The following is a 260,704-nucleotide window of genomic DNA, read 5'->3' on the forward strand; positions in this document are numbered from 1 at the left end:
TGACACTTGGGCTGTACCCCCATCGCCACAGATGCTGGTCCCTGATGCGCATCGTGCACCCCGATCTGTCTGCTTCTGGAAAGCCTGACCTGTGACGAGGGGCCAACCTTAAACCAGTCACTCTGAGGGAGGGGCAGACACGCAGACGCCCAGGCTTTAGGGCTGGTCAGACCCCCAGAGGACATCCAGTCCTGCTTGGGGTCAGGTGGAATAGTGGGCTCCGGGCACTGGGTGCGTAGCATCCTGCAGGACCCCCAGCTGGGGCCCTGAGCTCCCGGAGCCCCCTTTGGGCCTCCTCTCCGGGCTCCAGACCCTGCTCTCCTCGGGGCCCCCCAGCAGCTGAGGGTGGGTTTCTCTGCCCTTGGCGCTGAGCCGGAGACGCTGTCACTGTCCTGCTTCCAAAACCGGGTTGCTTCTGTCTCCTTTCCTGTCCTTTTGGTCTTTATGAGCTTATAACTTAAAGCAAAGAAACTCGGTGCTGCCATTTACTGGGGCTTCCAGGACGGTCTAAAGTAAATAGACGTGGTCGGCGTGTTGTCCCCAGAACCCAGAAGTACAGCATGTCACACAGCCCTGGCCCCCCCACCCCACTGCCCCGCCAGCCCCCTGCTCTACATTAGAATCAGGCTCCCAGGCCCTGCGGGTCTTCAGGGGGTTCTTCCCCTAATTTCTGGAAGAGCCTGGCTCTGAGGTTTGACCGGTCCTGCAGGGAGAGGCCGGGCCCTGGGGTCCGGTATCTGGTGGGGGAGGCCCCGGCCCATCTCTCCTTCCTTCGGGCAACCCCCTGCTTGGCTGTCCTGGGCCAGGCACAGCTGCTTTGGTCTGTGCCCCCACCCCGGGAGATTCGCCCTTGCGGAGGGGAGCACCTAGCCCATGGTTAGGGGAGGCAGGTTGCAGATGCTCTTTGGATCAGGGGCTCCCTAGGGCCTCAATGGATGCCTGCTTTGCTTCACTCAGGCTGCTGCCCCTGTACACCACCCGCATTACCCCTAAGTTAACTGAGGCCATGACACAGGCCCTGCACCAAGGGGAAACTGACAGCCACGCACAGGACCCCAGGGCCCAGCGTGTCTGGAATCCTCTCTCTCCACAGGACTGACCAGATGATTCGGGAGGTGGGGAAAGGACCCTCTGCCCTGTCTCAGGGCAACTGTGAAGGATCACCCTGTGAAAACAGCCCCTACCCTGTGGCGCTCAGCCCAGGGCGGAGGCCCTGGAGGCCTGGGAGAGGGGCTGCTGGCTGAGCCTAATGCAGGGGGTGGGAGGAGCGGTGAGGCCCAAGGATGAGGGGTTTCCATGGCAACCATCAGCTGCCTGGGCTGGAACCCAGCAGAGGCTAAGGGAAGAGACCCTGGGGGGTAAGGGTGGAGTGGGGGGTGGTCCCTCTTTCCTGCTTTCCTCTGGCTTCATCTCCACTGCTGGATGGGTAGATGGACACCCATGGGGACCCCCCTGGGGAAGCAGCTCCTTCCAGCTGCCGCACACCTGCCTTACGCCCTCCCCACACTGTCTGCAGCAAGGCCAGGTGCTGAGCTGCTGGCACAGAGAAGGGGTGCTCAGCGCCTCCCGAGAGCACCTGTGGGGATCCCCAGCCCCTGCTGTGCCCTGGACAGCCTGCTGCCTCCGTCCTCTGCCCTGAACCTAGTGTCCTCCAAATGTCTCCTAACCTGTCATCAAATGCCAGGCAAACTTGGCACAGACCCTGCCTGCCCCCTTCCCTGAACCCCCATCCTGGCGGCGAAAAGGCCACATGTCCCCAGAGTAACCTTCCCTTACCACCAGGACTCGGGGCTGACAGCCTGCTGGGCTGCCCAAGGCATGTCTGGGGGTGACTGGAGGTGTCTGAAGGCAAGAGGGGAAGGTGCTGGGACCCGGCCTCTGGGACACCTGGTGGGGTGGGGTCTTCAGGGAGTCAGGCTTCAGTGGTGGGGGGGATGAGGGAGGGGTGGTAGGAAACTGGCAGGGGTGAGTGGGTCTTGGTGGGTCCCTGGAGCCTGAACAGCCTCCCTTGCAAGTGCTGTGCCCGCCTCTCCCTCTCTTCTCTCTGTTTCTGTTCCTACCTCTGTCTGTCTCTCCCCGCCTCTCTCTCTCTGTCCCTTCCCAGCATTCACAATGTCACCATCTTCCAGGTCTGGGGGCACAGACAGATGGCACAGGGTTTCAGTCACGCAGCCCAAGGATGAGCCTGCAGGCCACCCTGGCAGGATGAGTGTGTGCCTTGCTCCACATGTGCCCTGCCACCCTCCCATGGCCTGGGGGAGATAAACTGGTGACAAAGCCTGCGGCCGCCAGAGAACATCCCAGGAATGCCCTGCAGCCAGGTGTCGCCCGGGGACGCGGGAGGTGCACAGCCCCAAATGGACCTCCAGCTATTTCCGGGGCACATGTCTGCCCTAGGGAGGCGCGCAGGCCCTGGGGGGCAGCAGAGCATTGGTTTCCTCCCTGGCACCCTGCAGCACATGCCTGTGGACTCACCTGTCCACCCTGCAGCCCTGCTCTTCGGACTTCAAGGTCCCCAAGGAGAGGGAATGGCTCTGGGTGACCATGTGGGGACCTTGGGAAAACTGTGCCCAAAACCTGTTTCTCAGGGTAACAGGACTGTCGGAAACCAGGTGAGGCAGGGTGTCCTCTTTACCTAAGCAGGTATGCTTGCACATGCCCGGGTCTCTCTCCTCACCATACACCTCCTCCCCCTCGGGTTCAGCGTCCACAGCAGAGGACTCTCGGGTCCCGGGTTGGGCTTGGCACCTCTGCCAGTGCCACCTGGCCGTGGTCCAGTCCCTGGCCCCCCGGTCCTGCCGGAGCAGCTTTGCTGGGGAAGGGCCCAGGGAGGTGGGAGGGGGAGGGAGGCAGGGCCTCTGCCGGGAGGTGCCCTGCTGGCCATTGACCCCTGACCTTGGCAGTCGCCCAGAGGACTGCAGAAGCTGCGTGTCCCACTGAAGCCTGTGTGTTGGTTCTTTGTCCCTGGGATGGCTCTGGGCAGCCCACCGCATTCCCCTGGCCTGGCCCTCATCGGAGGCCCGTGCTAGCCATGGGAGTCTCTCTAGAGCTGCAGGCCTCCTCACAAGCAGCTCAGCAGGAGCCCTGCAGCTATCCTGGCATCTCCCGCCAGGCCTGTCCAGGGGGCGAGGTTAAGTCAGGAAACCAGGGCTCAACCTCAGCTGCCCACAGCCCCTTCCAGGACCTGGGGCATCACTGCTCTGCCCTCTCCTCTGCACGACAGGAGTGGCACGCCGGTGAGGTGGATGCCAAGGAGGGCTGCCCTGCAGGCAGGTTTGTGGCAGGTGCCTGGGTGGAGGTGGCACTGCCTACTGCCGAGAGGGCACCCAGGGAATCTGGGCTTGCTGGCGCTGACCGGCTCACCAGGCGCCATGGGGCATTTCCCAGGACCAGGCCTGGCATCGGGGTCTCCACTGCCATCACGTCTCCTCGCTGCTCCCAAGCTGTGCTGCACCTGGACAGGGAACCGCTCTTCCCTCTAGTGCTCTGGGAGTGAGGCCCTCGAAGGGTGGGCAGACAGGACCTGCTTGCAGCCTCTGTGGAGCGCCGAGTGTCACCGAGGGAATTTACAAGACAGGACGTGACTAGGCGCCCAGGCCTGCGGGGAAGCGAGTTCCCCCGCCCCAGGCCGGGAGGAGCCAGAAGGGAGGGGCTGCAGGGGCGGGGGAGCAGAGGGAAGGGGGGTAGCATGGGGTCCAGCACCAGTGGGGGCAGGTGTGATGGGGCGTGACACCCAGAAGCTCACCCTCCCCCTTACCTGTCTTCCAGGAGCCCCTGCTCCCCGTGGACCAGAGGCACACCCGTTCTCACAGTTGGGTGGCCCCGTGGGCACCGCCTGGGGCCTGCCTCTGGCACATTCCACCTTCCTTCACAGGTTCTCTTGATGGGAGACAGTCAGGTCTGTACATGGAGAAGACACACCTCCACGCAGTGCAGCAGGAGGCGATCCCCCTCCAGCCAGGGCTGCCTGCAGGGGCACGAGAGGCATGGTCGCCACAGCAGGTGTTCCCTAAGCTCTTACTGGATGCCCGGCACAGTGACCACACCGCCAGACCCCACATCCTTTACAATAAATGCAGGATGGGGCTGCTGACCATATTTACAGGCAGCAGAGTTGAGGATCAAAGAGGGAAAGCATCTTGTCCCAGATCAGGTCACAGAGCGGCAGGGGCCTACACTGCAGAGCACTCCCAGCGGCGGGAAGCTCTGATATGCGGCTGAGGCTTCTGCAGAGGGGGGGACCCCGACTCCCCAGGCTCCTGGCTTCAAGGAAGAAAGAAGATGCCCTCCTGTGGCACGCGCTAGGGGGCCTCAGATCTCTCTCACTCTGCCATTTATGTCACATTACAGGAGAGGGCTTTCCCGGCACCAGGCACCAGGCCAGGGGCCCAAGGGACCCACAGGGGGCTCTCAGTGGTGGCCTCCTGGGGCTGCTGCGCTCAGGCCTGGCCTAGGCGGGGCACATGGCAGCCCCTGTCCTTACAAAGATTCCAGCTCAGGGGGCGCCCCAAGGAGGCAGGCCTGGGGCTGCGGCAAACAAGGGTGATGCCCCCACTGGCTGCATCACCCACCCCTCAGGGGCCCAGCAGCAGCCCTGGCCAAGGCCCAGCTCCTGCGGTCAACAGGGAAGGCTGCATGGGACACGCCGCCGGTCCCGCGCTCTGGGCACAGATGGTCCTCATTCCCTGCTGCCTCTTCCGTAGGAAAACAAACCAGCCAAGGGCCAACAGGCCCTGTTTTATCTTGTGTTTATTTTCGTTGGCATATGCCCTGGCCTGGAGCCAGTGTCCTGCGGGCTGCATGCTGCAAGGGGCTCGCTGCACAGGCCTCGCATTTTCCGGAGCCCAGGGCTGCTGTCCGGGGAGGGTGTGCAGTGCTCCTGAGGGAAGCAGCCCCGTTCCTACTCCCAGACTCGTCCCTGTCCCGTTTGGTCACAGCAGCTCCTCCAGGGCTTGGCATCTCCTGGCTGTACTGGAAAGGGGAGCAGGACCGAGCCAGAAGGTGAGGCCCAAATGGGCACTGAGGTCCGCGTGCGTGGCTGTGCCCAGGAGCTGGCCCTGCCGCGCACGAGCGTGCTGTTTCCTGGCCAGAGGCCACTCCGGAGCGGCGCAGTGCTCAGGGCGGGTGGGTGGGAGGCCACGTCCAGTGGGCCCCCAGGAATTCACGGAGGAGGAGATGGTGCTGGGATGCAGACTCGGGGTGGGCTCAGCCCGGCTGTCCTACCTGCTTCCCTCCATGGCCACTCGGCCCTATTTCACTGATGAGAAGACCCAGGTTGGGAGGGGACCCGAGGTTTCAGAGTGGGAAGCAGCAGGGGAGGTGGGCTGTGAGTCCACGGCGCTGGGCCAGGCCGCACAGACGGCCTGGTACATGTGATCCCCTCTCCTCCAGGCCCGAATTCATCACGTGGGGGGACAGAACAGCGTTTGTCCCCGGCTCCCGGGTCTCTAAAGTAGGCAGAAGGGCATCCTTCCAGGCCCACACCCCAGCGCCAGTTTGGAGAAGGGGGTGAAGCGTGTTGGGACTGGACAGGAGGAGAGGACAGGGGACCACCCACGGGCGGGGCGCCGAACAAAGGCAAGGAGGCAGTGGGCTGCGGAGGCCAGCTGGGCGACGGCCACCCAGGAACCTCGCAGGACCCGCCGCCCGGGAGCCAGCCCCGCCGCCAAACCAGGGCCCCGCCCCACGCGTCACCCTGGAGGCCCCGCCCCCGCCGCGCCCGGAGGCCCCGCCCCCGCCCCGTGGGCTTCCTCCCCCGGCTCCCTTCGCTCCCCTCCCCCACCGCCGCCGCGCCGTCCGCGCCCCCTCCCCGCGCGGGCGGCGGTGACATCACGGCCACGGCGGGAGGGGCGGCACCCGGCGCACATCACTTCCTCGGCGCCTCCCGCGGGCGCGTACAGACTGACGGACGGTGGGCCGCGAGCTCAGGGAGGCGTGAGTGTAGGGTGCTCGGACCGAGGCCTCCGCGACCCCCGCCCCATGGCGGGCCCGGCCCCGCCCGCCGCCGACGAGCTGCCCGGCCCGGCCCGGCGCCTCTACTCCAGGTCGGCTGGGCGATCGGGGACTGGCGATGGACACGGGAATGGGGACGGGAATGGGGACGGGTGGCGGGGCGCCGGCGGAGGCGGGGGCCCGGAACAAAGGCAGCGGCAGGCGCGTAACGTGGCGGGATGTGCCCTCCCTGGGGGCCGCTGGGGGTGAGGGCCGCGGGGCAGGGGAGCCGGAGGGGCACCAGGCGCTGGGAGAGGGATCCTGCCAGGTACGGAGGCAGGAGGGGGCTGCAGGGATGGGGGGCGCTGGGGCTTGGCGCCCCCTGGGGGTGCCAGGGAGGGGCCCTGGGGTTTCCCAGCACCCCCACCTGCGAGAGCCCAGGGACTAGTGGGTGGGTGGGCGGGATGGAAGGCTGCGATGGGCTACTGCCTGCCAGACCCCCATGCTGATGGCTGTGGGGTGGGAGACCGGAAGCTAGGCTCCTGGCACAGCAGGTGTGTGGAGGGGCTGCCAGGAGCTTCCCTTCCAAGCCTGGCACCAGCCCCACATTGCCATGCAGGGGTACTAGGGGCAGCAGGGCTGGGAGAACAGGCTGTGTCACGGGGGTAGGGGGTCTCTGCCCTGACAGGCCCACCACATGCCTGGGACCCAGCAGACCGCAGGCCCAGGTTGGGGCTACAGAGCCAGCCGGGCGGGTGTGCGCCCTGAGAGGGCATCTGCCCGCGGGCAGAGTCGTGGATGATGCCAGCAGTCCCGTCTCCGCACCTCACATGCACTGAGGGTGACAGGTGGGCCCTGCCCAGGGCTGCGTGCCTGTGTGGTGACGTGGGGCCTGATGAGAGTGCTCCACAGGGTGATGCCCTGGGCCTGGCCAGGTGGACACAGGCCCCCTGAGGGGTCTGGACTCTGCCAAGTGTGCAGGCGTCCAGGAGAGCTGGATAGTGTGCCAGCTGGGCACAGAAAACTTAGTGGTGGCAATGCCCAGAGGCGGGCCTGGCTCCCCAAAGTGGGCCTCACAGGCCCCCGACTTGGAGGGACGCCATCATCCCAGCCCCACGAGGCTCCCTACCACCGGAGAGCCTCCCCTGCTGCTGAGCCTTCTAGGGGCCTAGCCTGGCCGGAGAGGATTCTTCAGCCCCAACCAGACAGTCCATCAGCGGCAAGCTTCTGCTGGTGCCCAGGCCCCTGGCCTCCTGGCCCCCCGGCCCCTGTGCCCCATGCAGAATGAGGCCCTGGAGGCGGGGAAGGCCTTGCTGCTCCACCCACCTTGGTCTGATCTGCGCTGTTGGCGGACACACAGCCCCATTGTGTGGTCTTCACAGATGAGCCCTGAGCCCCACGCAGGGGGAGGGGCGTGCGGGTGGGTTTGCTGGCCGCTGACGCCCACCCTGAAGGACCCCGTCCATGGCACCCCATGAGAATGGAGAGCTCTGTAGGGTCGCCTTTGCCCCGTGGTTGTGTGTTCGATGGAGAGAGGGCACTTTATCCAAAAGAATTGCCGGAGTTGATCTGGCAGCCACCAGCTCTGTGTGAGTGTACATGAGCCTGTGTGTGTGTGTGTGAGTGTGCGTGAGCCTGTGTGTGTGTGTGAGTGTGCGTGAGCCTGTGTGTGCGTGTGTGTGAGTGTGCACGAGCCTCTGTGTGTGTGTGAGCGCGAGCCTGTGTGTGTGTGTGTGTGTGTGGTGTGTGTGTGTGTGGTGTGTGTGTGAGTGTGCGTGAGCCTGTGTGTGTGTGTCAGCGCGAGCCTGTGTGTGTGTGTGTGAGTGCGTGAGCCTGTGTGTGTGTGTGTGAGCGCGAGCCTGTGTGTGTGTGTGAGCGTGAGCCTGTGTGTGTGTGTGCATGAGCCTCTGTGTGTGTGTGTGTGTGTGTGTGAGCACGAGCCTGTGTGTGTGTGGTGTGTGCGTGAGTGTGCGTGAGCCTGTGTGTGTGTGTGGTGTGTGTGTGAGTGTGCATGAGCCTGTGTGGTGTGTGTGTAGGGGGCTGTGGGAACCTTCCCTGAGGAGCCCCGAGAGGCTGCTGCGAGTCGCCCTGTGCCCAGCCTGGTGTCTGCAGGAGCTGAGATCCCAGTCTAGCCCCAAGGGATCAGTCCCGCCCTGGTCAGGGCTGTGTGTGCGGGCCTTCCCTCAGGGCTCCTGCGGCAGCCTGTGCAGAGGTTGGATCTGACTGTGTGGTCATGCCAGGTTGGGCAGGGCAGCTCCTGGTCAGGGCACGCTTTGGAGGCTGGCAGGAAGGGGAGGGAGTCGGAGAGATGTGAACGGGAGCCTTGTGGACAGGTGGGGGCCACAGGGCCGAGAGGAGGACGGCCAGAGCTTCTCTGCCCTCCGGAAGCCTCTGTGTCCAGGGACACTGACCTGCAGGCGCATGGACACCCTGTGGGCAGGACCCATTTGGCTGAGTGTGCCGCGGACGGCTGTCTGTGGGCCCCTCGGTGTGTGGTGTTCCCTGGGCTGGGCTGGTCCCCTCCGCCTCGCCCCCTCCCAGTGGCTCCCTCTCCACAGCAACACTCCTGTGGGGGCTGCCGGGCAGGGTTCAGTCCTCCTCCAGCGCCGGTCTGGGCGGAGTGGCTCAGAATCCTCTCTGAGAAGGGCCTGAGCCTGGGGGTGCCCGCGAGCTCACAAAGTCCCCAGGTGGGGCTGTGGCAAGGGGCCAGGTCAGGGAGGCGGCAGGCCCGCAGTTGTGCTCGGGACCTTGCTCGGCCTCGCCTGGGTCCACTTGCCAAGAGCACAGGTTTGAGAGGGAGAGGCCATGGGCCTGGGGGGATGGGCAGGTGGCCCAACAGCCCCCCAAAATGGGGGAGCTCTCCTGCCCCGAGTGACACCTGCCCCGTCCTTTCCAGTGGAGGGATTCCCGCCCCTACCATGCTGTGCCTCAGTCCTGCACCCACCCCCTGTTGAAGGCATCCCGAGTGTGGGTGACAACCCGTGGGGGGAAAGACAGAGACTATTGCATTGAGCAAAGAATGGGGCTGGGGCACACGGCTGCTGGGAGCTAGGGTCCTGGTTTGGAGAGCAGCTTCAGGGCTCAGCACCAGAGGATGCTGTGGAGTCTGGTGGGACAGACCTGTGAGGGCTGGAACCCTGAGTGGGGCCAGCAGGGTTAGGGGGTCGAGAGCAGGGCCACGTGGTCCAGGGCCAGGTTGGGTACCAAAGCCAGGCCCGAGGGGTGTGGGCGTGTGGTGGCTGGAGCAGTAAGGCGGGCCACTGGCGAGTCGATAGCCTGTTCATTAACTGAAGCCAGCGGCCAGGCGGTGGGAGCTGGCAGACAGCATCCTATCTCCTGGCCACTGCGGTCTGGCCTCTCGGAAAGCCAGCCGTGGTCAGGCCCTTTCAAGGAGAGATGTGAGGTCAGTGAGGTCAGTCGTTGTGTTAAGAGAATGGATCGCAGGTGGGCGTGGTCCGGCTGGGGCGGCCAGGACATCAGCCAGAGGTCAGGACAGGCTAGTCCCTGAGGCAGTGGGCTAGGTGTTCCCCCTTCTTAGCCCAGGTGGCAGGTTCCAGGTGAAGGCTACCCCTTCCCGGGGTTTGGGTGGCAAGGCGGACGGGGGGCTAAGACCAGAGCCCTGGGGGCCTGACAACCTCAGCCATCCCCACCCAGAGCCCCAGGGAGCCCCAGTCTCGTGCCCTAGGGCAGATGGGCCTTGCAGAGGCCATAGGCAGCCCTGCAGGGTGGGCATGTGGGCAGTGAGGAAGGAGCGGGCAGCCCCAGTGCACGGTGACCAGTCAGATGCCCACAGGCCTGCAGAGGTGGAGTGGGGGGACAGAGGCTTCACTGAGCAAGGAAGTGACCCAGCCAGGCTAGCAGGGTCTCACAGAAGACAGCAGAAGGTGGCCTGCAGTTTATACATGGGGTGGCAGCCCGGAGGCAGGCAGGAGGTAGGAGTGGATTTGGGGGCCCGGCTTGTCGACAGGAGCTGGGGGCCTGCTCCTGCCACCCACTGGGGCAGGCGGGCCCGTGAGGAAAGGGCTGGGGCTGGCGAGGTGCCCATCTCTCATTCACAGACACTGCCCCGGCTCTTTGTGGTGCGCGGCCAGGCTCTGGCCTGGAACTGGCCCCAGGGTCAGAGGGCAGTAGAAGTTTGCTGAGGAATCGGGATGAGGGAGAAGGGGGCTGTGCCCCTGCACCCCAGCTGTGTGCCAGTCCTCAAGGGAGCTTGTGGACTAGGATTGCGTCTGGCCCCCCGCCCGCCGCCGCCCTGGCCCTGCCCCCTGCTGACTGTGCTGATTCCGGCTCTGAGCAGCCCTGATCCCTTGATCCTCCTCAGGCCCTGGGAGGCCCTGGACCCCCTTCCTGAGGGAGCCAAGGCCGCCATAGCCTTCAGCCCCTCTGGGTGGGGGAGGCAGGGGAACTCCCAGGCTGGTGTACCCCCAGACCAACAGCCAAGGCGGGGCAAGGGCTGGCCAGCTGGGAGAGGGGCCAGGAGCCCCGCCATGCTGGCTGCCGCCGCGGAGGGCCAGCCAGTGGCCCTGAGCATGGCACAGAAGGCCGTGTGCAAAGTGGTGTATGGCGCCCCCTGCCCCCACCCACTGCTGTTGCCCGTGGGCCTGGAGCTGTGGCTGTACGTGCAGAGGATGCGCCACCTGCAGGGGAAGAGGTGTGCTGGGCTCCTGGTTGGGGGGGCACCTGGGCAGAGGACCAGACACCAGGCCCCAGGGGTGAGTGCTGGGGGTCAAGATGCATTTGGTGGTTCTCGGGGTAAGAGAAGTGGGTAGGAGCGTCTAGTTCTGGACACCCTGCTTGGTGGCCTCTCCGGGCTTCCCCGCTCTGCTGGGCCTGTGTTAGAACCTCCACAGTCCGGGATGACTGCGTCGGGTACCCCGTCAGTGTCCCCCTGGCCCTTCCCAAGTCTGCCCTGCCCTCCTTTGCTCTTTGCCTGTGATGCCACATTTCCCGGGGGGCAGACCCACTAGCAGGGTGTGGCTCCAAAGCACCCATTTCTCAGACTACGAGCCCCTTTCCTCCACAGTCACCTGGGAGGAGAACCGGCCTGGTGAGCAGCCAGGTGGGGGAGAGCAGGCCTTGGTTGAGGAGTCCTGTGCATGGCATTGGAGTGGGCATGGGCTGCCCCGGCTCCTGTGCACAGTGTCTGGGTGGCCCTCCCCAGAGCGCTGGAGTATGTTGAGGTGGGAGGCCCAGGGTGTGGGGGCAGCAGGGAGGCCCACGGGTCTGGTGTCCCTGGCTCCTGGCTCTCTGAGAGGCCACAGGCTCTGCTTGAATCTGGGGGGGACAGGGAGGTGTTGGGGGCCTGGAGGCCGGGCCCTGCTTCCTCCATGGAGGGGAGGAGCCCACTTTCCCCCCAGTGTTGGGAAGTCGTAGGTGGGTCGGGCGCCGCGGAGGTGGGGCTTCCCCAGCAGAAGGCTCTGAGCCCAAGGGCTGCCGCGGGGGGCTCAGCTGCTCCCTGGTCCACCGGCCCTGGCCTGACCTGTTGGCCCACATGCTGTCATGGTCGCTGGGAGCGTTTAAAGTGCCCGTTTCTCACTGACCCGGCACCGTGCCTGGGCCTCGTGGTCTGTATGGGAATGACGCGTAATAGCATGTATCACGTGTGGTGAAACGGTAGACGCTGCCCCGCAGATGGCCTCCTTTCCTTGGGTCTCCCCCACTGACTCCCAATCATGGCACGAGTCTAACGGCAGAGAGCGGGTCAGGGCATTGGGTGCAATGGGGGGTTCTGGGTGGATGTTTCCAATTACTCTGGGCTTTCCACGAACTGATCATATCAAAACCATGGAAATGGGGCTGGACGGCTGGACTGGCGTGTGACCCCACAGAGCAGGTCTTGCTTGTCCCAGTCACTGCGAGGTCACCGAGCTGGGGCTCCCCACCCCTGTGGGAGGGGCCTCTCCCTGGACTCCCGTCGCCTCCTGGGCACCGCCTCCCCAGCTCCCGCTTTGGGCCCTGGTCTCCATGTCCATCACCCGTTTGCGGTGTCCCTCTGCTCTCTGCTCCCCCACCCCAGACAGGGCGATGGGCGGAGCCCGGGCCTGGTTTCCACCTGAGCAGCCAGAGCAGCAGAGGAGGAGGCTGAGACAGCACAGGGGGCTGGAGCGCGAGGCCCCAGTGGGTGGCCCCGAGCACACGGCTTCCTGACAGAGGCCCGGGGCTGTAGGGGCCCTCCGTGGGCACCAGGGACCCCGCCTCAGAGGGCTCTGCAGGGCCTGAGGGTGAGGGGCTGATGCGGCCCCCAGCAAGGGCAGGAGCTTGGGTTTTGCAGGGGTTGGGTTCATCCGGGGACACTGCTGTCGGCTTCCTGCGGCAGTGCCCTGTGGGGTGGCGTGGTAAGAGCGGCTGGTCCTCAGGCCAGTCCTGGCTGGCATCTGGCAGAATGCTTCTCAGCGCCTGGGGGTGGGTGGCCCAGCAAGGAGGGGCCAGGGGCTGCCATGTCCCCAAGAGGATTGAAGGGAGGACAGATAATGGCTGAGCCCCCAGCCCTCACCAAGAGCTTGGAAGGTGGGCATCCTACTCCCGGTACAGGATGAGAAGCTGGGGTCAGATCCAGCCTATGTGACCCTGAGCAGCTTGCCGGCCCTCTCTGAGCCTTGGTCAGCCTTGGGATGGATCAGAGCCTGCCCTTGGCTGCCGTGACCGCTCTGAAGGATGCCATGTGGTGCCTAGCCCTGAGGTGGCCCCTCGCCCCAGCAGGTGGGACTTGGGGGGAGGCAGCATTTAGAGCTCAGCTGCCATGGGCTGAGGGTCTTGTTGTAGACTAATTAGTCTACAGACTAATGCCTTCATCAGGGGCTCTTGAGTTCTGGGTGGAGACGAAGGGTGTGCAGTGAGGTCTGGGTGGAGGTGAGCCACACGGGTGTGCCATCCTAGGGGTGGGCGCACCGTCAGGCCCTGCTCTGGGCATTTAGCCAAAGAGAGGTTTACATCTGCGAGTACCTACATGGCACTCCCCACAGACATCCGAGGGGCCCGTGGTCCCCCAGGTGTGGCTGTGTGAGAGGTGGGCTGTGACTCTCCCCCTCTGTCCAGGATGGAGGCCTCGTGCCTGGAGCTGGCCCTGGAGGGCGAGCGTCTCTGCAAGGCGGGGGACTTCAAGGCGGGCGTGGCGTTCTTTGAGGCTGCGGTGCAGGTGGGCACCGAGGACCTGAAGACACTGAGTGCCATCTACAGCCAGCTGGGCAACGCCTACTTCTACCTGAAGGAGTTTGTGCGGGCGCTGGAGTACCACAGGCATGACCTGCTGCTGGCCCGGTGAGCAGGGGTGTGGGGGACCATCTGCACCCCCACTGCTTGGCCCGCACGGGCAGTGTCTGGGCATCCTGCCCTCAGGGAGTGGCAGTCACATTTCGAGCCGGGTGGCAGGACTCTTGGGGCCCAGGGGAGTCCAGAGAGAACACCCCAACCTGGGAGGGGGTGGGGGATCCGGGAAGTGCCCCAGGGGTCTGTTTAAGCTGAGAAACGTGTGAACGTGTCTGTGTGTCTCTGTGTGAGTGTGGGTGTGGCTGAGCGTTCCGTGTGCATCTCTCCTGTGCATGTGCTTGTCTGGGCTGTGTCTGGGGGTGACCGCCTGTCCCTCCCCTGTGCCCAGGTGTCCGTCCCTGACCCCAGGGCTTTGCCTGTGCCGCTCCCTGTGCCACTCCCCTTGCAGAGTGCCCTTCACTTGTGCCCTGCCTCCCTCCTGCTGTCCCTCTCGGCTGTGGTCACTGCCCGTCAGCAGCCTGGACCTCCCAGGTGGAGCAGAGCTCCAGGCTTCCACCGGCCCTGCCTGCGGGCCCTTCCCTGCAGCCTCTGGGCTCTGCTCACATCCTCAGCAGCCAGCCAGGCCCCCTGCTGCGCTCAGGGTCCCAGCCAGTCCTCAGCCTGGCCCCTCTCTCCTTCCTGCCCTATAGGACCATTGGAGACCGCATGGGGGAGGCCAAAGCCAGCGGGAACCTGGGCAACACACTCAAAGTCCTAGGACGCTTCGATGAGGCCACCGTCTGCTGCCAGCGGCACCTGGACATCGCCAGAGAGCAGGGGGACAAGGTGGGTCATCAGCCCCAGACCACCTGCCCTCCCACCTCTGACGTGTAGCCCCTGTCCAGGCCTAGGGTTGGGGCTGGCAGGCAGCACACTGCTCGCAGCCCCATGCACCCCTATGGGACGGGGCGGGAGAGCAGCCTCCCTCAGAAGTGAGGGCCCTTCCAGCTCCCACTGACACGTGGGAGACACCCGGATCCTGGAGCTGGGGCCCCCCACCCCCGTCTTCCATGTTAGCACTCTGCTCACTGACCTCGCCTGAGTCCTTCAGTACCCCCCGCCGCTCTTGGGGCCCAGAGGCAGACAGGGCTGTGTGGCTGGGGAGGGCGCCTCGCCACAGAGGCAGACGTGAGGAAGTAGCAGATGGAGTGGCTGGGGACCTGACAGTCCTGCCTTGTGACTGGGAGGCCAGTATCCCTGCTCCCCTGTACAGACAAGGAAACTGAGGCTAGGAAAGTGGCATAATTCCCTGTGCTGCAGCTGGAGATGGCCAAGCCTGGCCTTGAGCTGGAGCCCCTATCCCCAGTGTCAGGGCAGGGCCTGGCCACCCCAAAGAGTGGTGGAGAGAAGGATGGCCTGGGAGGGGCAGAGCCAGGCTGCGCCCCCCGCCCTTACGCCGCACCACCACCTTAGCATCTGGACTTGGTGATGGCAGCCCCAGGTCACTGGGGACACGGCCAGGCGGTGGGCGCCAGCTCTGTGTGCACGCCTTGGCACGGTGGGCCAGTGGCCGGGGCCATGTCTTTGGAGGTGCCCCCTGCATCCTGGGTGCTTCCTGCAGGTCGGGGAGGCAAGAGCGCTCTACAACATTGGCAACGTGTACCATGCCAAGGGCAAGCAGCTGTCCTGGAACAGCGCTCAGGACCCTGGGCACCTGCCACCTGATGTCCGTGAGACGCTCCGCAGGGCCTCCGAGTTCTACGAGTGAGTGGGGCAGTGGGCTTGGCCGAGCATTTCCACATCATGCCCTGATCCTGAGCCACGGCCCCAAGCACAGGGTGCCCACGCCCGTTCCCACCCCTCCTGCTGCCCCCCAGGCGGAGACAGCCAGGCTGGCCCTCCCCTGCCCCTCCCCTGCCCCTTGCTCAGGGTCTGGTGGGGCTCCATGTCCCGGTGCTTCCAGAGCAATGGGGAGAAGCAGGGAAACTGCGACCCTGAGCCATGTGGCATTCAGGAAACACAACTGGAGAAAGGGGGTGCTGCTGGGCCCGGCCCCTGGCTGTGAGATACCTTCCCTGGGAGAACAGAGGCAGCACCCGGAAACAGGAATCGGGGGTGCGGGGAGCTCTGCCCTGAGCCTCGGGCTCAGACAGCATCCTGGGAGGGGCTGAGGGAAGCCACCAACGCAGCGTCTTCTGGCCCCGGCCGGTGGGTCACTGGGGCCCTGCTTCCCGCTCTCTGGGAGGGACATGGCTCAGAGGGACTTGGCCTGCAGGAGGAATCTGGCCCTGGTGAAGGAGCTGGGCGACCGGGCGGCTCAGGGCAGGGCCTATGGCAACCTGGGCAACACGCACTACCTGCTTGGGAGCTTCGTGGAGGCCACGACCTTCCACAAGGAGGTGAGTACGGCGGGCGGAGCTCAGTGCAGTCGCTCCTGTGCCGCTCCCCCGGACACAGACGTTGGGCCAGAGGCAGCACTGCCACCTGCATCTGGTCCTGGGGCTGCTCTGTGACCACCCGGGCCTCGGGTGTGCATCCTCAGCGCCTGGCCATCGCTAAGGAATTTGGAGACAAGGCGGCAGAGAGGAGAGCCTACAGCAACTTGGGGAATGCCCACATCTTCCTGGGGCGCTTTGACGTGGCTGCCGAGTACTACAAGTAGGCCCCTGCCCCGCCCTGCCCCTCCAGGGACCTCTGGACACCAGGCCCTAGGGAGGGTCCTCTGGCAGCCTCCCCAGGAGCCAGGTGGGGTGTCTGGGCCACCCGGACACTGACAGGACTCACGTCCCACGGCTGGGCGGGGGTGGGTACTGCTCCTACCCGGACCGACCTTCCCACTCCTGCAGGAAGACGCTGCAGCTGTCTCGGCAGCTCAAGGACCAGGCGGGGGAGGCGCAGGCCTGCTACAGCCTGGGCAACACGTACACGCTGCTGCAGGACTACGAGCGGGCAGCCGAGTACCACCTGCGGCACCTGCTCATTGCCCAGGAGCTGGCCGACAGGTGAGTGGCATCCACGCCGGGTGGGCAGAGCTGGCCCAGGGCTCCCGCAGTCCCCCTGCATGCTGAACCACAAGCTTATTATTGCATGGCCTTGGTGCCAGCCTCTGTCACGGGCCCTGCCCTGCCACCAGCTGCCAAGTGACCTCAGCCTTCCTCCACAGTGGCCACACCACCCACTGAGCAGGACTAGGTGAGACCAGGTGGGCACCGGGTGGCTGCTCACAGCGCCCCTCGGCACCAGCTGGCCGGGCCAAGCCCCGCTGAGCCCCTCCCTGCGCCGCATCTACATGACTGTCAGTCTCTGGAGAGAGGCAGGCAGACCGGGACTCATGCGCACGCAGTGCACGCACAGGATGGGTGGGCAGTGGCCGGAGCCAGGGGCTCAGAACCCAGGCCTCTGGCAGGTGGTGGGGAAGAGGGGTCTAAAAGGCTGCCCCACCTGGAGGCTTCCATGCCCAGGCTGTGTGGGCGGCCACGCTGTGGAACCAGGCAGTGGTGGTCATGGGCCGTGACTGTGCAGTGCCGCTGAACTGGTGATCAGGTGGTCGCCTTTACTATAGGATTTTCACCTCAATTAAAAAATGGCCCAAGGGCCTGGGGTCGCTGCCCAAGGTGGAGGAAGCCACAGGGCGAGAGGCTTGCCGACCACCAGGGGGAGAGCAGAGCCGCGCCTGGAACACCCCGGCCCGAGCACCCACCCCGCCTCCTCTGTCCTTTCCCCCACTGTCACGAGGGGCCTGGCCTCCTGCAGGCTGGTGGCCTCAGGAGGGCTGGGCTAGAGGCAGGCTGGCAGTCCTGGGGGCTGCAGGTGTGGACTCAGTTTCCCGTCCCTGCAGAGTGGGTGAGGGCCGGGCGTGCTGGAGTCTGGGGAATGCCTACGTGTCCATGGGCAGCCCGGCACAGGCCCTGACCTTCGCCAGGAAGCACCTGGAGATCTCCCAGGAGGTGAGCCGGGCCTGCCCTCCCCTCAGCACCCGCCCGCTGCCCTAGCCCGTGGGGAGGCCCCAGGCGCTGCCCGGCCCACGCTGGGCCATGTCCTTTGCTCTGGGCTCCTCCCTGGGCTGCTCCTCCACCCTTCCCAGCCACCCTTCAAGGGCCCGGTGGCTGCTTGTAGCCGGGAGTGGGGACAGTGGGAACAGGGGCCCTGCTTTCCGTCCCTGGAGTGTCCTTCTGTCTCCCACGGAGCTGGGCCAGCTGGGGCCACGGGAAGCCTCTGCAGCTCGGATACTGCTCCCGCGGAGCCTGTGAGCACCTGAGCGTGGACACGAAGCTCCAGAGGCCTAACAGGCCGGCTGCTCCTGTGAGGGTGCCCAGGAAGGAGGCCCCAAGTGGCATGGGGCCAGGCTGCCCAAGGCCCGGGCATTCCTGAGGTGCGAGGGGGCATCTGGGGCGTGTGAGGCCATCTGTCCCCACCCAGGGACAGATCCCCAGACTCTGCCTCTGGAAGCCCGAGGGGTCAGTGACTGTCCTGAGGGAGCCTGGAGCAGGGCCTCCCAACCCACCTGCCCACTGACCCAGCCTTGCTTGGCTGCAGATCGGGGACCGAAACGGGGAGCTCACCGCCCGCATGAACGTAGCGCAGCTGCAGCTGGCACTGGGCCGGCTGACCAGCCCGGCAGCCGCAGAGAAGCCAGACCTGGCCGGCTATGAGGCCCAAGGTGAGTTCCCAGGCTGGGATGGGCAGCCCTGTCCCCCAGACTGCATTTCTAGCACAACTGCCTGGTCAGGGAAGGGGGCCCTCAGGAGGTGTGAACCTGTCTCTAGGGTGTCAGCATCGCAGCTCTGGGCGCTGCTCTGGAGCTCACATTGAGGGTGGGGGGGACTGCCAGTGTGTCCAGGGTGCTGGGGACACAGACGGAACCCCCTGTTTCTTAGGACAAATCAGGGAGCGGGGAGACTGGAAGGGGTGGGATGGAAATGAGGTTTCAGGGGATGGGGGTGGCATGGGCAGAGGTAGCCTGAGTCCTGGGCATTTGGGCCAGGTCTTCATGGTCTCTGGGGGTGGCAAGGGCTGTGGTCACCCCAAGTCCCCCAGGTTTATCACCCGGTCATGGGCAGGAAGAGGAGGAGAGGGCTGCTCACTGCCCCCACCAACTGCTCACCCCCTTGGCCGAGGACCCCACTCCAGGCTGGGCGCTGGGCAGAGGACCAGAGTGGGAGGCCCTGGGGAGGAGGCTGGGGGGAAGGGGCCTGAGTCGGCCAGAGGGGCAGGAGCCATGCCCCGGGCACTGACCAGGGGAGGCCCTCGGATCAGCTGAGGCTGCCACAGTGACCTCATTCACGGGCAGCTGGTCCCCCGTACAGGTCAGCAGTGCTGCACACGGGGACAGAATGTTCCCTGTGAGACAATGGATTTATAAACGGGTGGCGAGGCCACCCTGAGCTGCTTCCAAGTGGCCGCGGGAGGGAGTCAGGCAGGCCCTGCGCTGGGGGGCTCGCCACCCCTCCCTGCGCACAAAGCCAGCCTCCAGTGCCCCCCAGGCCTGCTGAGAATGAGCCGGGAAGCGTCCGTCCAGCTGCGGGGCGAGTCTCCAGGGTCTCCGTCCTGAGGGATGACGGCATTTCACCCCCAGCTCAGAGGCCGAGGACGGATGGGAGGGAACAAAGACTCTGGGACCCTCCTGCCCTTGTTTGGGGGTGCTGTGCTGGTGGGATGGGGTGCAGCCTCCATGCCCCAGGGTGTTCACGCCCATGGCCACCCAGGGGTTTTCCCGGGGTGGGCAGCTCTGCCTGGAGAACCTGGCTCCCTGCCCCCCGAGGCCGCCGTCTGGGAACCCCAGCAGCAGGTGGGGGCCGAGCTGGCCCGGGCATCTGGAAGGGCTCCTACTGAGGCACGGCTGCTGCGGGACCTCCTGCCATCTGGGCCCTTCTCTGAGCTGTGGGCGTGTAATGGGTGAGCTGCTGGGCTGTGCCGGGAACCAGCAGCCCTCTGTCCTTGCGCCCTCTCCACCACTCCACCTGTGCGCGGACCCTCCCCAGCCGGGGTCCCCAGCAGCCTCCTCGCCAGGCTGCCTGTCCTGAGCCGCCCATGGGTGCTGGGGGAGGCCCTCCTCCTGGGAGGTCAGTGGTCGGTGCAGCCTGTCCACCAGCCCCGCGAGGCAGGTCTGGGAGTCCAGGGCAGCCCTGGGGGAGGCAGTGCGCAGGTGAGCCTGGCCGGAGGTTGGGGCCTCCCCTCCTGCAGGGGCAGCATGACTCACCTGCTGCTCATTGTTCCAAAGACTGAGTGCAGGTGGGGGGCGGGCCCAATTTCCAGAGGGCTCCTGGCCTGCTTGCTGGAAATTGCCTCTTGGGGTGGGGGAAGGGCATGCATCCAGAGTACACATGGCTTGTATTTCCAGAGCCTGGCAGTTGTGGGGTGGTGGTGAAGGGGTCCCCGTGTGCCCAAGAGGGGTGCTAACCCAGCTCACGGAGCACCTTCGGGGGGGGAGGGTGGCCCTGGGCTGGGTCCCGGAGGATGCGGAGGAGCCGGCAGGCTGCCTGTGAAGCCTGCCTGTGATCGTGGTGGGCGTGGTGGGGGATGGCCAGCTGGAGGCCAGGCCTGGGAGGTTTTCTTTCCCGTCTTGATAAAAACAAGGGCCCTTTGTGCGGCCGGAGTGGGCAGAGTCAAGTGGTGGTCTTGCACGGCCCTCGCTACCCAGGTCCCAGCAAAGAGGCCCCAGAGGGAGTGGGAGGCGGGCACTTCCCTGCCGCTGCCTCCTGGGCTCCTGGGGTGGGCCCCGCAGGCTCACAGGGTGGAGGGGGGCCTGCTGCATGCCCTGCCCTGGCAAAGCTCCTCAGAGCAGGGAGCTGGCCCTGACCCTGCGTGGCCCCGCCAGGCCCCTCTGCCTGCCCCAATGAGCCAGGACTGTCCTTGTCCCCCAGGGCTGCTCTGTGCCTCCCTTCGTCTCGGGCCACGCTCAGGGATTCCTGGGCAGACAGCAGGAACCCCCGGATGCTGCGTTTGGTCACCTTGTGGGTGGGGATGTATCTGATGGTGGTTTAGGTGCAAGCTCTGGCCCTGGCCAGCTGACCAAGTGACTCCAGTGATCTGTGCCTTAGTGTCCCCATCCGGGAAGCAGGCTCAGTGGTCATCCTGGAAACGGCACCTGGCTGCAGGGCACAGCTCATGCCCCCAGGGAGGGCCAAGGGGGCTCATGTTCCTTCTTTCGGCTCGACTTTCTGGGAGTCCCCAGGACAGCCTGACCACCTGTAACCCCTGGTCCTGGAAGACACGCCTGCAGCCGTGATTTCCCCTGTCCTGACCCTGGTGCTGCCCCTCCAGCTCTGTGACCCTGGCAGCCAGCCACCCTCCCTGAGCTGTGGTGTCTAGAGTTCTGGGAGGACAGCCCGAAGGGGACAATGTGAGAGAAAACACACAGGTGGGCGTTCAGTAAACACTAGCTACTCATTCCACAGTCCTTAGTGAGCACCTACTGTGTGCTGTGCCCTGCAAACAAAGGGCAGAGACAGCCTTGACAGCAAATGTGCTGTAAGCAGATTAATCACATCATGGGGCTTTGGAAGAAAGAACCCAGAGAGGACTGGCTGGAATGTTGGGTGGAACAGGACGTAGCAGTACACGCAGCAGGTAGAGTGGCCCATGGAAGCTACCGTCTCAGTCAGCTCGGACTGTGTAACAAACACCACAGGCCAGGCAGCTTAAACAGTCCCTTGTTTCCCACTGCTCTGGAGGCTGCATGTCTGAGGTCAGGGTGCTGGCCTGGTGGCTTCTGGTGAGACCCCCTCCAGGTTCACAGGTGGGGTGGGTAGGGCTTGAGGGAGGGCAAACTGTTCTCATAAGGGCACTGACCCCATCAAGGGCCCACCTTACCTTCATGACCTCAGCAAGCCCTAATCACCCCAAAGCCCTGACTCCCAGCACCACCATATTGGAGGTAGGGCTTCAACCTATGAATCTGGGGGGACACACATTTCATAACAGTGACCTGTGAGCAGACTTGGGGAGGTGGGAGGGAGCTGTGAGCTTAAGTGGGGGACAGCAGTCTGGGAGGAGGAATGGCCTGTGCAAAGGCCCTGCGGCAGAGTATGCATGGCAGGGAGGGGCACTGGGAGGCTGTTTCTGGAGCAGGGTGGGGTTGAGGGTGGCAGGGTCCCATCAGGGAGGGCCTCATGGGCCCTGTTTGGCCCCCACCCCATGCTAGAGGAGCCCCTGCATGGAGAAGGGGCTCCAGGGGCAAGGCTGGGGGTGGGACTCGTGACTCAGGTCCCAGCCAGGCGAGACCAGGAAGATTCCAGGTCTGTTTTGACGAGGAGCTGCCGGGATTTCAGAACTGGAGCAGGAGGACAAGGAAGGAGCTGGGGGCTGGCCAGGCAGCCAGCAATAGGGGTTGCCTGTCGGGTGGGCTGCCCGGGAGGGGTGCGGCATGATGCTGGTAGGGACAAAAATGATGACGCGGGTGTCGGTCAGACTTGGGCACGGGTGGGTGGTGCTCAGGGAAGTTTCCAGACCTTACCCTCTCGGCCAGGGGGGCGGGGCCCGGGACTGAATGCCCCCAGTCAGGGGAGCGCCCGGGTGCACTCCCCAGACAGAGGGCACATTTAGCCAAGCCCAGAGGGCCTTCTGCCCGCCATCCCGCCATCTCCAGCCGTGAGGGGACCCGCCCTGGGCGGGGCAGACAAAAGCTGTCTCAGAGGAGCGTTTCAGTCTCTGCCACAGCCAGGGACCCACCGCGCCACGTCACTGGGGAGGGCCAGGCCGGGCAGAGGCAGCCGTGTGGGCCCAGTGGACCAAGTGGGGAAACCAAGCTGGGCCCCCACGGTGACGGGACAGCCGAGAGAGAGGCCCTCAGCCAGCCCATGGCTGGAAATGGAGCAGGGTTTTCGCGGGCCGAGGTGAGTAGAGGGCCCTGTCCTGGAGGGGCACACAGCCGTCAGGACAAGGTGCCCCCCCTGTCACCCTCGGCTTAGGAAGGATCCCGTCATTTCTTCTGCAGAGCCGCCTGCGTAGCCTGGGTGGGGGTGGGCCCCAGGGACTCTGGGCCCATCTGCCCACCTCATTCAGGGGCTGGGTGCCCCAAGGTGCCCTCAGGCCGAAGCCTGCCAGCCAGAGGCTGTTTTCAGGGGGCAAAGGCAGGCTCTGTCCAACTATGACAGCCAAAGGTGTGGGGACGGGGAGCCCCGCTGGGTGTTCAAGTCAGACAGGAAGGAGGGCAGCGGACGGCCCTAAGCCCTCGACCCCTGGGGTCCCTAGCCGCCTCAGTCACGTGCCATGGCTGTCCCCCAGGATGGCAGCCAGTCTCCTCCCAAAGGCCCACTACTCACCCACTGGGGCCCCCTCATCCCAGCCTCCAGAAAGCAGGGCCAGGGTGGCCTTCCTCAGCACCTGGAGGCCAGGACAGGGGCACAGCTGCCCGTGCCATCTCCAGCTGGCTCTAGGCCACCTGCCCAGTTATTAGGAGGCCCCGGACATTCGGTTTGGGTGACTGCCTGGCTGGCAGACCCTCTGGGGGCCATGTCCTGGGTGGTGGGTGTGGGTCCAGAACCTGGGGCCCAGGGTTGGAGTGGGGTGCCAGGCTGTCAGCCGCTGCCTGCACCTCACCACTGCTGGCTGGGGCGTGTGCATGGGCCAAGCCGCTTTACTGCCTTGCCAGGGAGGAGCTGGGCCGGGCAGGTCTTTGGGCCCAGCTGCCTGCCACAGGCATCCACTGAACAGCTTAGCTTCACCAGTGAGCCTGCCTGGGATCCTGGGGTGGCCAAAGAGGCCAGACTGTCACATCTGAGGCTGCCGCTTGCAGGGTGCCAGGCATGGTGAAATGCTTTCCACGGCTTGCCCTGCACTGCGGGCAGCATGCTCCCTGGGCCAGTCTGATGGAGGGACCCTGGAGGGCCCATCGGTACCAGAAACCTCGCCTGCTCTACCCATTGTGGTTCCTTGCCCCACACAGCCCCTCCCTTAGAGGAGAGCTGCCAGGGCACCCGCTTGGTGCCCTGCATGTCTGGGGACAGAGGACAGCTCTGCTCCCCAGGGGAGCCAGGACTGCACACAGTGTGGGTGGTGAGGGGGCAGGTGGTGCTCCTTTAAGGCGGTGTTGGGGGGCAGCCGAGCCAAGACCAGGGCCACACGGGGTCGGAGGGCTGCACCGGAGAGGCCCTGGGTGGGGGCAGGAAGAATCGGGCCCAGAACTCAGGAGTAGACCTTGAGAGGGGAGCACCAAAGCCAGATGCCACCCAGCCCCTGCCACATCCGCCCCTCTGATGCCCGATGGCTTGTCCAGTCGGGGACACAGAGGTCATGTGAGCTGTTTGCTTCCATGTGAGGCTGTGAGGTTGGAAGGAAGCCTTTGCACCAGGCCCCAGGGTGCGGGCCGACTGTCCTCGGCTCCCCAAGGCTCCAGCCCAGGCTAGCCGCTTTGTGGCCAGAGGTCAGTGCCAGGCTGACCCGGCTCACTGTCTTCCAGGGGCCAGGCCCAAGAGGACCCAGAGGCTGAGTGCGGAAGCCTGGGACCTGCTGAGGCTCCCCTTGGAACGGGTGAGTGGGGCTTAGGGTGGGCTGCTGGGGGGGATGTCAGGGAGAAGCAGGGCATGGGCGGTGGGCTAATGGGGCTGGCACAGGGCTTCCAGGCTGCCACTGCCCACCTGGGGCTCCTCACGCCCCCTGCCATGGAGACACGTGTGCTCTCTTCAGCCTGAGACCCTGGGCGGCCATCTGCCCCCAGACAGGCCCCGGGAACAAAGTCCTTACACATCTCAGGCCCCTGTGTCCTTGCCCAGCCGCTGTCCTCAGTGTCCTGACCAGTGCCCACTCTGTCTGCTCACTGCCAACTTAGACTGTCCCCAAGGGGAAGCTAAACTTTTACAGGTGGAGCAGCTGGGGTTCAGCAAACCCCAGGCAGGTTAGGAAGCTGGGCCAGGTGAGCCTCCCTGCCTGCCGGGAGGGGTTGCTCGGGGGGCTCTGGGCCCCGACTTCTTTGAGCCAGTCCTTCAGACTCCGTTTGGCCCTGGACACACATGTGGACCCCCGGAGGACAAGGCTCAGGGCCACTCATGGCTTAGGGAGCGGGGGTCAGCATTTGGGACCACCCAGCCCCCCCCCCCGACTGCCCCCCAGGCTGCCAGGGTCCCACTGGGCCTCCTCCTTCTCCCCCAGGCACCTGAGCGCCTGCCTGAACATCTCCATGAGATGGGGCCACCGCACCCACCCAGCCGCGCCTTAGGGCCCTGGGCTGGAGGCATGGGTCCAGAATTGCCAGAGGCCCACGCCCGGCCTTCCTCCCCTCCCCAGGAGCAGAATGGAGACAGCCATCACGCAGGGGACTGGCGAGGGCCAGCCAGGGACCTGCTCCCCCTCCCCGTGAGGGGCAGGAAGTACCAGGAAGGGCCGGACGCCGCTGAGAGGGGGCCCCGGGAGGGTGGCCTCTGCCCACTGGACAGCGCAGACGTCCGTGTGCAGGTGCCTCGCACTGTAAGCATTTTCTCTGGGCGCCGGCAGGGTGCTGGGAGGGGCAGCAGACCTGGGTGGCCAGCCAGGCCACCCAAGGGCAGAGCATGTGGGGCCATGAGCACCTGGGTCCTGGGGGCACAGCCGCTGACAGTCAGGGTCTCAGAGCAAGGATGGGGCTCAGTGGTCAGCTGCACCCGGCCTCAGTAAGGCCCAGGCCTCCCAAGGAGCTGGACTGGAGGCCTTGCAGAGTGGGGGGCAACAGACAGCCCAGAAAGGGGGCACAGGGCCTCAGGCCCAGCCAGCAGCCCCTCCCTGGGCACAGCACACAGAGGCAGATGGGCAGGCAAGGGTTGGGTGGGCTAGTGGTCGGGTAGATGGTCAGATGAGGGATGGGGGCCAGGCCTCCTGCTGCCTGGCACACATCCCACTGTGCCCAGGAGCCTGGGCTAAACTCTGCAGGTTCGGCAGGAGCTGGCCAGGGCTTGAGGGATGCAGAGGGCCATACCCACATGCCTGCCTGAGCCCAGGTTCAGAGGTCAGCATGGCATCCCATGCAGAGCACCTGGGTTCAAACCTCTGGGACTTAGTTAAAAATAGTTCCTCCAAGGGCTTAATGAGCACTTTCCCAGCCTGAGGGGCGTGGGTGTTGTGCTGGGTGTTCTCAGCCTCAGACGGCTGCTTTGTGCCCATCTTTCCCATGAGCCTAAGGAAGCTTCCATGGACCCCATTTTGACCCCAGCACTGCCCAACCGGGTAACTGCTGGCCAGCGTCTGGGTTCATGGAGTGACAGATGTTGGGGGAGCCGCACAGGGCGCTGGGGCCAGGCAGCCCCTGGGGAAGGGGAGGGAATCCCTACCCAGGAGCCCGTGGCCGAGTCGGGCCCCCGGTGAATGTGGCCAGCCCATCCCCAGCTCGGAGCCCAGACGGTGCGAGGGCCTCACTGGAGCACTGCTGGGGCTTTGGGGTGTGGTCTGAGGGGCCCAGAACTTGTCCTCTGGCAGGGTAGGGGGGCAGGGCTGAGGCGGAGAGTCTGGGAGTGGGCCTGGGCAGGGAGGATCGCCAGCACCAGGCACCAGGGAGCCATGGAGGGCACCAGAGCAGGCAGGCCCCATGCCCGAGCTTGCCCCATCCAGGGACTGAGCTTTCCCTGTGATGGCACCATCTGCACCCCCACTGTTCGTGCTGTGGAACAGCCCAGCGAGGAAGGGCAGAGCCTGCACCCCAGCTGCCTAGGCCCCCCGCAACAGGGAGAGCAAAGAGAGGCTTGTGTTTCTGATTCCTCGCACCCCCAAACTATACCAGCCTCCCCACGGGTTTGTAAAGTCTCCCTGAGAAGGCAGCCAGGCAAAGTGGTGCACCCCTCCCCCCCCAGGGTTCTCAGCTCAGGCCCCCGAGGCGAGGCGGGATCCGGGGAGGCGGAGCCTCGGCTGCAGAGGGGCCCTGGCTTCCCCAGGCTGGCCTAGTCGTGGCCAGGTTCGTGTGTGCGGTGTGTTTCCGGCAGTTCCTGGACAGAACGCTGAGGCGAAGGGCCGTGAATGAAGAAGCCCGGTGGGGTGCAGCTTGGTGTGGCACTGCTGGGGTTCCAAGCCCAGGGTCAGCTCCTGGCACCCCCGGCCTGGCCCCCGTGGAGAACATGGCAGGGCGTCAGGTCCTGGCACTGCCTATGGAGAAAATCCTATGGCAGGGTGCTGAGACTGGCCCCAGCTGGAGGCCCAGACTTGATGGCAGGCTGAGCCCCCTGCCCGCCAGCTTCACCTGCCGGCAGCCTCGGAGAACTTGGCCCAGAGCCCACTGTGGAAGCAGCAGGACTGAGGGCCCGAGGAGGGTGCTCCGGTGTCCCCTGCCCGGTGCTCACATCTCCTGCCAGCCCCCCAAGAGCCCTCTGTGGCTGGGCCCTGCCAGGCCCCAGGGCTGGCCCGATAAGGGCCGTGCTGTGAGCCAGGAGGGCTTGTCGCTGGGGCCGGCCAGAGGCCAACTCCAGGCCTCCCAGGCAGGAAGGGGCCCCCGGGCGGGCGGCACGAGGCTGCCAAGGGTCCTTGGCCCGGGCTGGGCAGGGGCTCGGGGGCTGCTGCACGGGGTGCTGGCTGTGCCCGGCGGCAGAGCGGGCAGGCCACATGGCTGTGCCGAGAGCAAGCAAGGCCTGGGATGGGAAAGGATGCCAGTTTGCCCGGCTCCTCCCCGGGGATCAGGGCTGAAGAAAGAGGGGCTTCTGCAGGCTGGCGCAGCCTTGGAAGGGAGCTGTCGTGACAGACCCCCTCGGCCTCTGGTGTGGCTGCCCCAAGCCTCAAGTACACTTAGTGCTGTGCTGGGGAAGCGTGTCTCCGGGTGTTTATGGGGTGCGCGTGTGTGTATGTGTGTGTGCGCGTGAGCCAGCACAGCCGGGTGGGCGGGACAGGGAGGGCCCTTACCCTGGGTCCTATTTAAGCACTGACAGACGGCCCCGCGGGTCCCAGCAGACGTGGCCGAGCACCCAGATCCCGCCTGGGTGCTGCTGCGGGAGGAGCTGCGGATCCAGAGTGAGTGTGGGGCCCCCGACAGGTGCAGGCGGGGGAGCACGTTGCCTGTGTGAAGCTGGCCTCTCCTCCCGGGAGGCTGGGTGCAAGCCGTCAGCTCCCTGGCAGCCTTGCCCAGACCAGTGCCTTGTGCAGGGCCCCGCGGCCCCCGCCGGGCAGCTTGGAAACCATGGCAGCCGCAGGCCTGGGGCGGCCTCGCAGCAGGAGGGCCAGCCAGGGCCCGGGGGAGGGGAGGGTCTGCAAAACCAGGGCTGGCTTCTTCCTCCTGGGAAAACACTGGGCTAGAACTCCAGCCGGAGGAACGGGCTGAGGTGGGCACCCTGAGCCCTCTGGGGTGGAAGAGCCCCAGTTTGGAGATGGGGGCAGCCCCCAGTCCCCCTGAATGCGTCATGCTAGGACCCAGGAAGTGTCCTGAGTGGGGCCGGGTGCCTCCTTGCTGTCTGGAGCCCCACCTGGGTGCTTGTGGTCTCAGCCTTAGAACGAGAGGTGCCAGCCCGTCACGGGTGGCCCTGGGCTCAGGGTGGGCAAGGGCTGCCAGACCCCCTGCCAGTCCCAGATCCTAGGCCTGGAGCTTCAGAATCCTTTCTGGACAGCCAGGGAAGGACCCCTCAGCCCAGGCCTGGCCACAGTGGTGTGAGGCCTCCGGGCAGACCCCACTCCCCTTCAGGTTCCCCCAAAGCCCCCCGTTTCAGCCTAGGGGAGGCCGAAGGAGTGTTGGGGGACATGTGTGTCCAGAAAAGTGGAATTCCAGGGTTACAACTTCCCTGGAAGGGGAGTGGCTCAGTCCTCCCAGCCTCTGGTCCATCCACGGGCGTCTGGCTGGGGCTGGGGGCAGGGAGCTGCAGTCGTTCCCTGCGGCAGGGTGGCACTGTGCTTACCCCACACCTGGCTGAGCCCAGGGGTTCCCCACCACCAGCTCAGCCCCAAACAGCTTGGGAGCAGAGTCCACAGCCTCCTGGGGAGGTGCCTGTGGGGCCTCTGCCGGTATGCAGGCTGAGGCTGGCCCCCTGCCACTCGGCCCCTGGGAGACCAAATGGAGCTGTCAGTGCAGCTCCCTTCCCCTGGGGTCCGGGGGGCAGGCTGCAGGACAGCAGAGCTGGGGTGGGGTTTCTGGGCCTGCGCAGCTGGGGCACGTGGGGAGGGGGTACCTGGGAGCCCAGAGCCTGGGCAGGGTCCCTCCTTCCTCACCACGTGCCGGCAGGACCACCTGCTGGCCCACACCTCCCCCGCGCCCTGCCCGTGTTGCCCCCCGAGGTCCTCCTGGGCTGCCCCATAAGTGGAGCGCAGCTCTAATAAGCCCTGTGCTGTGTCCAGGAGCCCAGACCGGGCCTGTCCCTTGCCTCTGTGACCTGGCGGTGGGCGAACTGTCCTGCCCGCCTCTTCCTCTGTGAAATGGGCTCCCTGGTGATGGGTCGCTGGGACTTGGAGTCACACGTTCTGGGCACCCAGCGGGAGAGGTGATCAATACTGTTTCTCCGTGAGCCCAGCTCTGAGGAGGCCACCAGCAGGCTGAGGTGTGGGCAGAGGGGCCGTGGGCAGGGGGCACTGGCTTCCAGGGGCAGGTGGTTGGCAGCAAAGTGTCCCCTGGAAGCTGCCCCATCCACCCGGCAGCCCTCAGGGCTCTGGTCCAGGCCTGGCGAGGCTCAGGGTGGGCGCAGGCATGCTCCAGCCCTGCCCTTTGAGGGTGCCCGTAGAGACCACCCTCCCGGACTCCCCTTCTAGGGATGTGTCAGCTGAGGCACAGTGTGGGCGTGGGCTTGCCCAAGGTCACTCTGCCAGCCGGGACTCAGGCCCTGAGTCTAGTCTCAGGATTCTCTCCCTCCCTCTGACCCTGACTCTTGGTGGGCCACCCCAGGGTCAGCCCACCCGTCACCCAGGCCAAGCAGTGATGGCATCTCCAGAGCGCACGGGTCCGGCCAGGAGCACCCAGGCTGTGCCCCCCACTCAGCAGAGCAGGCCCCTGGCCACCACGCTTGCTCCTCAGCCAGTACTGGCAGGGAGGGGCTGGGGGATCCTTCTCCCTTCTCTCTGGCCTGAGCACGCCACACCCAAGGTCCTGGCCCCACACGTCTGCTGTACTCTGGGCCTGCCCACTGGTGCAGGACCTTGAAAACATGCTGCCCAAATCCTAAGTGGGGACTAGGGTGGAACACAGGGCCTCACCGCCCCCAACTCGGGCCCATTGCCTTTAGTGATATGACCTGACATTGCTGGCACCTCTGAGTCCAGCCTCCTGGCTGCCCAGGCAGACAGTGGGAGTATGTGTAACGGCCAGCAAGTCTCCCTGCCTGCCAAGGGCCTGGGCATTTGTTCACTCACTTGTTCGCTCAGCAGACACCACTAAGCACTGTGCTGGGTGTCCGGGCTCCAGAAGCACACGTGCCCAGGTGGACCTCATGGCAGGGGCTGTCGCAGTGTAGAGGCCGCAAGGACATGGGGCACAGGGAGGCTCCGGGGGGGTGGTCTCCTATGAACTGGGTCAGTGCGGGAGGCATTCCAGGCCGGGGGAGTGGGGCTCGGGGTGGTGGGATGCAGGTGGCCCGGAGAGGGTCAGTGTCATGTCTGGGGATGATTACAGAGGCCTGCATGGGGGTGGCAGCCAAGGGGGAGGGAAATGGGTGGATGGTAGTGGTGCCGGGAGGGGGCAGGCACGTGGGAAGGGGGCAGCCTGCTGCGGGGAGGGGGTGTGGGTTTCAGTCAGGGTGGCCAACAGGGGCAGATGAGGGTCCTGACTGTGGCCCAGGCCAAACAGCCCCGTGTCCAGGGGTCTGTGAAGGCCTGGTGGCCAGAGCAGGCCTCCTGTGGCTGGGCCAGGGCCAGTGCTGACCCCCGGGCCTCGCCCCAGGGCACCCCGCGGGCCCCGTCCCCAGACGAGGAGTGCTTCTTTAACCTGCTCAGCAAGTTCCAGAGCAGCCGCATGGATGACCAGCGCTGTCCCCTGGAGGAGGGCCAGCTGGGGGCTGCCGAGGCCACAGCCGCTCCCACCCTGGAGGAGAGGATGGGTGAGTGCCGCCCGCCAGGCTCTCCTTGGCCTTGAGGGATGCGGGGGCCAGGGCCAGTGCCCACCCCTGCTTTGGCACCCCAGCGAGGCCTTGTTTCCGAGGGGTGGGGCAGATCAGCTGCGGAGCGCCCTGTCACTGGGGCTCCCTGTCCCCCGCCTCACCCAGCGCAGCACCCTGGGAGGCATATAGTCACCCCGCCCTCCGGAACACTCCGTGTCAGGGCTCATCACGGTCTAGAGCAGGCGGAGGAGGCGAGGCCCTCCTGTCACCCCCCGGAGGCGGGTGTGGGGCCCACAGCGGGGGCAGCTGGGAGCCCGTGCCCCCAGGAGCATAGTGGGCTGGGCTCAGCTGTCAGAGACTCTGCCAGCCCCAGCTCAACCTCAGGTCCTGACCAGTGGGTGGGGGGTGCCCCGCCTTGGGCCTCACCCTCTGTGCCCCGCAGCCCAGCCCTCGCTGACGGCCTCCCCACAGACTGAGGAGTTCTTCGACCTCATTGCCAGCTCGCAGAGTCGCCGGCTGGACGACCAGCGGGCCAGCGTGGGCTGCCTGCCTGGTCTGCGTATCACTCATAACAACCTGGGGCACCTGCGTGGCGATGGGGACCCCCAGGAGCCGGGGGACGAGTTCTTTAACATGCTCATGAAGTGCCAGGTAGGCTTGCAGCCACGGAGAAGCCAGGGTGCTCATCAGTGCCCCCAGCCCCTGAGAGCTCGGGGCCCTTTGACGGAGGCTCTGTGCCGGCCCCTGGGGGCTCTGGCCCCTGCGTCTCAGCCTGGGTCTAGGGGCAACACCCTGGGGGGGCTGGCTCGATCCCATGTGTGCTGAGGCCTGGGGCTTCCTCTCAGACCCCCGCCCCAAGAAGGCTACCCCTTATGGTGCAGGAGCTCTTAACTAGGAGGTCGCCAGGTCCCCAAGGTTGTGGCCTCTGGGATCCCTGCAGCCTCCCACATCTGGACAAAGAAAACTGAGGGCCCAACAGCCCCTCCAGAGTGGGCTGGCGGGAGGGGTCTCATCATCACTGTGGGGTCCAGCCACCAGCCCAGGCAGGCCGATCTTCAGGGTCACGGGACCCCCAGGGGAGGGGCTGGGGAGGGCGGCATTGTAGCCACCACGCATGGAGCTGGACAGTTTCCGGGTCTGACGTTCATCCCACAGAGGAGAGGAAAACGCAGCCCAGGACCAGTGCCAAGAACCTCAAAACAAGCCCTTCCTGAGAAGCCCCGAGCCCCCCGTCTGCACACACGCACGCTCCGGCAGCTGCGCCGGCTCCCGGGCCTTCTGCTCCAGACCCTGCAGAGACGCACACATGCTTCTGCGGCCCCCTCGGCCCCACTCCGGCGTCAGCCCCAACCTGACAGGGAGCCCTGCAGCCCCCAGCCCTGGCTTGGGGGCTCTTGAACAGACCGTGGTCATGGGGGTCATGGAGCAGGCTGCCGTGCAGCTCTGTCCCCCAGCCTGGTTCACCCGCTGGAGGCGCTACTCTTGAGATCAGGGCTCCCAGCACTGCCCCCAGAGCTGATCTTCAGGAGGACCCCAGGAGGCCTCTGGCAGCCTGACCAGCCTGCCCGAGCTGGACATCAGCGCCTGCTTCAGAGTCGTCCAGGGGCCACAACCCCTGGGCCTGGATGCTGGGGTGGGCCCTCTAAGGCTAAGGCCACCGACCCTCGTGTCTGTGTCTGCCCAGGCCTCCAGGATTGACGACCAGCGCTGCCCGCCCCCTGACGTGCTGCCCCGAGGCCCCACCATGCCGGACGAGGACTTCTTCAGCCTCATCCAGAGGGTGCAGGCCAAGCGGATGGACGAGCAAAGGGTGGACCTCGCCGGGAGCCCAGAGCAGGAGGTGGGCGGGCCACCTGAGCCCCCGCAGCAGTGCCAGCCTGGCACCAGCTAAGGCCTTGCACCCCACGCAGGCGCACCCACTCCCACTCCTGGATGTGGGGTGGTGGAGGAGGGGAGCTCACAGTCTGTGATGCCCACAGTCCCCGAGAAGCCCAGTTCCCCCGAGGCCATGGCTGAAGGCAGGCTCTAAGCACCCTTCCCCCTGAGGCAGACACTGGGCACACAGCCCATGGCATCCCCCTCCCCAGGGTGGCAGGCCCCGGCCAGGGCCGTCCATGTTGGGGCGGGCGTCCTTCTGTCCTGGGCCAGGCCCCACGTGGTACTCGGCTTCCGGCAGGCCTGCCCGACCCTCACCCTCGCCCCAGGCTGGGCCTTCAGCATGTTGGCCCCAAACCCCTGTGCTGCCCAGACCCTTCATGCCCTCCCACTGCCCCCTGCCCAGCCGAATGTGAAAACCCTGCTGCCTCTTCTAGAGCCACGACGGTGTCTGTGGAGCCTCTTTCTTGAGGCCTCCAGCCGCGTGGCCATTCCTGCTCCCCCAGAGCTGGTCCAGGGATGGCAGCACAGACGCCTGCCCCAGCCGGCCTCTCGCCCCAGGGAGGCCCCCAGCCCCTCTCCCTGCCCTCTTACCCAGGCTTGTGAGGAGGAGAAGGGAGGCCGTCACAGGGAAGCCTGGAGCCTGAGGCAGCCAGGCAGGCCCACAGGCCCGCACGCCACACGCAGAGGCCCCAGCCAGGCACTGTCCTGAGCGTGCAGAGGCCCCAGTAAGGGTCTGCAGCCTCTAAGGCAGGGGTCAGGGACGGGGCAGGAGCTGCAGCATTCCTCAACTCCAAGGCCCAAATCAGAGCAGGCCTGGTTCCTGGAATACCCGGCTGGTGGCGAGGTTGGCACCCTGCCCACACTGGGTGCGCGACGGGCCGAGAGCTCCAGTTCTGTGACCGTGGGGGAGTTGGTGGGTCAGCAGAAGCTGAAAGGGGCTTAGCTCAACTCGACCGCAGGCCCACAGAAGCGCACCAAGCCCTTGCCCACCGCCCCCCCAGCTAGGGGAGATGACATTGCTGCCTTCTCCCATGGGGTGGGTCCAACCCCTGCACCCCCCGCGTCTGCTCTCAGGCTGGGCAGGAGATGGCACTCTGGGGCCATCTGCCCGCTCTTGCCCAGACCCCTGCCTTGGCCCACTTCTTGCAGGGCCTGCTGCCAGCCCTCTGGGTTCTGCGGCTGAGCCACAGCCCCATGGCCTCCAGCGTGCAAGGCGGCATCTCCTCAGTGGCGCCTCCGGCTGGTTCCCACAGCCCAGGTTTAGTGTGATGACGCTTGAAGGGTTGGGGCTGGCCAGGTGTGCGGTCAGATGCCAGGGCACAGGAATTCTGTGCAGCCGTCGCGCATACTTGAATGTACACGCGTATTTATTGCTCACACGTGTTTGCCATGTTGTCAATGGGTCCTTTCCAACCCGAGAGGTACATTTGTTTTTGTTTTTCCTGAAAAAATAAAGGCTGCCAAGTGAACTGAATGTGTTCATGTTGGGATTAGTGCTGGGCAGGGGTGGGGTTGGTCCTCTGGGACCCTGGGGCCCAGGGAGGCCCCTCTCCTTACCATAAGCCAGCCTGCACTGTGCAAGGGGTTGGGGCCCAGAAGCAGTGCCCACCCACCCAGGCTGCTCCTGTTCTGAGCCCACCCCCATGTCAGCTCAGTCCCTGGAGGCATCCAGGGAATGGAGGTCCCTGCTGTGTTTATCTGTGAGTGGCTGAGGCTCAGAGAGGTTAAGTGGCCCCCTGGGGATGCACAGCCAGGAAGGGTGCTGGTCTTGGAGCCTGTGTCCCCCAAGGCCAGTGCCGTCACCCACAGAGCCCTGTGCTCCCTTGCTGGCAGCAGAGCAGTAAGTGCCCTGGTGCTGTGGCCCACTGGCTGCTGGACCCGATGCACTACGGGCCGCCCTCCTGAGCAGACCTCAGGTGACCCTGTGGCCTCCCCACCCAGGCAGCCCCACAGCTGCTACCGCCCCCACCCGGAAGACCCCATCCCCAGAGGCCAATCCGGGGGATGGAGGTCTGGCTGGCACACACAGAAGGAGCTGGAAGCCTGGGGCTCGTCTCCCGGCGGGGCTCACTTCTAGGGGACGAGTGGTTCGGGCAGCTGGGCACACGCCATTAAGGCCGCACACACCCCTGGCCTTTCCCATTCCCACCCCATGCACAGGGGGCTGTGACCAGGGCAGAAGGACACTGGCGCCCGCCTGTGTCTCCAGGTCCTCACGCCTGGGCTACAGACCCTGGGAGCCCCTCGGCCCCCGAAACTCAAGCCAGGCTGACTGAGCCCCCAGGCTTAAGTCTGATCAGGGACTCACCTAAGAGAGACACCACCCAGGCTCCCCTGGCATTCAGAGGGCAACAGGTGACCCCAGAATGGGGGCGGGGGCCCCTAGACAAGCTGAAGGGAGGCTGACAGCAGGCGAGGGCTGAACGGGAGACTTGCACCCCTGACGTGTTGGGGGAGTGCGGACCAACCCCGGGAACAGCGAGAAGTAGTGCTGAGTGCCCCTGATGGCGCTGGGAGTGGCGAGGCAGAACCCTGGGGGGCCAACCCCATATTCCAGGCTGCTTTTGTCCTAAGGACCCTTACCCACCATAAAGTCGAGGGCACTCTGGTCTCGCATGGGCTGGGCTGGCCCAGACCACTGGGCACGGGCGGCGGCCTAGAAGCATTGTGCAGGATGGAGTGTCGCGTTCAAGGGCCGGGAGCAGGGCCCGAGTCTTGTACTGAACAGCATCTGTGCCTCCGGCCACAGCCACGGACCGAGGACCACCATGCTGAGGAGCAGGGATCACCACAACCCGCTGTTCTCAGGGAGGCCCTGCAGGACAGCAGGTGGGACCCTCCCATGGGCAAGGCCACGGCAGCAGCCCAGGCACCTGCTCTGGCCAGAGATGGCTAAGTCAGGGTGCACAGGCAGGGGCTAGCGGCTTGGCTGGTGGCCGGGGCCTGGCAAGAGAATGGGGTCTTAGAGTGGGCACAGGCGTGAAGATCCTCATGGCACCAGTGATGACCAGCAGAAACCTCCCAGAAAGGACCCCAGACAACCTGTCGGTGAGGCGACATCAGCCCAGCACAGCTGCTCCGGCACCAGCACGGCAGGTGGATGAGCAAGGTGGGCCTGGGCAGGGCTCCATTCACCATGGAACCTCGCCAGTGGCTGCCAGCACCCGCCCAGCAGCATGAGGACAGCACTGGGGAGGCACTGTCTTCATCCTGGCTGGACTCATGCACACGCCAGGCAAGCATCGCCTCTCCATCCCGACTCCCTGCCAGCTTGCAGAGCTGTGGCCCACCTGCCCAGGACCCAATGGGGACCAAGGGGCACGTTAGAATGAGGGGCTAAGAGCTCTGAGAAGTCCTGCAGGAAGAAAGTTGTTTGATGTCATATGATCCAGCTTTTGCTACTGTCTTCAGGCCCTCTTCCGGCAGATGCTCCTCGTGTCTGCAGAAGACCACGCTCTGAGGCTCTGAGCGGCCATCCTGGGTCGGCCCTGACATTTGGCTCTGTAATTGGACCCTTCAGAAAAGTCCTGGACTGGGGCTGGGGGAGGGAAGGTAGTCGGGAGGCAGGGGAGAGCCAGAAGCCAGAGAAGGTGCCAGGAGGCGCCTTGAAAGGGACTGGAGAGGACAGAGGCCTGGGAGATAGCCGCACTGCTTTAAAATGTTGGTTTTACGGTTATTCAAGTGTGGTAAGGCCAACAGGACAGGAAATGCCACCACTGAAAAGTGCAGAGACACCCTCAGATCCTAAGAGAAGATGGCGCACCGTGCCACAGGGCCACACAGGGAAGCACCTGGTGGCAGGGAGGCAGCGGGGCGATGGCCTTCACTGTGGGGAGTGCTCCCTTGGGAAGCGATGGCGAGGCAGGGCCTGCAGGCCTAGGGTGGGCCAGAGTGAGTGACCTCACGGGCGCCGGGGGCAGGGGTAGCCTGCTTGTCGGTACCTGGCCACAGTGTGCACTCACGGGCAAGCCTCTTACTCTCTAGGAACTAACCTGGGAGGGGCAGTGCCCTGGGCTCAGCCGGGCCCAGAGACCCAAGCATCAGTACAAATGGAAGACAGGGGCAGTACACAGCCAAACCCCAGGCTTCAGTCTTGCCATCGGGGAGCAAGGGATTGGCCATGAGGTCCCACTATGCACTCAGGCCCAGAAGACTCCCTGGGCCTCCCCAGACTTTGGTCCCAACTCTCTGGGGGCAGAGAGGCAGCCAGGCCAAGGCCCCGCCCCGCCTTCCTCTGCACCTCGGGGAGGAGCAGGCCCAGGGGCTGTCTGAGCTCAGATTGTTTCTGCAAATAGCACATGAGGCTTTGGGTGGGCGTAATAGAGGGTTGTTTGCCAAGGGAAGGATAAGGAGTAATCGAGTCAGAGCACAGACTGCGAAGCCGGGAGAACAATGCTGAGGTGCCAGGGGCTGATGCGGGGCGGTGATCACAGGCTTGGATCCTGCCAGGATCCTTCAGGGCTGTAGCTGGTGATTAATGCTGAAGGTCACACAGCCCAGAGCACTTCTCGAATAAACACACTTTCGTACACACAGGATCATCCTGAGAAGGCAGTCAAACAAGACTGGGAGACAGACTGCACACCCCAGGGGGCGGAGGTAGGGGACCACACAGCAGAAAGCCCACCGGCCTCCCAGCTCCCAGCCCCTCAGCACCACAGCCACCCTGCCCAGCTGCAGCCACGACGAGCAGCCTGCCCTGACATTTGGCCAGCACGAGGGGTGGGGCTGAGGTTGGCTCTGGTGAGCCAGGGCTGTCCAAGGGGCATCCAGGGGACTGACGGCAGGTGACACAGTTCGCCCTGTAGGGCCTCCATGGGTCTGGCCAAAGGTGGGGCCCACAGAGGGGCGCTGACCCCACCCTCAGAAAGAACAGTGGCTAACTGACCATCCCTTCCAGGCTGCTCCCGCAAACCCAGCAAGATTGGAGCCCCAACATTCAGGGACTGGGCCCTCCTGCCCCCATCCCAAGTCCTCTCTTCCTGGCCATATGGCAAACACAGTGGCACCATGAATATCTTCATCTGCAGATGGGAAGGCAGATGCTCAGAGGGGCAAAGTGACCTGCCTGAGGCCACCCAGCCAAGCCACAAGGAGCTCAGACTGCATGCCTAGCCCCACCGCACTTGCACAGGCCTGCAGTGGGTGAGGGCAGAGGCCCCCTGGGCTCATCCGGATTCCAGAACCAGGGGACAACAGGACAGCTTCAGGCCTCTCCATCTACAAGGGACGTCTGTTTATTGATATGAAACAGGCAAGCCCAGAGAGCCCTGCTAAAGCACCCTTCTCCAAGGCAGCAGGAGGCCTCAGCTGGGCTCCATCTTGCTGGGGTGGCTGGCATCCGGGTCCTCACCCTCCTCTGGAGCAGCGCTGGATTTGGGGGCCCCTGCAGCCTCCAAAACCAGCTCCAGGGACCCCTCACCAACAACTCGGCACACCTGCTCCCCTTTGGCCGCCAGGATTTCTTCAATATTCCTGAGAGAGAGTTGCTGTGACACTCTGGGCCACAAGCCTGTCCTGCACCTCAGGCCCTGCAGGCATCCCAGGCCAGGCCCAAGCCAGGAGCACTGGACCCCACTCTGGTGTGGCATCAGAACCTTCTCCACAGCCCAGAGGCAGCTGCCATTGCTGTCCCATTCTCAGGGAACACTTGCTCACATGTGAAATTCAACTGCCCAGGGCCACCTGGCCTGGGGCTCCTGACCAGCGCCCCCACTCCACTGCTCTCCCCAAGAAGGGTGAGGCTGACCCTGCAGGCCCAGAGCCCCTTCCACACACCTCACATGCAACCCCAGGGCTGGGGTGGTCAACCAGCCAGTGTCAGCAGAGGACCACAAAGTGACCAGCTAGGATCCCTGTCTCAGAGCAGGACCTCGAGAAATCTTTGTAGGGTGAGAGGGAACCACAAAAAGAAAGGACGCCATCGCTTTAAGAGTCAGCCCCATCTGACCCCTCACCTGAGGGGAGGCCCAGGCCTCTGAACACACCGGGGGCTCCCTGCCCAGCCAGCAGGGAGGGCAGTGATCAGGCAATCAAGTGGGACCCAAGGCGGCTGGTCCAGGGTGGAAGCATAGCAAATAAAACATGCCCCATATGTGGGTAAACTAAAGAGTTGTTTGTGGCTTTTCTGAAATTTAATTTAAAAATTAACTGCTCCTTGTTTTGATAAGGCTTAGGAGGTGGGCTCTGCAAACCTCACTGGGGGAGGGTGCCCCAGGTTACTGGTGGGGTACCTGCCCAGGACCTACCAGGCCAGCCCTGGGATACAAGCCTGTGTCCCCCAACCCTGTTCAGGCAGCCTCACCTCTTCCCATCCAGGTCTGAGAACCAGCGCAGGTTGTCGGCGATGATGTGGTGGTTCTGGCAGCCAGGGCAGGTCACAATGACCACGCCCTGGTGATAGGCTAGCTTGGAGATGCTCTTGGCCGACCGGGTCCCACAGACCTGTTAAGGAAAACCCAGGAGAGGGCCGCTCCGGCCTGTCCCTCCTTGGAAGATCCCAGGAGACCCCCACCCCTTGGGATAGGGTGACTCCACCCACGGCGAGCGCGGCCCCGCCCCCGGGATGACACCACCCACGGCGAGCGCGGCCCCGCCCCCTGAGGTGACTCCACCCACGGCGAGCGCGGCCCCGCCCCAGAACGGCTCTACCTACTGAGGGTGCGGGCCCGCCCCCTGGGGTGACTCCACCCACGGCGAGCAAAGCCCCGCCCCTTTCCCGGAAGGCTGCGCCGCGGGCAGCCTCTCCACGCACGTCGCCCTGCACCTGGGCCGCCTCTGCCCGCGGCGCTGTCCAGGCCAGGTGCAGCCCGGCCCCGGCCCCAGGGCGTGCCCACCTTGCAGGTGTAGACGAGCTGGTAGTGCGCCGGCGCGGAGCTCCAGCGCCGCCAGCTCCAGGCCTGCCCTCTCCCCTCGGCCTCCGGACGAGCTCCGCGTCCCCACAGCCGCCTCAGGCCCGGCCCCCAGGGTCGCGCGCGGATCAGCAGAGACGGCACGCGGCCCAGGGCCACCTGCAGCATCCCGCCTACCGCCTTGGCCGTCCCGCCCCCCGAGGCTGAGGCCGCCCTGCAGCCTCCTGTAGGCGCGCACGCGGCTTAAGCGGCCCTCTTCGGCTTCCGTCCGCGCGCTGTAGGCCCGGGCTCTGCTGCCCCCTGACGGCGGGCGGTGCGCGCTGGCCGGAAGTGCGCGCGGGTAGCGGGACGAGGTACGGGGTCGACAGGTAAGCACGCGGTTGGAAAGTGTACTTGGAGTTAGAAGGTGAGCGCGGTATTGCGAATTGTATGCGGGTTGGAAGGTGGGCCGGTGGGGCTGGGGGGTGCATGTAGGAGCGAGGTCATCAGGTGCGGCAGGCCTGGACCGCAGCCGTTTATTTACCAAGCCGCACCCCTAATACTGCTGCAGACAGAGATACAAAGAACACTTCAGTAGAAGTCGCGGATTGTTGCACCTGCGTGGAAAGGATGCGCCAAGAAGGCGGCGGCCTAGCGCAGCCAGCGCCCGGGACGCGGCCCCACTGGGCCTGCAGGTCCTCCACGGCGGCGGCGGCGGCGGCACACGCAGTGGACTAAGGGGCTGCTAGGAGCCCTCGGTGTCGGTGTTGTCGCTGCCGGTGGTGTTCTCCCAGTCCACCTCTCCCTGCATGGAGCTGTGCAGCACCTTCCTGAGCGCCCGCTTCCTGGGGAAAACCCGGAAGCACTGGCAGGTGAGTGCCGCTATCCCAAGGCACTGCGGCCCCTCACGTCCCCTGCGCAGGCAGGGGAGCCTGCCTGGGGTCCCCAGCAGGGCCCACCTGCGGTAGTTCTCAAAGCTCTCCTTGAGGCGCCGCCGCTCCCTCTGCTCTCTGTCCAGGGCCTCCCTGTTGCTCCCACCTGCGTCCTGGAGAGGGGCAATGCTCAGCCTCTGGCCAGCGCCCTGGTAGGCCCTGGCCCTGCCCCTGGGACTGCAAGCTGAGTCCTGTGTGGGCCCAGGGAGGGGAGCAGGGTGTGTGTCCAGCCTTTCAGATGACAAGACAGGCCCAGGACATGTGGCCAGCCTGGGCAGGGCTCCAGACCAGTGTCCCTTCTACTACTTTGCTGTCAGCCCTACTGTGCAGGGGAGAGCGAGGCCCAGTTCCCACTGAGGTTAACGTGGGGACAGAAACAGGCTTCCCATGGCTGCGAGGCCTCCAGCAGAGCTGTCGTGCCCTCCCCTCCTCTGGCTGCTTTGTGCAAGAAGGGAGGTGCTCAGCCTCTTGGGCCAAACCCTGCACGCCAGCATCCCATGGGCAGACACCCTTGTGAACACCCCCCAGGCATCCATGTTGAAGGATCACGCTCCCTGGGATCAGTCACGCTGAGGCCCATATCAGGGACCCCCCCAGGGCTGCAGGGACCCTGGGCAGGCTTACCCTGGAGGTTAGTGAAAGCTGCTCCGTTTGAAGAGCTGCAAAGGGTTGCTCCAGGCTGTCCCCATTGGCCAGGCCTCCTGGGAAGGAGAGTTGTATCTGCCCATCCTGTCACCTGCTGGGGCCACGCTGGGCATGGCTGGACTCTACCTCCTCACCCCTGACCAAGGCTCAGAGCTGTCACTGCCCATTCCTCACCCGCTGGAGGAAGGCAGAGAGGCTGCAGTGCCCCCCACCCCCGACTCCCGCCAAGCTGCTCCCCCGAAGTAGATAGCCCGTCTCCTCCTAGGTGCACACTGCAGCAGCTGGGACCAGAACATTCCAGGCTGCTGGCCCCTCCGAATCTGCCGTGGCTGGTTGGGCCCAGGGCTCGGGACCAACCCTGGGACAGAAGGTGCTGTGCCTGGCCGGCTTCCCTAAGCCTGGGCGCCCAGTCTCCCTGGGGCTGGCGCCTTCCCCTCCTCTGCTCTGACCCTAAAGCTTGCTCCAGCTCCTGAGAGGGACAGTCCCCCACGGGCAGGAGCTCCCGGACCTGACTAAGGTGGCAGCCTCCCCATCCTACTTGCAGCCTGCTGGGTCCTACCTGACCCCACCCAGGAACTCAGCACCTCAAGTTTGTGTCTGGGAGCAGCAGATGGCCTGACCCTCACTTCTGCATTTGCCGCCCCAATTCCTCTTTTGCCCCAACCCCCACCCCTTGGAAGCTGGGGTCAGGCCTCTCGCCGAGGAAGTCTGGCTTCTCACGCCACCTCTGTGGTGGCCCTGCCTCCCCCACCCACTCCATGCCCAGAACAGGGCTCCTTCCCAGGTCTCCTGACACCCACCTTCAGAATGGGCCCCCCCAACCTCTGGCTGCCTGCTGTGGGCCATCTCCCAGCTGCCAGTCCCGTCTCCAGCACCCAGCACCCCCTCCCTGTTGAGGCGCATCTGAGCATCCCGACCTGCCTCCCAGCTCCCTGCCCAGGAGGAGGTGCTGCACTCCTGGATCCCAGGGTGCCTCTGATGGGGGTGTGTTCTCTGTGGGAGCTGGGCTGTGAACCCTGAAAACTTTGGCGAAGGTTCCCAGGGGCTCCGTTTGCTCACTGGGGAACTTGGGAGTCACTTATCCCCAACCTCAGTGTCCGCATTTGTAGAGTGGGGCTGTGTGTGTCAGGGGTCAGGGCTGGCACCAACTTAGGGTGAGGGAAGCTTCAGCCTGAGTCCTTCGGGGCAGGATGCCTCCTCCTCACCTTTGTCCGAGAGCTGGGAATCCTCCTCTAGGTCCTGCGGGGGTGAGAGCTTCCAGAGAGAGTGGGCAGCCACTTAGACCAGTGCCCGCTTGGGCTGGACCCCTCTCCCCACTGCACAGCACCTCAGGAACCTGTACTGCGCAGCCAGGCCTGGCAGGAGGGACCCGCCACAAGGGCCACAAGCTGGCTGCCACCCAGGCCTTTCTTGCCCAGAGCACACAGAGGCCTCGGCGAGTGCCAGCTGAGCATCTGAGGACTAGGGAGCAGCCCGGTGCCTGGTACCTCCGAGGGATGTGTGGGTCTGCTGTCTGGCAGAGGCTGCAGCCCAGGAGCTCCCCAGGGGCCACACTCACCTCCTGAGAATTCCTGGGTGAGCTGTCCTCCAGGTCAGAGCTCTGTGGTCACAGAGGAGGGGTCAGTGAGCAGACGAGGGGGAGCAAAGCCACCCCAAGGCGTGGGGTGGGGCACGGGGAGGGACCCCAGGCCAGCCCCTGCCCCCCAGGGAGGCCTTCTCCAGGCTGAGGCCGGTCCTGGTGCCCGCCCAAGGCCCCCCTTCCTTTCACTACGCCCACAGTGGCCCACCAGGCCGCCAATGGGTCAGTGGCTGAGCTGGGCCCATGCCGGGGTGCCCCCCACGCCTCAAGGGTAGGCCCGCAGCTCCAGCCAATGGACGGAGGCCCCCAGCCCCCAGGAGGCCCACCGGGACGCGTATCTCCAGCCGCCGCCGGAGCCTGCCCTTCACGGCCAGCAGCTGGCCCTCGCGCTGGAAGAGCTGCAGCTGCAGCTCGTCGGCCTTCTCGTCCAGCTCCCGCACGCGCCTGCGCAGCCGGTCCTTCTCCTGAAGGCTGCGCGCCTGTTGCGCGTGCAGCTCCTCCCGCGCCGCCGTGGCCTGCGGGGAATCACAGGGCGGGCGCCCGGAGACTTGTGGGGGGACCCCGCAGGAGCTCACCCGGCCTCTGGCGACGCTCCCAGCACTCTTCCAGCAGCCAGCAGGGCTGGGCCACCCTTCCTCTCTTCTCCGTGGACGCATTTGGGGGGTTGTAACAAAGGCCCGTGATGAAAAGTGTGGACGTGTTGGGCAGAAAGACAGAAGTGAGCAGGTGGAGGGAGAATATGGCCAGTGGAGCCCGCTGAAAAGGGCTCAAAAGAATTAACCAGATAAAACTAGAGAGCCAGAAAGGGCTCGCAGAGTTAATTAGTTGAAGTTCCAAAGGCCAGGAGTGACTTGGAAAGTCTGGGATATTCCCCAGATAGAGAAAAGTATCCAAGCACGGCCCATGTCTGCCTTGCACCAGGTAGATCGCGCCACTGTGGAGTATACTTAGCCTGTGAAAAAGGCCCAGCTTATTCTTTAACTTAATCTGTATGCTCTTCTTCCGGCCCCTTAATTAGTGACTATGTAACCCCCGGGCAGGAGACAGAGCTGCAAGTGTAAATGAACCTATGTGGATAGAGAATGCCAAGATCCCGGTCAACACAGTCCCCTAAACAACCCTATTCTATTTTTTTTTTTTTTTAATTCTGTATAGGGGAGTCAATGCTCAATGCACAATCATCAATCCATCTCAAGCCTAATTCTCGTCAGTCTCCAATCTTCTGAAGCATAACGAACAAGTTCTTACATGGTGAACAAATTCTTACATAGCGAATAAGTTCCGACATGGTGGACCGTGCAAGGGCAGTCATCACAGAAACTTTTGGTTCTGATCACACATTATGAACTATAAACAATCAGGTCAAATATGAATATTTGTTTGATTTTTATACTTGATTTATATGTGGATCCCACATTTGTCCCTTTATTATTATTATTATTTTTATTTTTAATAAACTGCTGAAGTGGTAGGTAGATGCAAGATAAAGGTAGAAAACATAGTTTAGTGAACAACCCTATTCTTAAAACAAAACTTCAAAGGAATTATGAGTCACCTGTATACATCATGCCTTATGCTGACTCTTACCCAAAAGGCCCTATAAAACCCCAGACCCTAGCCCCTTAAGCACACCTCCTCTCTGAGGGTGCCCACAGTCCCCTTTCTTCACATGGCACTCCCTCTCCCACTCCAGGTAAGTAGAAGGGCTGCTCAGAGCTCGGAGCTGGGGCTGGCAGGTTCCCTTCGCCTGGGCTCCTTAGCAGCCTGCCTGAAAGTCTCTTCTTTGCCTTTGGGAAGTTCTCAAAACATAATCTCACTCCACCCAGTGCTCTGCGGCTCCCCCAAATCCTGGGGTGGTGGGGGCTCAGTTCCCAGGCCGTGCAGGTCCGAGAGGACACCGGACGCCGGGTGATCTGCCCAACGCTGAGCTGGAGTTCAGTGAGCTTCCCATTCTTGCCTTTGTCTACCTTGACTCTGGCCTGCTGCTCCCTGGGGGTGTATTCAAGTAAAACTTGCATTCTGCTTGGCTCCTGTGTCTCTGCCTTTCGATTCTTTGTTGCAGCGGGGATAAGAACCAAGGAGAATAAACTCAGCCTCCTACCAGTGTCAGAGACTCTGAGAGGACACAACTCCTCATACTCAACCCTCAGAGCAACCCCTGTTGGCCCGTGTTACCCCAAGTCCTGCATCCTGTGTGGACAATCACATATTTCCACCTCCACATGCAGATCTTCCAAGCTTGTGTGGCTTGATCTCAAGAACATGGTTAGCAGCCTGTAATGCTCCTAAGAGGTGTGCACCACAGCTGTCATGCCCGACCCTCCCAGGGGCCACAGAATACACAAACCAACAATGGCCAGGCCACATGCAATGACAGAAGTCTGGCCCATGACCTGCAGCCACTGGCCAGGGCAGCCCCTTATCTTCAGAATGGCCCAGCGGCGAGAGGTCAGACTTAAAGGATGCCAGCAGCAGTCCAGGGAGGTAAAGCACATCCCTGTACTCATCGGCCCCTGGACAGCCGGGACTTCCTTAACGACAGAGAACTGCCCTCCTGTCCTGCTTCCAACTGAGAACAACCAGGGAAAACCCCACCCAGCCACCTCGGCTGCCCAGGGCCTGCTTTCCGCCCCTGAACACCCCACTCCCCAGCTGCCTTCAGTGAGGGCCCCACTCCAGCAGGGCCAGCCAGCAGCCTCCCTTTCCCCACCTGGAGCTGTACTTACCCCTGCACATCCCTGCTGGTGCCCGTGGCCCTGAGACCCACACCCACGTACAGCTTTCTCTGTTGCCATGCAATATCTCTCGGGAATCGCTGCGTTAAAAGGTATCTACTTCCCCAGACTCCTGAGACTGTCAAGTTAACCTCCAGAACATCACAGGAGCCCCAGTTCACCGGTCAGAGGCTGGGAACAGGTGGGTGCAGCCCCAGGTCCGTGTTTGGCCTCTCTCCAGGAATGCAGCCAGGACAGGCCCACAGTTTGTAAGTTAAAACCATTTGTAAAACAATACAGAAAGCTTCCATTTTGTATAATAAAACCGGTGGGGTGTTGGGGGGGACACTAACTTCATCACCATCCTATCTTAGGTGCTCTCAGCTGTCTTTGTCGTTTAAAAACCACTTTGACGCTGGCCCCCGAAGGGCAGTTGCCAGCGAGGCAGGAGCCTACCTGGTCCCGCTCGATGGCGACCTCCTCCATCTGCTGCAGGATGGCCTCAATGCGGTCCTTGTACATCTTGGAGTCCTTCCGCAGGGCCAGGCACTGCAGCTCCAACATCTCCTTCTCCTCCATGCACTATGGGAGACCGCAGTCGGCCACATGCCCGCCACCCCCATTCTGTCCCCCTGGCCGGCCAGGCCCACCCAGCCTGGTTCGGGCCCAGTACCCGGATGCGCTGGGCCTCGCCTCGCCGCAGCTCCTTGCGCAGGGAGAAGATGGTACTGGCCCGTTCCTGGTTGTCCCGCAGCGCCTGCTGCCAGTCCTCCTCCAGCACCTGGATGTAGTGGCTGCCCTCATCCTGCTTGCCGTCCTGTGGGTGGCAAAGGCCGGAGGGTGGCCGGGCAGCAGCTGGCCTGGCAGCTCCTGCCCCTTCAGCCCACTGTCCTACCTGCATGGAGGCCTCCAGCTCCCGCACGCGGGCCTGTAGCAGGGCCTTCTCCTGCTGCAGCTCCCACAGCAGCTCCTGGCTGGGCCGCTGCTCCATGGCGTGCCTCAGCTTCAGCGTGTGCCTGCGCTCCACCGTGCAGTCCTCCTCCGCCTTCATGAGGCTATGCCTCAGCCGGTCCACCTGCGGGATGCCTGTCAGCCACGGTCCTCCCCGCGGGGCCACCCTGGGGCTCCAGGCGGCAGGCCAGGCACCTCCAGCTGCAGGTCGCGGTTCCGCATGAGCGCGGCACCCTTCTCCTCGCTCTGGCGGGCCAGGCGCAGTGCCAGGTCGTAGTTCTCGTCTTTGCAGCGCTTGAGCTCGTGGCTGCCGGCCTCCCACTGCTCCTTGAGCCGCTGCACGCGCTCCTGGTGCTTGCGCAGCAGGCTGTCCTTGACACGCAGCTCCTTGACGAGGTCGTCCATGGAGCTCAGCAGCACCGTCTGGTCCTGCACCTTCTTCTGCAGCTTGGTCACCTCGCTCATCAGCAGCTGCATGAGGCCTGACTCCCCAGACGCGTCTGCACACCCGGTGGGTCAGCCGCCCTCCTGGGGCCCATGGCCACCCCACTCCATCACCCCTCCTGGCCTTGACTCGCAGGGTGGATGTCCACCCCAAGTCCTGATGCTCCCGCTGAGGAAATGCACTGAGATTCTGGCTCATCTCCCAGGCTGCCGGCCAGGGCCCACGCCCAAGATGGGTGGAGGGACAGCCAGAGAGCCAGGCACCCATCCCCGTGGGTCTAATTTTGTTAGGATTGTGGTTGAGAGATGAGAGGACGAAATGCTAGAGCCGGGCGCTTCAGCGGGGCCGGGAGTCTTTCTGAGCAGGAGGGGCTGCAACCCACCAGTCGGCCTCGGTACCCCACCTGCTACCCCTCTGGAGGACAGGTCCCCTTTTCTCTAACTCTCCCCATGAGTGCTAGGAGAGAGCAAGATGGGAGCAAAGACCAGGCCCGCCCCCAGGCTGACAATTTATGCCCCCAAATTTATCCATCTGGAGACAGATAGGGAGGGGTCTGCCTACCACACCGATCATGCCCCTGATGCCCAGGGCCGCAGCCTCACCGATGATCATGGAGAAGACACGGGCGGGCTCCTTGCCCGTGACCTTCTTGTAGAGGTGTGGGTAGTACAGCTCCAGGCTCTCGAGGAAGGCCACGTAGCCCTTGTGGCCCGTCCGCTGCAGGATGTCCAGGAGCACACCTGCGGCCCAGCGAGACCTGGCTGGGCAGGGCTGTCGGTCCCCGGCAGTGCTCCGGGCCGAGTGGCTGGGCCGCGGCAGCTGCTGCAAGCGCTGTCCTGGCCAGGGTCCAGGTGCGCCCACCTTCACCTGGCTCCTCCAGGGCCCCAGCTGTATGTGGAAGTGCCACCACCCAGACAGACAGGATGGCGGGATGGGGTGCTGGGGCTGGTGCACTCTAGGGCTGGGGCGGAGGCACCGGCCCTGCTGGGGACGCCGCGTCTGGCTGGGGCCGGGGCCAGGGGACACTGACCTGCTTTCCGCCTGCGGGTGACCAGGGTGGGGTCGCTGAGCACTTGCTCCTCATCGTCGGGGCCCAGGACCTTGCACTGCCTCAGGTAGGGTGTGATGCGGGCGGGGTCCAGGACGGAGGTGAGCTTCACCCGGAAGCCCTCCAGGGCGCTCCAGCACTCGTCCTCATTCTCATAGTCAGACATGGCGCTGTGCGGGGGCCGGGGGGCCTCTCGTGGGCAGCCAGCTGAAGCCAGGACCCAGGCCTGCCGCTGCAGTGTCTGGCCAGGGATCAGCCCAGGGGTGTTCTGGAGGTGTGCAGTCCCCTGTGACCGAGTGACCATTCCCATCCCAGTGACCGAGTAGCACAGTGACCCTGTGCTCCCGCCAGCTCAACCGTCAGCCTTCCCTGGCCCGTGCCCTTCTGGCCTCCCTGGGCTTCTCTCCTCGAGGCACCTAGAGAAGCTTGGGGGAAGCTGTGAAGATGGTCCGGGGACAGGTGGTGTCTAAGAGAACATTCGCCCCTGCACGAGGACCCTCTGACCTCTGCCCCCGCCGACATTCCTAAACTGTCATGGAGCTGGCAGGGACGGCCCCCTCCTACCCTTGTAGGTGACAGGGTGGGAGGAGCTGTTTGTGCCCAGTGCTCTCCACTAGCACAGCGGCCCTTGCAGAGGTGGGGAGGGAGGCTCCAGCCCCCACCAGCCTGTGACCAGGCTGGGGCTGCAGCCCTCCAGCCACGCAACTCCAGGCCATGCCAGGGGGGACTTCCTCATGCCCTGACTCAGCTGACTCGCCCAGTCCCGCTCCGGCTCTCGTTCCGGAGGCTGGCTGGTGATGCAATAGTCCTCGGCAGCTGCCCAGGCTGGCCCGCTCCAAGTCGGGCTCTGCATCACCGTGCTGCCCAGGAAGGGCGGCTGGGCTGCACACGGGAGAGTGAGGGCCCGGCACAATGGGACAGGCTGGCTGTCAGCCACGCTGGCCTGGGATGCTGCTTCACACCTTTTCCAGGTTCTCAGGTCCTGGGCTCATGTCTGGCCTCCTCTCCCATCTCCCAGATGAAGCCTGTTCTTGGGGACTGTCACACTGGCACCAACAGGGACGCATCTATGCTTGGAACTGCCCTCTGCTGCTCCCTTCTACCAGCGGGTGGGAAACCGCTCCAGAGCCAGGCCAAGCGAGGGCAGTCATGGGGTTGCGCCTCCTTCTTGTCGCAAGGATGGAGAACTGACCCAGCCACTCAGAGAGAGACTTCAGTCACCTGAGAACTGCGTTCCCAGCCCCAGGAGTTAGGTCAGCTATCCTAGAGACACGGGTGGCGGAGGCCTGGTCTTTTGGAGTCTCTCCAACTTCCTCCCGCCCTCAGTTGTCCCATCCAGTCCAGTGACAGACAAAACGTTGAATAAAAACAACTCAGGATGGCCCTTGGTAACATTCACGCATTTCTGCCTTGCTAGCCTAAAATTCACAGGCCCCAGACCTGATGTCCTGCTGCTAATTCAGTTGCAATATGCCAGGTGGCTGTGAAGGGGGACAGGGCAGAGGAATTGAGGCCCCTCGGTGACCTTCTGGGTATTGGCCCTAGGATCTTGCCGCCCCGGGAAGCCTCGAGCGGAGAGCCACCCACCTCCCCTGCCACCTCTCGAAAGGGCCCCACACCAGCCTACCTCAGGTCCTCGAGGGGTCCCTGCACAGCTGGACGCCCATCAGCCTGGGCCACCCCAGCCCTGAGCAACAGGAGGTGCTGCGCTGGCCGCCCAGGGAGGGTGGGGCCCGAGGAGAGCCTGTGTGCTTCCTGATGGCTCCGGTGAGCCCCAGAGGCAGCGGGTCCTCCGTCAGGGACCAGTCCCTGGCAGCTGCCCTCTGGTCCCCCGCCCAGCCTGCAGCCCTGGAGGCGGGGCTGAGGGAAGTGGAAGTCCCCGCTCTGAGGAAAGCTGCTAGGAGCCGGCCTGCCCGTGGGCTGTGGTCCTGGGGTCCCCCTGGAGGCCTGGCCCTGGCGCTTGGCACAGTCACAGTGTGAGCAAAGGCCCTCCCAGGGGCTGCACGAGGCTGATCCACCAGCCAGTCTTCTCGGGAGGTTTCCATAGCAGAGGGCGCTTGCTCTGTGCCGTTTCAGCTCCTGCACTTTGGCAGCCTGGTTGGGGACCAGCAGCGCAGCCTCGGGGTCAGGCCTGTAGGGTGTGATGGGATCGGGGGCATCTACCCTGACACAGCTCCCAGCTGGGTGCCAGCATATACAGCCGGGCCAGCTCACGCTTTGCTCACATAGACTGCAGTGTGGCGTCCAAAGAGCACGTGGGGCTGGGGAGACCACGGGCCTCAACCGTGCCTGCCTCACGCCCCCACCAGCACGCCCTCATCCCTTCCTGGGGCACCCCCATTCTGTAATCCCTCTCCACCAGGACACATGGGACAGTGACAGAAGGCTCCCAGGGCTCTAAGGATACTCCCGGCGGCCTCACAAGCCAGTTCCAGAAGGGCTATGAAGTGCACAGTGAAGCTCCGGCCCTGTGAAGGGGGCGCGGCCTCCTGGGCCTCCACACCCGGGGCCTCAGGGAACTCCCAGGCCACTGCCTCATTGGTGCAGCTGTACTGGGTGTTGCCACCTGCTGGGCTGAGGCTACAATTAAGGGGAGACCGGTACTCTGGGCTCTGCCAGGCCGACTGGCTCTGAGCCCCGGCCTGACCGCCTCCCGTCGGGTCTTGATCCCTAGCCCGGGGCCTTTCTCTGCCCCCTGGCCCTAGTGCTTGGCTACTCAGCTGGAACTTCAGTCTTCCTTGCGGTGGCAGCCCGGCCCTCCTGCGGGCCCCTGAGACCCGACATCGTGTCCCTGGGTGCTGGCAGTCCCCTGGCCCCTGGGGCAGCTGTGCTGCCGGGGGGGGGGTGCGGGCCCAGGTGGGGCAGGCCGGTGGGCCCAGCCGCAGGAGCAGGCACCAGTACCAGGCCATTACCAGCCAGACGCCTCCCTCACTTTGTAAAATGCAGCGGATAGAGGTGTCTGCCCCCTGGTGCACATCTTAAGAATTAATCCTTTTCTCTGACCACGCCCAAAATGAAGCTAGATCAGGAACAAAGGTATCTGGAAGATTCCTAAATGCTTGGAATTTAAGTGACAACCTCTCAGTAACCCATAGGTCAGAAGAGGCCATGAGGAAAACCAGAAATCTGTTAAAGGAGTGCTGGGCACACCAGAAGAGAGGCGGCAGCCTGAGGCCGTGCGAGCTGTGGCGTCTGTGGGGCGAAGTGGGCAGGCGGCACCGTGGCTGCAGCTCGGGTGGGGCCAGGACGCACACCCAGCACGCCTGCCATGCTTCCATACACAGTCAGCATCGTGTAGCAAGGAAAACAAGAGCAAAGGGAAGCATACAGGAGATGCCCGTGCCAGGAAGGCTGTAAACCACGCCCGAGGCCCAGTGTCCTTACGACGCGCCTGGCACTTGGGAGGCAGGCGGTACTGGGCCGGGGCTGCTGTGGCTGGTTGCAGGGACCGCCAGCTCGGCCTGCAGAGTCCGGAGGCAGAGGAAGTGGGCTGGCTCTCACCCCTGGGTGGGGGAGGGCGCCCTGCCTTCTCCTCAGCCCCAAGGCCAAAGCCACAGGAGCTTCTCATGCAAAGGGCAGGCCTCCGCTTCCGCCTGTCCTTCCCGCCCCTCCCCTCCGCAGGGAGGCCCAGTGCACAGGAGCCCTGAGGTCCCAGGGCCCGGCTGGCCGGCTCCCCAACGACCCAGGGGAGGCCCAAAGCAGCCCAGCTTCAGGGCAAGACTACAAGAGCCTGGGGCTTGCTTTTTCATTAAAAACACATTTACTTTATTTATTCCTTCAATGTCCCGAAAAACACCTGGGGACAAGACAAGGCCCTATGACGGTGCGGCCACTGCTGACAAGTCTTCCCCCAGCCACCTGCTGCTTCTCTGGGGGGCTCTCGGTGGTGGGCTCCTGGGTAGGTGGGCTGAGTCCTGCCTCCCGCCAGCACACATCTGGGTGGTCCTGGAACACAAGCACACCTCTTGGGGGCACCCCGCCCCAGCCAGTCCCCCAGCGTGGTGCCAGGCCTTCTCAGGGAGGGGCCACATGGAGTGTAGGCCCTGGCCTCTGGGGGTGGGTTGCAAATGGGACCACTCAACACAGCCCCCATGGTACCCACTCCAGGACCCAGACCTCTCACGGCACCGCCTGCACAATCCAGAGAAGGCTCGTGCCTCTGGGACTTGCTAACCGGGACACCCTTCCACCTCGGGAGTCCTATGGACTCAACCAACTGGTGCCTGCAGCCTGGGCACTGGGCCCCGCAGCAAAGCCACATGCCTGCCCTCCCACGCTCATGTCACAGGGAGGCCAGCAGACGAGTCATGCGCCAGATGTCAGGGCAGGTGCCGTCAGGATGTACGGACACCGGGACAGTGCCGCTGCCTCAGGAGGCTGTTGTGGGAGGGAGGCTGAGCAGCTGCCCACGGAGCAGAGGCATGAATGGAGGCACCCAAGTGCAGGCAGATGAGTGTGCTGGGCAGAGGGGCAGTGGGAAGTACCAGAGGGGCCAGGAGACCTGGGGAGGGCAGACTAGTCAGCTCTTCCCCCAAGGGGGCCTCTGCGACCTTGGGCCTGCCCCCAGGGGCACGTGTGCACCTGCCCCTTCTCCACCACACCCAACATGAACCCCCTGGGCAGGGCCAGCAGTGGCCAGCCTCTGGGGCGCCAGACTGCATTTGGAAAGCAGCTGCTCCCAGGCAAAGGTGGCCTGGCCTCCAAGTGCCCAATGCGGAGGCGAGGGGAAGGAAGGCCTGTCCATTCCAGGACCCAGGGGCACCTGCCTGGCCCACTCACCCTGCTGCTCACAGCAGCCGCCTCCGCTTCCGCGTATGCCGTGAATGCCGGGTTCTGAGCACATCGACGTCATCAGGAGTGTCCAGGCAGGGGTCAGAGCCCTCGCCAGGGTCCAGGGCTCCCTGAAACAAAAATGCAGGCCGAGGAGGACAGGGTGAGCCTCCAGCCAGGCAGGCTGGGAACGGCAGAGGCCTGACACTGGGGACAGGCAGCCCCCTCAGACTCCTCCTTGCTGAGGTGGAGCAGCTCTCCAGGGAGCCGCGGCCCCAGCAGGGGGAGGCGCCCCAGGCTGGCGGGGTGACACTGCCATGTAACAGGCAGGAACAGGGCACCAGCCTTCCTAGGGCCTTGTGTGGGCCCTGCCTCTGCCGACCCCTTCCTCACGCAGGGGCCCCAGCCCTCTGAGCAGCCCTCTGAGGGCCCGCCCCACCATGGGGGATAGGGAGCTCTTCCCCTTGGTATCTGGGGCCCGGAAGACAGCCTGGGGGCCCCCAAGCAATGGCCCTGGGAAGGGAGCCGAATGTTCCCAACAGCCCAGGAGTGAGCCTATGGGGTGGGGGAGGGCACAGCCCCCCCCCACCCCGCCATGACCCTTGGCTCTTGCTGCCCCAGGGGGTACAGGGAGGGACCACTTAGGGGGGTTCCCTGGGAGGGCCACCACACACTCTGGATTCCCCCTGCGAGGGGCCTTGACTTTCTTAACTTGGCACAAAAAGCCCAAGGTGGCTCAGCTCTCCCTCACCCCAGGTAACAGGGGGAGGCCCCACTGGGCCCACACAGCCACAGGACACATGGGCACCTTCTTGCACGTGCTCACATCAGGAGATAAAGAAAATGGTTCCACTTAGAGCCCTCAAGACGTGAGCGGGGGCGAGCCGCCCCTGGGAAGGGTGAACACAGGGCCCCGTGCTGAGCGGAGGGCCCACCGCAGGCACACATGTGCAGGCGGCAGAGGTGAGCGGCATCCCTGTCAGATGAGGCTGTGTGGCCAGGGGGATGCCCCCCAAAGGGGCCGGGGAGCTCCGGGTCAGTGAGGTCGCTTTCTCTGCACATGGGAAGGACCTCCACATGGTGAGGCGGGCTTACAGCCGGCTTCTTCCTGCTCAGAAACCAGCTGCCCTGGCCATGGCTTCCCCTGCCCCCACCCTTGAACGCCACCCTGCCACACTGGGCGGGCTGGGCACCCACAGTGGGTGAGGGCCACGGGGCTCAGAAGGCCCCCCTACCTGAACAGGGGCGGTGGCCCAGCGGCCCGGCTGCCTGTCGCCGTCAGCCCGCTCCGGCTCCTCCTGGTCACTGTCGTCGCTCCCAGGGCCAGCCTGCCTGGCTGCTGACAGGGTGGTGGGGACGCCGTGCGGGGGCAGGGTGGCCAGGAGCGCGGGCAGTGTGAAGGCCGCCAGGAACCGTGCCTTCAGCAGCAGGTAGGCTGGGTTGTCCTGGAGCGCTCTCCACACCGGCGCCAGCGAGGCCTGCAGGGCTCCGGGCGCCCCGTCAGGAATCAGGGAGGCAGCTCTGTGTTCCAAGGCTTTCTTGTGGAGCAGGAGGCCAGACAGCGCCCGCAGGCTGCACAGGGTAGGAGGCTGGTAGGGCAGCCTGCTCCCCAGCCGGGGCACGCACACTCCTTGCTGCCCCCTCAGCCATTCCCGCACAGCTGCCTCGCTCTCCAGGGAGAGGAGGGTCAGGTCCAGGGCACCCTTTCCAGGCCCAGGCTGGGGTGGGGGTGGCCTCTCCGGGCCCAGAGACTCCCTGGACTCCCCTACCTGTGTGGGGCGCCCTGACGTCCCCCCTGGGACGCTCCCCAGAACAGAGCCACCTTGCAGAGGCAGCTGGCTGGACCAAGGGGGCTCAGCTCCAGAGTGGTCAGCCAGGAGCGTGGCAGGGGAAGATGGCCTGGGAACCCGGGCCTCTTCAGGAGAGGGGAGTCCCCTGGGGACACGGGCCACGTCACCACCCACTTCAGCAGCACTCTGATGTGGGGAAGGTGTTGGAAAGGTCAGGTCTGGCGTGGAGGGAGGGCCTGATTCTGTGTCCGAGTTGGCTGGGGGCTGCCCAGGGCTCTGGGCTGCCTGCATCTCAGTCAGGAAGGTTGGCAGGGTCACAAACACCCCTTTGGGACCAGGGCTCCCCGCTGGCTTAGAAAGGCCCATCACGGCCGGCAGAGGCACAGGAAGCAGCCCCGGGGCTGTAAGCACCCAGGTGACTGGCAGAGGGGCACTGGCTACCACGGAAGGCCCACCGCGGTGCGTGCCCGGCGTGGGCGCCAGGCTGCGGGGCCGGGTGGGCAGCTGGGTGGGGCTGAGAGCGGCAAGGGGCAGGCGTGGTGCCTCGGGGAGGCCCTGCTTCCATGACGTGGCAGGGGCCTGAGGCTGCCCGGGACTGCTCAGAGGGCAGCCCACAGGGACCCGGCTGGGGCTCGGGGCTCGGGCCCTGGAAGCAGTGGCGGCAGCCTCTGGGCGGGCCAGAGCAAGGTCCGAGGCTGAGGCCCAGGAGGCTGAGGCAGCTGCAGGGGCCACAGACCCAAGGAGGGCCCTCGAGGCAGCCGGCCCTGTGGCTGGGGGGTCCTGGGAGGCCAGTGTTGGGGCGGGCTGGAGGACCACAGGCTGGGGGACCAGCAGCTGGGGCGGGAGAACCACAGGGCCTTGGGTGGCCTTCCGGGCCCGTGCCTCCCGCAGCCGTTTTTCCCGGAGCAGCTCGGACACAGTCTTGGGCTTGGGCCGGGGGCCGCAAGAGGCTGGCAGGGTTGCCTGGAGGGCAGAAGCAGCACGGCAGTCGGGCACGGCCCTGCGCCCCTGGGGGCGGGTGCTCCCCTCTGCAGCTCCTCGGCTCGGCCCGTCTTGGGAGAGGCAGGCTGCAGGCAGGACAGAGTACAAGCCCTGATGAGCTCTGGGCGACTGGCCAACACAGGCCTTGCTCTGTGACTGTCGGTGGGGGGCTGGAGGTGGCCTGCTGGGGCTGTGGAAGCCGGAGCTCGGCCCTGGGCCAAGCAGGGTTCACCAGCCTGGCTGCAGGTGCCTAGCCCTCCCCAGCCTCCTGCCAAGGCCAGGGCAGTGGGCACAACGGGGCACCTGGCACCACGGCCAAGGCAAGCACAGAGAGAATGCTCAGCCATGCCTGGTCACACTTCAGCCTGGACTCGAATGTGTTCAGAATGACTGCTGGATGCCACGGCCCTGCCCCGCACACAGTCCCTCAGACCCGATCCTGGCCTGATGCTGCTGGTGTGGGCAGCTCGGTGGCGGCTGGTAGGAGAGCCTTAGGGCCTGGGGGCAGACCTGCCACTCCGGGTGGGTAGGAGCCCAGCCCGAGGAGCCCAGCCCGAGGAGCTGCCCCTCCAGCTCATAGCAGCCAACCTGTCACCCGCTGGGGGGTCCATGGCCGTGCTGCTGGGAATATGAAAATGCCTGTGCCGGCTTTGGCCATTTCCCACTAGGCAGAAATAGCTACGATAAAGGGAGAGACAGACGCACAGTCAGTACCTGGGGAGCTGCGGGCACTCAAGGGTGCCTGAAAAAGAGAGAAGAGGAGAATGAGCACCCTTGGGAAGTCCCGGCCAGGCTGACATCCACGTCCCTACCCCGCCAAGACCACCACCTGACTGTGACCTGAGGGGAGGTCAGGGCCCCAGGTGCCGGGGCCGCCTCCCTCCTGAAACAGCGCCACCCAGAGGCACCCTCGGGCAAGCTCGCCGCAGCGGGTCAGGGCTGTGCGGGGTTTACGGGGAGGCAGAGGTCCGGCTGTTCAGCAGGAGGCCATAGGGGCTCTGGGGCCGGAGTGGTCCTTAGACCAGCCACGGTTCTTTGCCATTTTATCCAGTGGTGAATGGACTCGGTGTGGGAGGCCCTCTTACCCCAACAGACATGGAGGGCAGGGCTGCCCACCCTGGCATCCCACCCTGGCCAATGCCCCGAGCAGCAGGTGCCCAGTGGCTCCCTGGCCCATGCAGGGGTGGTGTGGCCTTGTAGGAAGGGCACTGAGCTGCTAGGCGGGCCTGGCCCCCGCCTCCACAGGTCACGGGACTCCTGCCTCTGGACCGAGCTGGTGTCGCCTCACTCCCTGGCCAGACAACTGCCATACAGCCCAGCCTGGCACCCACTCCCTCACCTGCAGGGGCCGCGGAGGCGGGTCCCCAGTACCAGCCTGGAGCCTGGTGGGGGACTGTGCCTTCCTCTCTCTGACAACCTCCATGCAGCCTGCAGTGTCGATCTGGAACAGCTGAGGGACACACACGACACATGCCTGACAGGAGGCCAGCCCTGGCCACCGCTGCTCTCGTGGAGCAGACGCACAGCCCCAGGGGCGCTGGCTGGAGCAGGGGCAGCCCCGCGAGGCTGGGACCACCTCATGGATGCTGCAGCCTGGACTTGGGTCCTTGGGCTGCCTCCCCTGCCAAGACTCGAGAGGCCTGGTGACATCTGCTCCCCATGAGCCAGTCTTCTTGTCCCCCTCAGCTGCCACGTGCACCCCAGGCCCCTGCCTTCCCAGGACAGGGTTTGGCTGCTGGTGGTAGGAAGGCAGGGGCACTGAACAGCCCTGAGGACTCACGACTCTGGAAAGCTGGACTTTTAAGAAAGTGAATTCACTGCAAACTTCAAAACTTCCAGAAAAACAAAGCTCAAGAGGAGACCCTGTGCTCACCTGAATGAAGAGGGCAAACACTGGGGTGCTGGCTAGGTGGGCGTCCTGCAGCTTCTGCCGGAGGCCATCGGCTGAGGGGACAAGGGCACATATGCAATGTGGCCCCAGCTCCTCAGAACCCTCTTGTCACAGCCCTGAGAGCCCCCAAAGCACCCCAAATCCAGGCGCTGCTGGAAGGGCCAGGGCCCGGGGGGAAGAGGGCCTGACTGGTCCCAACACCTCTGGGCACAGGAGCTCCCAGGCCCAGGGAGTCCCCACCCTCAGGGAACACAAACAGCGATCCAGGCCTGGGCAGCAGCTCCTACTGAAACCCAAGTGTTGGGTCACCTCCCTAAGAAGCCTCAGTGCTAAACAGGAGGGGGAGGCCAAGTCCCAAGACCTCTCCAAGGGATGCCCTCCTAGGAAGACAAGCTGGCAGATGGGGCTGACGGTGCCTTCTGGCTCCTCGCCTAAACCCAGCCCTGGCAGGGCAGCCATAACCTCCATGTGTCTGCAGACCACCCCCAGGCCCCCCATCATGTGCCTATAGGACCTCCTCCTGCCCCTGGGCCCCAAAGGAGGCTCCTGGGGCCCCAGGGAGGTACCTCGGGTGTGCACCACAGCTGGCCTCAGGGAAGTGCAGGGCAACACATCATCACCCACCCACGGGCTCATGGCCATCAGAAGCCGACGCTGGAGGAGCCTCCTCTGCAGGGTGTGTCCCTGGCGCTGCTGCCCACGCCTGATGGTCCTGTGCCATGGCTGCTGCACATGGGGCCTGGCCACACCGTGGCCACTGGGGCCGGCACTCAGGGGCAGGCTGAGCAGGTGCCGTTGCCTCGGCTTCTCTTTCTGTTGGGAGAAAGGTACCTGGGCCTGCTGCCAGACAAGGCTCTGGAGCTGCCCACGCCCCACCACTCGCAGTCCTTCCCATGTTGTGTACTGGGGGAGTGGGTCCTGGGGTTGGTCTGGTCACGGCAGTGTATACACGTATGTGCAAAGCCCAGGGGCTGCATCTGATCACAGGCAGGCTCTTACCAGCATCCAGCTGCAGGCAGCTGGGCTGGTCCTGAGCACCTGCGGCACGGTCTCCAGGGGCACCTTCAGCAGACACTTCCCACTCTGACAAAAAGACGGCGTGGGGCTGGGTGGGTGGGGACCCCTGGCACAGGGCCTGTTGCCCAGGCCACACGCAGAGGTCCAGGTCCAGAACCCAGGGCATACCGCATCTGCACCCCGGACTGGTGGCAAATGCTCTGAAGCCAGAGGAGGGTGGCGGGTCCTGAAGGCCTGGCTCTGGGATGCCTGCCTGGCTCGGCCACATTCCAGACTAACAGAGGGTCCCCGCTCCTGCCAGCAAGCTCCCTGAGCTGATGGCACCAGATAGAAAGACAAATTTGATGGGCAGCGACCTCTGATGGGCTCTAGGGCCCCGCGGCCCGGGGCGGTGGGTGCGCTCTGCACAGCTGTCTGGGCCCTCTACGTCTCCCAGGACAGACCAGCCTGGTCAGTTAGGGATGCCACTCAGACACAGCCAGGACCAAGCCTGTGCCCGCCTCCAGCCCTGCCCAGGACAGGCACGCATGGCATGAGCCAAGCCAGACCCAAGCAGGCAAACAGTGGGGTCTCCCCTTCTTCCTCCCCTGGCTCAGGGTAAACCATGTCAGAAATGGCTCCCAGCCCAAGGGCCCCTCAGCAGCTCTCCCATGGATGTGGCTTTAACAGCCAACAAGCTGAGAGAAACGGAGGATGCCGGCCTCACTGCAGAAGGTAGCAGTCCGAGCATGACTCTTTTGAAAGCCAGAAGGAAGCTTTCTAGCAAGTGAGGACAGGGTGTCTGCTCCCCCACCATGAAACCCAGCTGCATGAGATCAGGCTGGCCCACCACCCCTGAGGGCCAGCCTCGGTGGCCAGCAGGCGGGAGCACGCTCTGCCTGCCCCCAGCCTGGGGCACAGGGGGCCTGCTGCCTACCTCGTGTGCTGGCCCCTCTGAGCTGGGGAGGCGAGTGTCTGCCACGCGCAGGTGGCCGCTGCCCATCTGGCCAGTGCTCTGGGCTCTGGAGGGGCCCTGCGCCCAGCCTGCCTCCTCGACAGCAGCTGAGGTCACGGGGCAAGCTTCCCCATTGCCACTGTGGGCCACACTGGTGTCCTCGGGAGAACCAGAGGAGGCAGCGGGGTGCTCCGGCCAGCCCCCTGCCCCTTGTCTTCCTGGCTCACTGGTGCCCTGCCTGGCAGGAACCCACAGGTCCATGTCCGGCACAGGGCACCCTGCTGACGGGAGCACAGGGCTGCCCTCCACGGCCTGCGGGGCTTCCTCAGGCTCCGGCTCCGAGTCCGCACTGCTCTCGGGGCTGCTGCTGTCCTCGCTGCTGGAGCTCCATCGCAGGCTGCGCGGGCGCCGCCGCCCCCGCCACCGGCGCCGCCGCTTCTGTGGGGAGAAGGCTCATTGGAGGCCACTCTACCTCAGGGCCTGTGAGGAGGGCCGCAGGCAGGCAAGGCTCCAGGGGGCGGGGGGCGCTCGGAGGCCATGCCAGGAACATGCCCTCCTTGGAGCTTGCCCTCCTGAACGCACCCCAGGCCAGGTCTCTCCACCCTCACCCCTCAGAAGAGGTGCCGGGGCCAGATACCAGACGACACCCTTCTCTCCCCAGCGCCTGCACCTCCCTCCCTCATCCCGCTTGCCGATGACCCTAACTGACCCCACAGGTGCTGGGCCTTCTGACTTTCGGTAAAGCCTCACCCTGGCCATGATCTTCCACTTGCTTAGACACTGGGAGCCTGTCCGATGGGGTAGTTCGGAAGCTATTTTTGCCCAGTGACCTACAAAGACAAAATGACACGAAGCTGCTTCATGCGGGTGGTCTGATGACACGCGTGTGTCTTGGCGCGGAGCAGGCCTCTCCCAGAAGACTCGACTGCATCCTCTCAGAGTCGGGTCTCCGGGGCTGCGCTCACCCTCAGGCTGCGCGCACATCTGAGCAGCTCAAGGGGAAGCTGGGCGTCTGATTCTCAACGGATCACCAGCCTCTCGGAGAAGCTCAGTGTGAAGCTTCAGTGAAGTTCAGCAATGCTTGACCGAGAGGGAAAAATCATCCACCTTCACAGAGAGTAAAAACGGCCCTTGCGTACATTTCAAATTATTTAATATTTTCTTTCCGATAGCGCTGATGGGAAGGACACCAGGGAGCCGCCTTCACAGGGCAGACAGGCCGCGTGAGGAGCCGCAGGGCCGTGTCCCCTTGAGCTTGGAAGCACCGTATCAGGGACTTTTTTCTTACGAATACAAGCAAAGGTTTCACTATGCAGCCCCTAGTTCATTCTAGCCATGTAGCAAAAAATGAAAAACAATCTAAATGTCCCTCGACAGAAGGTGTCAATGACCCATATACCATTATTGAGGGACATAGAATGTGGCTAATGAAAAAAAACGGTGGAACACCGAACGTGCAGACACAGAAATACATTCCTAACAGACCAGAACACTACGCCATAAAGTAAAAAAAGGCTGGTGCAACTCCATTAACTTGATTCAATTTTAAAAGCTGCCTTCTCCAGGAAAGCAGCCCGCACAGTGCTGGCACGTGCACGCCGCTGACTGGCCCCTGGATGAGATCTCTACTCAAATATCTTTCTTTGCATATTGTTGCTTCTAAATCCTCTCTAACGAGTGTGAACTGGTTTGTACAAGTTGCCATCGCTACAAGGCTATGAGAAAGGGGAGTGGAGGGAGAGTTGCTGAGGAGGGAAGCAGCTTGGGGTTGGAGCCGACAGAGAGCCTCCCAGGGCCTAACTATGAGCTCCAGCTAGAAACTGTGCAGAGCAATCATATCAAGAACTCACCAACACCATATTTCTCTATTAATTCAATTAACTTTTCCTCTTCTTTTGAGTTCCATCGTCCCTTTTTTAAGCTGAAATGTAACCTTCTGAGGTATCTGAAAGTGACAAGAAAACAAAGGCACACTTCAGACACCAAGATGGCCCCTACTGCTGTCTCAGCTCTGTGGCAGCTTCTGAGATCAGACACGAGAAGCACTGGTGACAAAAGAAAAACAGGAGCCCTGGGCTTCATCAGGGCAGACTTCCGTGCTCCAAGGGTCCCCGCCAAGGACGTGGAGAGACAGCTCCCTGCCTGGGAGAGCATCCTCGCAAATCATGTGTCTGGTAAGGGGCTTGTATCTGCAGTATATAAAGAGCTCTGACAGTCAACAATACAAAGACAAGTGACTCAATTTTTAAAGTGGGCCAAAGACAAGAAGTGACAAATCTCCAGAGTAGATATGCAAATGCCAATCAACACATGAAAAGATGCTCAACATCGTCAGCCATCAGGGAAACACAGACCAAAACCACGAGAGCCCATGTCACACCCACTAGGATAATGATAATCAAAGAGTTGATAAGTACTGGTAAGGATGTGGGCAACGGGGATCCCCCACACTGCTGGCGGGGATGTAAAGTGGTGCAGCCACCTTGGACAACAGCCTCGCAGTTCCTCCGAAGGTTAAACGCAGAGTTGCCATGTGACTAACAATTCCGCTCCTAGGTACGTGTCTGAGAGACATGAACATACATCCACATGAAAACCTGTACACACGTGTTCATGTTTGCAAGGTTCACCCATGTTGTAGTATTGGAATTTCACTCATTTTTAAGGCTGAATACTATTCCACTGTCCACCCAATTTTGAACTGCTTCCTGTTTATCCATTCACCCACGAACACACACCCAGACTCTTTCCACCTTTTGGCTTTTGTGAACAGTGCTGCTTTGAACAGAGGTGTGCAAGTATCTTTTTCAATCTTTGCTTTGGATTCTTTTGGGCGTGAGTGGAATTGCGAGGTGATGCAGCAATTCTGTCTGACCTTTTGAGGAACTGCCAGACCATCTCCCACAGTGGCTGCACCATTTCATATTCCCACCAGCAGGGAACCAGGGCTCCTATTTCTCCACATCCTTGCCAATGCTCATCATTTCCCCCTTTTTAAAAACAACACCCGATCTAATGCATGTGGAGTGGTATGGCGTGGTTTTGACTCCATTTCTGTCATGACTAATAGTGCTGAGTGTGGCCGCCATTTGTATGTCTGTCTTCTTTGGAGAAATGTCTATTCAAGTTCTTTGCCCATTTTTTAATTAAGCTGTCTTTTATTTGTTCAAAGGGGAACAGGGTTTCTTTATGGTGTGATTGAAATATTCTAAAATTGCCTGTGGTGAAGGCTGCATACACTAATACACTAATGGATACACTAGAACACTAAAACCATAGAACTGTATACTTGAACAAATTGTACATACATGAATTACATCTTATTAATAAAGCTGTTAAAAAAGAACACACCAAGAAAAGGAGAGAGCTGAAGCTGCCTGCCAGGGCCCTTGCCCATCAGCAGTCTGGGAGAGGAACTGAGACAGGGTTCAAGAAGGCGGCCAGACCAGGCGCTGCTTCAGGCTGAGCCTGTGTAAACTCTGGTTTGGAAAGAAAGTAGCCTCCCCAGCACACCCTGACCCCACGGCCTCAGCCCCTCCTCCGCCCGCAGACCGCCCTGGGCCCCACCCAGTAAGGCCCCCCAACCCAGCACTGTCTGACTCACCGGTCTCGGCACTGGGCATCGCTCCTACCTGGCACCTCTTCCCGTATTTTAAACCAATCCTGCTCTCCATATTTGGCGACTGCTTGGAGCAACTTCTGCAGGAGGGGGGCAAGCACACGACAAGACCTCTGTGGGCGGTCATGACCTCTCGACCCTCAAGTCAGCCCATCTAAGGGGACGTCATGGGCCCAGTGGTCACTCGAGGTGTGTAGATTAACATCCCAGAAGACAGCTCTTCTGGGACCCCCAAAACCTACCGCATCTTCTTCTGGGGCCCAAAACCCCTTTTTCAGGCTGGGATCCAAGCTCTTGGTCCACCGATAGATAAGCTGCATGGAATCTCTTCCTTCCATGTAGTAGACAACTGGGGACAGAGGGCCATGTGGGTGCTGCACCTCCTGCTCACCCGGAAAGCAGCCCCCTTACCACTGAGAGCTGAGCCAGTACGACCCCCGTTTCTCCTCCAGCCTCTCACCAGTGAACCATGTCCACAGGTCCCTGTCTGCACATGCGGGCCTCAGGCCTAGGGTCCCAGGGTGCTCCGAGCAGCCCAGCGGCCTGTGACCGGGGTGACTGCCTTGTGGCGGGCAGACTCACTTCTCCGGTAGGGGATGTGGCTGCCCACGCGCATCTCCTGGACAAGCTGGGCGAGCATGCGGTCCTCCTCCTCTGTCCACACCGTGCGCTTCAGGGCCTTGTTGTGCTGCTGGAACTTCTGCAGGCACTGGAAGGCGCTGCGGCCAGTCTTCCCAGGATGGAGCAAAGCAAAGGGGGAATCACCAGGCGCTCCCCCGCACACAGCTGGGCCATGAGCGCTAGGTGCGTAAGGCACTTCTGTGAACCAAGGGTCTACTTACTCCCCCTGGGCCCCGGCGGCACAGTGGGAGTATCCCTGTGATTGGAAGCTGGGGGGCCACAAATGAGGAGCACGAGCCGCCAGCTCAGTCGCCTACAGAAAGGAAGCCTCCCGAGAGGTGCTTCAGCCGCACAACCCCAGAACCGCACTGCGGACTCAGGCCCCGGGCCCCTCCTCACGGGCGCCTGCCTCCCTGCTTGTGGCTCGGCTGCTCAGCTCTAATTTGGTGTTCCAGAAGCTTCTACCAGGGGGCGGCTACGAGGTGCACGTATGGGGGTACAGGGTGCACTAGGTGTAACACCCACATCTCGGGAGACGCTCTCCTGGGGGGAGCCCCAAAGTACTGTCTCTAGCTGCATCTACACAGTTGTTTCTGCCCCGATCTGTCTCTCACTCATCTTCCAGGAAAGAGGTTTCCAAGAGCTGAGCCTGCTTCTTCCCTAGAGCAGCTCTCAGGCGGGAGAGAACGTGGGTGGGCTGCTGAGCTGAGAAGTTTGGGTAAGGTGACAGAACATGACACCAAAAGCATGACTCCTAAAAGGATCCATAAACTGCACTTCATTGAAATTAAAAACTGCTCGGTGAAGACAACATCACGAGAGTTAGAAGACAAGCCGCAAACTGGGAGGAAATATTTGTGAAATACACACCAGATAAAGGACTGCTGGCCAAAACAGACAGAGAACTCTTCAAACGCAATAATAAGTGAGCAAACAATCTGATTAAGAAACAGACCAAAGAAGAACTGACAGCAGCTGAGATATGAGAAGCTCCACACATCAGACGTCATCAGGGAGATGCAAATTAAAATGCAGGACCACCACACACTTCTCAGAAAGGCCAACACCCAGACCCCCGACCCCGCCGGTGCCGGCAAGGACGGGCAGCAGCGGAACTCTCAGCCCCGCTGGTGGGAACGTGGACGCTGCAGTGCAGGGGGGCGCAGCTTGTGGACTCTTACAAAACTAAACATACTCTCTCACCACGTGAGCCGACAACTGCACTCCCTGGTACTCACCCAAGGAGCTGAAAACTGTCTACATAAAACCTGCACACAGACGTTCAGGGCAGCTTTACTCATCACTGCCGGAACCGAGCACCAGACCAGATGTCCTCCAGTAGGTGACGGGAGGTAAACGGTATACCCAGACAACGGAGTATTACTCAGGGGCAAGACATGAGGCACCGAGCCAAGGAAGAGCATGGCGGGGCCTTAAAGGCATATCGCTGACTGAAAGCAGCCCGCGGGAGAAGGTCCAGACAGCACGCGTCCTAGAATGACAGCGTGGGGAAGGTGAACCTTCCACAGAGCCACAATACAAGGGCCAGCGGCTGCCAGGGCTGGGGTGGGGTGGGCCAGGTGGGCACAGAACCATGGGGTACCACCGTGGACCCGTTGTACTTCTGTTTGAACGCACAGAATGTACACCACGAAGAGTGACCGTGAGATAAGTTATGGGCTCTGGGTGATCACAACGTGTCAGGGCAGATCCACCCTTGGTAAAAAACCCATGCCACTCCTGTGAGTGATGCTGACAAGGGGGAAAGCTACACAAGTGTGTGGAAAAGGGTCTGTGGCGAATTTCTGTACCTTTCTCTCAATTTTGCTGTGAACCAAAAACTGCTCTAAGAACACCTTTAAAAAAAATCAAGGGAATACGAAGTAAAAAAGTCTTTTTAAAAAGCACAGTTTGCCAAGGATACAGAAGCATAAAGCTAATATCTACCAAATTACGTGGCAGCTACGTATGTAAAGCAAAACTATTAGCTGTGTAAGGAGATGACTGTACTTTCATCGGCTACCAACCCACTCTTTCAGGAGTGAACAGCGTTAGAAAGCAAACTTCAGCCCCACCACAAACTGTTTAATAGGTGTGTGTGAAACCCCAGCCCGAGCGGGGAGACACCAGTTCCTGCGGCTTTGTTAAGTCTGGTTTACTGCTGCCACACGTGGCCATAAACGTGGAAAATTAAAAATGGCCATTTTACAGATCGTGTTCTCAAGTCATGAGCCATGAAAATTCACCCTGAAGAATGAAAAAAAAGGAATCCAAGAAACCTATTAGAAAATTATAACACCTAAAATCCAAAGAGACGGTAAGAACTGAGATGACAGGCATTCTAGAAATCTACATAAAGGAGGTCACACCACCGCCTGCTCCCAGAAAGGCAGGCCTGACCTTCCACTTATCACCGGCAGATAAAAGACCTCGGCTGCCGGCTTGCGGGGCGAGAACAAAGCCCAGGAGAAGGGTTCCTCTCAAACGCCACGAAGAGGCTCCTTTTGAGCTCAGTGGGGAGGGGACAGCTGGGGACAAGATGGGAAGGGGCTCAGGTAAAACCCAGAGGCAGGTCTCGGGCAAAGGCTTGGGGGACGCATGTGCACGGCAGGCGGCAGGCTCACAGCGAGGGGTTCTGAGGAGCTCTCAGCCCAGGCACGTGCGGAGGGGCCTCACCCTTGGAAAGAGGCAAGAGGGAGAGAGCCAATGGCTCCAAAGGCCAGGCCCTGGCAATGGTGTGACACGCAGCCCACAGAGACCCGGCAGCTGGCCCAGATCCCAGCTGCGGGACTGACACTGCCCTGGGGTCCCAGAGGCCCCCAGGCCCTTACCCCCAGCTCCTCAGCGATCTCCTGCCACCCCAGGTGGCCGTGCCCAGCTGCGATGGCCTTGAGCCGGTCCACCTCCTGGGCGCCCCACTCCCGCTTGTTGATGCTCGGGTGCTCACAGTTCTGCCAGAACTTCCGGATCTCCTCTGCACCACGCCCCCCTTCAAACTGCAGGCAGAGAACCAGCCTGTGGGGGCTGCCGCTCTCTGACAGGCAGCAGCTGGGCACTCGGGGAGGCGTAAGTGGGGTCTCTGTCCAGGCTGCCAGGACTTGCACAGCCAAAGACGTGGGCCTGGCGCCAGACACAAAGCCCAAAGCGTTCACAACCTTCTATTCCAGAAAAGGCACCTTGCAGGGGCAGAGGGTGCGAGGGTGGAGGGCTCCAGGAGGCCACTCTGCACTGCTGGACAGGTGCCTGACAGGAGGGGGTCACAGCGGGTCTGGTGGCCAGGATGTGGCCTCAGAGCCTGAAGCTGACCTGGCCCATCCCCACCCACACCCCGGCCAGCAGGACAGTGGGGAGGGCCATTCAGGCTCAGCCCTGCCCCGACGTACATTCACGTTGGAAATCTTCTCCCAGTCGTGGCTGTCCAGCCTGTTCCCCAGGAGGGCCTCCTCTGAGAGCTGGCTGGAGAGGACGAGGGACCCAGTCACTCCGGCTCCCCTCGGCTCTCCCGGGACCGCCTGCTCCCCACAGCCTCGCTCACTTGATATCCTGGACCTCCTTCTCCGCCTCCTGCGTCTGCTTCTCCAGGGCCTGCCTCTCCGCCTCGCTCGTGACCCTGCTCTGTTTCTGCCCCAAGTACTCAAGCCTACGAGGCAGAGCAGAGGCACAAGGTGGCCACGTGACCTGTGCCCAGCGGGATCTCTGGTTGGCTCCAACTGCCCACAGATCCAGGTGCGCACCCTGCAGGGCCGGCGCTCCGCACACTGTGGCAGCAGGGAGCATGTGCTCAGTTGGGTCTGAACTGCGACCGGCCTCTCCCCAGCGAGGACCATCCCTCCCTCTGCCTTGGCTTCCTGGCCCAAAGGAGCAGCATGCCCTTCCCGGTGTCCCTGGTCACATCACGGGCTAGTGCACCCATGTGCAGGCTGACATGGGTGGCAACAACTACCAGCTGCCCCGGCGTCTTAAAGCTCGGTGTCTCAGCTCCCAACCCTGTGCCCGGGACGCAGGGAGGTGCTCTGTGGACATCCGGACCCTTGTAAACCGCAACAGGGCTGCAGGTGGTTTCAGCCTGCGGTGGCCACTACAGTAAGTAACTGCTTCCGGAGCAGGCCAGGTGGGAGCACACACAGCCTGAGGAACCTGACCATCCCCCCAGCAAACCCTGACAGTCGCGTGAGGCAGTGGGCAGTCCTCGGGACCTCCTGCCTCAGCCACAAGTGCTGCGAAGAGCCACCACCCCACTGTAAAGCAGGCCCCACCGTCACAGGGGGAAACCGAGGTCCAGACTCAAGACACTGACAGAGACACACCACTAGGGGGGGCCCGCAGCCCGGCCCAGCTCTCACACGGCGGACCTGGATGCTTGGCTGCCTCCCTAGGAGGAAGTTCAGGGAACACTAGCTCTCCTGCTGCAAACAGGGGGCCCTGGCAGAGAAGGGGCCGTGGTGACATGGAGCCTCTGCCCATCACAACCCAGCAGCCCGGACCTTCTCCCTCACAGAGAGGCGACCTCGCCCCTTGGCTTTGGACTCACTTCAGTAACTTGGGCTGAAGCAAACGCTGCAGGCGGTCGCTCACCACTGCCTTTCTGAGCAGGGCCTTCTCCCAGCTTTTCCCTGATGAGGAATTAACAGCATCAGTGGCAGCTCACAAGGGCGCCCTCCTGGGTCATACATGGGGCCAACGGCCCCTGCCCCCGTTAGCTCTGACATCCACACTAGGGAGTGAACAGGAAACAATCTGTCTAGCCTGCGGTGAGGGAGCTGCTGTGCCAGTGCCCTGGACGCTGGATGCAGCAGCGCGGGGCCCCCAGTCTGGCGAGCCCGAGTCCGTCTGTGGCCTCCTTGAGCTGTGTGTTCAGGGACGTGCGGGGCACTGCAGAGTGAATTCGGGGGTGTGGCCCCAGGCTGCCCCTCGTGACAGCAGCCTTGTAAGAACCCACCCGTCACGGGGAGAGCAGGGACTTGGGGCGGCCAGTCCCAGCAGCCAAGGCCCAAAGGCGCCCACAGAACCGCAGGAAGAACTGCCTGAGAAGCGAGGCCCCCGCCTGGGGCGGCACAGGCACCACTGGCACCACCTGCTGGGCTCAGGCACCGAGGCCGGTCTGGGCTCTTACACTTGGTCACCAGGAGCTCCTCGAAGGCCTTGATGCCCTGGGCGGCCTTCTCCCGAGTGTCTTCATTGGCAGGAGGCCCCTGATAGAAAAAGCAGCGTCGTGACGTGGACAGGGCTCAGATGTGCTTGCCCGAAGGGGCTCAGAGTGTCCCTCTAGAGTCCCTGCTAGGGCTTGGGACCCCTTCTCCTCAGCCTCCCCAAGCAGCCAGCCACATGAGGCTGGCTCTGGATGCTTGGTGAGTGGCTCTGGGGAGCGATCCAACTGGCAGAGGGTAAGCTCAGCAATCTCACAAAGGCTGACACAGCAGGCAGGGCCACCATCAGCCCCATCAGGACCCATGCTGCCAGGAACTGACAGTCCTGCCCTGCCACCTGCCGTGGCACCTCCTAAGGAAAGGCCCGCCCTGGGGACCTGTCCCCGGAGCAGAGGTCAGCTCGCCCCACCCCATGGGAGAGGCCTTGACGTCCACCCCCGGACTCAGCGGGAAGTTTCAATAAGGCTGGAGAACACTATTCTGAAGAACCCTAAGGCATTTAGGCCACCCGGCAGTAAGGATAGGAGCCCGCTACCATGAGCCTGGCCCTCCCCGTGCTGAGGGCAGGGCCCTGGCCACTCACCACTCCAGTGACCCTGTCCTTGAAGTAGGGCTTCATGAAGTGCCCTATGTACAGATTCGGGAGCAGGCTCTTGCCGTCCTTCACCTTGGGGCCTTTGGACCCTGCCAGGCCCCACATCATTTCCTCCTGTGGTGGACACAAGGAGTCCAGCTGTGGGCCAGGCAGCAGTTCTTGTGGGGCAGGGAACCCAGGCAGCCAAGCACCAAACCTGACCCAAAGCCCCGGCTCTCGGAGGCCTGGCCCAGGGGTTCCCGGGGTCGGGCCCCATCCTACCTGCTGCTCCCGGTTCTGGGCCAGGAGCAGGGCGACCTCAGCCAGCTTCTCTTGGACGACCTCCTGGTAGACCATGTTCAGCTGCAGGCAGGTCTCTGGGTCCTCGGGGAGGGCCTTCTCCTTGGGATCGTCGCCATTGCTGGCCTCACTCCACCTGTCCTCTTCCTGGTCATTAAGTGGGAGGCTGTGGGTGGGCACTGGGGCCACGTATGCTCCCCCTTCCTCAGGGCCTCGTGTCCCAGCTACTGGACCAGCGCGAGACCACCGAGGCACAACTGTGCAGAGCGTGTGCGTGGCCCCCGACCCAGGAATGCATTTTGGGTGGGAAGTGTGAGAAGATGAGTGGTTTCCACTTTCTCCAGTAAACAGCTCTGCCAATTCAGAATTTTATAATGGGCTCGCCACTGGCAGGCGGCAGAGAAGAGCTCGCCCGAGGGAGGCTACTGCAGTGCCAACAAAACTGAAAACTGGGGATGGGCCAAACATCCCCCGAAGGCAGAGTCAACCACACCATGGCCGATGGTAAACCCATAGCAGGGGCCGCCCAGACGCTAAGCCAGGGAGCAACCGTGCAGCCTCTGACTTGGGTGGGAAAACAGAAGGCAAACTGTAAACATTTCCCAAAACAACATGGAATCCCAAAATAAACTAAGAGTAGTTCACGGTGACTGGTGCAACTGAGTGGCTGCTGGCCAGGTACTGTCCTAGTGCCGCCCGCCCGCCAGCTGACTGGTGCTGCAACGGCCCGCGGCAGACCGGGGGAGGCCAAGGCCCAGGGTTGCGAGTGACAAGGGGCAGGGCCGGCAGCCTTCATGGAGCCTTCTGCATGTGGCGCTGTGTCAAGACAGGTGCATGTGGGGAGGAGCTCAGACAAGTAAGGAGGCACAGATACCAAACTGTTAACAGCAGTCACCTCTAGGGACAGTTTAAATTTTCACTATCGATGCTTTCTGACACTTCATCTAAACAACAAATGTGCATTATTTTTATAACACAGAGAAGCCAAAATGAGTTCAAGGCACACCCACTCCCAGGCCCACTGGAAGGATGGTGGGCTGGCCTCAGTGGGCACAGCCGGCCCAAGCCAGTAGTTACCGAGACTGGGGGACCAGCATCGTCTGAATCGTCATCACACAGCAAATCTGTGGGAACACAAGCATACCGTGTTGATAGCTGGCAGTGGAAACCGGGGCTAGTGGTGTGATGCCACAGATGCCCAGGAGAATGACCAGGCAGCACATGGCCTATTTCCCGGGCAGCCAGGGAGGAGGGAGGGGATGAGGCCAGTGGGCTTGGAGCAGATGACTAACCACAGGATGACACTGAGGTGTCATGGACTTTCCCTCCCAGACAGTGCCCTGCAGCTGAGCGCCACAGGGTAGGTACTGGACCAAGGGGAGGGCCAGCCAGGGGCAGATGCAGGCCTGCTGTGAAGTGCCCTGGCACGCAGGGGCAATGAAGGGAGGCCCCACAGGAGCTGAATCTGTCCTGGGGCAGCTGGAACTAGTGGGGCAGAGGGGACAGACATAGATGTCCTGATGACAAGTGAGAGAGGCCCTGGTGTGGCAGGAAACTGAGAAGCTGGGCCTCAGTACTGCACATGGGCCTTGGGAGAGGTGGGTGGGTCTGGGGGGGCCCTGGACAGCTTGGCCCCTGCAGGCAGGCCTCCAGTCAGGGGCCACAGGAGGGAAGCGTGTGGGGTGGGCAGACCGTTGTGCCTTGGCAGCAGGGGCCCCAGAGAGGGGCTGGAGGGATGAGCCCAGGGAAGAGCCCTGGGGCTCTCAGCTGTGGTGACTATTCAGGCATGGTGGCAGATGACACGCTGAACTCTACAACTTTCCGATTCTGAAGACAGCTCCCCTCCCATCCCCAAACAGGCTGATGCAGACGCCACTCTAGGGCAGGGCACTCATGCACAGCCAGCAGGTCAAGGGGCTGATGGAGGAGAGATGGTAACAAACTGTCCGGTGGGGTCAAGCAGAGGCCGGGTTTGCAGACAGGCTTGGTCTCAGCTGTGCCCCAGCATAACGTGGCCGACAGGAGCCCGAGGCAGACACAGCCGTCACAACCACATGTGGGCACTTACCTGTGCCAGAATCTGAATCGAGGCTGGATTCTGAGACCTCCACGTGGATACTTGAGGAGCTGGGATCCAAAATTCTTTCTAACTCCTTGATCTCCTTTGTTATTTTTTCTCTCTCAGCATCTATATCCATGATTTCAGCCTGCCCACAAAACACAACACAAGACGTCAGAAACCAAGGGTGCGCGGGAGTCCCTTTCTCTGCCGGACACCCCCCCCCCTCCCCGAGAGACGGCAGAAGCCTGACCACAGCAGGCCCTGGGCGGAGGCCCGGCGGGGGAGCCCGGGACCGCGGCCCCGCCGGCACAGAGCCAGGCGCACGGCAGCACTGCGCGGCGGGCGGGCGCCCCCGGCGTGGAAGGCAGGCCCCTTGCGGTCCCGCTGCACCCCCAGCGCCTGGCACGTGACAGCGTCTCACGCTGAACCGAACCAACACTCGCTGCGGCCAGAACCGTCTTTCGGGAGCACCGGTCGGGGAAGCCGAACGGGAGTGGACAACTGGCAAGGGACGAGGTCTGAGGACAAGGCGACGGCGCGGTCAATGCCGAAGGGGCACAGCGACGCCGGCGCTCCGGGCCGGGCCCCGGCGCCAGCGGGTGCCCCGCACAGCGGCGCTGCTCCGGCGCCGCTGGGTCACCCGCCGACTCGGCCGGAAGCCCGCCCGACCCGCCGTCTCCTCCGGGGGGCAGCGGGCGGCGCGGACGCCTCCCTGAGGTTTGCTCTGGCAGAGGCCGGGCGCCGCCCGCCGCCCGCCCCCGCCCGAGGGCCTCCCGGACTCCCGCCGCCCTCACCGGCGCAGGGCCGCCGCGCTCCTCGCTCCCGGCGGACGGCGCCTCGGGGGCCGGGGGCCGGAAGTCCCGCCTCCGCGGCAGCGGCGCAGGGCACGCCGGGACGGGGCCCTCGGGCGGCAGCGCCGTTGCTGCCCCCGCGCGGCCGCCCCCAGCACTGCGGCCAGCGGGCAGTCGGAGCGCGGGGCCGCCCTGTCGTCGGCACGAGCCCGGCCCGGGCAGCGCGGCTCCAGCGGGCTCCCCTCGAGACGTAGCCTCCAGCGGCCACCGCTGCCGCACGAGCGGGTGCGGAGGCGGCAAGTGACGCCCGGAACGAAGGAGCCGTGCGGCGCGGCTCCTCCCATGCCAACGAGCTCCTCCCACACCCGGCCCGCCCCCACGGGGCGCCAAGCGCAGAGGCCGAGGTGGAGGCCAACCAATGTCTCCGCGGGGCCTGCTTTCACATCCTTAGGTGTGGGGCACTGAATCCCCCGTGCCCTCCGCAGCCCGGTCCTCCGTGGCTGCAGCAGCCACAGCAGGGGAAGATCGGGTCAGGGCTGGAGGCCACCTTCTGGCCCAGTCAGGCCCACGAGCAGGTGGCCAGAGGGGACACCAGGCTATCTGCCCCGCGCATCCCCCATCCACACTCAGGGCTGCGGTCCCGAGGCGGTGGTCTGAGTCCACCTTTGGTCTCACGGGCCAGGAGACCAATGCTTAATTTAACAGCACGAGTCACCCATCAGGATAAGGACAACAGCGGCGTGATTCTCAAGCATAAAGAACTAAATTCAGAAAATGTAGGACAGTGCATGACTTCTAGACTTTATTAAATAAACTGTCAATCTGAACAGGAGGGGAAGAGGAAATTTAAAAAAATGTCTACAGGCAAACAGCCAGAGGCATACAGTGTGTGTTACGCCTTCCCTACATCAGAGAGCAGTTGTAAAGGCACCCGGAGACCTCAAACTAACTCTAAAAGGCTCTGCACATACTCTATATTCCTGACTTCTACACGTCACTGTACAAAATGCCACTTGAAATGTATGAAAACCCTCCAGCCAAAAGCAGTTTTTTAAGTCTAAAAACCCACAAAAGGTGCATTTACATGGCTTTGCACTATGGAATGCCAGTGCTGACCTTGGTCCGTTGGAGGACAGCAGTCCCCACCAAACGGGCGTCCACACTCGGGCCACCAGCCACAGGAGCCACCCCTGTGAAGGCCACAGGCACGGACAGTGAGCCAGAGGGGGCAGAGTGGTGGCAAAAAGGCACAAGTCCCTGTCCAAGGTGATCGTTTGGTTTATGGCTCATTTAGTGTTTGTCTTTGCTCACAAAATCAAGGGCAATCGATTAGCTGTGGCTGCTGCAGCCACGGAGGACCGGGCTGCGGAGGGCACGGGGGATTCAGTGCCCCACACCTAAGGATGTGAAAGCAGGCCCCGCGGAGACATTGGTTGGCCTCCACCTCGGCCTCCTACAGTTAATGTTCTGGAATGACGATGGAAACACTACGGAACTACTGTTTTCATGTTTAGTAACCGTAACATATCACTGGCTTTTATAAAAATGTCTCCCAATCGATTAGAAACCATAAAAGAGTGGGGAGTTCACCCAGAAGGGCTGCATAGAATCTACAGGTGCAGCTCACAGGTACAGGAGCTGCTCCTCATTGCCGTTGACAACTAATACTGTTTTAGGTCATGAAATTAGTACCTCGTGATAAAATATTTTTACTACAGGTGAAGACTGCATTTTAAAGACACAATGGTGTTTTCAAATCCAGTAAGTATTGATTTCAGGATGTAAACAGCTGTGAGCTGGAAGCATCTCAGTGGTTCTCAAGACTCTGCCGTTGTCTCCTCCTTCTCCTCGTCTTTAATTTCAGAAATTCTGTCTATGGATTTAAGGATTTCAGCAACAAGATTCAATGTTTCAGCTCCAGAAACCAGCTGCCTAAAAGGAAACACGGATGTTAAATGCTGCTACAACTGTTCAACAGCGAGAACAAGCATCAAAGCCAAGAGGCTTGAGAGAAAAGTGCAGGTTTTTTAAAATCTTAGATTTACTCTGAAGAGACTGGCACTAAACCTAAGTGGAATGGGCTTAGTTATGCCCACCATGCTCCTGCTGGGCTGGGCACTGCTGTCCCTGCAGAGCTCAGCTGCAGCAGGCAGGCGATGGTGCTTATCCATGAGGGCAGCAGCTGATGCTCCAGCGTCCTCACCATGCCAAGCGCTGCACTGTGGTCGTCTATGAATTTGTTTTCTACAACTAGAGGAAATACTCCTTTTCATTTAGAACTTTGGTGTTTTGTAAGCAAAGGAGCAGAGCTTCCTGCCTGTCTGACATTAATGCTCAGGTAAGTATGGCTGTTACCATTCAAGAGCCTGCTGTCTGAGTACACATCCTGCGACCTTGGCATTAACAGATTGTCCAGCGCACTGCCCCTCCTGAAGCCCGAAAGCCCCAGCAATCTGAATACCAGTGCTAAGCGCAGTCCTTCCAGGCTACGGGCCACCTGCCAGCGCTGACCCCAGCCCCCGGGCACTCACTTTATCGAGGAATGTGCGTTGTTCATGACGACACGGAGGTTCTGCAAGGCCACATCGGTGTTCTCCTTCACCGTAGTCAGGCTGGCGCCCTGGCCGGACCGCAGGGCTTCGTTCTCCCGCCTGAAGTTAGACACCTGTGCCTGGCGGAGAGTGGTGAGCGAGTGCAAGAACCTTCCCTGCTGAACAGGGGTGCAACCCCAAACACGGCAGCTGAGGGGTGGGGGCCTGGCCCCACAGCAACAGGAGCTCCTTCCAAGTATGTGTGTGGAGGGGTGCTCCCAAGAGATATAGGTGGGCCTGACAGCGTCCTGGACTTCAGCCTATCCTCAGCACCCATCTACAGAAGTGAGAAGCCTGCCCACGTGCACAAGCCGCCCAGTAATACAGTGAGTGCCCGTGGCTCTCATCAGGTGGAAGAAACCGCACGGAACTGTTTCCCTCCTTAAGGCCCCAGAGGGCAGCGGGCGTGGTTCTGGTTTTAGGTATTCCATCTATTGGGCAGGGAAAGCCCCAGCTGATGTTTCCAGTCTTTTCTGGAAACTCCCTGAATTTGCACACACATAAAAATGTCTGAGACCTGTAATTACCTGGAGCAAGCCTTTTTCCTGTTTCAGCTTCATGACGTGATTTTCAGCCTTTACAGCCCGTTTCTGTTATCCCTCCCCAGAAAACAAAGAGCGTTACTGACATGCAATACGGGTGCAGGACCCGTCCACCCCTTCGCAGCCCCTCCGCCCTCACCCCCTTCCAGCTAGCCCAACCAGGTGGCGTGGGGCGAGGGACCCTTTCTCACAGAACCTGCACCTCTGCTAAAAGCCTCTGGGACCCACCCAGACATACACGTCCCCCCTGCCACAGCAGGGCTTGGGTCCACCCTCAGGAGTGACATGGACCCAACAAGTCACAGCGCCCACCTGGGGGAGCAGGCCTGCAGGCCGCAGCCCCCTCCCTGGGGAGAGCGGCTCTCCCCACGTACCGTCATCAGCTCCAGATTCTGCTCCACCTGCTGAACCACAGACTCCAGGTCACGGTAGTCGCTCTCCTCCTTGATCACCTTTGCTTCTAGTTTCCTCTCCAGCGTCCTCACCCTCATGAGAAACACAGAGCCCTTCATGACTCAGGGGGGCAACGCTAAGGCAGCTTCTCAAAGGCGTTTTAATTGGGTTGATTTGCTGAGAACCCTAGGAGCCCATTGTTCTGGGATGACCTCAGCGAGGGCACCCTCAGCGGTCAGCTCGTCAGCCGCAGTTGGTTTTGGTCTAATGTTTAAAATAAGCTTTTACACAGAACACAGGAACCATGTTCAATGCTGAGGATTTACATACAATAAAACCCAGCTCAACTCAACTCTAATCACTTCATTATCTTTTAAAAATTGGCCGTGTTGAAGATGTTTTGAATTGTGATCCTAACTAAAAGCTTACATACATTTCTGTTTGAGTTTCAGAGAAGCTCTGAACCTCAGTCAGCTTTCTTCTTAGCTTAGAATTTTCATCTTTCAGCTGTAGAGAAAGAAAATCCTTATTAGAAACTCAGTATGTCTCACTCAAAAGGGGTCTGTCATCTGCAATTTGGCTCTGGAACTTCTTCATAAACAGGAATATTCTAGAGTCAACCTATAATCTGCTTACAGAGAAAAACCAAGAATAAAAATGTCTACTTTTTAAGGGCCTATGATCACAGACTCTTGTTTCACTTTTCACAGGTGCAAAGTCTCCTGAAGGCCTCAAAAATCTCCTCTACTCAGAGCACTTGGCAACATGTCCTGAGCTGATGGCCAGACCGTATGCTTTTCGGAGAGGACAGCCCTTTGAGGGCCTCAACTGTTTCAGTTCACGCCCCAGAAGGGCCACACTCCACAGCCCTTCAGAGGCAGCTATGCTGACAGAGGTGACTGGGCAGCACAAGGAGAGACAAGCAGATTGCTGCACCCAACCTGCAGCCAAAGCTCCAGGCCACCAGTCTCCTCTGAGCCTCTCAGATGCTGCCACACAGCCCCTCACTTACTGCTTCGTAACTTATCTGCAGTGTCCGAAGGTGCCTGTCCCCCAGCGTCTCTCCGTGGGCTGTGAAGTCTGCACTGGGGCTCCCCACCGGAGAGACACGAGAGTCGGAGCCACTCAGTGTCCACGGGTGCAGAGCATCGGGCCCCACCAGCTCTGATGGGTCGGAAAAAAAGGAGACGTATGTGCCACAGGGTGACGTGCTGGCAGTGGCCCTTGAGGAGTGGGTCTGCTCCACAGTGGATGGAAGATAGGCCCCATTCCACCCATTGTCCTCATCCTCATCGTCCGCATCCAGGAGGTCACCAGCTCCTGTTAGATCTTCAAAAAACGGCTGCTGATAATCCAGATCATATGCCGTGGTTTGGGAGGTTGGGGAGCTGTGGTCCAGCCCCAGCAAGTGCCTCGTGGCTTCCTAAAGGAATGGTGGGAGGCAGGGCTCAGGCCCAGAAGCCACTGCAGACCTTTCTTTCTGGATACTCACCACCGGGACAAAAAGGGAGGCCCAATCTCATTCACCAGGAAATCTCCCCAACCCACACGACCTCCCCACTCGTCTTGGCACTGCCTTGCCCGCCCCGTGACTCCTGCACTGTCTCCTCCAAAGGTGCGAGCAACCCGAGAGAGGTGCTCTGGAGGCCTTTTCTGTCTGAGGTCACTGTATACAACTCCTCAGGTTTACCTTTGGGTAGATTCTACGCTTGGTTGTGTCCTCTTTCGACAGGCTGAGGTTCTTAGTTTTTAGAAACTCTTTAAAGGAGAAGGGATTTGCCTCTTCAAGGTCTTTAAGCTTATCATCTGAAATAATAATGGATGTCAACAGGTGCAGTCTCCTCAAGGTCACTAAGAGATCATTTCTCTTGCCAGAACATGACCACATCTAAAATCTTGAATGCCACCCGTTGTTCCACCAGAGCTCAGTGACACTAGGAAATGAGAAAGCTGGCCAACGGCAGCTCTCCTTCTGCGTGCTGAGTTCTCCCTCCCAATCCCAACCCCGGTTCCCATTCCTTGTTGCCCATGGAGACAACCTGGGAATCTTTAGACCACGATGTGCTTCCCCTCCCACGTGGACTGCTGGTTAGTCTGCGGCACAGCCTCCACCGGGGGCTGTCAGAGGCCCAAAGGGGCAGCCATACTGGGGATCACTGCTCAGCCTCTCCTTTTCCCTACCCAAACACCCACCTCTCCCTTCTCTCTCCCCACTTCCTTCCTGCTCTCAGTACCAAACTGGCCAATTCGGTCACCAGTTACCTAAGTCCATGTGCCAACTGTTCGTGGTTCACTCACGTAATCCTGGCACTCACGGTCTCCTCAGACCTCCCAGCTGCAGCCCCCACCTCCCCGTGTCCCTGGGCCCATGCTCCTCATACATCAGGGGCTCCTGTGCCCAGTTTGCTCCAGGTGTGCTAGTTACAGGCTGTCAAACCAACAACTTGCAATTGGACACGTGCCTGGCACTGCATGTCAGAGAGAAAAAGAAAAGATTGCAGAACTGCTCCACCTCCAAAATGCATCTCCTGGGCTCCTGATGGGCCTTGCTTAGCACCTAACCCCTTTCCGAAGCCAAAATCTACAGAGACACCATCACACCATCATGACCACTTTTTTTTTTGACAAGAGGTCCCTATTACAGTGGTTCTCATATTCTGGGGAACTTTTTAAAAACCGAAGCTCCAGGCTCCTGCCCCTGGAGATGGTTTGACTTCCAAAGGGCCCTGCCATCTGTGATTCTGAAAAAGCACCCAGTGGGTTTTGATGTTCAAGGGCTGTGCATATCCCCCCATGCCTTGTGATACCTCCTGAGTGCCTCTGTGAGTTGCCAATAGCCCCTCAGACCCTTGATGCTTAAATGCTTGCTGCGCACCCTGGACAGCTGGCAGTGTAGCTGCTCAGGGAGGAGTAACTGACGCCGGTCACTGCCAGCTGCTAGATGGCTTCCATCACGACCTACTGGACGAAGACTTCCTTTCCATCCCCACCACCACCTGGAAGGGAGGTGGCTTCCTATGTTCCCACTGGGTATACCTCCATTGTGGCACCTTGCCACCCCATACTGAATTGTCTGGGGCAGGGGTGTCCCCAAAACTAGACTGTGAGGTCCTAGCGGGCGGAACCACTCTGCACCTTGTATTCCTGGTGCCTGGCAGGCAGTGGCTCTCAGTGCTCACTGCTGGGTAAAGGGGCGAGTCACTGCTACAGCCAGGGACCTACGGTAGTGCGGGTGCATGGGTCCCTGCGGCTTGTCTCTCACCTGTGCCTCCAACGGAAGCTAGCACTGGACTGGGTACATAGCACATAAACGTCGGCCGAATGCCGAAGAAGTGGGAGTCCAGATCCCTGCCACGGGGGCGCTCACAGCCTAGCTGGGGGAGACAGGACCGGCGCTCATAGAACGCTGGAGCTGTAATAACAAGAGCGACTTCACCGCGCGCTCTGCGTGCCCGCCTGGGCGGGACCTCACGGGGGCGAGGGGCCCCGGGGTGGGGCGCGGCCGCTCGGCTGGACGGCCCCGGCCCCCAGCCCCACGACCCAGCTGCCCGGCCCGGCCCCCGCCACTCACCATCAGGAATGGTGAGGCTCTGGGCTCGCGACAGCGGAGGGAAGCCCGGACGACGCGCATAGCCCGCCATCGCCGCGGACCCGGCAGCGCCGGCCCTCCCTAGCCCGACAGCAGCGGCTCCATGGCCCCGGCTCTGCCCACGCCGCGGGCCGAAGTGCCCGCACCCGCCGCCCACCCGCCGTTTCGAGCCTCGGGCCGCGGCTTCCGCTCTGCGCACCGGAAGCTCGAGTCGCAGCGCCGCGGGCCCGTGCCAAGTGGGCGGGATGTCGTGGAAGGAAGCGGAAGTGACGACAGAGGCGGCGGGCGGAGACACGAGATGGCGGCTATGTTGCTGGCGGCGACGCGGCTGTTGCGAGGCTCGGGCCCCTGGCGCCGCTCGCGTCCGAGGTGAGCCGAGAGCGGGCCGAGGGGCGGCCGGCGGCCGTGTCCCGGGGCGGTTCGCGTCCCAACGGACGTTCTGCCCGTGGCTTCCCCGCTCCCAGGCGCGGCGTCGCGCGGTCGGGCTCGGACCGCGGGGCCCCGGCCTCGTCCCCGGAGCGACTGGGGCGCCTCCCCTCGGGCGTCCCGGGCCTCAGGCCCCGGCCGCCGCTCATTCCCCGGCCGCCGAGCCTCTCCCCCGCTCTCCCGGCCAGCGGGCCCCGTCCCGGGCCGCGTGACGCGTTAGCCTGGGCGCCTTCAGGCCCGCAGAGCCGCGGTTCCGCCCGCCCTGGGGCCGGGCCCCGGACGGCTGGGCCGCGTCTCTGCGGTACCCGGCGTCTCCAGCGCCCGCCGCCCTCCCGCGCAGGCGGCCGGGCCCCTCGTGCAGGCGCAGCTGGCCTCGGCCGCGCCCGTTGCTGTCCCCGCGCAGTGGCCACAGACAGTAGCACAGTCAGCAGCCCCTTAAATGCCCTTAAGTAAGCAAGCAGCGTTCAGTGGCAGAAAGTAACGGAAAGTACAGGTAAAACGACGAGGGGTAGCTGCCGTCCGAGGACGTGGTACTCGAGCCAAGAGATGGTGGGAAGCGTCCCGCCAGGGGCACGGTGCCGGTGGGCGCGCGGCAGGCCGGACAGGGGACAGACGCCCGGCCAAGGGCTGTGGCGACCCGCCGCCTCCGTCGGAGCGAGGCGCTGTCGTCGCTGTCGCACAGAGATGGCAGGGAGTCCCTGGGTAGAGCCCGAGTTTGCACCCAGCGATGGGGCTCTCGATCATGCTCCGCGTTGTCTCTCGAGTGTAGAAAAGGTCCTCCAGAAAGGGAGGTGTTGCCTGCAAGGCAGACGGAATGCGCCCGACGGCGCCTGAGCGGCCACCACGGGCCCGGTGCCTGGGTCTTGCGTGACCGCCAGCCGCCCCCCTTTCAGCCCCGGAGCCCCCGCGCACAGACCGTTCAGCAGCGGCGGTGCCTGTCCCGACATCCCGCTCTCGTCGCCCTTACCTGGAGTACCAAAGCCCGTCTTCGCTGCAGTTGATGGACAGGAAAAGTTTGAAACCAGAGTCACCACACTGGACAATGGGCTTCGCGTGGCATCCCAAAATAAGTTTGGGCAGTTCTGTACGGTGGGAAGTAAGTACTGTTGGTGCGGCTTCGGGTGGCCCGTTTGTTTTACCACCGCGCGCTTCCGTGGGCTGTCGCAATGAGGACATCCTCTAAGAATTGTATTCGTGAGGGGGAGCATGGTATGAGGTCTGAAAACTACGAACCATGGCCAATTTGGGGGTGGTGTTTTCCCTTTTTCTACCTTTCATTCTAAAAGTTTACCACCACGGATAAATAGGCACATCCGTAACTGTTGGCGAATGCTTATAGCTGTGTGACTGTTCTCGTGATCAAGATAACGATCCATTACATGTCCGTCACCCTCCTGTAATTCAATTTTGCTGCTTAGTCATTTGTGATTTTGAAAGGTTTCTCGATTAAACTTCACTTTTGAACATTTGACTTAACTTGTCCATTTTTTTTTTATTGCCAGTTCTTATTAATTCAGGATCAAGATATGAAGCAAAATATCTTAGTGGAATTGCTCACTTTCTGGAAAAATTGGCATTTTCGGTCAGTGTCCAATCTGTGATTTTTGAGACTATATTTGGGAAGAATCAAGTTTCGCATTTTTAGAATGGTTATTTTGATGAATGGTTAAGTTGCCAAGTTAATGTTAACGAGCGATCTTGAAGTTAAAAAATAATTTGAATTTCATGTGTTCTTTGAAAGAAAAAGTAAGTTTTCTTCTTAACTGTATTTTAGGAATTGCTTATCTTGATTAGTTTTTTTCTTTGCTTTTTACTAGTCTACTGATCGATTTGACAGCAAGGATGAGATTCTGCTTACCTTGGAAAAGCATGGGGGTATCTGTGACTGCCAGACGTCAAGGTACTCCAGTTTTCACTTTAAGAGCTTGTTTTGCAATCACATGGAACTTTCTCATCCTTGGTCAGAGTCCCACTGAGCCCCTCCCACCAGAGAGGCTCTGGAGGTTATGGTGAGCCAGCGCTGGCCTAGGTGGAGTTGGGTGGAGAATTGGATGGGCAAAGCCCACAGGTGGTGACACTTACACAGAGGAGCACGCTTCAAGGGCCACGAAGTCCCCAGGAGGCTGCTGGCTGGGCACTGGGGATGCAAAGCAGGCCCTGCCCCAAGATGCTCACAGATCAGGCCGAGTGCTGCACCACAGGTGATGGACCCAAGAACCAGGAGCTAGGGGTGGTGGGAGCGTGGGGGGAAAGCAGCTGGCCAGGTCTGGGGTCAGGAAAGGAGTGATAGCAGGTGATGTTGGGGCTGGTCCTAGAAGGAGTTTGCCAGACAGAGCAAGGGGTGGAGTGGGCGGCATGGCACAGGCCAGGGAGCAGTCCTGACTGGGGAGAGTGTGAGGTCCCGGATGCAGCTGGGGTGCAGACTGGGTAGGGGCGCTGTAGACAAGGGTAGGTGGTGGATGCCCCACATGGAGCCCCTCAGAATGCTCTTCTCAGATCAGTGTGAGATGGGTGTACAGAGATCACACTTCTTTCAGAGGTTGATTATTTACATCTGGATGCTGGAAAAGTACACTAAGAGATTGGAGGCAGCTTTTTCACATTTTCAAAAAAGGTTCATTGGAAATTGGAGGCTTCCAGCTGCCTGTGTGCAGAGTCTGCACTCAGGGCCTAGTGTGTGAGACTTTCTGTGTTCTTGCCTCAGATCTTGTCTTCCCAGGCAGCTCCTCCTTGGGGCAGGCAGGCAGTATCCTGACCCCCACAGCCCACTCTTCCCTTCAGGCTGCTGTCCTACCCTCCCCATGCAGTGCTGTGGCCTCGCTGAGAGCCACCCTTCTGCAGACACACTGGTGGCCATGTCCCCTTTCAGGCTTGGTGGAGTCCATGTGGCCTTGTGTTGGTTCCTCAGTCTCCTGCCCCACCTCAGGCTCTGGTTGGTCTGCTTGTGCCAGCCTGGCTGACTCACTGGGCACATCTGCTTGCAGTGCCTCTGCTGGGGCTAGTGCTCTGGCCTGTCAGTCCCCCCAGCCAATGAAGCCAAACATGCTTCCATACCCTGCAGTCAGTCCATGTAGCAGACACGCAGAAAGCACAGGTATGAAGTGGCCCACGGTGGAGGGAGCTGTGCTGGTAGGGACCGAGGCCTGGCTCTGCCCATCTCGGCTGAATAGCACCTTTCACTCCAGCACTCAGCCAGGGTCAGGGTTGGCCCACTGGGAGTCACTCTAAGATGGGAAAGGCAAAAGCACCAAGCCTGTGCCGATCCTTAATGCAAATCGATGAAAACATCCCTGCTGGCTTGTGTCTGCTGCGACCTTAGTGCCTGGCATTGTGTCTTTCCAGAGACACCACCATGTATGCTGTGTCTGCTGACTCTAAAGGCCTGGACACAGTGGTCGGCTTGCTGGCTGACGTGGTCCTGCACCCCAGGCTGACAGGTATGTCTGGGCTGTCCGAGGGGTCTGGGCTGGACTGGAGGTGTGTGGAGGCCGCCCCTGGAAAGAGCACTGTATTCTCTGTCCTTTGGCATTTCTAGAGAAATTGGTTCTTTGGTTTCAGAAAGGCATCGCAGACTGTCTTTGAATGCCCTGACTGGCACACCACTAAAAATGTCCTTGTGCCAGCCTATGCTCCCCGTCCTTGGCCTTGCAGACGCGGGACTCTGAGCTCCGTGCCAGCAGGGGGCCAGGAGAGAGGGCCGTGCTGAGTGCTCCAGGCAGCCTAACGGTCCTCTCGCAGCAGCCTGGCCTTCGCTTTCTAAGACTGCACTCGTCCCAGTGAGCTGGTGAAACAGCACCTGGTGCTGGGCGTGGCTTTGTGTTCTGAGCACCTCAACATCCAGTGTCCTCTTACCCTCACAGCAGCACTCCGGACAGACAGGTCAGGGCCCTGCGTGCCTCTCTGGGGAGTAAGCCAAGGCTCAGAGCAGGTCCAGGTGGTTGCTTCGTGACAGCCAGATGAGCGGCCTGATGCCTACAGGTCCCTGCCCACAAGGCGCACGCTCCCCCTTGCTCCCACAACTGCCCCTGGGTCTGCCCTTGGTGAAGGCAGAGGAGACTGCGCACATCCAGCGACCACCAACAGCCCAGCTTGGCAGCTCGTGCCCGGCGCGGCCTCCACCCTGGCCTGCGCGGTCTGAGTCCCGTGTTGGGTTCCTCGCAGATGAGGAGCTTGAGATGGCGCGAATGGCTGTTCGGTTTGAGCTGGAGGACCTCAGTATGCGGCCGGACCCAGAGCCGCTTCTCACGGAGATGGTTCACGAGGTAAAACAGGCCCCCCAGCACCCCACCTCCCCCTGGTGGCCCTCCTGAGCCCCGCAGTCGAGCGGGTGCTTGCTGCCTGATGTCATCCCTGCATGTTATGGGTGTTGATGGAACATTCTTAATTTCTGGAGCTGCTGTTGATACAAGTCCTTGATTTTCCAATTCTTACAGTAACAGGATCCTTCCCACTCCATCTCTAGAATGAGTTTTATTTCAGTTTAATGAGTTTTCACTTTGGGGAGGTAGGTTTTACTATTGCTATGAACACAAGAAACTGCTGCTGCCAAACCGTAGCTAAAAAAAGCAGCTGGTGGGCTGCCCCTCAAGTGAGGTCCCTGGTTGTGTCCACCTTGTCACCTGTGCTTCCCTTGTGCCCTTTCTCAGGCCGCTTATAGGGAAAACACGGTTGGCCTTCACCGCTTCTGCCCCGCAGAAAATATCGCAAAGATTGACCGGGAGGTGCTCCACTCGTATCTGAGGAACTACTACACCCCCGATCGCATGGTTCTGGCCGGGGTGGGCGTGGAGCACGCGCACCTGGTGGAATGTGCCAGAAGGCACCTCCTGGGAGCCCGGCCGGCCTGGGGAAGCGAGGGGGTTGCAGACGTTGATAGATCCGTGGCACAGTACACTGGGGGCGCTGTCAAGGTAAAGATCCCACACCCTGAGTTACAAGTGCCTTTCCAACTTCTGTTCTTGGTGTTTTTGTACTTTTCTGAAGGCGTTAGAACTGACAGGCCTTGCCTGAATACAGGTTCTGGTCTCAGAGTGATGCCTGTCACCTTTCTGGAATCAAGAGCTTCTCAGAGCTGAGTTTGGCTCAAGCAGAAGGCCAAGGATAGTTTTTGTCCCAGAGGGAGGGACCAGCGTTTGCACTGATTCCTGCAGCATCATTTTTAAGATTATCTGACCCGAGCAGTGTGCAAGCCAAGTTGTTTTTTGCACAGGCACACTCATTTGTTTTTCTTGGTTACAGCTAGAAAAAGACATGTCCAACGTCAGCCTGGGCCCAGCACCGTTCCCCGAGCTCACACACATCATGATAGGACTGGAGAGCTGTTCTTTCTTGGTAAGCCCCGGCTGGGCCCCACAGCCGGTCCTGAAGCCAGGAGTCACCTCTGCTGAGCTCTGCCCTCCCGTCTCCTGCAGGAGGAAGACTTCATCCCCTTTGCCGTGCTGAACATGATGATGGGAGGTGGGGGCTCCTTCTCGGCCGGTGGTCCTGGCAAGGGCATGTTTACCAGGCTGTACCTCAACGTGCTCAACAGGTAGGCCTTCCGCCTGCTGTCCCCGGGGTCGCCAGGCCCAGCTGTGGGCACTTCTGGGTTTGATACCACCTAGCGAGTGTCCCTTTCTCCATGTTCCCCAGGCACCACTGGATGTACAATGCGACCTCCTACCACCATAGCTACGAGGACACGGGCCTCCTGTGTATCCACGCCAGTGCTGACCCAAGACAGGTGAGGGCCGGGGTCGAGCCAGCCTCCACTCCCTTCACAGTTCGTGTCGGTGTGAAGCTGCTCGTGCAGATTGGGTAAAAAAGGCTGTTGGGTTCAGTTCATACTGTTCATCTCCATGCTGTCTCTCATAGGTTCGAGAAATGGTAGAAATCATCACAAAGGAATTCATTTTAATGGCTGGAACCGTGGATGGGGTAAGTGGGGGGCACAGCATGGTGCCATTTCCACGTCTCCCCCAGCATTGGACGGTGAAGAACATGGCGTTGGGGGTTGGCAGGGGGCCTGCTCCCTGTGTCTCCAGCCCCAGTATCTCAGCAGCCCAGGGGTGACCCCGGCCTCCAGCTAAGCTGCTCCTGTGGGGAGCCCCACTCCCTCTCCCAGCACTCTGCTCGGCTCACGTCCACTGACCAGTCCTGTGAGCCCCCCCGTGTCCTTTTTCAGCTTTACTGGAAGAAATGCCACAGAGAGTCTGTCTGCCCTCCTCCCCCACCCTGCAGGACAGTCCGGACCAGGGCGGCAGCGTGGAGAGCGCGGGCCTCGGGCTGCCACTGTGACCCGGCATCTTTCTAGCTTTCTCCCGACTCTGTTTCATGTCTTGACCTCAGCTTCTGTTTCCTCTTCTTTTGCTGATTTTTGGTACCTCATGTGTTTAGAAACCTTGTTACTTTCTGGACCAGAACTGGCAAAAGTAAGATTCTGTGCGCATGGGAAGTAACAGTGAGGTTGTGCGCGGACGGGCCGTCTCTCGGCCGGCCGTGTGCTGCATCTTGCTGTTCTGCACGTCCCGTGTTTCCTGCTGGAATCACACACTCCCTTTTTAATTAAAAAGAGACATTATTTAAAACATAAAGACATGTTTTAAGACCTGGGTGTTAGTGTTTCAGTGCTGACGCGAAGCCAGTTTGAGACGAGCTGTAAGGATCTGCCTGATCCTTACTTTTTACAAAAGTAAAAATGACATGTCTTAAATTAGGAATTATTGTGCTTAAGAAATGATGCAGAATCTCAACAGCTGGTGTATTTCCAGTGCCTGTTCCTCGAAGTCTGGTAGCTCCCAGGTTCACTGGCATGGCTGTCCTTGCCCGGTTCCCTTTCTGTGCCCGCAAATACAGGCCGAACTCGAGGAACGTAATTTGCTGGAGCCACAAAGTTTTGAATTTCATACTTGGTGAGAGAGGCTCAAGATAAAGTTGGTTGGTTGAGCTGGCTCCCTGAGTTCCCAGGCAGCGTGGTGGACACAGCTGCCCAGGCCCTGCCCCGGGGGGTCTGCCAGAGCCCTGGAGTCTCTACTGAATTTCCTCTCCTTGTGACTGCCACTTCCCCTGTGAGGCCAGCTTTGGGGTCCTGGATTTTGGGTGTTTGGCGGTTTATACCTCTCATGCTGTATGACAAACCTTAAACATAAGAAAAAACTCGGGGGAAGCACGTCTCGTCCTTACTTCCGGTGTGGCAGAGGGCCCGCCCAGGAACGGCAGAGGAGGGGGAAGCGCGGCAGGGTCAGCCCGTGGCCGGAGCTGTTGGCTTGTTCCGCCGCGGATGAGCGGAAGGCCTCTCGCTAGGACACACTTCGGGCAGCCCCCGTGCTGGCTGTGCTGCGTGTGACCTGGTGCCGCCGGGTGCCCCCGCAGGTGGAGCTGGAGCGAGCCAAGACGCAGCTGATGTCCATGCTCATGATGAACCTGGAGTCCAGGCCCGTGATTTTCGAGGACGTGGGGAGGCAGGTGCTGGCCGCCCGCTCCAGAAAGCTGCCCCACGAGCTGTGCGCGCTCATCCGTGAGTACCGTGCTCACAGGCAGGCTGACGATGGCCTCGGGCAGGCTCAGGTGGGACTTGCTGTCCCTCCTAGGAGGGGTGTTGGGCCCTGGGTGGGCGTGGCTCCCACACCCACAAGCCTGCCTTCCTCACAGGTCCTGCACCCCAGCTGCCCCCGCTTTCTGCCCCCTCACAACTAGGCCATGTGCCACCACTCCAGGTTTCACAGCGGGGTCTGGGAGTGCGCGAACGCACCCGGCGCAGCCCAGGTTCAGCTTAGCTTCTTCAGATCCAGAGGGTCCGAGACCGCAGAAGGGTCAGGCCAGCGCGCTGTTGCACTGTGGGTCACCGTCGGTTGCTTCCTCAGCCTCAGTCCTGCTGGGCACGGCACTTTCACCCACACGTGGAGCCCTGTCCCCCTTGGGGGCCCCCCTTCGTCCCTCGAGTCCTCTTCCTCGGTAGCAGAGTGGACCTGCTGGTCGGCGTGGCTCCTGGGTTCCCTGTGCAGCCCGTCAGCCCCTTTTCTGGCCTGGATGCCTGAGGACTTTTGTCTTTACTTTTTTTTTTTCCTTCCCTGCAGACACATCCTGTAGGTAACTCATGGGATGAGGAGCTTTTTCTTTTTTAAATACACCAGTGCCTCTTAGGGTGGGCATGTTTTTATGCATTTTAAAATAATCTTAAGCTATTGACTTTAACCTGTAAGAAAAACACTGTCATTTCATCCTGATTCACACTGCAGTCCCTATGTGGCTGCTTCCGAACCCTCGGGGGTTCTCAGCACCCCTCCCCCGAAGGTGGTGGGGACAATGGCAGATTGGTGACCACCCCTAAACCCCCTCCCCAATCCATCTTGTGACCACAGCTGGGCCGTGCAGAGGAATGGAACCAGAGCGGGCGGCAGGTGTTCCCCCGATGTCCTTTTGATCTCTAGGTAATGTGAGGCCGGAAGACATCAAAAGAGTTGCTTCCAAAATGCTGCGCGGGAAGCCTGCGGTGGCCGCCCTGGGCGATCTGACTGACCTGCCGACTTACGAGCACATCCAGGCCGCGCTGTTGAGCAAAGACGGGCGCCTCCCTCGGATGTACCGGCTCTTCCGGTAGAGGCCCCCCAAGATCCCACACAGAACAAGGGCTACAGAGAGCAGAACGTTCTATACACGTCTTTGGATGCGAATTTAGTGCAAACTGTGGGAGCCTTCCCTTAACCGTGGGCAGGGTCAGGCCGCCCGAGCACAGCTCTTTTCCGATCCTCCAGAATTGAACGTGCCAATGAAAGTCCACCTTCGCCTCTGCAGCTGGACACAGGTTTGAGGCACCGAGGGCAGCAAGCTGTGCTGCCATAACCAGGCTTGCATCTGGCCTCCCAGGAGTCTCGGCAGCGGGTGTCCCGCCAGGGTCCTGAGACTTGCTGTCCTCAAGAAGGGAAGCATCAAACCGTCCCGTCAGAGGCCGGGGGGCCTGTGACCTCTCGAAGTGCACAGCCTGCATAGAGGGGCACGGCCACACCTGGCTGGGGTGCCACCACTCCACTAGGAGGGGGGACATGTTTCTTTCCTTGGTGCTGTCCTTCACCTTGAAGGGTTAGTTCAGGCTGGTCTGTGCAGCAGCCTTAGGGGGGCTTGGAAGTGGGGGTTTCATCTAATTGAAGGTTGGTGGCTGCAGCAGAGCCTGTGAACAGCTAAGAGGCAGGCAGATGGAGGTGCTCTAGGGTCCACGGGTGTGTGGACAGCTCGAGAGAGCCAAGGGGCAGTGACTGGGGGTAGAAGATAGTTGGCTTCATGGTTCTCAGACTTAAACACCCATGGGGCCCGGAATGCAGGGTGGGACAGCCTCAGGGAGTGGCTGCCACATCGCAGTGCAGTTGGGAGCGCTGTGCTGGGCGGCCCAGCCTCCACAGCGCAGATGGGAGAGGGCAGGATGTTTTAAGGAAGCCTAAATAAACATTTAGAGGTACTTCTGTTACTTAATCCACTTGCTTTGCCAGGGCTTGCTGTATTTCGATGCCTTTACAACGTGCTCCGGGGGCACGGCACTGCCCTGCACAGCCCCCTGGTCCAGTGGACCAGGGCTGGAGCCCCAGGGAGACGGGCCTGAGTTGGCTGGCGGGGGTCCAGCCGTGTGGGTTTCCAGTCGGTACATCATTCACGCTGGGAAGGAAGAAGCTGGCAGCAGATAGGTCGGGCTTAGCCTCGCGGCAAATGCACATCGAGACGGGAACCCAGCTCATGAGGAAATAAGCCAGGGAGGCCCTCGAAGCAGCTGCAGAGCTGGGGCTGAGCCTGGAATGACCTGGCCACTTCACAAACATTCCAGAAGCTGCCGCCTCCCTCACAGGTGTCTGTTTTGGAAGCCGGCACTACTGACACGTCTTCTCTTTCCCCGCTGGCTGCCTCCCTGCCCCCTACAGGTCCCTGGGCACTTCTGCCCCCCAGGTCCCCTTAGGAAACTGCAGTGGCTCCAGGGCTACCCCAGCCTGTCCCCCAGCCTCACTACCCGCCCCTTAGAACTGTGCCCTTCTAGCCAGAACAGGCCGCAGAGGGACCACAAGCCAAGTAGGTTTGGGTGCTTAACCACCACACATGGGTGCATTCCACAGTTGTCTCAGAGACTAGCCAGTTTCATCTGCATTATGAGTTTTAACCCAACTTTCCAAGTAAAATTCATTGTCTGGGCCCAACGGCTGGAATGAAACGAACGGCTTAACTTTGGACCCACGGTCTTAATCGAACTCCCCACCCGAAATGTGAAGGAAGCTTCATTGCCCACCAGACACACACCTGTGTCACATTAGGCCCTCCCTGTAGTTTGGGCCAGAGAAAATGCCTAGAAAGAATTCACAAAATCCTGCTCATTTGCAAGCTCTATTGCCACAAAAATCTTTCAACAGACTTTCACTTAACTGAAACAGCACATTCATTTGAGCAAAATTGTATGCCTGCGGATCATCTGAAAAGTTTCTTGGAATTAGATGGACTGGCCGTATCCTCCTCAGTGGGATCTCTCCCATTTGAGTTAGGATTGGGGTGCGCTTTGAAATTTATGTTCATATTCTGGAAGCTGATGCTAATAGTTTATATGCTATTTGTTGGGATTAACTGTTCCTTTCGTCTTGAGTCAGTGAGTCTAAAGTATTCCCTCCTCCCTAAAAACCCCTTTCCAGCTCACGCGGGGGCAGAGCAGCCCGTGCAGCAGAGGTGAGCGGGACCGGCTGTTCGGACCTTTGGGTCTGACTGCGCAGGGTGTTTAGGAACTGGGCGTGCGCACATACTGCTGCTCTCTAGGGCGCAATCTCTGGCCTAGAAGAGTTCAAGATTCAACATGCACATTTATTTAAAAATACAAATAGGGAAAAATAATTTAAAAGACTACATTGAATGCCCCTCGGTTTTCCCGCATTCAAGGCGTATTTTGTTTTTGTGAGACTGGATAAGACAGTGATAATTGACTCTAAACCCTTTAAGAAGAAACAAATCAGAATGTGCTGGTGCCAGCCTAGGCTGGCAGGGTGGAGAGATGCCAAGCTCCCAACAGCTTCACCCTGGAGTGCACTGCTTATGTCACCTTGGCTGGGGTGACTACAATGGTCTCCAGTCACCAAAACCAGCAAAAGAGAGGGAGGGGATTCCATGCTGGAGCCCAGCCCCACGGGAGGTCTCGGTCGAGACCGTGGCCGGCTCCCCGGGAACAGCCCCGATCTCAGAGGCCTCAGCCGCTGACCCGCCCAGCGCAGCTGGGGCCTGGGGCCCCCAACCCCGAGCAGCTTCCCAGGTAACTGCCCCTGTGCTCAGATGAGGAAGGGCGACTCCTGGTCCAGGTGGGGGGCGCTGTGCTGCCGAGAGGTGCAGCTGGGGGTGGGGGGGCCGCAGAGGCCGGGCCGGCTCACGTGGAATGGCGGGCCCAGACGGAACATGCAAAGGGGCCGAGGACCGTGGCCCTGCTCCATCCGCTGGAGAGAAGGGCTCCGAGGTGTGTCTTCGGATCGGCTGTAAATAAGACACAGGACTCCGGCCACTCTGGCCAGTGTCACAGCCCCTTGGGCTCTGGTGGTGGAGGCTCACTGGAGTCCCGGAGCGGGTGAGGTCCCACCATGCCTCTTCCGCCTTCTCCAGGGGGCTCCGGTCAGATAGCCTCCCATGTTGCAGGTGACGAATCCTCTGGCAAACTTCAAGAAATGGCACAAATAGCGCTGGAGTGCTGGCCCTTCAGTGCTTGCTGTCTCTGAATCTCTTTGGAAATTCGCCTTTTAATGCCTATTAAGTACAGTTCTCGGTCAAACTTGCCGGCAGCCAGTGGAATACTGTGGAAAGGAGAGAGGGTTCAGGAAGTGAGGCTCAGCCGTCGGCTCCAGGGCAACCCAGGAGGCCTTCCTGGTGCCTGGGGTGGGCGGCCAGCCAGCTAGCTTCATGGGCGCAGGGCACAGGCGAGGTCCCCACCCTCCAGTGACACCCTCATGTGAGAGCCACTTCAGCCCAGCCGATGCCAGTGGTCCCCATGTGGGGCTGCCGGAACCCTGCTCCTCTCTGGGGGTGTCAGGACGCAGTGAGGCAGTGGCGTGCACGGATCCGAAGGAGTGGGTAAGAGTCCTGCCCCACCCGGAGCCGCCCCGCCTGGAGCCCCGAGAGCAAACAGCTGCGAGCGGGACTGACTTGTCTCTCCCGGGCCTCACTTTCACCCGGAACAGGCCGTACACGGGGCGGTGGTCGGATGTCTTGATCACGGGACAGGAGGAGTACTTGACCGGGCAGATGTCATCCCTGTGGCGGCTTCTGTACATGATGCGGTCCTTTAGGAAAAGACGGTGGAGGCTGGAGGGCCACGGTCCCCGCAGGCAGTGCCCAGAGCCCCTTCCCCGCGCCTGCTTTGTCGGCGGCATCCAGGCCCCAGTGGGGCTGCTGAGCTGCAGGTCTCTCCCTCACCCTCCCAGCCCTGCAGACCGAGTCCTGCGCTGCCGTGGGTGGCCTGCCCAGAGCCACAGACGCCTGTGAGCCCGGGGTCTGGTGTGGCCCACGGCCCTTTGTGTAGCGCTTCTGGCAACAGCACATGCTCAGTGGCTAATGGTGCAGTGTGTGCAGAGGCCCGGCCCCGAGAGCCCAGGGCCAGCGCCCCTCACGCTGGAGGGGCCCTTGGAGGAAGTCCCGCGCCCACCCCAAGACAGCCTGCGGTCACCGGCCCAGGGCTGAGGTCACAGCGCAGCTTCCACTGGGCATGCTGGGCCATAGGCTGGCTCAGCCATTCACACACCTGACTCAGTCCTCAGCCTGTGGCTCTGAAACGAGTGTGTCCACTTTTCCCCACAGAGCCCGGTCACACTGGGAAGGTGGGCGGACGGGGTGCCGGGGACAGCTCACCGTGTAGGAGGGGGTCCTCTGCTTGGAGGTGGAGTCGTAGGAGTCCTTCCCGATGTCAAACTTATACGATGGAGGAAAGTGGATGTCCGGCTCCTGGAAGCCCTTGAAGACGGACCCTGGGACAGGTGCAGACCAGCTTCACGCCTGCTGTTGTGAGACGCACCTCCTCCCAGGGTGCGGCGTCTGCATGTCCTCCTGGAGGGCCTGCCCCTCCTCCGGGCCTTACCTTTCTTCATCTCCCGGGTAAGCTGGTCGTGCTGCAGCAGAGCAGGGGCTGTGTCTCCCGGGGCCTGCCTCAGGATGGCCTCCACGGCCCCGCGCCCACCACTCAGGCGGAAGTTGAAGTCCCCAAACCAGAACACTCCATCGAACCGCGTGGTGACATCCCCTGGGGCACAAAATGGCAAGTGCATAAGCCCAGCCCTCCCGGAGCAGGCCACGCCTCAGGGACAGGGATGGGTCGTGTCCCCACCGCAAGCAGTCCTCGGCAGCTCTCCCGGGGGCTCAGGTGGGGGAGCCTGGGGGGTTGACATTCGAGTTCATGGTTTTCTTTTTGATTTCAAACGGAGACAGCCGATCCAGAGACCACACGAATGGTCTCGGCTGCAACAGTCACCCTTGCACTCCCAGCAGCTGACACGCTCCCCACGCCTCGGCCTCTGTCATTGGCAGCTTGCCACAGCCGGGAGGCAGGACCCACCCGGGCTGCCCGTCGCTCCACAGGGAGCCTTTAGGCCTCGTGGATATCCGTCTGCCCAGCCACCAAATGGGTCAACACAGTCACCACGTGCACAGCCAGGTGCCTGGCCTTTCAGAGTGCTTTATTTCAACTGGCTGGTGACTTCCCAGACATCTCTAACCCTGATTCTCAAAAGCTCTGAACAGTTTATCTCCACTAACTCCAGAGAATAAAGCTGAAGTGGCCATGTCTTTGGGCAGGGGAGAGCGCCTGCCACCACCTTGGACCAGAGGCTCACCTGAGTTGGAGCGGTAGGGGCTGGTGTCCGGCACGCTCTTGGGCAGGGCGAGGCCCTGGATGGTTTTGGTGTAGTCCACCAGCCTCTCACTGACCTTCCCGTCCCCAGCTGCAGGAACAGCAGAGACAGGCCTCTGCACACAGGGCTGGGTGCTGGGTGGTCAGTCCCAGGTAGGCCCGGCCCCAGCCAGCTCTGATCACAGCCATCTGCTCAGTGACTGTGTCCTCAGGGCCTTGGGGTCCCAGAGGCCAAGCCAAGGGACCCACCACATCTACCTCCTAAGCCAGCGCCTCCCCAGGAGAGGACGGGTGTCCTTAACAAGGCCTGGGACTTGGTGCAGGTGACTCACAGGTGAAGTGAGACGTGATGAAGAGGAAGGAGGTGCCGAAGAAGGTAAAGCTGACGCCCAGGGCCCCCTTAGTTTTGATTTGGGACACGATGCGCGTGGTCACCGTGGAGCTCTCCACCTCTGTGGGAGGGGGAGTGGACAGCTGACCGGCCACGCCCCGGCCCACTCCCGCGTGCAGGCGTCCCCACCCCGGGCTCGTGGCTACCTGAGCAGAACCAGATGAGGTCCCTGCGGATGAGCACAGACATGTGCAGCGCCCCGTGGGCCGCCGAGTGCAGCATGACGTAGTGCGGGCCCAGGGCCTCCTGCAGGCGCACCTCCCACTCCCGCCTGCGGGGAGGACGCAAGGCCACCTGGGAAGGGGACCCATGGCCTGGAAGCCCCCTCAAGGAGCCACTGGGAGGAGGGGGCCCTGCCGTGTGCCCTTTGGTCTCGCAGGACGGCTGGGCCTGCTGGGGCCTCCCGTGGGAGCCAGCTTCCTTGTACATCCCCAGGGACAGCCACCTGCTACCTCCGAAGGGCTCCAGGAATGTGGGGCCGGCTCCCTGACCCCTGTTGAGACTTGAGTGAGAGCTGCTGTCCACCTGGGCAGCTGTAGGCCACCTCACCTGGAGGTCAGGACCCCTGGGGAGCAGAGCAGGTCTCCGGGGCACCTCTGCTCTGGCCAGGCCCACTGCTGCTGTGTGAGGACTGGGAACACCTGTACACTGCCTGGGGCCCACTCCCCTCACCAGGTAAAGGTGAAAAAACACTGCAGGGCACACTGTCAGGTGAGCAGGGGCCCCAGGGCGCGTCAGCAATGCCGTTCAGGGGTCGGGCTCAGAGCCTGGAGGGGACCCAGTGGCCGAGTTGCTCTTTGCTGCCTCATGTGCTTGTAGATCAGCTATTGACTTACAAGGTGAATCTCATTTGTTTTAAACTTTGTACGTCACTGCTTGAGCACAAAGTGACTCTAGTGTTCAGCCCAGACTCACCCCACACAGGAGTTTCTGGCCACAACACTTTGGCCCGGAAGGCCAGCCTCAGCACAGCTGTTCACGTGGACCCCGGAGGGGCCCATGGGCTTGGGGAGACCCACGTGGGGCCAGGGTGCGCCCTACCTGTCGGAGCAGCCCTCCTGGACCCCGACGACGTATAGGTCCTGGGCATAGTCAGCCTCAGCGGGCAGCAGGAGCTCGTCCAGGTTTGCGGGGGGCTCCTGCAGAGAGGCAGCACCTGGCGAGGGCCCCCTGCAGGGCGGCTGGCAGGGGCACCGCACGCGCTCGGAGGCCTAGGGATGCCCTGGCAGGACCCGCAGCTCATCCCCAGGATGCGGGACGCCCACTTACCTTCTGGCCCTGCATGTTCCAAGTGGCCACGAAGAGGGCCATGTTCCGGTCGGGGAAGTAGCGCGCCAGCTCCTCTGCCCCCATCAGGGCTCCGCTGGCCAGGAGGCTCCCCTCCAGATAGCTCCTGCCGAGAGAGGGTACATGGACGGGGCTGGGCCGGTGTGGGCACAGGAGTCTGGGAGCCTCCCTCCCAGGGCTGGGGTCCGCTCCCAAGTCTGAAAACCGGCCGGGTCCACAGTTCTCTCAACACCAGCACACTATCGACTTTCTCAGTTGGCTCCTGAGAAGAAGGGCTGACGGGGACATGCTGGGCCCCAGGCCAAGGCGCGCTCCCGGTCAGACTGTGGGCAGAGGCGGGCAGGACCGTGTCCTCTGGGGAGGGGTTCTAGGCCGCACCTTGCAGCCTAGCACTGGGAGATCACAAATGCAGGACTGTCCACCTTCGCAGCCCCCAGCAGTTTCAGTCCAGCCCTGGTCCTGGCCCTTGCCCGGCCCCGGGGGTCGCTACAAACCCTTTCGTAAGAAGGCAGACAGTGCTCCAGGCTTTGCTGGCCATCAGTCTGCCCCCACTACCTACCTCTGCTGAAGGCAGCCATAGCTGGAGGGAAATGCAGGGCATAGCTGTGCCAATAAAACTTTATTTAGGCGCCCTGGAATCTGAGGTTCTTGATTTCCACATGTGACATCTTGTTAACACTGGGTGCCCCCCTTCTGATTTCCAGTGGTCTCCTCAGGCAGCACGGCCGCCTGTGCAGCCCCCCTTTCTTCCCGCTTGCACTCAGTGCACCCCCCCCTTCCGGGAGCCCTCGTTCCAGAATCCTCTTCCAACCAGTCCCAGTCAATCTCCTGCTTGAACGGGGGCCCCGACCATGGCTGGGCCTGTGTGGCTCTCTTTGGCTGAAGAAGGCCTCGGCCTCCACAGGCTGCCGTCTGCTGGGACCCCGCCCACCTGTCCTCTGGGTCTCCCTGTGCGGACTCTGTTGTCTTGGTGTTCGTCACAGCCAGAGACTGACTAGATCTCGCTCCCGTCTCTGGGCAGGTGTGCCCAGCAAGCTCCAGGCGTCCTGCCCCCCCTCCAGGGACACCACGATGGGCTGCCCGTCTCAGAGGGCGCTGGCCTGCAGTCCCTGACAAGGCTCCTCATCTCACTGCCGGCCAAGGGCTGTGCGCAAACCCACTTGTCACACACAACTGCAAACCCTGCTCTTTCAGGACCTCCTTTCTAGCTCCGTTTCTCCCAAGGTCCTTTTCCCGACATGCGGGCCCGTCCTGGTCCTCCGGGCTGCTGAGGATGAGCCACGGACGCTGAGGCTGTTCTGTGATGCTTGGGGGCCCGGCACCCAGGGCCAAGGGCTCGTCGTGGCGCTAACCATCTGGGCAGCTGACCGACGCTGCTGCTGGCCTGGGGCACTTGCAGCTGTGACTGGCCAGCACCCAGCCAGCACACCCAGGAGGCCCGTTGCTGGCTCCCTGTCACTGTGGGCTTGTACTGGCTTTACTGGAGGGCTGTCATTGGATAGCGCGCTTGCGGATGGGACCGTGGTCAGATGATGTGACGCAGTAAACAGAAACCTTCAGTATTTTTCAAGCTTCTGACTTACTCTTTCAATTCCAACTTGCCAAGAAAAGCTTACACCTCAGACTTGCAAACAGAAACCACTTTGCAAAAAAAGGAGGTCAGATTAGGCACAAGGCTCTCAAGCCAATGGTTGCTGGACTGAAACCTAAACCGAGTTCTCGCGACCTCGCATCAGAAATTATCAAATGCTTGTCAGGCTTTGAAGGATGCGGACCGTATTACGTCTCCCTGTGTTGAGAACCCCATAGGCTGACCCTGGTTCTGCTGCCTGGACGCTCTTGGGGACCCCGGGAACTTGGGGAGCCCTCAGTCACAGGGCGCGGCCACCGCCCCCCTGCCCGAGGGGATGGGCTCTCCCACCCAGGCCTGTCCGCAGTGTAAACAGGGAGCGGCCACATCGCCAACGCATCCTCTCTCTCCTTCTTGAGGTCCGGGGCCTGAGGCCGTGCCTGCGGGCTCCCAGCAAGGAGGCGGCACCGTCAGGTGCACGCCCAGTGCCCTCCCGCTGCCCGGCTCTTCCTGCCACAGGCTCCGGCCCTGGCTGGGCGCAGCCTGTCTGCTGTTAGCCCAAGAGCTAAGAATCCTTTTTACACTTTTAAATGCCTGGAGGAAAAACCACATAAAATGCAAATTTGGAGGCCCCTTCATCAAGTATGACTGACGTGCTGCTATGTCTGTCGGGGTGCATAGTCCATGGCTGCCTTTCTGTACAGTGGTGAAGTTGAAGAGGTGTGACAGAGACTATGAGGCCCAGAAAATGGAAATATTTAGTACCCAGCCCTTTACAGGGTGCCGACTCCTGTTCTAGAGCACACCAAGGTGTGGAAACAGGGCATCCTGAGTCAGCAGAATGGGTGATGAATGCCCACCAACCCGCTTTGTGCCACAGGTCTGGAAACAACAAATGGAGACCCCCAGGCTGAGCTCTGAGACCCTCACCTTACACAGTAGGCGTGTCTGCACCAATTAGTACAGCTAAACCGCGAAAGATCAAGGAGATCTCCATCTTGCTGCTTACAAGAAACCTGAGGTGAATTACGTTTAAAAAGCCGGATTTGTCCTATAAACCATCCCCATGTTGATGGAGGGGGCGAGGGGGCAGGGGGGCAGAGGCCTCACTCTAGGGCCCAGGGCTGGAGCAGGACCACCTGCCTGGCCTTCACGGTCACTGCCAGGCTCAGCACAGGCAAGGCAGGTAAGCACTGCCTTCGCCCACCTGCGGAGCCCACAGACCGGCCAACGGGACCTTATTTGGCTACAGGGTCTTTGCGGATGGGATTAGTTACGGACCTCAAAATGAGATCATCCCGGATATAAGGGTGGGCCCTATATCCAGTGACTAGTGTCCTTCTAAGGAGAGGAGAGGACACATATGGAGACCATGTGAGGACGGTGCAGAGGCTGCAGGGAAGCAGCCACAAGCCACGGATGCCTGGAGCTGGGGAGGCAGCAGGGCCCTTCCCTAGAGCCCCCAGGGGAGCGCAGCCCTGCCCACTCCTGGGTTTAGGACTTGGGCCTCAGGACTGGGAGAGAATAAAGTTCTAGTTGTAAGGCCCCCAGTCCATGGTCACTTATTATGGCAGCCAGGAAACCACCACGGTGACCAGTCACACAGCCGCTGCCTCTGGCTGAATCGGCAGGACGGCAGGCAGGTATGGTGGTGAGAAGAGCCAGACAAGGGGAGTGGGAACCCCAGGGGCTTCCCCACAGGACTGCGGGTGCCTCATGGGCAGTGCGTGGCATGGGGCCCGCAAGTCAGGGCCATGGCCCGACGTGTGCTTCCAGCAACCCGTCCAGCCCTGGTAGGGGGCCAAATTCCTGGCTGACACAGCAGGAGTCGGGGGCGGGGGGAAGTGGGGGCCCTGAGACCATCTGTGGCCAGGGCAGCACGGACAGACAGCAGCGGGTGGGCCAAGGGGCACCAGCCCAAGACCGAGGCCCCAGGTTTGGGCAGCCAGGCTCGGAAGTCTCTGGGACCCCAGTCTGGTGAACTCAGAGCTCCGGCCTCAGGAGAGAGGAGCCAGAGGTGTGGGTTTAGGGGTTGCAAGCAGCAGGAGAAACATTAGGGAAGGTATCCAGGTTCTTTTCAAGCTATAAAAAAGTCAATATGGGTTAATTATTAAAGCCCCACGAAGCCTGGAAACCAGGTGTCCTCAGTGCCTGTGGGAGGCTGCTCAGTGGTAGGGTGCTTAGCAGCCTGAGTCCCAGGAAGTCAGGGGGGTCACGGGCCACTCCTGGATGCAAAGTGCAGCAAATCGGGCCCTGCTTGCTCTGCCCCCGTGTCTCAGTGCAGAAACGCGCGCCTAGCTCTCTGTGCTGGAAAAGACCCGGCACACGCAGCTCGTGTCCATGGCTGGCCAGCGGGGCCTGCCTAAATGCACATCTTCAGCAAAGTGCTTGCGTAGCAGTGTTGCTCAATAACGCATTTCGGGACCCAGTAGGACAGACAGCGGGGGCAGACTTGGACACATGGACAGAGAAGCCTGTCCAGGAAAACGAGAAAGAACAAGAGAGTTGCAGTAGGCAGAAGGTGGTCTAAGTGCCCAGCTGTCTCACAGGTGCGCACACCTGAATGGTGCTGTGGCAGAGCTCTGGAAGGGTGGCCCTTGGGCAGGAGCTGGGGAAGGGGGTTCCACGTTGCTGCACCTTATGCATTTATTCCAGGATACCTTCACACGGTTTTTGGGGAGACTGCTTTTTTCCCATGGTAAAGGCCACAGGTAATGCTCACCGCTCTGGGGAGGCCCTACCTGCTCCGGACGTCCTTGGCGCGGATTGGTGCCAGGAGGCTGAAGGAGGATTTGGCCGAACGAAGGGAACAGTCATCACAGGCTAGGACGCTCGGGGGCCGGCCAGGGCCCAGGCTGCTGTGGGCCCGGAACAGTCTGGTCTGCAGGTGGAGCCTGTAGTCGGCGTGATCTGAGTCCACCTTATTTGCTGTCCGCAGAGAGTCGGAGGCAATGTTCTGGTCCATGGCGGGCAGCAGGTGTGAGGAAGGAACACTGGCCAGCCTGGGGAGGCCCCCAGCCGAGACTCCGTCCTGGTGCAGGAGGTCCAGGGAGGTGCTGATCCTCCCGGAGATACTGGCACCCCACAAGGAGGGGCTCCCACCCCCACTGCCTGGAGCCCTGCGGGACATGGGGATTTCTTGCAAGGAGGTGCTCAGGCAGGGTGGGGAGCAACTGTGGGCAGGGGTGCCCAGGACCTCATCCTGCAGGGAGCCCCTGGAGGAGCTGACCCCATTCTGGGCAGGGAGGTCCTCGTGGCCGGCCCTGAAACGCCGCCTCCTCCAGCCCTTGTCATCCAGGGACAGCGCTCGCTCCAGCCTGGGCCTTGTCGGTGGCTTTGGCGTGAAGGGTTTTGCTTTAGCCTGTGAGTCCTCATTGCTGATTTTTGCTGGAATGGTCAGAGGGAGCACTGGGCCCTTCCCAGGGCCCTGACAGCTGTCAGTGGGTGGGGACCCGGGGCGGGAGGTGAGCTCTTTGTCTGTATTTGGAAGCTGCCCCTTGAGCATTCTGTCTTCAGGCTGTCTGTGCCCACTGGAGGCAGGCTGCTGGGGAGCTGCTTCTGAGTGTCCCCGGCATGCCAGCTTGGACGGCATAGTCCAGGGACCAGCCCTCAAGGGCAATGGCAGCCTAGCCAACCCAGGAGAGGACTCCTTCCGGGGCTGCAGGTGATACCCGGTATCAGGGATGAGGGATCAGATGTCGCTGCGCGAGGCACAGAGGAGAAAACAGGCCACAGCTTGCCCTTCAGGCCCAGGGCGGTGGAGGAGGGGAAGGGCCAGCTGCAGCATGGCTGGAGGCCCTGTAGTCATGGAGTCCCCCACAGGCACCTAAAGGGAAACCCTGGTATCAGCCTTCTATGATCATGGCCCTGTTGCCGACGTAATATTCCTGAAGGACAGCTATGCTGCAGGGTGAGAGTGGACAGGTCAGCAGAGTCCAGCAAGGACAAGCATTTAGCTGTCTGGCCTGCTGCTTCCTTCTAGGAGGCGGGTGGAAGTGACCATTGCCATGGGGGCGGGGGGGGTCCTGGCAGCATGACCAAGTGAAAACTCCCGGGCCTACAGGGAAGGCCGGCGAGGGGTCCCGCTTGCACGTCTTCCAGGGCAGGTGGCCGCCCTAGGCTCACCTGCCCGCCGGCCACCGTCGCTCGAGCAGCGGACCCGCCGGGGCGACCCTGAGCAGGTCTGCGGCCGCTGCCCAAGGCCCCCGACTCAGGACCGGCGGCTCCGCCCGCGGCTGACTCCCAGGCAACGACCGCCGCGGACAGCTGGCGGGGTGGGGGGCGAGACCCGCGCTCGAGGCCCCCCCCGCGCCGGACCCCAGCCCGCGGCCTCCCCGCGCAGACCCCAGCCCGCGCCCCACCTTTCCGGCCAGCCGGGGCCCGGCGAGCGGCCTCAGCAGCTCCCGGCTCTGAGGTCGAGACGGCGCGGAGCCGGCGCCCGCAGCGACCCCTGGCGGCCGGAGGTCCCGCCGTCCCCGCGGGGCCCGACGTGCAGGCCGGCGCCCTTCCCCCGGCGCGGCCGCCCGCCCGCCCGCCAGCCCGGCCCGCCGGGCGCTTTCTTCGCCCGCGCTCCCTCGCGCCCTGGTTGGAGCTGGAGCCCTACATCCGCTCGCCAGGTAACAGGTACCCCTGTATTTACCCCTGTGGGCATGGGTTTCCACTGCAAACCCACCCACCACCCTCCCCGAGGGCGCAGAAAGAGCCAGGAACCCAAGCCCAGCGGGCCGAGGCCTCCGCAGCTGAACAGAACCCAGGGCTCGTCCAGGCCCCCAACCCCATGACCTTGCTGTGGGAGGTTCACGGCTTCCAATGAACAACAGGGGAAGGTGCTTGCAAGCAAAATACTTTATTTAACAATTTGCATTTAGGAAAAATAGCAGCTCCCGCCTCAAAGGAAGCTTCTTGAATCGAAAAGTCCTGGCAGTCAGCAGACAGTGGCAGGGCGGGACCGGAGGAAGCCGCGGGCGCCAGGAGGGTCTCAGGCCCAAAATCACACCCAGTGCTGACAGACGGACACGAGACGGCCCCGCCAAGGCCTGGCCTTTGTCAGGGTGGCAAACACAAATGGGTCCAGCCACGCGAGTCTGTGAGATATTTTGGAAAACATCCTGTGGATCCTTCCTGGATGATCAGGTGGACCAGAAGACTGGGAGGGCCCTGTGCTGATCCCACATTTACACAATTTCTACACTTAGATTTAAAATGCCAAGCAAACTATGTTCCCCCAGCAGAACCTACAGAAATTATTTCCTAATCTCTATAGATATTTAAACCATTTTTTTTTTCAGGCTCTTTAGATTTAACAAGAACTGAAGAATTTTAACAGTCGATGATGCCATAAAGCTTTGAGTCCAGCGAGAGGAGGTCTTCCTTCGCAGTATCGTATGGCTGATAGTGACTTACTAGCTACTGAAGATCCTGGTGGGGAAAAAGTTCAAGGGCAGAAACAGCAGATTCCAGAGCAACTGTCAAGAGGTTATTTTAGGCCACTTTTTTCAACGTGTTACCAACCCCTTACGTGGCATCAACCAGGTGAGAGATGGCGAGTCAAGCGGATCACGCGACAAAAACCACTGGCTGGGAAGTATGGTGCCAACCACTTCACAGAGCACGCCAACCCCAAGTGACAGTGAGTCCACCAGGCTACTCACACACTAAAAAGCCCAAATCAAGCTCATGAGTCCCAGTTCTAACAGTGGCTGATTAATCTGGATCAGTCACATTTTGAACACAAGTCCTGTGGTGGCTCTTCCATAACACAGCTGCCCCCAAGGATGGGCAAACCCAGTCCCCTTTGGTTGCATGAAACCCCTCGTGATCCCAGTCAGGCCACAAGAGAATTAGGTGAAGCTGGAAGTCTTTGCCTCAGGAGAGAAACGCACTGCGGCACCCTGGGCCTCTCTCAACACCTAACCGATTATTGCTGATTGGATACCGCGGTTCCGTGGACTCGGATGAGGGGTGGGGCGTCCCCTTCGCTCCTTAGGGGCGCAGGTGGTGAGGCAGGGCTCAGGCCGGCACGGGGCTCCTGTCCCGAGTCAGAGGCTCACTCTCTTCCAGTTACAAGAACCGTGGCATTTACGTGGTAGTAATTCACAGTTAGGTTTTGCAAGACACCCCAGTTACTAAAGAGCAAAAGATGCTCGTGCAGCCAAGACGGTTTCAGCCTCACCTAGTGTAATTATCTTAAATGACTAAGAACGTTTTATCTTTAATCATTCTTCTAGGTAAAAGATTCTAAGTCAGAGATTCACTCCTCATTCAGCATGTTAAAGGCGCTGTGGAATCAATCCTGGCAGTCCATCCTGAAGACAGGTGGTAAGGAGAGAAGGGCCACAGGTAACCACTCTGAAGGACTGCTGTGTCCAGCCGGGGACAGAGGAGAGGCCACAGGTGATCAGTCTGCGTTCCCACTAGTCCGAAGCAGGGCCTGTTCTAGCTCAGGGCCAGGGGCCCCCTCTGGTCAGTCCTCCCCATCCGTGAATTGGCTGCAGCTGCAGAGGCCTGAAAGGACGTGTGCGGCTCTGACCTCGCGTGCCCTCGGGTGGGCGCGCCTGGCCAGTACCCACCTTGGCGTTCCTTTTAAAGGTGCGGGCAGTTTTGTTAGGTTGTGGGAAGGGAGGCCAGACAGCCACTTAGGATGGTGGCCTGGCCTGCTACTGAAGAGACAATGGGAGTGCAGACAGCCCAGAGCAGGGCAGGTGGGGGGTGAGGGAAGGGTACTGGCCCCCGACCGGCGGGGAGCCTGGGGGAAGGCACAGCCCCCAAGTGAGGAGGAGGCAGTGTCTGCATCAGCACAAGCCAGGGGTGAGGTGGGGTTTTACATTCTGAATGCCAAGACATCCCTCCATAAACCTCTTCTCGCACTTAGTTGCCCCTAAATGGGCACAGCCAGCCTGTGCTCTACAGGCAAGAGCACAGAGAGGAGAGGAGAGAAGGCGGAGGAAGAGAACGGAAGGAAGTGCTGGAGAACAGTCCCCGACCGGGACACGGGCCGCAGGTGAGGGCAGCCCAGGCAGGCCTGCGGAGGGAGCTCGGACCCAGGCCAGGGCAGGCGGGCAGGAAACCGCAGGGCTGGCACAGCCAAGGGCGGCAGCAGACCCGGGGGGTGCACAGGCATGGGGAAGGCCTTCTCCCGCTCCCCGCCTCCCACGGGGCCAGCCAGGACACTCACCTGTGCAAACTGAGCAGGGCTGTAGAAGGGCACTGGCCCAGGGGGGCCGCCTGCAGTGGGGGGGCCGCTGGGAGCCTGGGAACCAGAGAGCACATCTCAACACCAAGGTAACGGCAGCAAACGAACTATTTCTGAGGACGGATTCGTAATACTTCTATATACACCACAGAAACGAGCAAAGGTACTTTTCCAACACTGGATTTAATTACTAAGTGGTTCATAGATAAATGATAAAAATAAAAGCAGCATGCAGAGGAAAATGCTTCAGAAAGCAGGACATGCAGAAAGAGCACACGGTGCCAACATGCCGCATCAATGGGAGTTCACACGTTAGGAGGTATTTTTGATCACTTCAGACCTCAAGTATCCAACTACAAAATCCAGTGTTTAATACACAAAAAAGTCCTCTGAAGCCTTTCTGTGAGCCAATAGGCAAAGCTTAGTTCCTGGGTACGAATCCAGGGGAAGCATTCCCGCACTTCCCACCCAGACCGGCCACAGGACAGCGCCGCGGTGCTCTGCCCGGCCTGCCCGGCCCCCCCACTCCGTCAGAGGACAGGAATTCTTCCTTTCAAATGAAGCAGCCTGGCCGGGGTGGGCTCCTGAAACACTCACACACAGCTGTGCCCAGGGCTAGCCACTGGGAACAACGATTCAGAAGGAGCATGTTCCACATGTCATTCGTTCACTGCCAACTTTTGGGGTCAACTGTCCCTGTACCCTGCTATCTACTACCACCCTTTGCAGGCACTTAAAGAAAGGAAGCCTGCATCCTCAGTCGTGTGGCGGCTGGGTGAGACGGCAGGCGTGTTAGTGACAGCGCGTGGGGCCAACCAGACGGCACGCTCACAGACAAACAGGTGGCCCGACCCAAGCCTACGTTCAGTGAGAACGGCCAGCCTCAGGTACCTGATTAAAGTGCTGGCTTACTTCCCGTGACAATGAGCTCATTGAGCTACAGCGCGAAAGCTACAAAACAGCAAAACACACACAAAATACAGACAAATAAAGATCGACATGCACGTCACCGCTCCAAGCTGTCGGCTTAACTCCAAAGAGCTTTATGATGCCATCACAGTACAATTCCAATGGGAAAAAGCCAGGATTATCTTAAAATTCCTATTTTAATGTACAGTTTTTATTAAGAAACCACCACTAGTTGGGAAGTGGGGGATGGTTCTGCCCAGCCCTTGGCCGGAGGCGGCGGGGCTCACGACACTAGGCAGTCAGGAGCGTGGCTGCCATGCTGAGGGGACGTGACATACCCCGCACGCCATGCAGACCAGGGCAGACCAGCACTTCTCAAGTCCTAAAGAATCTTTGACCTGCCCTTTCCTGCTCATTAGCACTCCTTTCTAAAGGGGGAAGCCATGTGGACAATAATGTACACTTCCTGGGCATAGATTCTGGGCAGATGCTCCGTCTGCCCACCCCTTACCTCTCCTGCCTGGGGACCGTCCACACGGGAGGGTGGGAGCTCAGAGCCAGGGAATGGCACTGCAGAACTTAGCACCTGCCAAGAAAAACAACAAATGTAGCACCTACCAGACCCCGGGGAACCAGCACCTTCCCCCTGCAGGGCCGGCCCTGCCCCCCATGAAGCCCACCCTCCGGGAAGCTGCAGGAGCAAACCTGCCTGTGCCTGGGAGCCACAGCCGCACACACCCCAGTTCTGACACCAACAGCTCACGGGCACTGAACACCTACTGTGGGTCCCTCGATGGCCTTGGGGTCTGATGCTATTGTTCACCATTTCACAGAGCAGGAAACAGGCTTAGAGTAGCTAAGTGACACCCGCAGACTAAACAGCTAATTAACAGGGGACCAGGGCTGAAGTCCAGGCCTATCCAGCTTTAGAAACCATATTCTGAAAGGTTGCATTTCACATGTTAAGTTTGCAGACATTAACAAGTCTTTACTGCTTTATATAGCGTGCATGCGGCTCTAGTGTGCAGCCCTCTGGAGGATGGTTCAGGAGGGAAGAGCTCTCCCACAGAGGCAGGAAGCTCTGTGCACAGGATGGACACTGACTCAAGGTCAGGGCTGGCTTGCTCAGGCCGGGGCAGGAGGCAGATTCTCACTGTGCCCACTGGATGTGCTGCTGCCCCCACCCACCTTGGGTTCTGAGGCAGGCTCTGGACTGGTCGAACCCCTGGTGGGTGCCTGCCCTTCCTGGCTGGTCCCCTCTGCAGACGATGCCTCTTCTCCATCTGTGCAGGAGACAGAGCAAGGGGCTGCCATTCTGTCCAAAACACCTCTGGGTGCTGGGAATGTGGGCTCTGCACTGCACAAGGCAGAGTAAAGCCAGAGGATCTCAGCAAAGGGGTCAAGGGTCAGGAGGTGTGGGGCTAACACAGAAGTGCCAGTGTGCCCCGTACTGCCTACCTGAGTTCGGTCCGAACAGGTGAGCGGGAACCGGGAGTGGGGCAAGAGGAGCAAAGAAATCCGCAGGGGCGACGGCCGGTTCGCTCCGCTGGAGGCTCCCGGGATTCAAGATGTCCACGTAGCGCGCCCTGGTTCCAGCTCCGTGGGCAGAGGAAACACGTTCAGGGGGGCGCAGCTAACAGCCCAGCTTCCTTAGGACACCCCCCCTCATGTCGGAAAAGGGAGCAGGGGCCCTCCGATCCCTCCAGGGTCTGGCGCCCCCACACAGTGCCGGCCTGGCCTCTGCTCTCTGCCCTGGGTCAGGGCTCATACACGGTGCCCCCCCGGGCTCATAAAACCAGCACCCCTTCCGCGGTGGGGCAAACTACCCTCTGACAGAATGCTACCGTCACCCAAGTCTAACATCTGTGGAACAAATGAATCACCCAAGTCTCCTTTCTGGTTTGACTTCGTTACCTGCTTTTCTAGAGAACATGTTCACAGAGGCTCTGGGGGGCCCTCCAGGACCCGGGAGCTCAGCCTGTGGAGCCTTGGGGAGCGATGGTGGGGGGGGCGGCGGCGCCTTCTTCTGCAGAGAGAAAACTGGCATCAGGACCCCACCCCTGGGGGGGCCACAGGCTGGCGCCTCCACAGGGGCTGGCTTTCCCCCCGGAGTTCCAGTTTACCTCCTCCTCTGGCTCACTGACGTCCACCCATCGGTTCTTCTTTTCATCCCAGACGATCTGCCACGATTGTGAAAAGGAAAGGAAAAGGTCAGCAGGCAGGCAGGACGAGACTGGGACCAGGGCCCACGGCGCTCGGGCAGCAGGGCGCACTGTGCGAGCGACTGCGTGGCTGATGGGCAGCTCACGGGAACACCTCTCGGTCCCCAGGCACAACGCTTACAATACTCACCGATTTGTTCTTGTCATCTGGCAAATAAGCTTCTGTCCTTTTTTTCCCAGGAAGCCAACGAGAGAACCAGGATTCACTACTCTAAATATAAAAACCATCAGAACCTGGAGGACATGATGCTGAGTGAAATACACCCACCGCAGGGGACACACCCTGCAGGACGCCCCAGGTGAGAGGGGGCAGGGGGGAGATGAGGTGGGGGAGGGGGGCCCAGGCTGGGCGATGGGTAAGTGCCTGAGAGGGGCAGTCTCAGCTGCGGGAGATGGACACGATGGCCGCATACATGCGAAGGTATCTGGTGCCACAGAACCACGCACTTAAAAATGGTTCAAAGGTAGATTTTATATTATATATATCTTACCACAATTTTAAAAAAATCAGAATATTCACATCTAAATGCTGCCAAGTGACAGCCTGTGCTGCTCTCCCACCTGAGGAGTGGCGGGCAGGCTGGGGCCGCCTGGGGTCCCGTGTCGAGAGGACCCAGGCCTTCAGGAAACTGGCGCTGCTTTCACGGACGGCCCTTCACGTCACTGAGACAGAGCGGCTGGGCAGCAGCCCCCGGCCGAGCCTCCGGTCCTGCGGCAGAGCCGGCCCTGTCATGGAAGGGCTCCGCAGCCTGTACGCTCACTACTCGACTCGAGCGCCATGTCTTCTCTCACAATTTCTACACCCTTTGGATTAAATTTGTGCTTACTTAAAGCCCTAGCTACTAAAGAAAGTATCTGGTGATCTGCACCCTATTAAAATTAAGAACAATGTCCTTCGTAAGACACCGCTGAAAGTAAAAGGGCAACCCCAGACTGGGAGAAGATACTCGCAACCCACGTGCCTCACAACGTAAGAAGCATTCCTGCACACGACTGACAAGCCGATCAAAACTGGGGGAAGACCTGAACCAGCACGTCCCAGGACAGAGAGGCCGAGTGGGCATGGGATGAGGCCTCGGCCAGTCACACATCAGGGAAATGCTGACGTGCCACAGGAAGCATGGCCGGTCCCAGCAGAACGGCTGCAAAGGACCGACGTGCAGAGTGCATGGGGTCACAGCCTGTGCTGCAGGCGGGGCTGCGGACGCCTGGCCTCTAACTCTGCTGCCAGGTCGCCCGGTGTAGCTGCCTAGAAAAAGTGGCAGGACATTCAAGCTAGACAGACAGCTGCCTCGTGGCCCAGGCACACGCCTAGGAGAAACAGGTATGTCTGCCACCGAAGGACACAGACAAGAAAGCTCAGATGTGTTGTTTATAACCCGAAAGCCCGTTAATGGGAGGATAAATAAAACCACAGCACCTGCACATAACAGACGTCACTACGCAGTGACAGAAAGCCTCCTGTATAGGGAGTTCAAGGGCAGCAAAATGAACCAATAGCAACACAAGTCAGGTCATCCTTGGAGGGTGGATGGACATGAGGAGAGGGACAGTCAGGACCCTCTGGGGGCTGGAACGTCATCACATGACCTGGGTGGTTACACGTGAACAGACACACACATTCATCAGGCTGTGGTGGCTTCACATGCTTTACTGTATGCGTATCATGCTTCTAAAAACATGTGACTTGATGAAAGAGCCACCATATGCCTTTTCCTTCCCTCCAGCGTATGAGGAAAAGTTGCTCATGGGAGCTCAGAGCCCGGCCCCGGGCCCCCGGCGGCTGGCGGTAAGCTATGCCTCACCTTCTTAGGCTCCTTGGTCTCCTTTTTGGCTGTTTGTACGGGTCTCTTCACTTCAGGAGTGGACGTCAGGGACTGAGGCGGCTGCAGGGCATGCAAGCTGGCACACTCCCAGCCTGGAGGGGCCTCAGAATCCTGTGACATCCTCGAGGAGCCCTGTCCCAAGGCAACATAGGGGCAGGCTCACCTGGGATACCGCCCCAGGAGCCCTTAGACCATCGCCCCCAGAGAGGCCAGCGATCAGCAAGGAGGGGGCTACCAGAGCAGCCCTGGTCCCTGCCTGACGGGAGGCGAGCCAGCCTGTCCCAACTGAGCGGCTTTACCAAGGAGCAAGTTCAGAGGGCATTGTAGGCTGGGAGAGGTGGAATGCGCCTATACGCTGAGGATTAGACTGGTCAGAGCTGGGGGTGGGAATTTTAAGGACAGGATGACTTGTTAAAAACATTTACCCCTGGGGATATAAACTCTTCACTTTTCTGGGGACAGAATATTTTAATGGTAGGACACACAATGAAAATTTAAACATCAGCAATCGCCTACTGATGGACTGACGGGATGCCCTTAAAGAATTGGTATCTGTCCAGAAGGTTCCAGAACTTGTTCTGTGTAAGAGCGTTTGTCCCTCCTGGTTGGAATTTATACCAACACGTCTGATAAAATGATCCTTGATTTCAAGAAAACCAGTGAATATTTTAGGGATTCTGTTGTAGAGAAAGAGTTACAGAATTGGGGAAGTTCTGTATTTTAGAGAGATTAAATTCAAAAGTTGAGTTCATTAGAAATGGGTATTTCTTCTCATTAATGTGATCATTTTTATACTTCCTTTTCCCTGTTAGCGCTTTTCAACAACTCTTCACATTTTAAGGATCCAAACTATTTTAGAAGTTCTCTCTAAGGAACAATTTAAAAGATAATTTCACAATTTTCACGATCATCTCCTACTTAAAACTGAAGAACAAGGAGTTTGAATACTTACTCAAAGTATCTTATGGAAAACAAATAGCTTAAAAAAATAAAAAGTGGCTGAGTACCAGATTAGCAGATTTTCCACCAAAACCCTCTTCCTTCCGTTCCGAAAGCAGCTTTCTCCCAGGTGCCTCCTGGGACATCAGCCCTGTAACAGAAAGAGCAGCCATGGCCTGGGGGCTGCTGTGCCAGTGGGGGCGGCCGCTGTGTGGTGCCGGCTCCTCCCCTCCCCTCTGCTGTTTGCAGAGACCAAGGCTGCAGATGCCCCTGAATATGTGGAAACAGTCTCTTTTTTAAAGGCAGGTCTATATTTTGCTTTCCAAGGAGACAGACAGGCAGAGATCAGAAACAAGAGCCACCTAGTCTGATTTGTGGGCGAGGCTGGGGGCCGCCCCTGTGCAATTCCCCAGGGTGGAGGCTGGGCACACCTCAAGACCAGCCTGCTGTGCCATGGACACCCACTGCAATTCACATCCTAATCAGAAGCCGGGTCAGCAAACGAACTTGCACTGACACTTAGCCCGCCCAGCCTAGAACTCCTAGAATCTTTGGAACACGATTAGTAAGGCGACTTGCTTCAAATGACGGAAGTCTCTCCAGGACACCTCTAATACCAAACCCGATTCAGCTCTGCTCCAGGACACACCTCGGCAGACCCACCTGGTTCCTGGCTCCTGGCTTCCTGATGCAGGTGTTCACATTCCTGGACAGACGGTGCCCCAGGTGGCAGGCCAGGCCCTGAGTAAACAGCTGCTGGACCGGGCCCAGAGGGTGCTGGAAAGCCAGGTACAGACCCTGTGGGTGCACAGCCAGGCCCCAACTCGACAGGGCCCGAGGGTGGCAGTGGCCCTGGGAACGTCGGCACCCTAGTGGGGCTGGCCAGTTGGCCGTCAGGGAGTGACGGTGGAGCTGTGTGGAGACAACGGAGAAGAGAAACGTCTAAGCCTCTGAGGCTGACTCCACTCACCTGAGGCAGCAGACGGGTGGCTCACAACAACTGATCACTTGCTACACGCGCGGCCACACTTCCTCCATCCGGGGATTGGAGAACCAATCACAAGAGCAGAAAATGCTCAAGATTCCAGGGCATCACTGGCTCGGGGAGAAGCCGAACACACACTTGCAGGGTCAAGGGTGAGGCTGCCCCTAGATGCGATGTGGGTGTGGGCTCCAACCTGCATATACGCGAGCCAACATGCGCTGGCAGACAGCCGCCGCTCAGAGCTCTCTGAGCCGAGCCCTCTTCCCCACCTCGGGCCCCGCGCCACACACCCACTCGCACGGACGTCTCACGCCGTGAGAGCTGACAGGCTCGCCAGAGGAGGGGGCACAGAGGACAGAGGAGGCTGAGGGGGGCACAAGACGTGCCCGAGTCTGCTGGTTTCCCCGGTGGGAAGCAGCTGTCCTGGGAGGCTGGTGCGCGGGCTGCTGCTGCTCCCGTGTGCGGGGCTCACCTGAGGGCAGCAGCCGCACGCCCTGGCTGACGTGCTCAGCGCTGGGAACAGGCAGCTCCAGCAGCAGATTGTCAGGGCCCAGGCCAGCTGGCGGAAGAAGCCCCCGGCCTTCACACTGGCCTGCCTCGGAGCTCGGAGTGCTGGGGCAGCGCCGGGGCAGGGCTCCATCCTGACTCCACTCCAGGGTGCCCTCCTGTGGGGGAGACGCAGCAGGTATTTCTGCCAGCCAGACTGGGCGAGTGTGCTGAGCACTGTCCCCACTGGCCCACTCACTCATCTCCGCTGGACAGCCTTTCCTTCCCCGAGAATCAGGACGTCCTGACACGCATCTCTAAAACTACACTGTTTACACCAAATGCCTACAGTGTGAAGGCGGCAGGGGCAGGAGCCACCTTGTCAGAACGTCTCTGTCCAGCCCGGCGACTTGGGAGCAAAGCCGCACCTTAACCTGCTCCTCCACGTGCCGCAGCCGGGCCAGCCAGCAGGGCTCCACGAAGGACTCCTCTTCCGGCTTCTCTTTCAGCTGAGGGTCAAAGAGTCGCAACTGGGAAGCGATCTAGAAACACACAGGAAAATAAGGCCCCCCTATTCCTACTGGGGAGGGCAAGCAAACAACAGTGTCTTTGAACCTACTGGAACCCGGGACAAGTGTGTCTTCAACGTTAAGTCAGATGCATGTTTCCAAGGAGCTACTTAGGTTTTTCTCAAGGCTTACGTGCCATGCCCTTCCCCATTCACGCATGACGTGAGTGATGAGAGATGACAGGGCCCGCCTACCATGTGGGAATTCACCACAGCAAGCCTCCAGTCTGTCTGTAAGGTCGGTAGTACCCAGCCCCACCTGGAACTGAGCGTGACCACTGCCACCATCTGACTACACACATCTGACTCATCCACACGCTAAAGAGACCTGGAAATGCACGCTCTGGAGGGCGGCAAGGGCGTGAGGAAGGGGGCACAGAGGGTAGGTGCACGTGTGACCAGTCTGGCCTTGTGCTGAGTGTTGAAGCTGAGGAACAAGCACGAGAATTCACCATTCTTATTGTATACAGTGAGAGACTTTGCTACGTATGATATGAGCCGTTTCAAAAATGAAGCTCCCAAGGGGAGGAAAATATACTGAGCGGCCACTTTGGTGCTGGGTGTCAGCATGCTGGGCGCTGCCAGGCCTGCCTTAGATATGCCTCACAAAGCTGTTGGAGGGTAGTCATACCTCCCACCTTACAGAGCAAGAGACAAGAGGCTTGCAGTAGTGCAGCCAGGACCCAAACCCAGGCTGCAGGCCGCCAGAAGCTTTGCTGTTAATGCAGGACTACATGAGCTTCCCAGAGATGGGCCTTCCTACTCTGAAGCCAGCACTGCATCTTGGCCTTGGCACAAGCGACATGCCAGATGGCAGTGCTAAGTGGCACGGCACCCAGTGTCTGCCCAGGGCATCCAGTACTGTGACTCGTTCAAGCCCCTCCTAGTCCTGAACGCGCTTCTTGTTATTTAATGACCTCACAAAGTCTGAATGGTCAGCTCAGTTTCCAGTCCAGCAGTCCTGCTAGGCCATGCTTTCTCCGCGCAAGTCAAGTGCCACGTGAAAGCCCTTCAGGCGGGTGTTACCTGGACCAGCTGGCTGATCAGCACAGGGGAGTGTGTGTGTGGCTGTGCCAGGATGCTTTTGGCAATGACTTCACAGTAATGGAAGGCCTGGGTGGCAAGCCCCATCTCAGCCAGGCGGCAGGAGTAGATGAATCTGAACACCTAAAACATACAAGCAAAGCTGTGCCACCCTGTGGCCTCCGTCACCCTGCAGCTGCCCTACCCAATGGGAGTTCTGGACTCTGCGTGTTTCACCTGTGTCCACTGCACCCTCCCTCAATGGTACTAGCCCCATTCCCCGAGATAGTTAAGATTAAAGTAAATAGCTAAGCTGCTGACAAACTCACTTTTTCTCTTCAATGCCCTTAATAGAGCCACCAGAACCCAGACCGTGGAGGGTCACAGCTCAGCAAGCACTCTGGGACAGCCGCTTCTCACACAGCTGTAAATGGTACTGGGACCCTCTGTTCCTAGTGCTTTGTCACACTCATGTTTTATACACCAACACACACAAAATCCTGGCTCAGGCAACGCCCCATGATACTAAAGATAGCTAGCAGAAAGGAACTTGAAAGCAAATACTCAACGTTATTAATATCTAAAATGTAAAGAATCAAATACAAAACCCTCAATTCAGCAAGGTTTAGCTCTCAAGCATTACAGATCAAATGTCTCCCCAAGAACCCCAAAAACACTTCATTGCTTTTTGCATAAGAAGAACCCCAAACGACTGGAGCCGTGCCAGCACTGGCCACCTCAAGTCAGAAGAACCAGGGGCCAGCGTGGCTCCCTCTTACCTGGAAACTGGGTAAGGAACACGTCTGTGCCCCAAGGGACTGGGCGTATTCATAGGCTTCTGTCCTCTGAATAGCTTCATTGGTTGCAAACTTTAAAAATGGCAAACTGTTGAGGAAATGAGTGATTTTAATCCTTGAGTAAGTTATCCAGAAGCGTGTCACACTGCCTGATAAAGACGAGGCCCCAGCCTTGGGCTCCGCTAGAGGAGGGCGTGTGTCCTCTCTAACAGACAGCAGCTGCCGTTGTTTATTCAATTTCTCACCTGTGGTTTGATCCGATTAAGACAAGTTTTGTGGTTTTCTTTGTATAAACCCCAAATCCAACCTGGGCCATAAGGTAGCAGAAGTGCGCGGCATCTAGGAGGCCCCTCGAAGCTGAAGCGACATGAAGCAGGCCGGCCGCGGTTACTGAGAGTTCTCCTGACATAACCACGGCCGACAGGGGACACCGAGACGAGCCGGACAAGTAACACCCCGACCTACCTAGGGTGTCGCCCATCGTGATCATCGCCCTGGACTCCACATCCATGTTGTTGTTCAGGTTGGATAGAACCATAGCGAGGTGCGGCCTCCAATCTCCCCACTTCTCGTCCCCACAACACTAAAACCAGGCAGCAGAAAACAGAGCAAACCCTTATCCTGGGAAGAGTCCTTCTCATTCGCAACAGCAAAGCCCCATGAACACAGAGGGGAAGTGAGGGCGGGACGGGCCAGGCCTGAGAGCCTGAAGTGGATCTCGCCCTGCAGCAAGCTCCCTGGTGAGTGGGCCCATCTCCACACTGACCGTGCACGCTGCAGGCATCCGCCCTGACATCAGCTGGTAGACGGTCTGCAAAGGGTCGTTGATTGGAAGACTGTTGGCAAACCTAGGTAGACAGAGAGAGATATGACTTGGCCTGGTTTAGAAAACAGAACGCAAAATGTTAGTTAGCCCAATCTCCTCTCAGCCTCTTGAGTAACTGGACTGATGCTTAAACCTAGGCCAGGTGCCCCCATCTCAGTATTACAAAAAAGCTCTATGAGATAAAGACTAGGAAATTCACCGAGATTTCACAAAACTAAAAATCATGCAGTAAATTTTCTTTATCCCTCAGCAATACAACCCAAAGAAGAGGCCAAAGCAATTCTGCGTCTGACAGCACAGCAGCTCTTAGGATAAGAACGGACCTCAGTTGAGCTGCCCAGTGACGCAGTACTGTGGCGGCACTAGCCAGCCACGTCCCATGTACACAGCAAGATTCTTTACCTGGTCATGACCCTGGCATGTGTACGGCTGTCCGTCTTGCTTGCGAGTAACAGGGCGTGACCCCATAAGCCGCTTCTCATCGCTGACTCCAGTGCATCCTGCAAAGCATCCCAGTGGTCACCAACCATCAGAGTGATGAGGTCCGCAAGGAAGCACTCGGAGGAGGGCTCGGCCCCAGCTGACCAGCATGGGCAGCGAAGGCCTCCCCAGTGCTCCCCATTCAGAGCAGGCGGCCAGCTTCTCATTCTTCCCCAGCTGCAGAGTACAGGGGCTGCAGGACTGTGTGTCCTCGTGCAGTGTAAAGAGAACCCACGAATCACATACAGCACTGGTGTCTGCAGACTGTCCTCGCCACTGCGAGGAATGCCACAGAAACACCGACAGCCCCATTCCAGAATGGCACCAGGCCCCTGCAAGTACCTTCCCAAGGGATGGACAGAATCCTTCTGAATGAAGCCACCTCATCTGCAGTAACGTGGGACACCCTGCAGCAAACCCCAGACTGGGAGGCCAACATTCATCAAACCAAATAGTCCAGCCCATTTCCATCAGCAGTGAAACATCCCTGTTGAAATTATTATTCATCAAATGTGAGCTCAGCTTATTGTGACAGAGCAGTACCAAGAACAAGGCCTCTTGGACCCCTGCCACCTGAGCCAGCAGCCCGTGGCTCGGCCCCAGTGCACTCTCTCAGCCTGGAGCTCCTCTGTCTGCACCACCAGAGTGTGGCTCCTGGGCAAGGTTCCGGTGCTCTCTCTTCCTCCAATCCTGCCAACACTGCCTCCCTGCCCCAGGCATCTGACCAGTTCACAGGGGGCACATGCTCCCACCTCATTTAAGAGACTGCGGCCTTGTATCTAGCCATGCGAGAGTGGGTGACTCCATCTCATGCATGGTCTACCCCAGGACTTAACACAACACAGCAGGGGCAAAGCTCAGTAAATGCCCTTGACTGCTGAACGACTGAAAATCAAACCTGCAAGTCTTTCACGCAGCAGTATTTACAAGAAAACCACTGTTAGCATCTTCACAGAAATGAAATGACATATGAGGTGCAGGACACTTCACAGAACAACAAAACCCATAGTGCCACATTATAGTCAAGACGCTGAGGCTCCCGAGGGCAGGGTTCTGTCCTCCTCCCATGGCTACACCCCGGCCCGAGCCGCCCACAGCAGATACCGGGACCCACCTGGCGTCCCACAGGCTCTGGGGTTGCTCACCTTCTTACGGCCATAAAGCAGCAGCTCTCTGAACCTCTCGGTCTCTTTCTCGAGCGTGCTGGTGCTGGCTGCCGGGCTGTCAGTGAGAGAAGAGAGCTGGGCCTCGCCGGACTCCTCCTCCTCCACTTGCTCCACGGCCTCGTTAGTGAAATCAATCAGGTCGGCCTCATTGGGTGACTTCCCAGGAAGCCACACTGTTCTGTGGTCTCGTAACAAGAGTTCTGCAATATCGGTTCCCACCACGGTCTGCAAGGGCCAGCAGGGGCAGGGAGCAGAATAGAAGGCTTTACTATGGAGAAAACGTCCCAGTCCCAGTCAGGCAAGGACCCTGAACAGGTCTCCTCAGATGGCACATTAGCGAGCCACAGGCACAAACTGCAGCTCTGACAACGGAGCTGACGCAGGCAGGCTAGACTCCCTGACGACCCAGGAGTGGGCCCAAACCTCCCGTCTCCCCAAGCCACAAGCTCTGCCTTTCTCCCACTTCCCAAAGGATTCCCAGGACTAACGGCCAATGAGAAACGTACCCCATTCTGTCTGCACAACAAAACAATAAAATTCCAAAGAAGACTTGCAGACTCTTTGTCAATTAAGTTTTCATTCTGCAAACATTTTGTAGCTTTCTTCTGTGCAAAACTGATAACATCCACTTTATGGGTGTCATCCCTGAAACAACACACACGCAGTCAACAGCAGCCCCTGCACTTGCAATGCCAGGCACAGTGACTGCAGACTCACACGGCGAGGGCCCTTCCGCCAGGTACATACTTGCCAAGAGGGCCTGGGAACGAGCGCAGCTCCTCCAGCTCCGGTACGTGCTGCAGCAGGGTCTGAGGGGCAGGGGTGGGCACAGAGAGAGCCGCTCGTGGGGGCAGGCACGCACCAACCCCGTCTGCTGTTGCGTGGGCAGACACATCACAGGTGCTGTCCCTGGGGACAGCCACCCTTTGTGAAGGGGGAGAGGCCCTCCCTCATGAAGCATGGACATGTCGGGGCCAAGCAGTTATCCTCAGACCTCATTTTAAGCAGTGAGATCCATTTATCACCCCAAACTTTGAAGCAGGGTCCCAATACATGTGACCCCAAAACATGTGACAGAAGAGCCCCACTGGGGGGCCATGTTACAGGTGCCATGCCAGCCGCGAGCAGCAGCCCCAACTTGCCCCAAGATCAGAAGGACCTCAGTCACTACTGAAAATCACCAGCAAAATTAATATGAATAGGGTCCTCCCCCCAGAATCAGAAAAGGGGCTAAAGACAGAAAATGAATATGCAATAGAGCCAAGTCTAACTGACTTCTGGGAGAAAAAGGCTCCCGAGAACCTTCAGCCAGATGGAAGCTCCAACAGAGGCTGGAGATGGGAGACTGTAAGGTCCTCGGAGGGCACAGGAGCGGCCGCACCGCGATGCAGAAAGCCCACCCATGCTGCGGGATTACCTCCATGCTGTGGATTTCAACCAATGCAGGCTGTCCTTCCGAAGGCAGATTTGGAATCACTTTAATGAGCTGACCGCCAGGACCAAACCTGGCACAGATATGAGGCACGGAGAATTTCTCAGGAGAAGTCGGTCTTGATGGAACTACGATTAACAGCAAAGAAGAAACCATCAGCTTGTCACTTTTACTGCTTCTGAACTACATCGACAGCTGAGATTTTTGAGATGCCTGTATAACTGAAACAATAAATTAGATCAATCACAGTAAGTAGACCTTCAACTGGAAGTTAGTAACTGTTAAACATCCTACTAAAAAGGAGAATCTAAGAGTATGTCAGAAAAATATTTAAAAAATTAAGAACAAGGACCACTCTCTTCTGAAAAGAAAAACTCCTTGGAAACACCCCAGGGTGCATTTTTCACTGGAGGACAGCATCTACACCTCTCCTGGCAGCTCTGCACCCCAGCTTTTCTATACAGGCCCAGTGCGGACTGGGCATCACAGATCACCCCCGAGAATGAGGGGGAAGACAGCACAGGCCAAGAAGCAAGATTTTGACTTAAATAACACATTAAGAAAGAAGGTCCATTGTTATATTTTAGAACCTTACAAATAATTTCAAAGTTTTCTAAGAAATAGCACTTGAGCAGACACATCAGAAGGGAATCGAGAATGCACCACCTGTCTATGAACGAGTCTTTCAAGGGGAATTGGAAAGTTTTCTCCAAAAACTGCTTATCTATGTGGTCAGCCCTTAGGAACACGACAACACTCTGCCCAAGAACGTGGCCACAGCCTATACTCAGAGTCACCCTGAAATGGACACGATGGCCAGGCAGGGCAGCCCTCAGGCTCCTGAGCCGAACTACAGCCTGAGGGATGCTGGCAGCCCACTGGGACAAGCTGCCACTTAGGACGGGCATGCTATGAACAGGGGTCCTTACTCTGCAGGAACAGTTGGGCTGGGCCATCACCAATCCCCACCAGTCACACCTCACTGCCCCATCACAGGCTAGTGAAGCCAAGCCGCCCCATGGCGTGGCCTGGCACCCCATGGCACCTGGGAGTGTGCAGGGCCTTGATCACACACACCTTGCTCCATGGTGGGCCAGCTGGCCTCCACAGGGTAGTCGTACTCTGGGAAGGCCTGGGCCCTGCTGAAATCACTGTAGGCACCGTAGGCATACTCGCCATGGAAGGAGCCTGGTGGAGGAGGGGCCTCATACGAACCAGCAGTCACGTGGTGATTTCTGTAAACCTGGCTCTTAGGAAACACACAGCAAACAGGGGTTGGGGGTGGGCATTAGTCCACCAGAAATGCAGGTCGGACTTCAGGCCCACTGCCAGAACAAGGAGGCAGAGGACGCCAGGGTCTCTGCATGGCAGTGCACCCACCTGCTGAGAGTGGGCGCTGAAGCTGCTGCGGCGGCTCTGCACGCTGGCCCCGCTGCGCACACTGCCCCTGTCTGCCTCCTCCCCAGAAGGGTCCCTGTGGGGCTCGGGGTCGTCATCAAAGCTCCCAGTGAAGCGAGGGTCGTACCTCCAGTGGTCCTCGTATTTCTCGAGCCTGGTGGGGGCAGTCAGCACTGCTCACCAGTCAAGCCCCTCTGAGGCCACCCTGCCTGCCACCCTCTGGCAGCCTGAGTATTGACCTGAAGGACACTGGTCAGAGTCCCCCTCACACAGAGCCAACGCATGCCGAACCCAAGCTCAAACCCTGTGCCTTAAGACCTAGAGAAGCAGGCTGCAGGTTCCTCCCGGCGTGGCACACCTCGCAGACAGGGCAGCAGAATACGCTGACCCAGGGTGCCCATCCTGAGGCTGGCTCTCTCCCAGCAGCCCAAAACAGAAAGCACAGCAGGGTGCGCACACCCTCCACTTTCCGACAGTGCCCTCAATGTCAGCTGCTCACCAGGAACCCAAACACAAGCGTCACTCTTGGGTACATTACAGACACAAGGGCAGAAACCCAAGAGGGCAGCTCCAACTTAGGACCAACCCTCCTCACCAGGGCGTATTTACCAACCTGTCACCATAAGCACAGTTCTCCTTCCTGTATGGATCGTATTCAGCATCATACCAGTACCTCCGGTCATGGGTGTGGGGATCCCTGAATCGAGAACCATAGTGGTACCGATCCCAGTGGCCTGAATCTGGAAGTGAGGGGTTAATAAAACAATCAGAACGAGATCTACTCTGGCTTTCGCTGGACAAACCACGCCACCCCAGGACTGAAGAGCGCTTCGAGGCTCTTAGAGGACCCAAACCTTCCTCTCAGGAATCGGCCGAACCCTGGGGCACGTCAACTGTGAGGTACTGGAAGACCCACTGTGTCTTGCCTGTATGTGTGACACCTAACAGCCACGGGCTGTTTTTCCTCTCGATGTACATGATCAGAAAGAAAAAAAGGACTGAGAAACATCTCTGCTGAATTCTTTGTTCACAGCTACTACTTTTGATGAGTTAACTCTATATGAGTACAAACTTTACAGATCCCTTCTCTCCAATGTGGTTCAGAAAGCTTTAAGAAATACTCTCAAAACTAAAAGATTACTTTAAAAAAGCACATTCATGTTACAAACAAACAGGATGTACCATTTTTGGCAACCATGTGCAGTGCAGATATAAAAGGAGGACAGGCGGCCAAGCAGGCTACCAAGGGCTGCAGGCCAGGACCCTCCACTGCCCTGAACACACAGGACACAGCCGGACAGAAGCGACCTGCGGGGCCAGGCTGCCCAGATGTCATGCTGCCCGACAGGACAGCCTTGAAACCGGCGGGGCCGCACCGGCAGTGGTGGTGAGAGCACCCTACACCAGCCGCAAGCGGCCCGGGAGCACGTCAGGCGTGGCCAGTGTGACGAGGAGCTGGATTCTCAGTTTTTCTACCTTAATCAATGACACAGTCGCATGTGGACAGGCTGCCCTAGAATCACCGATAATTATGCTTTGCTAGAAAATCAAAGAATGCTGCTAACACGATAAAGACACAATAATGCTACAGTGAAGATGTAATTTCTTAATGAAAAATAGCAATATAATTACTTCCAGATGCAGATTATTTTCAACTACCTTGGCTCTTGGATAAAACATACAGGGACTAATGGAAGGGAAGCTTTCCTGAGAAATTCCCAGAGCGGTGCTCCAGCCTACGCCGGGACCCAGACCCACACCTGCTAGTCGCCAGCTGTCTCAGCACCCAGACGTACCTCCGTAATCATACTGGCTGGAGTACCAGCTAGCATAGTGGTCACTCTGACTGCTCCATCCACCCCTGGTGTTATAGTGACCTTCAGGGTAACTGTGCCTGAAAAACACACAGTGCTGTAGAACACAATTGCCTATTTTTTGAAATGTGACAAGCTATCAGCCAGTACAAACTGTAACCATAGCAACAGGCAGTCATCAAAACACTTTGGTTGTGAAAAATTCTAATCAGGAGATCCAAAAGAATAGCAATGATGAGATTATGGGATTCTCTACCATACAGCTTATTAAAATCCATCCCTTAAAGAACTAAAGTGGCGTTCAGCATAAAAGAATGGAGCCCTACAGGGTATTATGCTCAGTGAAATAAGCCAGGCGGAGAAAGACAAGTACCAAATGATTTCACTCATCTGTGGAGTAAAAGAACAAAGAAAAAAACGGAAGGAACAAAACAGCAGCAGACTCACAGAACCCAGGAATGGAGTAACAGTTACCAAGGGGAAAGGGACTGGGGAGGGTGGGGGGGAAGGGAGGGATAAGGGTGGGGGAAAAAGAAAGGGGGCATTACGATTAGCATGTGTAATGTGGAGGTGGGGCAGGGGGAGGGCTGTGTAACAGAGAAGATGAGTAGGGATTCTGCAGCATCTCACTACGCTGATGGACAGTGACTGTAATGGGGTGTGGGGGGTGGACCTGGTGAAGAGGGGAGCCTAGTAAATATAATGTTCTTCATGTAAGTGTAGATTAATGATAACAAACAAAAAAAAAAGGAATGGAGCCTTTTCTGGGTTCTCAGTGCTGTAGTCCATAAACACCAATGCCAAGCAGGTTCTCAAGTTTTTGATATTGTGCTTAATGGTAGCAAAAAGCACTGAGCCAGCCTACTGCAACGCCCTGTACACAGATTGCGCCCTGGCCTCTGGGAGGATGAAGTACACCAGGCACCGGGCTACTGCTGGCTTGGCCCCATGTGTCCCTTGGAGCTGCCTGGCATAGGATGCGAAATAAGCCTGGTCAAGGCCAGTGTCACAGACCAACCTTCGGCTCTGAATCTCACTGGAACTTGGCAGGAAGACCAGGCACCAGACATTTGGGGCAGTGAGACTCTTGGAAGGGCTTAAGAGCCTTTTTCCTTTCTATGAGCAAGTTTTAGAGGATGTTTGCTCTTTAAACTGGTTTCTCTCATGCCCCTACAGGGACACCTCTCTCAGCCAGCCTGAGGGCTGGGTCAGTGCAGTCTCTTGAGGCCAGCCTGTAACAAGGGCACCTCCAGCAGCTCAGCCACAGGAACACCCACCTGGCACCGGGCGCCCTGGGAGAGCACTCCAGGCCACGTCTACCCACAGAGGGGAATGCCCGCAAACGCCATTGGGGACTCCAGGAAAATGACGAGAGGGGCTGCAGAGCTGGGAGACACTGCCCCCTTGCTGCCCAACCCCAACCCCACTTGTCTACCAGCGGAAGTAGGATCACAAACGACAGGCATGTTTGCACCTGGAGCAACTCCTACAGGGACCAGGTCACACTGGGCACAAGGAAGACAGATGAATGCTAAACACCCACGTGGGGGCGCACGCGCCATGCACTCCCCCAGAGCAGGCGTGCACATGCCACGCACCCCCAGAGAGGCAGGAGAAAGCAGAGGCTGCACTATCACAAACAGGTGCAAGGACGCTGAGAAGACCCAAATGCTGTGAGCAGGGTGACAGGACCACTCCCGTGTAACCCAATGTGGCCACTGGTCAGGTGTCTTCTCAAGCATGAAGCCATCTCCAGCCTCTTGAAATTAATTGCTATGTATACCTGCGGGTGGGCAAGTGGAGGGAAAACCAGAATGGCAAGATGCCTGGCTCCGCCCTCTTCTATTTCCATCCAGGCTCTAAGAAGCAGCTGCCCATCACTCTCACTGAATCAGAATGCTTCTTCTGATTTCACGCCCCACTTCCTCAGGGGACAGGGCGATACACAGGAGCCAAGGCCCCAGAAGCTTGCTCACAGAAGGCGCCTAGCACGCTGGGCTACAGGCAGGTCAGTGTGTCCTCTGGAGCAACAGAGAGGCCAGCTGAGCAGGCATGGGCTCCCAGAGGCAGAGCCGCGTCCCCAGACAAGTTATCAAAGACGTGAAGAGTCAGTGCAGGGAGCTGCCCAGACCTTCTCCCTCCTGGGTTTAAGCTGCCACATCCCGTGTAGCAAACCCTGGGCCTGCGAGACCGGCCGCCCCTCCAGCCTGAGGAGAGGCCGCAGGCAAAAGGCTCGGAAGGGCAGGCGGGGCCAGACAAGCTCAGGGCCCCACACCGTCACTCCTTTCCGGCCCTGGTGACGTCCAAGTGCAGGACTCGGACGTCCTTAAATTCTTACTCAGCTCGAGGTGTGTGCCAGGGCTCTTTCAAAATCCCTCACCTGGCATTGCAAAAGGGAGACACTCAGGACAGAGACATCGGGGTCTGCCAGCATGGCAGGCGGTGCTGGGGATAGTGCAGGCTTTCAGGCGGCCCAAGAGCACAGTCCTGTGACCCACAGTGGGGAGGAGCTGCTAAGGCCTAAGGGCCCTGAATATTCGGTCAGCCAACCACCAGAGCCACGTGTGCCTCCGCAGTGGGACAATGGCCTGGTCTGGGGAGGAACCAAGCATGAGGGCAGTGGTGGCTTCCTGGTGGTCTCACGTGGGGTCTGGCCCAACCAAATGCTAGCAGACAACATAGCTGTCATTGTGTTGTAGTGTACTTAATTCGTTCATCTTAAAAAATGCATCCTGCAATCTGCCCCTGCTGATAAAATGTAAACACGTATTAAGCAGATTTATGTAACTCTTCACAAAAACAGTCTTTTTCAAACCAGTAAGTTACTACCATAGCCAGCAACACAAATATCAATCACCTGGCAGTTGGCCGGTCTGAGCAGTGGCTTGCCCGGGAGCTGGGCCGCTCGGGCTCAGGGTAGCGGTGGTTGTCGGCATAGGTGGACGCAGCACTGTCATAGGGCCTATATCTGGGTTCATACAGGCTGTACATATCCTGTTGGAAGAAGGGTTTGCGCAACATTAGATACCAATGAAGAGCCATTCTACCAAGCAGCTGGTGCCAGCTCTGAACAGTGTAGGTGACAGCCCTCCAGGAGGAGTGCTGGGTGAGGCTTTTCCTTGAAGTAGAACAGCAGAACACTGAGAAAACAAAACCCTTCCTAAAGTGGCCCGCCCAGCCCTGCTCAGGAGCTGGTCAGCACGTCAGCAGGCAAGCCCCAAGGGCTCCGTCAAGCTTCGGCCCCAAGGTCTCCCACACAGGTGCCGCAACACAAGCTTGCATCCTGCTCCAGATACCAAGTCAGGGAAGTGAAAGAGCCAGGGCTCCATTGGAATGGGCCTTAAAGCTACAACACCCCAAAAAGAGGGTCCTGCTTTATCTCCACAAGGTTTCCAGCCTGTTACAAACTGACACATCATCACAGCTCTGTCCCTAAGCAGTGGCCACGTGAGGACCTGACACAGGTGAGGTACCCCAGGCATGGCTAGAACCTGTCCTTCGTGTCTAAGAGCCTGACTCTCTGTCATCCCCTGGCAGAGAATAAGAAATCACGTAAAATGGGTTTGCTCTGCCGACTCCTGGAGACCACAGTGACCCAGAAAGGCAGAAGGGAGTGGGCTTCCAAAGAAGTGACACTGGGCTCCTGGCTGGAATTGCTGGGATGCGGAAGTGGCTGCTTGTTCAAAGGACCCACAGCAGGGACACGGCCCCCTCATGCCCTGCCAGCCACCCCTGGGCTCTCAGCAGATCTTAATTCCCTCCCATGGAAACACAAGTCTGTGGAGCCCCTTTGAGGAGAGACTTTGCCGGCCTCAGTACTTAGATGTGTTCACACATACACCAAGATGGTCAAAACCCACAAGTGGGGCACCGCCGCCCTGCCTCCCTCTGCCCACAGGCGTCCCATGCACTGCCACCTGCTGTAGTCAGTAGGTTTCAAACGTCGTGAGTCCACAACCTTCTACCTCAGCCGACCCTGGGGGACGCTGAGGCAGGACTAAAGGGGAAGGGCAGTTGGTAACCCACACGTGCACCTGGACCACGCCTTTTCAAACTAATGCAGGAGCAAACAGAACTTAACGTGAACAATGTCCATGAGCCTGCATCGCATGAAGGAGGCAAGAGCGAGCTTCCCGTGCAGAGGGCGGGCCCCCCGCTGAAGGCGGGGCTTACAGGACCAGCTTTCCTGCTGCCTCTGGGGTGGTGTTTGATGTCAGACCGCACAGAGGGCTGCAGAGGCTGTCCCAGCATCCCCAGGGTCATTGACTCAAAACTCTGGCTCTGCAGAGCCGGCGGGTATGACAGGACACAAAGGGCTTTGTCACAGCACCTGGTGGATGCTGGACTCCACAAACATTAGGCAGGAAATCTATGCGATTCAACGAGTGACCACACAGCGTGAAGGTCCAAGAGGCGGGCCGTGCTTCGCAGAACAGGCCCTGAGACTGGGAGCACTGCCCCCATGAGGCGGTGTGTGAACTGGTGTTCATGGGTCCCTTCTGAACTGCCCAGCAAAACCCTGCCAAGGAGCACAACCCCAGAGAAAGAAACCACCGGCCAGAGGGTTCCACAGGCCAACAGCTCAATCCTACCTGGTAATAGAGGGGAGCTGTGCCAGGATCCAGTGGGTACAGTGTAGGGTACTGGGACAGGTAGCCGTCATACGGGGGTCTGTAGTAGTAGTAGGACGCCAAGTCTGGAGGCGGTGGTGGCAGCCACTGCTGGTCTGACCGCACAGCTGCCTGGCTCGAGCTGGTGGACACAACCGATGCGCTGGACGACCGAGGCGGCCGAGGCAGTGGCTGCTGACCTGTGTCCACTGGAGCTGGACTTGCAGGTGGCTGGACTGGGTGTGGGGGCTGTCCCCGTGCTGGACTTCCTGGGTCTGAAGATTCTGAAAACGCCGCTTTGGGCTCCTGTGAGGCTCTATCCAGGCCACACTGGTCCTGCGCATCTTTTGTCACCTGCTGGTAGAAATGGTCTGGGTTATGCGCCCCAGGGCCTGGTTGTTTGGGATGATTGGTGATGGTTTGCTGACAAGAAGGTGGGCCGTCAGAGTGGGCCAGGCTATGTATCACCACAGGATTTTCCAGAGTCCTACTTAACGTCAAGTCTGAGGCTCCTGGACTTTCTTCCCACTCACGGGAGAGATGGGCCTTATTACTTTCGGGTACCGAGGTATTGTTTGCAGGCAGCACTAGCATCACACCGGTGCAACCAGCAGCGCTACTAACCACCTCAGGAAGCATGTTCTCAGCATTACGAATCTTCTGACTTTCTGGAACTAAGTTCTTTGGAGCTGGGTGAGGTGGCGGCTGAACCAGCAAATTAGTAGGTTGATTAGACACTGGTTCAGAAGTACCAGAAACTTGGGGAAAATTACTTTGGGCAACATTGTTTGGCAGAGGCGAGCAGATCAGCAAGCCGGCTGGAATCCCAGACAAAGGAGCATTTTCTCCAGAATCACCCTCATCAGCCCGGCTGCTTAGCATGGATTTATCCCCCACCAAAGCATCTCTCCAGGACTGGTTCTTCTCATTAGGGCTCGATAAGGACACAGGAAAATTAATGGGCTGAGCCAAGTTACAGCTGTGATCAGGCTGGGCAATCAAGATTGGTTGATCTTGCAAAGATTCTGTGGGTGGCGAGGATAACAGACTGGCGTAACCAGAACTTGCCTGTGATGGGAGGGCCTCCTCTTCTCCTGTTTTGGGGGGGTTCTCAAGGTTCTCAGAAGTGCTTATGCCATCCACGTTCCGCAGAGGTGGGCCAGAGCCTGCCGGCTGTGGCCGTGCCACAGACCCGCTCTCGTCTGGAGGCTGAATCACTTCGTTCGGCTGCGGTTGTGCGGGCACGTGCAGTGCGGGAGCGGCTGGGGCCAAGAGGACATTGCCTCCAAAATCTGGCAGCTCGTTCTGTGCCCACAGAGTCGTTGCTGGACTCTCACACTTCATGGCTCCCTGAGCCCTGGTCAAGGGCCTTTTCTCAGGGGTGGGCAGCACAGTCTCCAACAGAGGCCCACTGGCATGTGGAAGCCCCAGAGCAGCCTCTGCAGGTGTGGTAAGAGGCAGAGGAAAGAGCTGGGGAGCAAAGAGGGTCTCCATGTCATCCGGCGGCTGCTCCAGGTTGCCAGGGGAGGAATCGGGCAGTGCGGCGACCGGTCTGTGCCTCTGCTGGGCAGGGGCTCCCCTCACCTCCCCCACCACGTTGGCACAGTCTGCCTCGACTGGTTTCACTCCAACCAAGTGGGATTTCACAGGTTCAAAAGAACTATTTGCGCTTGTCTGAAATATTCCCGCAGGTTTTGGGGGGCTTGGGGTTGAGGGCTGGGACAAGCTGCTGTGGTGACTCTGGCTTGCGGTGGTCTCACCTTCACCTCCCACGGGAGAGGAATCAATCTGCTTGAAAAAGCTGCCCGTGGCCTCATCCTCAGGCTTTCCGACTTCCTGCTGAATGAAGGTGCCTACCAGGTCTTGTGGTCTGGCTGTGCCTGGGAGACTCCTGTGGCTCTTGCTGCTGTGACTTGATGACATGCTATCAGGTCGCACAGGGTGCAGCGTCGCATCCAGGGCCTCGAGATTTGGGCCCTCACTTCCAGCATGGCTGGCAACACTGAGCCTAGGGACAGCCAGCCCAGGGAGGGGCCCACATCTCAGCGGATCACTTGGGGAGGAAGGACCCAAACTTAGGGGCTCACTTGGCAGAATTTCTTGATTCTGTATGAATTCTAGGTTCTCAACATTCTCACAGTGGGGACCGTGAGCGTCTTGAGCCCCCACACTTGCTGTGCCCCACCCCACACCCACAGCGGCATTTTTACTGGTTGGTTTATCAGGCTGGACACCTGCAGATGGAGAAAAATAAGGTTGCGGGTCTCCCTGTTTCACGGTCTCAGCGTTGGAACCTTTGAGGAATGCCTGATAAACGACACCTGCTCCCATGTGTGCAGGAGGACAACCAAGTCCAGGGCTTGGGGAGAAACCGTCAAAGTCAGACTGACCCGCAAAGCCTGGTTTTTCAGAGGAGAGATTCTCCTCATTTTCTGTCTCTCCCCCTTGGAAAAACATGGAAAGAGCTCCCGAGTCCACATCTGGTAGGGCCCGGCTTGCCGCTGTCCCCCGGGAGTAGTGCAAATGGCTTTCTGGGCTATTTCCCTGAGAGAGGGGGTTAGCAAGAGCAGGGTCTGGCAACTGGTCTTTACTCACTCCTGGATGCGCCCTGAATTCCTGGCTTGCCCGAGTATTCCCAGCTCTGGAATTCCACCTGAATACATTCTCAGGATCAAAGTCATTTGCTGAATGGCTTCCACTTTGCAGGTAGGCCGCCTCATCTCTCCCTTCACTGGCCCGGGGTCCTGATAAAGACACCAGCGCGGTGTGCTGCTCGTGGCCAGGACCCTGGTGTGGGCTGGACAGAGCAGGGAAGCGGGAAGCGCTGGAGGTGTGGGGAGCCATGGTTGGAACAGGTCCTTCGGAGTGGGGCCGATACTGCTGGCCTGGGGGCTGTGAGCCTCCCTGCCCAGGTCCCCACTGCCCTGGCACTTGATGACGAGGCTGAGAGAAAACAGAGGATGCTGAGGGGGCCACAGCGGTGTTGTGCGGGTTCTGCCTGCTCAGGGCTCTGTCAGGCCCAGGCAGGTTCCCAGGACCCGCTCCTGGAATGTACTGAGAAGGGTACAGTGGAGTCTGAACTTCGGGCTCTGAGCTGGGAGTGACCTCAGCACTCCTGTTTGACTCAGGCCCTGGTGAAGCTGAAGGGTTCGACATGCCAGTAAGCAGACTAGCCTCTGTTCTGGGCTGCAACAGAGGCCCCAGCAGAGGCTGCTGGGGTCCTTGCAAGCTGTCCCTGGCATCTGCGGGAGGCACAGGCAGACCAGAGTGCTGAAGAGGCGCTTGTGCGGCTGGGCCTTGCAAAAGGGGCAGGCTGATTTTGGACGAACTGCCCAGTGAAGTATTTTGGAGCGCCTGTCTGCTAAAAGCAAACGGATCCGTTACCGGCTGCAACGGGCAAGTTATCGGAGCCACGGGAGCGTTATTGTTCGCCTGTCTCCTATATGGACTGCGAGACCAGAACGTGCCCTGAGGATTCCTGGCTGGAGGTGGCGCAACCATGCCTGACGGGACTGCCTGGGGCGGCGGCTGCATGGTTGCTCCCTTGCACGATTAGATGTTGCTCACAGAAAGAAGCAGGATACAGGTTCTCCTTAATTGTGACTGAAAGAGAAAAAGAATGAATTACCAATAAACCCCATACAATCAAGTTCCTGGCTGCAATCAGAAAAACTAAGAAAAAAGAAAAAGACAACATAGTTTTGGTCATTTAAGTCCCAAGGGACACATCACCCCCACCCTCCAGGAGTGTCAGCGGGAGCACAGAAGCGAGCTGTGCCCTGAGTTCGTGCAGTGACTTCAGCAGAGTCACTGCCCTTCTCTGGGACTCAGTCCCACAGCTCTGCTCGGCGCCCACGCGGAAGGTCAGCTGCCTCTGTGATGGCCCCGCCAAGCCGGGGGACGGGGGAAGAGGCGGAGCTAACTGCCAGGCTGAGGTGCTACCAGGTGTGCACCTCAACGTATTCCCGCCAGCGGCCACCAGATCCAGAAAGAGCCAACGCCTCTACTAAGACTGCATATCATTCTTGTCATACAGGTTAATTTTAAATCTTGGAAGGAAAACAAATTTAAATCTTGAAATTTGCTCCTCCGTTTTCTTTAATGAGAGAGTATTACAAAGCACAGAGTAATACGAGTTGAAGAATAAATACCTGAAGTATCTTCCTCTAGAATGCCCTTTATCCGCCATGGAAGGGGTCTGTTTTTTATGTGGCAGCCTGGATGCCACTAGCAGAACAAGTTGCCTCGGACTGCCGGAGCCGTAGCAACTATGCCTCGGAGGAAGATCCCAAGTACACTTAAAGCAGCTTCAAAACTGACCAACTGACTTGACGCAAAAATTTTCAGTAATAGGCACAGTGCCAATGAACCTTTTATAGAAAACAAAGGCACAAAAATCCTCCTCAGTGTTTTTTGTTTTTAAATAAAACACATTGAGTATAACCTCGAACAGTTAATCTGTACTGTTAAGATGAAAATTCAAGTATATCCCTTTACAAAATCCCTTCTTGTGTGTCCGCCCTTTTCCCTAGCACTGCGCTCCCAAACAAACAGGAAGTTTAGCCAATCACAGAGAAAAATAAACACAAAGGGAGAAATGGTGGTAGGACTCTGAAGTTCAATCCACACATTGTTGCAGATGTACAATGTTTCTGTCCTTGAAAACCTGATGACCAGATCAAAGAAAGCACTTGAGATGTACTTTGAGTACAAAGCTTTGGGCAAACCTAAGTCTCTATCCCTACCTGAAAACCGGTCTTATGATTTCTTAATTTGCTACTTCTGCCCACACCTACTCTTCAGCCAAGAGGTAACCCTCTCCGACTGACAAGCACTTTGAAGCTCACTCAAATTTAATGGACTATATCAGGAACAGCATCGCCGACTTTGTTTCTAAGCTGTCATCTTAAAGAATGTTTATGGTTCAGCTTCACAGGGACTAGGGGTGGGACAGCAGGGCTCTTCCTCTTAGCTGTGAAACAGGTGCACCGACACCTTCCAGGACACAACTTCCTCCTTGTAAGGCTTCTGCAGGAGACCCTCAACTATTCTAAGCTGCTTAAACACAAACAAAAAAACCACAGAGCACAGGCCTAGAGGACTTACTCATCAGGTGTCACGTGAGAGCAAGACTGGATGCCCAGCTGAGTGGCTCCAGGGCACCACTCATCCTTCTGCGACCCAGTTTTCTCATCAATTAAGCAGGGAATCAACACAGCAGTTTCGAAGGCCCCCCACCAGATTTAATCTTGGGAAATTTACGCACAGTGAATCTGGGACCTCCCTAATTCCTACCACTGTTAAATAGGGAAATGTTATCTGAATCTAAATTTCACAGATCTGTATGTAAATGTTTTACTTGCAAAAACTATTATTTTCTCAACTCCTGGACTAAACACCATTTTATAAGCAAACACTGTCACTTCCCTACAGAGTAGCATCCCCTGCCACAATCAATACTTTCTAATTTAGCAAAAGCCCAGTTTCATTTGGGACAATCTTGTGACATGAACATTATTCTTTTGATATTTTTTCTCTATTCACAAGCAGAAAAAAACCATGCAAAAACCATGCAACTGCCTATCATTTACCTACTGAGCACAGGGACATTTATTCTGTCTACAAAGACATTCTGTGTCCTCAGGTTATTGAACTTTTAAAAAGGCAGACTGTCTCGGAGACCAGCTGCCCTTCCTGGAAGCACATTACTTACAAACCTAGTCCTTCAACCAAAGTGCCTTGTATCTGTATGACATACTTGAGCACAACCTGTCTTCAGTAGAAGTTCCCGGCTACTGAAGCTATAGGCTTAAAGCACACTTCTCTGCTCCCAGAGCCGCTGCCTCGAGCTGTGTGCGAACCGACAGAAGCACCTGCCAGCGAGTTCCCTCTGCCTATCATCTCCCTCTCAGCAATGGCTACAGTGACATCCCTGTCAGATTAGGGGGCACCTGACACAAAGATGCCAACTCCAACTTTTCTAAGTACAGAGCCAAATTCATTTAGATGTTAAAGAAAAAGAAGGGGGGAATCTATAAACAACGCTGCTAAAAATGATACAAGGTCCAGAAGGACACACGGACACGCAGGAAAGATGTTTACAGCAGAAGGAATCCTATTAAAATTCACACTACCCTAAAGGAAACTTCCAGTTCAATTCTGAGACTTCGTGCAGCAACTGCTGCTAAGGGTGAATGAGTCACAAGGAACGAGAAAACAGCACGAGTTTGCCTCTGGCCTTATCTGTGTAAGACAAGAGCGCTCAGGACCCTCAGAAAGGTGGGGGGGAAACTGCAAGGTGGCTGGTCAGGCTGAGAACTGCAAAAGTATCACTCTGAGAACAGCTGTCAGTCACTTAGTTTGGCTCTTGCCGTAAGTGAGGAGGATATACCTTCCTGGTTAACAACTGCATCATATGTGTTTAAATCGAAATCTTAATAAGCAACTCTGGCCAGTCTCCAAGCCATTCAAAGTGCTTTTAGATGAAGCAGCAGAAACTGATTTTGAATGGCTGTGGTGTGTCCAGACGCTCTACTGTAACACTTCCATCCCAAAAAGCGCAGGCTGGTTCACCGGCTGACCTAAACGCAAGGCCCGACCTCCGTGCAACGTCTTTACCACCTTGCCAAGAAATTACCGACAACGATGCTGCTCCTCGGTCCAAACGTGAGTCTGTCTCAGCACCAGCAGGGCTCGGTAGAAATCTCACACCCAACGAGGGCAAAACTTCAGAACCTTGGAAGCGAAGGACACGCTCCACGGCTATTTTCTGTGTCTGTACTCTTTAAAAAGTTGCAGGTTCGGCCTATCTTCCAGCCATTCCAACAACCCTACATGAAGGCCACCAAGGCCAGGGCGAGCGTCAGCAGCACCTGCCAAGGGCCCGGCCGCGTCCCCGGCCCGCCGGCCCCGCAGTCCTGCCCGCCCGGCGGCGCCCCGGAGACCCGCCGTCCGCTCCGGGCTCGGCCGGGCCTGGTCCGGCCGCCGCCCCCTGCCCGACCCCGGCTCTCACCGGCGCGCGGCCCCACCGCGACCGTGGGCGCCGGCCACTCAGGAGCCGCGGGCGGAAGCCGGCTCGCCGGCGGCGACGAACTCCGGAACGGCAGCCGCAGCAGCCATCTTGCCACATCCGGCTCCGGTACGGCCGCCGCCGCCGACGTGTCCGGTCGCGACGTCAGCGCGCGCCGCGCCCCCCAGCCCCGCCCCGGCCGCTGCCCGGCGCGGCCCCGCCCCCGCCCCGCCGGCGCCCAGTCCCTCGCCGCTCGGCCCTGGTCCCGCCTCTCGCCCCGCCCCCTCGCCCACCTGCCGGCCCCGCGAGCGGTGGCCGCCCCAGGACGTCGTCCTGGCCCTTTCTGTCTTTCCTCGTCTTAGGACGTGACAAGAGTCGAGATTCTTCAGTCAGAACCAAGTGAGGAACCGGTTTTGAACGGCCGGCACCGGCAGGCGCACCCCCCGAGAACGGCTATTCGGCTGGGCCGAGAGCCCGAGCGGTGCCCCGGCGCAGGCGCGTTCCTCCCATTCTGCCGTGGGATGCGCTCGAAGGCTGGGAGACCGGCGGAAGGCAACCGCGCAAGCGCGGGCCGCCGCGGCGAACTGCGCTTGCGCACCTGGCGGCGGCCCGCCGGTCGCCTGGTTACGGATGATCGCAGCTCTGTATCCCGGATGTGCCGCGGAAGTTCGTTGCAGTCCCCGCCGATTCTCGGGGGTGTAGTACCCGTGTGCTCTGCCCAGAACCCTGGGAGGGTCTGACAGCACCGGTCACTGTCCACTGCCCGCTTCGGGGTCGTCCTATCGGACCCTCGGCCGCCCTTCCCCGGCTCAGCAGTCACCTCCGCCGCGCCCCGGCACCTCTCCGCGCACACCCTCGGTCCGGTCCTTTCCGTCCCCCGGGCGCTAGGCGCGCAGCCCCCGGTCTCTTGTGGTCCCCAACCTCCGTCAGGCCCCCGACTTCTCCCCGTGAGCAGCGGCTCCCTCTGAGCCCAGTCACGTCCCCTGAACCGCGGAGCCGCGTGAACTGGGGCCCAGGCTTCTATTCCATGTTCCCGACCATTGTTAGTGGATCTTTGTGTTCAATGAGCGCGACCCGAGGTTCTGCGGTCCCGAGTGACTAACTAGCCTGCCCAACCCCAGCCTCCTGCCGCTCTCCCTGGCTGCCTTATTACTGCGCCCCCCGGCAGGGACAATCGAAGCCCTCCCACGAGGGTATTTGGGAAGAGACGGTGCTGCCACTTGTATCATTTCCCAATGAGAAAAGGGAGGTTCAGGAGGTAAGGAAGCAGCCAGCCAGGCCCGGCCCACTCACCTGCACACCTGCCTGGCAAGAACGGGGAAGAGCAGCAGCCTGCCGCACTTGCCTCAGCTCCTTGCAGCCAGCACAAAGGGTGGCAAGTGCCCATCTGATTGCATCACCTGCTGCCGCTGCTGTAGCAGCTAAAGGCCTACCTGCGTTGGGAGGACACCCTGGTCCCGGTGGGGCCCAGTGGCCCTGGAAGAAGGAAAGAGTGTGATTTGGATATTTGTTTGCTGTGACGCTGGCGAGGGAGCAGCCACGCTGTCAGAGCCCCAGGTGGGTGTGGGGAGTTTCAGCCCATCTGACGTGGCTACTCTGCTAAGCTAACATTTGCCTTGCAGAAATCCAGTTCCCAGCCTGTTTCAACACAGAACACGTGGTAGAATTCAACCCTGGCCCCACCACCCTTGATCCATTTGTACCGGGTGGTCATCGTGCTCTGCAGCCACTTTGTCCCAGCAAACCACTCACGGAGAGCAGTGGCATCATCAGCTCCCCAGAACGAAGGGAGCACGGAGGCAAAATGTCCCAGGCTCAGGGCTTGCGCCTCTTCCCTCTCGCGTTAAGTTCTGAGGGCCCAAGAGCTAGCCCAGACCTGTCTGCCTGGTGTTCTGAGGAGCCTGTGGTCAGCCTTAGCTGCGATCAGCACGGTGAACCTGAAAGGGCCTTGGGACTTTCATTTACCCTCCTCGCTCCTGCTAAGCCTTCAAGCACAGACCCTCTCAGGCTCCCAGCTGTAAGTGGCCTGGTGTGGAGGAGAGGATTCCTGGCCCACAGCCGAGCCATCAAGCCTCAGGCCCTGGAGGCCAGGGCTTTGAGTCACAGACCCTCCTCTTTACGGCCCAGCCTGTTACCTAGGTGTTATGTGCCCTTTGTCAGCTTCCTTAACCTCCCTGAGCAGCAGGCCTAACCTGGGGTTCAAGCAGGGTGAGCACCTGGACAATTTGGGGACTGAAAGAGAGTGCTGTTGATGCATGTGCTTGGACAACAGCCATGAACAGGGACTATGGCTGGGATGTAGGGTGACTCTGGCTGCAGAACATGCAGGGCCTGTGCCCAGGAAGGGTGCTGCTGGGGCACCATAGTTATTCTTGAGGAAGCTTCCTTCCCTTTGCAATGTCCAGTCCTTTCTCCCTTCTCCTGATCCCCCGCCTGGCTCATACTTGGAGGCTGGATACATGTCACCACCTCCCTGAAGTCCCCCTAGGTGGACTAGAATCAGCCACTCTTACCTGGGGGCAAAGTTGTTAGGTTCTCATGTAAAGCTCCACGACCAGAGCTGTAGTCACATTACCCAGAATACTTAGGACGCAGGGCTGTGCCCTTGCCAGGACAATGGGCAGAGGCTACGCCAGAGAACTCGGCTGTCCTTGTCATCATTACAACACTTTGTTACATATTGTCATAGTGTGTTTTTGATATCGCCAATGTCGACCTCACCATTAGCCTGCGTTATGCAAGGAGGCTGCCACTGAGCACCTTACAGGGGACTCTGCAAACCCAGGTGGACGCAAAGTCTTGAGTACATGCCAGAGTGCCAAGAATGTAAACTATTTCATTGATAGGTTGAAAGGGTAATACTTTGGATATATTTAGTTGAATAAAATACATTATTAAAATCTATTTCATATGTTGCCCTTTGTTAATGTAACAACTAGGAAGTTTAAAGTTGCACGTATGGCTGGCATGTTTTCATCAGACAGTGCTGGACTAGACAGTGAGCACTTCGTGCAGGGGGTCAGGGGCCCTGCTAGGCAGCCCCAGCTGGGGGACCTGTAGCCTCTTGGGCTGGGGAGCTAACCACAGGCAGCAGGCAGTCCTAGAAGGAGCCCTGGGGGAGGGGGCCGCAGTCTCGGTGAAGGCAAAGGCCGGGTGGCTTATGTGTGGTGTGGCTTGTGGACATTCAAGGGCCAGTCTGCCCCACACCAGGTGCTCTGCTCAGCCCCTGATGCAGACCCTCAGTCCGCGGCACTAGGCTTGGGAGAAGAAGGGCAGCCTCTGTGAGACGGGGCCGGCTGGTCCACGTGAGAGGAGGGCTAGGGCCTCGGAGGTGGAAGAGCCGGCAGGGAGGGCTTCCAGAGGAGGCAATAAGGACTGAGGGGGGTCGAACAGAATGAGAGGCGGGAGTCAGTTCCTTTGGCAAAAAAGCGGGTCCAGAGGCCAAGACAGCTGTGTGTTAGCTTGCTTTGTGGCATCTGTGCCTTGGGCCTGTGTGGCATGGGGGCCTCCCGTTTGGCTGGCAGCATGTGGCCAGGCCAAGAGTGGCTCCTCCATGAGGCTGCAGACTGGGTATGAAGCCAGCACTGTCAGAGCTATTCAGGATCTGGGGGGTGCCTGGCAAGAAGAAATCTACATGCAGGCCAACCCCTGACCTGGTCAGGCTTGATGAATGTCACCACCATCAGTGTCACCACGAGCATGAGTAGGACACTGTCTCTCGTCTCCAGTGTCTAGAAACATGCCAGGCACCTGGCAGGTCTCAGAGAATTTTTCTCTGAAGTCATTGAGCCAAATACTAAGCATACAAGGTGATATGTAAATGATAGGGACAAAGCCGAAAGCACTAGGCAGGTGACGACTCCGTGCCAGCACAGGTCAGGGTCACGGGAAACGGCACAGAGGCCCCTTTGTTGCCGAGAGGCCCTGGAAACACCTGGGAGACCTCCTTCTAAAGACCATACGCAGACGTTCGCTGAGCCGCTGCTGTGTGCCGGGCGCTGCTGAGAGCTGGCCCTGTGACCATGGGACAGACAAGCCCAGCCTCTACCCCAGGGGCAGCATGAACACCAGACAGCTGCAGGTGTTCCCTGTCAGGCAGGGGCACCAGAAGGGCACCTGGAGAGGGCTGGGTCCCACCTGATGGGGCAAGGTAGAGGCAGGGACAGTGGAAGAGGAGCATGTGTGACTGAAGCAAACAGAAGCTTCTGGAGTGGCAGGGGGCAGAAAGCTGGAAAGCAGGAGACGGTGTGGGGCTTGCGGGTGTGCATCGTGTGGAGCTCTTCGGGGCTCCAAGGGGGTTTGCGCTTGGTTTCCGAAAGCAAGGGAGGCTTCCGGGGGCTCCTCAGCCAGCGATGACATCCCTTTACCTCCCCCAGGCTATCTGGCAAGGTGCTAGCAAGAGCCAAGAGGCCAGGAGGTGGGCTCGGGTCCCCTAGTGGGGTGTGGAAGCTGCTGGGCAGATTGGCGGGGAGAGGCGAACCCTAGGTGACGCCACAGGCAGGACCCGGCTCTTGTGCAGCCGCTCCGCACTTCAGCCAAGAGAACAAACGGGAGGGAGAGTCCTGAGCATTGGTGGTGACTGTTGTTACAGACGTGGACTTGGAGGCCTGGGGTGGGTGGGGGACAGCTGTGAACTGGGAAGACGAAAGGCCCAGGGCTGCATCTGGAAGAACTCCAACACCTGCAGGTTGCCAAGTGTCAGGCTGGCTGCAGCAGACTCCCAGCAAAGGGACAGCCCAAGGGACCCTGGCCCGCTCTCCCCGAGCATCAGTTTTCCTGGTCAACACAGCCTCTACAGGCCCTCCCAGGTCTCATGGGGGCAGTGACCCCTCAAACGGTTACGTGAACACGGACCAGGGAGTCGCGCGGCCCTGGCCCAGATGAGTGAGCATGGAGAAGCCACCTACCTCTGAGCCTCAGCGCCCTCCTCTGTAAAACAGGATGGTAACCCTGAGCACCGGGTGAGGTGCAGATGGAAACCCCAGAGCCTCCCTCACCTGGCCTAGTGGGCGTCTCCGGGGAGACCAGTGCCTGCCAAAGGGGACAGTGGGCGGGGGCACTGCCAGCAGGGGGAGGCAGAGAGCTGCCTCGAGTCCACCAGCGGCGCCGAGCACGCTGTGTGGCCCTGCGGGCGGCTCCTCTCTAGTCGTCTCTGGACTCCCGGTGGGGTCCCCTGACCACAGCAGGCGCTGCCTAAATCCTCCCTGGGTTGAGCTTAACGGAACAACAGACGGCGTATATTTTTCAAGCTCTGTGCTCCGGGGAGGGGGTTTAATCCCCGTGGCTCTGGGGGCCGGTCCGCGCTGCTTTCGAACAAGCTGCTTTTACCCGCAGCTCTGTATTCGGCATCGCCCTGTGCTGGCCGGCTAGGGGCCCCGGCAGCCCGCGGGTGAGGTCCTTGGCCAGGCGCGGCCAGTGGCCAGGGCAGTGTTTTTTTCTTTCTGTCATTTTACAGGAAAGGAAATGGTTGGTAGAGAATAAATAAATTACCTAAGGTTATATACTTTTCTAAGGCTCATATTTTAAAATGAAAAAATGCCCAAACACGGTGACAACAGCTATAGTGTAGTGTAAATGTTTACCTTGAGCCAGGGAATGCTTTCACCACAAAATGCAATGCAACATCGTCAAATATGTATGGCTGACCCTTAAACAGCACGGGGCTTAGGGTGCTGTCTCCCCCAACTCCCCCCAGCACCACCCCCTGCCATGCAGTTGAAAATCTGGGGATAACTTTTGATTTCCCCAAAACTCAACTCCTAATAACCTACTGTTGACTGGAAGCCTTACTAACAGCATGAACAGCTGATTAACATGGTTTGTCTGTTACATGTATTAATATACTGTATTCTTACAGTAAAAAAGCTAGAGAATAGAAACTGGTTTTTTTTCAGATTGTCACAAATCTCCAAGAATTTTTCCTTTATTTTATTGAAAAAAATCCACTATAAGTGAGCCCACGAAATTCAAACCTGTGCCATTCAAGAGTCAGCTCTACATAGAAAAAATATATATAGATTCATAATAAAACCAGTAATGCATTATGCGCTGTGTGGTCCGGGGAATCTAACTCGGAGGCCCTTTGTGCGTGGCATTGGTTGGATTAGGCATGAACTATGCTTTGGTACCGAAGTCTGTCACCTCTTTAAGCCTGGGCTGCTCCATCCTGAGCAGGGGTGGCAACAGCGTCCTCTGAATGGGGCTGCTGCCTGGCTGGGGCCGCAGGTGCGCGGGGGGCACCGAGAACGCAGTCCCAGAAGCCACAGTGACAACAGCGGCAGGGCCATTTCTGAGTCCTGACAGAGCATGGGGCTTTGTTAGCAGCCTCACAGGTCTACACCACAAGCCCGGGAACCCGCTTGGAGTGGTTTCTGCTTTACCCCTGAGAACACCGGAGATGCCAAGTCCCCTGCTGATGGCCCAGCGCCGCCGCAGGGAGAGTGGGAGCATGAGAGGACACACATGGGGAAGCCTGCAGGCCAGACCAGCACAACCCCCTTGGTGACCTTTAAGACGAAGCCCTCGGAGCAGCCTCTCCGGCCCGTGAGCACTGACACCCCTCCTCCGAAATAAGGGGAGTCATGCAGCAAATACACACACGCCTCCCCTTGGAGGCCACAGTATTTGCCATCATTTCAAAGGCTTCAGAAGCCCTGCAGTGAAGGACCTTCTGACCCTGGGCCCCCCGAACAAACACTCTCTGCGATGCTTGCTTCTGGTCTCCATTTGCCCGGGGATCAGGCTGGACCACACTGCTTAGGGGTTCTGGTTGAAATTCTCTTAAGAATAATCCTTTGGTGTTATGTGGGGCGCTCACCCCACGAAGTGACTGGACGAAGCTCCCCGTCTTCTGTGCTGACAGCGCCGTCCCCTCCAGCAGGGCTCCCGGCTGTCGTTTCTGGACTGGGCAGTCTCACCAGTGATTTGTCATCAGTCCGTGATGAGAGACGGAGCCGCAGCAGAGCGAAGATCAGCCGCACCACTGAACACTCTCGTGCCACTGACCGTCCTTGGAAGCAGGACTTTTTTTCGGGGGAGGAGCAGTGGCTCGCTGCGTAGCTCCAAGTCCCACGGCGCTCTGGCTCTGCATGCCCTAGCAGAGCAGATGGTGCTGGCGGTTCGCTTAGCCTGTGGGGGGCTGATGCCGTGCCTCTGGGCTTGTGCTGGCCCTTGGCTCTGGCCAGAGGGGTGCAGAGCCACACCTGGGGCTCACTCTGGAACAATGCAGAGCAAGACACCAGGCCAGTGACATGCCTCGGGTTCTCCTGCGGTGTTGACAGGCAGCCTGGATTGCCTACATCGACACTGGCCAATGTAAACACGAGCCACAGGCGGCCACCCAGCACCTGAACTGTGGCTGGCCCAAATTGAAGCATAGTGGGAAGCTAAAAATACCCATAGTACAAGAAAAGAGAGAAAGAATGTAAAATATTTCATTATCTATTTATGTTGATTACATGTTGTGCTGGTAATATTTTGGATATATATATTGTAACTAAGAAGTGTTGTTGAAATAAACTTCTCCTGTTTCTACCTTTTTAATGTAGCTACGGAAGTATTTAAACTCATGTATGTGGCTTGCGCTATACTTCTAATGGCAGGTGCAGCTCTAAACCGCCCTCGAGGCATTGGGGAAGGGCCCACCCAGCACAGGGGCAGGCATGAGGGGACTTGGCAGGGAGGGCAAGCTTGATGTCAGCTTTGTGACAGTTGGTGTCGAGGAGGGATCGGGCCCCAGGGCAGATGCTTGGGCCCCATGGCTGGTGCGGCATTTGGTAACCGGGAGGTGTGACCTGGGACCTGGATCAGTCTGCTGGGGCTGCCGTGGGGTCACCATGGACGGGGCTTTGATGGCAGCGATGTGTCCTCTCCCTGTCTGGAGGTGGCAGGTCCACGATCCAGGTGCCCAGGGCTGGTCCTCCCGCGGCAGCTGCCTGGCTGTGTACACAGCCCTGTGCCCTCTCATGGCCGCCCCTGTGTGTGTGTCTGAGCCCTTATCTCCTCTTCTCATAAGAAGAGCAGGCAGATGGGATGAGGACCCCCTCCCCCCCAGTGACCCCATTTTACCTTCATCACTTCTTTAAGACCTTACCTCCAACACAGCCACCTTCTGAGGTCCTGGGAGATAGGACTTCCACATGTGAATTTCAGGGTGCACATTTCAGCCCATCACAGACTCCCAAGTCAGGGGTGTCTTGGCTGAGCCTATCCCTGGGTGGGTGGGACTGTGCCCTCCCTGGGAGGCCCGTGGTGGCTGGGCGGGGGTCATCTGAGGGCAGGGCTGGTGGAAGAGGCTGACTTGACTTAGGGTGTCCAGAGGGAATGAAAATGAGTGAGACAGAGTGGCTGGCTTGGGGCCAGGGCAGTGGGTGTTGGGGGGGCTGGGCCCCAGTGAGAAAAACGGGTGGGGCTCAGGTCTCCTTTGAGCCTGTGGCGGGTGCCTCTGGGGTCCAGGGAATCTCAGCAGGTGTGGAACCTGCTGGGGCCACCTGACCTTTCCCTCGGCCCTTGCCTAGGAGCTGGGCAGGGCCTGGTTTCCCAGACACTCCAGCTGAAACCCGAGACGGCGGAGGCTCAGAGTCAGGGGCCTCCACTGAGGGCCTCCTCTGGGCTGCCAGGGACTCTGAAAACTTTGGGCGAACAGAGAGGTTCTTCTTAAGACCCACGGGCCCCCCAAGGCCCATCCTGCCACATCTCTGGGAATCCCACACCCACAATAAACTCTTTGGAAGTTCAAACATTGCTAGTTCTTTCTTTAAAAAAAAATAATCTACTGAGGTAAAATTCACAGAACATAAAACTAAAACTATTTTAGTGCACATTTCAGTCACATTTAGTACAATCACGATGTGCAACCAGGGCTTCTGTGAGGCTCCAAAACATCTCATCACCCACAGTAATACCCCAGACCCATTAGCTGTCACTTCCGAGTGCCCCCTCCCAAGACCTGGGAACCAAGCTGCTGTCTGGACCTTTCACAGACATGGAGCCACCCCCTAAGTGGCCTTTGGTGTCTGCTGTCTTTCACTCAGCACCATGTTTCTGAGGTTCAGCCACATTGTAGTAGGTGTCAGGGCTTTGTCCCTTTTTAAAGCTGAATAATATGCCCCTACATGGAAATTAGTCAGGGGCTCCAGAGAAACAGAGCCAGTAAGATGTATTTATAGATACAGAGAGGTGACAGGTTTCCCCTGCTGTCCAAATGTTCCCCCTACGTCACTGCTCGTACAGGAGACCTGAATTAGTGCCTGTTTTTGCTAACCGAAAGAAATGCAGAAGGTTTTCACTTTCACTAAACAGGAATGACGTCTGCGCTTTATGCCGGCTTGTGAAAGGTTTCACAGGAGCGCTCTGCTTCCGGAGAGCAGGGGTGGACTGTGTAAGGAATCTGTTCACATGACTCTGGGGGCTGAGAAATTCCAAGGTCTGCTGTCAGCAAGCTGAGACCCCGGGGAGCTGATGGTGTAAGTTTTAGTGTGAAAGCTGGTGGGCTCAGCCCCCAAGAAGAGCTGTTTTGGGCAGGGGCAGGAAAAGACTCATGTTCCAGGTCAAGTGTCAGGCAGGACCCCCCTGTCCCTCAGCCTTTTTGTTCTATCCAGGTCTTTAGCTGACTGGATGAGGACCATCCACACCGGCAGGGGTCGGGGTGGAGGGCACCTGCTTTCCTCTGCCCATCAGCCAAATGTGACTCTCACCCAGAAACACTCTCCTGTCCGCCAACTGGCCCAGCCAAGTTCACAGATAAAGGCAACCCTCACAGTATAATCTACCACCTTTTGTCCATCCACTCCTCAGCTGATGGGCATCTGGGCTGTTCCCACCTCTTGGTTGCTATGAATCATGTTGCTGTGAACATGTGTGTACATGGATTTAATTGAGTCAGTTTTCACTTCATGTCGGTGTACACCTCGGAGTGTAATTTTGGGGTGCTGAGAGTTCTTTGGGCGGAATTCAGTCTGTGTCTACTCCCTCTGAAGATGAAATTTGGGCCCCTTGTTGTATCCCATGTCCTGGAACCTCTTGGCCACATGCCATGGTGCCCAGCACCATGCCAGGCATGAATGAAGTACCTGGACTCAGTCAGGACATCTCTGGTGTACTCTTGTGCTTGGAGAGGCCAGGCTTGGGGGCAGGGGCACTTTGCAGTGGAAGGGGGGCACTACACTCCCTTTGTTAATATGGTTTGAATCTACCGGTCTGGGGATTGGGCTGGGGTAGAGGGGATGTGGGGAGAGATGGGTCCTGGTGGGGAGAGGGGTGGAGGTGAGGGTCAGGTAGAGGGGCAAGGCCAAGTGGAGAGAGGAGAAAGGAGGAAGGGCCCACATGGGCACCTGGCAGGACCCGGGAGGTCTGGTCCTGCTCAGGATGCCCTGCTCAGCAGCATCCCCTTGGGCTCACAGGACTTCCCACGTTCACTGTCATCCCTGCTCACACTTCTGTGGCTCCTTTTACCCTTTGCCAGGGTCTGGGTTCCTCACTGCGGCCTTCCTGCTGCCATCTGTGGGCTGGGTAATGCACCCTGCCCCTCTGTGACCCAGACGAATGGGACAGCCTGGCACCTAGTGTCCTGGCAGCCGAGTCCCCCCAGATGTGCACATCCCCACGGTGGGGCTGCATGTGTCCTGCTCACTGCTGCGTCCCGCCTCCCCAGATGGGGCCTGGGCAGAGGTGGAGATGCTTGTAGAACTTTGGGGGAGGCAGTGGGCCCCAGCATGCCACAGGCCCGGCCTGGGTGGTCTCTCCATCACTTCCCATCAGAAAGGACCCCCGGGTGCCCCGGAACAAGGCAGCCTGCCCCCCCGCGCCCCAGTGAGCCCGTCCCACAGCCGACTTTAGCAAGATCTGGATGACCATCAGCATCATTTTTATTGCAAATCAAATAACAAAAAAAGATGAAAAAAAATACATCATTTTCATCACCTATAGTCTTGCATGTAGATAACTTTTAAAAAGAGTTTCCTTTTTCTGTGAACTACACTCTATTTTACAAAACATAGTAAAATCAACACCCTAGGACGTTCTGGTCACACCGACCAGGGGTGGCGCAGCATATCGCCAGGCAGAGCCAGGGAAGCTGCCTGGCGGCGGACGCCTGCCCAAGCCCACGGGAGGCCAAACCTTTCCTGGGTCGCTCTCAGGAGCTACGCTTCTGCAGCTGCGGGTCAGGCCGCGGGGCCCAGGCTGTTGGGGCCGTGTCTGCCGTCCCTCGTCAGCGTGACCCGACAGACTTGTTCACTCAGATTTTTTAAACAAAATCCACCTTTAAAAATGTATTTACAGACATTTAGTTTGCCACAGGCGTATACTTGATATTGCCAGAATCTGCGCCCCAGGCCCACAACCCCCTAAAGTCAGGAGGGGTTGCCCAGAGCAGGCTCCCGACGCCCTGAGGGTACTGCCTCAGCTGCGTGCCCAAGCCACCCCTGGCCCTGGGGTGATGAGTGGTCTCCACGCACTGAGGCCCGACACAGCTGTGTTGTCCCAAAACCTCACTGTCAGCTGCTCTGACAAAAACAGGTCTCCTATAAAAATGGGACCTGTCAGCAGTCAGGCCCCGTGAGCTAAGCCCGGGTCCCATGGGGCCAGTCCGTCTTCCACTGAACCTGGAAGATGCTGCTCAAGGTGGGATGCGGGGAACTCCAGCTGGGTGGCCCTGGCAGTATCCTTCCCCAGGAGAGGGTAAGATTTCTCCGGTGGGCACCACATGGCCACACCTGGCTTCTCATTCTGTGTGATGCTTAAGTATCAAGAAGGGAAGTGGGGGCACGGGTGGGACAGGAGAGCTTTCAGAAGGAACAAGAACTCACAAGACCAACGGACAACTACATAATACTGAACCTGAAACAAAGATTCATGACTGGTACCATGAAACGTGCTCTCGGTAAACCCTGGGAGCACATTTTTCAAAAATAATCATTAACAAAAACCACCATAAACCACATCGTTTCCCATTTTACTTTCCTATTTCAGATGCGAATTAATCCACAGGCCAGGTGTGAAGGCTTTCACTGTCTCCAGACACATCTCATAAAATGTAGGCCATGCTGGGAGGAGGGCTCCGGGATTGGGCGCGCGGGCAGGAGCGCATCTGGGGAGATGGCAGCAGGCCTGGGCGCCCTGGGAGCTTCCTGGCTAATGCGGGTTCAAACCTCCCTTCTCCAACATTTCTTTTTCGATTTTGAAAAAAAGAAATCAATAAATAATTGGCATTTATAAATCATGAATCTTTGTTTATATTTTACAAATATGTGTCTTTATCCTAAATTGGAAAATCATGACTGAGAACTAGTTTTTCTTGGAACAGATAAAAGTTTCTACCTGGCGCCATAGAAAACAGTACATATAAATAAAAAGGCAGTGTTTCCATGTAAAATAAAAGTACATAAATAAATACTAAAAAAAATTAAAATCCTTGTCCTATTTTGTATAAAAACGTATTTCTTAAAAAAAAGCTCCTTTGGTGGGTCCTGGCATCCGTGGAGCACACGCCAACGCCTGCAGGGCTTGGGAGAGGAGGCATGGGTCCCGCCGGTGGCCGCATTTACTTGAAGGCCTCCGGAATGTGGCTGGTCTGGGACTGCATGCTGGTGGGCGGGCTGGAGATGCCCTCGGACCAGTCAGAGATGTTGGAGTGCGGTGAGGAGCTGGACCACTGGTCGGGGGACTCAGGGGACGGGGTGAGGAAGGGGTGCTCAGGCACCTGCAGCTGGTGACTGGGGGTGTTGTCCACGGGCGAGGAATAGCTGTGCTGCGAGGGCGGCGTCAGGAACTGGGCAGTGGTCATGGGCGGGGCCAACGAGGTCGGCAGGGACGTGGGCAGGACCTGGTTGTCCTGTGGCAGGATGGTGTGTGCTGCCAGGCCACTGGGGCCCAGGGGCTGCACATCTGCCTGGCTCGGCTCGCCGCCCAGGAAGCTTCGGCTCAGGTGGCCGCTGGCAGCTGAGCTCACGCCGAGGTGCGGTTGGGGCGGCTGTGTCTGCAGGCTGTGCTGGGGCTGGATGTTTGGCGGCTGCAGGCTTTGCTGGGGCACCTGCACCTGCTGCGTCTGCACCAGGTGAGGCTGGGTGGCTAGCCGTGCGCTGGGCAAGGCCTGATAGCTCATCATCTGGGACAGGGCAGTGGCGGAGAGACCGCTGTGCAGCGGGCCCATCAGGCCATGCTGGAGGGTGGGGGCCTGCGAGCCCAGGGTGCCCGGTGCCATGTTCCCTCGCAGTGGGTTGTACTGGTTTGGTACCAGGCCATTCTGCAGCCGGGAGAGCCACTCACACTGGCTGTTCAAACCCGTGGCCCCACCCACTGTGAAATTCATGGCCCCAGAGCCAGCACCCAGGACTGTGCTGGTACTTGAGGCCACAGGCAGGTGGGAGAGGCGCGGTGGCCCCACCTCGAAGGCCAGCCGGCTGCTCCCACCCAGTGCTGCCATCTCGGGCTTGGCTGCTACACTCAGGTGGCTGACGCCCAGGTGGGCATCAGGCATGCCGGGCAGGTGGTTGAGGGGCACAGCTGGGGACTGCTGGAACGGGGAGGGCAGGAGGGGTGGTGAGGCCACATCCGACAGGTAGCCATGCGGCGACTCGAGGGAGTCCACGGGTGACAGCACGCTCGCGGTGTCCAGCAGGCAGCCCTTGCTGTCCTGGGCCTTCTTCCTCCGCGCCTTGAGGTCCTTGGCCTCTTTGCTGCCGCAGGCCAGGCCCTTGGTGCTGGGCTTGCGGGCCTTCTTGCCCTGCACGGCCGGCTTGAGGTTGCTCAGGTAGCCGTTGGGGGAGCAGAGTGGGGGTGACAGGGTGGGTGCACCCCCCAGGGCGGCACTGTGCAGCTGGGGGCTGCGCACCAGGCTGTACTCGTCCAGCAGCCGCACGATGTCGTGGTGCATGCGCTCCTGTGCGATGTCGCGAGGCAGGCGGTCCATGTGGTCTGTGATGTCCCGGTTAGCGAAGTGGTCCAAAAGCACCTTGGCGGTCTCGTAGCTGCCCTCCCGGGCGGCCAGGAACAGGGGCGTCTCCTCCTGGGGAAATGGGTGCAGGGCAGGTGAGGGAGGTCTCCCTCACCTGCCCTGTCACCAGAGGGACCAGTGGTTGACGCCCACCTCCCCACTGAAAGGGGGGACACTCACCAGGGCCCTACCTCAGCCTTCCCTGCTACCTGACCTGATGGAGTATTAAAAAGCAGCCTTAAGGGGGTGGGCAAATTAGGTGAAGTGGGTAGAGATACAGACTCCCAGTCACAACAGACTAGTCACAGGATGGAAGCACGACACAGGGAGCATAGCCCCAAACACCGATCTGTACATGGTGACAGCCGGCAACCCCACTTATTGTGGTCAGCGTCTAGTAATGCACACAGCTGTTGGACCACCCTGTTGTATATACCCGGAGCCGTTATAAGGTTGCATACCAACTATATTTCAATAAAAATGAAAAAAGAAATTTGGAAAATGGAAAAAAGAAAGCCTTAAATGCATCTCCTGAGACCGACCTAGACGTGCTCTGTGGGGTCCGGAATCAGCCTTTGTGGGGGTCACAGACCCTGCTGGGAATCTCACCGACCGCAGCCTCCTTCCCTCCCTCCCAGACCACACGCAGGGTGACACGGCACCTTCAGGGGCCTGGGGTCCCTCAAGTGCATCCCCAGGCGAGAGGCCCCGCCCAGCAGGTCAGGAGCAACCCTGGGTCTTGGCTCTCCCAGCACACAGGGAATGCACCCCACAGAGATGCCGTGTCGGGGGTGAGGGCTGTGGCGCCTGCCCAGCACACCCTCAGTCCCGATGCCCTCCGGCCGGTCCCCACATCTCAGGCCCAAGCTCCCCAGCAGGAGGAGGCTCAGGCTGCAGCCCTGCAGGGGACTTGGACACCTGGGTCCAGCGCACCCCTTGGTGCCCAAAGCGTGCTGCATCCCCTTACCCAGAAGGAAGGGACACCTCCTTGAACTGGGCAACCAAGGGTCCACAGAGTGTGGGGTGGGGCTGGGCAGCCATGGTGGTAGGGGTACCTGCATGCCATGCCAAGTACCCAAAGGAGCCCAATCAGGTTCAGGAAGCTGGGTTGGACTGGGTCAGGGAGGGAAGAGAGGGCTTCCTTAGCCCCAGGGAACAGACTGGCAAGGGGCAGCCAGAGGCTGGGGGCAGGTCCAACATGCAGGAAGGCAGTGCTCACAAGCGCATCAGGGGGGTCTCACAGTGCACCACACCCTCCACACCCACCAGTATTTGGGCTCAGCCTGTACTATCTGGGTCACCCTGCCCTGCCCAGGGACAGCCAAGGACAGAAGGTGTCTATGTGCCCAGGAGCTCTCATTGGGACTAATCAATCCCAGGCCCAGGGGTCCCACACGGTCAGAAAGGAGTGGCTCTGGGCGAAGTGACCTGCCACCCACATGGCCCCCACCTTGTTGTTCTGCATGTCTTTGTTGGCCCCATTCTTTAGCAGCACAACGGCGGCCTCCACATTATTCACGGCAGCAGCCCAGTGCAGGGCGGACTTGCCTGTGAGAGGGAAGCAGAGAGAGGTTTGGGGCAGATCCGTGCAACACGCCCATCCCGTACGCACTGGGCAGCAGCCAATTTACCCAGGTCATCCACGGCGTTGACGTCGGCATGTGAGTTGATGAGGTCTTCCAGCATGCCCTCCACAGCCAGACGGGCAGCCAGGATCAGTGGCGTCGTGCCGTCATGCATGCGGGCATCCAGGTCCGTGGCTCGGTTCCGGATTAGAATCTAGGCAACAGGGGAGGTCTCGGGCTTGGCAAATGCACTCCACCACCTGGCCCACCACGAATACCTGGGAACCAATCCCTGTGTGATGAAGCCCTTCCTAGGGTCCGAACGGCCCCAGCAAGACGGGATGGCCACAGAGTAGGAGTGTAGGGGGGATGGGACCGGCCCCCAAGGGAGGGGCTGGGGGCCAGAGCACGGGATGCATGGCCCACCCAGACCAGCCTCTTGGCGACCATCTGCAACTTTACCTGATCCTCCCACTGGGCCTGGCAGCTACACCACCCCAGGACACAGAGGGTCAAGTCCCTCCCAGCTACAGGGGGCAGAGCCAGCACCTTAACCCCTGTGCCTGGAGCTGGAGCCCCACTCAGAACTGCTGAGCTGAGCTGCGTCCACCCAGACACACGGAACTTCAAGCAGCCCTTCAGATGCCGTGTCCTGGGTCACAGCAGGGATGGTCACTGCTGATGGGGGAGAAAAGCTAGGTGTGTGCAGCGTGCAGGACCGGCTGCTCTCCTGCAGAGAACCCACGGGAGTCTAGGACCATGTGTCAGAAAGGCTGTGGCAGCCGACTCAGCCGGGGCCCCCCCCGGGGGCTTGTGTACATCATCCTTCCCTGCCAGCCTCATCTTATTTCCACAGAACAATGTGTGAAAACCTTTGTGGTAACCCCCAATTTGTGCCCTGCATACCTGCCCATCCATACATGGCAGGGCGGCCCAGGGGCCAGGGACCTGCAGCAGGGGGACTGTTGGCAGTTTGAAAAAGGAGCTCTGCTAGGGACATTCCCCGGGACCTAGGCACCCAACCCCTAAGACCACCCTTGTCCCAGAGTCTCCAGTAGGGCCAAAGCCCCAGATTGGCAGGCGACAAGCAACAGCCTTTAAACCCTTCTCGCTGCCACAGGCGAGGCCCCTGGCCAGGGCTGGGAGCCCACCTCAGGTGAGGCAGGAGGACCTGCAGGGGTGGCAGGGCCCTCTGGCCTCCAGCTGCACCGCTTCCAGCCTGGCTTCCCTAAGGACGGTACGCGTAGACCTGAGTGCTGAGGTTCAGGCTGAGACGCCAGCTACCTGCTTAGATTCTGCAGCATCACCACTCTGGACCCACACGAGCCCAGCTGCCAGCCCAGACCAGGAGAATGGTGCACTGGGGGCCGGCCAGGGTACACGTACGGGAGTGGCCGCCCACCTGGAAGACGCCCTGTGCGTCGGCAGAGACAGCCGCATGCAGCGGGGTGCGCCCCATGTTGTCCTGGATGTTGGCGTCGGCGCTGGCCTCCAGCAGGCGCTTGGCAGCATCAGAGCGTGAGTAGCGGGCAGCCAGGTGCAGGGCGGTCTCGCCGGTGCGGTCTGTCTGGTTGTGCAGGCTGGCGCCCTGGTAGATGAAGTCCGAGATGACGGCCGGCGCGTCGTCCTCCTCCTCGCTGTTGCCTGTCTCCAGGCCCCCTCCGCTGCAGGAGGCGACCATGAGCGGTGTGAAGCCGTCTGGAGGGAGGCAGGACAGCGGCGGGGCCGGTCAGGAGGTCGGGCCCACACCGCTGGCTCTAGGCAGTGTGACGATGGTCCTGGGTCGGTGGGCAGCTGTGTGGATATGTGGCCCAGCCTGTGCACACAGGGCCACACTGCCTGGGGCCACCAAAATCAGTCTGAGCTTCCCAAGGAACAGAGCTGAGTCCAGTTCCCAATGGGCTGGTGGGCAACGAAACCCCTTCAGCTCTGCTTCCTGACCTGCTTGAGGTCTTACCCACAACCCACCCAGGACAGGCGGCGTGAGAGGAGTATGTATGGTTGGCAAACTGGCACTTCCAATGTCTCAAAAGCAGCATTCCAGGAGAAGTTAGTTTACAGGGCGAGGGAGACTGGAGTCACTGAGGAGGGAGCGGGCTAACAGGCGGAGGGCTCACCGACGCCCACCCGCTCCAGGTCTGAGCACCAGGCTCCAGTGCTAGGCTTCTAGAAAACCAACCTGGGGGTTCTGGGCAGGGAGGCAGGCTGTGGAGGCGGCCCTGGCCGGAGTCCCGGGAGGCTGTGGGGGGGTGGCCTTGTGCTTACCCGGCCCGCGGACGTTAACATCCATGCAGTCGGTGTCAGCCTCGCCCTGGGGTGGTGTGGGGGCCGTGGCAGGCACACGCAGGTCGGCGGCATCCAGGTGCTGCTGGGTCCACTGCCGGTGGTCCGTCTGGTCATCCAGGTCAGGAAGAACCACTGGCTCCTCAAACTAAGGACGGTGAGCAAAGAGCCATGTCCTGCCAGGCCTGGGGCTGGGCGGGGGTGGCCCAAGAACACCCCGAGGCCCCGACTCACCCGGAATTTCTTGGCGTCCAGGCCCTCGTCACCCCACTCGTTCTGGCTGTCGTCCATGAGGGCTCCATCCGAGGCGTTCTTCAGGGGCCTGGGGGTTCGGGGAGGCAGGACTGAGCGTGGCACCCCCGAAGGCCATGGCTGGGGCACCCGTCCGAGGCCCCAGGCTAGCTGGGCAGGTGAGCCACGGCCACGGGTTGGCAGGCCCCGCCTCCCCCACCCCTGGCGCAGCGGCGGCATCCACTGACTTGAGACCAACGGAATCCTCGCCCAGGGGCTCCCGCCGTTTCTTCTTGCTGGCCTCCGACACCTTGAAGCCCTCAGGGAACCAGAGCTGGCCATGCTGCCGCCGGCGCTTGCGGGAGAGCAACACGCCGCAGCCCACGAAGAAGAGCAGCACGGAGGCGACCACGGCCACATACATGAAGTGCAGCTGCGGGGCTGGTGGGGGCTCCACCGTCTCACCTGTGGGCGCGGGGGCCCACGTCAGGGAGCGGCTATGCGGCAGGCCGGCAGCCGGGGGGCAGCGGACTGGCTCCGCGGCCGGGTACCTCCTCACCGGCTCTCCTCCATCCCGCCCCCCAAAATAAGGTCATTTTCTACGCGATTAATCAGAATTGCAAACTATCGCTAAATTCTCTCCTGCACCAGCCGACTATCTGGAGACGGCTTTCGCCTTTTTCTTCTTTAAGGATTAACCAACTTCAAATCACTGCGCTCACATTGAGCTGTTAAGACGAAGGATTTAGGGGGATTTTCAAGATACAAACTTCAACACTTCACATGACACCGATCAATTCTTCCCCCCTCCCCTCTCTTTTTTAAAAACCTGTAATGATTTTGAAATAATACCTAACAAAGAAAAATCAGGGGAAGGGTGGGGAGAAAGGCTCCCACTTTTCTGGTGCCTGTACCCGTCCCCCGGGGCGAGATTCTCCCACAGCTGTCACTACTGGTGTGGAGGGCGTGCCAGGCAGAAAATTCCAGAATAGCGCTTCCTGAACTCCAGATGGCAAGCCACACACCCGTGGGTGGCAAATGGCACACAGGAGCATTTTGGGGGGAAACGGAGACATCGCCCCTCCCAGACGGACTCTCCTACGTGGACGCAATCCATTCCCCAGGCCGCCGGGCCACTCACTCTGCACAGCCTCGATCTTGTAGGGGATGTTGAGGCTGCCCAGAGAGGCCAGCGCTCCCAGGAAGGCGGCCACATCTGTGGTGCTCTGGAAGCACTGTGAGGACGACTGGATGCACTGCCGGTTGTCGATCTCCAAGTAGACGATGGACCTGGGGGTGCACCTGGGTCAGGGGCTTGGGCCACGCGCTTCATCCCCGGGTCCTGGGCCCAGTGAGCTGCGTCCAAGGACCAGTTCCGGCGCCCACGGCACCATCCCAATGGTGGGGGAGAGAAGCGTGCCCATCCCCCAAGGAAGCAGCCTGGGGCACCGCGGGGTCTGGACAGGAACAGCACGGGACAGACAGTGCCCACCCAGCCCACCAAGTCCCACACTAGCATCAGCTGGGCACATGGTAGGTGCTCATCACGGACACTCCTCAAGCTGCCTCCTGCCCTGCTGTCCGTGTTCCCTTGGGTGAAGGAGCATTCCTCTCTCTCCTCACCCAGAAGCCTCTCCTGGGAGCTGAGCCCTGGCCCAGGGGCTCCCGGGGCAGGGCTGCCTCAGCCCTCCGTCTGCAGGGGGCATCTCTTTTACCACCAAGTGGAAGGGCACCGCCTCCTCCAGGGTGGCCCTGAGGGCCGGGGGATGTGCCAGAGCTCACTCACCCGCGGATGTCCATGGGGTCCAGCTCCCTGCGCCGGCGCCCGCCCCTGAGGCCCGGGAGCAGTGCAGCCTTCATCTGGCCAAGCAGGGCGCTGGGCGTGGCCCAGCTATCCACCGAGCGCCGGACGGGGTGCTTGCGCAGCTCCTCCTCGCGGCCGTAGTAAGGGAAGATCATGTGCCGGCCATGGGCATCGCGCTTGAACACCACGTTGGTGCGCAGCAGGCGGCTGAGCTCGCGCAAGAAGAGGAGGGAGTGGTTGCGCAGCTGCTCGGGCGGAGTCAGCACCACCAGCACAAGCGTGCCGGCTGCCAGCCGCTCGGGCACGTGCTCCGCGCAGTCCAGCCCGTCCCACTCGCACTCTGCGCTGTTGCAGCCCTGGTCGCAGTGCCCGTCGCGGAAGTGGTCCCTGCAGTACTGGTCATACAGGGGGCTGCGGGCACAGGCCGCACTCAGGCTCCCGCCGGCACCGGGCCACCCCCGCCCGCCCTGCTCGGGGGGCGGCTCCCGCCACAGGCTTACTTGCACTGGCCTTCCGTGCGCTGGCAGTCGAAGCCATCGAAGAGGCAGCCGGCCGAGCTGCACTGGCTGTCGCAGCGGCCGTTGCTGAAGTACTTCCAGCACTGCAGCGACTGCGTGCAGTTCTGCCAGGGGTCGTTGAAGTCGAGCGAGCAGTCGCCCCCGTCCCAGCCGCATGCGTGGTTGTTGCACCGGGGGCTGCACACCTTGTCACCCGCCTCAGCACGGCACTCAGGGAGCCCGCAGGCCTCCTCGATCTGTGGCGGGGGGATGTCCAGGCCCACGCCGCCCCCGAAGCTGTAGTCCAGGATGTGGCAGAGCAGCCCGTTGAACCTGGCGGGGCACAGGCAGCGGTAGAAGGGGCTCTCGGGCGTGGGCTCACAGCTGCCCTGGTTGTAGCAGGGGTTGGCGCCCATGCAGGGGCTGCTGGCCGGGAACTGGCACTCGGGGCCTGTGAAGGGGCCCAGGCACAGGCAGGTGGGGCTGCGTGGACCCGAGATGCAGGTGCCACCATTGAGGCATCGCAGGCTGCCGCAGGCACGGGCGTCGTTCTCACACGTGGCACCCTCGAAGCCCTGCTGGGAGAGAGTGAGGCACGGGGATCAGGGTGCCTGGGTCCTCCCTGGGAGAAGGTCTGGCAGCCTTTCCCCAAGCAGCACAACTGTTTAAGGAAACGTTCTCCCGGCGTACGAAAATCAGGTCACCAGGGTTCAGGGAGAGGAAGAGGGTGCGAGGGTGGAGTTCGGGCGTTTCTGGGCAGCAAGACTCCACATGGCACTGCAGTGGTGTAAGTGTGACCACGTGGACGTCAGAAGCAGAATGGGGAGGAACAGTCCAGAGGTTTCTACGGACTTAATGTATCGGTGCCGGCCTGCCAGTTGTGACTATGTGGCCCAGGAAGGCGAGATGCCAATAGTCATGGGCATGGGAGAGGGGTGCACCTCAGCACAGTTTGTCTGTAAGCCTAAAACTGCTCTAAGAATAAAAGCTATTGACAAAGAGACTTGATCTTGAGGGGAACGAGGATGGCGGGGCCCAGGGGCTCAAGCCAGCCTCTGCCTCCAGGCGCAGGTCGTGCAGACCCAGGCTAGGGACCCTCAGGGCTCCTGCCCCAGGGCCTCCTTCAGACCAAGGTGCCTCGGGGCTGTGCGGGGCTCGGGGCTCCTACCGCTGGGCACTTGCAGATGAATCCGCGGGCAGTGTTGGAGGCCACGGCGCAGGTGCCCCCATTCCTGCAGGGCCTGTCTTTGCAGCCGTTGATGACCGACTCGCAGCGGCGCCCTGGGGATGAACATGGGTGTGAGGGGCTCACCTGCCCCGACCGTACCCCACCTCCCTGGCACCCCAGTTCCCCTGAACCCCCACACCTACCAGTGTGGCCGGCACGACATTCGCAGTGGAAGTCGTTGACACGCTGCACACAGCTCTGGGTGCCACGGGCGTCGCAGGGGTTGGACAGGCACTCGTTCACGTCACCCTCACAGCGCTCCCCCACAAAGCCAGGCGGGCAGGCACAGCTGTAGCCACCCAGCTGGTCCACACAGGTGCCGCTGTTGAAGCACCGGGGGCCCCGGGACACGGGGTCGATGGGAGGGTCGCAGTCATCCACGTCGATCTCACAGCGCACGCCTGCAGGGACCCGGTGCCATAAGGGCCCGTGCTGGCCGCACAGCAACCCTGCTCCCTTGCGGACGGGACTGCACAGATGCTCAGGAGGGGCAGGATGCTGATGGCATGCTGCCATGCACCATGCCTGCAGCTCGCGCCAAGGGCCTGTCAGGCTCCCTCTCCCTCCCTTAGGTCCCTCCCCAGCCAGCCCTACACCTGCCCTCTGTCCCCATGAGGCATGATGCAGGCTCTGCTTGGGCCTGGGACGCCTCTGGCCTGGTGTCTGACTTGCCCACTTTCCCCTGGGTTCCAACCCAAGGGGTGGCCACCCCTTACCCTGTGTGCCCCGGGGACAGGAACACTTGTAGGTGTTGATGAGGTCGATGCAAGTGCCCCCATTCTGGCACGGATGGGACAGGCACTCATTGATCTCCTCAGAACAGTTCACCCCACGATAGCCAGCCACGCACTGCGCAGGAACAGGTGAGGGGCGGGGACTGTGGCTCCGCGGGTAGCTGGGGCACAGCCACCCAACCCTGCAAGCTGATGGGGCCACACGAGCCGCCCTCTTCCCAGTGAAGCCCTGGGCCTCACACCTGGCCAGCCGGAGGGAGACTTCTGCCCAGCTGACGCTGGGAAGGGCCCTGGAAAGTGGAGTTGCTGCCCAGAGGTAGGGCCAGACCCCATGCCGTGGGACAGAGGTGGGACCTCAGGAGGCATCAGGTGAGCCCAGATACACTTGGGGTGAGGGAAAACACCATCCCCCTTTTCTGTGTACTTTCCCTCCAGGCCCTTCCACAGGACACCCCCATCTGTCAGTCTTCCCTGATTAGCCTGGACTTCCCTGCATGGGCCTGAAAAATCTTTTGGGCTAAATCTTCCTGGCTGTGCTGTCTCCCAGCCCTGAGCCTGGCAGGCGTTGACACTCATCCTGGATGCACCCCGACCCGGGGCGGGTCCCCACCTCGCAGGAGTAGCCACCAGGGTAGTCAGTGCAGGTGGCCCCGTTCTGGCAGGGGCTGGGGGAGCACTCGTCTACTGGGTCCTCACAGTAACTTCCCGCGTAGCCTGCTGGGCAGCGGCAGTGGTGTGTGTTGCTGGCGTTCACACAGAGCCCTCCGTGCCGGCACAGGCGGGTGACGTGGACGCCTGCGGGGCAGTGGTAGGGACTGTGAGACCTGGGCTTCTGTGGACGGTGGCCTCAGGCCTTGGGCGGCAGATGGGGTGGGGGCGCGGTTACCCTGCTGCCGGGCGGCCTCCTCGCAGGAAACGCTGGGCACGTCGCAGTAGAGGCCGGTCCAGCTGCCGGGGCACTCGCAGCGGTACAGGGTGTCGGTCTGCCAGCATTTGCCACCATTCTTACAGGGCGAGGAGTCGCACCACCGCACGAGGTTCTGGGGGCAGGGCCAACCTAGTTCAGGTTCCCGCTCACCTGCTCCCGCTGGGGCCATCCTGCTGGGCAGCGCGGAACACGCAGCTGCCAGAGACCCTCGTGCGGCAGTGGGCCCGACCCCATCCTACAGAAGTGGAAGCTGAGGTCCCCAGGCTACCGGCTGCTGCCTCTGGGCCCGTGGCGATTGGACCACCAGCTGCCTCCCTTGAGGAAGGATCTCCAGAAGTGAACAGCTCTGTGGGGCTGTTTTCTAACTGACGTCAAGTGTGAAAATGTTAACGGAGATGAATCCTTAATACTTCTGTTTCCTATAAAACCTTCTCCTGCATCACCTACTCCTGTTCTTGCTCTAGAAACCCCTGCTAGGTCCCTGTTCCCCACCTCTGACCTCTCGAAAGGTAGTACCACCCGTGGCCGGGCCCTGGGTCGGAGCCCTAGCAGCCACATGACTGAGGCCACCCCCACGCCTGGAGCCTAGCCCTCCTCGCCCCTGTAACCCGGCCTGCAGTGCAGCTGCCCTGAGCCGGCGTGACTGCTGTAACAGGCTGCGGGCCAGTGCCCCACCGCGGCTCCTCTTGCTGGGCTCTGGGCAGCCCGCCTGCTCACCTGGCAGTTGAGGCCAGTGTAGCCCTGTGGGCAGGTGCACCTGTAGGCTCCATAGCTGTCCTGACAGGTGCCACCATGCAGACACGGCCGTGAGTCACACTCATTAACGTCATGCTGGCAGTAGCTGCCCGTGAAGCCAGGTGGACACAGGCAGGTGAAGGAGTTGATGCCATCCACACAGGTGCCACCATTGAAGCAGGAGCTGGAGGCGGGCGGGCAGCGAGGGAGGAGGGTGAGCGGGCTGTGGGACCCTGTCTGAGCAGCACCCTCCATGCTGGCTTCTTGACTCAGACTGTGGTCAAAGGGGCCTGACAGCCAGAATAGGCCAGGAGCAGCCTGGCTGACCTCAGGGAGGCCCCCAACATGGGCCAGGGACTCGGACGCCTGCGCCCCATCACACCGCTCCCTTGCCTCCCTCATAGCTCATGCTGAGAGGATCGTGGAACACACACAGCTACACAGCTGTTAGATGAAAAAGACACGAGGGAGAGACCAGAACCTGCACAGCTCATGTGGGGGATAGTTACGCCAGGGATGGGGATGACATCTAATGCCGAGCTTCCTGGCAGCCAAGGCAGAAAGGGAAGTAAGAGGGGTCACAAAGTCCTTGTCTGACAGGAAGAGGCACACTAGTTCTTCAGGATAAATAACTGGGGTTCCTGGTTTCAAGTCCCACTGTCAACGACCAATGGCCCTTTTAGATGGGACATTATGATACGATGGACGACGTCTGACTCGACTAGCAGCACCAAATGCCAAGTGGGGGATGGTGGCTTAGTGTGCCAGGCTGCCAGACGCCACGTGCCCCTCCCACCTCATCCCAGGCCTGCAGGGCCATGTGTGCCCACGCACCTTTCTGTGCAGTCAGGAGTGTTGTTCTCACAGTGGATCCCGCTGAAGCCTGTGGGGCAGGTGCAGGTGTAGCTGTCCACGCAGTCGGTGCAGTTGCCCCCGTGGCGGCAGGGGCTGCTGGCACACTCGTTGATGTCCTCCTCGCAGAAGGGGCCCTGGAAGCCAGGCAGGCAGTCGCAGAAGGCTGTGTTGATGCCGTCCGTACACGAGCCACCGTTGTGGCAGGGGTCTGGGAGGGGACAGGAGCGCAGGCCTGAGGCGCAGACGTCACCCCTGCTGCTGGGGGGCCGAGACTGGGAGGGGTCCTGGCAGCAGCAGGGCTTCTGGGGGGGCTGCCGTGGCCCCCACATGCTCCCAGTCCCCAGGAGGGAAAACTCGCAGCCTTAAGTCAGAATGACAAGGTTGGGGTCATGATCTCCCTTCTTGCTTCAGGATGCCAGGCAAGACCCTCCGTTACTCTGGGTCTTGCCAGTCTAGGAACTATGGCAGGAGCCTGAGAGCCTTGCTTCTTGGTGGGTCATGACAAGGACTGGAAGAACCACACCAGACGGGCTGGGTGCTGCGCTGTGGAAGGGGCGGCTGAGTCCAGCTGGGAGATGCTGGGAGGGCTTGAAGCAAGTGGTCTGGCTCCAGAGCCTTTGGTCTGTGCAAGGCCTGCCCCCAACACCTGACCTGGGTTCCCTCGTGGCCAAGGCCAGATGGACCAGCCGGGACTTGGCCTCTGCAGGCGTGGCGGCCAGCACGGCTGCAGCCCTTCTCCCACCTGACCCCAAGCTCCCTGCTCTGTGCCTGCCTGGGGAAACACAGGTCTGAGAGCATCTCAGAGGCGGACAGGCCGGCCACCTGCCCCAGCTGTGTCTGTCCAGGCCACTCACTCGGCCGGCAGTCGTCGATGTCCACCTCACAGTTGCGCCCAGTGTAGCCGGCCTGGCAGTGGCAGCGATAGCTGCCGTTGGCGTTCTGGCAGGTGGCACCGTTGCGGCATGGGCTCGTCACACACTCGTTGATGTCCACCTCGCAGGTCTGCCCTGCAGGGGCACCGCCATCAGGTCAGCCCCCACCTCCAGGCATTGCCCTGCTCACCCCCAGGGCCATCCTCTGGGGAAGCCCTGGGAAGAAAGGTGCTCCAACCTGCTGTCCCTCAACTCTGGGCCAAGCAGATATGGAAATTCAGGGTGGGGAGGTCCCTGCAAAGTCAATTCCTGCTCCTAGAGACCCTTGCAGGTGCCTCTGCAGCCAGGGAGCCCTTCCTCCTGCCGTGAGCCCTCACACCGCCCGCCCTCTCTGTCCCAGTCCCTCCTGGGAATTGGCCCAGGCCAGGGCCACAGGGAGTGGCTGCCCCACCTTGCCAGCCTGTGGGGCAGATGCAGGAAAAGCTCTCGTAGTCTTCAGACTCCCTGCACTTGCCACTGTTTCTGCAGGGGCCGGGGGCACACGGCGCCAGCACCACCTCACACAGGGCTCCTAAGGGGAGAGGGGCAGGGGGTGAGACGCCGGGGGCCCCGGCAGCATCTGCAGACAGTGGCCGTCATGGCCACCGCCTGCAGGTCGCTTTGCCAGCAGGAGCCCCATGGGGTGGCGCGGCAGCGTTGCACCAGGATCCTGTGAGCTCCTGGCTGGGTCAGGTCCCGCATCAGGGCCAGACAAACCAGAGGAGGGTCTGGCTCCGAAACAGGCTCCCCACAGGCTACAGGCCACAGCCTGGGCCGCCCCAGCCAAGAGCCCTAGGGAGAAGGACTAGTGGCCCACCCCAAGGCAGAGGCCTCACGCCTGCACCTGCCTCACACCCCTTCCTCGTCTCCTGGTGGCAAAGGCCCCTACACTGAGTGAGAGGCCTGGGAGCTAAGGCCAGGGGCCCGGTCATGGGCAGCCAGACCCTGTCACAGTGGGCCATCAAAGGCTGTGGCAGTAGGCAACAAGCCCTGTCCTCCGCCAGAGGTCACAGCAGCCTCTGCCCTGCCAACATCCTTGGTGTCGGGAGCACTGGATGCGCCACACGGCCTGGGATGAGGAGAGGGGTCTGGTTGGCACATGTGCACATCAGGGCGACTTTCTCCACGGGGACCCAGGGCGGTTTTCCTGTTTACGGCCCATGGGGCTGATTCCCGGGGAAGTGTTATCTTCCTTGTTGCCCATTATCTCCCTGGCCCGCTGCTGGATTTTCCAGGGCCTGTCTTTCTATCTGTTTCCACGGTGACCTGGGCAGGCAGGAAATTCGCCAGAGTTTCCTACAATTGTGTGAAGGGAAGCAGGAAGCGGGCAGCCGTGAAGCGGGTCAGCACAAGCCGGCTCCTCCCCGTCGGGCCCTCCCCCCTCTGACAGCAGTGCTTCTGGTCTCCTCACCAGCCCAGAGGAGGAGAAAACCCAGGCCCCCAGCTTTGGTGAAAGAACACAGTGCCGTGGCTGCAGGCCGCCCGATGTCGTGGGAACCACAGGCACGGCCCCCACCCCGCCCACCCGGCCAGGCAGGGCCCTCTTAGGGCCTCCAGGCCCTGCAGGGGCGTGGGGCCCAAAACTGACCCCAGGGGGGCACCCTCTGCACCCAACCAGTGCAGCCCATGGCCCTAACGGTTGTGGGCTTTTATTTTTTTAACACTTTGCAAATCTCTTCTACACAGGGAACCCGGTTCCCTCAGCTGGATGAACCGTAGAGGCCTGGATGCCCAGGGAAATGTCTCCCGCCTCTCCTCAGTGAGAACAGAGAGCTCCTTGTCCCCTTACACAAAGAGGGCCCGCCATCAAAGGAATCCCTCAGGCCAGCTAGCGGATGGGGAGGGCGGCCTGGCCCCCAGGGGCCCCTGGGCAGTGTGGACGGCAGACCATGGATGCTGACAGCCCAGGCCCGGCTCCTGGCTCTGCCACCGAGGGTTCCTCCTCACCTCTCAGGCAGGCTCGCCAGACAAAACATTTGGGGAGTACTTATATCGAACCTTTCTCCCAGGCATCCTGTACTTTTGTGTGCTAAACTGGCAACACCTGCAGGGTGAGACCCGCAGGCAGCCAGGCCTAAGGCTCACAGCGTGGGGCAGAACCTCTGGGCAACGCAGACAAGGCCAGCCCCAGAAGGCCGCTGCTGCGCCAGTGGCTGTCCAGGCCCTGCCCTCACCGGTGTAGGGCAGTGGGCAGATGCACTTGTATGCAGCCACCCCATCGATGCACGTGCCCTGGTTCAGACACGGGTTGGACGCGCACTCGTTGATATTGGTCTGGCAGTTGGGGCCTAGGGAGAGAGGGACGGCGGTCATGGGTGTGCAGTCACCCCAGGGGCTGTGGCGGGGCGCCCTGTGTGGAGCCGAGCCAGCAGCCCCAGCAGTCAGTACCAGTGGCTGTTGCGCCCAGCTCTGTGCCGCACCCCTGGAGGGCCCGCTCACCACTGAAGCCTTCGCGGCAGGCGCACACGTAGCCACCGGTCATGTCTCTGCAGGAGCCGCCGTTGACACAGGGGTTGGACTCACACTCGTTGTTGTTGACACCACAGTTTGCCCCACTCCACCCGGGGTCACACTCACATTTGTACCTGCAGAGGTGACGGTGTGGTTTAGGAGTGGCCCAAGATGTGTGGGGCTGGGCTGGGGGTTCCCGGCTCTGCCACCATCCTGCGGTCTGAGGGTGTGAGCTGCCTGTCTGCGCTGACCCTGTGGTCCTTCGGTGGGATAACACTCCCTCCTTGCCCCCGACAGTGGCAGTAGTTTGGTTACTAGCTCTGGGACGGTGCCCCATCCAGGCAGTGGTCAGAGGCCCTCCACTGCTCCCTTGCTCTGCGGCCTTGAACAGGATGCCTGTCCTTGCTGGGCACAATTGGGGCGAGCGTCCCTGCCCAGGCCGACGCCCCCATCTAGACAGAGCCATGCTGGTGTGTGGAACCAGAGCGCAGCTTCCATTTTTTCTCTAGAGGCCGGTACTCCTGGCTCACGTGGGCACTTTTCCCACCCCAATCAGCTGGGCATCCCCAAACTCATTTCCGCCCTTGACCACCTGGAGTCAAGGCATAAGCCCACAGGTGAGGGATTTGGTCTCACAAGACTGTACCAGCATCAGATGCCAATCACAAGTCCTAGGCTGTCACCTGTCCTCCCGGCCAACCGGCTATAAACTGGGGCCCTGAGTCCCTTACCTCGAGTTCCACAATTTGCTAAAGTGGTTCACAGAACTAGAGAAAAGTTTGCTTCCTAGATTACTTGTCTTGTTATAAAAGGGTAAACTTGGTAACAGCCAAATGGAAGAGACGCACATGCACGGGACAAGCTGAGAGGTGCAGAGCCCCCATGCCCTGGGGCGCATCCCCCAGCACCCCGTGCGCTTCTAGCCGGAAGCTCTCTGACCCCTTCCCTAGGCATTCTTACGGAGGCATCATTACATAGCGGTGACTGACTGACTCCCTGGCCTCGGGGTGAACCTCCAGCCCCTCTGCCCTCTCAGAGGTCGGGGGTGGGGTGGAAAGGCCCAAGCCTCTCACCCCGTGGCTGGCCCCCCAACCCCCAGTCACCGGGTCGCCTCAGCTGCATTAGCGCAGGTGTGCTCGAGAACCGCTCCTTCTGCTTTCACGGCTCAGGAGCTGGTTCAGGAGCCGGACCAGGTGCAAGATACATACGCCTCTTACTCGATCCCATCATAGAACACAGGCTGCCGTCACCCTACAGACGAGTCACGGCGAACACCTAAGACCTGCCCCGAGCCAAGATATGGCCCATGACATGCAGCCTGGGGTGGGTGGGCGCAGCCCAGAAGCTGGGCCAGTGCTTGGACAGCATGCTGCAGGGTACGGAACGTGGGTCTGTCCTTGAGGGGAGCACCCACCCAGCTGGGCAGGACCGCGGGACCCATGGGAGTGCTGCATGGTGCCCTACCCATTGAGGCTGTCCCGGCAGGCCCCATGGACACAGGGATTACTGTTGCACTCGTTGACCTCGGACAGGCAGGTGGGGCCGTGGTAGCCCTCGGGGCAGCGGCAGGTGAAGCTGTTGACACCGTCCTCGCAGGTGCCCCCGTTGTGGCAGGGGCTGCCCGCACACTCATCGATGTTGATGTTGCACATGCTCCCTGTGGGCAGGGCTGGGGCTCAGACACGCCCAGGGCCCCTCCCAGCCCCTCTCCCCATGTTGAGCTGGGGACGGTAGATCACCCCTCCCCAGGGTCCTTTGAGGTGCAACTGGGTGAGCCGGGCTTCCAGTGGCGTTGTGCCAAGTGAGTGCAGTGCCCACCAGCAAGTCGACCGGCACTTTGTGTGGGTTCAGAGCCGTCCTCCCAGCAGCCCCTGACGCAGGGCCTGTGCTATCCCCTCTGACTGATGGGGACCAGGGCCTGGAGAGGCCACAACCCACTCAAGGCGCAGAGCGTGTACCTGAGCTCTGGCTGTGGCTCAAAGGTCAAGATGCTCAGAGATGCCCGTCCAGGCGCTGGATGAAGCCCCAGGGCCTCTGTGATCCCTGCTGCAGTTGGCCAAAGCTGGCAGCCCCCAGCGGGGCCCCAGGCAATGTGCCATCCCACTCTTGTTCCCCCAGACATGGCCCACCCGGGGCCCTCGACCTCTGGGCTCAGCCTGGGCCCCTGGGGCCATGGGATGAGGGCTGGGAGACACAGCCCAGCAGTCCCTGGCCCCAGGTCCACTCACCCGTATAGCCCGGCTCGCACGTGCACTCATAGCCGTCGAGCTTGTCCAGACACGTGCCTGAGTCGCAGGGGCTGCTGGCACAGTCGTCCAGGTTGGTCTCACAGCTGGGTCCTGGGGGGCACGTGGTGGTCAGCCCGGCCCTGCCGCCCTGCCCCGCCCCATCCCCGGCCGCGCACCTGTGGTCCCCTTGGGGCAGAGGCAGACGTAGGCATTGTCACGGTCCTGGCAGGTGCCCCCGTGGCGGCAGGGCTGGCTGTGGCACTCGTTGATGTTGGTCTCGCAGTGGTGGCCCGTGTAGCCTGGCTGGCACAGGCAGGTGAAGGCGGCCACCCCGTCACGGCAGGACCCATAGTGGCAGGGGTCGGGGTGGCACTCGTCGATGTCCACCTCGCAGTGGGCTCCAGTGTAGCCTGCAGGGTGGGGGCCAAGGTGCTGAGGGCGGCTGCCCCTGGGGCACACGACTCCCGGTCTTGGAGAAACACCAACTGGTCCTGGTGCTCCTGGCTCCCGCTGGGGAGGGCTGGGGGTGTGTCTCTTACCATGGGGTGCCCACCACACCCGGGTCAGAGCTCTGGCTGAGGGGCCCTGACCTCTGCCCCCTCCCCGCCTCAGCGCCCTGGACCCTGCATGCCTGCTCCCCCCACTCCGCTCGGCCAGGCCCGCACCTTCCGAGCACACACAGGTGTAGGTGTTGGGCCCGTCCAGGCACTTGGCGCCGTTCCTGCAGGGTGTGCTGGCACACTCATCCACATCGTACTGGCACAGGTGCCCGCTGAAGCCTGAATATGGAAGGGTGGCAGTCAGACGCAGGGGACCAGGACCGAGCCCTGGCTGGCCCAGGGCAGGGAGTAAGGGATGGGCTCCCAGAAGGTGCCCGGCTAGGGCTCGGCGGACCCCACAGGTCCTGCCTCTCACCCCTTCCGAGGGCCCTTCCCCAGACTGCCTCTGGTCGCTATGGCCACCATCAGTGGTGCTATGAATGGGGTCCCCGTCTGGGGTCCAGGAGGCCAACTTACATCTTGAGAGGCCCGAGGTCCTGAGCCACATGACCTTCCAGGCTCCCCAGACCCTCCCGCCATGATGTCACCGCAGACCAGAGGAGGCGGGTGGGCGGGGCAGGCAGGCCTCCCAGCCGTGAGCCCTCAGAGAGCCAGGCTGGCACCCTCCCTGCCTGAGCCCCGTGGGGTCTGAGGCCTGAACGGCTGCTCCCAGGTGCCCTTCATCTCGGGGGAAGCCCAGTAGCAAGGAGGAGATCTCTGGGCTGTGGGAAGACCCCACCCCGGGCGAGTACACCCAGCGACGTGGGGGGCCAGCACCCCCTGCCCAGACTGGCACCCCTGAGGAATCCTAAAAACACCCCATCCACTGCCAAGGGCAAGCCTCTAGTCTCCAGGCCAGCCCTGGGGGCTCCTCCCTGGCACCCTTGGGGAGAGGGCGAGGGGCTCCTGCGGGACACAGGCCTGGGCGTAAGCCACCTGCAGCACAGCGCTGGGGCTCCCGGCCCCCATCCTGGGGGAGTGTGCGGGGCTCACCGGTGGGACACTCGCAAACAAACTCGTTGATTTTGTCCAGGCAGCGTCCGTTCTGGAGGCAGGGGCTGCTGGCACACTCATCTGTGTTCACCTCGCAGTGCACGCCCTCGTAGCCTGATGGTGGGCAATGGTGAGGGGTGTGGGGGCTGAAGGGGCCCTCACCTGCTCTCCCATAGCTCACCCAGCACCCCTGGGCCAGCCCATCCACCCAGCGCCAGCCCCACCCTTGGGGGTGCCTTGCTGGCCTGGTGGCCAGGGGGGAAGGTGTAGCTGGGGGCTGCCTTGGTGGGGTTTCCCTGCTCCCCACGGTGGGAACAGGTGAGGGGCTTGGCTGCAGGTACCAGGCATGCAGATGCACTGGAACTCGCCGATCTGGTCCAGGCAGGTGGCGTCATTCTGACACGGGCTGGAGACGCACTCGTTGACGTCGATCTCGCAGCGCGGGCCGGTGTAGCCCTGCAGACACTGGCACTCAAAGGAGCCCAGAGTGTTGAGGCACTTGCCAGCATGCTCACAGGGGTTGGCGCCTGGGTGGGGTGCATGGCACAGGTAAGGGGCCAGCCTGGGCACCACGCCTCTGGACACGCTGGGGTCACCCTCCCGAACCTGAGGGCAGAGGCTATTTCCGAGGCACCGCCCCCACTGTGCGCATACCCAGCGAGCACTCGTCCACGTCCTGGCTGCAGGCTGGCCCTGTGTACCCAGAGGGGCAGGTGCAGATGGCCTTGCCGTTGACGGGGTTGGTGTCGCAGTTGGAGCCCTCGTTGCAGGGGTTGCTGATACAGGCATCATTGAGGTGGCAGAGCAGACCTGGACAGGGAGCCGTGGTCAGGGCATCCACAGCTGAGGTCCCCTCCCTCTCTGATGCTCCCGGCAGGGCCGCACACCACAGCACCATTGCATGGCCCTGCTGAGCATCCCAGAACCCTCGGGCGGTTCCAGGAGGTTCGTCAGCAGCCGGCCTTGCCGTGGGTACCACCCACCCCCACATGCCCGGGAGGCTGAGCAGCCATGGTCTGTGGGCCTGAGCGAGGTCACAGACCAGGCCCGGCCCACGAGAGGCCACCGTGCGGGGACCCTGTCAAGGGCAGCAGGAGCTGGCACTCCCGGGCCAGGGCACTCACCTGTGCGGCCGTGGGGGCACTCGCAATAGAAGGAGGCCACGCGGTCGTGGCAGGTGGCGCCGTGGAAGCAGGCAGCACTGGCACAGTCGTCGATGTTCTCGCTGCAGTCCTCGCCTGTCCAGCCGTTGACGCACACGCAGTTGTAGCCGCCGTGGCTGTTGTGGCAGGTGCCGCCGTTCTGGCAGGCATTGGGCATGAGCTGGCACTCGTCCACATCCTCAGTGCAATACTGGCCTGTGGGGACCTGGGACTGTTGGGCCAGGCGGCGGCCTCCAGAGCCCACAGCCACAGGCCGAGACCCTTGCCCATGAGATGCAGGTTCGGCCTCCCCAAGGGGGCCTTCCGGTGACCCCTCCACCCACTGCCCTGGGGCCACGCCCGCCTGTCAGTACCAGCTGGCGAGCCAAGGGGAGGCCCTGCATCCTACCAGCCAGTGTCCCTGCGTCCTGCCCAACAAGCCCGGCCCAAACCAGGGGGCCTGGGCCAGGCTGCAAATGGCCCACACAGACCAGCCGATGCCACGTCTGTGCTGGCTGCTGGGGTCAGACAGCTGATGGCACGTCTTGCTAACCTCAAACCCTGGTGGTGCCCAGGTCAATCCCTCCTTCCTAGCCTGGACCCCCTCTGGACCCCCTCTGCGCATGCAGTACAGCAAGTGGGTGGTGCCCTTGCCACGTGCCTGTCCACTCCGGTGGGCAGCGGCAGTTGTACGTGTTCACACCATCCACACAGGTGCCTCCATTCCTACAGCTGTTTCCTGGACAGTCGTCAACGTTTTCCTCGCAGTTCTGGCCGGTGAAGCCTGCGGGGGGCCAGGACCCTGTCAGCTCTCCCCATGGGGCCCAGAAGCATGTGCTAAGGCCCTGCCCGCCCCACTGTGCTGGGCCCCAGCATCTCCCTGGCTGGAGCCATGATTCCCTGCTCTGGACAGGGAGTGCCCATCATGGCCCTGCCCCATGATGCCCACCACCTTGGGGCCCTGAGGGTCCTTCCCCGGCCCCACACTCCAGAGCCCACCCCCGACTCATTCTCGAGAAACCATCTTGTAAGGGCCAGCTCAACAAGAACTCAGGAACACAGGATTCTGCCATAAAGACCTTCCGTGGAACCTCCCAGTGGCTCTCGCATCTGGGCGCTGCCTATGGGGAGGGCGCTGTACGGGGGCTGGCCATGGAATGCCCTTCTTACAGGAGCTGCAAGGGAAGGGGTCCCAGCAGGGCAGCAGAGGAGGCGGGACCAACGTGGGTGGTCCTGGGGGGGCGGTGCAGAGAGGTGGTCCCAGGCTCCCCTCCTCCCCCAGCAGGGCCCACCTCTGCAACGAGGCTTCCAGGACCGTCAGTTAGCTAGTAATCCGCTCAACCCCTGCTGGTTCAACGATAACCAGGAGAGGTGTGCCTGGCGGTAGCCAAACCCGCAGCCGGTCACTAATTAATGCTGCTCCCCGGGCGTCTTTGAGCCCCTCGGTCCTCAGAGACCGAAGCCCTCTGAGGCCTTCCCCACCCCCAGCTGCCATGGAGCAAATGCGGAGGCCAGAAGGGGAAGGGCAAACCGGGCAGTGGTTTGGAGGGATTATCCCAAACCAGAGCCTGGTTCCAATTCCAGTCCTCATGGCTGGGCCGGGCCTGGTGCTGCCTCCCGAGAGCCCAGAGGGGCGCGTTCTACAGTGGGCGGGGCTCACCTCACCGTGGTCCCCACCCCACCGGCCCAGCGGGGACCCCGCACCCCTCCTCCCCAGCCCTCACCACGGCCCGTGAGGCAGGCCCCTCTAGGCCCGTGTGGCTGGATGTGAAGTCTCAGGCCTCAGCCCCCTAGAGAAGCGGGGTGGCCAGCAGCGGGGGGCAGTGACACGCAGGAAACACACGCCTGGCGTCTGCATGCAGAGGCGGTGGTGCGGTGACAAGGTCCTAAGGTCTGGGGCTTGGAGGATGGCAGGTGGGCGGAGCACTTCCCCTTTGCAGGGCCTGGGCCCGGCCGGACCAGGGTGGCGGAGGGGCTGCGACAACCCTCCGGTCACCCAGGGTTGGGCCGGCCAGGCACTGTGCCCCGAACCCAGCACCCAAACCTCACAACCCTCACCCCCTCATGGCACCCCCATGTGAAAACTGCCCCCTCCCTGGCACCTGCCTAACCACCCTGGTGTGTAGCTGACAGGCTAGGGGTTTCAAACCTCTTCATCACTACTATTATTTTTAGATCAGTAGCACCAAAATTTACTCCAGCAAAAACTACGTAGAGAGACTGGTCTGTGCAACAAGGAGAGTGCAGCTGCTGGGGAGGGCTGTGCCTGCCATCATCCCCCACCCCAGAGGCGCGCGGCCCATGGGAAGGGCGGCCCTGGGGGAAGTGACGGTGCAGGTCCCCCCACCCCCACCCCAGGCAACAGGGGAAGCCCCGGGCATGCACAAGCGAGGTGCTCCCAGGGCAGTGGTGAGTTTTTCAACTTGCACACAGGTTCCTCCAAGGAACCTGAGCTGAGGGGAACTTGTGAGTGCGTCAAGCAGGCTGAGATGCCACCCCAGAGGTTCAGGGCACGGACAAGGTGCCAGGTGCTTCAAAGACAGGGGGAACACCCAGGGAGGGCACCAGTCAAGACTCACCAAGAGGTAGCCCTGTGGGCTGAGGGACCCCAGATCCCTGGCGCACAGGAGGAGTATTGGGGGTCACGGGCCTGGCTGTCCAGTCACAGCAGACCACGCCTCCACACAGAAGTGGGCAGCTGGTGGGGGAGCTGAGTGGCACCTGGACCCTGCACAAGCCTCCTCCTAAGGTATGTCCCCATTCCAGACTGGCCTGACACCACCCAGCCATCCAACCCTCTGTCCCATGCTCCCCTATGAGACCCATGCACCCCAACACTGGGCACCTGTTCCTAAACCCCTGGCCATCCCTCTGGGCCCGTCACTGGCGGTGGGGAGCATGGCTGCACCCTGAATGTCACACCCCAAGTGGAGGTCAGCAGAGTGGTACCTGGAAGGCAGGCGCACTCGTGGGTCGTGTCCCCCGTGGGGCGGCAGGTGCCCCCATTCTGGCAGGGTGAGGGGCTGCAGGGCACGTAGGGCAGCTCGCAGTGGGGGCCGGCATGGGTGGCCCGGCAGGCACAGCGGTAGGAGCCGACCTCGTTGTGACAGGTGCCACCATGGCGGCAGAGCCCGGGGTTCTGGATGCATTCATTGATGTCCTGCCGGCAGGTGGGGCCGTGGAAGCCGGGTGGGCAGCCGCAGATGTACGAGGCCTCGAAGGGCAGGCACTGGCCACCGTTGGCACAGGGGTTAGAGGCACATGGGTCTGCCTGCTGACATGTCTTCCCTGGTGGGCGAGGGTGATTGAGAGGGTTGTGCGGGTCTCCCTGTGGCTGGGGCCTCCCCCAGAACCAGGGACAGATTCCAAGCACTATGGAAGGGCCTGCCTAACAGCACTGTCTCTGTGAGCCTCAGGACCCCATCGCAGAATGCGTGCAGATATCCTTCTGTAGACAAGGGACCGGGGGTTCCAAGGGGCTGAGTCATCATCCCAGGATGTGGCTGGTAGGGGAAGGTGACCTTGAGATATGACCCAGTCTGTCTCCCTCCAGAGCCACACTCCCGGGAAGAAGGTGTGGACAGAGCTGGACAGTGTTCCCTTGTCTCACAGAGGCAGGGAAGGATGGGGGTCCTGGGTCTCTAGGGTGGGAGCTGGGAGCTGCTTCTGATCACAGACCCCAACAGCCTGGGAAAGCCTGTACCCCCTCCCAGCCACAGACAGGGTCCTGGCATCTCTGAAGCACATTGTGTTCGGTGGGGCCAGTGGAAGGCCAAGCCCGGCCCACCCCTCCCGAGGGCAGCCCCTGCTGCCAGGTGCACCCTCACCTGACCAGCCCGGGGGACAGCGGCACTTGTACTCGCTGAGTGTGAGCAGGTCACAGGTGCCACCGTGGCGGCAGGGGTTGGCGAGGCAGGCGTTGTCTTGGGGCGTCAGGCAGAGGGGCCCGGAGAAGCCCAGGCGGCAGCTGCAGGTATAGTCCGCCACGCCACCGCGGTCCACTGCGTGGCATGTCCCGGCGTTCTTGCAGGGGGCACTGAGGCAGGGGTTGGGTGCCTGGCACCACTGGCCCACAAAGGCATCGCTGCAGCTGTGACAGACACACCAGAGCTCAGCCCCGCCGGACCCTCCACCAGCCGTCCTGGCACGCGGCAGGCAGCTGCCAGCGGGGAGCCCCCCATAGCGGGGGGGCCCGACCCAGGCAGCGAGCACAGCTGGGAGTGCCGCACTCCAGGAGGCGGCTGCACAGCAGGATGGGGCCAAATGCCAGGTGAATTTTACATTATGTGAATCTCACCTCAATAAAAAACACAATCACATTAATTGGGGAACAAGCTAGAGATGAGAATGTTCGGCAGGACGGGGCTTGGGTTTCAAAGTCCATGTAGCCACTGGGAAGGGGCCCCGCAGACCAGTCGGCCGTTCTCAGGGGAGGGGGCTGTGCTCTGTAGGACCTTTGGGTTTGTCTGTTTTCCTCTCTGGCTCCTCTGTAATGAATATGCCTCATTTGGGTAATAAAAGCGATCCTGGCTTTTTCTTTCTCAGCACCAGTGTGACAGCAAAAGTGGGAAGTCTGCACACACCACATGGATCGGATTCCCTTTTCTTTCTAACGTGGAAGGGACTCTGCTGTGGGTCTTACATGATGGGGGTGGTGCTGGGACACAAGTTGGCACCCCATCCTCACCTCACTAGCACCCAGACCCAGCCTCCTCTTTCGGGATCAAGTCTTCAGCAGATGTCCAGGCAACCTCAGCTGGGGGCAGAGGCACCGATTCTGCAGCTGGAGAAATCAGGGTGCCTGAGACGCATCCTTCCCCGGCCTCTGGGAGTCAGCCTGGGGGCACCCTCCCCCAGAACACACTCAACAAGAACAGGTGAGCTGAGGGGGTGGGTCCTGGTCTCACTGGTTCCCTGCTACCTCCGCCCCAGGGCCCCCCTCCTAGAGCCTGGGCCATAACTGTCCACCGAGGTCACCTGGAGGCCTTGCCCTCTCGGGAAAAGCTCGGTGAAGGCTCTGGGACCAGCCAGCCGTTACTCTTCCCAGCAGCAAAGCCTCTGAGGCAGAACGTGCCCCTGGCTGGGCCCCTGGCCTGCAGCCACCTGCGAGGACAGCCCAAGACCACTCCGGGGGCACTGGTGGAAAGCCTTGGGCGCCCTGGATGAAGTGGGGCTTTCCCCAGCACGGAGCCATCACACCTTCCAGAGCGCACTAAGACGGGGCCCTCCCTCGGCGCTGGCAGCCTTCAGGAAGGACCCTTTACCCTGACAGGTGCCAGCCTGCCAGTCCTGCCTCCCCAGGAACTAAAAATCAAACCTGCATGGGCAGGGGGCCCCAGCAGAGGCCCTACCCCAGGGGGCACAGCGGCAGTTTGGAGGGCCAGGGTCTGCGTGTTTCTCAGCAGCTGGGCTGCCCTCCTGCCCCTTTGGCTGAGATGCATCTGTTTCCCTGAAGGCTTTTATCTTTGGCTGCAGCTTGGGGAAGGCGCAGCGGGAGGACACAAAATGGCCACCCCAGCCCACCATCTGTTGCCAGAAGCCAAAAGTCCCAAACCAACTGACTTAAAGAAAACAAGTCGCCCTCGGGGAGGGGCCCCGGGGAGGTAACTCAGGCCTGAGCCACGGCTCCCACCCAGCCTGCCTGGGGACAGGAGAGCAGGGAGGGGGGGCTGCCCCACCCTAGCATGGCTGGCTGTTCTGGCACCGTGGGGTCCAGCAGGGCCACCCTCCGGGAGTCTGGAGAAGGTGGCGCGTGGATCCAGTTACAGGCCGCCTGGTCCCCGCCGGAGTGGCACTGGAGACCCAGAGCAGTGGGGGAGGGGGTGTGCACGACAGAGGCAGCACCTCCCCCAGCCCATCAATGCCCTCCATTGTCAGGCAGGCGCTGGCCACCGCTCCCACTGGAGAAAAGGCTCTTTTCTTTCCCAGCCGCTGATGGAGGGGGCTGGACAGGAGGCGGGCGCTGCACAGAGGTACTTGGCCATCCAAGCCGGCGGGAGCTCGCCCTGTCCACACCTCCCTCTCTGCACCCTGCCAGATTCAACGGGAGGGAGGGTATCATTGGCTAGGCCTCCATCACTGACCCCAGGGGGACAACCCGGGCCCCCTGCCAGCAGAGCAATCCCCCACTTGACCCCAATTTGTCAGAACATGGGTGTCTCCAAATGGATCAGAAGTCTTTGGGAATGCACACCCTGAACCCTCCAGCCACGAGGCAGTGGGCCTGGAAATAGCCCCCTCTCTCCTGCTGGCCCCCATCCTAAATGGGCATCTCGACGTAGAGAACTGTGGGAGAATCCACTGGCACAGGGCACGTATGGCCAATGCAGCCAGAGAGGAAAAATTCCCCCTAATAAATGCAGCGTCGGCTGCACAGACAAAGGGTGGCTGGGGAGCAGGTGCGCCTGTGGTTGGGCGGCAAACGGCAGCTGCTCCCGGCCGGCCAGGCGCAGAGGGCTGCCAACACGGGCGGGTGGGGCAGGAGCCAGGGGGGCTCCTTCATGGGGGACCGTGGCGGCTGAGAGGGCCCATTGTCTTCCTACTCCCGCCCAGGCCTGGCGGGCAGCGTCGTGACGGCACGCTGCCCAACCCAGAGTACCTCTGCCAGCAGCAGCCCAGCCACCGGACACGCAGCACCACAAGGAGGGGCAGCCCCACAAGGTGGGACAGAGAGGCAGGTGCTTCATGGGGAAGCCAGGGTGCAAGGTGCAAGCAGGGCCTGGCGGGGAGGGAAGAAATCACAGAGCCAGGCGGGCGGAGTCTGGGCCTAAGGGTGGGCAGGGCACCTTTGGGCCAATCCCATAGGCCACCCCCCGCCCCTCACCACCGCCCAATTCCTGGGCTCCCACTCCAGCTCTGGACAGCTTCCAGCCTGTGCCACCTCTCTCTCCTCTACACCTGTCTGCACCTCTCGTCCACCCTGGCCAAAGTTCTAGAGCTTCCGGGGACAGACACCTGTTGCCCCCTTTGCGCAAGGGGCCGGAACTTCCCTGAGGTGGGGAGGGGCTGGAGGCCCACGTTTGGACACAGCCAGGGCCACCAGTGCTGGCGGCCAAGCCAGCCATGGTCATTCTGTCCTTGACACCTGTCCTTGGGGAGGGACAGTTGCCTCCCCAACACCTGCCTCTCTACCAAGGGACTTCCCAGAGCAGGCCCAGGCCTGGGTCTCAGTGAACTGGACACCTCCTGCTGGTCCAATGCCCACTCCTGTTGGGGGTTGTGGGGCAGTGAGGGGAACTCCAGATGGGAGGCATGGGCCCCCTACAGGCTGGACGCGAACCACCCATCTACCACACTGCTGGGCCCTGATGCCCACAATGCCTCCTGTCCTGAAGGTCATTCCAGCACCCGCCCCTCACCTCCTCTCCCCCTCACACGCTGCCGGTGACCTGTCCTGGCCTGCAGCAGGTGAGTGGCAGGCGGGGCTGGAGCTCCAGGAGGTGGCTTCAGGAAGATGCCCTGCCGCAGGAGCACCAAATGGCGCCTGTGCTGCCGCCCGGGGCGCTGTTCCGCTCAGCTCCCGCCACACTGTTCCCACTGTGTGCTGGCCGCCCCCCCTCCCGCCGGCAGCTCCATAGAAATGCAACTCCAGAAAGCCTCCAGAGGCAGATGTCGCTGTGACCTTTCACCCGGGACTAATTCTAAATTGTGCTGTTTTCCTTTCTAAGCTAAGCAGCCATCTGCCACCCCCAGGGGACAGATGACAGCCAGCCCATCCCCCCCAACTGCCCCAAACGTGTAAAGAGAAGGCGGGACCGTGAGGAGTGAACTGCTCAGCTCTGCCCTTGAGGAGCAGAGAGGCCACCCTGCTCTGCCACTGGCCACAGCATGGCGCAGAGCCTGGCCTGCCTGGGCCTCAGTTTCCTGTGAGTGCGGTGGGAGGTCAGGGCACTGGGTGTGCTCAGAAGCCCTCATGCATGTCCAAGTTATCACCCAGTAATGTGACCACCTGGCCAGAAGGGACATCGCTGTAGCCAATACAGGATTTGATTCAAGCACGATTTACCACCATGTACCTGGGAAGGTACTTACTGCACCAGGGGAGAGACATCTGCTTAAGGAAAGCTGGGATCACAAGGCCTCCCCAGCCATCTCAGGACATGCAGGGCTTCCCCTGGGGACCAGGACTTGCAGTCGAAGAGCTTGTGCACACAGCACCCTGGCAGAACACTGTCTGCAGGACTAGAGGTCTGAACCCCCAAGGAGTGAGGGTGCCGCACCTCCCAAAGCAGTAGGGGATGGCCTTGGGTGTCCCTGCCCCGGCACACACCACTGTGTGGCCGGCATCCAGGGCACTGTGGGGAAGCAGCTACCTGGCTGCAATTAGCGGCGTGTCCTTATCTAGCCCCACGGGTGGAAGGGCCTCCAGGCATAGTGAGGGAGGTAGGCCTCCCGCCTCAGTGCCCACTCCGGGCTGCCTTCTCACCCCTGCCAAGTCCAGAGGCCCCCAGCGGCAGAATGGGTCCTCATGAGCAGTAAAGGGGGGTTATCCCCACCGCAAACACCCGCCCTCAGGCTGCGTGCCTGCGCAAGGCCTGGGGGTCCAGCCTGCCACAGGTGGGGCCTCCCGCCCCGTTCGCCCCTGTGCTCGGCCCACCCTGGCTTTGGCTTTGGCTCGGCCTGCTGGGGGCGCCTGCCCTGAGGTCCCCTCCCCACAGCACTGCCTTGCTTTCACTAGCTTTCTGCCCAGAAAGGCAGTCCAGGGTCCTTGGGCTCCTGCTCTGTGTTAACCAGCTCGTCACTGGGGACCACTGGGGATGCAGGACAGGGAGTGTGGGCACCTCGGGTGGCCTGCCCTCCCCCAGAGCCTGTCCTGCAGCGCTGAGCAAAAAGCCACCATAGCTGCTGCCTTCTGACCAATCCATTGACACCAGGCACAAGACTGGAGGCTGCTGCCGGGAGGCAGGCCCACCCAGCAGCTTGGCGGGGAGGTTCTGAGGCCACTGGCCTGGGAAGAACAGAATCACCATGTCCCAGCTCAGGAGGATGGGGCCTCCTGCAGGTCGGCAGAGGAGGCTCCAGACCCCTGCAACAGGGGGAGCCTGAAGCCAGGACAGAGGGGCATCAGACCCCAAGTGTCCGGAGGCGGAGCCTCGGGTGTGGTGACTCCTGGAACCTCGGACCCTCTCTCGGACAGAGGGCAGTCCAGACCCCACCAAGCCTCAAAGGGCCACCACTTTCCAGGAGGCACCGGCTGCTAAGGGATGATATGCCCGTGGCAGGCTGAGAAAAGGTTTGGAGACCTCTGCCGACGCCCACACTGCCCTGCCTAGGGTCCTGGGGTCCTGTCCACAGGGAGTAGCAGGACAGCTCGGCTTCAGGAAACAAGGGCCCCGGGAGACTGAGGACCAGGCAGCAAGTGAAGGGGTGCCAGGCACCTCCTGAGGGCCTGCTGCCCTCACCCCAAGGCGCCCAGGACGAAGCTGCAGATGAAAAGGCCCCAGGTTCCTTTCTGATGCGAGGGGCCTCTGCGCAGACCCTGAGGGACAGGCCGGGCCCCTGCTGACTGCTGCGCTGCAAGAGTCACGGCTCCTAGCCCGCTCCTAGCCCGCGCACCGCTCTGCTGCCGGTCCCGGCCCCACCTGCACAGCACGGAGGCGGGGTCTGCACCGCGGGACTGCCTCTCCACCCCCACCTGCCCCAGGAAGTGACTGTGCAGGGACCGGTGGCACCTGGCTGGGCTGTGGTCCCCCTGCAGCCTTTGCGACCGTTGTTGGGCTGGGGCAGCTCAGAGCCACGAGGACCCAGCCCTGTTCCCAGGGCCTCAGGAAGGAGGAGAGGGCCAGCCGGGGCTGTGGGGGGCCTGGGCACCTAGATAAGGGGCCGGCCAAGTCTGATGCCAACAGAACCGAAGCCCAAAAGCCAGTGGTTCCTCAGCCAGAGTGGCAGGGGTGCAGGAGGAAACCCGGCAGGGGCTGGGTAGGGGCAACCTGCCCACTGGCCTCAGGGCCTGGGCTTTCCGGCCCAGACAGCTGCTCACTGCACCCCAGCTTTCTTAAGCCTTCTTCCCAGGTCTCATCTTTGGATGGTTTAAAATATGCTGGAAAGAGGAAGTGCAGGAAAAGCTCCGGCTTCCTTCCCTGGCTCCGGGGAAGCCCTTTGTGTGCAACCAGCCTGTCCTCCAGGAAGCCACCTTTCCCACCGCAGGGAAAACAATGGTCCCGCAGCTCATTGTCCCCCGGGGTTCAGAGCCGCCCCACCCTCCCTGTGGGAAGTGGCCTGCCCGACCTCGGAACAGCAGTGTGGAGGCCAAGCAGCTTCCCAGGTGGCCCAGCTGCGGCGGCAGACCAGCCCGGCCAGCGGGCAAAGGGTCCCCCGGGTCTCGGGAATGCAGCATGGCTGCCGGGCATGTGAGAAAGGCTTGCTTCCCCACACGGGTCCTCCAAAGGACAGAGCCCCAAGCTGGAGACAGGCCAGGTCCTCTCCTGGGACCCTCCCCAACACCTGCCACCCCACACGGCCCCTCAAGACCTGTGTGGACAAGCCTCTTGAGCTCACTGCCTTCACTGCCAGGGAGGCCAGGGACCCCACAACTGCCAGGCCTGCACCCCCCAGGATGCTCAAACACAATGAAGCGATCAATAGGCACACAAGGCCACGGGAGGGCTTAATCCAAAACTCGATTAATTAAGTCAGAAGTGCAAATCCAAGCCAAAGCCGGAGACGTTCCTGGCAACTTCCCACCTCCGCTCGCAGCAGCGGACGCTACGGTGGGCAAAGGGGGGCCGCCCACATGCACTCCTGTCCTCCTCCTGCCGACTACCGTGGACACTCACGGGCAGCCCGGGCTCTGGGCTGAGAACACGGGGGACAACTGGAACGCACTCACACATGCCTCCCCGAACCCCTCCTGGGACCTGTAAGCGGACCCCTCCGACTTCATCCCCCCGGACTGCCCACAAGCCCTGCAGGTACACAGGGGCCCACGGTGCTGCCTGGGTTTGAATATAGCTCTTAACCTCTCCTGCAGGGATGGTGGCCAGACACTGGCCACCCAAGGGCAGTCCGAGCAGGGCTGCCCTCAGAGGCAGCTAAGGGGCCAGCAGAGGCCACAGGGGTAGAAGAGGGAGGATGTATACCTCCTGCACCCCGGCTGCACCACCCAGGGGGGCATGTAGGTCTCATCTGACCACCTGATCTCCCCAGAACCTCCTAGCCAAGCAGGGCCAGAGCAGACAGTGCATTTATACCCCCAAAAAGCTCAGCTAGGATGCAAAGCCAGGTGGGGGGTGGGCAGGAGGTTCTGGGGAGAGGCCTGGGAATCGGGGAGCCTCGCCGCTGACAGGTGGGGCCTCAGCTTCTCTGCACCCCTCTTGTCCAGCAGGAGGGTCACATAAGCACTGGAACCTGTCACCACCCTCACTGCAGTGCGTGAGTGGCCTTCCTGCCCATCTGCTGGCACTGGGGATGAGGGGACAGAGCCCACACTGGGTCAGCTGCTGGGCAGGCCAAAGAGGGCCAGACCAGGCCACATTCTTCCAGTGGTCCTAGGGCCCCCCCTCCCCACAGCTTTGGCTGTGGGCAGCAGAGGCCCTGGCAGGTCTGGCTGGGGGCTGCTGCAGCCACAGCACAGGATGTAGGCTTCAGTGTGTTCCTTGGGGTCACCCCCACCTGCAACGGTCACCAGCTGTTTTCTCTCTAGCCTGCTCTCCCAGCTCTCACCAGCCAAGTGCTCCACCCCCAACCCCCAGCAGACCACCGAGCACCCACACCATACCCCCCAGCTTGCACACAGAGCCCCCTTCCCACCCCCTGGCTTGCATACAAGCCAGCTGTGCGCCTGGGCATCCACCAGTAGCCCCACTCTGGGCCCAGCACAGCCACCAAGGCGCCTCGGGACACAGCAGACACCAGAAGACAGAATCTAGCCATCTGCACCCAGGCCTGCATGGGCCAATGAGGGAGGGGCCTGCACGGTCACACCCCGGGGACACCCAGACGTCCTGGGCACTGGCATGGACTAGGGCCTCTGGGGGTTCTTCCTTGCAGTGAAAGTGGGAGGTTTCTGGTCTGGGCCTGACCCTCTGCCCTAGCATGACCTCACCCAATTCTGGGGATGAGCCGGTTTCTGGGGAAGCCCTTAGACCAGCCTCCAGTGCTGAGTAAACTAATCTGGCACGTTCCCACTGGGGGAAATGGGAGTGTGGCCCCTGGACCAATCTGTGTTATTTATAGCCACCTGTGAATCTACAATGACCTTAAAAGAAGACACTGATTTAAAAATAATAGATGGGCAGTAAGGACGGGACCTTGACCATCAGGAACCCACTTGGGGAGGCAGGAGCTCAGAGAGCTGGCTGAGGTGGCAGCACCAGGTCACAGAGCCTACATGGTGGAAGGAAGCGCATACCAAGCCCAGGGCCTGTGCATCATGCTGGCCTGGCTGGCAGGAGCAGTGCGCTGGGACGGGGAAAGCCCGCTGCAGGGCAACTGGCAAGGACAGCATCTCCCTGTGGGCTGGAAGCCAGGCTTCCTGGAACCTGGAGCCGCCCACCGCCCTCCTGTCTCCCCAACGGCTGTCCGGAGCCCAGGGCGCAGCACATGCGCTGAACACCTCCGTGCTGTGCTGGATGGGGCCTGGGACCGCTGGAGAAGGGCATCGCCACCATCTGGGCCCTGCCATGCCTGGACGCTGGAACCCACAGCCCTGCCTGGCCTCCACCGTCTGACTCTCAATCAGAGGCCACCCTCATTCTGACCACTGGAGGGGAAGTGGGGGGGGGGCACCCTAAGGGGCCAGAATCAGCCTTGCTGAAGAGTAAGACAAATACTTGTGTTGACCCGGAAGACTGAGATAGCGGTCATCTCGCCTTGCCCTTAGGGAAGGAAGGAGGGGAGACCGAGGCCCTGGGGATGGGTGTGCAGTACAGGGGGCCCACCTGTCCCCGCCATCCCCATGGGGCCTGAGCACCCTCCCCACCACCTCAGCTCAGCACCTCTCTTACTGAAAAGCTGTCAGGGAAAAATACACACACTCAAAACTCTGGCTTCTCCCCTGAAAACTCTCATTTCCAGTAACTACGTAGTTTCCACTCATCAGCAACCAAAACTGAGAGGAAATGGTGGGAGGCAGGTCCCCAAGCTCTGCAACCCAGTCCCCAGGCATGGGCAGATCTTTCCAGAGGTTGCTGGCCACAGCTCCTGCCACCCACCTGCTCTCACATGCACCCAGCCCACAGCCCGGCCCCGGCCCGCGAAGGCGTGGGCGGGCAGGCTGAGGTCCAGGCCTGGGCTGCCACCTCCTGGCAGCTGCCTGTCTGATGCGTAACTGGGTACATAGCACCTCTCCAGGGCCTGACCCGCTGAGTGGGCTCAGTAACTGTGCACCCGTCCGGCAGAGGGTCCACAGAGGGTCTAGTTGGAGCCCCAGCCCCAGCCCCTTGGGCAGAGGCTGGGCCATGACTATGGGGTGAAGGCAGGAACCCTGGGGCCAAGCTGCTGTCTCAGGCCCCAAGGGGCCCCTGGAGAAGGGGCCAGCTGAGAGCCCTCCCCCCATCTGTCCCGGCCTAAGAACTCCTGGGGTGGGGTGGGGTGGGGTATCCCTGTCGCGCAGCAACCTCTCGAGCCCCCAGCACCCCCGCTGAATCCACGGCACGCATGCGCCTGCCTCCTGGAGGCGGTGGACTGGGCTGGGTGAGGCTGGCCTTTTGCATTACCTGTGGCTCAAGTTTGTTCAGCAAATCAATAGCGTCAACAGAGTGACAAGGGGACCATTTACCCAGCTGAAAGGAACAACCAATTCAAGCACCTCTGAGACACACGACTGACACCCAGCGCAGGGATGTGACTGGGACAGGCAGGGATGGCGTCCACTCACTAGAGCCGGGCCAGGGTGCACCAAAGCCCAGACTTGGGGCAGCAGAGTCACAATGCAGCCCCTTCTTTGGTGCAAATCTCAGTGACAAACCTAGGATTAGGGCTGACCTGCCACTGGGGAGGGCAGTTCCTGTCTGGGGCCTGCCTGTCCCTGAGGGACCCTGTGCCGGCACAGCAGGTAAGCAGGCAGGTGTCCTGTGGTTGGCAGACCCCACCTTGGAGAGTGAGCTCTCTGGGTGGAAGGTCCAGAGCAGCATTTAGGCCTGGCTCAGTCCTGAAATGCCCCGGCACTTGCTGCATGAGGGTGCCCAGACTGAGACCCACCAGGACCTGGCAGGTGTGTCCTCAGGGACTTTGCGGTGTGGACATCAGAAGCCAGGCCTCCCCAGACCCCCCACCTCCCTTGGGCAATCCTTCCAAGATGCTGTGAGCCCCACAGGTCTGCCTCCACTACTCAGGTGGACGGAGGCCCCAGGCCAGACCTCCAGAGACAGCCCCCAGCTCCCAGCCCCAGCCCAGGAGAGTCCAAGTCCCACAGGGAAGGGCAGGTTGTCTGGTGGGAGAGGCCTCACCCCTTGGGCTGTGCCCACAAACCCACCTGGTGGGCAAAGATGCAGCCTTGCCTCAGAAAGGGAGCAGGGAGAGGGCCCTGCTTGACCTAATCCATGCTGATGGCTCCTGGCTGATGTCCCGATAGCTGCCCCTGAGCATGGGCGAAGGTGAAGGCCAGCCACAGCAGGAAAGGACCTCTCAGCACTGGGAGGGGGCTTCTGTTCCCAGAATTCCACAGGTCTCAGAGACGCAGAGAAAGCAACCCCCACCACCAGGGCTGGGCAAGTGCCAGACGCAGGCACTCACTTCTGCCTGACCAGGAGGGCACACTCTGCGCCCTGTAGGGGACATGGGGCCTCCCTGAGCCCCAGGGGCAACCTGGAGGGACGCCGTCTGTGTCTAAGAGCCAGGGGCCAGCCTCTTGCACAGGGCTGAGTGCCCCCTGCCAGGGGCACGCCCAGTAACTCCAAGACCCTGAGGGCCCAGGAAAAGATGTTCTCCCACCCCAGAGGAAGACGAGGGAGCAGGCAGATGGTAGTGGGGGTGCCCAAGGGGTCCTGGCCTTGCTCCCCCCACACACCCAAAGTCTTACCTCCCACAGCTGCCCCCAGCCCTCACCGTACCCTCTGCCTGGGGCTGCGCTGCTGAGCCACCAACCTGTCTGCTTCTCCACGGACGTGCTCCGAGGCCGCAGCGGGCCTGGTGCACCCAGCTGGGGTGCTCCCACAGCACCTAGACTTGCATGCAGTGGCGATGGTGGCAACCGCCCTTCTCTCACGTCCTGAACCAGCTGCCCTGTAGCCTGGCTCTGAAACACCACACCTGCTCTCTTGCACAGGTGGGGCCTGCACCTGCCGTGCCCGCTCTCAGCCCCTGCACCTACCGAGTGCTCAGTAAGAGCTCCCCCTGGTCCCGCCTGCAGCCCTGCTGTGCCAGGTGTGGGGTGCTTGGCTCTGTAGCCCTGCTTGCTCCTCCTTGGGCCCTGGGAAAGAGCTGCTACACAGGGCGGCAGTGGAGGCTGCACATGGACATGGAGAACTGAGCAGCCTACAGCCACAGGCATGCCTGGCCATCCTAACCAATTCACCCAGGACACAGAAGGCTCCACTCAAGGAGGCTCCCTGGCTGCCAGGTGGGCAGCCACACAAGCCCAGAAATGAGTGCCAAGTCTTCCTGGAAGCCTTCCAGCTGTCTGCCACCCCCAGCACCCACTTCCTCTGGACTTGTGTCCAAGACTGTACAAGGACAAGGATGTACGGCGTCTGCCTTGGCCCAACCCTGACGGCCTCAGCGCTGAGGAGCAGAGCCTCATGCACCACCACGTGGGAAGAGCTCGGGCATGCGCCCAGTCCGAGAGGCCAGACACGAACACATGTCATAGGATTCCATGTGTGTGAAGTGTCCATCATGGGTAAAGCCATAGACAGAAAGTGGATCAGGCTTCGTGGGGAGGCAGAGTGCCTGCCTAATGGACCCTGGGTTCTGTTTGGGGCAAAGAACCAGCTCTGGAGCCGGATGGCAGCAACGGCTGCCTTACCTTGCGAGTGTGCGGAACGCCATGAATTGTACACTTCGTGTGGCTGAGATGGCAAAATTGATGATATGTCGTTTATCACTGAAGTACCCACATAGGTACATCCATTCCCTTGAAAATCCAGTTAATTCCTTTGTGCTTTCAGAGAGCACAGCAGGGTGGGGTGAGGCCTCTAGGAGGAGAAGCTGCCCAGTGCCCTCCCCTGCCTGCCTGTCCTTCGCCATGGTGCCTGGCAGCCACAGCCCCCTCCCCAGCAGGTGCGTCCCAGTGAGAACACCACAGCCCAGAGCTGGCCCCACACTGGCAAAACCTGCCGGGCAGCATGGCTGGGCCCGACTCCCGGGCACCTCCACCCTCCTCCCACTGCTGCCCACTGCCACCAAACGGCATTTGCAGGCCCATCCAGGATGGGTCCTGCCAGGGTGCAGCTGGAAGTCACCTCCAGGGACCCCCTGGACCCAAGTTCACATACAGAAGAGGAAGCTGAGGCCCAGGAAAGAGACGTGTACATGAGGGGCACAGCCGACCCCAGCCGGTCCAGCTCTGCGTCCTCCAGGCCGTCTCCGGTGGGGCACGGGGTGGGGCTCCCACCCCCGCCCGACACAGCTAAGCTCCAGCCCCGCCAGAACCTTCAGGACCTTCAGACACATCCTGATCCAGTCATGATGCCCGGAAGCCAACCGCTCATTAAAGCCTCTGGGGAGGCTCTGGAAAGTTCTGGACGGGCCTGCACACGAAGGTGAAAGCTGACGTAAGCTGGCCTCAGATCCCCACCAGGTCACCTGGCCTCTCCACTTCTCAGCCTGTTTTTCCCGCGTGTAAAATAGTGATTTAAAAAAAAAAGCAGAGTTGTCACCACCTGGAGGGGGTGTGAGCCACGGGTTTTGTGATGGATAAAAACAGCTGTCTGTGCCCAGGGTTATTATCGTTGCATTATTGGGGAAAGCACTCCAGATGTGCCATCAGCCCTGCAAAGCCACTTCCATTCACTATTTATAGATGAGACACGACACCGGAAAGGTGCTCTCCCCGCCCCAGGAGGGCGCCACCCCTAGGCCCCGCCTGGCACTGCCCAGTGGGACCTGTCTGCCCGTGACAGCCACTGCCGCCTGTCACAGGCGCGGTGACCGTGGAAGGGAGGCAGTCCTGCTCCTGTGGGACCTTCAGGCTGTGCCCTGGCACTTGGGGAGAGGGCACGGCCACCCTACGGGCCCCTCCCCTGCCACTCCAGCCTCTGGGGGTCCCAGCACACAGTCTGCCCTCCCCTCCCCCTGCCAAGAGTTGCTCCTCAGTCAACTGTTTGCCCTGCTCCACCCTCTTCCTGCTCAGGGCACCGTTTTCTTTCTTTCTCTTTTTAAAAAGTATTATTTTTTCAATGGAAAAAAAAATGTTGGCCACAGTTCAGAGGCAGGGCCTGGCTCAAGGAGGCATCTCTCCCCACGGTGGAGGTGAGGAGGTGAGACTCCAGTTGGTGCCGGGCTCTACCGTGTGTTTTTCTACTGGAGCTGAGGTGCTGCACAGAGGAAGCCCTGCAGCAGACCTTCCTCTCTCTCAGCCTAGCAGCGAGGGTGGGAATTAACCTGTCTGTCCCCCCCCCTCCCCGAGTCCACTCCACCCCACCCCCCAGCCTTGCCTTGCCCAAGACCCACAGGTGACTCAGTGGAAACATGCAGACGGCTAACAGATGCATAGTGCCCTGACCCTGCACAGCTGGGGTGCCGGCCGGCTCACTTCCGCCCAGCCTCTGAACTCCTCTCTAAAAAGGAAGTCCTAATCTGGGCGCTGCCTCCTGAAGAGAGCTGGGGCCAGTGCGGGGAGGACGGGCGGTGGTCAGGAGCACAGGCTTCGGACCAACAGGCAGGGCCGGGTGCTGCCGTGCTCCCACTTACTCCCCAGGTCCTGGTCCCGCAGGTCCGCAGGTCCGGGGCTTCCTGGCAGCCACAGCAGGCCCCGCCACCAGGCTCAGCTGCCCCACCCACGGTGCGCACCTCCACCTGCCTCGGCCTGTGCGTGCGTGGTTGCCTCCGTGCTGCGGGCAGGGCCTGTGTCTGCCCTGGCTCTGCCAGTGCCTAGAGCAGAACCCAGCACACAGCAGGCGCTCAAACGTGCCTTGCAAAGGAAGCCAAGAGGACTCCTGACTGGAGCCAGCATGGCGATAAGCCCCTCCCCCGGCCAGGCCCGCCAGGTAGCACTGCCTGGGTTTTCTGCATTAATTCATCAGCCAACTAAACATTCTTAGCAATTGAGGATCCTGAAACCAGCCCTGTCAGCTCAAAAGGGGAAGGCAGGAAGCAGACACTCACCCGGGGCCTAATGCACGCCACCACTCTTGCGCAATCCTTACGTACCACGGAGAGATCAATTGTGCAGAGCCCAGAACAGACCGGGAATCTGAGTTCAGGTGACCCAATGACCTGAGGTCATGAACTAGTGGGCAGCAGAACCAGGCCTCCAATACAGTGCGGTCCGGAACTAGAGCCTGCCGCACCAGCCAGCTCAACCTCCCTCCTGTGTGCTTATGCGGGGGGGCTCACCCCATTTCTGTGATCGCCTGGAAGATACCCCCGTGAAATTCTGACTTCTTGCAGGTGGGAAACTGTCTTAGTCACCCTGGGGCCTCAGCATTCAGCCCAGAACCAGGCAGCCCCTGTGAACCTTTCAGACTAAGATGGCACACGTACAGCGACAGACAAGTCCTCACAGACCTGCTACTTCTGCCAGTCAGGAGCCAAGAGGAAGGCAGCTTCGTCATCACCCCTCAGCACTGACGGGGCAACAAGGAGGCTGGAGTGGGCAGAGGCCTGCAAAGGCCACCTGCTGGACTGCCCTCGGGGTCACCAGCCTTCCACGGCAGCCCCCCCAGGGGTGCACGCAGCAGCTGTCCGTGGGCGGCACTCTGCCCACGGGGGCTCACAGCAGAGCGAGCCTTCGCTCCATGGCCTCTGGCGGCCCAGGCTCGGCTACTCCCTGGGAAGGCCTGCGCACCAGCAGGAGCAGTTCCTCCCACCCTCGGCTGGCGGCCACCTGACTAGCAGCTTCTGGGGAAGGCTCCTTCTCTTTGGGGTGGAAACAGATGATTCACCAGGTCCTAATGGGCCTCCCGGGGTGACGCTGTTGTTTCCCACGACCTGACCAGAGGAGAACCAGCGAACTGGCACAGAAACTCACAGGACCTCCCAAGGTCCCGGCTGGATGCTGTGGAGCTGGGGTTCACACACTGGTGGGGCTTGGGAAGCCCATACCCCAACACCTTTGAGAAAAGGGGGCAGCTTCCCCAGTGGGCCGGGAGAGCTAGGCCTCCCATTCTAACAGACTTCCTGGGGCCTCGGGAATGGTGGACACCTGCTGGAAGGCATGGACCCCAGGGCCCCACCCAGGGGCGGCCGCGGTGTTCCCAAACTGCCCTCTGAGTCTGGACAGGGCAGAGCTGGGCCTGGCTGGTGCCCCAATCCTGCTCAAGTCCCTTGCCTGCAACATGGTCCTGTCCAGAGGTGGGCCTCTGAGGACGGTGCTTCCGCTCCATCCTCCAAGTGGATCAGTGGGGTGGGCATAATGGGGTCTCTGTGTGGGCAAGCTCGGCTGAGTGCCAAGCCAGACCAAGGCCGGCTTCCCGCCAAGGAGGAGGGGATGCCAGGTCTGAGGAGACAAGGCCAGCACCCAAGCCCTGATTGGTGGCCAGGCTTGCGCTGGCAGGGCTCCAGGTCTGGGAGGTGGGCAGTTCTGCCCCTCCACAGCTTACCCTGAGGCCAAGGAGGGCGCTGCAGCATCCTGTCCCCCAAGGCACTGCCTATTTGGCCTAGGGCTTCAGCCCAGGGAAACCCCAGTGCACCCTGGGCCAGGCTGTCCCTACTCCCTGGTGGCACTGAGAAGAGACTGCTCCCACTTTCTCCAGCACAGCACCCCTCCTGCCTTCCCAAAGCCCACTGCAGAGGTGGGGGCTCTGCCCCCCACGGCTGACTGGCTAGGAAGGGGTTCACGCATTCTGGGAAGCCAGGCATGGTTAATCGCGGCAGTAATCCGCCTCCCCCAACAATAGCCGCTGCGCTTCCACTGAATCCCAGCTGTCAGCCTCTGAATGAAAGGAAACAAGATTTAGGGCATCAAGCGTCGGTGAGGCTTCTGCAGGAGAAAAAGGCCCCAAAAACGCAAAAAAAAAAAAAAAAAAGTAGCATGAATTCATTAGCGTCAGACAAAGACACAATGCGCTTTGTCCATTAAACTGCTCACAGACCTGCTTAATTGGCTTCAGTCTGGGGAGGGGGCAGGAGAGGAGGGGCTTCTTGCCCGCTGGCAGGGCAGGCAGTGAGGCTGAGCTGGGGGGTTGCCAAGGGAGTGGGCTCTCAGCAGTGGAATGAGGGCGCGCCGACCTGGGGAGCCCTCCTTCCTCCACAGCTACCAGGGCAAGGAGGGGCCCTTTCCCCAGCCACCAAGCCCCTTCTCATTATTCCCGTGAGGGATGAACTCAAGGTGAAGGGCGCTGAAGCAGAACCCTTCCCCTGAGGCTCTGTGGCACACAGGCAGGGAGCGATTCCTGGCCAGAATCAGGGCGATTTGCAGGCAGCCTCGCAGCACACACACCCATTTCACAGCTGACACCCGAGGCTGAGAGGGTAAAGGCCGACGGCCGGGGGCCTGGACCTGCAGGTGCCAGGGCAGACACCAAACGTCTGGCAGGTACTCACATTCTCAAAACCCGGGGATATGGTGGGCCATTGAGTTCCAACTTCTCTTCCCCAGCCTCACCTGAGGCCAGAGAGGAATGAGCCAGAGGCAGAGGCCCAGAAGGGTGGGTTTGCTTTGAAGCAGTCAATTCCCTGCTGAGAGGCGTCACCTGCCAGGTGCTCATTTGCCCAAGAGATGTACTTCCCAGGTGGAAGGGTGGTGGGTGCTGCGCCTCTTTATAAATGGTCCACAGCCTCCTGCCAGGTCAGCTGTTTCTCAGAGGCTTTAGGAAGAAATGGGGTACTGCAGATGCCCACCTGGCACCCCAGGAGCCTGACTGAGGTGGCCCACAGAGGTGCTCTGGAAACTCCAGCGGCCAGACCAGCTCCATACCAGCTCCACACGCAAGTTAATTGCTAGTGATTAAGTAATTGCCAGACTTTGTCCAATAAAAGTAGCACATGACCGTGCCCAGCCTCCTGGGCCATCTCCAGAAGACAATGGCCTAGTGTTCTGTCCCTGCAGCCCCTGCTGCAGAAGGCAGGGCTCTGCTCCCAACAAAGCCCCAGGTCCCCGCAGGGCGGGCGCGTACTCACACACAGGCCTCCGTGCCGTTTGGGGACACTTCACACTTCCCGCCATTCAAGCAGGTCTCACTGGGCTGGGAACATCGCAGGCCTGGGGAGGGTAAGAGGAGAGGTCAGCCTCCGCAGCACCAGGACCCTCAGCTCTGCGAAGGGACACCCCAAGGGGCATGGTCCACCCATCACCTCCCAGGCTCTGCTGAGTTGCAAGGCTTCTGGGGCCACCGGGTCCCAGGAAACCCCCTGCATTAACTACAAGAGGCTTCAACAACCTGCCCAGAGTTCTGTGGTCAGAAATGGGGAAGGGGGAGACAGGTTGGCTAGGTGGCAGGTGGACAGATCATGCTTAAAGGGGGAGGGGTGGCCTGAAATGCCACCTGGGCAACAGGTGAGCTGAGGAAAGCTGAGGTGACCCTGGGTCAGTCTCCCTAATTCTGCATCCCTAACCAGTCTTCTCTGGGGAGCCTGGCTGGACTGGGGGCCCTACCCAGCCACCACGATTGTCTTGCTGTTCAAACATGTTCTGCAAGGGGGTAGTGCTGGGGGGTGGCCACGCTCAGCTTCCCCGCTCGTGGGAAAATGCGACAGCTGCAGGGCCCGCTGCCCCGCCCGCCAACAAAGCGCCGGCCACAGAATCAGAGCGGCCCATTGTCGTGCCAGGGCTGGGGCACTGGGCCTGCACCCCAGGGCCTAGCCCCGCCTCCTCTGACACCCAATACCTACTCCCATGGCGGGCATCTTCAGCGGCGGCCCCTCACTGCACCCAAGGGAGGGGGTGAAGACGCCCCATTTGGATGGGATTCAACCCCATTCCCAAGGACGTATTAATTCAGCGCCTCCCCCCCCACCTTACCAGGGCCGTGAAAATTAAGGCCCAAAGGGGGCGGGGCTGCGTGATAGAACCCCACCTTCTGGAAATGGGGAGCTCATTCTCCCCTCCAACTTTTGGAGGAGGAGAGTATTTAATGAGCACTAGATTCCTCAGAGATCCCCCGCGACGTGAAGCGCGGAGGGGAATCAGCGTCCCCTCCCCCTCCCGCAACACTGGCGAACTTGAACTCCGCCAAGTGGAAGTCCCACCAGTCCCGGCTGAGTCCTGAGCACACCCGCTCCCCCCACCAGCCCCGCCACCCCGCCATTATCCGAGGCGGGACGGGGGCCGCGATCGGGCGTGGGGAGGGGACTCCGGCGGACCGGGCGCCAGCAGCCCCGGGACCCCGTCCTAGGCGGTAAGAGGCCGGGCCAGCCTCGCGCCCCGCAGCCGGCCGCGCCGCGCGGCTCCGGAAGGCGAACGCGGCGCTCCGGACCCCACACTCCGCGCCCCAACATCCGCTCCCGGCGCCGGCCAGAGGCGATGAAAAAAGACAAATGGCCCCCAAAGCAACAGGAAACCAAAACCGACTCGATTCAAATCGAAAAGTAGTAGGCAGCCCGCCCGCCCGCCCGCGCCGGCGGCGAGCCCCGAGCGCTCCGCGAAGGGCGAGCCCAGGGCTGGGCCTCCCGGCCCCCAGCGCCCCACGCCGGGTTTCGCCCGGCTCAGGCGCGGGCAGAGCGAGCCCACCCCGACGGGGCAGGCGACACGGGGGAGGGCCGGCCTTCCTCCCCAGCCCCGGGTCCCCCGGTGCCCGGTCCCCACCCTAGCCTTCCTCTCCCAGCCACCCGGGGCGCGCGCGGGGCGCCGCCAAAGTTTCCGCAGGGCGCGGGAAGTTGCGGGCTCGCGCCTACCTCGTGCGTCGAGCGCGGGCAACAGCGACAGGCAAAGCAGGGGCGCCAGGAGCGGCGGCATGCCTGCCCGCCGGCGGCCCGCTGCGCCTGGGGGCGGCTCCTGCGCCGGGCCGGGGAGCTCGGGCGCACACGCGCGCGCCGGACGGTCCCGCGGGCCGCAGCAGCCCGCGGCTGGCCTCTCCTCCCCGGCGGGCTGGCGGCGCTCGACTCCAGAGGCCTCCGGGCCGGGATCCCTCGGCGCCCCTCTCGTTCCTTCGCTGCGCTCGCGCCCGCGCCGCGCCCCGCGCCCCTGCGCTCCCTCCCGCGGCCGAGGCACGAGTGAGGCGCCGGGCCGCCCGCGCCCCGCCCCGGCCCCCGGCCCCGCCCCTCGGGCCCGCCCCCGCCGATCCCTCCGCACCCCTAGCCCCACGCGGGAAGTGCCCCTCGCGCCCCGGAGCCGGCCTGGCCAGCACCTCCGGCCGGGGCGCGCGCCCGGAGCCCGCATCCCCCCGGGCCGGGAGACGCGGCGGCACGGAGGGGGGCCGGGGGCCGGCCCTAGGGACTACTTCTCGTTCGAAAGTTTCAGAGGCCAAAAGTTTGGTCCAAGGCTGCGGAAGGATCCGGCTGTGGTCGCTGCCGCGCTGGGCGACAATTGGCAACGATTTGCATCTCAATGGCAGAGGAGGCGAGGGCGGAGAAGGGAAAAGGGGAGCCCGCGGGGGGCGTTGCGCTACGGGAGCTGGCCCCGGGAAAGTGGGGAGGAGCAGCCGAGGCCAAATTTGGGGGACCCCGAAACCGGGGCTCTGGGAGAAGTCGCGTCCTTGGCAGCCAACTGGACCCTGGTCTAGGGGCTGCATGCCCAGGAGCCCCGAAGTAGCAACTTCACCTTTCCTGGAGACCGAAGTCAGAAATCCTTGGCTGTGACAGCCGCGACCCTTGACCCTGAGGGTTGGTGGCGCTGGCAGCCCCTGGAAAGAGACCTCTGTGTCTCAAGGGACAGCTGGGGCCAAAGGCTGGCCGGACAGATAGCCACCTCTAGACACGTCGGTCACCGTCCTGCCCTTCTTCCTGCCGCCTCCAGTCTAAGGTGCCCCGCAAAGCACCCGAGGGTCAGGGAGACCTGCTGCTTGTGTCTGTGCAGCCTGGAGCCACTCCCACGTGTTCCTTACAGACAATTTATTTCTCTGCCCCGATGTCACATTTGGGCATCCTGTGCCAAGCCGGGTTAAGATCTGAGCGTCCAAAATTCCTGCCTACCATAGTCCCTATGAAACCAGAAGGCTGAGAGGGACCTCTGGAGCTGCAGGGCACTGGGGCAGGAGAACCTGCAGGACTGCAGGAATCCCAGAGGCTGGCAGTGATGCAGCCCTGTCCAGGGAGGCTCAGAAAGGTGGGCCGAGTGGGGTTCCTGGTGGTGGGCACACTGCGCACCTGACCCCAGCCCACCTTCCTGGGCACACGTGTTGCAGGGGCACTGGTTGCTGCTCTGATGCTTTCGTGAGCGCTGGAAGGAGGCTGCTGCTGGTGGACTCCCATGCCTGCCTCCTCCCCAAAGCCGGTGGCTTTTCAGTCTGGGGTAGCTTTTCTTAGGGTCAGTGCCCCGGAGAGGAGGCGCCTGGAGGCAGCAGAGATGTTTATATAACAGCAGCCCGGCAGCCTGGAGGAGCAGATTTTCTGCAGAAGGAGGAAGGGGTGCAAAGTCCCTCCCAGACGCCGCCCCAGCTGACAGACTCAGGGCTCTGCACAGCACATCTCCCTGCAGTCTGAACGGAACTGAAGGCCTCAGGCTGGTGCCCCTCTTTGGGGAACCACTGCTGTGTGCCCTCCGCTAGAGCCCTCAGGCTCTGCCAACAGGCCCCAGGCCAGAAGTAAAGGCCTTGGCTCGGGAGCAAGTTCCCACTCTTCTGCCAAGGACCAGCACTGGGGGGAGGGAGGAGGGAGCTTTGGAGGGAGGGGATTTGGAGGAAAGGTGGGGAGCACTGGAGGAGGGAAGTCTTACCTGGGTCTGCCCAGGTGTGCCAACTCTACCGTGGGCCTTGACCCTAGAGCTGGGTGCTCTCATTAGCCCATGGTACAGACAGGGCAAACAGGCCTCCCTGGCTTCCAATCCCTGGGCCACCTGCCACCTGGGGTACCCCGTGGAAAGGGGAGGCCCCAGAAAGCCAAAGGTGGCTGGGGAGGGGTTTGTGCAAGAGGCCAAGAGCAGGCCTCGGCTGGGTCTCCCTACCCCCTACATGGGGGAAGGCCATGGGCCTGGCCCTGGCAAGTGGGTGCAAAGCCAGAGATTTCTGGCCTCCCCTTCTGTCCTTCTTTATCAACCCTCCCGGGCCAGGGCATTTGAGGTGGGGAGAGAACAGGGTTGTCCAGGTCTCAGACCTGGAGACTTCCTTATACAGGCCAGGTGGCCCTGCGCAGCCCCAAAAGCAGACGGTAGGGAAGCTAAGGAGAAAGACGATGGGGGGCTAGATTTGGGGCAAGGCCTCTCCAGAAACCCTCTGGGAGGGTAGGGGCTGGGACGGCAAGAAGCAGGTAGGCGTGTGGCCATGTGTAGCCACTGTGGCCTCCTGCCATACTCACGGGGTGCAAGGCTGTCCCCCGCGTGGGCGGCTGAGTGCACAGGTCCATGTTGGCGGAGAACCTGGAAGGGCTGGTGAGACTGTGATGAGTGTCCACCGGCCACATTCTCCAGGACACTTCAGGTCCCAGTCGGCCTGCCAGGCCCTAAAGGGGATGGTATGCTCTGCACCCAGACACACTGGGCTCAGTCAGGTCGCCCCTCTCCTGCTGTTGTCAAGGCAATGTACAGGGCGCCAGCGTCACGGTGGGCTGAGTCAGCCGTGCTGACACGGCCCATTTCTGCCCCCGAAATAAGACCCATCTCAGCCCCCTCCTGTAGGGGGTCAGCAGTGACTTGGTCTCCTTGGGGGGCGGTCATCATGCTTAGAGCTTCCCAGGATCCTAGGTGCGGCCAGGGCTGAATACCCTCTCCTGGGGTCCTGGCCCCTTCCTGCAGTGATTGGTCTAGGCGCTTCAGGCACCCCCTGTGCCCGCAGACTGGGGTGGGAGGCAGCCTGATGCTGTCGACTTTTCAGAGAGATCATGATGTGACTAGACTGGCTCAGGGTCAGGCCAGGTTTAGGCCTTGGTCTTGAGCAGGCAGATGGGCCCCGGAAAGCTGTGTGGGGCTGTCTGTGTGCACAACAGGGCTGAGGACGCTGCTGCCCCCTTTTCCTGCTCACGTTTGTTCACAATGTGGGGGGCAGAGGTTGGATATGGGGCACAGGCCCAGGTCTGCTTGCTGTGGGTTGCCCTCCCCCTAAAGCAGCGGAGGAAGGGGCAAGGGCTCAGAGGCTGGGATGAGGGTGGGGGATGCAGCCTGAGCAGCTGCGGGAAGATTCCAGAACACAAAGAGTAGGGCCCCATCACCTTTTGAAGTTGATTGTAAAACGTATCTGACCTGCTTGTGAAGAGAGAGCCCTGGGGCCTGAGAAATGTCCGCCTTTTGCCCCTGTGCCATGACCCACAGTCAGTCCAGCCCAGCACTGATCTCGGACCAGTGGTCCACTGAGGACCGTCACTGTCCCCGGGCCTCAGTTTCCCCCCACACCAAGTGATTTCTAAAGTCCTATCTGGTTTTGTCCACTTAAAATCAACCTAGAACAATTCCTGGAGGTTTACACACTTTTTCAGGACTCGGCTTTGCTGCCTGTGTGGTGTTGCTCTGGGTGGACAGGCTGGGGCTGCCTACTCAGTGCCCTGCGTGGGATGGTCAGCTGAGAAGTGCGCCTCCCCTTGGGGACGTGCATGGGGGCTCCACTAACTCCTGGCTGCTCTTCCCTGAGGATGGATTCAGGCTCTCCCTGGAGGCCTCCCCTCATTCTGAGAAGGGAGGGGTAGGCCTGGATCTAGAGTTCTCTTCCCTGCGAAGTGCACTGCCACCCAGGCCCAGGTGTGCACGCAGCTGTCTGGCACTGGAAGCAGGCTGGCTGGGACCCTGGCAGGGGCTGGGCATCTCCCCAGGGCCAGCTTGGCCAGGCCTGAGGAGAGAGGCCCCTTGTGCCCTGCACCCCAGGCTGTCTGCTTTGGGTTAAGCACTGGCCTAGGCTGTCTGCACACCCTGTCCTCTGCTGAAATGACCCCTCCCTCCTCAGCCTTCCTGTCCTCCAGGAAACCATCCCGGAGCCCCTGGGCCTCCCCACTCCCTGCACCCCTCATGTGATCTTAATGGGGGTGGCAAGTGTGGTCTCAGATGCAAGAACCTGTCACTGTGGGCTCCCCGACTCCCACAGATGCAGACTAAAAGAGGGCTCTATGCATGTGGGACTCTGCACAGAGCCCTGCCCTGCTGGGGGTTCTGTCCCCCTGTTCCCCACAGTGGTCACTACTTGGGAGCAGGTCAGGCCCAGAGCAGAGGTTGGCTGGGCGCTCCTCTGCTGCCCATGAGGCCCAAGAGGTACAAGGAGGGTGGCATCCCAGAGACAGGCACAGAACCAGGGGAGTGTGTTGCCCGGGCAAGTCCCGCTACAGGCAGCCTGCCTCTCTGAGCAGGTGAGCAGAGGACGCCTGGCTGGCGTGGGCTCTGAGGGCCGCAGCACTGGCCCACGGGGCAGATCTGGGACTTGTCAATTGAAAAATGGGCTGCAGGGTGGCCAGGACAGGACAGGCCTTAACAGAGACCACCTGCCTCTCCTGGTGGCGCAGGGCTCGGAGACCCCCTGCCCCTCCCCAGCAGCCCCTAGACTGCTCAGAGCACAGACCTCGACGACAATAGGCGGCCCTGGGCACAGGCCCCTGAGTTCTGAGGAGGGCCCCTCTTGGACCTCTCCGGAGCCCAGTCCCTTCAGCTGCCTGAACTGGGCTTGGGGTTGGGTCCCTCGGGGTTCAGTGGCCCACTCTGGGCACCCCAGTGGAGACAGGCAGCCTCAGAGGAGAGGCCTAGCTGAGGACTCCAGTGCACCCTGTGATCTGAGAACATCAGGGGGCTTCATGGAGGGGGGACATCAGGGCTGGGGACTCAGAGAAGGTTATCTGAGCTCAGAGCTGAGACCTCCAGGCAGGGGCTGGCCCGGGGGGGCTGCGGCAGAGACAGGGAGGCTGCCGCCATGCTCACTTTGTGGCCACGATGCCCAGGCCTGCCCACACCAGCCCCCACCCTCCGATCCCAGGACCCCAGCGGAGCCTGCGGGGAGGAGGGCTCAGAGGAGGCGAGGATGGCTCCGGGGAGCTTCCAGCCTGCCCGCTGCTGCTCAGAACTTTCTCCAAAAAGAAAGGGCCCCCGGGGATGAAACTGCTTGGCCCCACCCCTGGGCTTGGGTACCAGCCGAGCCTCCACAGGCCTGAGTCACTCACAGAAAAGCCGGCCGTGCGGAGGCCTCCGCCTCCCCCTTCCCCATCCTCCTCTCTCCCTCCCTCCCTTCCTCCTTCCTTCCTTCCTTCCTCTCTCCCTTCCTTCCCTTCCTTTCTAGGGTTAAAAATAGCTGAAAATCTCCCTTTAAAAAAAATCCATTTTTATGTCTACAGGGAAGATACGGGCTTCCCACGGCAGAATCTTCTGCCGCAGCAGGAATGCTGGGGAGGAGCCAGAAGACCCCTCGGCCGCCTGTCCCCCGCTTCTCTGGCCTCAGCCGTCCCCTACGGGACCCCTCAGCCCCTCGGCAAGTTCCTCAGGGCTGCCTGGGCGTCCTCCCATTTGCTCCAGATACTTTTAAACATGTTTAGAACTTCCGTCCTCCCCCCTACTCCCCCAAGGCCCCCTGTTAAAAAGAAAATGAGTCTGGAAATCGGGGTTTGGGTTACAGGGAGCACGGGGCACTCTGTCCTGAAGTAAAGCGGAGCACGGACATCAGCAGGTAGGGCACATCTGTGAGTTATTTCCACGTCTCCAGGGGGAAGGGAAAAACCCCAACAATCCTTAAGTCAGACCAGAATTCGTCTACGTTAATGCCTTGACAGCTAAGGAAAAAAGATTGCCAGAAACCAGAGGCGCTGTGAGTGTCGGCGGCGTGGGAATGTTAGTTTAGTTGGAGACTTGCTCTGGGCCATTTAAATAAAAACAGGCACTCTGGTGGCAAAAGCCAGGGGGACGTGCCTGTGCCTGGAGCCCCTGTACCCAGGAGGTTTTGCAGCCCCGTCCCCTCTTGGCCTCTACAGCTCCTTCATCATTGTGGTCAGGTGTCGCCGCTAAACATTTGGTGTGATAACTTAAAAAAATCAGCAAGGAAAGGCAAGTCTCTGGTGTGATGGTGCCTGCCTGGCCCCAGCTAGAACAGGACGTGTAAGTGCCGCTGGCCTGTCTCTGTGCTGCGGCCACCAGAGGGTCTTTGCACAACACGAATCAGCGGGGCTACTGCTCGGCACAGGGAGACGGAAATGCTGGTGATGTGGAAGCCAGCAAGCGCAGTGGGACTGGGCCGCACGTTCCCGGGGGGCTCGCAGAGAAGAGGTGGGGTGCAGACGTGGGACCTGGGGCCACTCCCCTCCTTGCCCAGGCTGGTGCTCAGCCATACCACCATGCATTCAGAGCAGTGCCCTGTGCTGGGATGATGGCTGGGCACTGAGCACCCACCGCATGTACACCTCACTCCTACAGGCACCCCACAAGGCGGGGTGAAGGGCCTCACTGGTTTTCTCTTTGGTCCCCATGCATCAAGGGCAAGTTCGTTCTCATAACCTGAGGCCCTGACGGGCAGAGGACACGGGCACAGGGCTCTGCCAGTGCAGGCGTGTGGGCAGTCTCCCCTCTGGCACCGCCCACCCCTGGGCCACTGTGGCAAATGGGGAAGCCTCCTGCTAGGGCATGTTCAGCAGGGCACTGGAGAGGTGGGCTGCTGAGAGGAATGTGCACCCTCCTGTCCCTCCCTGGGGGCCTCCCTCCTAGGGGTGTGTCTGTCTGTCTTCTTTTCCCCAAAGCTGAGGGTCTTAAGTGGTTGTGCTAACGTCTGCTCCTCACTGAGAACAGTGAGTCTTGGAGTTCATTCAAGGGAAGAAACCTGAAACAAAGCAGATGCCGGCTGCACTGAGACCCCCTCTGCACCCCCTCTCCACCCCCACCCCAGCCCCCAGCCTGCATCTCTGGGAAGCTAGGGGTGGGGAGCCCTTGTCCCTCCAGTGCCCCCGCCCATGCTGCTGCAGCTGGCCAGCAGGTCCCAGGGAACCTGAGGCCGTGATCCAAGTCACAGCTCACAGAGGCCTGTTGGTCTGTCCATCCCTCAGTCTGTCCCTGTCCCTGGGCCCCCTCATTGGGCCAGGGCTGCAACCCTCGTCAGCAGTTACAGACCTAGTACCTGTGTGGAGGCAACCTGAGCCTGGCCACCACCATGGGCTAAGCTGACCTCCCAGCTGACCCTCAGCTGGGCGCCGGCCGGGCGGTGTGGGCAGAGGAGGCCAAGGGGCTCACACCCAGGGTGGCCGCTGGACAGGTCTGAGCAGAGGTTGAGGAGATGGGTTCCCCATTGGGCTGTCAGGTCCCCTGGTCACGGTGGCAGAAGGGCCTGTCGTGGACTCAGAATCTATTTCTGGGGCCCTTGCCCTCCATGCTAGGTGCTGGGGTGGGGCAGTGACCAGGCCCAGGGTCCTTCTCAGTGGTGCCCAGAGCAAAGGGAGGGCAGAAGACGGTGAACTGGGCATGTGGGGTGAGGAGGCAGGGTGGGAGGCAGGATGCTGGGGCCGTTTGGGTGGGGGGTCAGCTCAGGAGGCTTCTCTGAGAGGCAAGTCAGAGCAGAGGCCCACGGAAGTGAGGGAGCAGGCCGCGCAGGCCCCCCGGAAGACCGTTCCAGCAGAGCGGCCACCAGCATGCTGTCCGCGGTCCTCTCCCCAGCCCTTACTGCTGGAACCCACCGCAGTTGCCAAAGGGCATGGGGAGCTGCCAGTGCTCACCTGTGCCCTTGGCCTGCTGGCCCAGCCTTCCAGTGGGGGGGTCCTTAGATTGAACAGGGGTGAGCTCGACGCTGTTCACATGCCCTCCCTCATGGCCTTGCTCCTCGCTGAGCATGGAGTGTTGTGAAGGTGTGTGGGATGGGTCCCCCCAACCTGTGAATGGGGCCTGTTGTGGAAATAGGGTCTTTGCAGATATAAAGTTAAGATGAGGTCAGATTGGAAGAGGTGGGCTCTTGTCCAAAGGCTGGTGTCCTGAGAGAAGGGCATTTGGACACAGACGCAGAGGGGGCCGCGGGATGACAGAGGCAGAGATGGGGTGTTGTGGCCATGAGCTCAGGACTGCCGAGGGTTGCTGGCAACCGGCAGGAGCTGAGAGGCGGGAGGGAGCCTCCCCTGCAACCTCCAGAGGCAGAAGCCCCTGACCATCTTTATTTCAGGCTTTTGGCCCCCCAGAACCGGAAGAGAATAGGGCTCTGTCGTCTGAAGCCTTGGTCACTTGTCACTGTGGCCCCAAGAGACCATCTCAAGGGATAACAGTATCTTAACACTGAGTAAGATAGTATTTGAATTTCACAGAGCTATAGGAGGGGCAAGGGGGTGGGGAGGGGCCATGGGGACCCCATCACAGGGGTCAGGTCCCAAAGGGGCTCACACAGCACAAGAGGGAGCTGTGGTTTGCTGGGCACTGCCCCCACATCCACTTGCTGGCACATGGCCACAGCTGGCCCCTCTTTAGTTGAAACAGTGAGATGCCCTCTTGACTGTGAAGTCACAAACAGGGACTCGGCTCATCGGCATGGCTAATGGACAGTTGCTCGGGTCCCGGAGTCTCTGGTGGCCAGGGGACCCTGTGTTTTGTGTCTACAAGTCCATGAGCTACATCACTCCTGATTGAGGCCATGGAGAGGGCCAAGGGATGACACATCAGTCCTCCATCTGGACCGACCCTGAGATCAAGGCAAGAACCCCCAACACATGCAAAGAAACACGACGGCAGAGTGTGCGTGTGTGCGCCCGCAGACAGTGCAGCCTCAGCCAGGGGCCGACACTCCCAAGGACCGGACTAAACACCCAGGGCATCAGTGTGGGTTACGGACGTCCCAATAGCTTTTAAAGAGGGAACTAAATAAGGGCGGGCTCACGTTCCCTGGGATTCAGGTAAAAAGTGAGGCTGCCCTTCCGTCTGTGCATGCCTTCCTAGGAGACAGGTTGTGCAGCAGACCTGGCGGAGAGCTCCACAGAGGAGCCACACTTCCTGTTTCTAGAGAATGAGGAACATGTGCACGTTTGTGAATTTCCGTGAATTAGTTCCGGGCAAGCCCAGCCTGGGCCATGCCTGGTGTCCCCACGGGGCTGGGGTCTGTGCCTTCCTCGAGTCCTCCATTTAGGAGAGCCTGCTCTGCCTGGGCTCAGCCCTCCGCCCTGCCCTTGGGACGCCCAGCCAGACATGACTGTGCAATGGCCCCGGCTGCTTGCTGGCCCCCTCTTAGCGGGCTCATCTCCTGCAAAGGTGTAGAATTTTGGCTCCAGAGGAGCCTCTGCCCGCAGGAGGGCAGCTCCCCATAGAGCACTCCAGCTCCTGCTCACAGTATCAGTGTGGCTGGGCAGCACAGGGCCCGGGGACTGCTTGCACCCCTGTGAGGGGTCCTGCAGAGCTGGGAAGGCGGTGGTCTGGGGAGAGGGGGTAACTGTGGGTGTCTGACTCAGGGTGACACCTTCTGGTCACAGCTCTGCCAAGGATGGACTCTGACCTCCCCAAGAAGGGAAACTGAGGCAGGGAACCCCGAGGCTGGGGCTATGCTGTCGGTGGGCTGGGGCGGCCCGGATCTCCCACCTCCAACCCACCCCACCCACCCTTGGCAGCAGCATTTTCTTTTTCACTTCAAAGTCAGATGAAGGAAAACAAACATATTTGTGTTTACTGGTTATATATAGTTTACACAAGTGAAAATAGCTTATTTTCTTGCATTATAAAAATTCAAATAAAACTAAGAGCATAGAGAAGAGAGTTACATCACTGCCACCCCCAGCAGAGGCCGTGTTTTAAACCAAACAGGGCCCTTCTTTTTGCCTTTGTTAGAGCCCGTGGGGCCTGCTTGAGGGTGGGGTGCAACGTGGGGGAGCCTAGCTCCCCTGCATGGGCTCCTCTCTGGGAGCCTCTCCTAAACACCCCCAACCATTGGGTCTGGACACCGTCAGAAATCTAAGTTATTTTCAAGACTCTCCATTCGGCACCCTCCCCCCAACTGAGGACTGGGCTTGGGAGGGTGGGTTTGCTGCAGTGTCCACAGCGCCTGCTGCAGCGTTGATGCTCAGCCTGGGAACTGTGAGTACAGAGTGGGGGCTTTCCGAGCGGATGCCCACCCTGCCTGCTCTCCCCTCCAGCCGTGGGGCGCTCCTCCCTGCAGCCCAGGGTCTTGGGCGTCTCGAGGTCAGGAAGGCTCTGGGTCCTGGGAGGGTGGACAAAAAGAAGGGAAACCAAGCTGAGATGAGGTGTCCCAAAGGTCTCGGAGTCTCTCGGGGACGCCCTTGATTCCACCGCGGAGGCGGCCCTGTGGCCTGGCTGTGGCTGTGGTCAGAGTCCCCATGGCCAGGGTGAGTGAGGGCACACGCTGGGAGTGGTGGTGTTCTCCTTGGACAGTCGGAGCCGACTGGAGAGTCGTGCCGTCCGCGGCTGGGCTGAGATGGACGGCTTCTTTGGCAGGGGTTGGAGTGGTCAGAGGGAACCCCGAGGCCCCTGTCCCTCCTACCCTTCCCCGGACCTCAGGCCTTCTATTCTTGTGTCTCCTGGGCAGCCTGGCAACCGAGGAGCCGAGGGAGAAGGCTCCGGAGAGCTTTGCCTGGGGCACCTGGGGGTGCCCAGGAGCAGAGGAAGTCGGGCATCCCTGCAGGTCGGAGCCACTGTGGCTGCATCAACCACACACCCCTTAACGGTCCCTGTTGCAGTGCGTGTGTGTGGCCTTATTTTGAAAACCGAGTTTACATTTGTTTCGAGTATAAATGTTATTTGCCCCCAAGTAGGACCTGGGTCCTTGGTGGACAGGCTGCTTTGTCCCGTGGATTTCCGTTCTTCCACATCCCTAAAAAGGGCCCTGTCAGGATGCTTCACCTCCAATGTCAGCCTCAAATAGGAGGGGCCCAGGGTGGGCAGGCCGTTTGACCAGGCGACAGCTGCCTTTGAGTCCAGCAGGTTCCAGAACTGCCCCCAAAGTCCGAGGGAGAGCTTGGGGTCCCCTCTCGAGTGTTGCATCAGGTCCCCGATGCGTATCTTGCAGCTGCAGTTCAGCAAGCCGGGCAACCTTAGGCGGGTGACCCTCTTGCCCCGAGCCTTGGCCTCCGCAGTTGTTGCATGGACCCCCTTCTGGGATCTGAAAAGGGGGAGGACGGGCCCAGTGGATGCCCATGCCTCTGGGTTCGGCTGTGGTCGGCACTGTCAGTGGACAGCTGTGGTTCGGGCACCTGCTGCTCCCCCAGTCACCTGCCCACGTGTCAGGACTTCTGAGTCTGGGGGTGGACATGCAGCCCAGGCTGGCCACAGTAGGGGTCTAGGCCTTGTGCAGAGCCCATCTGCGTCCAGAGTTGTTGAGCGGGGGAAACACAAGCTATCTTTGCCACAGGTGGGGAGTGGAGCCCAACGAGCCCAGAGATAGACAGAAACAAAGTCCAGATGGTAACAGTAGAGCTCCTGGATCCAGCTGTGCCTGAAACTGTTATTCATAACCCTGTTTATCCTTCCAGGGTTTTACTGCTTAGAAAGCCGCTAAACGTTCGTCTTGTCCTTTCACCCACAGAGGTCCTGTTGGAGGCCGCCTGCAACACCACTGGGACACTGAGGCCTGAAGGGGAAGGACAGCATTCAGGGCAGCACAGAGAGTTGGAGGCAGAGCCAGGACAAGAGCCCAGGCCTGCCTCTCTCCTCAGACCCTTCCAGAAGCTCCCTGGCCGGGGCACGCTGCCGCCTGCCTGTCGGGCTGGTGTGTGGGTGAGCAATCAGGGCTTCCTAAGCTGTCCTGCTGACTGGCCAGGGCTGGGAGGCCTGGCTGCCAAACGGCAGCCAGCATCCCCTCTGAGAGGCCCGCCCACTGTCCTCACTGGTCTCTATGCAGCTGCCAAGGCAGCCTGAGAAAGCGCCTGTGGCCAGCGACCTCAGGGCTTGGAGCAGACCCTTTGGCCCACAGCAGAGGCTGAATGCACCCAGTTCCTTTCCAGATTGCCGCAGCCCAGCTGGGGGCTGCACCATCAGCCACCTGGGTGCTGGAGCCCTTCCCACCCAGGCCCCGCGATGGGCACCCTCCTCCCACCTGTAGACCCTCCACTGTCCCCATGCCCACTTTCTCAACCTGGCCTGGGGGGCCATCTGTCCAGGCAGCCTATGGAGGGGAGGGCGTCGGCTCCACGAGGGAAGCAGCCTGATCCCGGTGTTCCCCCACACACTGGGCTGTGCCCTCCACCTCCATCCCAGGGCCAAGCAGGTGTTTCCGCACCCGAGAGCTTGGGGGCCTCAGAGCCTTGCAGTGGGAATCAGCTGCCCAGAGGCACTACAACCAGGCCGGTTTCTGTTTACTCTTAGTAGAGAGTTCTCATCTGCCTTGGCAGGAGCTGGGCTGCAGTGTGTCCTCTCGAGGCCCCATGGACACCACCCAGCCTGGGAGCTGGCCAGGAACCAGCACAGCCAGCCTGGCCCTTGCCGGGTGAGTCTGTTTCTGTGTCTTAAGATCCAGGTGAAGAGCTGGGAGCCATAGAGCTAGGCTCCCCCCTGACTGGTGCGTCCCCACATCCCTCACTGCTCCTTGGTCAGGCCCGGGGCTCCTGCACTGACCTTCCCATCTGCAAAGTGGGGCTATGACACCTCCACAGAGAGCTGGGGGGATGGTGACAAACGGGTGCTTAGACCCTGCCCACAGCATGAGCCCAGCAGGTGGGACCCCCGGCTGGAGGTTAAGACATGGTGTCAAAGGGGAGCTGATTCAGGTCACCATGAAACAGGCCGCTGCAGATGGAGGGCGGAGAAGGTGGGGCATCACCTGGAGGCCTCACCTGTAAAGAGTGCACTGCTCCTGGGCCACAGCTTTGCCTGGCACTGGGGCCTTCAGCCAGCTTTCCACAGGGGGTCCCTCGGCCCCTGACCCAGCCTCCTGCCCTGCCCCTGGAAGGCCAGACTCTCAGGACCGGAACTGCTGCCCTGGGACTGTGCCCTCCCTCGCTGACAGGAGAAGGCCTGGGTTCAAGGCCTCATTCTGACGCTGACCCGCTTTGTGACTGTGAACAAGTCACCTCACCTTTCTGAGACTTACCTTTCTTGTCTGGAAAATGTGACTATTTTTTCCTACCCCACCCACCCCAGGGGGCTGGCCAAGACTGATAAAGGCAGCACAGGGTGAGGTGCCGTGTGAACGGTGAGGAGGTTCGACTCTCCCAGCTGGGCCACGTGCACTGCCCACCACAGGCCACCTTGGGAAGCAGCAGCCCAGAGCTGCAGTGGGCATTTGGTAATTCACACAGAAAGGTGGGCACTTTGTGTTTTGTTTATACTGTTGCATGGAAGCCTTCCCTGCAGCACCCTGACCCCTGAGACACTGAGCGGCCCCTAATCAGCACTGCCCACAGTCTGGGCTCTTCTTGGTGTTTGGAAGGTAAGTTTCCAAGCCAAACTGACAGTTTGGAAATTTGTTGATGAGAATAGGGTTGGGCTCTGCTAGGGTTCTGGGCTCTGAGACCCCTGGTTTAGATTCACAACTGGAGAGCATTTATGAACACACTCAGAACCGAGCCCCATACAGGGCCCTGGCACTGGGCTCTGGCTTTTAGGGGTTGTGGCGCCTGGCAGGCTGTGAGCAGGTGGAGAGCCACTGTAGCTCAGGGGCCAGGTCCTTGGCAGGAGGAGACCAGGGGCTCTGAGACCACAGAGGGGTCCCTCCTCCACTTCTGGGGGCTTGGGGACAGCTTCCTGCAGGGGGGTCGGTTAAGTGGCATTGCTGGCTGGCTTCCAGGGAGGGAGAAGTGCGGCCCAGCATCGGGCCTGGCTGTGGGGTGCAGACTGTGCCCAACCAGCCTGGCTGCCTAGGACCTGGGGCTTGAGGCTGAAAATGGAATCCGACAGTCCTTTCAGGAACTAGCCCCAGTGAAGCCAGGTCAAGGCCAGCGTCTGGGGTGCAATAAACAGGAAAATCCATGGGGGGCTGGAGGCCCAACAGAAAGGAAAGGGCTGAGTCAAAGGGTTTCATAAAATGTTTAAACTGGGCAGGAAATGATGACTTCTTAATGTCTGTGTCCACCCCCGCATTGCTGAGCCAGCTCCCAGGCTAGAAATCTTGCCAGTAAAGGCCCCTTCACATGTGAATTTCAGAGAGAGACCCTGCAAGGGCTGGGGTTGGTTGGTCTGCTCAGCGGCACCCTGGCATCCCCGAAGAAGCCCAAGCTCCTGGCTAGCTCCTGAGTTCCTCTGTGGCCTGGCCCCGTGGTATGGGCCCTGCCCCCCTCACCCCTCCACTGATACCTGGCAGGCCCCGGTCATGTGCTGTATGTCTGCACTAGGCCTGCCCAGGCTCCCGCCTGGAGCTGTGCTGGGGAAACTGAGGCCCAGTGGGGAAGGGGCCAGCCTGAGGCCACACTGGGAATCAGTTGCAGGTCTCTGCCTCCAGGTTGGGTGGCCTGACCCTGAACCACGCTCTCTCTCTCCAGTGACAGTGTCGGCACTGGTGGAGCCCAGGGAAGAAGCCCCAGGACCCTCTCAGCTCACCCAGGCCCTGGTGCGTGCCGGGTGCCTTCTGGGTCACCTCCCGTGGAAACGTGACCCTTGGTGTTTTGTGAGAGAATTACTTGAGGCTGGGTGAGCTGAGCAGCGCACGCCCGTGGACCGCGATCCGGCAAGCCCTCTGGGAGGCAGAATGGGAGGGGATGGTCCCATAGGCAGGTCCCAGCTCCAAGAGGTGGCTCAGCACAGGGTCCCGTCTCCATCCCAGATGGACCCCAGATTCATTCTAACATCAGTGCAGCAAGAGGCAAACCCAGGAGGGCTGCTCGGAGGCAGCTCTGTTGCGTGATTCACACCCGAGAGGGCTGGACACCACCTGAACGCATGGGAGGCCAGCTAGGAAAGCCATTGCACTTCTGTCTAACTGGATAATGTGCAGTTCTTAGAAGTCATGTCTGGAAAGTTCCAGCAATGTGGGAAATGCTTATTTTGCAATGGGAAGTGGAAAAGCAGATGCGGTGGTGTCTTAGCTGAGGCCAAGGGACATTCACACGTGGGGAGGACACGCAGTTCTGGGCGGTAGGAAAGCAGTGCTTTGGGTCCCTGCCGCATTCTGCTCCGGTTCGAGGTCCATGGTGGGGACCATCTGACAAAACCAGGATTTACAGGCTAGACCTCTACCCCAGATTCCCAGGTCCTCCACGGGGCCCCCAGGGCTTGGGATGCCAGGGTCTGTCTCTGGGTCAGCAGATGCAGCTGGGTCCTGGGAGCATCCCCCCATCTCCCACAGCCTGTATGAGGGCTGCGGCTGGGCTGGGGCAAGGGGGCCGCAGGTGAGGGCCCCTTCTCACAGCTAGGCCAACCCCCTCCCTGGGATCTGTCTTCCCGCGAGAGTGGTTTCTGAGCCCCAGGCCTTTAGGGTGCGTGGAGTGAGGGGTCCCCTCCCAGAGAGGCCGGCTGTGGGGTCTGCACTCTCGCCCCTGCCCCCAGAGCCCATGGGGGTCTTAATGTGGATGTGGACTGGGTTCAGCATCTCTGCCCAGTGAGAGGCCTGGAGCTCAGGCCACAATAACTGGGGAGAAGGAGGGCGTCCCTGCCCCTGGGAGTAAGTGTGAGGTGTGGGCAGGGCGGGGCAGCCCTCTGGGGGACCCCAGGCCACTGTGGGCACCCCCCGTGGAGGGTGTGTCTGCTCACTAATGGAGGAGGTGGGAGTTGTCTGTGCCTGAAGTGGGGAGGGGTGACAGTCCTGCAGCCAAACTGCGTGCTGACCCTGGGGTGAGACTTGGGCCCCCTAGGGGAGGGGGTGGGTGGGCCCAAGGACCCAGGTCCCTGAGTGGGTCCAAGTGAGCACAGGCCCCAGCTGGGGATGCCCCGCAAGGTGGGGCTGGGGGAGCAGCCGGCACCATTGTCTAATGGCCTCAGCCCCTCACTTTGGGGTGCTGCCCACCCACCTGCTCACAGCGGGCACCGTTCTTGTTTCTTCGAATGCATGATGGAACAACCCTGTGAGGTAGGTTGTTTGAAGATGGGGGACCGAGTCCCACCGTGAAGAAAAGGCAGAGGTGGGATGGGATCCAGACCCCTGGTTCCGAGGGCACCCCAAGTTTCATGCACAACTTTGGGCTTCCAGCGGTTTCCCTGGGGGTGTCTGAGCCTTCACCTGACTCCCTGAAGTCCCCGTGGCCACACAAAGGTGCAGAGCCAGGACGGGGGTCTCACGTGCAGGTCTTGGCCCCCTTTTGCCCAGAGGAGCCCGGGATGTGAGGGGTGCTTTCCCTTTGCCCCCCGGGGAAGGCAGAAACTCCTCCCTTGGAGAGCCCCGGGGATCTCCTCCCCAGGAGGTGCACCACTGCCCCTCAGCCGTTTTTCCTGGAAAATTGGCCCATTGGCCTCTCAGCACCTCCCCACCTCCTGGCTCCAGTGAGCTCTGGGATCTTCCCGCAAATGCTTTGGTTGCCCAGCGACGAGGGCCAGCCCAGGGCCACACGGCCGCGCTCTCACCACTGTCCTCTCAGCGCTCAAGCAGGACGCAAGTGATGGCCAGGCAAGGTGGGGCGTTTGCCTTCTCTCTCCCTGCTGGCGGGCCACAGGTCCCGAGGGCACAGCTCAGACCCAGCCTCAGGAACGATGCCAACCAGACAGGCTGGTCTTTGATAGTCATCAGTCTGCTCACCTCCATCACCCTGCGAGGCAGGTACCATCCCTAAACCACCTCCTCCCCGCATTTTCACAGACAGGAGCAACTTCCAAGCTGCAGGCCGTCGTCCCAGGGTCTGCAACATGGACCCCAGCACAGTGTTGGGACCCCACACGGCCCCCACAGCCCCTCACACTCCTGCGTGGCCCACAGCCTGTCAGACAAGAGGCCTCTCCCCTCTCCCAGCCTTAGATTTCCTTCCTTCCTTCCTCCCTCCCTTCTGCCCCATCTCCTGCATGCTCCTTCAAACCCTGGGCTGATAGGCACCCTCTCCAGGCAGGGGTCTTCTGTCCCATTTAGCCTCTGAGACCCCTGAGGTCAATGGAGAGCCTGTAGGGTTGAGGTAATTGTGGTTGCCCAGGTGAACCATGTGCCCTGGTATTGTGCAGTGCACAACCTGTGCCCCTGTGCCTGGCAGCTCTTGGCTACTCCCGCTGGTGCCTAAACCTGCCCAGTCTCAGCCCTTTCCATCGTCCGCCCTGATGGGTGTGAATGACAGGAAGACCCAGAAGACTGGCAAGGATGTGCTGGGCTGGCCAAGTCCCGGAGAGCACGGGCGCTGCGGGCCCAGGCAGCATTCTTGGGGGAGGCCTGTGCTCCACTCAGCAGCTGAGGCAGTTGCTGTGCAAACACTCAGGGCCTCACACACAGTGGTGCCCACCAGCCTGGCCAGCCAGCCAGACCCCTCCTCCACCTCGTCCTCACCCTCATTGTCCTTCCCTCTGGGGAGGGGCAGTGTGGTGGGCCACTGGCAGGGGGGCCTGGTCTGGTCCCTTTCTCCAGGCCAGAAAGGGGCTCTGGGGTGGCTGGGAATGCAGGGAGAGAATGAATGGCCATGCAAATGAGATGCTGATGAACCCAGGCCAGGACTCCCACGAAAGTGAGCCCCTGGACCTGTCCCCACTCCCCACGCCAGCCCAGAAGGAGGGGTTGCCCCTGACCCCACCATTGCTGGGCTGAATGTCCAGCCCCCTCCCTCCCCTGCCAGGGGACCTTCCTGTGGGTGGAGGGGAGACTCCTGCCCTGTCGTTGCACATCCCCTTCCCTCTGTCAGGGATCCCAGCCTGGTGGGCGCCCCTCCTCTGGGTCCGACCTTCCACAGCACGGCCCTTGTCACACAGGATTGTCACTACCCACAACGTCACCCTCTCTGCCCTGCCAAGAGCTGAGTTTGAGAGGGCAGGGCAGGGCCTTAGTGGTCAGGGCTGAGCCCTGGGGCCTGCACGGCGATGTTCATGAATAAATGAACAACCAGAGCAGACTTCTCCACTCTGCCCCACACACCTGGAGTCTGCAACCAGGCCTGGGCTGGGGGCTTGGCTTTGGGGGAACCCCAGTCCCTGAGTCATTCGCCTGCACCCCAACTGCTATTACCTCCCTCCCCTCTGTACTTGTGTGTCGAATGAGAAGACAGTCATGTAGTTCAGAACCCAGCAAGGGTCCAAGGAGTGTCCTGAGGAAGGCTTCCCAGCAGTCCTGTCCCAGCTCGCAGCTCCATCCGGAAGGCAACAGGCTGCTGTGTCCTCCTGCCGTCCTTCCCTAGACAGGCTCTTCAGGCAGGGGGAGGGCACAGCTCCCTGTCTGCTCTCTCTGTTCTCTCTCCCAATCAGGAGCCGCTCTACGCTGCTGCGCATCAGCATAACAGTGGCCCCCCATCAAACCTGAAAGCTTGAAGGATTCTGCTGTGTGGCTTACACAGTCCACCAGTGAGCGTTTAGATTTCTTTTTGGTTACTTTGAAATCATGCTGCAATGACCCAGCCATGGACAGGATGTCTTACTAGAAGTTGAATCAGTGGGTCAAAGTGTGTTGATTGTAATTGTGAGAAATTTGGCCAGGTTGCCCTCTGAGGATGTTATAACCATTTACAGTAATGCATGCAAGTCCGATGTGTGTAATCAAAGGCACTGTTGATCTGACAGGTAAGCACGGATATGTGTCATTTTAATTGCATTTCCTTCATTAAGTGTGAGGCTGAGCAACTTTGCATATGTTCATGAGCTATTTGCTTTTCATATAAGCTGTTCTCCTCTTATGGACTGTCAAACTTTTCATTGATTTGTTGGTGCTCTTTATATATGAGAGAAATGAGCCCTCTGTGTCATATAGTCTGCAAATGTTTTCCCCAAATTCCCCAACAGCAGACCTTGACTTTGCTTCAGGTGTTTTTTTGCTATGCAAAAAATGTTATTTTATGTATTTGAATTTATAAAAAAATCATTGGTGTTTGGTTTTTGTATTTTATATCATGCTTTAGAAGGTCTTGCCTCAAGTTTATAAAGAACCTTCTTCTATTTTTTTTCTTGCCTTTGTGGTTTTATTTTTTCCTTGAAATCTGACCCCTGTAATTCATTTTGGCATGAAGTGTGATATATAAATCCAAGTTTATTCTTCCCAGATGGTTCATTTACCAGGCTTCTCAGGTATGGATGGGTTCTTTGAATGATCCATCTTTTGTCACTGATTTGAAATTCCATCTTTGTCACATGCTAAATTCCCTTACATGTTTGAGTCTGTTTCTGAATTCTATTCTGTTCCATTAATCTAACTGCTTGTTCTTGTAATAGTATCACACTAATTATTGTAGCTTTACAATGTGTTTTAATACCTGGTGGGCTAGTCAGCATTTCTCACTTTGGCAGAGACCATAGGAGCCCACCCCAACATCAATGACCTTCTCCCTTCCTTCTTTGTAGTATGATTTTACTTGATGCCACAAAGTACTAGGAATCTGGATTTTCCAGCTTCATTGCAGAGAGGGTGTGTGTAGCTCTGGGGTTAGGTTCTGGCCAGTGACAGGGAAGTAGAAGTGAGGTATGGTGCCTCTAAGATGTCCCCTGTAAAGGAAAGCAAGAATGCTTCTCCTTTCCTGCTCCTTCCAGCTGCCCGGAATGTGAAGATAACCGGTGGAACTCTAGCAGCCATCTTGGGCCACTGGGCAAACTTGGAAAGGAAACCACACAACAGGAAGGTGGGGCAGAGATGGAAGGATCCTGAGGCCTGGACACCTTGTGGCCCCCACAGCCTTGGGCTGCCTGCCTCACTCAGGGCTTCTTTGACAAGAAAACACTCCGCTCTTTAAGTTTCTGAACGTGGGTCTCTGTTATATATGATCAGACCTAATCCTTATTGAAACAAACTTGTTCCTTTTCAGAATTTTCCTGGCTGTTTTTGTTTGCTTAGGTGTTCTACATGAACCTTAGAATTATTTTGTTTAATTAAATAGTAAGTTCTGTTACTTTTTAAAGTGCAATGTCATTATGTTTATGGCTTTAAGGAGAACTGATGTCTTTATGATGTTAAGTCTTTATATAAAATAGGTAAGGCCTTTCGGTTTGTTCACCTCTACTGCTGTGTACCACAGTTGCACCTGAAAGTTATCTTACCATGACTCTGGCACATTTCTTATTGATTTCCAAATATTTGATAATTTTTTATAACAATCCTACAGAGGGTTTTTCCTTTCATATATCGCCTGGTAGGTTCATGTTTGCATGTATGGAGGGTTTTGCAGGGTGTCCACGGGCTGGTGGCTTCTAGCCTCCTACGGAATTTTTTCATTGAAACCTTTCAGTTTTTCAGGTATTTAATATAATCATCTGCAAATAATGATAATTTCATCTCTTCTTTTCCAGCAATTATAACTGTATTTCTTTCTCTTGTTTAATTGCACTGGTCATACCTCCAGAACGATCTTAGGTATTAGACACCATTTGCCTATTGCCGAACTTTAACAGATATTCTTCTAGAATTTTCACATTATATAAGATGTTGGTTTGGAGTTACGATAACTATTTTATCGAGTTGTGGAAGTATTTCTCTTGTCATATTTTATCATGATTGTTCTAAATCAAGAATTTTGTTGAATTTTGTCAAATGCCTTTTGGGCATCAGTGGAGATGAATATTTGTTTTTTTTCCTTTGAGCTATTGAGAGATGAAGTGTAGTATCATTCAGAGTGCACAGAGCAGACAGACGGTGTGCTCAAATGAGGTTATGCAAGGAGATTTAGCAAAAGGACCATTTACAGCATTGTGGGTGGAGATTAGGGACATAATGAGGGCCGTAGGAGCCCTAGGAATGAAGGGTGAGGTGCAGGGGAGCGGGGGAACATGGACAGAGGCGCCTGGCAGGCTCTGTGGCTGAGGGCTAGGCTGCCCGCGGGAGTGGGATGGTGGCGCCTAGACCCCGGCCCACCCTCCTGTCTCTCCCAGCCCTGCCTGGGGTGGAGAAACGGGTGCAGGGCACGCAGCGGGAGTCCCCCCAGGGCCCGAGAAGGAGAGAGGGGAGCCTTCATCTTTCTGTGGACCGCTGTGTTTGGCCAGCTAACGGTGCCCTAGGATTCTTGTATTGATTTTCAAAAGTGAAATTTGTTTGCAGTTTTTAGATTTTTTAGTGCAATTTTAGTTGGGTTTGGTACTAACATTATGCAGTTTTCATAAAATAAAGCTGGAAACTTCTCTTCTCTTCTCTCCTATGCACTGAAGGAGTTTGACAGCTGTGGGAGGACGTCTTCCCTGACGGTCTGGCAGCACCTGGGCGTGGTAGCAAGGATGGTAGCTGGGCGCTGATCACTGGAGGGTGAGGTTTCTTAATTCACCCAGAGTAAGTTTTAGTTGCAATCGCTCATCTTGCCCAGGTTTTCCAGGTCCGTTTGTGTGAAGTCAAGGAAAGCAAGCACTCGGAATCCCTCTGCGTGTGCCTGGCCCTCACATCCTGTTTCTTCCTGCCCAATGTGCCCTGCTTTGCTAGAGGCTGACCTGGCCGTTCCCCACAGGGTCTCACAGAAAATTCAGCCACTTACGAACATTGACCCACAGGCTTTTGCTGCCCCAGAAGGACTTGGAGATTTTTGGTCCAGCTTCCCTGGCGGTGCACATGGGGAAACTGGGGCACACAGAGGCAGAGCAGGCTGTTGGCCACCAAAGAAGACAGAGGAGGGGTCAGAAGCGCCAGCATTTGCTGAGCACCCACTAGGTGCCAGGCACAAGCTGGGGACTTTCTGCCCATTGTGATCTTGTCCTTCCTCCAGGAGGCTGGGTGGGGTCCCCAGTCCCAGTGAGGGAAGAAGGTTGGAGATAGGGTGGAACTTGCTCTGCAGTGGGGACCCGGTGTGGAACCAGGTGTGAAACAGGCGGTCCACGCCTCCCGGGCCTGCAGACAACCCAGCGCTCTGCCAGCCCACGGAATTCCAGATGCTGATGTCTATCGGGGGTGGGGTGGGGGTGGACTGGCAGAGTGCCGGTTGCCCTGAGGGGGCTGGGGAGCCGCCCAGGTGTTGGCCTCTTGCTGAGCTCCACCCCTTTCCTTTGGAGAGCTGGAGACAGGTGCAGAAGCCTAGGAGACCTGAGCAGGAGCCCAGACCCAGCCAGGCTGCCGTCCCGGCCCCCTGCGGAGGACCCTTGGTCAGCACAGCCCCGCAGAGCCTGTGTGGGCCCGGCCCCGCCGCCCAGGCACCTGGAGGCTGCCCCAGGCTCGCGCCCACCTCTGAGGCCTTTCTCTTGTTTCCACCCATCCCACACCCAATCTGATGTTAATGCCCTGAACTTTTACTGGGCCAGGCATATGCCCATATTAGCAGTGGGACAGGCACACATGGGAGATGCGCAGGGGGCTGGAATCAAAGAGGTCAGGGCCTGATGGGGGGCTGCCTGTAGGCTCCGCACCCCCCACAGCTGGGACTTCAGAGTGGGTCCAGGCTCTCTCCTCCGCCTCCGGCACACTCCTGCCCATCCTCAATTTCAGCTATGAAGGCACTGCTCTAGGGAGCCCCAAGAATTTACAGATGAATGGGTGTAGCATCACAGGGCTGCCCACCCCTGACTCCCCACCTGAACCCTAACTTTGGCTTGCTCGCATCTCGGCCCTGTTTCTCTCTGTCTCTTGGCCACAGCAAGAGTCTCATGTCACTGCTGCTCCCTGGGGTCTAGATGCTGTTCCCCCATCTGGACCTCTGGGTTTTGAGGACTTGATCTGGTGACTTGGGCCCCATCTGTCCTTCCGCTCTAGTGAGCCTGTCCCGTGCTGCGTCCAGGGACCCAGGCGCCTCCTCCTGGCCAGGAGGACATGCCTAGTAAAGGGGGTGGTCCCCAGGGCTGGTCTGCCCGTGCTGGGCCCCCAGGGTCCCTTTCTGCCCATGAAGAGCTCACATCAGGATGGGGGTATGGAGGTCCCAGGGAGCCCGGGCTCTCAGAGAAGGGTGCTGGATTCCCAGGGGGTGACGGGGGCCCCAGGCAGGTGAGCATGGAGGGAGAAACAGGAGGCACAGGGCTTTGGGGGTGACGTGAGGGTCTCAGGGCAGGAGCTGAGAGGCGTCCCAAGGGGTGCAGTGGGTGAGCCCCAGGGGGGACTTCCAGGCAGCCCTCCTAGTCCCCAGCATCTCTGCCACCATTCCTGGCATGGAGAAGCACCCCCCAGTGTCCCGTGTGGCCACCCTTCTCCCTCCAGCCTGGCCAATCAGCTTCAGAGATAGCAGTGGAGGGTGGAGGGGTGCACTGAGCCCCTCTCTGCCTGCCAGGGCCACTTGGGGCATAGGAAAGCTGGGGTCATGCCAGGAGGGCGCGTGGCCAGAGAGGACCCCCTTGACCATGGCCCAGCCCCTCCGCTCTGTTCTAGCCCCTGCTCCCCTCTCCTGTCTGGGGTCCTTCTGTGAGTGGTTCTGGGAGCCCAGTGGAGGGGCTTTGTGGCACATCAGGTCTGTTGAAAAGTCCTGTGCTCGGAGGCAGGAAGCACAGTCCAGTCCTGGCTGGACGCTGGGCCCTGGTGGGTCACAGTTTGTCCTCCTCTCTGAAGTGGGGCTAACAGTGACGATGGAGGCCTTGTCTAGGGAGATCCCAGACTGGAGAGAGAGCCCCTGAGGTGGCCACGCTGTCCTGCTGGACACAGAGGCAGCCTGCCCACCATACTGTCCATCCTGTCCCGGGCTGGGAGGGGCTCAGTTGGCAGGACCCAGGCCTGTCCTCCCTGGGACGGGCTCCTGGGGGAGGCCCAGCGCCCACCCATCCTTGGCCTCTGGTGCCTTCCCACCCAGGGCTCTTGGCTCACTCAGCTCAGCTCCTGGGGAAGAGGCCGGGATCCCCCCAGGGTGGAATGAAGCAAGGGTGCCAGAGTCCTGTGGGGTGCCGTGGGGGGCTGGAGCCCAGGGGGTCGGTCCCCACAGCCAAGGTGCCACAGGGTCACCTGGACAGGCCCCGATCTCTGTTCCCTGGTGGCCCCCTGCTCTCTCTGAGATCACAGTGGTTCTGAGGTCTCAGGGCTCCCCAGGGCTCACTTGTGTTCACTGGTGTGCTGGGCTGAGTGGGGACCCCCAAGATATGTCCATGTTCTAATGCTCAGAACCTGTAAATGGGGCCTTATTTGGAAACAATATAAGATGTGATCTTTTACAGATAAAATTAAGGTAAGGATCTTGAGACGACACCCTCTCGATTGAGGTGGGCCTTAAATCCAACAGACAGACCTGCAGAGAGGCCACGTGAAGAGAGACTGAAGGCGGCCCCTCCTGCCCAGCCCTCAAGGTGCCCAAGGTCAGGAGCCTTGTCTGCAGAGGGACCCAGGCCTGGGCCGTGGGGGAGCATCTGGGCACCTGTCACCAAGGGCTGGCACCCCACCCACCCTGGGGCCAGCAGGATGGAAGCAGCTGGAAGCAGAAGGAAGAGGCCAGAAGGACCCTCCTCTGGAGCCTGGAGGGCGGGAGGCCCTGCCCCACCGGATTTGTGGTACCCAGCCTCAGAACTGGGAGAGAGCACATTTCTGGGTTCAAGGCGCCTGGTGTGTGGTGCTTTGTTTCAGTGGCCCCGGGACACTCCTGCCCGCTGCCCTCCTGGCGGCCACTGCCTCTGCCGGTCCTCCCAGGCCCCTGCTCAGGACTGCCCTGTCTCCTCCCCTCCTTGGCTAAGGCCAGCTGCGAAGTGTATATGGGAACAGGGTATCCCGGCCCCAGAAGCTCCGGCGTCAGCTCCGCACTCGGCGCCCCAGACACAGGCTTCTTATACATAAACTCAGCCTGGGTACATTTGTTGGAGAAACAATCTCCAAATACAGCTGCCGGTGGCCTGATGTTCAGAGGCCCCTCCTGGGCTGGGGCCTGTGATTGAGGCCCCCTTGGGCTGGGTGCTCAGAAGGTGTCCAGTGACTGTCATTCCCAATGAAGTTATTTTTATGCCCAAAAATGCCTGTGGGAAAGTCAGTGGGGGAGGTGGGAGGGGAGGGAAGCAAAAAAGCCGCCCTCACAGGAGAGAGGCTGCACCCTGCTCTGGGCCTGGAGAGGGCCACGTCGGGGAGGAGGGCTGGGGCAAGCTGGCCTTCCCTGTGGCCTGGCCAAGCCACAGGGGCTCAGGACAGGGGCTGCTGGGGTGGGGTGTGTGGGTGGGGGGCTCCGTACGGCGCAAACACTGGTCCTTCTGGGGTCCAGCTCTAGTTAGGGCCTAATGGTGTGGCAGGGCCCCGCCCCCTGCCCTTCCCGGCATGCTGAGAAGTCTGTTCAGATGGCCCGTCCCCAGGTGTCTGCCAGAGCGGCTCTCAACAGGCAAGGAAGCCCCACGCCCCGACAGCCTCGAACCCACCACCAGGAGGGCCGTGCTCCTGCTGGGAACACCCTCGCCCCTCCCCAGTCCGGACCCTGGGGGCCCACCTAAGCCCTCCATGCCTTTTCCCGAGACACTGGGCAGCATCTGCGCCAATGGGAGAACATCCTGCCGGGAACAACCTCCAGGGTCCTGGGCTGGGGGCACACAGGAGCTGCGCCTCCCCATCCTTCCCCCCACTCCCTCACTGGGTAAGTGTTCTCTGGACCGGATACAGAGATGAAGAGAGGCAGGTGGGGGCCTCAAGGGTGAGGAGCAGAAGGGCCAAGTGTGTAGCCTTGGCAGGCACAGGCCACCTGAGGCGCTCCCCAGGGTCAGGGCTGTGGGGTCAGCCTGCTGTGAGGCGGGAGGACCCCATTTCTGTCTGCCACCTCTGTCCTTCTTCCCTGGGGTGGCCCATCCACTGTGGAAGCCTGAGGTGGGTCCTGCGACAGCAGGACGGGTGTCTGAGTCCCCTGAGGTCCTTTGGTTCACTGCAAAGATGGGGAAACTGAGGCCCAGAAGAGTGATGGAGGGGGGTGCCAAGCTGGCTGGCCCTGGCACCCTGTCCCTCCACCTGCATCAGCCCCTGAGCAACCTGGGACGCAGGTGGGCTGGCTCCAGGTGGGGCACAAGGGACCCCCCTTTCCTGCCCTGCCCTCAAGGTGCCCAGGTTTGGGGGCTTTGTCTGCAGAGGGACCCAGACATGGGCCAAGGATGGGCAGCCCCTGACCCACTGGTGCCTGTCAGCAAGGGAGGGCTCCCACCCCCATCCTGGCCCAGCCTGCGCCCCCGCACCTGCCTAGCCTCCTCTGACGTAAGTCCCTGCAGGCCCTTGATAGCTGGAGGAGGCACCTGCTCACCTTCTACCCTGTCACCCCTCCTGGCAGCCTTTCCCTGCCACTGCTGGCTTACAAGGCACCCATCCAGGCCAGCCGACTGGCTCCTGCTTGGATCTGTGGTGTCCCATCTCACCGAGGCCTGAGATAAGGGCCCGGCTCAAAGCTGCTTTGTTCAGCCAACAAAAGGACATTTCTGTGGTGCCCTGGGAGCTGGGCCATGGGCTGGCCTGCCTGGGGAGGCCCCAGCCCAGCCTAGGCAGCAGCCTGGGAAACCTTAGCCTGGCCCTGCTTGGGCCAAGGGGGCTGGGGACGCACCTGCAGAAGGCTTCCCAGGCCCTCAGGCCCACAGGAGGTGTCTCCTTTCTGCACTCTGGCCTGGGCCGGCCCACGGCCACTGATGCCTGCCCCCCAGCTCCTGGCTGTGAGGCCCAGAGCCTCCCACCTCCATGGCAAGGAGGGCCAGCCACCTGCGGAGAGAGGGGCCGATACACTGCCAGAAGGCAGAGCCCAGCTGGCAGTCCCTGAAGGGGCCTGCCTGCTCCTGGGCCTGGGCCTCTGCCCCCAGGTCCTGCTCCCTGGCCTTTGACCATGCTGACTTCTCTGCCAGGAGCACTTTCTCCACACCTTCCCCCGTGAACTCGGACTTGAGGGCACTGGGACTGAATGCAGCCCTCCATTCATACAGACGTGGGGCATTGGGCTGATGGTCCATGGTATCTGTGGCAGGTTGAATGGTGGTCCCCAAAGGATATGCCCACCTGAACCTCAGAATGTGATGTCATTTGGAATAAGATCTTTGCAGATGTGATTAAGATTAAGATCTGGAGGTGACAACCTCAATTAGGGTGTAGGTATCCTCGCAGGAAAGGACACACAGGCATGCAGAACTGAAGGCCATGTGAAGACAGAGGTAGAGCTCTGGGCGATGCGACCCCCGGCCCAGGAGCGCCAAGGATTGCCAGCACCCACCAGGAGCTGGGAGATGAGGAAGGACCGGCCCCTGGGGCCTCGGGGGAGTGTGGCCCTGCCACTCTAGTTTCAGACTCTGGCCTCCAGAGCTGGGAGAGGATCCGCTATCTCTGTGTGTTAGGCCTCCACGTTTGTGGAGCTTTGTTACAGCAGGTCCAGGACACTAACAGAGTGTCGTCAGATGCCCTGCTGCCCAGGCACAACTGCCAGGAGCCTCCTCCGTCCCCAGGGCCCCACCCAGGTTTGCTGGGTTCCCAGTCGGAGTCCCCTGTAGCAGGGTGCTGCCGGCTCCCTGGGAATGTACTGACTGCACTCAGCCAGGGAGGCACAGCAGAGCTCAGCCTCCGCCCTGGCTGCTCCCGCCCCTCCCTCTCCCTGCTGGGGGTCTGCAGCGCCCCCCCAACTTCCTCCCTCCTTCCCTGAGGGCCTGGTCACAATGAGGAGCTCCCCGGGACGTCCTGTGTCTTCACCCTTCCTCCAGGCTGGCTGGAGCCAGCCTTCCTTCCCCCTCACCGGCTGCTTCCCACGGGCAGGCAGCGAGTGGCTCACCGGGCCAGCCTGCACGCCTCCTGTCAGGGCTCACAAGCCGCAGGCCGGTTTAGGAGCAGCCAGGGCACCACAGTCCCCTCGCTTACAACCCCGCGGGGCTGACATCAGGTGCCTGACTCACTTCCCTATCACTCAATTTCTGCCTCACCCCCCCACAGTCCCTACAGGGACCAGCAAATGGGGTGACACCCTGTTGCCCCTACCCGAGCAGTTTAAGGTTTGGGTCTGTGTGACTTTGGATAAATACCTCTGACCTCGGCCTTCGCATCTGGATGAGGAGCTGGCTGACCACTGGCCTTGGCGGTGGTGAAGGGTGGGGTGCAGAGATGGGCACTCCTGGGAGGGGCAGGGCTGCACAGCTTCCCTCCTGCCTGGGCCCTGAATCACCTCCTGCATCCTCAGACTCCTTCAGCCAAGCCTAGATCTGCTGGTGGTCCACTCACCCACTCACTCATCCATTCATTCATTCACTTACCCACTCATTCATTCATTCACCCATTCATCCATTCACTCATTCTGCGGAACGTGCTGAGCTCTCATTGAGAGTTGGGCCTGGGGTCTCTGCAGCCCACCCTCACGGTTGGGGTCTGGAGCTGGGCATCTGTGGGGTGTGGGCAGAGCCTGGGATGAACAGGGTCACATAAACCAACAGGTGTGGTCAGAGTCCGGGGAGCCGGGAGGGCGAGGGGGCACTGGGCGGGGGGACCCAGAGAGGGCCCTTCCCCCCCATATACTACCACACTCCATGCCAGACAGAGGGAGCCAGGGCTGCACGCAGTCACTCCTGTGGGCTGCCCACGCACATGAGCAGTATCACTGTTGCACAGGCCCAGGCTTGCACACACACACACGCATACACACATCTCCTCACACTAATGGCACAATGTGCACTCAGGGCTGGGGCTGGGCAGGAAATAACCAATTAATATTTGTCCTGTGACATATGGAGCTGGGTGTCCAGGTACCCCAGGGTCCTGCTTCAAAACTTGCCCCCAGGCCAGGGGCCATGGCTAGGGAGGAGGGTGCTTCCAGAGGTGGGCAGCGCTGGTGACCCCTGAGATCTCAGGGAGGCTGACTGGCCCACGGCGCAGGGAGCAGGTGGCAGGCAGTCTGCCCTGGTTTCTGCTCGTGGAGGCTGAGCTCCGGGTCTCACCACCTTCCCAGAAGGCACCCCTCCACTGCCCACTGGGCATCACACAGTCTCCCAGCTCTGGGTCTCTGTTCCCCAGCAGCTCCTTGTCCCACTCTAGGCTGATTCCCTTTGGGCCCTCCCTGGGGCACAGATTCAGGTGTGGGGTGAGGAGGGAGAAGACAGGGGCAGGGGCAGGTGGGTGTGCAGAAGGGCAGCTGCATGCCATGCAAGAGTGGTGTCCTGGGGAGAGAGCTTTCAGGTGCACGTGTGAGCACTTGTCTGTGTGTGCACACGTGCAAGCATGCCTTTGTCAGCTACAAGCACGTTAGTGTGTTATTGTGTGTGTAGGGACATGACTTCACGAGTTCATATGACAGTGCTCATGTGTGTGCAAGTACGTGCACCTGTATGTACATGTGCAAATGTGAGCAGGGCTTGTTTACACGCATGTGACCCACATGCCTGTGAGCCAGTGTGTGCATGTCCTCACATGTGTGCTGTGTGTGTACCTGTATATTTGTGGATGAGTATGCACACACGTGTGTATTTGGATAAGTAAGCTTGGATGTGCATCTGAACATGCGTGTACATGTGGAGGGCAGTAGTGGGGCTGTCACCCTGCTGTGTGGCCCACGCATGTCTCAGGAGTCTGGAGCATTCAGTGGGCAGGGCCTCGGAAGGCACTGGGAGGGTGGGCAGTAGGGGCTGCCACCTGGCTGGTGGTGGCCCTGGGCACTCAGGTGCTCCAGGAGCTCCACGATGGCCAATGGGTCACTCGGGGTCTGCAGGCGTGGAACCTCCACGGCCCCCACACCCTCCAGGGACCCTAGGGTGCCCAGCCTGTATGAGGCAGGCTCATGGGGACGGGGAAGGACAGGGCTGAAACCCAAAAGGAGGCCTGGGATGGGTCAGCCCTGGGGCCTCCTGGTCCTCAGTCTCCCCATCTGAGCAGTGAGGGGCCGCGTGGGTTCCCATCTCTCTCTCTGAAGGCCCCAGCCCAGGTCTCAGCCTGTCTGCACTCCCAGCCAACACCCTCCCCTCCCACCCTGCACCTCGGTCACTTCCGCCCACCCCCCACCCCCCGTGGGCCTCGGTCCCAACATCTGGTTGGTGTTCCCAGTGAGCTGGGCTGGGGGGGTCCGGGAGCCGGGAGGAAGCGGCCTGTGTCTGCAGGAACCATGGGGGAGTTGCTGCTGGGACTGTGAGAACCAGCACGTCGGGGGGCGGAGCGCGGCCAGGCTGGAGGAGGTGGAAGGGGGGCCCGGAGAGGGAGGCGACCAGGCCAAGGGCAGAGGGGCTGGGGGCCACCCCTGCTGGTGAGAGCTTCTGCCTGCCAAGTGGCCCAGCCTCCGCATGGCATTGGTCACTAAAGGTCCCAACGATGCCCACCTCACGTCCGCCCCCCTTCTGTGGTGCTTCCAGCTGCCATTCCACTTCCTCCAGCCTCGGTTTCCTCTTCTGTAAGTGGGGGTGACTGTGCTAGTGCCTACCTCTCAGGTTGTGGGGTGGGCTGGGGAGGTCAGGCGTGGGGGCACCGACACCTGTCCAGCCCAGAGTGACCTCTGTCTGTGCATTCGCCTGTCTCCTGTGCACAGGGTCCAATGCTTGCCTGCTTGGTACCCATTTTGGCCTTTGTTTCTACAGCCAAGAGGTTGGGGGACACCCTGCAGCTTGGAGCTGGTGCGTGAGGTCTGGCCCAGTGCAGGAGCTCAGGTAAGCCGGGCTGGCTGGCCTACTGCGGGCAGGTGGAGGCTAAGGCAGTGGGGCAACCTCAGGCCTCCATCCCGCTAAGGCTCAGCACGGCCCAGGCGTCTTCAGCCAGGGCCGTCTGGCTGGGGCAGCCTGACAGCTGCTGGGGGGTGGCTCACCTCCCTAGACTCGGCCCTTCCGGGTGAGGTCATGGGAAAGCTTGCCGCAGACGCGCCCCCAGCCCAGGATCCCCAGCCTGCCTGCTGTCGCAGTGTGGCTCCTCCCACTGCAGGGAGCTGTCCCCACCTCTGGAGCCCAGCGGGCCTCTGGATCCTGGTCAGGGGCGCCCCCGGGTCCCCAGGCCCCACATCCCCCTTATGGGGGCGGCTCGGGGGTGCTTCCAGATTCTCGGATTCCACAGGCCGGGAGCTTATTTTAGCTTATTTTCGGCTGGGCGAGGCTTTGATTTGTTGTGTTTTCACTGTCTTCCCCTCCCCCTTGGAGAGGGCTTCGGGAAGTCAGTTCCCCAGGCCGGAAGGGGGGACAATTAAATCCAGGGGACCAAGAGTTAACCGGAGTACCCCTCCCCCCGCAGCACCAACCCACCCTTGCACAATTCTCCAGGAAATAAACAAGAAGTGGTTTGTTTCCATTTGTCTTGGAAAAATAAAAGGATTTCCTCTCTGGCTGGTCCGGTCTGCCCCCTCAGGGCCCTTTGAACCCTGGAGGGGCAGGGCAATAAGGATGCCCTGCGGTGGGGAGCCCCTCATTGAGCTCCCAGCCATCCTGTTCCCCTCAGAACCTGTAGTTGGACAGGGGTCTTGCAGGGCCCCTGGAGGGACAGATGCCACCCCTGGGCCACAGCGAAGGGGCACAGAGCCTCTGGGGGTGGCCATGAAGGTGGCTCGTACCCTCACTTGTTCACAGAAGACCTGCTGTGTGGGGCTCAGGAGCTCACCACGCAGACAGACACTTATGAGCAGCCCTGTGTGTCTACCCTGGGACGGTCAAAAAAGGTCCCTCAAGGCCTGAATGACATGGAGGGTGGGGTGGAGCCTTGCGACAGCAGCAATGGCCTGTGCAAAGGCCCTGTGGCAGGAAGGTGCTTGGCGCTTCCAAGAGGCAGAAAGAGGGCAACAGAGACTGTGGAGGCACAGGGGCTGTGGGCGAGAAAGTCCCACCACGCAGGGACCCCAGCTACAGGCAGGCATGGGGGTCTTCATCCCAGCACTGTGGGATGTCTGGAGGGCGTCAAGCAGGGAATGCTGTTGTTTATTAGTACCTTTTAGAAGCTCACTCTGGCTGACGGGTCAGACGTGGGGATGCGGGCAGGCGAGGGGAGGCAGTACCCCAAGTGTACTGTGTACCCCAAGTGTTCTGTGATGAGTGTGCAGGGGAAGGGGCAGGGTGGTGGTCGCATCCAGTTTTGGACACTTCCAGTTTGACAGGCCTGCCTTCTCCCTGGTGGGAAAGTGGAGGGAAGGAGGCCGAAGCCTCCCTTGGGGAGTTGGGGTGCAGGTGGCCCTCAAAGCTGTGGCCCAGACATGGCCTCCTGGGGGGCTTGCAGCTGGAAGAGGGACTGGCCTCCAGAAAGGAGCTGCCTGAGGACACAGGGTAGCTGTTGCCCTGGAGGCCGGAGGAAAGGAAGGGGAGGCTGTGGGGCTGCTTGGTGTGCCCGCTACCTCCTCGCCCAGGAAGTAGGGCACCGACAGCACAACTCCTTGGTTTCGTGTCATTGAATGAGCAGCACCGGGCTGCCCAGTGGGAGCCAGGCCCGAAGGCCCCATGCTAGAGGGGTCCTCCTAGCTGAAGCCTGGGTTTGGCCACCTCCAGGAAGCCGTCTTAGGTTGACTCTCCACCAGTGCCTCCGTAGCCGTTGGCTCTGCCTGACACTCTCTCCCTCTCGCACCGTCACTTCTGGTGGCTGGCACCTGCATCCTTACCCACTTTCCTTCTCAGGGACCAGAAGCGCCCCGGAGTGGCAGCGCCCTGGGGATGGAGGTGGGTGCACAGAGGTTCCCCCTGACCCCCCAGCTCCCTGGTGGCTTGAGGCGTCCTGGTGGCCGGCATGGCCGCTCCCCCCAAAGCCTGCCCCACCCCTCCTGGCTCCCCTCTTCCAGCCATGGGACCTGTGCTTCCCAAGCAAACTGCTTTTATTGGCTCTGACATGGCAGCCGGCAATGCCTTCACTCCTGTGCCTGCTGGGACTGGGTGGGGTCGGCATCCGCAGGGCCAGACAGCCGCCCATGGACCAGCCCAGGGCTGTGAGGACCCCCTGCTCCTTCGCAGCCGCGGCCTCAGGCGCCTGCCCCGTCGAGACCTTCATAGAACATCCCACCGGCTTGTCGTGTTGACAACCCCAGATGAATCTGATTGGGGGCTGGAGAGAGGAAGTGGTGGATAAGCCTACAGAGGTCCAGGGGCCCCTCTGTTAGGGACATGCTTAGGGGGTCAGTGCACTGGCATGTGGTGGTAGAGCTAATGTCACCACTGACGTGTGGCAGAGCCAGCGGGTCTTTTCTGTAGTAGAGCTGGGATTGCAGTGCGGCCTGGGCCGGGAGGGCAGCCGGCGCTCCTGGCCGCTCTGGGTTTGAGAGGCAGCCGCCAGGCCCTTGCCCGTCCTGGGCCCTTTGTTGGGTGACTTGGAAGACTGGCAGTTAGGCGGGCCCAGAACTAGAGCACTGCAGCAAGCCGGGCTGTGGCGCAGGCTGCCCGCCGCCTGGGCAGGAGGACGGCGGGAGCTGGGGCGTCCGCTAGCCGCCAGCCTTACCAGTGGAGAAGCAGCTGCTGGTCTCCGGGCCCCACAGAGACGGAGCCGCAGTGGGTTGAGTGGAGCCCCCCAAACTCATGTCCACCCAAAACCTCAGAAAGTGACTTATTCGGAAATAGGGTCTTTGCAGATACAATTAGGCAAAGACCTGAAGATGACACCAGCCTGGATTAGGGTGGACGCCGCCTCCAGTGACAGGCATCCCTGGAAGAGAAGCAGCAGACACAGACGTAGGGGAGGAGCCTGTGAGGATGGAGCGGAGACTGGAAGGGCGCCTGGGGCGCCAGGAGCGGGGGAGGCAGGGTGACCCTGCCCTGGAGCCCCCAGAGGAAGCGTGGCCTTCCACACCTGGATTCCAGACCAACAAGTGGGTTTCGGTGTTGACAGCCCCTGGGGTTGTGGGCCTTTGCCATGGGGGCCCCAGGAGACCCATACAGCACCGGCCATGGGACACAAGTGCCTGTGCCCAGGGCTGCCCATCCTAGCCATATGTCGTAAGTTTGGGCACTAATGTTCTGGGGCACCAGTGCTCCCCGGGCAGCCTTTGACCAGTGGCTGCCCAGGAACCAGCACCCACTTGAGTTCCTTGTCGGTGATGAGGGGTGTTGAGAGGCAGGGGGCAGTGTGTGTGTGGGCCTGTGGGGTGGCCGCTCTCCTCCTGACCTTCCCCGTGGGTGATGCCCAGTCCCAGCATGGGTGCTGGGTCCGTAGCCCACCTCCAAGGGCCACCCCAGCCCTCTGCGTCATCCCCTCTCCCCCCAGCAGTGCCCTGCACCTCCCAAGAGCTGCTTCCGCTGCAGCCCTGCTCCTGGCGAGCCCCTGGGGAATCCCCGTGTGGACCTTGGCTGTTCCCTCACCCCTGAGTCCTCAGCACAGCCGGCACCTTCTCCAGGGAGCTCCTTCCCTCCGTAGCCCCGTAATCCTACCTCACGCTCCCCCGTGTCTCCCTCCTGCTACACTGTGAGCCCTGAGCAGGCAGGAGTCTCTGTCTTGTCCATCCATGCACCCAGGTGCCTAGCACAGAGCCTGGCAAGTAGCAGTCTCCCACCAAGTGTTTGTTGAATAAGTGACGGACCTTGAAGGCTGAATGAAGGGCCGTTCACATTGGGATCTCTTAAGGGCAGCACGTTTCCTTTTATGGGTGTATGAAAGCTGGGTTTGCGGAAGGCACAGGCCACGAGGACACAGAGGGACTGCATCAGATGAACACTTGTGTGCATCCAAGTCCACAGCCACGTGAAAACGCAACGCGCAGAACAGAAGATATTTGCCGAGCATGTGTGTGATAAGGGATTAACACCCAGAATCCATAAAGAACCCCTGCAATTCAACAACGCAGAAACAAACTACCCAGTCTAGAAACAGGCAAAGGACTAAATAGACATTTCTCCACAGGTGTATGAATGGCCAGTAACACACACAAGATGTTCAGCATAGCTGCACTGACTTGAGGGGCCCAGCGCTGTCACGTTCACAGAAACGGTGCAGAGACGTCCCACTCTGCCGGGAGGTCCTTGCAGTGGGGACAAGGGGGTGATCGTTCAGCCCAGGCGCTTCCTCCAGGGGAGCAGGGGGCCACTTGGAGGCCAGGACCACCGGGTGGAGGGCCCCCTTGCCCAGCCAGGGCCAGCCGGAGCTGGGGTCCCTGTCTCTGCCCCATGAGCCTGATGTCGCGTAGGAGGCTCCTGAGGTGGTAAAGTGAGAATACTGGAGAGAACACCCTGCTGGTCTCGTGGCCACAAGCCCCGCTTAGATCCTGCAGAGGGACAGAGATGTCCTCCTCACGGGGAGCTGGGAGGGACTATCAGCTGGAGAGTCACCAGAGGGCACGACAGGGCATCTCTCTGGCCCTCCGTCTCTTCATCAACATGAGGGGATTAATAACAGCACCCGACCCACGGGCTCTTTGAGGCCACGCTCACCATGCCCCGGTGCGAACAGCAGCTTTGAAATCAATCTGTGCTGGAAGCTGTTCGATAAACTGTGGAACGAGGCCTTCGACAAGATCCTGCGCAACAGTCAGAACTCATTGCAGAGGCACGTTTAAGGGTCCGGGCGAACACTCATGATGCATTGTTAAGTGAAAAAGAGTGATTAATGGCGATCTGGGTGTTTACCCGGCGACCATCCCACCCTCTGCAGGGTGAGGCAGGGCCCGAGCTCTGCCTCTTTTCAGCTGTGCCCCCGGTTCGCGGGCAGCCCTAGGCACTCAGCTGTCTGATAATTGCTTGTAGAGTGACTGAATGAATGGAGAGGGGCTCCAATTTTGTGCATAAAAAGGGACATTATAAATGTATAAAGAAAATACTGGAAGGATGTGCCCCAAACACTACTAAGCTACCCCTGCTGGGCTGGAAGGAATCACTAGTGATTTTTTATCTTTTTTGTATGATCTCCCCCATTTCTCTGCATTCTCAGAGTGCTGCAGTGAATGTGTGCGACTTTACAGTTGGAGAAAAGGTCAGAGTGATGGGTGTCTGTGCCGGATGGGAGTGGCGCTCGGGAGTCACAGCTCTGGCCCTTCTGCCAGGCGGGGTCGATTGTCAGAAGGGACGTTCCTCTCGCTGGGGACAGAGCAGTGGGTGCTGGAGGCACTGAGGAATGTGTTCACTTAAACCCCTCGGCACCCAGACAGGATCTGGGGGGCACGCCGCTGTGGCCCCCACTCCCTCCAGGCCCTTCGCTCACTGGGCACACAGCATTTTGCAAGGATGAGAAGGAGAAAGCACGTCCTCCCCACTGCTGCGTGCTGGACCCTGCAACAAAAGGGATTCTGTACTTGCAAAGAGGCCGGGGTTATGAGAAAAACTTCCTGCAGCAGGGTTTTACGTTTGGAGAGAAAATGCCGGGCCTTGTGGGGTCCTATTGGAGGGGCCTGCACAAGGCCCCTTTGTTCCCCCCAGAACCCAACAATGGCCCAGAAAGGAATTATCTTCTCAGAAAAAGATGCAGCGGGTGTCCCAGCCCAGGCTGGCTGGTGTCCATGCGGCTTGGGGAGTGAGCCTTTCTCCTGCCCCAGATCCTGGCTGGCACCCGGGTGGTGGATGTGGGGTTCCTGGGAGCTGCCAGTGAGGCCGGGGACTGGGGAGGGGGACCGCCCTATGAGACACTGTCGCCCTAAGTCACAGATGAGGAAACAGGCAGGCAGGCAGTGCCCAGCCCCCAGAGCTGGCTCTCGGGGGCATCCCTGGGCAGAGGGGGCGCCCGGGGGGTGGGGGGCCCACCCTTTCTTGGGAGAGGGATCACATCATAAGAGGGGCCTGGGGCTCCCAGGCCGACATCAGGTGATGAGTGCTCGAGGGAGGAGCACGAAGCCAGTCTGCAGGCCACCTGTCTGCCTGGCCCTCCGATCTCACACCTGCACCTCCCAGTCCCAGCCTTTGCTGCGGTGCCCAGGAGGCCCCTCCTGGCATCAGCCGTCCTCCGCGCTGCCCTGTGGGGCAGGGTCTGCAGGGCTGCTGGGAAAATGGGCATTTCCAGGAATGCGGACCAGTCTGGACAGGCCTGGACCATCCTCAGCCCAGGGCGGCTTCTGGAATGGGACTGGTGGGGGCAGGGGGTGCCTGCTGGGGAGGGGGCCAGCCTAGGCCTGTCTCTGCAGCCCCAGTGGGAGCAAGAACCAGACCTGTGCCTGGAGGAGCCCCCGGACGACTCTGCTGAGGCTTCTCTGTCCAGGCTGGGAAACCAAGGCCATTTGAGGGTCTTTATGTGCTCAGGGTGGCCCTGAACTGGAGAGGACAGGGCTCAGGGGACACATTGCACACCCTGCCCTCCCCTGGCAGGCATCACACTCTGCCCTCGGCCCTCAGAGAAGAAGAGGTGGGGGCCCAGGAGGCAGGAGATTGGGGGTCATAAATGCTCCTGGATTGTAGGGGGAGTCGTGGCGGGAAGGGGTGGGGCTGGTGGCAGAGCATGAACCTGCCCAGAGGCTGGACTGCTCCCCTGGACTTCCCTGAGTCGCCTGTCACCTCCTCCCCTTCCCACCCCAGGGGCCTCACCTCTAGCCCCAGAAACTTCCAAGCAGGATCTCAGGCCACTTGAGCTGGGGAAGCCTCTGGGTCTGGGACCCCACTGCTGCCCATCCACAGATGGGGAAACTGGGGCCCAGGGTGGAGCTGGTCCAAAGCAAGGTGCAGTGAGGAATGCCTGGTGAGAATGGACTCCCACCACTGGTGCCCCGTGTGGACCCAGCAGCTGGCATGGGGATACAGGGCCCGTGGCTGTCCACGCCTGAGGGCTCAGAGCAGAGCCAGGCTCTGTGTGTGTGTGTGTGTCTGTATGTGTGTGTGTCTGTGTGTGTGTGTGTGTGTCTATGCAGAGGCCCGTGGGCATGGGTGTGGGGTATGGGGTGGGCAAGTCCCTGGGCAGGAGGCCCCATCCCTGGGGTGTGGACAGGGCAAGCTTTGCCTGGGTCAGTAGGCTCCAGAAGCCCCCCTCCTGCCTCCTCCCCTCCCACCTCCCCCACCCAAGCCCCTCGCAGGCTTCTGGGCCTCCGTGGCAGCGCCTGAAGGAAGGAGGCCCTGTGACTCCTGGCAGGACAACCTGACAAGGGGCTGAGGCTGCAGCTGCCACTCCACCCCCCATCCTGGTCCCTGAGACCCCCTGGCAGCATCCTGAGTCACATCCCGGGGACTCATGGCCCCCAAATCAACTCTGACCATGCTAGTGGCCTTCATATTACGGCTGGGCTCACAGGCCTTGAAGAGCCACGATCACAAAACCGGACGGGGCCCAGACAGGCTACAGGGCTGTGGGGTGTCTCCACTGTGCCCAGCCACCGGGTGGGTGTGAGCCGAGGGGCCACCGGTCTCCCCACCGTTCCCGGGGCCTGTGAACTCAGGGCAGGTCCCCGCCACCAGTGGGGAGGGCGGTGTCTCATCGGGGGTCAGCCTTGCCTTTGACTTTGATGTTTCTGCGGCTCCTTGCAAGGACCTGGGCCAGAGGAGCCCTGTGTTGAGGGTCTAGAAGGGCTCTGAGGGGCCATCTCAGCCGGGCTCACTCACCTCCAGGGCTTCCCTTCTCCGCTTCCCTGGTCAGCTCTGCGTGGCCAGAACCTCCAGGCTGAGTTGAAACTGGGCAGAGGAAGCAGAGGACAGGGCCCTGCTTGCAAGGAGATGCTCCCCAGATCTGCTCAGTCTTACTTGGCTGCACTGCTTTGAGCACACTCCCAGAGACCTGCGCGCCCTCCTCAGCTTGTCCTGCTTCCCAGGCGTCCATCTCCGAGGCCACCATCGCGTGCGTGCCAAGCCCCGGCCAGGCAGGGCACAGAGTACCCTCAGTGAATCCTCACAGCTCTGGGGCTGCAACATCACCGCCCCGCTGAGCAGAGAGGCGCCCAGGGCCCTGCACACAGTGGGCGGCTGGTCTTCAGGGTGGGCACGAGGCAGGGCTGGCTCCACCACCTCAAGAGAAGAGGTGGGCCGGGGGCGTGTATGCAGAGCAGACCAAGGGGGTCTCGTCTGCCCGTCTCTGCAGGGACCCAGAAAGACCCCACTGGGGATGTGGCCTGGCCTCTGGGAGGTTCTCCAGCTGGGGGTCCCAGAATACAACTCCAGAGGACTGCTGGCTTCCCAGCATCCCTGGTCCAGCCTCTGACCTTGGAGACCTGACCTCTCGCGACCCCTGGACTCAGGCACTGGTTCTGCTAATAGTGGGGCCTGTCATGTGCTGAGGCACCCCAGGAAGGAGGGAACCCAGGGTGGTCCTGGGCCTGCACTGCAAGGCCCAGGGAAAGGGCAGGGTGGTGGGGTGGAGGCCCCAGGGCCCAGCACGCACTTGCCTCAAAGCCAGCCTTCTGGCGGGCTCAGCAAGCATTGGAGGGTACACTAATGGTCATTGCGCCCTCTCCCTGCTCCTTGGCATGCGAGGGTTGGGGGTCTGCCGCTTAGGGGTTCACGGAGCCACCTTAACCCTGGCAGTGGGGTGGCTACAGAGGGCCCTCTGCCCTGCCACTGGGCTCGCAGCCCCATGCCAATGTTCATGGCCCACACCCACTGTCCTTTCAGAGACTTCGAGGGGGGCAGAGCCCACTGCACAGTGGAGCCTGGCCTCCCCCTCTGCCACATCCCACCAGCTCAGGAGCCTCTCGGAGGCTCAGTTCTCCTGGGCTCATTCGTCTTCCAGGAGGACAGTGAACCCCTGCGAGCAGCCCCCAGAGCCCAGGGAGAAGAGCCTCAGACCCAGGGAGCACCAGGCCTCTGGCAAAAAGGGGAGGGACAGGACAGAGCCCAGATGGATGGGGACTCTGTGTGTGTGTGTGTGTGTGTGTGCACGTGCGCGCACGCGCACACCAAGCAGAGGTGGTGTATGTGCACCAGTGAGTGCGTGTGAATGCACACGGGGAGGGCCTACGCCTGTGCTCTGATGCAGAGACACCTGCCCGGGCATACTTCTCCACTGCACCCTCACTCCCCCCTTCCCCACCCTACGGGCATCAGCATGTTACTCCGGGTGCTGCCCAGGCAGGTTTCCTCCTCTCCCAGCCTGGGCTCTGAGCCCCTTGGGGTGCTCTTGGTTGGTACCCTCAGCTGCAGCCAGGCCCCAGGTTGTGGAGGCTGGGGTGGGCTGGAGGTGCAGTGAGTCTCAGGGCAGCCCCCAAACTGAGGGCCAGAGGAGGTGGCAGGGAGAGCCCTGCTAGGTCTCCTGGACTCACTGCCAGGCTGTGGGCTTCAGGGTGCCCCACTGGGCCTCACATCCACCCTGGAATGGACACTCGGGGAGCGGGAGCCTGCAGGCTAATATGGTGACTCGGGTGGCGGGTGGCAGAGGCCAAGGCTGAGGGATCAGGACCAAGCCATCGGGACAATGTGCTTCCTGAGGGGCTCTGAAAGGTGCACAAGGACCCCAGCAGGCTGCCCAGGGCCCCTGGGACCGGGTGGCCTCCGTGGCTGGGAACCCTGGGCCCTGCGTGTGGGGAGCCGCCTCGGCCCCTTTCTTTCACTGAGTGCTGACAGGCGGTGGGGCGGCAGAGGGTGGTGCCAGGCCTGCAGTGTCTAGTGTGTCTACAGGCAGTGATTTCTTTGAGTGTGGGCGGGCTGGAGGTGGGGCGGTGCCTCCAGGGCCCAGCACGCTGGGGGGGTAGGGGGTGCAGGCAGGGAGTGGTGGTGCAGGTGGAAACGCACACCTGCACCGTGGGGCCTGGGAACGCGGGGGCGAGCTTGTCTGGGCACCTGCTCAGGGCTCGTGTCCCACAGGGGAGGGGAGGCAGCCATGGGCAGGGAGGGTGCAACACTGCAGCTGGTGGACCCACAGGCCTCTGGGTGGGCTTCTTGTCCCCCGCGCCGCTTCACCCTCTCCCCGGGCGCAGCTGGCATTCAGGTGCCAGCCTGCGGCATTCTCAGGAACCCACCCCACTGCCTGGCTCCCGAACCCATCCTGCAGAGAAGGGGTGGTAGCTATAGGCTCAGCCTCTCCGGAGACCCTGGGAGACGGGGGGAAAGAGTCCCCAGTTTCCCACCAATGCCTCACTGGGGCTCTGTTGCTTTGGGGTGAGCCAGTGCTGAGCACGGCCGGCAGCCACTCACACTGCAGTGAGAATGCCATTTGCTCCCCCCATTCTAGGCCCTGCCAAGAACTCACACAGCTAAACGCCTGGTACCCACAAAGTGCCCAGAATCACTCATCTGCGACCTCCCTCCCTGTCGGTGATCCCCACACCAACAAGCCCCTGGGCCTCTGGCTGGGGGTCACAGACCTGGGGGAGAAGTGTGGGGAGAGGGGACTCGGGGATGCCTGGCCACCCACCGTCAGAGTGCCGACTGCTTTGAACAGAGCAGCTCCTCCAACCCTCAAAAACCCGAAAGGCCCACATTTTATCCCCATTTTACAGTGGGGTATACTGAGGCTTGGGGAGGTCAGCTGGCTCAGGCATCCACCTGGTGAGAGGTGTGCCTGGCTCCGGTGTCTGTGCTTGGCATCACGACTTTTATTGTCCCAGTGAAAGCACCCTCCCTCAGGGCCTCAGGGCTGGGCTATTGTGAGCTGGGGAAACCGAGAATAAGGGCAACCGTCGTCCCCACACTCAGCCGGGGTTGCAGCCGGGCTTTGTCCCGGCGCCAAGGTTCTGCCCTTGCTGTGGGTCCTGCTCAGGCCCGGGGGGCCCGGTGTCTACTGCGGCCCAGGAAAGCCAGCCAGCTGGGAGCCGCCCTCTGCCCAGCACCTCCAGGCCCAGAGGCGTGGTGGCCCTCCAGCAAAGTGGGGGGCGCCAGGCTGCTCTGGTGAGCATCTGTGCCCCCAGCAACCCCCAAGGCCCTGCAGCTGCCAGCAGGCTGAGGCCCAGCCAGCCCACCTCTGGATGGCCCTGGGCCGCCCTTCAGGTCTCCACCCCCTCTGGGCTGCAGTTTCCCCACCTGTCAGGTGGGCGGGGCACCTCCTCCCTCCTGAGAGCTCACCCTGAACCCTGGGACTGCACGGAGATGGCCCCTGAGCTTCCTGGGCTGTAGTCCCAGAAGCCGTGAAATTGGGAGAGAAATTCTGAGCGGCTGCGCCGTTTTCCTGCACGGGGAGGGGGTGTGTCGTGTGCGTCCCATACTGAGGGGTCAACATTGCAGCTGGTCTGCCATCCCCCAGGGAAACCTGAAAGGCAGAGATGAGGACACATAGGGGGAAGTTGGAGTTGTCACCGCACCAGCTGCCATTGGGAGGAGTGGACAGGGAGTGGGGGCTGGGGGAGCGGGGAGGCCACGCACACCAGGGTGTGGAGTGACAAGGGCCACAGGCCTTGAGGGGGTCCGCGGTGAGGGCTGCAGGGCCGGGGCGTGCAGTGGGGGGACTGCTGTGTGGAGGATCACGCCTTGGGTCAGGCCTCCTGCGCTGGGGGTCGCCCGGGGCAGGATTTCCTGAGGGAGTGTGGGCGGCCGGGGTCCTCGACCTGGTGGCTCCCGCACAGGAAATCCGCGTCCCTGCGGGAACTTGATCCCACCATGCAGGGCTCTCCCTGAGCCCCCATATCAGGGGCTGGGTGGGTCCTGGGAAGGACGGAAGGAAGGGGAGCAAGCAAGGCCCACAGGCCTTATCAGCCTCAGCTGCGAGGCCCAGCCCTGCCCAGGAGCTGCCCTCCGCTACCCTCCCTCAGGACGCACAGCACCCTGCCTCAGTGCCAGCCCCGAACCTGGTCTCCCCAGCGCCAGCTCATCCCCAGCCCCTCCCAACGGGGTCCCTGCACTGTGCCGACATGGCCTCCCTCCCTGTCTCCGCCATCCTGTCTGCTGGGACACTGGCCCAGCAGGAGGAGCAGCCATGTGTGTGTGGGGGCGTCGCTAGGCCCGCCCTCCCATCTTGGGGGTGGTTGAGCATCTCCCAGAAGTCAGACCCCAGGGCAGGCTCCTGGACTGAGCCTGACACACCCTGCTGACCCAGCCTGGCTCAGAGAGGCCCCTGGGGCTGCAGGGACGCGCATCCAGTGCCAGCGCAGAAGCTCCTGCCCAGCCTGTCTTGCCCTCCCTGGGTCCCCCAGTCTGGCCGGTCTGTCCTACACCCCATCCCTGGGATTATAGCTGCCTGACCCCAGCCACACTCAGTGCTCATGGATTCCTTTGCCTGCCTGCCGCCCACATGGGGCCTTTCCAGGCCCAGACCTGTCCCTTCAGGCCTGGCCCTGCTCGTGGGCTGCACACCCAGGCTGGAGGCCGGGAAGTAGAGACTGAGGGGGTGGCTGCAGGGCTGGGCAGGGCCAGGAGGGCATGATCCCAGGGGCACCACTGCCCTGCTGACCGAGGGCATGGGGTGGGGGCTGGGGGCTGTGGCACCATAGGGTGGGGTGCTTCACCCCAAGGTGAAGCCAGCTCAGGACCCTCTGGCTCCGGGCGGCTCTGAGAGCCCCTGAACCACCTGAGTTAATGGGGGTGGTGGGCCTGGCTATGGGGCCCCGAACCTAGCCTGCTGTGCCGGGGGTCCACAGGAGCGCCAGGGGCAGGGGAGGCTATAGCAGGCTGGTCAGCCAAGGGTCAGCAGGGCCACAGCCACCATGCCCTAAGGGCCTGGAGTGCCCTATACCTTACAGGTGTGACCCAGGGCACCCAGCAAGCACGTGCTCAGAGCGGTCACCCAGCCTGGCTGGGGTGCCACCTGCTCAGTCAGGGGTGATGATGGGGTCGGCTCCTGGCTCAGCTCTGACGGTGCACATCTGTGGCCTTCTTGTCTCGCTCCACGCTCTGGACCCACCGTCACTCATTTATTAAGCATTCATTTATTAAGCAGTTCCACCTGCAGGTATTGACCCTTCTGAGTACGGAGGACTCAAGCTGCAGACCCGGAGACCCTGCTTCTGGGGGGAGACAGACCCCAAATGAGATGATCAGGTGCCATACTGACCTGTCCTGTGGCCGAGTGGGCGCTCTTCTGAAGGGGTCTATGCTGAGGCCAGAAGGGAGGGAGCCGCGTCTGCCAGCTTCGGGTGGCTGGTCGGAGAGGAGCCTTGGGCAGAGGGAATCTCAGAGATGCGAGTTTCTGGGGGCTGGAGTGTTTTCCCAGAGACCCCGGTGTGCGTAGTGTTATGGGGTCAAGGTCAGAGAGGGGGTTCATGCTCCTCACCCCATATATGCCCTTGGAAGGCAGGGCCAGTCCCAAGCAGGGCCTCTGGCCATTCACAGCTGCCCAGATGCAAAGCTGTGGTGCGCAAAGGGGCTCCTCGGTGGCCGACTGTGGGAACAGAGCCCTGCTCCAGCCTTAGGGGACATAGTTCTCCCAGCTGCCCACAGCCTCAGCGTCCCTCCGCCAGGGACTCCCTCCCCCTGCCCCTGCCCTCAGCCCCCTGACAAATCTCTGCCCCTCTTTAGACCTCAGCTGAGACGTGGCCCTGGAAGCCCTCCCCATTGTGTGGGCCCTGGGTGGCCCCCCTGGGTGGTCTCCAGGTCCTCCTCGCTGGACCTTAAGCCTGGAGGCTGTGGTTCATCCAGCGAGCTCCCCAGCCCCAGCTTCTGCAAGAATGAGCAGAGCAATGCCAGGGTGCCTACATCTGGATGCCCTGTAGGCAGAAGGGCCTCCTGGGACAACCCTGGCTCTGTACCCCCGCCATGCCCACCCTGGCTGCAGGAGTGCCCACTGCTCCTGGCAGCCCTGCCAGGGCAGGTCCATGGGGCCCGGAAGGAAGGTGCCAGCAGAGGAAGGAGGCTTGCCCCTCGTGGTGGGGGTGGTGGGGTGGGGCAGCTGCGAGGGGACAGGAGCACCAGCCCCATCCTGCCCCCTCAAACTGCATGGTTAGACCCTCCCTAGAGCTCTGGGTGCCCAGTTCTGGGTTCTGAGCTTGGCTCTGGGCAGTGAGAGGTGCAAGAAATCATGTGTGTGTGCGTGCGTGTGTGTGTGCTTGCGTGTGTGTGTGCGTGCGTGTGTGCGTGTGTGTGCGTGCGTGTGTGTGCGTGTGTGCGTGTGTGTGCGTGCGTGTGTGTGCATGCGTGTGCGCGTGCGTGCGTGTGTGCGTGCGTGTGTGTGCGCGCGTGCGTGCGTGTGTGCGTGCGTGTGTGTGCGTGCGTGTGTGCGTGCATGCGCAGACTGCTGGGAAGGCACCGGCTTCCCCTCCCACCCCCATATCTAGGTCGTTCTCTGAAATGATGCACTGCAGGTGACATCACACAGTGCTGGCAGGCACTCTTGTCCCTAGAACAATGGCCCAGGCCAGCGTTCCAGAGCTTGGTGCAGGAACAGGTGGGAACATCACTTAGCCAGCTCCCTGGGCCAGCTTCAGCATCGCCTGCAGAGACGCCATTCAGGGGACCCCTCCAGGAAGGGCTGCAGAAGGGCCCTGAGAGCATCTCTTCCACAGTGCTGTCTCAGTTCACTCCTCTGCATCCCCTCCCCTCTGCGGAGTCCTGCCAGGCCTGGATGCCCAGTACATCCGTGCTGAGTGAATTGAGGGGTGGATGTGGTTGGTTGGATGGAAGGTGGATGGGTGGATGGGTGGGTGGATAGACGGATGGTGGGGAGATGGATGGAGGGATGGAGGGATGGTGGGTGGGTAGGTGGGTGAATGAATAGCAGGCCCTGAAGGGCCCTCTGGGATGCACAGACCAGTAGGAAAGGGGAGAGACACTGATTTATGCTCGGTGTGGTGAGTCAGTGTTGAGATGGGGCTGCACAGGGCATGTGGAATGCAGATGAAGGACATCAGCTCTTGGGTGGGGGGTGTTCAGGAAGGCCTTGCAGAAGCCCCCACCCAGGTGAGACCTGGAAGATGCCTGAGAGGCAGGGGAGCAAGGAGTGTTGCAGGCAGGGGTGCAGCATGAGCAAAGTCCCAGAGTGCAGGGAGGGAGGGTGAAACCAGAGGGGACAGAGCCATGGGCCTGCAGCCTGGCTTTCTGCCACATTTTCCTTGCTAACCCAGGCCCCAGAGGGGCTTGGTGAGGGCCTCCGTCCCCGGCACAGGGCCTGCCCATGGCAGGGGCAGGGTAACTAGGTCCTCGCTCCGTGCCAGCCCCCCGGTGGGAATTTGGGGTCCGAGCCTTGTCCCCAGCCCACCAGGATGGAGGCGATGGGCCCAGCCCCGGTGCCCTGGCATCTCTGGGTGTCCTGTTCCTGGAGTGTCCTGGGGAGGGACACTCACCAGGGTTTGGCTACAGTTGCTGCCTAAAACCCCTTTGTTCTAGAAACAGCAGCTGCACACCCAGGGGCAGGATGTGGGGAGACAAAGGGGGCACCCCCTGAGCCCTAAGGTGCCCCAAGGCCTCCAGAATGACCCGAGCAGCTGTCAGGGAAGGGCTCAGGGAGCCCCGTTCCCTCCTGCCTAGTGTCCTTCTGTGCTGACAGGAGACAGCCGCGTGACCCTTGGGGGAACAGGTCCAGCCATCGCTGTCCTGGGGAGGGAAGCCAGGGTGGCCGTGGAAGTTAGGGTCTTATCTGGGGAGCACAGCCAGCACCGTCCTCAGAGCAGAAGCTGGTTTTCCTCTGCGTGAGGGCGAACCTCCTCTCTCATCACACCTCGGCGCCTTCTCCTGCGCCTGCCCAGCCTCTCCACTTCAAAGGCCGCTGGCCCACAGGCAGGGAGGGAAAGTTTCTGGGTGTGCACGAGCCCCCTCCTCCTGGGAAGCCCGAGGCCGGATCAGCCCTCACCATGAGCAGACCTCTGGGGCCTGGGGTGAGGAGGGTGCCCCAGGGGCCCCCCAGGCCATGCAGGGTAGGCACTCACATCATGCCCCCAGCCCAGCTCTTCTGGCCCCAGCTGGGCAGAGGCATTCCGGCCCAGAGAGGTTGGGGTCTGGCCTGCCCCCCACACCCGCTCCTGCTGTTTCCCTGCCCGTGCTTGCTCTGACCCTCAGCACCCACCCTGAGAAGCCCCAGCTGATCCAGAAGCTCTGCTCTCAGTCGGTGCCCCACCCTGTGTGGCAGCCTCCACCTGCCTGTGGCCTTCCCAGTTCAAGACAATCCTGAGTTGGCTCCCGGGGCAGTCCTGGGCCCAGGACCCTCTGGCCATAGATGCACAGAACCAGCACCTCCAAGAGCCCACGGTCACCTCCTGCAGGTGGAGTGAGGTGTGCTGCCTGAGACAGAGCTGGACCAGAGATGGGGACCCAGGGACCACAGCGCAGGGCATGTGCCAAGGATGCCCAGATGGACAGCTGCTCTGGACAGGTTGTTGGGGGAGGCAGAGCCAGGTTCCCAGGCCAGGGACCAAAGCAGGTGGAACTGGTGGCTAATTAGAGAGGGAGACAACATGTGCCCAGGGAGGGTCTGTGGGCAGGGCCAGGACAATGGTGTCCCTACCCTGGGGATGGTGGACAGTCCCCTATGGGCCATGCAGCTGACTGGTTCCCACAGGGCTGTGAGGGAGTAGACGTCAGTGGTGAGCCGGGGATAGAGCTCATGGGGCCCTGAGGGAGAATGCTAGGGTGAGAAGGCTGGCTGGGTGGCATTAACAGAGGTCAGTGTCCACAATGAGGGAGGTGATTTCCTCTCCACTCTGCACTGACTGGGTCTCCCAGGCCAAATGCTGCCTGTGCTCCAGGCTTGGGCTAAAGCCCACCGGCCCAGGACGCCTCCCCTAACCCACGCGCTGCCATCCCACATGTGGTTTCCGAGATGCTGGCCCTAAGGCCTTTCTGCCCGTCCTAGAGCCGCCGGCTGGCGCCACCTCTGTATGTGGAGGCACCAGCTACCCCCAGCCTGGTGGCCCCCGAGGGCAGGGACAGGGCTGCCCGAGCCTCCCAGGCTCCCTCAGGCCTTTGAAGTCGGACCCACCGAGGCAGCTCCTGCATCACCCGCACCCCCCAATCACACACTGAGTTCCCCAAACCAGCTGCCTCTACTTATGCTCAAATAAAGCTCTGAGCATTTGATCTCAATTTCAAAGAGGCCTTTGTCCCGGTGCTGCCACGGGCCCTCTCCTGGTACACTTGTTCCGCCTCCACCTGCCCCTCCTGCCAGCAGCCTGGTCCCTCCTGGGTCCCCCCAGACCCTCCTCGGGTGCTTCCCTCTCTGTCTCTTTCCTTCCCTCTCTGTCTCTCTGTCGTCTCTCTCGTTCTCGCGTTCTCTGTATCCCAGTAACAGACCAAACTCCCTGGGAAAACAGAAGCCGTGGGTCTCATTGGATGGGGGACAAACGGGCCGAGGCCCTTCTCTCAGTGGGTGAGGCCTGCTGACAGCTGGCCAGCAGCCTTAGCAAATGGTGTGTGTGGTCAGTGCCCGCCCACCCCTCCCCCGGCCCCCAGCCCCTATGGGGCTCCTTCAGGGGGCCGTGGAGACTCACTGACTTCACTTCCCCCTGGGCTGCAGCAGGCAGCGGGCATGGTGACTGAAAAGCAGCCTGACAGCGCCGTGCTCTGAGGAGGGTCCTGGGGATGGGCAGGTCTCATAGCCTGGAAGGAGCCCATTTCCAGGGCCCGGTTGAAGGCACCAGTGGGCAGGGGCCCAGGACACCCAGCAGGGCCAGCCTGGTCCAGCCCCTCCCTGCAGCTGCCCCCTCCTGGGCGTTCCCAGGAAGCAGTCAGGTCTCAGGGCTCCGCCCTGCAGGCTTGCCTGGCCCCTGGCCAGCAGCTGCCCAGGTCATCTGCCCCTGCGGCAGTGGCCCAATGCCCACTGCCCACTCTTTCTCAGACCCTCCTCCCCGCCACAGGGGGCTTTCTTTGTACCACAAGCTCCTTTCCGCCAGCCACGCTGAGGGCTGTGCGCCCACCTGCTGAGGGTCCTCTGAACCATGTGGTGGCCCTGGCCTGGGGGTGACAGGGTGGGGACCGGCTCCTTCCGGGGAGCAGCCTCTCCATGAAACCAGCCGCATGCGTGGCCTGGTCCGAGCACTGGGCCATCTCGGTCCCTCATCCAGCAAATCTCTTCCAGGCATCTGCCGTCAGGCCTTGGGTAAGGTGCTGGGGGTGTCCAGGACACCAACCACTCTGTCCCCACAGATTTCCAAGTGTGGGGTGGTGGCCACAGAAGCAGGCCTGGGAGCACACAGGTGCGAAGCAGGGAGGGTCTGCATCAGCAGGGAGTCTGCCGCCCCCATCCGGGCTCCCCAGCGGCCCTGGTCTCTGCCTTGGGAAGAACTGATGGCATTTGGGGCCTCCGCCCCTCCCCGGCCCTCAGCTGCGGATGCCTCCTCACACGTCCACACCGTGTAAGTGGAGACAGCCCGCCGGATGGCAGCTGAGGAGCGGGGCCCGAGGGAGTCTGCCAGGGGCTCAGCTGGTGTGGGGGCTCCTCCAGCCCTCAGGGGCTTCTGGGGAGCCAGAGGCCAGGGTGCCTGGCATGTTCATCTGGCCATTTGCCACCGCCCTAGGGATGGCCAGGGTGGGGCCGGGGACTTCTAGGAAGCCAGCGGGTCGGTGGTCTTGCCCGGGTGGTCACGGCAGCTGCTGTGGTAGTACCGGGCCACTGCTCAGACAAGCCTGGGGAGGCCCTGGCAGTGAGCACAGCGTCCAGGAACAGGGAGCAGCCAGGCCCGTGTGCCCCAACCCTGTGCCCACAGCACTGCCAGCACCTGCGGGCAGCACCTGGACCAGGTGTGGGCCTTGGGGCCACACAGCCCCGCACCCAGATTCAGGCCTTGGTGTTGTCCGGCTTTGCTCTCCTCTTCACACCCCCGCTTCCAGGCCTTTAGAGGGGCACGGTGCCCCACTCCAGGGAGGAGAAGCAGGCCGCAGGGTGGGGGGTGCCCTGGGTCTGCCACCCCGGAATATCAGGGCACACTGAGCTGCCTTTTATGGGACTCTCCCTCCGTTCTTGGGGCTGGGCTCTGGCTTTTCCCTTCCTCTCCAGCAGGACCCACTTCAGGACCGGGGCTCCTAGGACCCCAGGCCCACCCTGCCCCAGCTGGTCCCTGAGACCTGCGTGGGGGCGAGCTGCTGGGGGGCCAGAGGGGACGGGGAAGTGGGCGGTGACGTGGAGACTTGAGGATGGCTAGTCAGTGGGGCATGGACTTCCCCAAGTCCAGAAATACAAGCGCCTGCATGTGGGAAGGGCCCTTCGAGGGGCAGCAGAGTTGGACTCTGGGCACACAGGGGGGAGGGGGGCACTGTTTTGCCCACCCCTACCTGTACCCGGGAGTGCGGGGTGTTCTCTGGGAGGGGATGTGGGCCCGTCTCTCCCCAGCCAGCGGGCGCAGCATGCAGCTTGGGCACGGAGGGAGGGGATCGCGCTCCCTGGGCTCCTGCTGGCCCACAGGAGGCAGCACCCAGCCACGCTCGCAGCCCCAGGGGCTCCTGTGAGATGGGGTCCTGGGACTCCTGCCTCGCACGGAGTGTCTCGGCCCAGCCCTCAGAGGTGCTGAGCAAACACCGGTGCACGTGAGTCCCCAGCGCTCACACTGACACCCTCCACCCACACGGCTGCCACATGTGGAGGGAGGAGCCCAGGTGTCCTGGGGGTGTTGGGGAGACCAGAGACCCCAGATACTGCTGGCAGGAATGCGGCAGGTGGCGGCTGCTGGGCAATCGGTGGCAGCTCCCTCAGGGGTTAAACGCAGGGCTTCACCCGACCTTACAATTCCACTCTGTGTGCCCAAGAGAGATGAGCACATGGCCACACAAACTGTGGACACCGATGCTCACAGAAGCAGCCCCCACAATAGCTAAAAGGTGGAAACCCAAGTCTGTGGACAGAGGAATCACGGAACGCGGTCTAGCCACACAGAGGGCATCATTCAGCTCAGAAAGGAAGAGGCTCAGACGCGCGCCGCAGGGCGGGTGAGGCTTGCGGACCTTAAGCCCAGGGGGTGGAGCCGGTCGCGGAAGACGCAGTAGGCACCCCCTCCCAGGGAGCCCGCAGGCGGGGGGTGGCCGAGCGGGTCCTCAGGGCAGGTGTGGAGGCTGGGCGGGCGGAGGGAAAGGCGTCCCTCCCCGGGCTGCTGACAGACTGCGGTGCCGGCGGCCCGCACTGCGAACACACTGAGATCCGCTGACCTGTACGCTTTGAGTGGGTAAATCGCATGGCACGGGAATTATATCTCCATTCTGCTGCTGAAATGAAGGAAAGACTTGCCCAGTGTGCCCGGCCAGGCAGGGGGCCGGCCTAGCTGCTCACAAAGGGGGCGGACGGGTGTCCCTTCCACTGCCGCCATGCTTCCTGCGGTGGCTGAGGGCGGGGAGGCCGCGGGCAGCCAAAACGGCTCGGGAGGGGGCGGCCCAGGGCCTGGCCCCGGGTTGCTGTGGGTCGAGAGGTGTTTGTTCAGGAGGCCTGGGCCCTGCTCCTGACCCGGCGAGAGGCCTCCTCCCCTCCTGCCCCTCTCAGAGCCTCCCCAAAAGGATGTTTTTCTAGGCACCTGCTGAGCAAATGGCATTTGGACTCTGCCCTGGAAGCCTTGTGGGGCGGACCCCCATCCCACCCTGTTTAGGAATGGTCTGTTGCCCCCGGACACCAGGACCTGGCCAGAGTCCCTCTGAGCTACAGGATCCCAGGGGGGCCAGCCTCATGGGCTGTCCTGGGGTCTAGCAAGGACAGGACCTGACCCCCAAAAGTGTTATCATTCAGAGGGCCTGGAGAGAGGCCCAGGCGGGGCCTGATGCGGCCCATCCCAGGCATGACACAGGCCAAGCAGGGCCAGGGATACCAGTGTGCTGGGTGGGGAGGGTCCAGGGCAGCTCAGCCTCAGCCTGGCAGCTTGGGGGCCCCAGCCCTGTGGCCCAGGAGGGCAGAAGGCGTCCTGGCAGGCATCTCATCCCTCCAAGGGCCCTCACCGCCCGCATCCCCCCCCCAGCCCTGGCCCCTAATCACAACCACGCTCCCCACAGCTGGTCCTCATGTGGCCTAGCAATGCGCCATCCGGGTCTGGTGGAGGGGGGTAGGGGTGGGAGTTTTCCCAGAAACGGGCCTGTGAGTCACCAGCCAGCCCAGGAAGTGGCTGCCTCCTGTCCAGCCCCGCCAGCTGACCACCGAGCCTCCGTGCGGACCGCAGAGTGAGAGGCCACTCATGCGAGACCTCAGCTCTGACGGAGCGCCTTCTGGTCTGTTCTTTGCTGGGCGCCCAGCTACACGACCCCTCACTGAACTGCCGGAGTGACAGGCACCTTGGGGAGGAGGAGGGGCCCCTGGTGGGGGGACCGTGCGGGAGGAAGAGCCTCCCCAGCAGGGAACAGCTGGTGAGGAGCCCTGAGGTCAGAACAGGCAGGCAGAGCCCAGAAGGAGGCCGGGTGGCTGAGCTCGCCAGCTTCCCAGCCTGAAATGCGGGGCCGCCAGGCAGAGCCTGGGCCCTCGTCCTCGACCAGAGGCTGCGCTCAGCAGACGCTAGGGGCTGCGGGCCCCACCAGCTCAGGGGGCTGGCACAGGCCGCTTTCCCGAATTCAAGACCTCCTGCTCTTGTCACGCCGCCAGGCTTCCCTGAACCCCCTCCCAGTCCCACCTCTGTGCCGGTCTGGCCACTTCCTGCACTGGGAACTTATCTGTCCTGCCGGCCAGTGCCCTCTGGCTCAGGGACCTCTCCGCAGCCCCACTCTGTGGGCACCTCTGCTCTGGGATCAGGGACAAGGTCTGGGAGCAAGGCTCGGAGGCTGGCCATGCGGGGACTTCGGGGGAGTCACCTAACCTCTGTGACCTGAGAGGCAGGATTGGGGCCATTTGCCTGGCAGGGCTGCTTTGAAGATGACCAGGCTTAGGCAGTGCCCACCAGGAGGGTGGTATGTGAGCATAGCTGTCACCCACCAACACCCCATGAAGCAGCACCCAGTAGGAGTTAGGAAATGCAGGCTGGGCTGTCAGAGCTGAAGGGACCCCAGCCACCACCACAACCCCTTCTCCCCTTTCCTCTTGGGATGGGCATTAAGTCACCACTCAGCCCCAACTTGGGGACAGCTCCAGGTCCCAGCAGGTAGGGGGCTGTCCCTGCTGCTTGTCTAGCCATGACTGGGGACCATCTCAGCTCCTCCTGGAGCAGGCGTTGGGACTTGCCTTCCCTGAGAAGTGACGGGCTGCCTGAAACGTGTGCCTCCAGTGGCAACCCGTCCAGGGCCACCGGGGCGCACCAGGAGGCCGTTTGGGGCGCTGGCTTCAGGGTCCCGCCCCCAGTCAGGGCAGACACACAGGAGTCACACCTGGCTGGGCGCCGTCCCGCCACGTGAGTCTGCGGAGGCTTCCCGGCCTTATCGCTGGGCTGGGAGAGAGGCCACAGTGTTTCCTGTCTCCCTCCAGGAACCTGTCCCAGTCGGTGGGCGAGGTGAGTCTCTGGGCACCCCCACATCATGGGAAGGCCATCAGGGAGCCCTCAGCATGCTTGGGGAAACTGAGGCACATCAGCACCAAATTTTCACTGCCCCGTGAACAATCCCCAACACCATCAGACTAACCCCCCGGGCCTCACCAGTCTGGGCACAGATGCATCCCAGTCCTGGCTGGGGTGGGGCATCATGCATGTCTTCCTGCTGCCCCTGAGCACTGTCCACCTCCTGCTGTTTCCTGGTGCCTCAGCCTGTGGTTGCAGGGGGCCCAGGAGCCCCTCCACCAACTCAGCCCTCTGGGGCCAAAGGCGGGAGTTCCTCCATGGCACATCTGCTCACATGTGCCTGCCCCTGCCTCCCCTGGCCGTGGGGAGGATGGTTGGGGAACTTTTCTTTCTTGGGTCACAGAAACTTGCCTGAGGCCCAAAGCACTGAGTGGTCCTGGACCCCAGCCCACAGCAAATGCCAGGGGCTTCTCCAGAGCCCCCCTCTCTACCCCTCCCTGGGCGGCCGGAGCTCCCCCACCTCCTGCTGAATTAACCTTCCCTGATGGAGGTGATTTCCTCCACTCAGGCCTCCAGAAGGACCAATTAAAAATGAAACTGGGCCAGGTCACGGGCCAGCTCCGGCCCCTCCAGCTGTCCAAACACGTGTGCCTGCCGGGTGACCTGGAGGAAGAGACCGCCCAGACCCCCAGGCTGCAGGGGGGCGGCCAGGGTCTTAGGGACTAGAGGCTGGGGGCTCGGGGACCCCTCCTCCCTGCTGTCGCTTGGACTCCATCCTGCCTGGGACCCCAGGCCAGCCCTCTCCTGTCAAGAATTTGTCACCACCGTTAGACTCTAAGAGGTGGCCAGAGAGGGCGGCGGAGGGGATCCCTCAGGGCTGCGGTGGTTGTGGACACTGGGGAGCTGCGGGCTGTGGTTGGGTGTTTGGATGAGAGGGCGTGGGGGTGGGGCTCGGCCTTGGGGTCCAGTGGACTCTGGGGTGAGGCCTGGCTCACCTACAGGGCTGGGCCTGGGAAGGCCCAGGAAATATGGATTTCAGAGTGGGGAGGCTGTGAGTGGTGGGGTGTGTGGCTCTGAGCTCAGGGGGTACCGAGGCACTGAGTAGACACATCAGCCCATGGCTGTAGGCCTGTGGGGGGGGCATCCTCTGGAATGTTGTCCTCCCCAAGGGGAGCTGCTGGAGCAGAAGGAACTGGAAGCTTCTCAAACAGGCACCAGGACCACAGGGGGTTGCATGTCAGGGAAGCCTCAGCATTGGGCAGGGAGGGGTGGGGCCAAGATGCCAGGACAGGGGGTCATGGGTTAGCGGTGGGGAGGGGAGAGAGTGGCTGGGACATGGGCTCAAAGACAAGCCCAGCGTCCTGGGGTCGCTGGGATAGGCAGCTCTGGCCGGGCTCCCCATCCCCTGGGGGTGGGCCCTGCTGAATGCCCACCACGTGGCAAGCGCTGGGTGGACAAGCTGCAGGGAGGAGCTCCGCCCTGTCAAGGGGCTTCGTGGGGAAGTGGGGGCCTGGTTGGAGCCGCTGGGCTTTGAATGGGGAGGGGGCACCAGCAGAGGGGCCCAGCCCAGCTGGGTGACTCGGGGAGTGTCTGCCAACCGCCTCCCCTGCGAACGGTGCAAGTGGCCGCAGAGTAAAGGAGCCTGAGGGTGGAAAGAGGGGGCTCAGCGGGAGCAGCTGCAAGGGAGCTGCTGGATTTGGGTGGCAGGCTCCAGGCGAGCCGGCCTCTGGGCCCAGCCCCTGGCAGCCGGCTGCCGCAGGCTTCCCTGGACGAGGAGCTGGCAGCTGCGTGCCCGGGAGGTCTCCTGGACAGGTGCAGAGACAGGCCGGGGCGAGGTGTAGACTGCGTTTCGGAGCAATAAACTCCTCATCAGCCGAAACCAGGAGAGAGGAGTTGCGAGGCCTGGGCCTGCTCAGGCCTGGAGCGATGCTATTACAGCAGCCACACCCACCGGCCCCACGGGCCCTGCAGCCCAGGGGCACCTGCTGTTGGGGGAAGGCGAGGCTGCCCAGATCCCAGGATGAGTAGGGGGCGGGGGGGCCAGGGCTGCCTGGCTGATTACCATGGGGTGAGGTACAGCAGAGGGTCTGGACTGAATGAGAATTTTAAAGGAAAAGTTTTGAAGGAAAAGATGATGTGAACTCAGATTTATTGTCGGACAAGGTGTGGAGGTAGGACCTGCTGTAAAATGGGAAAATGAGACAGCAGACCGCTGGGGTCCAGGGCGGCCCTGGCTCCCTGAGAACCGTCTGTGGGAGGTCTGCTCAGGGGAGCCACAAGGCAGTCCGCAGGCCCACCCCCCATGCTATTTCCTGTCTTCCCTCCTCCATGTCTGCTGGGTCACCTCCAGTCAGCAGGGGTACCTGGCTGCTTTGTAAATGAGGTGCCTTTTGGTTGACGCCGGGGACCCCTACACAGTGCTATCTGTCCTGCTTCTATGGCAGGTCCGCAGGGGCCAGAGCCTTCCACCCTGCACCCCAACAGGGTCAGGGCTGGCCTCGGGGGGCACCTGCGGCTCCATGAGGACCCTGGGCACAGTCGGGCCTGCATCATCTGCTGCGCCCTCACCCCTCCAGGAAAGCCATCACCCAGTCTACAGGTGAAGAAACTGAGGTGATCAGCAAGCATTTAGGGAGCATCTAATGTCTGCCTAGCCAGTGGAGGAAGATAGGGAAGAGCTGGCATACACACTGGGGCTAAGCTGGGCTGGGGTGGGAGGGCACGTGGGTAACTGTGAGCTGAGGGGCAGCAGCAGGTGGCATAGGACTCCCCTAGGGGGTCACCTGGTGAGGCTGAGATCCCTTTAAGGTAGAGCAGTCTGGAAGGCTTCCTGGAGGAGCAGGACAAGGACGTTCAGGGGCTTGTGGGGGCTCAACAGCTCTGTGAGATGGGAAGAAGATGCTTGTCCTGCCCGCTGCCCGGGTTTTCTTAGAAAGGAGCAGATGAGCTCACAGACAGGAAACCCCTAGAGCTTCCTGCTCTCTACATGCCTGTTTGCCCACCTGCCAAGCGGGTCCAGGATCATCGTGTCCCAGTGCTCACAGTGAGCCCTGGCGACTTGGAGGCTGCATCCTGGCCCATGCTGTGGACCGCGTCCTGGCCTGTCTCACAGAGCCCAGCGGGCAACTCTGGGGACTTGCCAAAGGCTTATGAGAAGGAGCTAACGGAGGTCCGCGCCGTGACCCGAGGTCCAGCCAAGAGGGCTGGGTCTCTGCTCATCCTCCGCAAAGAGGAAGCCAGGCTGCAAGCCTGGTGGTGCAATTCAGTCCTTGTGTTGACAATCTCATGAACTTGTGCAATGAACGTGGGGTCCGGAAACCTGCCGGGTATGGCCACACGCGATGGGCAGGCCAAGGAGGCAGCCCCCTAGCTGGGGTGGCCCGGGTGAGAGGCGAGCACAGGTCACTCCGCCCAGCTGGGGCCTGAGCCAGCCCATGGGGTCCCAGCCTTCCTGGCTCTGCTGCCCAGAGGCCCAGGCCTGCCCTCCCTCCAACTTCACTGCCATCCAGCCCATGTTACCCTTGGGAGCCCCATTCCCAGCAAAGAGCAAGGGGCATGGGCCTTGGTTGGAGCTCTGGTTAGAGCTGCCCTGGGTTCGAGTCCTGGCCTGCACCCCCTCCAAGTGCACGCCGGAGTGACCCGTTCCCTCCTCAATGCAAGGGGGCTGCAAGGGGAAACGCCCTCTGGGGCCCGGAGGCGCCCTCAGACTAGGTCCCTGCTAGGGAAGGGGGCTGGGAGCAGGAGGACCTCAGAGGACTGGGAGGGGGTCAGGCAAGTCTCTGGGTCGATGGGTTATGGGAGGAGCCAAGAGAGGGGTCATGGGGTAAAGGCCAGGGCAACGGCCTGCTGACCCAGAGCCTGGTGGTCCCTGAACAGGAAACGGGCCCAGGGGAGGAACTGGCTGGGCTCTGTCCAGTGTGTGCCAGGGGAGGCCCAGGTGGCACCAGGCAGAGGAGAGGTAATAACAGTAGTAACATGACAGCAGCTGTCGCGCCACAACGCTTCTCCACCAACTCCTGGCCAGGGGCACCCCGCCCCGGGGGAAAGGAGGCAGGAAGTGGACGTCCGTGTGTGCCCCAGGAATGACAGCCCCGCAGAGGACAGCCCTCAGGGGTAGGGGAAGGGGCCTGTGGGGCTGCCCCCCGGGACACACAGCCGTGGGCCAGGTTGGGGCTGGGGTCGGGAGAGGCTGGTGGGGCCCTGGCTATCTTGGCCCCCCTGACAGGGCGCTGGATACAGAGCCCAGAGCCCCCGCCAGGCCAGTTATCAGAGGCGGCTGCGTGCGTGACATCACCAGACCCAGGCTGGGCTCAGGGTGGGGGTGCCTGAGGCCTTCCCAGCCCACCCAGTGCCGGCTATCTGGGGTGGCCTCCCTGACAGAGGTAATTGCCCAGAACAGAGATAGAGGCTGGGAACACCGCGGCGGGGCCGGCTCCCAGCTGGGGTGGGGAGTGGCGCTGTGGAGCCTGCTGTGGGGGACGGGGAGGGGGCCAGTGTGAGCATTTCCCCCAGAGAGAGAAGAAAACAGTGGGCAGGGTGGGGGTGGGGATCAGGACGGCCGGAGCCCCAGGGTATTTGAGCGGCCTCGGCCCCCTGCCCAGAGTGCTGTCCGCGACCCCCGCTTTTGCCACGCCGGCCACACGCTCTGCAGGCCTGGCCTGGCGTGTGCTCTCCACTTGGAGGGAGCTGTAGGACAGGGGACATGCTGCTCCCAGGGCTGCCAGCTCTGCCCCGACTGTGGGTTTGGTGCCATGTCCAGAGTATGACCTGTGGCCTAGGGAGGGAGACGAAGACACCTGGTCTGTGCCCACCTGGGGCTCTGGGGCCCGGCCTGGGCTTTGGGAGAGCAGAGGAGCGGCCTGCCTCACCAGGTGGAGGGTCCTGGGACCCCAGAAGGCCCCTCTTCCCACACGAAGGGCCAGCCAGGGCCCCCACCCCGGACCCACCCAGCGCCTGCGGCCAATCTTCCTGCCAACTCTTGCAACACCCGTGTGGGAGCTGTGGCAGAAACCTGGGGTGCCAGCTCAGGCCCCGACGTGCCCCCGGGCCCCTCCTCTTCTTCTGTGGTGGGGCAGCCTGTACAAGACCCCGTGGGGCTCTGTGACTCTGTGGCCGTGGGTTCTTGGGAGGGTGGCAGTGGGCACTCCCTGGCCCTGCCCTGCAGGGAAGGCACTCCGTGGCCAGACCCTCTGCTATGAATGACCCCACAGAGGCCTCCGTCCCCCAGCGGGGCAGGGGTGGGAAGAAGGGGTCTGGGCCTGAACCAGTCCCTGACCTCGGGGCAGCCTGCGGCAAGTCCACGTCAGCCCCACATCCCAGTTTCCACCCCTGTGAACGGGACATCTGCCCGAGACCCTTGTCAGATGCATCGGGGCCCCCTCTGGGGGGCTCTGTGTCACATGCCTCTGTGAGAGAGAGGTCATAGTCCCGTAGGCGAAGGGGTTCAGGTGGGGCCTGTGGAGGGGCCCCTGGGTGCCAAAGGGAGACGGTGGGCTCTGCCCGGGCATGTCTGGGTCTCAGGAAGCTTCTCCAAGACTGGTGTGATCAGAGCTGGAGAAGCAGCAGGTCTGGCAGGTGAGTGAGCCCTGGGGGCCCCTCCAATCTAGCTGGACACCCCCAGGGTCTGTCCAGCCTGAGGCCCAGCCTCCGCTCCCCATCCTGCTCCTCCTGGGCAGGGGTGGGGGCCAAACTGAAGGCAGGCGGGCAGGTGGCCTGATTCCCTGGCATCCTGCTCTCTGCACGGCCGCCGCAGATGACAGGGGCCTTCCTTCCTGTGCGGCAGGTGATGAAGGGGCGACGGTGACGAGGGGACAAATGGGCCTTTTTCCTGTGGGGGGTGTTCTGGGCAGGGTCCTCGCAGGTGCTGGCCTTCACCTCCCTGCATCTACGCCAGGACCAGGCTCCCGCTGCTCTCCACACTGACCCCGGCAGGGCTGCCCCGCATGGTTGTGCAGGTTGGGTACTGCTCACAGGACGGCCACTTGTCAGGGCAGCAGCCCTGCCTTCATGGGGCATCTTTCTGAAGCACTTTCTAAAATGGCGTAAACCAGGCGTGGCGGCTCCCCCTGCCCACAGGCTGGAGCCCGAGCCCTCTGCTGGCTGCCACCTGCCCCCAGCCTCTGCACACCCACCCCTGTGGCTCTCAGCCTGGGTCTCCCTCTCCCTGTGAGCAGGCCGCGCTGGCTCCGTGTTCCCACTGCCTCTGTTCTTCCTAGAGCACCCTGGGAGCACAGTGCTGCCAGGCCCCTGGGACATCCTCGCTGCCCCAGGGTCTGTGGCTCTGCTGGGGCCAGGAGGGGCCTGAATCAACCCATGTTAGAGTCCCACAGACATGTGTGGAAGGCAAGGAGGAAGGGAGGGGCATGCGGCCATGGGAGCCATGTTTTGCCGGTGAGGGGACTCTGGCCTGGGGTGGTGAGTGGGTCGGGGGCCCGGGGAGCCTCTGGTCAGGGCCCAGCATAGTCCAGGAGGCTGAGGGCAGAACACTGGTGGAGCTCTGTCAGCCCCCAGCTGGGCCTCCATCCCCACACCCCTGCCCTCTGCCTGGCAGTGCAGACCTTCTGGCCCTTACCCTCCCTCTATGCAGCGCCCCAGCACCTCCACACCCCCGCCTGGGCAGCGCCCACCCAGCACAGGTGCCAGGCCTGCCCTGTCCCTCAGGTACATCTCTGCTCAGCCCCTGCTCCTTGCCATGCTGGCCTTCAGTGGGTAGGGCCTGGGTCACCTCCTCGAAGGGACCTCCCTGGAGTTTCTGGCAGAGCCCATGTCTCCCTGGGCCTTTGAGGAGTCCTGATTGGCCTTTGTGGGGGCTAGCTGGGGGCCCAGAGATGCAGGACCGGGTTCCCTTATGGGGAAACCACACTTGCAAACCCCGTTGGGCTCTCAGGACTGCCCAGCTGCACGTAGCTGAGATGGTGCACATTTCCCGGGCAGGGCCCACTGCATGGCGGCTCATGCCCCCTGCAGCCAGGGTGCAGGAAGGGGCCCACTGCAGGTCACACCTTCCCATCTCTGGGCCCCCTCTTCCTTTCTCCCTCCTTCTCCCCAGCACGCCGGGAACCCATAAAGAGGCCAGGGCCACTTGCGGACAGGGGCCAGGCCTTGGTGCCTCTGGGCCCAGAGCGACGGCTGGGGAGCCTGGCAGCTCTGTCCTCTCCTTATATTTGGCATAGGGGCCTCTTGGGGCTTGGGGTGCCTCTCAGGCCTCCACAGGTGTCCCTGAGGGTGGGCACAACTTGGGCTTCATGGAGCCAGCCTGGGAAGGAAACACTCCAGTGACTTGCCTCCCTGCAGACCCCGCCGGCCACGTGGCCAGACCCCCATCTCAGCCTCCTGGTGGGGAAAGCCACTGAGGGTCAGCTATGTGCAGCTGCTTAAGGGGCAGAACTGGTGGGCAGTGCGGGGTGGGGGATGCAGATGCAGCCAGTGGCCAGCCTTTAGGGGCAAGAGACTGGAGTGGGCCTCCAAGCCAGCTCCAGGAAGGGCGTGGCTGGGTTGGGCTGGCCTCTGGGCGGAGGAGGTGGGCAATTGCTGGTGTTCACACCCTGGCCACCTGCCACACCTTCCTCCTGGGCTCGGCATTTTCTCACGCTCAGAGCTGGCACCAGGGAATGGGCCACGCTGGGACTTGTCGTCCTGATCCCAGGAAGGTGGGTGAGGTTTTCCTCTGGGCCTGGGGGCAGGGGCTGCTGCAAGTCGAGACACGGCCTGGAGTTGGGGAGCTGGGCTGCAGCACCGGCTGGGCAGCTGCGGGAGGCACGGCCCACACATCATGTGTCCTGGCCGCCTGCCACCCCGCCCCCACCCCCGCAGTGGAGGGCAGAGAGCACGGGGCTGGAGTGGCAAGGGAGGTCAGTGACTGTCCTTTCCAGAGCTGGCCCCTGGCCCCTGGGCCAAGGCCCTGCTGCACTCCGGCCCTCAGTTTCCCCCTTTGAGATGGGGGATTGTTAAGGCTAACTGGGGTGCCTACAGGAAAAGAGGCACACCCAGCACTCAGCACCTTGTCAGAGCCTGGGATGTGGTCCACTTTGCTGGCCTGTTCCACCCTCTGGACGCCGGAGGAGGGACCATTTGGAGGCCCCAACAGGAAAACCATGCATGTGGGGTCATCCTTGTGTGCAGCACGGCTGTGTCTTTGGCACAGAAAGTCAGTTGTTCCTAAGGGCCCCTGATCTGACGGGCTTGGGGACAGAGGCCTGTGGGCCCTGATTCCTGGGTCTCCCCCAGCCCCAAGCAGAGACCTCGGGCCTGTCTGGCCAGAAGTGGTGGGGCTCACTTATGAGCTGAGAGCTGGGTGGAGGGCACCCCTCCAGTGGGGCCTGTGCCCCCATTCCTGCCCCTTCAGAAGCAGATAGACCCTGTAGTAACAGACCTTGACCCGCAAGCATATCGATTTCCTTTGCGGTCAGGCTGGAAGGTCTTCCCCTATCCGCCCAGGTCCTGGGTGGCCTGTGGTCCCAAAGGTAAAGAGGCTTCTCTCCGGGCACCACCCTGCAAGGCTAGTGGGGACCCTTGGGAGCAGCCAGGGCCCTGTGCATCTCTGGCTTGTCAGCTTTGGCACAGTGGGATATGGGGGTGGGCATGGTGGGCTACAGGGCAGGCTGGAGGGGCACCTGTGGGAAGATTCCCCCTGTTCTGTTGTCATGAGGAAGCTGAGGCCCAGGGAGGTACAGGCCCGTGGTTGGGCTTATGAGCCAGGCAGGGCTTCCTGGAGGCACTTGGCCTCTGTGGCCTCTGGGTGCAGGCTCCACAGTGCCCCTCCCTCTCTGCCACCTCACTGGGTGGGAAGGTGACACCGGGGCCCAGGGCGCTGGGGAAGGGACCCCCGCCAGGTTAGGGGCTGCTTCTGCAAGGTCCTGCTGCCAGAGGCTGGGGAGGGTGAGACGCAGGCCCCCTGGGAGGCAGCCCCAGCCCCACTGCCTCTGGCAAGCCCCCAGGCGGCCGTGGGAATGTGACTGGCGGGAAGGGGGCCTCTCCCCCAGGAATCAGCCTCTGGGCGGCAGCCAAGAACGCTCGGATCCAAAGAGGAAGCAAAGTTCAGCTGCAGCAACTTGACGCGGAGCCTCTGGGAGGCAGACGAGCTGCTGGGGGCAGAGGCAGACCGTCCAGACCTGGCCCGGCCAGGCTGAGCCCTGAGCCCAGTCACCCCAGCTGTAGACTGAGCCATGGCGCGCCACAGAGGGACCCATCCCCGACCCCAGCCAGAGTACCGCCCGGGCGCAGGCACAGCCCAAGGCTGGCTGCAAACAGAGCTTCGGCCTCGCAGCTGCGGATCTCCAGCTCCGACCTGTCCGCCTCTGGCTCTTCGCATGCTCAGCCCCCAGACTAAGACCCCCCGGGCCGCATTAGCAGAGGCCAAGCCCCTGGACCGGGAAGGTGACTGCTCTCTCTGCTGGGTGTTGTGTCTCCTCCTGGTCCTGTGCTTTCAAGGGGGCCTCAGACCAGCTAGAGCAGGTGCAGAAGGCAGCCAGGGCTGGCTGGCATGGAGGCGGGAGGATTGGGCACCCCAGGGGGACCCTCTGTGTGCCAGCCTGTCACCTCCAGCATCTTGAGTCTTTCCAGGCAGCCCCGAATGTTGGGGAGCACCCACCCTGTTTGTGGGAGTGGAACCTGGCTAGACCGAGTCAGTGATTTTTGGATGTGCACAGCACACAGCACACGCTCCATCAGATGGACCTGTGGGAGCCAGGGCACCTTCCTGGGGATGTCCAAGGAGACACCCGTGGCTGCAGGGCGCCACGGGGCTGGGAGACAGAGCCGGGTCTGTGCCCTGGCTGGGGGTCAGCCTGGGCTCCTAGGCCCCTGCAGCCACAGCGCGGGCTCCTGAGACTCTCAGGGTCCAGGCTGGGATCCTGCATCTGATCTTAGGGCCTTATCGCCACCTGTTTGCGCATCGAGAGTTCCAACCGGGCTGGAGGTCACAGGGGTGTGGGGAGGGGCTGACAATATTTGCCCAGTTTCTCCCAGCAGGGTTATAAACAGCACTCTCAGCTTGGACCGGGCACCAGACGCCAGCTGGTGAGCCCGTGGTGTCGACCCTCCCGTCTCCCGGTCTGGCTTCTGGTAGTAGGTGCGTCCAGAAGGGCTCTTTCTCATAAGAAAGCCCCAGGTAAGGGCTGCCCCGCCCTGCGGGGCTCAACCGCCCCCATGCTGCCCGCTGCCCGGGGTCACACCTGGGTGGTGGGGAGTCTGCTCGGAGAGCCCAGTGCCGGGCTAAGCCCCCTGCTGCTGCAGCCACTGCATGGAGCTGGCACAGCAGTACCCCAGGAGCAGGTGGGCCCGGCCCCAAGTCAGAGCCCACCCAGGGCACCCATGCTCTGCCCAAAGCAGGCGGTACAGCCTGGTGGCGAAGCATCTGGAAGGTCCCACGAGCTTGAGTGGTGTGTCGCTCTTGCAGCCTCAGTTTCCCCAGCCACTAAATGAGGGACTCGTGGGTCCCTCATCAGAGTTGTCGGGAGACTGATGAGGTGCTGGGTTCCAGCCCCCAGCCTCCGCAGGGGCCCTGAGGGTGTGGTCGGGTGGGCGTGTGCTGCTCCCAGGCGCTAGCCACCGCCTACGGGGGGCCACCGGTGCTGGGACTCCTCCAAGCACGGTCAGCAGACTGGCCCCCAGCTCCTCCCCAGCTGCCTCCAACCAGGGCCCTTTTCCTTTCCGGCTTTAATGGGGTTTAATCATCCTCATCACCCAGTTTATGGAGCTTCTGGGTCACTTCAAAGCCCTTCTGGCACCAGCCGCTTAGAGAGTCCTCCCCACGCCCTTGCAATGGGCTCCTGCCCGCTGCTCCCCCGAGGCCGATGCGGCCCGGGCCACCTAGTGAGCTCTAGGGCTGTGGGACCCTGGTGGTGGGCCAGGGTGATGCCCGGTAGGCTCCGTGTCCCCGAGAGCCTTAGAGGAGCAGCCGGAACTGCACAGAGTCATCGCCGTGTCCAGCTGGCGCTGTGCAGAGCCTGGACCCAGGCTCACAGGTCTCGGCAGGCAGGTAAGGGCCCAGGGTGGCCGATGTGGGGTTGGGCAGCTCAGGAACCAGGCTGCAGGGCAACCTGGGTCATCCCAGGTCCTCCCCAGCCCCTTCCTCCACAAAAACACAAAAACAGTGAAAATTAGATTCTATGGCCACACTAGTCTAAAGGTAAGTATATTAGTATTATATATTAAAGCATGTTCTTATTCTACAAGTTTGGTTTTCCTCTTCCTTTTAAAAGACATTAAAATATTTCCCTGAGCCCCTGAAAGTCTCTTGGGCCCTGGGCCTCATGGGGAAGAGACCTGGCCTGGTCTGGGAGGCAGGGAAGCAGCTCAGATGTGTCCCCAGAGCCCAGAACCAGACCCCAGAGGGGCCAGCATGAGAGGTGGGGGGCAGGCCAACATGCAGGCTCCTGGGGGGGCATGGAGCCAGGGGTCCCGCAGCCTCCAGGCGGGGAGCCGCCCGGCTCCATGGGGCTGGAGTTTGTCGGCGCGGAGGACCACGGGAAGTTGAATCAGGAGTGGACGAGGTCCAATCTGCATTTCAGCGGCTGCTAGCCTGGCCGGGTTGGGGCTGGCGGGGGCGGGAGGGCATAAGGTGGGCATGGGGGGCTGAAGCTGCAACCTGCAGTTGGGGGAAGGGGCTGCTGCAGGTTCTGGGAGTGAGGCAGGAGTTCCAGGAGGGAAGGGGCTGGCAGACAGTGAGGGACAGGTCAGGAGGCTGGCATGGCCCCAGGCCTCAGTTTCCCTGTCTGTACAATGAAGGCTGGGCTAGATGGTCTCCAAGGAGGATCCTGAAGGTCAGGGAAGGAACTGTAGGCTTGGAGGAAAGGTGGGTATCATCCGAGTGGAGGGGCCTCATCCAGCTTTTTAGGAGAGGGGAGGGGTAGGACTGGGGCAGGCGCGCTGCACCCCTGCACTGTGGCTTCCCTGCTTTCTGCCCTCCCCACTCCTGGTGCTTCCTGCTCAGGGACCAGCAGCCTTTGTGGTCCCCCAGCTTTGTGCAAAGCCCCCCTTCCCCCTCTCACTTCCTTGGCCAAACTGCCATCAGTCAAGCTGGCAACACCTGCCACTCTGGGGTTCTAGTTCCTCTGCCCTCCTCTGGCTGGGACAGTGCCTGCCTGCCCTCTGCTGGACTCCGGAGTGCCTAGCCCCTACACCCCGGTCCTCTGAACTCTGGGGGGGCCCCAGCAGAACACTTGCCAGGAGGAGCCAGGCCCTGCGCGGCCTCACAGGGGAATTATCATCCATCTCACAGAAAAGAGAACTGGGGCGCCCGCAGATTTTCCGACCCAAGCCTTCCCCTTGGCTTTGCACCTGCAGGGGTGGGGGGCAAGGGGCACAGAATGGACCCCCTGCCGCTACCTCGCCCATCACTCGCGGTGGAGGGAGGGTGTGTGTCTAGGAGCCTGGCACCCGTGTCAGGGCTGGGGAGTGGCTGCCCGAGAGGGTAGGGGTCGGCGTGCAGTCACTTGGGCAGGAGTGGAGGGAGCTGCGCCCCGCTCAAGGCTGTCCGTTCTGGAGCGCCCTGCGGGGCTGGGGGAACCTGGAGACCAGGGTCCTCACTCCGGCACTACCCCGTCCAGCTTTCTGCTCTGCACCTGCGGCGCACCGAGTGCCAAGTCCCAGGGATGGGCCGGCCTGGGATGGGCCTCTGCACCTTCCCAGCCCTTCCTTTCCTGGCAAACAAAGGCCCTGCTGCCCGTATGCTGCTGCTCTGATTTGTTTGGGCCGCGGGAGGTGTGTGGCAGCAGGCCCCGCCCACCGCGGTGCAGCAGAAACGCCCCTGACCCTGCAGGGCCCCTCCCTGCTCCCTCCGCAACCCCCACCGCACCCCAAGCCATCTCCCCGCAGCCCCACGGCCTTGGTACAGGCTGCCCCCCGCCAGGCTGCCTGTGGGCGGAGGGTCCACAGCGTGCCGGGGGCGGGGGTGTCACAGCTCAGTCCCCAGGGGGAAGAGGACCTGGGGTGAGGGTGCTGGGATAGACCTGGGGCCTGGGGGACACGTTAGCGCTCCGGTCCCGGGGGAGGAGGGAAGGGTCCGCTCCCTCGGCATAATGCCACGCACGGCCCTCACCCCATCTCCGCTCCCCAGTTCCAAAGCTCAGGCCCATCCTGCCGCCCTGAGTGGGGACCCACCCGCTCTGCCCTGCCCTCCTGGGCCCTGAGCCCCCAGACTCCTCCCGGCTCCCTCCCCTGCTCCTCTTGGGCTGGGCTCCACCCCCACCGCTTTCCCCGGATCTGCGGGCAGGTCCCGGGCTCCCCCTTCTGCCTCGCCTCACCGGGCCACCCCCGCATCCCCGCCTCGCCCCCCTCCCCAAGCCTGCGCCGCGGCGATTAATGAGTGACCGTGGGAACTGAGGTCGGCCAGGCCGGGAAGCGCCTCCGCACCCCAGACCCGCGCTGGGGGCTCAGCCCCAGGCCGGACCCACCGTCTCCAGCCGTTTCCAGCACAGCCCCGTGCCCGCCCGCTCCCCGCCCCCTGCAGCCGGGGCTGTTCCCCAAGCTCCTGGCGCCACCAGCTGGCCAAGCGCGGGCTGCGGGGCTCCACCGGCTCAACTGTGGATCGTTGACGCCCACGTGGGAGCCCAGGTGCGGAGAGGGACCCAGATGGGGAGGGGCTCGCGAGGTGAGGGCGTCCGGGTGGTTGGGGGTTTGGGAGGGGAGGGCCAGAGAAGGCCCGCGAGGCCGTGGGTTGTGTGAAGAGTGTCGGCAAGCACGACACGCAGCCCTTCCTGGGGCCGCGCTGACTCCCGGTGGCAGCAGGTGGCTCCGCTGGGGGGCCGGTTCAGCCCCCAGTCCGGGAGGGCCCAGGGCCGGGAAGGGCACCGGAGATACAGGACCCCAGGCCTGGGCGAGGGCACAGCTGGGTGTTCTCTCCCCTCAGTCCTCCAGGACACCCTGGGGCTGGGACTGCGGGCCCTGCGTTCCAGACCTGGCAGCGTCCCCACCCGCTCGGTGCAGGACGAAGAACCCCCAAGACCTCCCTCTCCAGAGAGAGCCTGGTTCCGAGTAGAACACTTGGTAGGGCACAGACCTGCCCACCCTGGGGACCCAAGCTGCGTGGGCAGTGGGGCGGAGCCCCTGGGCCCCTGGGGGTGGGGGTGGGGCGCTGCCGAAGAGGAATTAACCCAAAAGCAGTAGAAGAGATAATAAAAATGAGAGTACATATAGATGAAATAGAAAATGGACATATAGAGAAAATTCAATGAAACCAAAAGCTGGTTATTTGCAAAGATCAATAAAAGTAATATATTTCCAGTTGGACTGATCAAGTATGATTAACAGAAGTCACAGATGACCTATGTCAGGAGTGAAAAGGAGGCTTTACTTCGTATCCTACGGACAGTGTGAGAACAATATTTCAACATGATTATAACTTGACTAAAAATGTGACAATTTAGATGAAATGGAAAAATTCCTTAAAAGAAACAAATGATCAAACCAGGCACAAAAAGAAATCCATAATCAGAATAGCCCTGCATCTATTAAAGGCATTCAATTTATAATTTGAAATCTTATCACAAAGAAAATTCTTGGCCAAGATGGTGTCACTGGTGAATGCAGCTGCCTGGCTGTGTTTTCTTACATTACATATATATACGTGACCGTGACAATACTATACACAGCAGTAGCAGTCATATAACTCTATTTGGGCTCCCAGACTCTGTTACAATGTGTAATGTGGGATGGGGTCTTCCCACACATAACAGGGAGCAGTTCTCAGACACCAGCAGGGGGTCCCAGAACTCAATTCTGAGCTGTCTGCCTGGAGACGGCACCAGATTCCCCAGGCTCAGGGCCCCGTCCTACAGGACTGCCCTCCACCCCCCACTCCAGATGCCAGTCTCAAGCCCCAGGCTGTCCCCTGTGCTTCTGAGCTACTGGCTACAGACTGGAGGCGCCAATAGCCTTCCCCTTGGGTTTGATTAAGTTGCTTGACCAGCTCAAAGAACTCAGGGAAACACCTTTACCAGCTTAATAAGGGTCCCGAATAAAGGAGCTTCCACCCTCGTGGGGCTCAGGGCCTGGCTCGGGGGCATGGGGAGGCGTCTGGCTCCCGGAGCACAACTCTCTCCAACAGAGAAACAGGCTCCAGGGGAGCAGAGCGTGAGAAGCTCTTCCCAGGGGTTTTGGGGGGGCTTCATTGCAGAGTCATGATTGACCGAATCATTGGCCTTTGGCTTATTCACCCTCCAGCCCCCCGCCCTTGGGTGGGGGTCCAGAAGTCTCTCATTAACATGACAAAACACCCAGTTCACCTTTAAGGCTGTGCAGTATCTTCAGGAACTGTGGGTGAAGACCAAGTATACCTGGGAAATATATATTTGGTCATATGAATGACCAAATATCTATTTCTTTTTTCTTTTTCTTTTGGTATCATTAATATACAATTACATGAGCAACATTGTGGTTACTAGATTCCCCCCATTATCAAGTCCCCCCCACATACCCCATTACAGTCACTGTCCATCAGCATAGTAAGATGTTATAGAGTCACTACTTGTCTTTGTGCTGTACTGCCTTCCCTGTGTGCCCCCCTCCCCATGTTTATGTGTGCTAATCGTAATGCCCCTTTTTCCCCTTCTCCCTCCCTTCCCAGCCACCCTCCCCAGTCCCTTTCCCTTTGGTAACTGTTAGTCCATTCTTGGGTTCTGTGATTCTGCTGCTGTTTTGTTCCTTCAGTTTTCCTTTGTTCTTATGCTCCACAGATGAGTGAGATCATTTGGTACTTGTCTTTCTCCGCCTGGCTTATTTCACTGAGCATAATACCCTCCAGCTCCATCCATGTTGTTGCAAATGGTAGGACTTGTTTTCTTTTTATGGCTGAATAATATTCCATTGCGTGTATGTACCACACCTTCTTTATCCATTCATCTACTGATGGACACTCAGGTTGCTTCCATTTCTTGGCTATTGTAAATAGTGCAGCGATAAACATAGGGGTGCATCTGTCTTTTTCAAACTGGGCTGCTGCATTCTTAGGGTAAATTCCTAGGAGGGAAATTCCTGGGTCAAATGGTATTTCTATTTTTAGTTTTTTGAGGAACCTCCATACTGCTTTCCACAATGGTTGAACTAATTTACATTCCCACCAGCAGTGCAGGAGGGTTCCCCTTTCTCCACAGCCTCGCCAACATTTGTTGTTGTTTGTCTTTTGGATGGTGGCCATCCTTACTGGTGTGAGGTGATATCTCATTGTGGTTTTAATTTGCATTTCTCTGATGATTAGCAATGTGGAGCATCTTTTCGTGTGTCTGTTGGCCATCTGAACTTCTTCTTTGGAGAAGTGTCTGTTCAGGTCTTCTGCCCATTTTTTAATTGGATTATTTGCTTTTTGTTTGTTGAGGTGTGTGAGCTCTTTATATATTCTGGATATCAACCCCTTATCGGATCTGTCATTTATGAATATATTCTCCCATAATGTAGGATGCCTTTTTGTTCTACTGATGGTGTCCTTTGCTGTACAGCAAATATGTATTTCTTATGACTCATTATATTGCAGCAACCAAACATCTAGAGAAGAAATATCAATTCTACACAGATTCTTCTGGGAAATAAAATTTCATGATGCCACCATTATCCTGAGAGCAAAATCAGACAAGATGTCACAAGAAAAGAAAATTATAAACCAATATATCCCTCATAAACATGGGCACAAAAATCTTATAACAAAACTATTAGTAAATCCAATTAAGCAATATATAAAAGGGAGAAAGCACGGTGACCAAGGGGAGCTGGCCCCAGGACGGCAAGGCTGGCCCAACATTCTAAACTAAATCGATGAGAAAATCTGCATGATCACCTCAATAGATGGAGCAAAAGGATTTGACAAAACTCAACATCACTCATAAGAACTTACAGCAAACTAGGAATAGAAAGGAACTTACTCAACTTGACAAGAGCATCTACACAAAATCTATAGCTAACGTCCTGCTTAATGGTGGAAACCTGAATGTCGCCCCCATGGTCAGGAACGAATCAAGGATGTCCACTCCGATCACCTCTATTCAGCTCTGCAAGGAGGCCCTTGTGACGGCAAGAAGGCGAGAAAAGCAATAGAAAATGTACAGATTTAAAAGGAAGGCCTGATCCTATAAGTGGAAAAAACTCTCAAAATCACCAAAGTAGCTGCTAGAATTAATACGTTGACTTCCGCAAGGTTGAGGGGTCAAGGGTCAGTTGAGAAAAATGAATGGCACTTCCATATGTTAGAAATGAAACACTGGAAGTGAAGGTTAACAAAATTTAAAATAGCATTAAAAACATCAAATACATAGGAATCAGAATAATGAAAAAATACAGAATTTCAAGTAGGAAACTAAAAACTTGGCTGAGAGAAACTAGGGAAGGCCAAGCAAGCGGAGAGCGGCCCTATGTTTGCGGACTAGAAAACTCTGTGCTTCTAGGACATTCATTTTCTCCAAGATAATGTGGACATTCGTTGCAAATTCGATCAAAATTCCATCAGGCTTTTAAAAAGCCTTGACAAGATGATTCTAATCTGAAATGGAACTGCAAAGGATCTGGAATAGCCAAGAGAATTTGGAAAAAGTAGCCCAAACTGAAGGACTATGAACGCTCACTAGGAAGCTGTAGTAATTAAGACAGTGTGGGGCTGGCAGAAGGATAGACAAGTGGGTTCATGGAACAGAACCAGGCTCCAGGAATAGACTCCCAAACTGTTCACATACGGTCAGTTGATTTTCAAGACGCCAAGCCAATTCAACAGGGAAAGAAAATCCCTTTAACAAATGGTGCTGAACGACTGGACATCCACATAGGAAAGATGGAACCTCAATCTGTATTTACTCATTGCACAAAAACGGAATCAGGATGGATCACAGGCCTAAACATAAAACTTGGAACTTCCTGGAAGAAAACATAAGAGAAAGTATTCATGAGCATGGGATTGGCAAAGATTTCTTTCCGGTCACAAAAAACACCAGCAACACAAGAGAAATTGATAAATTGGTTTTCACCAAAATCAAAATTTTCTACTCATCAAAAGACATACTAAGAAAATGCATAGGCAATCCGGAAACTGAGGGAAAAATTCACAGTACAATCTCTGACGAAGGATTTATGTTCAGAATATGTAAAGGGCACCAACAAACAATAAAAATAGAGACAACCCAATTTTTTTAAATGGGCAAAATATTTGAACAGGCATTTTATGAAAGGAGATGTACAATGACCAATAATACATGGCAAGGTACCCAACATCAGCAGACATCAAGGAAATGTAAATCAAAATCATAGCGAGATACCAGTACCTACCCATCAGAATGGCTAAAATCTAAGGACTGGTGATGCCAGCCAGCTATTGGTAAGGACATTTAGCAATTGAAGCTCTATTTTACCAGTGAGGATGTAAAATGATATGACCATTTAGAAGACTCTCTGGGAGTTTCTATTAAGTTAAATATGCATCTGAAAACCCCAGTAATACAACGCTCAGGTATTCCCCCAAGGAAAACAAAAACATGTCGCTGAATCAGTTTTCTGCTGCTGTGTAACAAATCACCACAAGCTTGGGGGCTTAAAACAACATCCACTGCTCAGCTCGTGATTCTACAGGTCAGACGTCCTGCGTGGTGTGGATCTTGCGAGGCTGAAGGCAAAGGTCAGCCTGGCCGGACTTATCTAGAGACTCACAGAAGAGTCAGTTTCCATGCTTGTTCAGGTTGGTGGCCAAATCCAGCCCCCGAGCTGTAGGACCCAGGTCCCCATTTCCATGTTGGTTGTCTTTCTGCTTCTAAGGGCCATCCTCATTCCTTGGCCCATGCCCCCTCCATCTGTAAACAACAATGGCATAGAGTTCCCTGAATTTCCCCTCCACCACCACTGGAGAAAACCCTCTGATTTTAAAGGGACTGTGCGATTAGATCATTCTCACCTGGGGGACCTCCTTTTACCATGTAATGTAACTTGATCACAGAAGTAGTAACTGACTGTATTCACAGGTCCCACTGACGATCAAGAAGGAAGGGAATGCTGGGCAAAATCATCAGGGGCCAGTCTTAGAACCTGCCCACCACGGGCACAGAACACTTGAAGCCTCATTCATGAACCAAAGCCCGGAAGCCGATCAGAGGTCCATTGGTAGACAAACAGATCGGTATCTTGTGCTGTAGCCACACAATGGATATACTCAGCACTAGAAAGGACCTACAGGTGCACATAACACAGAAACGTCAAAAATACTATGCCCATAAGATTGTTTCCCACAGGAGTGCAAGGGAGCAATTCTGAGCCCACTATGCATGGTGACTGGAATGGAATAATCAAGCACGTGGACAGTGGATGGTGGGAACCAGGCTTGTCCCTGTTGGTGTGGGGCTGACAGATGAGCGGGGAAGTGCCAGCATGGCCCAGGTGGTGACAGGTCTGGAGCTGGATCTCTCAGTATAAATTGTGTTCAGCTTCGTATAGATACAGATCTGTAACATGTAGAAATATTTATAGAAAGTATACATACACAGGTTTCTATCCATACATAGATTTCCTTGCCATGTCAGCTGAGAAGGACTATTAGGTGTGACACACCAATGGCAGCAAACACCCGGCACCCACAGATCTTGGTCTCTAACACCATTCTCCAATGAGAGGAACCAGGACCCCTTGGAGAAGCGGCTGATCCTCGGATGGGGCAGGGAATACACTCAACAAGCTTGGAACACCTTGTGGTGCCAGAAAGTGAGCAAGTGCTCAAGGGCCCCAGAACAAACCCACAGTGCTGGGGTGTTTGTTCACAGAGGGACACAGACACCAACCTGAAAGAGCTCCCAATGGGCCAAAGCTGGAACAAGATGAACAAAATAATTTCATATTGGATTCTAATCCCATATGTAAAATAAATATCCATGAGCCCACACTGATAGAAGAAATTATTGACGAAGTAAATGGAGCTAGTTGACAAACCTCTCGTGAGGAAGAATTCTAAGCAATTCATGTAGACAGCCAGCGCCCAGTGACTCACGGTGATGAACATCAGAGGACAGCAGGGAAGCTGTGGGAGCAGCCTGGAAACACACCTCAGCCGGGTGAGCAAGGTCAACACCAACCGTGATGAGTCCCAGTGACAGTCTGCACCCCGATAGGATGGTGTGAGAAGGGCTCCCCACCTCTGCAGTCCACCCCGACCATGAGGAAC

The 260,704-nt window shown here is 60.6% G+C and overlaps 9 protein-coding genes and 2 long non-coding RNA genes across 62 annotated transcripts; 4 read left to right on the forward strand and 7 right to left on the reverse strand.

Annotated features, from left to right (window-relative positions):
- The first annotated feature begins 4,750 nt into the window (after window positions 1-4,750).
- Window positions 4,751-33,361, forward strand: GPSM1 (G protein signaling modulator 1). 14 transcript variants are annotated; one of them, XM_073221534.1, is made up of 15 exons: window positions 4,751-5,001; window positions 12,967-13,188; window positions 13,827-13,962; window positions 14,738-14,880; window positions 15,392-15,515; window positions 15,659-15,774; window positions 15,963-16,118; window positions 16,955-17,063; window positions 17,653-17,776; window positions 23,516-23,586; window positions 24,205-24,519; window positions 29,858-30,014; window positions 30,457-30,665; window positions 31,699-31,854; window positions 33,042-33,361. In XM_073221534.1, exons 1-15 carry the CDS (start codon window positions 4,766-4,768, stop codon window positions 33,159-33,161), a joined length of 2,394 nt encoding a protein of 797 aa, XP_073077635.1. In that variant the 5' UTR covers window positions 4,751-4,765; the 3' UTR covers window positions 33,162-33,361. The 14 variants fall into 14 exon arrangements, with proteins under 14 accessions (XP_073077635.1, XP_073077636.1, XP_017501479.3 ...); XM_073221535.1 differs by having other exon boundaries at window positions 24,205-24,507; XM_017645990.3 differs by having other exon boundaries at window positions 31,699-33,361.
- A 3,746-nt stretch (window positions 33,362-37,107) lies between these two features.
- Window positions 37,108-38,911, reverse strand: DNLZ (DNL-type zinc finger). Its single transcript, XM_017646002.3, has 3 exons — window positions 38,729-38,911; window positions 38,197-38,336; window positions 37,108-37,367 (listed from the first exon to the last, which is right to left on the reverse strand). The coding sequence occupies exons 1-3, from the start codon at window positions 38,909-38,911 to the stop codon at window positions 37,199-37,201; spliced, it is 492 nt and encodes a 163-aa protein (XP_017501491.1). The 3' UTR covers window positions 37,108-37,198.
- LOC108387661 (uncharacterized) lies at window positions 38,899-44,981 on the forward strand. 6 transcript variants are annotated; one of them, XR_005058366.2, is made up of 5 exons: window positions 38,899-39,111; window positions 39,294-39,594; window positions 40,565-41,890; window positions 43,034-44,861; window positions 44,967-44,981. It is a non-coding gene; the product is annotated as an uncharacterized lncRNA (long non-coding RNA). The 6 variants fall into 6 exon arrangements; XR_005058367.2 differs by lacking the exon at window positions 44,967-44,981 and having other exon boundaries at window positions 40,565-41,874; window positions 43,034-43,905; XR_012125026.1 differs by lacking the exon at window positions 44,967-44,981 and having other exon boundaries at window positions 41,720-41,890; window positions 43,034-43,905.
- On the reverse strand, window positions 39,430-49,680 carry CARD9 (caspase recruitment domain family member 9). Of its 4 annotated transcripts, none has more exons than XM_073221571.1 (13): window positions 48,664-49,500; window positions 47,019-47,277; window positions 46,591-46,728; window positions 45,739-46,043; window positions 45,488-45,667; window positions 45,266-45,409; window positions 45,049-45,174; window positions 42,205-42,393; window positions 41,858-41,899; window positions 41,505-41,553; window positions 40,279-40,355; window positions 39,682-39,767; window positions 39,430-39,567 (listed from the first exon to the last, which is right to left on the reverse strand). In XM_073221571.1, the coding sequence occupies exons 2-13, from the start codon at window positions 47,200-47,202 to the stop codon at window positions 39,468-39,470; spliced, it is 1,620 nt and encodes a 539-aa protein (XP_073077672.1). In that variant the 5' UTR covers window positions 47,203-47,277; window positions 48,664-49,500; the 3' UTR covers window positions 39,430-39,467. The 4 variants fall into 4 exon arrangements, 3 of the variants coding, with proteins under 3 accessions (XP_073077672.1, XP_073077669.1, XP_017501490.3); XM_073221568.1 differs by having other exon boundaries at window positions 47,019-47,304; XM_017646001.3 differs by having other exon boundaries at window positions 47,019-47,322; window positions 48,664-49,488.
- Window positions 49,681-50,773: 1,093 nt separating this feature from the next.
- SNAPC4 (small nuclear RNA activating complex polypeptide 4) lies at window positions 50,774-71,784 on the reverse strand. Of its 4 annotated transcripts, none has more exons than XM_037007680.2 (24): window positions 71,537-71,784; window positions 70,749-70,887; window positions 69,758-69,804; window positions 68,663-68,827; window positions 68,390-68,515; window positions 67,773-67,851; window positions 67,191-67,272; window positions 66,195-66,299; window positions 66,043-66,115; window positions 65,491-65,655; window positions 62,621-62,768; window positions 62,281-62,387; window positions 62,024-62,118; window positions 60,270-60,364; window positions 59,170-59,249; window positions 58,402-58,857; window positions 57,468-57,551; window positions 57,035-57,281; window positions 56,451-56,521; window positions 55,917-56,027; window positions 55,292-55,319; window positions 53,042-54,663; window positions 51,816-51,937; window positions 50,774-51,537 (listed from the first exon to the last, which is right to left on the reverse strand). In XM_037007680.2, exons 2-23 carry the CDS (start codon window positions 70,876-70,878, stop codon window positions 51,824-51,826), a joined length of 4,230 nt encoding a protein of 1,409 aa, XP_036863575.2. In that variant the 5' UTR covers window positions 70,879-70,887; window positions 71,537-71,784; the 3' UTR covers window positions 50,774-51,537; window positions 51,816-51,823. The 4 variants fall into 4 exon arrangements, with proteins under 4 accessions (XP_036863575.2, XP_036863572.2, XP_036863574.2 ...); XM_037007677.2 differs by having other exon boundaries at window positions 50,774-50,981; window positions 71,537-71,780; XM_037007679.2 differs by lacking the exon at window positions 71,537-71,784 and adding an exon at window positions 71,176-71,429 and having other exon boundaries at window positions 50,774-50,981.
- Window positions 71,785-72,313: 529 nt separating this feature from the next.
- ENTR1 (endosome associated trafficking regulator 1) lies at window positions 72,314-78,847 on the reverse strand. 6 transcript variants are annotated; one of them, XM_037007693.2, is made up of 9 exons: window positions 78,631-78,847; window positions 78,322-78,471; window positions 76,750-76,865; window positions 76,072-76,482; window positions 75,493-75,566; window positions 75,041-75,152; window positions 74,652-74,714; window positions 74,065-74,204; window positions 72,314-73,465 (listed from the first exon to the last, which is right to left on the reverse strand). In XM_037007693.2, exons 1-9 carry the CDS (start codon window positions 78,698-78,700, stop codon window positions 73,351-73,353), a joined length of 1,251 nt encoding a protein of 416 aa, XP_036863588.2. In that variant the 5' UTR covers window positions 78,701-78,847; the 3' UTR covers window positions 72,314-73,350. The 6 variants fall into 6 exon arrangements, with proteins under 6 accessions (XP_036863588.2, XP_036863587.2, XP_036863582.2 ...); XM_037007692.2 differs by having other exon boundaries at window positions 74,065-74,243; XM_037007687.2 differs by having other exon boundaries at window positions 74,065-74,243; window positions 78,322-78,433; window positions 78,631-78,826.
- A 21-nt stretch (window positions 78,848-78,868) lies between these two features.
- On the forward strand, window positions 78,869-88,518 carry PMPCA (peptidase, mitochondrial processing subunit alpha). Of its 2 annotated transcripts, none has more exons than XM_037007684.2 (13): window positions 78,869-79,017; window positions 79,968-80,170; window positions 80,577-80,656; window positions 80,892-80,974; window positions 82,417-82,511; window positions 83,236-83,336; window positions 83,721-83,984; window positions 84,313-84,405; window positions 84,486-84,604; window positions 84,706-84,796; window positions 84,928-84,990; window positions 86,425-86,569; window positions 87,483-88,518. In XM_037007684.2, the coding sequence occupies exons 1-13, from the start codon at window positions 78,947-78,949 to the stop codon at window positions 87,650-87,652; spliced, it is 1,578 nt and encodes a 525-aa protein (XP_036863579.2). In that variant the 5' UTR covers window positions 78,869-78,946; the 3' UTR covers window positions 87,653-88,518. The 2 variants fall into 2 exon arrangements, with proteins under 2 accessions (XP_036863579.2, XP_036863580.2); XM_037007685.2 differs by lacking the exon at window positions 87,483-88,518 and adding an exon at window positions 86,704-87,465 and having other exon boundaries at window positions 86,425-86,619.
- An 880-nt stretch (window positions 88,519-89,398) lies between these two features.
- Window positions 89,399-100,595, reverse strand: INPP5E (inositol polyphosphate-5-phosphatase E). Of its 9 annotated transcripts, none has more exons than XM_037007681.2 (11): window positions 100,503-100,595; window positions 98,883-99,967; window positions 94,554-94,677; window positions 94,326-94,423; window positions 93,431-93,555; window positions 93,226-93,345; window positions 92,877-92,984; window positions 92,126-92,287; window positions 91,900-92,015; window positions 91,198-91,334; window positions 89,399-90,848 (listed from the first exon to the last, which is right to left on the reverse strand). In XM_037007681.2, the coding sequence occupies exons 2-11, from the start codon at window positions 99,731-99,733 to the stop codon at window positions 90,716-90,718; spliced, it is 1,974 nt and encodes a 657-aa protein (XP_036863576.1). In that variant the 5' UTR covers window positions 99,734-99,967; window positions 100,503-100,595; the 3' UTR covers window positions 89,399-90,715. The 9 variants fall into 9 exon arrangements, 6 of the variants coding, with proteins under 6 accessions (XP_036863576.1, XP_036863577.1, XP_036863578.1 ...); XM_037007682.2 differs by lacking the exon at window positions 100,503-100,595 and adding an exon at window positions 100,267-100,496; XM_037007683.2 differs by lacking the exon at window positions 100,503-100,595 and having other exon boundaries at window positions 91,240-91,334; window positions 98,883-100,496.
- A 376-nt stretch (window positions 100,596-100,971) lies between these two features.
- Window positions 100,972-133,245, reverse strand: SEC16A (SEC16 homolog A, endoplasmic reticulum export factor). 10 transcript variants are annotated; one of them, XM_037007700.2, is made up of 32 exons: window positions 131,827-131,984; window positions 125,883-128,417; window positions 124,797-125,168; window positions 123,062-123,198; window positions 120,187-120,284; window positions 119,004-119,130; window positions 118,373-118,544; window positions 118,070-118,241; window positions 116,978-117,120; window positions 116,308-116,369; window positions 116,067-116,205; window positions 115,540-115,785; window positions 114,317-114,414; window positions 113,855-113,936; window positions 113,554-113,671; window positions 113,334-113,445; window positions 113,071-113,176; window positions 112,295-112,435; window positions 111,129-111,242; window positions 110,687-110,879; window positions 109,893-110,141; window positions 109,298-109,380; window positions 108,270-108,422; window positions 106,595-106,675; window positions 106,366-106,422; window positions 106,157-106,268; window positions 105,701-105,838; window positions 105,431-105,525; window positions 104,754-104,828; window positions 104,225-104,284; window positions 103,316-103,390; window positions 100,972-102,645 (listed from the first exon to the last, which is right to left on the reverse strand). In XM_037007700.2, exons 2-32 carry the CDS (start codon window positions 128,346-128,348, stop codon window positions 102,577-102,579), a joined length of 6,345 nt encoding a protein of 2,114 aa, XP_036863595.2. In that variant the 5' UTR covers window positions 128,349-128,417; window positions 131,827-131,984; the 3' UTR covers window positions 100,972-102,576. The 10 variants fall into 10 exon arrangements, with proteins under 10 accessions (XP_036863595.2, XP_017501468.3, XP_017501469.3 ...); XM_017645979.3 differs by lacking the exon at window positions 131,827-131,984 and adding exons at window positions 128,966-129,184; window positions 131,452-131,802 and having other exon boundaries at window positions 124,797-128,417; XM_017645980.3 differs by lacking the exon at window positions 131,827-131,984 and adding an exon at window positions 133,117-133,245 and having other exon boundaries at window positions 124,797-128,417.
- A 9,419-nt stretch (window positions 133,246-142,664) lies between these two features.
- Window positions 142,665-188,065, reverse strand: NOTCH1 (notch receptor 1). 3 transcript variants are annotated; one of them, XM_037007702.2, is made up of 34 exons: window positions 187,753-188,065; window positions 186,040-186,121; window positions 168,708-168,970; window positions 167,830-168,168; window positions 165,542-165,664; window positions 164,863-165,096; window positions 164,393-164,548; window positions 164,080-164,265; window positions 163,739-163,852; window positions 162,872-162,985; window positions 162,383-162,616; window positions 162,207-162,317; window positions 161,443-161,635; window positions 159,967-160,112; window positions 159,702-159,815; window positions 157,940-158,059; window positions 157,471-157,623; window positions 156,596-156,824; window positions 155,744-155,945; window positions 154,985-155,138; window positions 154,709-154,893; window positions 154,081-154,213; window positions 153,508-153,765; window positions 153,305-153,417; window positions 152,140-152,711; window positions 151,622-152,050; window positions 150,977-151,125; window positions 150,084-150,300; window positions 149,839-149,926; window positions 149,587-149,752; window positions 148,724-149,019; window positions 147,388-147,535; window positions 147,207-147,304; window positions 142,665-145,828 (listed from the first exon to the last, which is right to left on the reverse strand). In XM_037007702.2, exons 1-34 carry the CDS (start codon window positions 187,811-187,813, stop codon window positions 144,365-144,367), a joined length of 7,644 nt encoding a protein of 2,547 aa, XP_036863597.2. In that variant the 5' UTR covers window positions 187,814-188,065; the 3' UTR covers window positions 142,665-144,364. The 3 variants fall into 3 exon arrangements, with proteins under 3 accessions (XP_036863597.2, XP_073077766.1, XP_073077768.1); XM_073221665.1 differs by lacking the exons at window positions 186,040-186,121; window positions 187,753-188,065 and adding an exon at window positions 185,464-185,829 and having other exon boundaries at window positions 152,140-152,714; XM_073221667.1 differs by lacking the exons at window positions 186,040-186,121; window positions 187,753-188,065 and adding an exon at window positions 185,464-185,823.
- An 11,923-nt stretch (window positions 188,066-199,988) lies between these two features.
- LOC140844939 (uncharacterized) lies at window positions 199,989-212,651 on the forward strand. Of its 3 annotated transcripts, none has more exons than XR_012123525.1 (3): window positions 199,989-200,297; window positions 208,985-209,102; window positions 211,886-212,651. It is a non-coding gene; the product is annotated as an uncharacterized lncRNA (long non-coding RNA). The 3 variants fall into 3 exon arrangements; XR_012123523.1 differs by lacking the exon at window positions 199,989-200,297 and adding an exon at window positions 205,888-206,203; XR_012123524.1 differs by lacking the exon at window positions 199,989-200,297 and adding an exon at window positions 207,165-207,468.
- Window positions 212,652-260,704: the final 48,053 nt, after the last annotated feature.

This window comes from Manis javanica, chromosome 2, assembly GCF_040802235.1.
Source record: "Manis javanica isolate MJ-LG chromosome 2, MJ_LKY, whole genome shotgun sequence".
NCBI classification, from domain to species: Eukaryota; Metazoa; Chordata; class Mammalia; order Pholidota; family Manidae; genus Manis; species Manis javanica.

Coding starts and splice junctions, on each gene's coding strand:
- GPSM1 (XM_073221525.1), top strand. CDS start 4,766: ATGCCCTGGCCTGGAGCCAGTGTCCTGCGGGCTGCATGCTGCAAGGGG. Junction 13,189..13,826: donor CATGACCTGCTGCTGGCCCG/GTGAGCAGGGGT, acceptor CCTGCCCTATAG/GACCATTGGAGACCGCATGG. Junction 16,119..16,954: donor GCCCAGGAGCTGGCCGACAG/GTGAGTGGCATC, acceptor CCGTCCCTGCAG/AGTGGGTGAGGGCCGGGCGT.
- DNLZ (XM_017646002.3), bottom strand. CDS start 38,911: ATGCTGCAGGTGGCCCTGGGCCGCGTGCCGTCTCTGCTGATCCGCGCG. Junction 38,337..38,728: donor AGCTCGTCTACACCTGCAAG/GTGGGCACGCCC, acceptor TTTCCTTAACAG/GTCTGTGGGACCCGGTCGGC. Junction 37,368..38,196: donor TCAGACCTGGATGGGAAGAG/GTGAGGCTGCCT, acceptor ACTCTCTCTCAG/GAATATTGAAGAAATCCTGG.
- CARD9 (XM_073221571.1), bottom strand. CDS start 47,202: ATGTCTGACTATGAGAATGAGGACGAGTGCTGGAGCGCCCTGGAGGGC. Junction 45,410..45,487: donor AGCTGGAGGCCTCCATGCAG/GTAGGACAGTGG, acceptor TGCCACCCACAG/GACGGCAAGCAGGATGAGGG. Junction 40,356..41,504: donor TTCCCAGCTCTCGGACAAAG/GTGAGGAGGAGG, acceptor TCTCCTTCCCAG/GAGGCCTGGCCAATGGGGAC.
- SNAPC4 (XM_037007680.2), bottom strand. CDS start 70,878: ATGGATATAGATGCTGAGAGAGAAAAAATAACAAAGGAGATCAAGGAG. Junction 68,516..68,662: donor CCCAGAACCGGGAGCAGCAG/GTAGGATGGGGC, acceptor TGTCCACCACAG/GAGGAAATGATGTGGGGCCT. Junction 67,852..68,389: donor AGGACAGGGTCACTGGAGTG/GTGAGTGGCCAG, acceptor TTTTTCTATCAG/GGGCCTCCTGCCAATGAAGA.
- ENTR1 (XM_037007692.2), bottom strand. CDS start 78,700: ATGGCGGGCTATGCGCGTCGTCCGGGCTTCCCTCCGCTGTCGCGAGCC. Junction 78,472..78,630: donor GAGCCTCACCATTCCTGATG/GTGAGTGGCGGG, acceptor TTGTTATTACAG/CTCCAGCGTTCTATGAGCGC. Junction 76,866..78,321: donor AGCTTCCGTTGGAGGCACAG/GTGAGAGACAAG, acceptor TTATTATTTCAG/ATGATAAGCTTAAAGACCTT.
- PMPCA (XM_037007684.2), top strand. CDS start 78,947: ATGGCGGCTATGTTGCTGGCGGCGACGCGGCTGTTGCGAGGCTCGGGC. Junction 80,657..80,891: donor TGGAAAAATTGGCATTTTCG/GTCAGTGTCCAA, acceptor GCTTTTTACTAG/TCTACTGATCGATTTGACAG. Junction 84,605..84,705: donor TACCTCAACGTGCTCAACAG/GTAGGCCTTCCG, acceptor CATGTTCCCCAG/GCACCACTGGATGTACAATG.
- INPP5E (XM_037007681.2), bottom strand. CDS start 99,733: ATGCCGTCCAAGCTGGCATGCCGGGGACACTCAGAAGCAGCTCCCCAG. Junction 93,556..94,325: donor CAGGAGGGCTGCTCCGACAG/GTAGGGCGCACC, acceptor TCCTCCCCGCAG/GCGGGAGTGGGAGGTGCGCC. Junction 92,985..93,225: donor CATCACGTCTCACTTCACCT/GTGAGTCACCTG, acceptor CTGTTCCTGCAG/CTGGGGACGGGAAGGTCAGT.
- SEC16A (XM_017645980.3), bottom strand. CDS start 128,348: ATGCAGCCGCCGCCCCAGGCAGTCCCGTCAGGCATGGTTGCGCCACCT. Junction 123,199..124,796: donor CAGCTCCCCTCTATTACCAG/GTAGGATTGAGC, acceptor TTCTTCCAACAG/GATATGTACAGCCTGTATGA. Junction 102,646..103,315: donor GCCCTGCTCAGTTTGCACAG/GTGAGTGTCCTG, acceptor ACGTCCTTTCAG/GCCTCTGCAGCTGCAGCCAA.
- NOTCH1 (XM_073221665.1), bottom strand. CDS start 185,627: ATGAGCACCTGGCAGGTGACGCCTCTCAGCAGGGAATTGACTGCTTCA. Junction 164,266..164,392: donor CGTGGACGAGTGCTCGCTGG/GTATGCGCACAG, acceptor CACCCCACCCAG/GCGCCAACCCCTGTGAGCAT. Junction 163,853..164,079: donor CCAGTGCATCTGCATGCCTG/GTACCTGCAGCC, acceptor GCCCACCATCAG/GCTACGAGGGCGTGCACTGC.